We start from the raw sequence: 285,854 nt of genomic DNA, 5'->3' as shown, positions 1-285,854 counted from the left end.
GAAGTCCCTGTTTTGTCCATACTTCTGTGAACCTCCCACCCCTCTGGTGATCTTACATGCAGTGTCTTACCTATAGAAAAATACCCACTCTTGCAGCTTCAAAAGAAAAGCTTTTTATGTATACAGTAGGCTATATATAGGTCCTGTCTACAGGATCGCCTTATACACAGGAAAAGGAGATTGAAAGGTCCAGCTCATGACAGAAGCAGGGGGTGCACAGAGCTGGGCATCTGGCAAGCTGCATGCTGCGGCTGATATGGCAGGAGGCACACATCTGAGGAGCTGCGGGACCCCAGACACACTTCCACAGCATTCCTGTGGGACCCCAGGAGTTAACTGCTCTTAGTCCCTCACAGTCACAGGAGCAGAGTGTCCTGCCCCACAGAATCACAGAATCCCAAGGGTTGGAAGGGACCTAAAAAGATCATCTAGTCCAACCCCCCTGCAAGAGCAGGGTAACCTACAGTACATCACACAGGAACTTGTCCAGGCGGGCCTTGAATATCTCCAGTGTAGGAGACTCCACAACCCCCCTGGGCAACCTGTTCCAGTGCTCTGTCACTCTTACAGTAAAGAAGTTCTTCCTGATGTTAACGTGGAACTTCCTATGCTCCAGTTTACACCCATTGCCCCTTGTCCTATCACTGGATATCACTGAAAAAAGCCTAGCTCCATCATCCTGACACCTACCCTTTACATATTTGTAAACATTGATGAGGTCACCCCTCAGTCTCCTCTTCTCCAAGCTAAAGAGACCCAGCTCCCTCAGCCTCTCCACATAAGGGAGATGTTCCACTCCCTTAATCATCTTTGTGGCTCTGCGCTGGACTCCTTCAAGCAATTCCCTGTCCTTCTTGAATTGAGGGGCCCAGAACTGGACGCAATATTCCAGATGCGGCCTCACCAAGGCTGAGTAGAGGGGGAGGAGAACCTCTCTTGACCTACTAACCACTCCCTTTCTAATGCACCCTAAGATGCCATTTGCCTTCTTGGCCACAAGAGCACATTGCTGGCTCATGGTCATCCTCCTATCCACCAGGACCCCCAGGTCCCTTTCCCCTTCACTACTTTCCAGCAGGTCAACCCCCAACCTGTACTGGTACATGGGGTTGTTCTTCCCCAGATGCAAGACTCTACACTTGCCCTTGTTAAATTTCATCAAGTTTCTCCCCGCCCAACTCTCCAGCCTGTCCAGGTCTCGCTGAATGGCAGCACAGTCCTCTGGTGTGTCAGCCACTCCTCCCAGTTTTGTGTCATCAGCAAACTTGCTGAGGGTGCACTCAGTTCCCTCATCCAGGTCATTGATGAAAATATTAAACAGCACCGGTCCCAGCACCGACCCCTGAGGAACTCCACTAGTCACAGACCTCCAGCTAGATTCTGCACCATTGACCACAACTCTCTGCCTTCTTCCTTTCAACCAGTTCTCGATCCACCTCACTACTTGATCGTCAAGCCCACACTTCCTTAGCTTATCTATGAGGATGCTGTGGGAGACAGTATCAAATGCCTTACTGAAATCAAGAAAAACTACATCTACCGCTCTACCATCATCCCTCCACCTAGTCACTTCCTCATAGAAGGCTATAAGGTTGGTCATACATGACTTCCCCCTCATAAAACCATGTTGGCTGTTCTTAATGACCCCCTCATCCTTGATATGCCTAGTGATGGAGTCAAGAATAAGTTGTTCCATCACCTTTCCAGGGATGGAGGTAAGGCTGACCGGTCTATAATTACCCGGGTCCTCCTTCTTGCCCTTCTTATAGATTGGTGTGACCTTTGCCATCCGCCAATCCTCAGGCACCTCGCCCGTTTCCCACGACTTACCAAAGATGATGGAAAGTGGCCTAGCAATGACCTCCGCCAGCTCCCTCAGCACCCGTGGGTGCATTCCATCCGGACCCATCGATTTACAGATGTCCAGATTGCATAGCTGATCCCTAACCCAATCCTCATCTACCAAAGCAAACTCCTCCTTTGTCCTGACTCCTTCTGGGGCTATAGAAATCCGGGGCCCTCGGGGAGAGTCTGCAGGAGTAAAGACAGAGGCAAAGAAGGCATTCAGCACCTCTGCCTTCTTTATATCCTCTGTCTCCAGGGTACCCACTTCGTTCAGCAGTGGGCCTATATTGCCTCTTGTGTTAGTTTTATTTGCTATGTATTTGAAGAAGCCCTTTCTATTGTCTTTAACCCGACTAGCAAGATTGAGTTCCAAGGAGGCCTTAGCTGTCCTAATTGCCTCCCTACATCCTCTAACAACTGTCCGATATTCCTCCCAAGCGGCCAGCCCCTCCTTCCATAATCCATAGATTCTCCTTTTCCACTTGAGTTTGCCCAGCAGCTCCTTGTTTAACCACGCCGGTCTCCTAGATCCCTTACTTGACTTCCTACTTATTGGGACGCTCCGATCCTGAGCTTGGAAGAAGCGGTCCTTGAATGCTAACCAACTATCTTGAGCCCCTTTACCGCCTAGTACACTTTCCCATGAGACTTCCCTTAGCAGTTGACTGAAGAGGCCAAAGTTGGCCCTTCGGAAATCCAGAACTGTGGCTTTGCTAGGTATTCTATTCCTCCCACACAGGATCCTAAACTCCACCATCTCATGGTCACTGCAGCCAAGGCTGCCATTGACCGTCACCACTTCGACCAAACCCTCCTTGTTGGCGAGTACTAAATCTAGCAGCGCTGCTCCCCTAGTTGGTACCATGAGGCTTCCAGACTGCACTGAGGTCTGCACTTGGCAGCAATGGCAAGATGCTGCTCCTGCCCCACTGGTGCTGGTATCTGGGCACAGGGGGAGCCAGCACCTTGGCCTCGGGTTGAGCCCGAGGTTTTCAGCTGCCCTTGGGTACAGCCTGGAGGCTCTTATTCACCCAGCTCCAGGGTCATCTACATAGTCAACTGCCCCCAAATGTTAGCCATGCTATTGTTGTGGCATGCCAGCTGGCACGGGAGCAAAAAAACTGTATTTTAGGAGTTCCAGACCTTGCTCATCCTACCTGGTGACATTCAGTGGAGATGGGGAAACATGGACTATCCAAGTGACATAGGCAGACTGAAGTCCAGGTCGTGTGGCTTGCAGTCTCCCAGTTCACCATCACCAAAACTGACTGGGAACTGGGGACTAGGAGCCTGGAAGCTGTTGTACTTTGCACTGTTCAAGAACCAATGGCTGACACTCATGCAGGCTTCCTGTGCACCACGGAGTCTAGCAGCCAAGTGTGAGCGCTCCCCACAGACCTGACAAGGAGGGGACTCGTGAAGGAACTTGTTTTCACATGGTTGCATTTTGTTGGAGAGAAGTCTTACTATAGCTGCAAAATTTCACTGACAGTAGCCTGTTGACGGTGTATGTGAAAGGAGGGGGCAAAGAGAGATAGAAGGTGAGAGCACAAAAGCAAATGCAGTCTCTGAGCCACAACAAGGATGCTGCTATCTGTCAGACCATGGGTTGCAAGTGTTAATGGTGAAGAGTTTGGATTGCCCTCCAGTGGCCAAATGGGATTTCAGATCCCAGCATAGGTCAAAGGCAATGTCAGGAGAAAAGAAATGTGAAGAACAGGAATCGGCAACTAGAAGCAGCCTGTTGTGTATTTTTTCATATGAGGGCGGAATCGGTATTGCCATCTGGTCAGCACATCCATTACAGGTGTTTAACATTTGCTTTCTTCCTTTTTCGTACCACCACTCTCCTGTGATCACACAGAACTTCACAGCTCTTACCAGCTGAGCACACAGATGCTGGGACCTTCACTGGTGAACCAGGGTGGGACAACTGCGTACATGAGGCCAAGGTCAGCAATCAGTGCTGTATCCAGAGAGACACACCAAACAAACTCACACACAGCAGAAAGAGACAGTCTCCTGAAAAGCCCAAGGCAGGTCACCAGGAGCAACATTCATATCAAACCAGGAGAGAATACATCTGAGTCAAACCTGGAGTCAAGGGCCTTTCCTCTTCTCTCACCCCTTGACCATGTTGGCACTGGTAGGAGGAAACTTGGATGTTGATAAAGCAATCCTGCTCTGGTTATGTGCCCCTATTCATCTTTCCTCCCTCTTTAAAAGTAAACGTGGGACCCCTATAGGCCAGCTTCACTGGGCTGACAAGTTTGGCATGCTTAGGGTTTGTCTGGGGTTTTTGCTGGGACAACACTTGTTCCACATCTATTTTGGCTGATGCCTCAGCTTTTATCTTTTGGCTACACATCTGACCCCTGAGTATTTTTCTGCCTCTTGAACATTGCTCCTGAAGAGTATTCCAACATGAGGACCTCGGCAAGAAGAGTGCAGGACAGGGTGGGAAGGCCGTGTGAAGGGAAATCAGCTCCCAGCACACGCTGGGTTCATTTAAACTTCCTTGCCAAAACCTTTCCAGAAACTGCCTGCTCTCCTGCCATGCTGCTGCAGATCCGGGGCAGCTGAGTGACACATGAGCAAGGCAGAAAACTGTCAGCTGCAGCATGGAGGCTTCAGTGGCAGCCAGAGGGATACCTTCTCCTCAGAAGACAGAAAACTGTTGGGCACTTGGCTAGCCTATGAATCTTTCCAAGCGAAGCCTTTGATGTCTGGCAGCTGACTGCAGTCTAATGCCCCAATTCAGCAGAGGTCTAACTCACACAGAGACCATAAATCACAGAAATCCAAGACTGGAAGAGATCTCAGGAGAACACCTTCACCTCATGCGCAAGAGCAAGATAGCTATATCTTGGCATCTCCTGGAAGATATGTATCTGATATGTCCTTAAAAATCTCCAATCACAAGAGTAACAAGCCTTTCTAGCTGTTCTCCTCCACTCCTGGATTTTCCTAACAGTAAAGGTTTCCTAATGCCTAACCAAAATCACCTTTGCTATAAATTACAGCAGTTCTTCCTGTACCCTAATGGGCACAATGCGTCATGGTCTTTCACAGTAATGTTTTAAGTACTGGAAGTCTTTCATTATGTCCCATCTCAGGATACTGTTTTTCTAGATGTAAAAAAAACAACCAAACCATCAGTTCCTTGAACCTCTCCTTGTCGTCATGTTTTCCAAACTTATCATCCCCGATGGTCACCTCTGGCTCTTTTCCAATTAGTCTCCATCTTTCATCGAGTGCATGGCCTTGAAGCAGACACAGTGCCTCAGTAAAGACCTCACCCACTCTGAGCAAAGCTGAAAAGTTACCTCCTGTGGATTACACAACACATCTGTTATTTAATGTCAGCACAGGACTGGCTGTGGGGTTTTTCCACTTTCTTTAAAGCATCCTATTGTTAGGTTATTATTCAAGAATTGTCAGTCCTTACAGACGCACCATCAGCTTCACCTCTTGCTGTGTAGTAATGCTTAAATCTGTTGCTAAATCAAGACCTAAATAGGAAGTAAAACCATGGAAATTAATGGTGTTTGCAGCAGAAAAAAAAACTGTAACAAAGGAGCAATGTTAGAGAATCACAGAACCATAAAATCACAGAGTGGTTTAGGTTGGAAGGGACCTGAAGATCATCTAGTTCCAACCCCCCTGCCATGGGCAGGGACACCTTCCACTAGACCAGGCTGCTCAAAGCCCCGTCCAACCTGGCCTTGAACACTGCCAGGCTTGGGGCATCCACAGCTTCTCTGGGCAGCCTGTGCCAGTGCCTCACCACCCTTACAGTAATTTTTTTTCCTATTATCTAATCTAAATCTCCCCTCTTTCAGTTTGAAGCCGTTCCACCTTGTCCTATCACTACATGCCCCTATAAAAAGTCCCTCTCCAGCTTTCTTGTAGGGCCACTTTAGGTACTGGAAGGCTGCTATGAAGTCTCCATGCAGCCTTCTCTTCTCCAGGCTGCAACCGCAACTTCCTCAGCCTGTCTTCATATGGGAGGTGCTCCAGCCCCTGATCATCTTCATGAATGACCCTCCTCTGGACTCACTCAAGCAGGAGCCAGGACCAGGTCATAGAATGAGTACCGGTGTACTTATGCTTCAGAGAGCCAATATGCCTGTCATGTATTGACTTTGGTTTTGGTAGAAATCAATAAAGTTCATGGCCATATCCCTAACAGATGTTATGTGCATTCATATTTTTATTCATAAGCAACTCCCTCACCTAACATTATGAGCATCTGTAAGAGCAGAATCCTACATCTTGCCCACATCTTGCACAGGCAGAGTTTAGAGGATGTATCTATCTGTGGATCACTCAAGGATGTGGATGTGTGGATAGTGACAGCAATCTAAGAAAATAGGCCCCAGAGATTTGAAAATATAGGCACCAGATTTGACTTACAACATTTTCATGTCCTAGTCAGACCTAATGTAGTAGGTACTCAATATACAGAGAGCAGAGATGCTGAATGCTGTGAGTGGGGACTGCCTGAGATAGATTAAATACTATAAGAAGTTGCCATCCTTTAACAAGTGAATTTTTGCTTATTCGTGTTTTATGAAATAGTATTTGGCTGTCTAATGGTTCAATAAATGCCATTTTGTAACTTTTTTAATCTCAGTTAGTTTGTTTCAAAGTAAGAGTTCTGTAAACCTTGGTAATACAGGGGGTGCACCCAGAAATATTTGGGTATTTTTTTTCCACATAAATACGTTTTATATACTAACCAGCAAAAACATCCACAAAGGACACCAGCAGGTCTTTGTAAGGACTATAGAAAAGTTATAGGAAAACAAAACCCTTTTGTTTTTGTTATTATATTCATACCACTTGCCCAAAAGAGCAAAAGCAAAGCATAGACCTAGGGTGTGAGGAGTGAATGTATCTAGACTCTTCAGATAGAATAAGAAGGGAGAAGTTTTGTAAATCTGGCCAAGAGGAGGTCACTGGTGACCCAGGATATTTAGACGTATGACTCATGTATGAAAGGATACTTGAACCATCAAGAAACAAAAGATCTGTTTCTCTTTACCTTCTTGGAAAAAAAAATAATAAAAAATAAAAAGAAATTAAAAAACCCCTTAAAGTCTTCTATTAATCTTTAATCTATAGTAAAGCACCAGACATGGACTGGGAGGAATATCTAGCTTCTATTTTACAGCAGCAGATAGTAAAAGGGGTCCCTGAGCATGAAAGATGGGTATGGGATTCCCTTTGCTGCTTCACCATTTTAGTAAGTGCTGGTGGTCTCTGAGAAACTGAGATTTCACAGATGAGCACTGGCGAAGACCAGGGACAGATCAGTTCAAGCAGAGAAGGTCCCATAGGAGCAATCATGCCAAGGAAAAAAAGCTTGTGACTAAGCTATTTTAAACTGTTCTCATCAAAGGCCCTGAAAAAGAGGATATTTGGGCTCCACACAATGGCAGTGTAGCTGGCTCAGAGGCATCAAGCCACAGGACTACTGGATCTGACAAATGCAAAGCACCAGGGGACTGGAAGAGGCTCTTCAGTTTAACAGTGTCACTCACACAACAGGATTTGAGCCATGAGGCATACAGATTTATCACTTCCCATCACAGGACAGTTCACTCTGCTACTCTGCCACACATAAGAAGTCCCAGCTTCTTTTATCCAGATTGTACTGTATCAGATGAGCCCTGGCTTGCTGAGATGAGCTGTGAATAAAAGTAGCAGCTGGTCTGAATCCCCACTTCCAAGTAGTGCGAATAGGAAGATACATCTTAGACAGCTCCTACAAGCTGACAAAAACAGAAAGAGACTTGTTTGTTTGCTTGATTTTTAACAAATTTGGGGTTTGGCTTCTTTGCAGAGGTGTTTTTTGCTCAGAGCTGACTTTGGCAAGCACCTCACCAAACTCAGCTCATGAAATTCACTCTGGAGATCAAACACTGGTGTCCTTGTTCCCCTGCAGAGTGTGGATTTGATCTGAAAGTCCATATGATAACTGAGCAAACACTTCACACCCATCACAGGGCAGATTTGTTTCTAGTAGCTGGGATAACGTTCCTCACCTGCCACTTTCAAGCTGGAAAGTTCAGCACCGTAAATCATGAGGAAGCCACAAGTATTTGTGAGTTTCTCTGAAAGCAAAGCTGTGGTGGAATGTTCACCACTACTGACACAGTACCTCTGCCCCAGTCACTACTGATCAAAGCCACAGCTTTTTGGGAAAATCCAAAGAAAATCACTGTATTGTGATACTGTCCATCAGCTCTGCCTATTACTGTAATAGAAATTCACAACTGCCTACCGATACCACTGATTTGTTCAGGAGGAAGTACTGAAAGATGTCTTCAAAATAGACTAACGCAAACATGGCACACCATTAAAAGAAAAGGCTAGCACATTGGTCGTATCAGTTGTTTCTGCTGGGAAATGCATAGATGCAGCATCTCTGGCAAATAAGATACATTACACACATAGGGTCTGATTTAAGACACAACAAAGTCAAAGGCTTTCAGGACTCTCGTAGGCTTTGGATATGATGCTACCCACACAGCAGTGGAATAGCTGGAGTCCCTGTGGTGCACTGCCATTTACTGTGCCTGCTTCATTCACACACTTACAGCTGCCTTCCCTCTAGCCATGGACAATTTTGACCCCATCGGTCTGGAGACTACATCATGATGTTTCACCACATCTTGGATATAGTACACTTCGTCATTTATTATTGTGACTTAGATTAAAGGCATCAAATTCACTTGGAGCTAGTGAGAGTTCAGCCTTGGTTTTTGTTAAAAAGTGATGAAGCATCAGTGTTTCCTCACTATTCTTTTTTTCCTGGAGACACACATCCATCTGCTTATGAGTATTTTATTTACTTTTAGTTTGTTTGGAGAGTTTGTTTCCAGGGGAATACTAAGCAAGAAAGTAGTAGTACTTTACCAGCCCCTTCTCACAAGTGCCATCACATTGTTTGTTATAGTCATACCAAGCAATCTGCCTGAACCACCAATGGACAGTGATCCTAAATGTATGCAAGAATGAAATCTGTTGATATTATTATTTCGGTGATATCTGGGATAATAAGGTTAATCTGAATGGGGTTAATAGCACCCTTTGCAACTCAGTTTTCTTGTACTTTGCAACATCTGTTCTCATGATGTCCCCACTTCCACCCCATCTCTCTATTCTCCCAGCAAGGACAGCACTCAGTGTATGGCTGCTCAGCGATGCTGCCGCACATGTGGTCCCAGGAAGGGGAAGGGGATTTTACTAGATTGAAGGAGCTGAAGCCTAGGAGATTAAGGAAGAAGTCTCTCTGCCCCCAGCATCCTCCACAAGGGGTCCCATATCCATCATGAAATCTGATGTGGGAATCAGGGGTCCATGGGGCGACACCGACCTGCCCTGCCTCTAACAGTCTCTTGTGTACCATCGATCCCTTATCCAACATGTTTGAGAGTGTTATGGTACCTGGCGATATTGTGATACCTTTGTCAAGCATAAGTATTGTGAAAGACTCAAGGCATCTCCACAGGAACACAGATGTGAGCACCAGGAGTCTGGGAATAGTGGAAAATAATTTGTTCTTATGACCATGTGTGGGCTCTGGTGACTCTCCTCTGGAAGCTGAGCTGCTTTCTTTGCAGGAAAGGCTAACACAGATCCCTCATACATGTGCTGCAATTCCGCAGCAGGACTCCCCTGAGTTTCTTCCATCTTTCATCCAGGGATGATGGAGATCTAATAGACTAATAGAACTCAAAGGTCACTCGTTATGTTAAGCATCTTTAAAAGAGGCAGCAATGTTGTGACCAGCCAGCTCAACCACTGAATTTGCAGCAGATAACAAAGTTTGGGGGTTATTTACAAGTTTGACCTAGTCACCCCAGCATGGAAGACTTCATGTATTAGTCATGACTTAACTTTCTATTTTGCATGATTTATGAAGCACATATTCCTCTGAGTCTATATTTGAAAGGGTGTGCTCACAATAGATGTTTACCAACATTTCTTCATTCCTGTCAGCTTTTTTCTCCTCCTTGCAATTAAATTGACAATCAAGAAAGACAAAGACTACATTAACTTCTGGGCCTATTGCAAATAGTAAGGCAAAGATTTCCAAAACAAGAAGATTCAAGTCTGACCCATTTACCTGTCGAATTACTATTTTCAAACTGCATTTTCCCACTACACTGTGAAACTGAAAGATGCCAAAACAGCTGGTTTCTGTTACATACAGTTATTCTATTCCAATGCTCTTTTTTTTATGATGACCCCAGAAAAAAAATCACCAAGTCCATATACATCAGGAAACACAGTGCTTTTAACTGCAGGTGAAAAAGAATAATGCTTTCCTTCCACCCTTTCAGACAGTTCAGGCCCGCTACCGTCCCTGTGCAGCTGGCCTGCCACTGGTTCCTTCTATTTCTACTCAATAGCCCCTGTGAGTTAATAGGGAAGGAGGCTCCTTCCGACAGTTTCATGAAGAGAGTGTTAGCAATGTGAAACCCATCTCCTTCCTGAAGGTAGATTCAGCTCCCTCAAGACCACCTCTGACATCAGGCACTTCTCTCCTTTGATTTTTCAAGAGGCTGAATCCAGTCCTACCATTCTCGACGGGCCTCCCAATTCTCTCTTGAGCTCAGTCCTTAACTGAAAAGCACGACCCCAGAAGCCAGAACAGACCAGGTAGGATAACAAGGCCAGAAGCAAGTTAACTTCAAGAAAACAGAGGTTAAGGTGATGTTTGAAGCTTTTAACTTTCTTTTACAGCTTTAATGTGCAAGAAAAGAGTATAATAACATCTTGTGTGCCTGGCTAATGCTGTGTACAGCCTGGTTTATGTTACTACTCAAAGCATGAATCACATAAGTGACACCCTTACACAAGTGTTTACCTCAGTGCATTGTCTTTGTGACATATTATTTTGCTTTTACAGGGCTGGAAATTAATTTTGGCACTGATGTTGCTATGTTTCGCAAGGTTATAGCTTGAAGATGTACAGATAAATTACAAGAAGATTTAGCAGACCAAAAAAAGCCTGAAAAACAGTCCTGCAAAACAGAAAAGCAAATACTGTGTCTGACAGCTCAGATAACCTCTCTTAATACAACTGTAAGATGTTTCATGTTTTACGAACTTCAGATATTTAGATACATGCCCCTCAATGGACATCCTGTATCTGCTTTACTCGAGCAATAAGACTATAAGAGATAAGAGACCTCATCCAAAGTCCATTTCAGTCAGTGGAAAACCTCTCACCAACTTCACAAGCACCTTAGCTAAGCATCTAGCTACAACGCTTTATTTATTTCAACAAGTCCCGTTGACAGGACACTGAGAGCTACAGAAATGAAGCCCCCAGCGGCTGTTCTTCTGAGTGCAGTCTTTCAGCATAGCATCTTTCACCACCACACCAGTGTGCAAGGCAGCCCAGCCTTGCACAGCCTTTGTCGCCAGCCTTGCATGCCAGCACAGCCTTTGCAAGGGAAGAGACTCTCCTAAAAAGTAGCAGCCTTCCATGGCCTTGTTGAAAAGAATAGGTCAGGATAGAAAGCTGCAGCCCAGAGTTTGGGAGAATGAAGCAGCGCTTTGATGGGGCAGGGATGTGGCACTGCAAAGGTTTTTTGTTAAACCCAAACAGATGTCTGAAATAGCAGGCAACTTTACAGTATGATGAGGGAGAGCAGGAGAGTGATCTGTGAAAGGCTTTGGGACATGTGTAAGGAGAGGTCTATTACAGCTAGGAAAGTGACTGGAAATTGGGACAAGATGTAGGAGGAATGTGCTTGAATAACATGATATCACTTTTTGATAAGATGGATGTCTTTCAGACAGAGGAATGTGGGTCAGCCAAATCTCTCTCAACATCTGTATGGTATCATATGGGAATTATTAAATAAAGCTACAAAAATGGGAATCAGCACAGAAATGGTTAGGAGATGAGGACATTCCTGGGGTGATGACAAAGGATTCTCCTGCAAAGAAATCCTAAGAACTGGGACAGGTTTCTCAGGAACAAGGCTAAGCATCAATTCAGAATGATTGCTGACAGAGGAAATGGGAACATCCAATAGTATTTATTGATGCAGAAAAGCTGGGGGCATCATCAGTATAGAGAAGGCTCATGATGATGTACAGGTCAAACCCAATGACCTGGAGGGCCAGGCTGATGAAACAAAACAAAATTGAATAATTTACAAAGTCCAAGCTCATGTACAGGGGACAAGGCACCCGAGCTTTTGCAATCGTCAGGAATTCTGCCAGCTGAAAACGAGTGTGGAAGAAGACCTGTGTGTACAGGTTGCACAGTGACCCAGAGCTCTGACCTGGCTCTTGCCACACAGCTTTTAAAGCCAAACCAGGAGCAAGAGGGGAAAAGGCAGGACAGTGCAGAAGAGGGATTTGAAAAAAACCCGGGCAAACAATAGTGACCACTGGGCATGGACAGCCCAGGGGAGCTGTCACAGGGCTGCTGTGCACCGCTTGCCTGGGCGTGTTCATGGTGAAGAAATAGATTACGTGAACACAAAGCAGATGCTGATCACAGAATCACTGGGGAGGCCATCTTAAGGCATCAGACTCAACAAGTCTGGCTTTTCAACCAAAAGAAAGCCAAGGCTGAGAACAGACATGACAGTCCTTCGTAAACGCAACAGTAAACAGCAGAGAGGGGAAAAAGCAGCTTGAGCCAAGTACAAAGCCCAAATGAGTATAATCTAGCCATAACTACGCTCACTTTGGAAGTCATGAGCCTGTTCCTCGCTATTAAGGTGCTCTGTGCTGAAGCGGTCTCCAAATAGGTGCATCAAGGACAGGAAGTCTCCCAGCTTCCTGGATGGACCCGGGTAAGGGCTCGGACACAGTTATACAGTGGCTGTAGATGAGACGACTGACCTTCATGACCCAGAAAATTTTTTCCAGACCCACTTGAGCTGAGGAGGAAGTTCCAAGAAGTCAGCAAAAGTTAGGAATATATGGATGACATGGGCTTACAGGACGGGAAAGGGAAGAAGCAAAGACCATTAAAACACAGGCACAAAGCCCTAGTCTCTGCACGGTGCAGAGACGGCATGGCAGTACCAGCTCCTGGCATCACTGCCCTCCCATAGGTAGCAAGCATCCCTCAGCACAGCCATCTGCAGTTCATTATCTCTGCGAAGAGGAAACAGGGCATTATGCTATGTTGAGTTACAAAATGTCCTTAAGCATCTCGTGTAAAGGAGCAGGGTGAATACAAATTGACTGCAAAAGAAATAAATCCCAGAGAAAGTACGAAAGCCACAATACTGAATTTACTAAACTTCACCCCCTTCATTTTTAATTTTTTTTTCAGTTTTCAAAAATTTCAAAAATCTCCAGGAAAATGCGGTGGGTCAGACTGCATTTGCTCCACTGGGATAACAGGCTTCCTGAATACCTGACAAAACAGCGCGCAACGCAGCTTTGGTTTTGGAGTAAAAAATCATCACTGGTTGATAAAGAATCGCTAAATGGTCTGTGCCCGTTGCTTGAGTGTTTTGCTTGAAGCCTGTTTTGCCGAGGAGGAAGGGCAGGAGCAGAGCTGCCTGCCAGATTATTCACTGCTGGCAGGAGGGTGGGAATCAATGTTTGCAAATCTGAAGCGCGCTGAGAGGAGATATTTGTTGGGCTGAAATAAAAGGTTAACTGCCAAGGGCTGTGATCTTTTTCTCAGGGTATTTGTACCAAGTCAGTCGCAGCCTAGGTCTGAATCTGAAGGCGGTCATACGTGCGATGAGTTTAGTAACAGCTGATCAGTTTGTGAAACTGGGCTGGTTGTGCACAAGTTTTCCACCCAAACTCACAGTAATTATGTAATTTTCTTGATCAGATGTGTGAGGTAAGCATTGGCTATGGCAGCAAACCTGCACAGAGAAGCGTGCATGGAACCACAGTCCAAACTGCGATTGGCTCTTCCATGTTATCAAGCCCTACTTTGGCAATCTTTTCCTCTGAATAAAAGATCAGGTTCCCTTATGTCACCCTACCCTGCCAGCTTCTGTAATGCCACAGACATGGTGCTCACAGGGGCTGGAAGAACAGGCAGGGACCTACAGAGATGTGATGGGAATACCACTGTTTGGTATCATGCAACATCTTAAATGGAGAGGGCTATAGTGAGGGATGAGGGAAGCATGCACTTGTTGCAAGCCCTTCTCACAGGATACACACACTCTTTCCTGTACTATGGAGCTTACAGTGGGTAGGGAATGGCTGCCACTGGTAGGTGCAGTGAAGGTATTGTTGGTGGGGAGGCAGCTGTGTGGCATGGGCTCTGGGCTGCCACCTTGTACAAGAGCTGGACGCTGCCCTCATTATTAACACCTTTGCAATGAGACGGGAGCAGGATTTCATCTACCTTCCTGTAAGAAATGATGAGCCAAACTTGCCATGTCAGACCATATAATAAACCATAATTACATGCCTGTGATTCATCACACAATGTACTGCCTATGCCAAACACCTCAGCAGCAATGCCAGCTATCAAGGAGTGATGATTTGACAGCTACGAGATCAAACAAAGAATGAGTGAAATGTATCCTCTGAAATAGTGAAGTTTTCAATGTCTTTTCTTTGTGTGGTCTCAGGTCTGTCTGTCCATGGAGGATCGTTCTCATTGTTTGTTTATTGAAGTCTGTGGATCACTATTTAACGTGCGCTCTGGCTTAACAAAACCAGTTTCTGTACTTGTAACTTTTCATTTTCAGAGTGGTTTTCATTGTACTGTTTTTCCCCACGTTCTCTTTCTCTCTTTGGCAAGAAAAAACAAAGTCTGGGGATAGGATGGAGAGAAAGGGCAAAAGTAGAAAAAGACCTTGTCTGCTGAAATTCAAAAGCCAAACCAAGGCTGCATTTTTCATGTGGCTGTTTCTCTGGAAGAGCTGAACACTGTGATTGCAAGAAAAGGACCGATTTCCACTGAGAAAAGGAGACTGTTTTTTTCCCCTTTGAAAAAAATTTAATTGGCTTCCTCAAGTACCTCTTAAAGAAGTAACCAGAGAAACAGAAAAACAGGCTTCTAGTTCATATTTACAACTACTTCTCTCTAAAACTCATGCACCACTGTAAGATTGTCTAATGCAGTAGTGCCTGGGGACAGGATGGAAGTGAGTGTTGGTGTGTGCCTTACTCCCAGGGGGGAAACATCCCCTTCAATATCTTTTACATTCACTCAGAAATGCCTAAACCTGCCTTGATTCCCTGCACTCCATGCATGCCAAGAAGGGAGCCAAGCACTCAAGGATATTCTTTTCTTCCCTCCAAATAGCATAATTCCTTACTCAAAATAAAAAAATCCCATCAGTCTGACAGACTTCCAGGAAGCAGTGGGATTAATTTATAGTTGCCAGGGTCCAAGCTCTGTTTCTTTAGGCACTGGCGAGAAAGGGGCTATTTTACATCCTTATTTACACAACCAGTCAATATAGGAGATTGCTTAGCAACCTCTCCTCAAGCAGCATGAGACTCACCTTCATAAAGAGAGACTCACCAAGATGTGGTGCAATCATTTAGCTCTGTTTTAGTGTGTGTAAATATTGAAAACTATGACTTTACTTCGTGTTGCACAGACATATTTTTACTATGTTCTCTAAAGGCTCCAGTTTTTTTAAAGGTATGCTTTTATTTAATGTTAATGATCTCCCTTTCTACTTTCTTCTTTCTACTCAAGAAGCCTTTTATCTGCTATGTCCTCATAAAAAGCTTATTATGTTAAGAGTATAATAAAATATATTGCATTTTCCCCATTCTCTTTCATCAACAAGGAGCTCTTTGAAATGGCAAAAGTGGTTTGGCTTGGGGGAAAGGAGGCACATCGAATTCAAGACAGAATTTATACAGACAGGCTCTAAGATGTGATTAAGTGAGCTCAAACATCACATCTGCCATCTCCAAGTTTGTCCCCCTACAGGGATGAGCCAGCAGCCACTGCTTTCTCTAAAGGGCTTAATCCAGAGGTGGTTCAGATGCAGAGGACAGCATCCTGCCACCCCAAACATGATGGGCAGTCTGTACCATATTATACCTGCTCAGTATGAAACCAGGCCCACCTTAGCATGAGACAAAAGCAAGGACAAAAGATGAGAGCTTGGTGTCCTCCCCTACCTAACTGCAGCCACAAACAAGGGCAGGGGTGGGCTCAGGGCAGCACTCCCTGCCAAAGTGAGAGCTTGGTCTTGTAGGTAGCTGATGGTCAGAGAGGGGAGCAACTGGCTTTGGTTTCTGCCAGAGGCAAACCGGTCCTGCCCAAGACACCTTAGTTGCTGCTTGCTCTTTTACAGCTGCCCATGGTGAAACCCCAGGTGCCTTTCTACTGAAATTTTAATTTAGAAGTGTTTCAAGCTGCTCAGAGAGAGGCACCTGGCTTTCCAGGCAGATTGCTAAAATAGTTTCTTCACATTAATTTTTCCCTTCCCCCTGCAGCCAGCAGGTGACATCTGGAAAACATACAAAACAAAGAGCAAATTGTCAATTCAAAGAGGTTAGTAACTCCACCACATCCGTGTGGGAGCTGTAGCCTCTCCGACAATCTGCCTGTCCTCCCATCCCGCAGAGCCAGGAAGCTCTCCAGGAGCAAGGCCAGCATCCTGGAGGTGCATCACTTCCCCACCACAGATATCTTGGTATGCCTTGCATCAAAGGGATCGGGAACATCTTCACCCCCCATCAAAAGAGCATCCTGTAGGGCTTTGCTAAAACAAATACAATTTAAGGTGCTGGATAGCGTGACTCAGTTCTAGGAGAGGATGTTTGTGGTATGAGAGGGAAGTCAGCGCATTGCTGCAGGATGCTACTCTCAATATGCTGGCACAACATTCTGCTGACAGCTGAAGGCAGTCCTGCCAAAACCTTATAACCACAAGAGAGCCTCTTCCACCTCATGGCGAACATGGAGATCAGAGGCAGGAGGAGCACAGAATGTGGCCTTTGTCACCAACCCTAGGTGGGCATTCAGCCCTGCCTCTGGCTCAGGGCTCCACACCAGTGCCTATGAGAGAGACTTCGAGTATCACAGCTCTGTGTCTGCCTACATCGCTGCACAGGCTTGAAATGCAGATCTGCGTGTTCAAATGCACAGGAGTGGAAGGAAGGAGACTTAAAGAAGAGAAAGCACAAGACACATGAGTAGGCAGGAGTGCCATACGTACGCTGGAGATCTTTATTTAGAGACAAAAGGTGCTGTAGGATTGTTTTGTTACGTGAAGAAAATTCAGTGTATGTGATGTGGAGGCACTGAATTTCGCCTCTTCAGCAGCACTTGTGTGCAGCCTGGTAGGCTTATCCTGCCTGTGCAGCCTCCCAGGGAAGGCAGTGCTCCTCTGTACAGTCAGCTCCTGCTCTTCCAGGGCTCTCAGTTAAGGAAATGCACAGCACAAACAGCGTCATCTAGTCCCTACATTCCCTGTGCAGGTGAATCTAAGTAACCCAGTGCTTTAAGTGTAAAACTGAGAAACGCAGCAGGTATGCGTGAGAGCTGTGTGAACCTGTGTGTGTTTGCATAGTGGGGAAGAGGCAGGTGGGGAACCTGCTTCTTTGATCCTTCACTCTGCCAGTCTAAGCAATTTGCTTCTAGGGCAGGGAGCTGGGAGCAGACCAGGATCCCAGATTTCGCTGTGTTTTGGCTGCTCTGGAGGTGAGATATGGCCTTGGGCACGGTGCTGCGCTCATGTGGCTGGCCAGCTTCCAGAACACAGCCAGCGCTCTCCATCAGCTGGGAGCAGGAGCAGAGGTGCGTGTGTTCAGCTGCACCCCCCTGCAGGAGCATGTCCCCTGACTGCAGATGTTAGACACGTGTTTGATAAGAAATCCCAAGGCTCCAAGACTGAAGCAAGAGCATGGATGAGACAGGACCTGCCTGAGCCATGTGACCCTCATCATTTTGGGCACATACTGAAGAACAAAGAAAACATGCTGTGCCTAGGAGCACATGTAAAAACCACTCCACTTGGTCTTACTGTAAGTGTATTATAGAGTTTACACAAAAATTTAACGGGAAAATCATTTAAACTTTGCGGAGACGTGTTGGCTTTGACTTCTCTGAGTGCCCATGGAAAGGGAAGATGAGGAACATCCAACGCTATTTTACTACAGACTTAAAAATGTTAAGGTAACATTCACAGCCAGGCATTTCAAAATGATGCATAATATTCTGTGGTTAAAACCTTACAGTAATGATTAAATCACATTTTCTTTCAACATTGTAGATGAGCTTGAAATCAAATTAATGTCAATACATGGTTTAATGACCAACACTCGTTGTCTAATGACACATAGGAGGACTGTTACTGATAGAGCCTGAACCATTTCAGCATGCAGAAGGATTAGATGATGCTCTAATGTCCCTCTCAGTCCTTCACACCCCAACAGACTTGGTTTTGGACAATGCTGTGAGGGGGAGAACTGATGTGGTCAGAGGCAGAAGGTGCAGGTGGATCTGTGATTCTCAAAGGAGATGGGGAATAGCTGTCATGTGGGAGAAAAATCCTATCTAACTTTGCCATGTGTGTGGAGGCTTTTCTCACAAAGGATGTAGCACAATCAAAATAAGGAAACTAGGCTCAAAAAAGCATAGTAACTTTGAGGGAACCCTCAGTCTCTTCAGCAGGCAATGGGAAGCTGGTGGACGAGAAGCAGGTGAGACCTCTGACTGATGGGAAGGAGAAGAGGAGCCAGGCAGTGTGTGGGGTTGAGGTCCAGAGACAGTGTGCATGGCAGGAGGTGTGGGCATGTAGGTCAGAAACACAAGAAGCAGGAGGTAAGCAGCAGGGAGCTACTTTTCTTTGAATCATCATGTCCCAAGGGTTTCCTGTTGCTTGTTTCTTCCTCCAAGCTCCTGACAAGAAAGCTTTAAGTAACCGAGAAGAACCGAGACAAAATCCATAGGACCCACGTGAGAGACCTCTGAGGCAGACCAAAGACATACACCTGGAAAGTGATCTCCTGAGGCTGTTGCCAGACAGTACCAGGTATACAGTATAAAACACTCTTACCTGCATTCTGGGAAACTTTCAGAAGACAAGTACCTGAAACATGATCACTGCTCTCCTGTGATTACAGAGAAATCAACAACAAAAGATGGCACAATGATTAGTTTAACTAGCTTGATTTGCTTCAGATGTGGTCTTCCAGAATGCCAGCTGCACAGATGCTGAGGCAAAACCTAACTAAAAGTATTTTGCCTGTGAGATGCAAGGGAGACCACTGATTCAGATTCAAACCCCAAGTTTCGCTTCAGGCTGTAGCTCTGAATTGGATCCCCAAAACTCGGGGGGAACTGTCTAACCTGCAGTCACCTCTGCTGTGGTAAGTTCTGGCTCAGGGTGTAGAAACATGGAAGACCTCAACAAATGTTGTTAATTCTCATCCCTTTCCAGACCCTGGTTTTGTTCAGGTTTACCTGAACCTACCCAGTTCTGAAGACTAGAATCACAGTGCGGAATACACCAGGGAGAAACATCATCTACTTTCTCTGAACACCTCCCTAGGAAAAGGGAAGGTTTGCTAGGAGCCAAAACCTGCCCATCCTTATATAATGGCTTGTCTGAGTACACTGTGTCCAGTCCCGTGTCACCAAGCTGCTAGCCCGGTATGGAAAACATTATCTCTCTTTAGGTCTGATACACCTCTGTAACAACTCTAAACAGTGGAGATGGTCATTTTGCTGAGCAAAGCAAAATCATCCCTACCAATAGTGAAGCTGTCCAAACAAAACTTAGTTTCCTGAGCTGGCATGTCTCGCCCAACTAATCTTGCAGCAGTCTGGGTGAAGTCAGGCTGCATTTGCTCTTTGTCTATTTTCAGCCAGAACTACACGCGCTGGAGCAAACTTGCTTACTTGGATGTCACAACAACTACTCAGGAAATGGGACTGTAGGAACTTCAGAAAACTGAGTTGAAAGTTCATCTTTGAGCTGCCCACAGCAAGTTTCTTCCTTCTCTAACATACAGAGATGGCATACAATCATGTGAGGAAGCAGTTTTACTTATTTGGAAAGCGTAACATTATAACCATGGTTTCTAAATGTTGCCTGAAGAGCCAATGTGTCCAATGCTCTTTTTACATCTTCTTGGCTGACATACGAAGCTTGGAGCCAGGATTTCCAGTTATACAGAAATCCAGGAATAGTGCTCAGAATTGTTCCTAATGAAACTCTTACTGCAATATTTTAAAGCCGTCTGTGCAGCTTCTTACCAACCAAACTCCCTCACCCTGAATGGAAGGCTATGGCATGGTATGATGATAACCCAGTGCTTCCTATTTTCTGTCCGTGACTTCAGCTAAAAACACTGCAGCATTACACATCCTATGGCATGTCCACAAAAACTTGCTGTGCCAGGGAGAGGTAACAGCCTGGAAAGCATCTCTACCTCATGAAAATCACAGACCCATTGCTGTGACATCCTATGAGTTCATATCCCCTGAAGAGAATAAAATAAACCATCACATTAAATGAGGAATGCATTCACTTTTCTGAGCCTCATCCATAGGTTTCCGTAAATCATTACACTGAGTTACTGCAGATTAAGCCAGTAGCTGTGCTGTACATATACCATATTGCTTGACAATTTTCATTGTAAGGCCTTCTTGCAACTTAATCAGAAGTTTAGCTCTTTTTAAACCCCTTGCCCAAGATTTGCAGGCTGTGAGGATGGCTGATCTCATCTAAACTTTAGGCAGTTAACTATGCTAACCCTTGTGTAACAAAGGGGAGCAGGGCTGTCTGAGAGGCTGAGGAGCCCTGCTCGGATAGAGCTGCCTATGAGCACTGCAACCAATCCTCCCTGAGTGTGTTTCAGGGCTGAGGAGGAGGTGCAGGATCTGCAGCAGCTGCTTCTGGGTGCTAACAGCAGCAGGGAGACTCCAGAGCATAGCAGCAGGATGCAGTTTTAGGGGGCCGGGGAGAGGGGTTGATTGGCACGTAAAGAACAGAAACCAACTCCATGGTTTGAAGACAAAAGTGGAAAAATGGTGAAAGGAACAGATTGTGAAAGAGATGAGGAGTAACTGGGAACGTGGGAGTACCTGAATTGGAGATAGAATTGGGAGAGACAAGGGAGAAAGAGTGATGCTTGTGTGGATCAATGTCTTAAGGCACCTTCTTTAGAAACAAGAAGTTAGCCCCAGCTGGAAAAGCAAGTATCTAACTTTTCCCACTGCTTACACAGACCCAGTTTGGCAGCATGAGGTGTGGCTTTATTCCCCTTTTAACCAGCCAGAGACATACTACCAGGAAGCCAGCACAAAGCAGTCCCTCCGGCACACCTACCCCCAGCCCCACACGCTGGTGCTGTTCTAGCAGTCTCTAAAAGCTCTTTCCAGGAGAGCAATGACTTCACAGCAGCCAGAGATGTCTCCTTGCCTGTGAAGTGCTGGGCCAGCTGCTCACCGGGCAGGATGCCCCGTGGGGCAGAGCCCATGAAGTGATCTGACTCATGCATGAGTTGCTTGTCGAGAAGCAGCTGGAGGCACTCAGCAGTGCTGGGGTGCTGAACACAGAGCCTCGTCAAGGATGTGAAAGGCATACTCTGGGGTTTCATGATGGGACACGTCCATCGGAGCCAAAAGTCACGGAATTCATGGCCAAACAGATGGACTTCACTGGGAGGAGGAGGCCAAATGAGAAAAGGTAACAGGAGCCAACACCAAACATGCATAGGGCTCCTTAGCAACATGAGGTCAGCCTAAACATACCATTGCATTGCAGACCTCTGCATATACACAGACTCTCCCTTACACACACTAAAACCCTCCCTGGATTCCAGCATCTTCAGTAGCCTCTCTCCAGTGGACCCCTTGTGCTGCTCCATTCTGCTCAGTGGAGGCCACAAGCCAAGTCCTGCATCCCTTGCTGCCTTTCCACACCAAGTAACAATATCAAGCACCAAATACACCTCAATTTGCCTCTCTTTTTCATCCTGAGATATTACAGACTTTTCCACATCATTGATGTAGGAGAGGAAAAAGAAAGTCAGAGCAGGGGCTTCTAAATGGACACAACGTACTATCAGCAACGCTCAAACCATGTCACAGTCCTGATGGCTTGTGGATACCTGGAAACAGCCACAGTCAGTGGTGCCTGTCACAACTGCTGTTGATGCTGATGCTAATTTAGAAAACCCTTACACTGCAAATGACTTCTTTAACACTGTCCTTTAACTTATCCCCCAGTGCCACCTCTATGGGTTTTCTTTCCATTGCAGCCCTTTCCTAGACCTCACACACACTGCCCAGCACTTGTATGTGCTCAGTGGGTGCCCGCTGCAAGTCCCACTTGAGAGGCCCACAGCAGAACCATGGTGAGCAGCAAGCCAGGGAGCCTTCTCCTGGAAAATATAACCAATAGCGGATGCATGCTCAGCATTTGGTTCCTTCCATATATAAAAGACTCATCACTCTGAGCCTGACATGAGCAGCACAGAGTTCCGTCTTCCTCTCCAAGATTTCTCCTCGGCTTGTTGCCATTCATTGCAACGCCGTATCTCCTCTCTGATTTCCTTCCACCATGCATGCAAAGCTTGTCCTCTTGCTACTACCTTTCTCAGCTGTGCCAGCATCCATGGCAGTCTAACACTTTCCCATCTGTGCATGGGTGTGTAAACTGAGCAAGACTAGTGAAAAATCTCCCTCTCCTGCCCTACCTATATCATGTGTTCAAAACCAAAACAGTCTCAAGGCACCTCTGCCCCATGTTCTGGGTCCTCTCATGAGCAGCATGTAACCAGGATGTAACCCAGCTGGTCTTGTTTCAGCTACCTGCTCCATGCTGTTGTAATGTTGGAAGTAGATGATCTTAAGATTCTTTCCAGCCCTAACTATTCTATGATTCTATGATTGATGAGCAGAAAGAGCTAGACAGATAAAAGAGAACTGAGAGCAAAGAAAGAAATGTGAGAGAAGGCAGTAGAGGAGAAAGGTGGAAGAAAATAACCCTTATAACAGTGGAAAACAGGCTGAAAAGCAAAAAGAAGAAAAGGCAGATAAGCAAACAGAAGGGAAAAAATAGAGAAGTTAGAAAGTGTAGAAGAAAACTGAGGAACTAAAAAATGAAGTGAATTAAGAAATAATAGCAGAGACATTCCCCACCTTGAAAATATACAACATGAGAGAAAGCCTTTAAACCAGTACACAGGAAATAGCTTGGTCATGAGGTAGTAGATGCAGTCCTTTCTGTGAGACTGAGGCAGTTACTTGTCACAAGCAGGATCAAAGGCACACAAAGAATGTTTTGGAAGGTGTTAGCCAAATAGGATCAAAGGCAAAATGTCTTCTACAAGCTGGAAAGGGTCATTAAATCAGTTATCAGAAAGCTGATCTGGTGCAAGTTCAGGCTCAGTTCATTTGGCAGTAGCATGTTTGTGTGCCCATGTCCTCCTCACTGCACATGCCTGGGGAGCACAGATGGGCAGACAAGAAAGCTCAGCAATAGTTTTCTGCCTCCATGCTCCCTGTGGAACAAGGGCCAAATCTATACTACACGCAGAAATCTGTGCTCTCTTCCAGTGTAGTTACCCAACTAGTTTCAAAGGTGGTCCCTCACAAAATAAAAGGCTATTTGAACTCTGCTTTATATCACTTTTTTCATTGCTAAGATGTAAATCTTTCTTACAATGAAAGCCCATATTTTACCAATTTAAGGAATAGTAAATGAAAGCAATGCTGATACATTAAATGTTAAATCAGAGGAAATGAGTAAAGCCCACTTTCCCCTCTTCATATTCCCCCACGCACATACACTACCAATCAAATTCTAAGTTCTCTCCGTGCAATACCTCACGTGGAAGGAGGCTGCAGGCATGAATACGAGGGTAGAAGATGTGCAGGGAAGTTTTTTGAGGGCATTCACACAAAGGTGCTTCTGTCCCTGTGAGAACCATTACCCTGCTGAAGCGCATGACTGCTGGCCCACACTAGGATCAGAAAGTGCTGGAGCCCTTCCACTGGCTCTTTGCTTTTGAAGCTTCGGCTCTGTGTTTTCAGAGTAACTAAATACACTGAGTTTTGGAAGGAGACTTTCCTAATCTGCAAAACCTAAGGTAAGATTTTCCAAAAATTCCCAAGTTATTTAGAAGCACTTCTTGCTTTCTAGCTGAGGGTGGGTTCCTGCCCTGCTTGGATGTGTTCTAAAGCACCTCCACAAAGTAGAAAATGCTCATCCTCACAAGACTGCACCCATACATACTTGGTAAACAGCCAGCAAAGCGCCAAGAGAGGGGGCTCTAGGTGGGACCCTGAACTCAGTGCCACTGACTGGGGCAGAAGCCAGCTCCTCGCCGCCTCCAGCTCATGCCCAGCAGTCAGTTGCCATGTTCAGCAAAAATAACCTCAAATTTACAACGCCTGATCTATGTTTGTGACAGACACGAACACTGGAATGCTGTGGTTGCAGATTCTGTGGCCACGATCTTAAGTAATAATATTCAGCCTCGAGCCACATCTAAAAGAAAGCTTCACAACTGCTCTAAAGTGATATCGCTAAGCAGGTATCAGAAGAGACTTCCTTAGAGGTGGGGATGGGGATCCGCGTCACTCAAATCTCTGCCCCTGAATGCCCACTCTTTACATGCCAAACTAGCAGAAATGTCCTTGTCAACAAAGTCAGACTCTTCAAGATATGCCATTAATGAAAAGACACATTATCAAGACATTTAAGATATTTACAATATACAAACCATTTCTGATCTGTTCAGGCATTTTGGAGCTCTTGGTTTAGAGCACTACTTGAATCTTTCTTTAAAAAAAGACCACAAAAAAAAAACAGGAAAGTGAAAATAACACATGAATTAGACTTGATTAATAAAGTTATTTGGTAAGTAGGGTAAGTAGAGTAACTAGTTACTTAAATCTTTTTTAACAGTGAGCAATGAGTGGGATTCATTTTGAGAAGCATGGGATTTATTTACAGAAGCAAAGACATAAAGGCATTTGAAGGCATAAAATGGAGAAAGGAAAATATTTTAATTGCATCAGATAAAAAAGCGTCCTGCTAGCTCCACACATAAGCAGCTAAAACAAGTACAATGTCATGTTGAAGTGTTGTGTCAAGAAAAAAACAATACAAAGAGCTATCTCGCTGTTTTCTTATGTATATTTCTTAGATTAGCAAGTTTTCAATCTTGTATATCACAGTCTTTTAATCACCTTGCACTGAGGGAAGATACTTGCATTATATAAAAGTGTGGTTTGTCCAGCTGTGGCTGACGGATGCGGATGTGGAAGGATGGTGCTGTTAGGTGGTACTTCTCAGGGGTTTCCCAGTCAAGATTATAAAAAGCTCCTGCTATTTCCTCACTGACACTGTGGAAAGGAGTATCAGGATCCTCCTGACCCTGGAAGCAGGGTGTTTCTCATTTCTGCTGATGCTCATGCTGATACCTTGTCAGTGTAGGCTACAAGGCTACATGAGGCCACAAGAAGGTATCAGCAAATCAGAACCGTTTCTTCAACACAAAACTTCAGCATGCCCCTTCTTGTTCAAATCCATCATATGTCTGGTATTGTCTTGAAGCTGGACTACATAGCCTCTGCGCTTTAACATCCCAGCTCTTCCCTAGCTCAAAGCCCTTTCCCACACCAGACATCAGCCTAGAAACTGGTATCTCAGTCCCTGAGTTAGCGGCCACCAGGATTTATCTTTACAGACATGCCTACCATATGTGCTCTCAGTCGCAAGTGAGGGGATTGACTGCAACGAGCTGGACCCTCTTGTCTATGCCATTACCAGGCCCACACTGCTATGGTTAACTAACTGTGGGTGTGCTCTGGGGCTTGTTTGAAGTCCATCTATTGACTGAGTCCTCCAAGAACTGCAGTCTTTGGAGGACAGGGGCCGGTTCTCTCATTTATGGATTTCTTCCTCTGGTTGTATCTTGCAGGGTGTCTACTTTGGGTCTTACTCTATATCTGTGAGGCAATTTCATACCTTAAACTATGATGGTGTCCCTTCAGCTTTACATCTTATGGTGGAAGGTTTGTATTAGACATAGTTGGCAAAAGCTTTATCAATGTGTTAACAGGAATGTGAAGCTGACATTTCCTAGAAGCAAACTCAGTAACCACATCATCTATTTTAAGTGTCTGAACTGAAAAAGACTGTAACATGTAAATGTACAATATCAACTGCCATAAGCTATTCAAAAATATTTTTAACTTTGAATTTTAATACTAAAAGCTGTTGGTCATAAAAACACACAAAAATATTTTATTTTCCTTAAAATCAAAAACATTTTTTACATTCCTATGAGCTGATATTTTTGAAGAGCTGCATTCAAGTCTTGAGATATTAAATCCAACACAATCTAAATGCATATTCATATAGTTCTAAATAGTAAAGCTAATTGGTATGCTGTTCTTTCTCCAAAGGATTGACTTTTTCCTTTGTCACATCTGACTTCTAAAAACCTCAGTCTCAGACTGGGTAGATTGTATTAACATAGAAGATGAAATCACTTCATGACAAATACTCAGTGTACTGCTATATGCTATTATTCCAATGCCTAACAGCAAACTTCAGCCTTTACAAGCAGAACACCAGCCAAACTGCTTAGTTACCGAATGTGTTTGCATTTGTGTTTACAAACTGAACATATCCCTTCCTTCTTTTAATTTAAAAAAATAAATCCTTGTAATTTATTAAACTAACCACGCACTTGCTTGCCAAATGTTGGACGGGAGAATGTCCCTTCCAGTCAATCACCAAAATTAGTGACTGCACTTCTCCCCATCACCCCTTTGCCACTCCCCATGTCAGTGGAGACATCCCCACCTCACTCAGAAATGATTAATCTGCTCTGGATGAGAACACAACGTCTGCTAGGAGAATCAGTGAGTCTTTGGCAGCTGCACGTTTGTGGGCACTAGAAAAGCTCCTATGATTCTAATGTAAGTAGGGGTGATAATTCTTCCTTATCTAGCAGAGTTATTGTCAAATGACTATTTATGCTTGTGAGAAAGTCAGATATTCAGGGCAGTCTGCAGGAGAAAAGTCTGTCAATAAACTTGGGATGTAGCTCTGCAGAGGATGTGAAAAACTGCCTGGCCAGTGGAATGAATTGGCCCAGCAGAGAGGAGATACCAATGGGATTCAAAGGCCTGGGAGAAAGTCAACATTTCATAGCCTGGTCTCTGAGAGCTGATGGAAAAACAGGAGAAAAAAGCCCCAAACCAGTATCATCACGTTACAACAGGAGCATCCAACCACGAGCGACAGACCGACTGACTGGCCAATACTGTAACATCATATTTTCCAAGGAGGCTACGCTAGAAAACAGAAGTGCACGCTGGGGGCAGTCCTCATCAGCTGTGATTGTCTGTACTGACACGGAGCCTTTGAAGAGAAAGCACGGGCCCTCATAAGGGGTTAGGACCTTTTCAGCCTGTGACACTGCTAAATGGGCAGAAAAGGGCCTCTTCCTGCTCCTTCCCCTCACAGGAGCTTTTCCCAGCTCCTCTGTCCTTGCAGAAGAAATGACACAGTATAGCTTTGGTGGGAAACATGCAAACAGATGTAAAGAAAACATTTATCCAAGCACTGATTTTTTCCCCATCGGATTATCATTTGCCTCGGCACAAATTGCTCTACAGTTACAAAACTCCTTACAGGTCTGGAGAGGAGACTCCTGTATCAATTTATCAGCAGCAAAATTCCCAGCCACTTTAGCAGGGCTGTGTTTTACCTGATCTCACTTTCCTTCTATGCCCCTTTTCTGCCTGGAGGGGGAAAGTCTGTGCTCATATTTTGTGTCATGTACTGATTCCTATATATGCTCAGATACACCAAGCCATGGCTTGGCTCTGCACTTTCATTCAGGTGCAGCTTCCTACCTTTATATCTTTGCAAGCCAAAGCAGCAGAAGCTGAAGGAGCATCCTGCTGCTTTCACTAAAAACACTTCTGTGGCCTTCAGATTTTGCAGTTTTGTTATTCCAGGTTGGCCACTTTGTTTTTGTATTACTCAGCCTGTATTTCAAAGTACATTGTCCCCTGTGTGACCTGAAGTAAATTAAAAGGTACTACATGTTAGAGGACTTGAAAGAGAAAAAGTGCCTGCATTACCTGAGCAAATAAGCAGAAATCAAGTTCATTGCAGATCTTTTTCCCTACAGAAATCCCACCCTTGGAGGGTGATACGTATCATGGCTGCCTGCCAGGCATTTATGCCTCTTTGTCCTCACCGTGTGCAGAATAAATTAGGGCTAAACCACAGTGATGTTAAATAAGGACAAAAGTGATGGCTCAAGCTGCCCAAGACTCGCAGACATCTCCACTGTTCACCATCTCAGGGCTGGCTGCTGGAAGCCATGTGCCTCCTCTGCCCCCTAGCACAGGGAGCTGAACTAGCAAGAGCAGATGTAGGTGCTACCCTGGGGCAGCCCACAGGGATGCTGCGCTTGTCCCACTGCTGGGATGGCTGGAAGGAGCACACTGTCCCTGCAGGGGTACACCTGGGTACTGATAAGGTCAGACAACTGGGAAAACCACCAGTAAAGCTGCTGCAGCACCCCAGGGAGGAGGAAGAGTTCCCTCTCCATCCCAAAGTGTCCTGTGCTCACAGTGGGGCACCCCCCACAGTCCAAAGTGCTGATGCCAGCAAAGCCATTTGTTGATGAAGGTCTGATCCAAGTGTCCCCTCTGCTGCCAAGGAGCACATTCCTTATGGAGCTGCATGATCCCCCTGCCCATGTGAACTATCACCTTGCACCCCTCCTCAGACCCAGTTGTCTCCCCCATGCCCACCCAGCAATGGGCAAATCTCCCCGGATGCCAAAGCTGCTAACTCCAATACCATCTTAGGGTTGTGCCAAAGAGGGCTCTGCCTCCACTCACACTGGCCACCAAAGGTGGTCATCAGACCTGGCAAGGCTGTGAAATCTAGAATGACTTCCTCTTTTATATGCTTTCCCGAGGAGGAAAAAAATATGGCACTAAGAAACAAGCTGTGCAAAAACTGGGCACACGCAATGCTTTGCAAAGAAGGTCTGGCTTTAGGATTAGATCATTTTAATAAGCAACAGTAACAGTGTTTGCCAAAATACTTACTCCGTTAAGTCTCTCTAGCAAAGAACTGCTTGCTGAAACCTGCATGCTGTATGGCAACCCTCATTGCCTTCTATAAAATCAGATTTATCTCCTTACTTTATTTATAAGTAATGAGCTGATCAGTTCAATTAAGCTGCCCTTAACTGATGTTTATTGCATTTGCAAGTCAGTGTTACTTTAAGAAATCAGTCAAGACTGGTGTGAACAGGAGTTAAAGCCTCAAACCCAAAAAAAGGGTGAAGATTTGCTTTTACAAAATGAAGTCAAATGAAAAGTACTCTAGGCATAGGTTTGAAGATGTCATTGGTACAAATTCTTGTATTTGTATATAAGAAGTAAACAGAAGGACTGCATATCTAACTTACTAAAATGCTAGCACAGAAAGTAGTATTACCACCAAAAAAAGGTATTAAGAGCAAGCACAGTTTGTAGGGAATGGGAAATATTAATTAGTTAATAAAGAAACCTATGAAAAAGGGTTCAGGAAGTACAAGTATAGAAATTAAAAAGGCAACAAGTTGGAGAGAAATTAAGGAAGTTTTTTCTACCATATGTAGAAAGAGTAGAAGGACTGAAAAGCAAGGCTGATGGGCAGAACTGAGAAGGTTGAAGTGAAGGACAATCTAGATAAGGCCCAAAACCTGAGCTTTAGACAAAGATGGAGATCTTGAATATGGAAGCAATGCTGCAATGGCTAATAACAGTACTTGGAAATGATAGCTGTCTAAAACCAAGGTGTAAGTAAATGTGAACCAAGATAACGCATGAAATGTAGGTGACACAAACATTACTTGCCCCATAATCCTGGGGAAACCATCACCTGGAACTAGAAAATGGTGAAGTCAAAGCAACTGAGGGCACTGGGACAAGTGCAAAAGGCAATAAAACCTAAAGTGCAGTTAGCAGGGTTGACATGATTGTGAGGGCACACTGATTTCTGGAAGAAGAAAGTGCAAAAGACCTATTCCTTTTGGCCTGGAATAGAACATTTCCTGCTCCATGGCTTGCTGAGATTGCCTCAAATGACAGCAGATGAAAAGCAGAGGAGAACAGAACAGAAAGAGCATGACTGTGTTGAAAGGAGTTAGAGTTCATCCAGCGGAAAATATTGGATCTTAAGGCAACACTTTCAGGAATGACCCGAACAACTTGCTGCAGTTGTCATGTGTTGATGAAATCTGCTGCTAACACAACACAGAAAGGAACTGCCAAGAGAAAAGGACTGCAATATTATTTGGGAAAAAATGAATGACCCTGAATTAAAAGTATAAGGTCATACCCCTAAAGCCTAATAGGAAGGATCTCTGTCCAGGAGTTTGTGTGAAACAACTAAAAAGAAAGGCTTCAGTGTATTATTTAGGGTGATGTCAAGCTACAAATATGGTGCACCCAAAAGAAATACAGATGAGACCATGAGATGAATCAGATACTTCCAATACAAGACGTAATGAATCAATAGATTACATAAAATTCTTGACACCTAATTTGTACTGTAGTGCACAATGTTGGTCACGTCTACTCTGGAAAGGGCAAATGAAGTTGAAGTAGTGCTAAGTAAGGTTACTGGGGGATTTGAGTGACCAGAGAAGTCATTCTACATGAGAAGAGCAGAAAACCAAGGCTGAATGCATGCAAGTGCTCTCTAAAAATACATCAGTTGGAACACACCAGGGATGGGAGATAACTTTTTCTTATGAAAGGGTAATGGCAGCACAAAAAGCCCAGATTGGTAGAAATAACCCTTAAGTGTCAGGAGTCATGAAATAAGATTTGGGATAGATATGCAGGCTTAAAACATACTGGTTTGCTTTCAATAGCTGTAGGTACAACTTGAAAGTCTAAGGGGTCATGAGAAAACAGAGGGAGAGGAGAGGAGAGGAGAGGAGAGGAGAGGAGAGGAGAGGAGAGGAGAGGAGAGGAGAGGAGAGGAGAGGAGAGGAGAGGAGAGGAGAGGAGAGGAGAGGAGAGGAGAGGAGAGGAGAGGAGAGGAGAGGAGAGGAGAGGAGAGGAGAGGAGAGGAGAGGAGAGGAGATCCTATGCTGTTTGCACTTAAACACGGAGCTGCCTGAGTTGAACAATTAACACAAAGCAGAATAGAAGTTACCTCTGAAGTGCAGCTCTTATTTTACTGTAAAGGTCATTGCCTCCAACCCCACCCAAGGCAGCTGTGCTCAAGTTTTTCAAACCAAGCCCAAAACTTGTGACTGTTTTTGGCTGCAGAAGAGAACAAAAGACTGCTTGAAAGGAATGCTTGGAAAGAATAGGGAGGGTGTGAGAAGCAAGCTGCACATGCTGGGCTGCTCAGGGAGGATGCAAAGGGGCATCTCAGGGGTTGTATGAGGATCCAGCAATGGTTAGAAATACCTGAAGATCAACAGGGAAAAAATAAGTCTAGTCAACATGCAGCAAAATGTTGAGCTCTAAGTGTGCCTGACACAAAATAGCATAGGCAGCCCTGATGCCGTACCTGTTCAAAGGTGGTTTTTCTTTTGGAGAGAACCGACATTTACAACTCATCTGGGATTTATTTTTGTTTTATTTTGTAAGGAAGTGCTCTATGTTTCATCTGGTTATTTGCAAATGGAAGGAAAAGGTTGGATGCGTTTAGGAATCCCCCAATGCATGTTTTACAAATAACCCTGCAACTCACCTTCGTTGTGCCTCTGCTCAGGGTGAGTCACCAGCACACATAAAAGACAAGGAAGGAAGTACAGAGGTTAACGAAAAACAGCTTGCCCGCAGACTTAATTCTGACGTTAACAATTAAAGAAAACAGAAGATAACATATTCCTTCCAAAGCAAAAACACTCCTTTTTTTCAGAGCAAGCCAAAATAGAAACAGGAATAATCTATTCCCCACAGTGTTGCAGAGGAAGAAAAATATAGAATGAGCACTATGCATAGGAAAAGTTCTGGATTTGCTATAGCACCAGCAATAATAGCAGGAATGGTACACGCTGATAGCAGAAGCAACGCCAGGGCGTGGTGAGTCTGTATGCGGGTCTCCATTTACACTAGCCAAGGCCCACCCAGTGGCCTTGCAGATTTTCTCAACACCCAGCAGAGATTTACTGGTGAGTGTCCAGGAGGGCAGGCATTCCCTGGATACTGCTATCAGCATTCCCATTTGAGCTGCTCTCTCAGTTTAGCAGACTCCTTCATTTCAGAGAGGTGATTTTTCTCACCTGGTAATGGCATGACGGGAAACACAGCAACCAGAAAGAGGGGACCCTGCAGAGGCAAGAGCAGCAAAGCCTGACCAAGTAATGAGAATTTTCTGCCTTTTGCGGCACATCCTGTAGTTACGGTATGTGCAATCATTACACATACCCTTTACTTGTGCTCAGCAGACTTGAGTGATCCTGCCTGGTCCCTCTGCAGAGTCACAGCACAGGAGCTGTGCTGCTGGAGCAGCTAGACCCTGCTCCTTGGATGGAGCACTGCGCTGCCAGGTGGGCGCTTTGTCGGCAGGATTGGATGTGCCTGCCTGAAACTATTGCTACGTGGTGGGCTCCTACCTCAAAATCCCCAAACATGGCTGTGCTGGCAGAGCTTCTCCGTGCAGAAGCAGTCCGAGCTTAACATCTCATCCTGTCACATTTCCTGCACCAGTCAGAACAGGATTTTATGCATCAGGAATAGGTTCAATACCCTGGGGCATCTCTTTCAAAATTAAACTACAGATCCTATCTGCAAACAATTTCTTGTGTGTATACAGTGACAGGGAAGTCAATCAACCAATCAATGTACCTATCTGTCTTCATCAGCATCCCCCATCTTTTAACCTCTGCTCAAATGATCAAATATTCATTTGCAGCCAGGTCAACAAAGGGCAGTCTCTGATACAAGACTACATCAGACTCACACCTCCAAATCTGCCACTATAGCCATGCTGCTGTCGCACCTAGCCAAGTGTGATTTCTGTTCCACACGTATCCTTCAGAAAATATTGCTGCTACAGTGACCTAGGAAGGAGGCTCCTGCCGCAGCATTCAGCTGCCGGCGGAGTCATTTTCCTAGAAAGCATATTTCCTAGCCAACACATTGCATTGTTTGGAAACCTGAAACTCATATAATGTTCAGAAATGGATGAAAGCATGCCCTTTCCTAAACGGTAAGTGACTTCAGAGCCAGTCAGAGAGATTCCTGGACCACAAGGCTTTACATTCAGTATCTACTTTGTTTGCTGGCCTGCTCCAAGGTCTTTATTGTCTGCTAGAAATACTTGCAGCTTGTTGAAATTATACTGCATTGTAGTTGTTTGTAAGTTCATTCTGCCTTCCTTTGGCCTTCAGTCAGAAGTGTATAACACCCTCTTACCTCTTAATGAGAGATCTTGTAAACAAGTGAAAAACTAATCAATCTTTACAAGTACCAGATAAGTAAACCTAGAAATTTGTACTTCCTGTAGGAAACATCATAAAGGGCTTACTCTGAAAAGCAACTGATAGCATTGATTCTTCAAGTCTTTCACTAGGCTAATGTTAAGGAAAAAAGCTGCAGGAGTGGAAGTTGTTTTAAAGGCACATCCACAATGTGCATCAGCCTTATTTAAGCAGAACCCACCCTACAGATGAATGCAGCAAATCTAGCAATGAACCTCTCTGCCTGTTCTGTAGAGGGTCTGCCTGTAGGAAGGGTTCCAGATAGTGCAGTAGTTTCTGTTCTGTGTACAGAATCTGTAAGTGGGATGTAACCACTAACCTGTTTAGACAACCGCCTGTTGCTGTTTTCCTTCACACTTAACTATGACCAAGCCTCCATATCATGGTAGGTGACGTTATTTGGACCTGGTGGTTCTCAAAAGCATCAAACCAGACATAAATACATAGCAAATAATGGATCCACCCTGAAGTCTGTTTCCTTAATTTGTGCTAAAAATATTTGGGTAGCTCTTGATGCAGTCCTGTGGAGTTAAGTCATTATATGCTATTGACTTTGATGCTATAAATTTAGTATTATCTACTGTCACACTTTATGATAGTTTCATGCCCAGATTGACATAAACTGCAATAAAACCTCATATCTGAACTCAGATCAAAAGAGATTATGCACTAGCTCAGACAGATGCTCTTTTGTTCAGTTCTCCCAGGAATGCCTGGAATTTCCACTCCAAGCCTTCTTGGGAATTTCTGCAGTTAGCTGGTCATCCACGGAGCAGCTCTGGAAACTGCAGGTTTCCAAAGGTTGCTGCAGACCTTATGAGAGCTGGAAGAAAACCCATTTTCTGTAGCTCAGGTCACTTTTTTTTCCTAGGACACCCTGCATTCCATGGGTTTAACTGTCTGAATTTGATACATGTGAAATCCAAGCTTCTAAGCCTGTTCCCCATGAGAGATTGATTTTTTTCTCTGCCACAAATAAAGCAGGCATCACAGTAGGAAAACCACTGGAAGAGAAGTGTTAGAATCAATGGTAGAAGGGCGAGGTAACAGTATCATAATTTCCCAGAGGCTGAGACACTCATGTAGAAAGGAAGGTTCATGGGAGCTAAGTGACAGTTTTCTTGCTGGAACCTGAAATCCCAACCCCTAGTGACCACCAGCTACCACTGGCTTCAAGGTTTCACAAGGTGTGACCCTCCTCTGTAGACCAGAACAAAGCCTCTGTGCCAGGAGAGCAGACATGGTGTTCCTGATCATGCCGTTTGTGACATTTCCCAGCAATACCAACAGTCACAGGAGGAGTTTTCCATGACCATAAGCAGCAGGTACCCTCTATCATAAGCCTTACAACACAGAGTTATTTAGATCAAAACTGGATTTTGACCCCTCTCTCTTACATACCAGTAGGACTAGGGTTGAGGACTGTGATTCTACAGTGACTTTTTGTTTGACCTGCTCTCCTCATTCTGTACTGTTATTATTTGTAAGAGCCTGCTACCTGCTATCAGTGGTTATTGCAAGCGTTGGTAAGACTGGGCAGCAAGAAACTGCTAAATATAAAATGAGAGTGCAAGACGGTGTCTTGTTTCCTGTGCAGTGTGTGCCACTAAGCTGATGCTACCCTCTGGCACAGGGGCCCCACTTGCCTTGCTGTGGCAGTTCTGCACACAGTGTTTGGTGGGAGCATTAATGTGTGGTCCAAGAGCTGCAGAAGGGCCTTATACCTCCCTTCGCGTCCACCCCTGACCAAGTCAGCAAAGCTGGGGGGCAAACTCACCTGCAGGAAGGTTTACCTGAACGTGGCAAGTGCTATGTGACAGATATCTTCGCTACCCCTGAACAGCTGATGCCCTTCCCAAACACTGTAATCTGTCAGTTTACAGCCAGAGGAGTGGGCACCTGGACTCTCTTGTGTCTGGCCCTGCCAGCATGGAAGGAAGAGCTGAGCACAGGGGGAATAAGGTAACCCAGGGCTTGGACTTGATCATGATCCAGTCCCTCCCTGCATGCAAGCAGAAGAGCAGTTCAGCCTAAACCAGAGTTCTCTGCAGGCAGCAATGACCTGATGAGCTGGCCAGACACATGATGTCATCCTTTTTATCATCCATAAATCTCCTGCTTTCCGTACTCCTAGCCAGCTCTATGATGTGGTGGATCAGGCTTTGCTGGAGAAGGAATAGGAGCCCACTTGTTATTTCTTATTAAATAACCCGTGGGTCCGCCACAGAGGATATCAAACATTGCTTATCCAAATCTATTAATCTTGTAAGACTTAACATGGGGATCAGGATGTACCTTCAGTGCAGCTCTGGTGTGTCTGCTGTAGGAGAAATCGCTTTGCCCTGAAGGGACAGCACTTGCAAGTTTTGAGACTCCAGCAGCATTGAACATCTCCGTTCCTTCATCCAAATACTGTCACCAAAGACAAGCCTTTAGCTGTGCTGAAACCATCAAACAAGCAAGCATCCATTGTACCCAAATAACTGTGATGGGGGTGGATGTGATACCTTGAATTTTAGGGCTGGCTTCATGTAAATTGAGCACTGTAGAGCAGATCAGAATAAAATTATTCAGGAGATATGTAGGAGGAAAAAGATATGATATGTCCACATGTAAGTATCTTTTTATCTAAGTATTCAAATCTCATGGGACATAGTAAAAACCCAGGTTTGGCCAAGGTCAAAGGGCAGTTGACCATTATATCAAAGAACAACACTCAAGAACACGTTCTTTGCCATTGCAGTACATTACTTCAGCTTGACTAGGGAGTTACAAGAAAACATATAATTTCTAATGTGAGTGCAAAACTGTTGGTAAACTGAGAGGCCTCAAAGCCTTCAAAGCAAACGTGACAAACCCTGCAAGCAGTCCTAGCACAAAGGCACCATGCAGGGTACAGTTGGAAGCAGAGCTGTGTTTCCATTGGGAAGGATGGGCCAGGGTTAGGGTGCCTTCTGACGGATACATCATTTTTGACATGAAAAGAAAGAGAGGAATCAAGTACCATGTAATACTGTATCAGAAAGAAATGGTAAAAGGACTTTGAAAGGACACCAGTGGGACGTATGAGACTTTGTCAGTGACTACAGCTAGATTTCTGTGCATGGTGGAGCCCGTAAAGGTATTAAATGAAGTGCACCCCAAAATTTTTCTCCAGCCTTGTAGGCGCTTAAGATCACATCTTCACTCTAATGCACCCAGTGCATATCATTATGCTTTTCTACCACTGGCAGTGTGGACTTTGTGTAATTGCCACTTCTCTAATTTGGCAGAAAATGGTCTTTCATGGCTGATTGTAAAGGTGAGCTCATTAACTGTTGTTAGTGCTTAGAGAGTCATTCCATACAAGTATCTCCTAGGGTCCTGAGATCACTGTATGTTAAAATACGGCCAGATTGCACTGCCAAGAATTAAATCCCAACAAAATTTTTGGGTTTTGTGTGAGCTGAAGGGGTAATGAAGGAAGGAAGCATGGCTTTTTATTGTGTGATGTTGAATGTGCACCTATACTTTTAGACAAAAATCAGAAAATGCAACTGGCATTTAACTTAAGACAACAGGAGTTACTACTTCGTCTCAGTTTTGGCCCTGGCAGGACTCAGGCTGCAACATTCATAAGGAAGGTTTAAAAGAAACATTTGTCCATGTTCACATGAGAAGAAGCCCTGTTTCAAACACCTTTTGAGACACAGTTATTTCCAAGCCAGCAACAAGAGCATCTGAAATAAAATTCATGTAGCACAATGTGGGACTTGTAACTGGAAAAGCCCCACTGTGGAGACTCACTGTTAGTGCCCCCAGCCCCACCTCCATTCCTGTGCTACCTTGTTCTTGTGACTTTTGCATATTTACCAGGAGTGTGCTAACAGCTATTGGGAAGCCCAGGAGGCAGCTGTGGGTCTGGGGCTGATGTGGGGTTGTTGTATGTCAAGTGTGGGGTAAGAGGAAAAAGTGTTCTGCAGCTCCTTGCAGACTGAAGCCTGAGCCCTCATGCTGGACGTGTGGGACTGGGCTCACCCCACTGCTTCCAAACCTGCACTCTCCAATTAAGAAGAAATTTGGTTTTATTGCCCTTATTCACAACACATGTAAACTCAGCCGTGGAGAAAGGTGCCATACAAAGTACCCTAGCCTGAAGGTGCATTTGTATGTTTAAGAAGTTGTTGAAGAGCTGCTCATACTTACAGAACTATTACTTCCAAGGTGCTGCCAAAGTTAAGGTTTGCGCAGTTACCAACAACATAAATGGCAGTTCCATAGAAGAAATGTGACTTTGCAGCAGGACTGGCTGCCAGACCTAACTCTAGTAAGCATTTTCTGACTCATTTGGTAGCCTCATCTTTGCCTGTCACCCTTGCCAGGCACAGTACATAACCAGCTTTCCATCTCCTGCAAAATCGGCAGAGTGACAGGAGCACGGGTGAGACAAACATTGGAAAGAACAGGTTTATTGTTTGGATTTTGCCTGGCTGCTCACATCCAACCTGAACTGGACTCTCTTACACATGAGCAGCCTTGCCTTTGGGCCAAGAGATCTGTACACTGGTATAAACTGACATCAATATGTGAAGAGTATGAGCAAAATCACATTCCCTTTTTCAGTTCAGTTCTGCTTAGCTATCTTCCCTCTAGGGCAGATACCTCTGATTCCCATTATGTTTAAAATCATAGAATCATAGAATAGTTAGGGTTGGAAAGGACCTCAAGATCATCTAGTTCCAACCCCCCTGCCATGGGCAGGGACACCTCACACTAAACCATGTCATCCAAGGCTCTGTCTATCCTGGCCTTGAACACTGCCAGGGATGGAGCATTCACGGCTTCCCTGGGCAACCCATTCCAGTGCCTCACCAAGTAAAATGAGCATGAAAATACTGTGTTTTTTTCAGGCTTTGCAGGAAAGGCATTTTGGGCCTTTTTTCCTGAGGAGCTGTGCAGAACATTTTTCAACACAATGAAGGAAAATGTCATGCTCCAGCTCCCTGTATGAGCTCACAGCAGTTATGGCTCCTGAGCACTAAAATTAGGCTTCTCTTTGAAAAGCAGTATAATATGGACAATTGAATCTTTGATGGAAAACGTGTATCAACCTCTCTTCCCCTGCAGAAGCTACCTGTTTTACATGACAAGCCAAACTCCATCTCCCTGCTACAGTGAGAAGACCAAAGACCAGGAAGACCAAGGATCAGGAAGCTATGGACCAGGTTAGGAAAGCTAAGGCCCAGTTAGAAATAAACTAGGCTAGGGATGTGAAAGATAACAGCAAGGGATTGTATAGGTACATTGCAAATAAAAGACACACTAGGGACAATGTGGGCTCTCTCCAGAAGCTCTCGGGAGAACTGGCTACCGTGGGTTTGGAGAAGGCTGAGGTTCTGAATTACTTCTTTGCCTTGGTTTTCACTGGCAAAGGCTCTGACTGCACCACCCAAGCCTTGGAAGGCAGACACAGGGACTGTGAGGATGAAGACCTTGGGCCCACTGTAGGAGAGGATCTGTTCGAGACCACCTTAAAAATCTGAACGTGCACAAGTCCATGGGACCTGATGAAATCCATCTGTGGGTCCTGAAGGAGCTGGCGAATGAAGTTGCTAAGCCACTGGCCATCATATTTGAAAAATCATGGCAGTTAGGTGAAGTTCCCGACGACTGGAAAAAGGGAAATATAACCCCCATTTTCAAGAAGGGGAAAATGGAAGACCTGGGGAACTACAGACCAGTCAGTCTCACCTCTGTGCCTGGCAAAATCTTGGAGCAGATTCTCCTGGAAGGCATGCTAAGGCACATGAAAAACAACAAGGTGCTTGGTGACAGCCAGCACGGCTTCACTAAGGGGAAATCCTGCCTGACCAGTTTGGTGGCCTTCTATGATGGGGCTACGGAACTGATGGACAGGGGTAGAGCAGTTGATGTCATCTACCTGGACTTGTGCAAAGCGTTCGACACTGTCCCACACGACATCCTTCTCTCTAAATTGGAGAGATATCAATTTGATGGATGGACCACTCGGTGGATAAAGAACTGTCCTGGGTTCAGCAGTAGCAGCCATTTTTCTCCTTCTTAGGAGCTAGTGCAGTGCTGTGTTTTGATCTTTTGGCCTGGGAACAGTGCTGATAACGCCGATGTTTTCAGTTGCTGCTCGAATGTTTGGTCTGGCCAAGGACTTTCTGAGCCTCATGCTCTGCCAGGGAGGAGGGGAGGCCGGGAGGAAGCACAGACAGGACACCTGACCCAAACTAGCCAAAGAGGTATTCCATACCACAGCACGTCATGCCCAGGAGGTAACCGGGGGTTACCTGGAAGGGCTGGGGACTGCAGGGTTGGACGAGGTATCGGTCAGTGCTCAGCTGGGGGGAGTGGGGCGAGTTATTGGTCGGCTGGTGCTGAGGTGTTGTATTCTTTCCTCTTGTTATTTCTTTTATCATTACTATTATTGGTGGTAGCAGCAGTGATTTGTGTTATACCTTAGTTACTAAACTGTTCTTATCTCAACCCGTGGGAGTTGCATTCTTTTCGATTCTCCTCTCCATCCCTCCAGGAGCAGGGGGAGGGCAAAAAGGGGGGGAGGGAGTGAACGAGCTTTTGTGGTTGGGTTTAAACCACGACAAGAACTGGCTGGATGGCCGCACACAAAGAGTTGTGGTCAATGGCTCGATGTCCGGCTGGAGACCAGTAACGAGTGGTGTCCCTCAGGGATCGGTGTTGGAACCAGTCTTGTTTAACGTCTTCATCGCTGACATGGACAGTGGGATTGAGTGCGCCCTCAGCAAGTTTGCCGATGACACCAAGCTGTGTGGTTTGATTGGTACACTGGAGGGAAGGGATGCCATCCAGAGGGACCTTGACACGCTTGTAAGGTGGGCTGATGCCAACCTCATGAAGTTCAACCATGACAAGTGCAGGGTCCTACCCCTGGGTCGGAGCAATCCCAGGCACAGCCACAGATTGGGCAGAGAAGAGATTAAGAGCGGCCCTGCACAGAAGGACTTGGGGGTGCTGGTCGATGAGAAAATGAACATGAGCCGGCTGCAGTGTGCGCTCGCAGCCCAGAAAGCCAACCGTATCCTGGGCTGCATCAAAAGGAGTGTGACCAGCAGGTCGAAGGAGGTGATCCTGCCCCTCTACTCTGCTCTTGTGAGACCTCACCTGGAGTATTGTGTGCAGTTCTGGTGTCCTCAACATAAAAAGGACATGGAACTGTTGGAACAAGTCCAGAGGAGGGCCACGAGGATGATCAGGGGACTGGAGCACCTCCCGTATGAAGACAGCCTGAGGAAGTTGGGGCTGTCGAGCCTGGAGAAGAGAAGGCTGCGTGGAGACCTCATAGCAGCCTCCCAGTATCGGAAGGGGAGGGACTCTTCATTAGGGACTGTAGTGACAGGACAAGGGGTAACGGGTTAAAACTTAAACAGGGGAAGTTTAGATTGAATATAAGGAGGAAATTCTTTCCTGTAAGGGTGGTGAGGCACTGGAATGGGTTGCCTAGAGAAGTTTTGAATGCTCCATCCCTGGCAGTGTTCAAGGCCAGGTTGGACAGAGCTTTGGGTGAGATGTTTAGTGTGAGGTGCCCCTGCCCATGGCAGGGGGGCTGGAACTAGATGATCTTAAGGTCCTTTCCAACCCTAACTATTCTATGATTCTATGACCAAACCTGGGTATCCTGTGGTCCATGAGCAGCCATGCCTGATGTCTCCTGCCAGCGTACAGTCCCAGCTCAGCTCCTCCTCAGGGACCCCTTGGCCTTTCTGCTTACAAGTGAGATTTGCTGCACATACATGAGTATGTTTTAGATGCAAGAGTCCATGCTGGGTGAGTCAGTGCAGAGGCAGGTGCTGATGGTGCTCAGCTCCCTACCAGTGCTTTGTTACAGCACCTTTTTCCCCCGTACCTCACCCTTTGTCTCACCTAGAGCCAGTGGATATCCTAAATCATGTTCCCAGTAAGCATACAGTGTTTAAGATCTGGATCACAGAATCTGCAACTATTTAGGCCGTTATTGTTGTTATCTCTAGACCAGAGCATCTGGCTAATGCTCACAGCCTGTGAGGACTGTAGCTCTGTTGTTTCTTACTTAGGTTGTTTACATGAACATGAAACTTCCTGGCTTGTGTCCTTTTTCAGAACTATAGATTATTAGTATTTGTTTATATCAAGGAAGTGCCTAGAAATTCACCAGGCAACGTTCAGCTGGGAAAGTTGTTATCCTAACATGTAAAAAATAATTCTCCACTCCCCTTCAAGTCCATGATCCAAGCAAAAGAGAAGAAAGAGGCACATAAGGAGCATAAGGAAACAACATCTGTGTATGACAAAAGTTTACTGTGAGAGTTGCTGGGTTGGATTGATTAAAGACTGTGAATGCAATCTCGAATCAACATCAGAATAAAACATAAGAATGGTTGTGCTGGGTCAGAACAGGCTGATGAGCTCCTCCTCAGTCCCCTCCTCTCCACCATGCATGATCTCTTTGCTTTTCCAGTCCAGGGTTGATGCCCCCTTGGATGCCTTTGCTGGCATCCGTGGCAATGGCTGCTCATGCAAGAGTGACAGCACCTTCCCATCTACCTTTTCTGCCTAGTTCCATGTACAGAAAAAGTACACTGTGACTTAGACACCAACCCCAGAGGTAGCTCAGGGGCAGAAACTCAGACACCCTCCTAGCCGAGCTGTGCTCAGTCAAACATCTTGCATCCATCTCTTCACTCATTCACTTTAATCAGAGGATTTAAATACAGTAGAGGAAATGCAATTCGTACTGCTTCACTCCCATGAAGATACTCATGCATAAGAGGTGCAGGTCCTCATTTCTGTCTGTATGTACACATCACCTGCTCTTTCAGAGGAAGAATCAAAGTTTTGTTCTTAGTTTTCTGTTACTATTACTTACCTTCCCAATGGGTTTCAAAAGCCAGTACAGCGCCTTCAGAAGTATCATACTGTTCCCTTTTCTTAAATACCAAGAAAATCTGATACAGTAATGATTTATTTGAAAAATCTTTCCACTTACCTACTTGCTTCCTATTACCTATGAGTAATACTTAAACATACAGTAAAATCATCAGTCAGAGACATCTGAGACCAAATTCTTCTTTCTGTGATATTTTGGAATGCTCCTGAAGCTGACGGGTTTTAACAAAGACATTTATACAAAGTGAGCAGTGCTGGAAAAGAGTGTAACAGCACTTCCCAGGAGCAAAACGCTTCTCACTTAGGCAGTCTCTCAGAAGAAGCAGGTGGACTGATCCAGGGATGGACATGCTTATGAATATGGATGTTTCATATCCTGAAAAAACTTGGGATCCATTGCCTTCCTCTGAGGTGTTCTGCTTGTAGCCATTCATTTCCTTTCTTTTCTTGCAAGTGCCTGAAATGACACATTTAATCCAGAGTCAGAAGGAATGTTTCCTGCCATACTAAGTGTACTTAGCTTGGTTCTGCTTCATTGGATGAGAAACAAAACATCTTCCTTTTCCAATCCAAAGCTGAACATTTTTCCCATCATCTCTCTGTTTAAGTGAAAAGTCTTGACATAGCCTTATGCAGAAGAAAAAGCACAGCCATGCCCCACACAGTTAACAGATCAAGTGCAAGAGGAGAGGCAGGAGACGAGCACAGCCCTCTTGAATTCTCCTGTCTTTACAGAGGTGACAAGACATAGTATGTCCTGGTCCCCATGTCTATAGCAAGTGCTGTTCCAAATGTTGCTTGCCATGAGCAAGACAGGCTTCTCATCCTTGGTTCAGTGACGAACCTTTGCATAGTGTCTGTCACTTTATGGGTACCTGGGATGAGAAAAAGACTTGCAAAACCATCTCTTCTGAGATGTACCAGAGATAAAAACAAAACTGGCCTACTGCCTAAAAAAATTAGGATCTTGGTGGTAGTTTCTGAGTTCTTTACATCTCAGGAGCTTCCCCGCATCATTTCTGTACCTTAGAGCCTGTCATTTAATCCCAGCAGTAAAACTGTTTTCCTCTTACACGTGAAAGACAGCAATCTGAAACAAAGAGGGTGTTTGCCTGGTGTAGTGGTGATGGCGATACCTCTCACACGAATACATAGCAACTTTTCTTGCTGCTCAGCAGACATATGTGTCCCAGTCCCCTCATGAGCTCCTGTGCCTTTCTGCCTAGGACAAGTTTTCATGAAACAAGCTAAATAAACAAGCTGCACAAAAAAAAACCCCACCAAGATAAACATTGGATGATGTTGGACTGCAGTCACTAGTGCAGCACCCAAAGGAAATTAAAAGGAAAAAGGCAGGCCAGGACAGAGTTTAAGCCACTGAAACTGGAAATCCCATTACTTCTTCTGGACTGTTTTCAAGCAAATCTGGGCTAGGTGGAAGTATTTCTCAGTTGGCTAGATCATAGGCTGCTACACTGGGAGGCTCACAGACACCAAGATGAATGACTTGTCCGCACTGTACTGGCCTTCAAGGACTGTCTGAGGCTGCTGTGTTTTGGCTATTGGCCTATGCAGGTTCCCCAAAACACTGCTGAGCCTCAGAAAAAAGGTGCTCATGAAAGAGTAGAGCAGAATATGGGTGTAAGGCCCCAAAGAACACCCTGTCCTACTGGCCTGGACTTGCTACCTAGCAGATCTGGGTGCTGTTCAGGGCATTGGTTTAGATCTACCAAGTCTTGCACCCAGGTTACTACAAACACCTCCTAAGCAACTGTGGCATCTTTGCAATCACCAGAATTACTGAGGAGAAGTTTTCACTTCTTGGTTTTTGGGTCTCTGTACACACATGAATTTTGCCTTTTCTTTCAGGCATTTGGAAAGATGTTGGGACTAGTGTGTTATGGCCAGTTCAACATACACATTCATTTCTTGCTTCTTGGCTTGTTCCAGACTGCTTTCTCTGGAAAACAGCTTTTCTAGGCTGCCTATTTGATGTCTGTAGATGCTGTCTTTTCATCCTTCTGACCCTAGCCTTGTCTCCTCTGCTGTTCCTCTTACACTAACTTTTGCCCCCAAGAGCTGAGGATGTGAGCATTGCACACTACTACCATGAGGAAATGGCATTCCCTGAACTAACCAGCTTCATATGAGCAGTGGTGCCGACAGTTAACACTGTCAGTCATTGCTCTGTGGTTCAGGTTCTAGTGTCGCCTCCAGCTTTGCCTTCCAGCAGCCTAGCAGACTGCTTTCAATTTCTGGGGAGGATTTTGGATGTGGCAATTGAATTAATACACTACTGGGGCAAATTCTGTCACAAGGAAAAATCTCACATTAAATTCTGTAAAGCAACAAGCATTTGCTAGCTGTGCCTTAAGTTGCCTGAACACACCCTGTGTCACAGGGCTGCTGTGACCATCACTTCGCAATTTCTTTGGATTATATCAAGACAGACTGATTAGTTTCACCTTCAGCATCAGGCACATCTTTACCTGTAACACCTCCTGACAATGTCTTGAAACATTTTCTCTGTGAAGATCCAGCTTTTGTTTGCCTCTCTTGGGCAGAATGGGCAAGGTGCATATCCACAGGACATGTCCAGCAGCCACATTGTGCAACCACAATAACCTCCAGCACCATGAGCAGGAGAAACTGCACCTGCAGACTCCTCCTAGCAGCCCTGTCCTGTGTTCTTGTTAGCTTGTGGGTGACTCTGCCCACATACAGGTGCCCTGGTGTGGGCAGAAGGGAGCGAAGTGTCTCTGCAGGGTAAACCAGCTGCTCCCTCTCTTGTGCTGCACAGCTGGAAGCACCACTACAACCACCCAACCCAACCAGCAGCACAGTCTCCTCCAGGCTGCTCAGAAGCAGCGCAGCCCTGTAGCCTGCCCTTTAACACAGCAGCTCACAAAAGGCAGCAACAATTTCCATGGCAGTAACTAGTCTCCTCTCTCTAGAGGAAATCCCCCCCCCCAAAAGCTTGACTGGGAGTCTGAGTGCTTGAGGGTTTGGTTGGGGATCTGTAATTGCTACCAAAAAGCAAGGCAGCTGGTGGATCTGATGCTTGTGGCTAGAGAGGCAAATGGGTTGGCTGAGGCAATCCCCATTGATAATAGCAGGCTCTGTAATTACGAGTTTAATGCTGTCCCAGGAACCAGGAAAATCAGCTGGTTTCCTGTAGGGGTCAGCATGGAATTTCCCCCACCATCGCTTGCTGCGCTGCCCAGGGAATGTTCTGGCAGACAGGCACCTACCCCAGCCTTCAGCCTTGTGACCTGATGGCCAGCAGGAAAGCACAGCAAATGACCAGTGCTGGGATCCAGCCCTCAAGGGGAACATCGCAAACTCATGACCACCATGGAAATGAGCCACTGGAAACCTTTGTCTTAGACCAGAAACTATGGCCGTGCCATTACAGAACACTATCTGGACTATTCCAGCAGCAACCACTCCAGCACTCTGCTTCAGGTGCCCAAATGCCCCAGCATTGCTTGGCTTGTAATACATCAGTGCTCAAATCCTCTTTGCAAAGTCACTCCGTTTACTCAGACAGCAATTCCAACAACCTCCTCTCCTTCTCTTTGCCTGGTCCTGCAGCAAGACAGCATATGGGGAAAATGCATCTGAGGCAGGAGAACATGTTTGTCCCGCAGCTACAGAGGCAAGTGACAGGCTCAAGCAATGAAGCTAAATACCTGAAGACAAACGTTTTGTTCATGGCTCTCCACCTTATACTAGTCCTTACCAACACCTGTTTTGGGGGTGGAAGATGACAGTGAAAAGGATGGAATAAGCTGCACTCAGGACCTAATAGTCAGGTATAGAACTGTAAGAATGGTTGGATACCCTCATTATACAGAAATTATACAAGTATATATAAATATATCTATATGTTCATAACTATATATTTGTATGTATATAGGAAAGATTTCTATACATGGCAAACCCATCAGTGAGCAGTCCTTATTTTTAAAGCATTTGCTGCCTCCCATGGGATACTGTTTAAGGACAAGCATGCTAAGACCTTGGCTCGGGTCACATTATCTATAAAGAAGCTCAATAGTATTTTTCCATCCTGTAGGTTAAAGTGCCTGGCTGGGTTTTCCTCCTTCAGTGGAAGAATACTGATACATTCAGAGGTCCCACATGAAGTATATATATGCCATTTCCATTAACTTCCTTCATCATTACCACAGCATCAGCCTGAAAACCCATTTGTCCGGAGGTGAATTTTTCCCTGATGGGATAAGCAGAAGTATCTGTAAGAAGCAGATACTTCTTACAGAAGCCTCTGCCTCCTCTCGCAGAATGGCTGCTAAAAAGCCCAGCAATGACAGGTCTCTGATGTGTCCTCAGAAGAGCCCAGTGAAAAAAGCCAAGTGCCCTCTGCCAAGAGTGGCCAAGAGCCTGAGTCCAGCCAAACCTGCCTGCTGTTCCAGTGCAAGTGAGCACAGACTTTACCTTCAGTGATCACAAACCTCCCAGGGTAAAAATGGAGAAACACCTCGGGAGCTGTTGCTTACTGTTCAGATATTCCCTTCTCCATGCCCTCAGATCCTTTGGGTCTCACCCAAAGACAGAGCTTCTGCCTCTTCCTGCAAGCCACCATCAGGCTACATGGATATGAGATGACAACCAGCTCTCTGAATTAAAACGACAAGAAAAGACTTTTGACCACGCTCCTAAATGCCCTGGTTTCAGTGAGATGACCTCAGTTTTTCTTGCTAATCAACCAGTAGAATTTCTCTCATTTCATGTTTTTTCTATGAGCCAGGGAAGCGTTTCTGCTGGTAACAATGAAACACAACAAACCCACATTTTGCCTTAAGTAATTCAAGACTGCATAGCCCAGCACACCACTGAAATTTTTAACCTGCTTGACAGCTACAATCCAACCACGACTCTGTTAAAAGGTGGGAACAAAATTCCCCTCGGGAAGCATCATCAATGCGCTATCTGCAGATGCCAGACTTGAGACATGAAAATGCTGTGGGATTGCTGCACTTACATCTCTGAACAGCTAAGGAGAAAATGTAAGCTGAAATAAACTGCTGAGAACCAACAGACACTCTGTGAGATTTTACCAGGAAGGGCCTGGCAAAAGGGCTTAGTAGGCATTGCAATACATGCAGGGTGATGTAGAGAACATACTTCAGGAGTAGCAGGTATGCGATAAAGATGTGTGCTAAATACAACTAAAGTGCAGGGTGGGAAAGCCACATGGTCTCCAAGGGGAGGCAGGTGAAACACAGAACAAGCTAGTAACAGGACTTCAAAGTGTCCATGTCAGGATTCCCTGGTATTTGTGCTGATGTTTCTGAATTCCCATTTCAGCCACAGAGGATAGGTGTAAAATATCATTCAGCAGATGCCACAAGTCAAAGAATATGTCTCATTCCAGAACTTTGGCAGTAGGTTACAAACAAGTTGTTGTGTAAATGGACATAAAACATTTGAATACGAGTTCATGTATTTCATTTAAAGTTCATTTTTACTCTCAAATAGGGATTAGAGCTTGAGCACTTTTAAACTTCTGTAATAAAATCTCTTCCTAGAAACACATTCAGAAGTCCATTGCCTGACTGAGCTTTTAGCCATGCTTCAGCCAACCCAATAAAAAAGTTATTGGCCAAACATTAATGATGAATCAAGCATGCTCTTGATAGAGAATGGTTGAGGCAAAGCAGGTCCTGTTCACTGTACTTCAAAGAAAAAGCCCTGGGAGTTCAGTTGCTTACTGAAGCAGTCACACCCCATGCTGCTGTGTCTCTGGAGAGAACATCATCTGTGCAGAAGTGCCACGTTTTCAGCGCTAGCGCTAAGGAACCTCTTAGGCTTTTTTAAGACTCTAATGTTTTGAAGCAACAGAAATAACCCTTTTTGGCAAGCATTCTTTCCAAAATGTGCAGATAATTCCTATACAGTAAAAAACGAACAAGAAAACTGAACTGTACCAAGAGGAAAACTTATAAAACAGACCTTCCTGAGGGGAGCCAAGCTAAACATGTCTAGTGCTCTTCAGGAACCTGCCTTGATTCAGCTCCTGTTGCCCAAACCACAGGGCAGTGGCACTTGGCAAAACCCTGAATGCTCACGCTGGCAACCTGGTGATCCCAAGGGGCTGCATCCCTCCAGGTGCACTTGGATGTCAGCACCATTGCTTTTCCTATGGCGAGGTCAGGGGCTGCTCCCATTACACAGCTTTGCCCATAGAGCACCAACCACATCTTTGTATCTACGGGCTCATACTCTTTTTTTAAGTCTAAAATCTCTAGTGTACCCTGACCAATTTCTTCCCTTGCCTGTTGTCCTTCCAGGTCTTCATAACCCTTGAGATAAAAAAGTATCCTCAAGCTTATTGTCTTCCCTACTCCTCCAGTGAGTCTACAACTTCTTTTCTTCTTTCATAGACCTCACATCCACTCGCCTGGTGACTGCATGACCTCAAACATCTGTCCAGGACTTAGATGCTCCACCAAAACACTTCATTATGCATGATCCCTTGTCTGGCCCCTGGCAAGCTTGTGTCTTCCTGTTCTTCCAACTGGCTGGCACATGTCAAACCTGCCAAGACGCATCTGCTTCCATGAACCAGGTGAAACTGCAAGTTTCTCATCACTTTCCTATGCAACCAGAACCAGTTTATCTATCTCACAGCCAGGCTTGAGTTCACCCTAAGTGTTCAAAGCAGGGTTTTTTGTGGGGTTTAAGGCACAAGGTAAAGAGTGTGAGACCTGAAGTCCCTCTTCCAGATGTTCCACTGTTTTAAAGAAGATGGAGGACACATGGTTAGTTGCACAGCTGCAGCTCTGCTGAGGCCTGACCCACCTGCTGCTGCTGCACTTTGTCTTTGCTGAGTTAATCTGAACCATGTGGCTGCTGCCATCTTCTAACAGCCACACGTTTTCTGCACATTTTCTTGTCATTGCCAGTGCTTTCTTTCTGTGTCTTTGAGAATACATCTGCCCTGAGGATTCTCCCTCTTATAATCGCTTTAAAATATGTCACCATCTGCTCCCTCTTAAAACCTCCTCTTTGATCCCATCACTAGTGAGTGGCCTTTCTATGACCTCCCATTCCATAGCAAGGTGCTTGAGCAGGGACATTCATTCCTTTGCTTTACATCACACATTATTTTGTATGGTGTTTTGGTCCAGTGGTTTGCTGACTGTATAGCAGATAAACACCTCTGCGTTAGCCTCCCTCCAGACCCATGGCAAAATGCATGGCCTAACATTTCCTTCAGAAAACACAAAGAGGATGATTTTTTTGCCCATCCTTGGATATTTCACACCACTAACAATTCCCCATACTGAAGAGGCAAAAAGAAAGTATGGGAATTCATTGTGAGAGCCCAAAAGCTGCTGCCACATGCACAGTGTGTGCGGTTCCCCATGTGACTGTTACGTTACAGCCAGTTCCTGGTAAGAACAGTTAATACCTGCTTTAAGATGAAGAAAACTTGTGCCAAGGCCTTCTCCACAGCTCAGCTTCAAGTCTGAATTCTCGCATGTCCCACAAAAAAAGCCACCAAGAATGTCACAATGCTAACCAAACTGTTAGTATTTTTGCTCCAACACAAAGAAATACCACCTTTTTTCCCAAAGGTTTGAGACGCACGGAAATCTGTCTTGTTACCACCTGAAGTAGGGAACTTCCATCTGTCAAAACACTCACTTTAGAAGGCACTAAACAATCTGGTTTCATCAAAATACAGGAATATGAGAAAAACAGGCTTTGATTTCCTCCAGCAAATTTATATACTAAGGGTGATTGGCTGAGTTCATTTGAAAATGTGAAGCATGGAAAGGGTAAAACAGTTCTGTAAGAGCATACCCTGGCTGAACAGCAGAAGGGAGAAGGAACTACCTAAAGGGGACAATGTCATTGACATTGGCACAAAAGGGCAAAACTGGACTGTAGTGTCATTAGGTTGCAAACTGGAAGAAATCCCTGGCCCGGGGTGCCATGGTGATGAGGAAGATCCCCCAGACTCCACTGGGACAAGCAGCCGACCAGGTGCAAGGTCTCAGAGGCTCCCCAAAGGGGTTGCATGCCCCATTGCCCACAGCCCAGGGAGCTGGGTTTGCCATGCCAGAGCATCTCTCCCAGGCCTGTGCCCATCTCCAGCCCACTGCCCAGCTTCCCTCCCTTGGCGGTTCAGCCTGCTCCCTCAGCGGCAGGGTGATGTCTGTGGTCCACCAGTGCCACAGACAGGCTTCCCCTTTATGGGAAAACATGTGAGAAATCCCCTAGAGTTTGTCCTATGGCACTGTCTTATGGTTAAAGAAAGCATTGCAGTATGTTAGAGAGAAATATTAACCTTAAAGACCCAGAGAAAATTACTTCTGTCATTGGACATTATTTTTATTTGTTTGAATGCAGCATCCTAGAGCATTACCATGGGACTATAAGGATCTGAAACTGGAATCTTTGAGATGAAAAGAAGAAATGGGTTGATTCTTTTCCTTTCATTTTTTTTTACATTTGCTTTTAATTTATTAAAATACTTGTGAAACTTCCTGGACATTCACCAGGAATAGTTCCAGGGGGACTAATGCTCATCATTTTTCTGGATCCAATTAAATCTAACATCCACTGCCCTCATTGCTAACATATGTTTAAAGAGGGCTAAATACATAATTTTATTGTAAATTGCATATAATTTGGCTTATTTGTTTTTCTTCTGTGGGCACTGATATCTGTTTTCTGCTCTGAATTTGTCATCAATAAACCAGAATTCATCCAGAGAGAGCCATTAACTGCCTGTACAAAATAATCTATCAGAAAACGTTAGCAGAGGATGTCAGCAGGTGGATCCCATGGACATTACAGAGAGCTACAACCATTTCTAAATGGGGAAAATGCTGCAATTTCTGCCACTGTTCACTGCACAACTTGGCTTCGAGAAACACTGGCAAACAGAAATCCGGCACTGCCAACACTTGCAATTGTATCAGGAGTTGCTGATGCTGAACTTTTTAATGAAGTCCCCACTCCTGAAAGCATCTGGATTAAATGAAAATCTAAATTTCCATTTCTTATGCAAACACTGTTTTTCTATCCCAATCTAATCCAATATTTTCTCCTATGGGTTCCTGTTGATGATGCTTGCAGCCTCTGAGTAGGGAAATCCTTGTGCTAATGATCTGAGTATGCATCTTCCACCAAAGCTGTAAGTAGCTTCAGACTGGTGTCAGGCAGATCCAACACACCACCCAAATGGTAGCCATGTATTTTGCACCAGGAGGTGCTGGTCCATTATGATCACAGTAAGAACAGCCCTCACACTCTGTAAGGTATCTTTTAAAATGCTATTTATTAGAGCTAGCTCTTTAAGAAGAGAATAGCATGGATAGATGGCTTTACGTCCCTGTTAGGTGCTGGGAGCTTTGAGCAGCGTAGCATTTCACAGGATTCCAACCCATGCACAGTGTGCCACACGCAGACCCCATCCACAGTACAGGCTCTCCGCTTTCAGTAATCTAAGCAATTAAAGGATTTTCTTACAAGGAAACAGCTCTGTAATGGTCTGTATAATGATCTTCTGGTCAGGATCACATCATCATGTCAAGTGCTATGTTGCATATGCATATGTTAGTGAGAGAAGAAAACCAAGAACCAACAGTCCAGCTAAAATGAGTGTTTAGCATGGTAAAGACTCAAAACCAATAATCCAAATGGCAACAGAAGTTGCCTGGATAGGATTAGAACTGCTGCAAAAAGCTTTTTATATCCCCAGAAGGCTTGTTAGAGATGGGGGAAGTTTAATGTTGGCTGGAAATATTGTGCTAATAGAGGGAAATGCAAGTTCTGTAAAAGGAAATTATAGTGTGCTACATAGATTTAGTAAAAAGCTATTTGAAAGACAAACACGGTAGTGTATCATGGGTAGAGCAGAAGTGGCTGTGAAAGAAGTCATGGTTAAGAAAACCTGGTGCTTGCTTTCATTGCTGCCCCTTGCTGTCCAGAGGCACTCTTCAGCACGGAGGAGCCCAGATCACCCAACACTCAGTATCAGGATGCAGGGCCCAGCAGCAACCTGCTGAGCATAAGAAGCTGCTAAAAGGGTTGAAGGGACAAAGGCAAGAAGGATCAAGGCTGTGGCATGGTGGAGCAGGGCTGTGTCACACCATCTTTCCTGGCTGTTGTGATGAAGACCCACCAGCCTGTCCGCATCCTGGGCTTCCCCCTGGACTCGGGCTTCTCTCCAGGTCCCTGCACCTAGGCTGTCTGTGTTTTGCACCTGCAGTATGCTGACCTGTGGATCTGGACAACTACCTGTAAAGGCAGTTTCTCACATCTTGGTTAATGAACCATTCAACCTGGACAAAACCTGTTCTGATGCACCATTTCACACAACAGTCCTTCTCTTACCTCTCAGCATCAACACAGCAGTAATTCTCTTATCCTGGCTACTTTGGTTGTAGGAGGGCAGAGGCAGGAACACGTTCCTAAGGGCACTTGCAGACTTACATTACCTGCTTTGTAGCCTTACCTGCTTTGTAGCCAGCAGCAAAGAAACTATGTCCATCCAAATGCACGTTCAGTCGCCATGTGTCCAGCAAGTGCTCCCCTGAGGAACCAACAGTAAAGGGCAGAATGAGCAGAAGCATACACAAGGGAGAGGTAGCAAGAAGTGCAGAATTCAGCCTTAATAATCTGGCTATTTTTCACAAATGTGACATTGAGTTTGTAAATGCAGAGCTCCAACACCTCCAGCCTTAGCAGGAGTAGCAGGGTCTTGGCGGGACACCTTCACTTTGAAGCACAACTGTGCTGCTGGGCAAGTTTCTCCTGCCTATTGGACTTCAACTTAAAATGGCTGGCACAATTTTTAGGCCATGCTACCTTGCATAACCAGCCACATCCTTGTGGAGAAAGACTATAAATCAAAATGATGACAGGACTTTCACGCTCCCAGGTTTGATCACAGCTCATAGCTATATCCTTTAGAACATGGATAACTACATAAACTAAATGAAGCAGAGAACGGTGTGGGGCAAATGCACCCTGAGGCAGCAGAGGAAGGACAAGGTGGTGCCCAAGTGGTTGCCGGGCAGGAAATGAGTTTAACTTTTCATTCCTGCAAGCACAGTGTTCACATTTGCTCGGGAAATATCACCAGTGAGATCTAAAACTTCTTCTGTAGTTCTGAAGTTCAGTCAAGACCTGAGGCTAAGGAAGAGCAATGCTACCCACCTTTGGCCACAAAGGAGAGAGCTGCCCTGGATTTAGAGGGGTGCATTTGCCTTTTCGCGGGGGGGCGGGGGGCAGAGAGACTCACGATACCCACATGGGGCTCTCGGAAAAAGTGAGGAGGACCAGCCGTGGCCAGACAAGGAGCAAAGTGAAGAATGCTTTGAAGGGTATCTTCATAATGTTTTATACATTACTTTGCTGGCTGGACGGCGGCACAGAGCATCTGTTTCCAGATACAGAACTGCTCATGGAAAATACTCTGGCGGCTGCAGAAGCTCCCTTCCCCCTCCCCAAAGCCTCCCTCCAAACCACACCAGTGCTGGATTGCAGGCTCCATCACTTGGGGCATTTTGCCTGTAGTCACTGGCAATAGATTTATACATGGAATCCAATTATGTCCTCAAATTTATGATTATAGTGGAGTGATTTGTACTGCAAACAAAGGAAGGAGCTAATGGGTCACAAGACTTTTTCTGTGTTTCAGTTTGTTTCCCTGATGCCTTCTTTCTTCTTTCATTTTTGGGGAGTTGGGGTTTGGGTTTTTGTTGGCTTTTTTTCTGCCAGAGAAGCTGCTTCCTCATAGCTTGACTGTACAAGGGAAGAGGTAGGAGGCAGGCCAATAGGAAGCAGTGACTTGCCATGCCTTGTGCATTTAATTGCTTTTAATTGATGAGCTGTAGGCAGACAGTGGCTGCAGCACAATGAACTTTCTTTAGGAAATAATGCAAAGGTTTTTCTTGCCAGTGCCTGAATAATTCTGCATCCTGAATAAAAACTGCAAGAGTGCAGTCCAGCATCGGCACTGGCGTAGCACCTCCAGTACAACTGAAAAGACATAGTCTCTGTTCTTGCTCAGGGCTTTTGCTGAGTGAAGGCAGGTAAAGGAGAATACAAGAGCTCCAATGAAATCAGAAAGCTGATGACAACAGATGCTTGCTCTGAAGGTGAGCACTGCCTCTCACCCTGTGCAATACTGTCTCCGCACCCACTTATCTTCCTTGATCTGGTGAGGAACCTCAAAGGGAAAAGAACAAAGTAAAAAGAAACAGGATCTTGGAAGAGGAGTGGAGCTGCTGCTGTGAATAAAGAATGCCAGATGGGAAAATCACTGCACAGAAATGCAGTGTGAATCACTACAATGGAATCATGGCTCTTTCGGTATACCTGGACCTCAGACGTTGCTGCAGACACTGCGTGTCAGAAGCCTGGCATATATTATTACTATTACTAAATACTTCATCTTGTGTCATTTGGAACATCTGGTAATAAAAAATCTGCAAGATTGAGTAGTTCTCTGGATCTCACTGTTAACAATACTGAAAAGGCAGATAAAACCTTTAATTCTGTTCATGACATGAAGAATCCACCATCAATATCTTTCCACCCCAAATACACTTGGCACAGGATGCTGCAGGTATAAAACTCTACTTGGTTTCAAGGGACAACTTTACAGGTTCCTGAACCAGAAATATATCAAGAGCTAATACACACAAAGGTACTCCCTTCTGGCTCAGAAACAAGTCGCTGAAAGATGGGGAAGCATCCCTTCACTTTTTTCCCAGTCTGACACTGTTCCCTGGCTTTCAGTGTGGGCAATGGTAGGGCACAGCTTGCTGGGCTGGGTGAACCTCTGTCCTGACCCACGTGGTTGCTGTTATGTTCCTGTACATGCATTTTGTAGCAAGTCTGGTATTGCTAGATCATTCCCACACCTCTTCTAAGGTCTTTCTTCCAAGAGAAGAGCACTTCAGGTCTTACCAACACAGTAGTTTGCACTGGTGTAGCTATTGTTTTCATGAGCCTGACTGAGCCAATGAGAGCTTATACACAGGCACCCAGTACTGTAATATTGTATTTTGGCTTTACTCAAACCATTTCTTTTTCAACAGATTAAAACAAACCAGAATAAGCCACTCTTCAGTGGCCTACACCTACACTACCCTATGTAGCCACACCAGCTAAAATACACGATGTTACTTAATCCCTGGTATTCTCCATGCAGAACAGGCCCCTCCTGCAGCTCCTTGGGGAAGCTTCACTCAGCACCATGAGGCTGCTGCTGCTGTAGACAGGAATTCATTTTTGAGAATATACAGAGGTGATGTAATGATAGGGTCTGGTATGGCACTGTGCACGCCACCAGGGTTACAACAAACCCCTTTCTGGTCCCTGTGGGGTGAAATACTGCGGCACTGACACTCAGCACTCTTGCCTCAGATCCAAGGCTTCAAGAGGGTGGAGAGCCATCTTTTCCCTGGAAAGGCTGCTTGGAGTAATAGGATGCTTTTGAGGCATCCAGGCCCGGTGTGGGATGAGCACTTTGTTCCACTGCACTAAGGAAAGCAAACTTAAACTTGGATTTTGGACTGTTTTGGAATACAAGTATAAATAGGAATTATACACAACTCCTACTTTATACCTTGCAGTGACAGAATGTGCTCGAAACTGTTCTTTCCATTTGTCTGTCCCTGCTTCCAACATAATGATTCAACCTTTCACACCATTAGGAGCTTGAACCTGGTGGAGTTATTTTACATCCACATCTTGCTGAGATGAGAAAGTGTTTTGGCCATAAGGCCATATTCAATGTTTAAAACACAATCATATGGAAAAAATATTGCAAAAAACCATATCAGGAATCTTGAACCTTCAAAAAGACAGTGTTTAGTGCAGCTGGCTTCTGTTAAAGGAGAATACAGAAGAAGTTGGTAAAGACTCACTGCAACCCAAACAAGGCTCAAAGTGAAGACGACCTCTTTCATAATCCCAGTTTTATGTTAATCAGCCTCCTAACACTGCAAAAAATATATAGCCTAAGGTCAAGGGAAGCATCTTTCCTGGGTCAGTCTGTTCCCTCCACCCTTGCGCTCAAGAAAGGAAAGCATTGAAAGCCTCTTGGGCCGATCCCAAAGAGCAGGGCTGTGCCAGTCCGCATCATTAAAGCAGCAGAAGTGGAGCAGCAGCACAGTTTTTGTTGGCACTGCTGTGTGTAACTCACTCCTCAGCACTCACCACTCAGAAGCACGAGCACAGCCACTGCGGGCAAGCTGCTGGGGGAGCTGTCACGCAATCCCATGCCATGGGGCTGCTGCATTCACCCATCAGTGCACCTCCATCCATGCCCTTGTCACCTGCAGGCAGGATGGCTGCCTTGCCTTCCCCCAGGCTCATAGCTCTGGTGCAGCAGGGGCAGAAGCCATGTCCCTGCCCCAGGCACGGGAAGACCAGGGGTTCCCTTCCCATGGGCTGGGTTTCCAGGAGCATCCAGGTCCCCGTCCGGTGGGTCTTGCCAGCACCGCTGTTCTCTCTCCGGGCTGCTCTTGGCTTCCTCCTGTGCAGCTGTGCTCTCCACATCAGAAAGGATTTTTCAGAGAAAAGTGAAATTAGTAAAAGTAAAGATAATTGGATGCATTTTGTTTTACCAGAGAGACCGTTTGTGGTTAGCAAATAGACATGAAATGCTATAAAATGCTTTCTAACAGTACCCTATAGAGATGACTTGTCTGTAAAACATGAAGTAAAACTGGCAGGAAACCACCACATCGACTTAATGAAACATAACGTTAACTGACGCCAAAAAGCAACCTCGTTAAGAAGCAGAAAAGTTTACAACCTCAGTTATTTGAAAAATACAGAGGTAACCCAGCTATTAAATCAAAAGGGATCATTAGGGTAATTTGCACTACTTGGGTCACTGCTATTAAACATGATGCCATGAATGCATTAGGTTGGACTTTCTTTGACTCTATTATTCTCCTGACTACTCCTGCTCAAAAAAATAGCAAAAGATTAGCTGCCCTTTTAAAACCGTACAGTGTTTTCCAACACTTATTTAGAAGTACTTCTATATGAGCTAATCAAGGCTTAGAGGTTATGGAGCATATATCTTTCCAGTGCATAATGGTATGCACATTCTTCATATACTCCACGGCTCAGACCAGGTAACTAGAGGTACTGCCTGTGTCTAACCAAGGCCCTGGAAGCAGGTATTGCTCATCCTTTCTGTCTTTTAACTGATGAAACCACAGAGAGAGGTGAACATCACTGCCTGTGCTGCAAACAAGCTCTTGCAGAGCTGCAGCTGTTATCATTTTACCTGTAATACCACAGCCCCAACACTCGAGTCTTTGGGTTAGGAATCTAGGGTACCAGATCATCTTAATATTACTGTCAGCCAAAGGCTCAGTATAAACTTACCTGAGGTAGTACATGATCCAAAAGCCTTGCTGAAAAGGCCTAAACCACAACAGGATGGGTCCTGACCCTATTCCTCTTTACTCTCCTCACCGTCTGAGGTGTTTCTGTTTTATCACATCTCCTCTAATAGCATAGTTAGTCATTTGTTCACTTTTAGATATACCGCTCCCTTGGGAGAGTCAGCAATTTCCCCATCTCTTTCTAAAGACCAGCACAGCACATGCTGGGTAGTCAGGGATGGTTCCAGCGGCAATACAAAGAAATCAATTAGGAGGACAAAGTAATTATATAGAGTAAATATATAAGAGCAAATGATTTAGCCATGCCCCTTAACTTCAAAAGTGGTGTGCCATTGTTCTGAAAACAGAAAGCTCCAAATGCCAACAGGCAAAGATTTAATATGTTTTTTCCCTTAGGCTAAAGAAAAATTGGCTGCCCTTTCCTGGACTTAACGGCAAACAGGTCACATTTATCATCCTGCCACTTATGTTCAAAAACTAGTAATTTAACTGTTCCTAAATGGGTTGGTTTGGCCCTCCTGAAACTGCAGATGGGCTGTGGTTTATACACAATCTTATCTGATAGAAGTGACTAATATTAGAGCAACACAGCACTGCAATCTTGGCATTCTGGAAAGCTGGTGAGATCCTAGCCCCATATTCTCATGCTTAACTGCTGCTGGTAACATCAGCAGTGTTTGTGTTATTGCCATGATTTATGTCTACAGGTCCCAGATAAGCTACCCATGAAGGGAAAAAATAATTGACAAATTCTCCTCTAGTCTTACGAGTTGTTTTTTCCCCTCCCAGGATCAAAAATCCTTCAGGAAAATAAAGATGATTATTCTCTCCCCGCAGCAATGGATTCCTCAGCCAGCTCCTCTGTTACCAGGCAGTCTGCTGGGCATATTCCAGAGTTATTTCTGAAGTTTCCTCAGACTTCCATATAAGTCCAATTCCACAGTCCTGCTCCGTGCCAGAGTGACAGCCGACCCTTACTGCTTGGTATTAATTTGTGAAACACCCATTTCCGCCGACACTCAGCAGCCAGTTCCACTGATCGGTAAATTAAGGACATAAAATCCACATGGGACTTTGGGCAAGCACTGCAACAGTAATCACACCCATCTCTCCAGCAGCTGTAGTGCTTTGTAGCAAACCTGCCCCAGAAATGAAGGACACAGGAACCACCCAGTCGTTCCCATGTGGTCTAGCACTGATCACCTCTAGAGAAAGTAGTGTTGTGGGGCTGCTGTAAAAAAAGGTGAGGGCAAAAACCCCAATATCTGAGCAAAAATGCATGAAACAAAACAAAATAACACTCCATTTGAGGAAAATAAATTACTCTGAGGCTCCAAGTCAAGCATAACTTGAAGCACTTTGTGAAAATGCCAACCTCATGAAGTTCAACCATGCCAAGTGCAAGGTCCTACACCTGGGTCGGAGCAATCCCAGGCACAGCCACAGATTGGGCAGAGAAGAGATTCAGAGCAGCCCTGCAGAGAAGGACTTGGGGGTGCTGGTCGATGAGAAAATGAACATGAGCCGGCTTCAGTGTGCGCTCGCAGCCCAGAAAGCCAACCGTATCCTGGGCTGCATCAAAAGGAGCGTGACCAGCAGGTTGAAGGAGGTGATCCTGCCCCTCTGCTCTGCTCTTGTGAGACCTCTCCTGGAGTATTGTGTGCAGTTCTGGTGTCCTCAACATAAAAAGGACATGGAACTGCTGGAACAAGTCCAGAGGAGGGCCACGAGGATGATCAGGGGCCTGGAGCACCTCCCGTATGAAGACAGCCTGAGGAAGTTGGGGCTGTTCAGCCTGGAGAAGAGAAGGCTGCGTGGAGACCTCATAGCAGCCTTCCAGTATCTGAAGGGGGCCCATAAGGATGCTGGGGAGGGACTCTTCATTAGGGACTGAAGTGACAGGACAAGGGGTAACGGGTTAAAACTTAAACAGCGGAAGTTTAGATTGGATATAAGGAAGAAGCTCTTTACTGTGAGGATGGTGAGGCACTGGAATGGGTTGCTCAACGAAGCTGTGAATGCTCCATCCCTGGCAGTGTTCAAGGCCAGGTTGAACAGAGCTTTGGGTGACATGGTTTAGTGTGAGGTGTCCCTGCCCATGGTAGGGGGGTTGGAACTTGATGATCTTAAGGTCCTTTCCAACCCAAACTGTTCTATAATTCTATGAAAATAGATGCAGCATCCTCAGTGTGATAGATTCATGGTGAGGGCTTCCTACTGGGATCTGATGTCCCCAGTGTGCCATGGGCTGGAGGTGCAAGGCAAGCATCTGTTTATGGCCTGTGCATCCCTGTTCCCTGCTAAAACAGCGAGTTAGCCAACAATAACAGTGTTTGTTTTGTTGCCATCTCAGTAGACACTCTAATAGAGCTAATAGGAAAAAGAAACCTCACCAGAGAAGGGAAAGGTCAGAAGGCTAATAAAATAAATGCAGCTATTGTGCATTCACTTGGCAATTTATAAGGGTGTGTGATTTTCTGTTCTCTTTTTCAGTAGTAAAAGAGTCCACTGACAAATCCAAAATGAAATTTTAGCTTTCACTCAAGGTCTGTTACTGACATGCACGTCATTGCAGAGACAGGAATTTTAGAGATTTAGGTTTACACTTGCTACATTCACCCTTCACTTCATTCCTTTGGCGGGTTTTGAGTTTTCCTTCCAGTTCTTTCACAGTTCTGGCTGACAAAGAGAAGCAGTGTCATCCATGAGAAAACGTTGGCCAAAATGGTAACTTCACACCAAGAGCCCTGTATTGTTTTTGAAGGGCACAGCTGGCCAGCTGTTGCCCTTTCTCAGTATAATTACAGCTAGGTAATTCATGGTTGTTTTGTCTTTAAGCTTTTGTGTGATCCTTTGCTTATAATCAAACACCTGCTGAAGCGTTTGGCTGGACTGGGGCTTTGAGTCGACAAAACACAGTTGGATAAATGGTTTGCTTCCAAGTACACCCGTAACTGTATCAACACCATAGCACTGCTGGATTCAGGGACCCCTCTTCCTGTGTGTCATACACATACAGCTGTATACATGCACATAATATATCCTGTGTGTCTGAGAGTCATCAGGCACACGGGGGGCTGGAATTTGATCCTCTTAACAGGAGCAAAATGACTACTGTGCCGGAAAAGATGTCCCTTTTGACAAGAGATTTAAGTGCAGTTGCTGCCCCTCTCCATGGAGGATGCCTCTGCACTCCCCTCCCTTCCAGCAAGGGCCAGGGCTCTGAAGCAGCAACAGCAGCCTGTGGCTGTGAACATGGATGCACCTTGAGTGGATCTAACCAGTACCCCAGTGCTTGCTTTGCACGCAGGCAGGATGCATGGCTGAGACTACAAGCTCTCCTCCACTGCCACACCTTGGTTCTCCTCTCATCAGCAGAGAGATAGCCATGACTTTGAAGCAAGACAACTGTTACAAGGCATCTGAATACGGGCCGCAATATGAGAAATGGCTGATCAACGGGGGGAAGAAAGTAACCTGAAAGGCTGCAAAATAAGTTGCAAGTCCACACCTGCAAGTGCTGTTTTGCTCCCGGGAACCAAGGCAGGGGGTCACCTGCTGTAATGAAACCCTTCCAGGTCTGCAGAAGGATGCAGTGAGGATGGATCCTGCCTTCCACCTCAGCCGGCACACTTCCCTGCTATAGACTCTTACACAATTGTCAGCTGAAACAGCAGTATCTGTCACCTCCCTAACAGCCCAAACAAAAGGCCTAGTTTAAAAAGCTATCAAACACAGAAGAAGACTGCATCCTGACTTCTTGTACAGCAGGCTGATGCAAGTAAGCATCCAGCCCTGAGCCCTGTGGTGGAAGGAGGGCAGTGTTTTGGTGGGATACACTTCCCTTCCCAGCATACCGAAGAACAAATATTAGAGAAAGAACTCACCATAACAGAGAAGAAAGAACATCCGTCATGCCAACCATCCTTGTGCAGCACTGTAGCTTTTCCTAGGTAGTGCATTTGTTGTTTTAAAGGGTCCACTTTGGGGCTTTTCACACCAACCATTACTAAAGTTACACCATGATCATGAAAAGCTACTCTATCTACCATACATGCTTCACGGGTAACTATATTCTGCCTCAATTTCTCTTAACTTTATTTCATTTCTCTAAAAAAACAACAGCCTGAGATTCCCCACAGAGTTAATGGATGTTGTGGTAAGTAACCAGGGGATTAAGCACCACTTATGGATGCTTCCATTCTCTGCTCACAGTACAAGGAGAGCTGTAAGTGTAAGGCTGACAACCATGCACGCAAAGGGATGCTGGAAAAATAAAGCAGGTTCATAGGTCAGCTACAAGAAAAAAACCACTTTGGTTGGTGTCCATGTTCATGCAGTTGGTAACGGACCATACAGGAGATGCCTTTTGGCAGCTCAGTAAAATAAAGCATAGCATGGGAACACAATACTGGCTTGTGAACATCTTAATTGAGTTTTGACAGAAAAACCCATTGCTCACCATGTATAACATATCTTCTTGGCATCCTGAGTCAAGACTTTTCTATGTTACAAGTACCAGCTCTTTAATTTTCCCATGAGTTTCCTAACCAAACTCCTAATTCTATGGAAAAAATAAATTATATTATACCAGGGTGATTCAGATGGGGATTAGTTACTGCTGTCTCTAAAAGAGAGACCATCTTTTCTTTTGGGGGCTCTCTTGTATCAGATCTTGTATAGGATTGGCTGGCCTTGGAAAACCTGGTTGTTCCATACACTTTAGTGCAGAGGCTCAGACTAGCCACAGACATCCTACTAAGCTACAGGGTTACACACACATTAGTAAGAGAGAAGCAAGGATTTAACCGAATCTCTCAACTTCTGGAGGGAGGGAGAACTCAACTTCTCATCGGGGGAAACACAGGAAGAGTAAAGCACATGATGTGGGAATTGAGAAAGACAAAATATATTAAATTTACTGGCTTTAAAACATAAAGAGATGCTGTGATTACCAATTTCATATTAATTCCTGCATGAGCCAGGCCCTGACATGATTTATTACCTCCAAACAAATACATGGTTAGTTCCTCTAGAGCTGTAAGTACATGTATCTTCAGAAAAAGAGCACTTACTCGCATGCCAGTATAACAGTATTTTGCCAGTATCACCCATTCACCTTTTGGGAATACATTTCTATCCCCCTTTCCAGATGCTTTATGTGAATTCCTGTTGCAAAGATACCTTGGACATGACCAAGACATTCACTAGGGGGCCTCGGAAGAAATACGGGATGTCCCAGATCTCTTTATTACAGAACACATATTGCTGTTCAAACTGGTTCTAAGTCAACATCCCTTGGAGGAAGAACTGTCTCAGGTTTTTCTACAGGCTCTCATTACCACAGCAATGTTTATGGCTGTGCCTTGGGGAAGCAAGCAGACAGCTTAGTCTGTCCCACGCACAACCAGCGGTCCCTGGGCCCTGCTTATACAGTGTTCTCTTAATACAAGGCCAAGGGTTCAGCCAATGACCTTCTAGACACCTCCACAGTCCCAGCAGCAATTGTTTGGACAGAATTCTAGGCCACATTAAATTTCTTAACCTTAATCTGTTAAATGGTACTGAAAGAAGAGCACACAGCCCATTTGCTCACAGCTGTCCTAACCCAGCATTATCAATTAAACATTCACAGACCGTCATCAGGCTGGATGGGGTCCCCCGAGGACTCTGTCAGTTCCTAATGAAAAAATACAGAACACTTCTCAAGATACTCAAGCTTTCTCCAAATACATACAAATCCACTGTGTTTCCAGAAAGAAGCAGAAGCAGCAGCATTTGTCTGGTCTCCACTGTTTGTGTCCCTTCTGAAGTATAGCAATATCAAGGAAATTGCAACTGAAATTTCCCAAAGGACTTGTGAAGAAGGAAAGTTTCATGTTCTGGGGACGCAGGGTAAGACCAGCAGTCAGGACCTCATGGGCTTCTCCATCTTTAGAGAATCGTTGAGATTTGCTTGATAAAGATATCGCTGAAATGCAGCTGACTTCTTAGCCCATGACACCCCTGGCTACCAATACCTCATGTGAGCAATTTAATATAAATTGAAGATAAGCGTATTTGTGCAGAATTTAGACCTCTACTTACTGACATCCCAGATGCACCTGCTCCCCGAACTCATTTTTTATCAAAAGATTCATTAGCCTCAGGAAGTTTTCAGCTGAATCTGGGCCGGCTTAAGTTTTTAATTGCAATGCCTTGCTTGGATTAGTTCCAAACCAAATTAAGTTTATTAATCATTCATCATAAGTGGGACCCACACAAAGCTTGAAGATCAAAACCAAGTCCAGAAAACAAAAAGGAAAACAATCAGCTGTGTCCCAGCGAACACAAACATTTTGCACAGGAAAGATAACATACAAATCAATTATTTTAAATGCAGAATGTGTTGTTCAGGGCAATTTTCTCATTGTTTTCCACATACTGCCATTTCCCCAAAAGTACCACACGATTATTTGCCAGCCATATCAAGCACTGTACTATGTTGCAATACTTCATCCTACCGGGAAGAGCATAAACTTCTACAGTCAATTTTGTTTGGCCACCTTGAATGATGGATGAAGCACAGTATTGTGAAATGCCTCATGTCCTAACAGACCTTTGTTGGCTAACAAAGAAGATTAATTGGGTTTTTATTTGGTCTCACTAAAAAGGACAATACCAGTTAAAGACATATGAATGGCAGAAAAGAGCAGAAAATATTCCACAGGAAGGTTACAGGAAAGTGGTAGATCTCCCTAAGTTCCTACCAGAGCAATGCAAGGCTGGACTCCCACAAGAATGAAATGAAAGTGGGTCACTCCAGTGTGACAGCTCTGGCTTTTTTCATGTGTTTGGGCTAACAGTCTACCATGAAGAATAGTAGCGAGTTCCTAAGGAAAAAGATGAAGAAGACTCTTTGTTCTAAACTCGAATTTTAAATTAGCACAGCATCATCTGAACAGTTTTAAAGAGCACTAGAAGCAGACAAAGATTACCACTGTCAGTTCTCTTCTCTCTTTCGCCATGTGGCAAAGAAAGTGCCATAGAATTGATTATTTTGTCCATATGAAAATGAATACCTGCTGGAAGTGCTCTTCTCTGCCTACGTAGATCATGCCTTCACAGACAGCTGTCTGCCAGGTTCATCCAGCTGCCTGCTCCACCTGAGCCATCATGAACTAGGATGTGCAACTGCTGTCAATCAGGAAAGGTGGATGTTTGAACCTGGACTGTCTGTACATCAAACAATAAACTTCACAGGCAGTTACTGGTTCTTCTGGGAGCATTTTCTTTAGTGAGAAGCAGCAACTACCTCTAGGAGAGGAGAGCATCCACACATACATTAATGACTCTTAGTTTACGCTTAGTTCAAGTTGAGAGTGAAGGTTACTTACTAGGGCAATTATAGGAAATGCAAACAAAAAGGATATTGTTGGATCTAGGTGAGGCCCTTCTTTTATTTGATGCATTTTTCTTAAAGATTAATGCTAGCAGGGCTGGGGCATTTTTGGTAATCCTTGACTACAAGCTGAGAACTTGACAGATGAGGTCAATGGAGATGATGTTTTCTTTGGGTCGATGGTGATGATACCAACTCCTGTGGGCAGCTCCTATTCACCACCAAAAAAATACTGCAACAGATAACCAAATAACTGGCTTTCTACAAGCAACAGTTGTACACTTTTTCTGATCTCTTGGGTTGTTTTCAGAAAGTTTTTACAAGTTCCTAACCATTGTCAAGAGTAGTTTACAAACAAGCACAAAAGGCAAAACAGAGGCGCTCTCCTCATTCTCCCTTTCCCACTGTATTTGTTCTTCTGGTCAAGGTGAAGGATAAAACCTGATCATTTCCCTGGAGAAGCTGAGGTTGTGTTATTAAAAAAGAATGTGATTATCCCATTTTTCAGCCTACAGTTGGTTTTGGTTTGGTTTTTTCCTCAAAATAAAACCCATACAAAACTGGTGCTGTGACTTTTAAGTAATTCTCTCCTTTTGATCTGCAGTTGGACAGGTAATTCTTTCCCATTTTCTTCTTTTTTGTTCATTTTTCATGTTGCTGGTTCCTACTTGGTGCTATATTTAATTTTGTGCTCATTAACATAATCCAAATGTCTCTGCCAACTGCCACCAAGACAGTCCTTCTGACTTGAGATGAACAAATTCATTGTGAATCCCTCTGAAAAGTAAACCCCACTCCACAGCCTAATAACTGTAGAAGATGAAGTCTAAATTTGATCGTGATGAAAATCAGTAAATCACTTGTTTAGCTGCCATTACATGTTCTCTGACTCAGTCACCAAATTTATTTCATTCCTGTTTCCCTTTTAAGCCAACAGAAAATAGTTTCATGGAGCTGGAAAATGCTTTGGGCAAGACTGAGGAAGCAAATAACCTATTTACTGAATACAGGGTGTTGACTGATTCAAAATGTCTTGCCAGTTCATCCAAAGTCACCAAATGCTTAGAGCTAGAAAGAGGATGTGGGGCTCGGTTAGTGGGATGACACAAAATATTATTCCTGAACTTCAGTTCAGGGATTGACAGGAAATTTCTGTTTTTTACACATTCGTAGTGCAGGACAAATTCTTCTCTCCAAGAAAATACCTCACCATAAGCAGCACAGTAGCAAATGCCACTTGGTGTATTGATAAGGAACGGTGAGGAAATCCTGTATGCTCTCTACGTTTCTGCAGAGTTCATGCAGAGGGAACCAAAACCCCTTCCTTTCACCTCTGGGATCAGCACAGTCAAATGACCGTACATGGTAGAAAAGCCTTTACTGATACAGTCTGAACACAGAGATTAATTAACAGGGACACCCCACAGCGGTGCCTAGTCTGTGGCTGCCATGGGTAGGGACATCCCCCTGGGCCTCCTGGGCACAGGCACTGCCTCAGGGCCAGCCCAAAGGCCTTTTTCTCCCAGGCATGCTGGGTGAAGGGGCAGCAGCAGGGCTGCGGTGGGCAGGGCTGTGGGGGCCCCGTCACCCCCGTGTCATAGTGCCAGCACCTGCCAAGGCAGCATCACAATGCCCTGGGGCGGTATAAGGAGGCGTCCTCCCGTGTCCCACTGCCAGAGTGCCCGGCTTGGCCACCGGGACAGAGCTGGCAGCCTGCAGGCACCCAAGAGGAATTCCTGCAGGCACCGCTGGAATTACTTGGAGGGGCAGAGAAGGGAAGACTGCCCGAAGCTGCTGGGGGTTCTCTGCTGCAATTCCAGCTCCTGGAGGGGCCACACTCACAGCTCATCAGATGGATGGAAATCCTGCTTCAGTCTGCGGGGAGCGCGCCGTCCTCATCTCCTGGGCAGATAGCAGCAGCAGCCATAAGAAATAGGATGCACAGATGGGCCAGTGGCCTCCCCCAGTGCTTTGGAGTTACCTCCGCCAGGCACAGGAAGGATTCTTACACCAAGGGTTGATCAGGCCAGCGGCATTTTGCTATTGTTGGAAGCCCCTGAGAGGGCTCCAGGTGGAGGCAGAAAAGGCAGTGCCGGTGTCCCCTCAGAGGCATAACCAGCCCGTGGACCAGGAGCCGGTCTTGCTCACATGCTCAGGGAGTAGCCGATCGCCAGCGCTGGGGTCAGGAAGGAATTTTCCCCCGGGGCAGATTGGCACCGGTCCCCGGGGGTTTTTTGCCTTCCTCTGAGCACTGAGCATGACCACTTGGCAGGGCTCCTCTGGTCCTGGTGCTCCGGGTTATCGCCCGGTGCTCGTGCACCACGAAGGTGGCCCTCGTGTCCTGCAGCTGGGGGGGGAAAGGCTTTTTTGCCCCCAGGTGGACTAGCAAGTGTCCCCGGGGTTTTTTGCCTCCTCCGCAGCCGAGCACAGCCCCTCCATGGGGCTCCTTTGGGCTATTGTGGCCCAAAGGCAGTGGCTTGTGCTCCACGCAGCTGGCCCTCGTGCCCCGCATCCGGGGGGAGGCAGCCTTCGGCACTCCCAGGGTGGCCCCAGCGTGGCCCCGGGACTCCCAGGGTGGCCCCAGCGTGGCCCCGGGACTCGCTGCTGTCCTCTGTAGCACTGAGCACCACCCCGAGTCAGCTCTTCCCTGGCCCTTTCTGGCTGGGCTCTTCCTCTGCTCTCGCACCACCACAGCGCTGCCCTGAGAGATTTAGGACAAGAAAATATCACCTAAACTAAACTAGACTAAAATCAACTGAGCTAAGCTAGCCTAAGATAAATAACTTTGTTTATAAAGAAATCTCTTTTTATTTATTATTTTATTATTTTATTTATATTATTTTATTTTATTTATAAATACATGATTTTACTCTTTATTTTATTTATATTCTTTATTTTTATTCATAAATAAATAAAATACTCTTTCCACCTGTAACCTTTCTAATTCGTGGCTTTGAAAGTGCTTTTGGTGCAGAAAACCCCTTGGCATTTCAGGTAAATAATGGTCTCATCATTATACAACTCAATGAACATGAGCCGGCAGTGTGCGCTCACAGCCCAGAAAGCCAACCGTATCCTGGGCTGCATCAAAAGGAGCATGACCAGCAGGTTGAAGGAGGTGATCCTGCCCCTCTGCTCTGCTCTTGTGAGACCTCACCTGGAGTATTGTGTGCAGTTCTGGTGTCCTCAACATAAAAAGGACATGGAACTGTTGGAACAAGTCCAGAGAAGGGCCACGAGTATGATCAGGGGACTGGAGCACCTCCCGTATGAAGACAGGCTGAGGAAGTTGGGGCTGTTCAGCCTGGAGAAGAGAAGGCTGCGTGGAGACCTCATAGCAGCCTTCCAGTACCTGAAGGGGGCCTATAGGGATGCTGGGGAGGGACTCTTTGTCAGGGACTGTAGTGATAGGACAAGGGGTAACGGGTTAAAACTTAAACAGGGGAAGTTTAGATTGGATATAAGGAGGAAATTCTTTCCTGTTAGGGTGGTGAGGCACTGGAATGGGTTGCCCAGGGAGGTTGTGAGTGCTCCATCCCTGGCGGTGTTCAAGGCCAGGTTGGATGAAGCCTTGTGTGGGATGGCTTAGTGTGAGGTGTCCCTGCCCATGGCAGGGGGGTTGGAACTTGATGATCTTGAGGTCCTTTCCAACCCTAACCATTCTATGATTCTATGATTGTGAGCGCAGGGAATGGAATGCATGCTGAGGCACATGGAAAACAACGCCATGGCTGGTGACAGCCAGCACGGCTTCACTAAGGAGAAACCCTGTCTGTCCCGTTCGGTGGCCTTCTGTGATGGGGCTGTAGAATATAGTTCTGCATGACAAGCTCTGACGTAGGTCTGAGGGGCTGTCTGCAGTCCCAAGGGAGGCCAGTCCCCCCCAGTAGACCACTCAAGAAACGAGCCGATGGAAGAGCGACCAGCGGGCATTCTGCATTTCAAGGATTTGAACAAATGTGCTGGGGGGATTTGTTGCCAGTCTCGAAATCTCTTCCCGTTATACAGTACTTTTATGTGATACTTAGCTGAGGGTTTTAAAACTCTTCTACACAACTGAGTCAGTTATTTGTTTTTCCAGAGTGCTGTAGGGAAAAGCTGCTTAGTCCATGCGGTTTAAACCGAATTGGGATCAAAACACTTCATTGAGCTACCAAGAACACGGAAGTAGGCAGCAGTCAGTGAAGAGTTGCATTCCAGTAGTAATACAAGAGGTAACCCCCCAAACTAGACACATGAATGATAAATAAACACAAGCAAATATCTAAACACCCTGTGTAACAAACGCAAAACAGAGGAGGGAGCCTCAAGTCCTCGACAGGACTTGCCCAGGAGCCGGCAGCTCAGCTCACTCGAGGAGCTGACTCACTGGGGGCAAAGCCAGGAGGCTCGGTGGCAGCTGTGAGTGGTTAAAGACCTGCCCTGGGAGCGCGGCGAACAGAGGGGCAGACAGAGAGGGTCGAGGCAGTTTGCTCGGACAGGAGAGCAGGATAAGTGCCTCATCAAGAGGACTCGCCTGGAGCGCAGGAGGAGGAAGGACTGCTTGCTTGTGCAGGTAGACGTAGGCGGTCTGATCGACTGGATCAGGGTCACAACACGATCAAAAGCTGTAGTGAGGAGTGACGTGAGTACCCAGACTGAGCCTTCCTGCAGACATGCGGCCGTGCAGGTCCCCGGCTGCAGTAGATGCCTGAGCCTGGCACTTGCATTGGGGGGAGCCAGTGACACCACTTGTGTGCTGTGTGAGTGAATAAATGATCTGCTCAGGCAGGTGGCTGAACTGAGGGAGGAGGTAGAAAGGTTGAGAGCCATTAGAGAGTGTGAAAGCGAAATAGATTGGTGGAGCCACAACCTAAGGCAAGGGCAGAGGGAAGTGGTTGAACAAGTGGTGGATGCCCTTCCCTCCTACCATCAGATAGAAGGAGTGAACTTAAGTGACAAGGAGGTATGGAGGGAGGTCCCTCCTCGGAGAGGTAAGCGAAAACCCTCGCAATCCCTTCCTTCCTCCCAGTTACCCTTGAGTAACAGATATGAAGTCTTGGAACTACAGGGCCAGGTGAATGGACATGGAGGGGTAGATCTATCTAGTGAGTCACCCAGGGCTTGTCACTCACCCTCATGCCTTAGAACTTCTTCAACCGAGAAGAAGAGTAATTGCAGTGGGTGACTCCCTTCTGAGGGGAACAGAAGGGCCCATTTGTTGACCAGATCCATCCCACAGCAAAGTCTGCTGCCTACCTGGGGCTCGGATTAGAGATGTTAAAAGGAAACTCTCTGAACTGGTGCAGCCCTCTGACTACTATCCGCTGCTGGTTTTTCAGGTTGGCAGTGACGAAATTATTACAAGGAGGACAAGGGCAATGAAGAGAGACTTCAGGGCCCTGGGACGGCTGGTTAAAGGGTCTGGAGTGCAAGTGGTGTTTGCCTCCATACCTGTTACAAGCAAGGGTGAAGAGATACATAGAAAGAGTCTGCAGATTAATATATGGCTACATGACTGGTGCCAAAGGCAGGGTTTTGGCTTTTTTAATCATGGGCTGCTATATGAGACACCTGATTTGCTGGTGGCAGGTGGGATACACCAGTCCCAGAGGGGGAAAAGGTTTTTGGGGCAGGAGTTAGCAGGGCTCATTGACAGGGCTTTAAACTAGATATGAAGGGGGAAGGGGAGATAACTGGGCCTGTTGGGGACAAGCCCCAGAGAAACATGCTAGGGCTTGAAGGATGGCGTACTAGGGAGGACTCTCAATCTATTGCTTCGTTTGAGGGAAAGGATAGTTGTTTAGACCCTGTCCCGCAGGGGAAAAAGGGTATCAGGGCCAGAGTCAACAGAGCTCACTCACAGAGCTTTAGGTTAGACTCAAAGTGCGAGGGGGTTGTAGCTGGGTTTGAACTAGTGGGGCATTGTTCTAGTATTAACGAAGACCAAAAGGCCTCCTGCCTCCCAAGGGTGCCACTAGCGTGCTCTGCTCGCTCCCTGAAATGCTTGTACATCAATGCACGCAGCATGGGGAATAAATAGGAGGAGTTAGAAGTCTGTGTGCTGTCTAAAGGTTATGATCTGGTGGGAATTACAGAGACATAGTGGGACAGCTCACATGACTGGAATGTGGTCATGGATGGCTATGTCCTCTTTAGGAAAGACAGGTCAGCAAAGTGAGGTGGTGGAGTTGCTCTTTATGTGAGAGAGCAACTAGAATGTATTGAGTTCTGTCCGGGGTCGGATGAGGAGCAAGTGGAATGTCTGTGGGTATGAATTAAGGGACTGGCTGGTACAGGTGATACAGTTGTGGGGGTCTATTATAGACCTCCTGATCAGGACGAAGGAGTTGATGAGGCTTTCTACAGGCAGCTGAAAGCAGCCTCGCGACTACATGCCTTAGTCGTCGTGGGGGACTTTAACTACCCCGATATTTGCTGGAAGACTCACACAGCCAGTCATTCACAGTCTAGGAGGTTCCTCGAGTGCATTGATGATAATTTCTTAATGCAAATGGTGGACAAACCAACTAGGAGAGGAACACTGCTGGATCTAGTACTCACCAACAAGGAGGGTCTGGCTGAAGTGGTGATGGTCAATGGCAGCCTTGGCTGCAGTGACCATGAGATGGTGGAGTTTAGGATCCTGTGTGGGAGGAATAGAATACCTAGCAAGGCCACAATTCTGGATTTCCAAAGGGCCAACTTTGGCCTCTTCAATCAATTGCTAAGGGAAGTTTCATGGGAAAGGGTATTAGGTGGTAAAGGGGCTCAAGATAGTTGGTCAGCATTTAAGGACCACTTCTTCCAAGCTCAGGATCAGAGTGTTCCAATGGGTAGGAAATCAAGTAAGGGATCTAGGAGACCAGCATGGTTAAACAAGGAACTGCTGGGCAAACTCATGTGGAAAAAGAGAATCTACGGATTATGGAAGGAGGGGCTGGCCACTTGGGAGGAATATAGGAGGGTTGTTAGAGGATGTAGGGAGGTAATTAGGACAGCTAAGGCCTCCTTGGAACTTAATCTTGCAAGTCGGGTTAAGGACAGTAGAAAGGGCTTTTTCAAATACATAGCAAATAAAACTAACACAAGAGGCAATATAGGCCCACTGCTGAACGAGGTGGATGCCCTGAAGACAGAGGATTTAAAGAAGGCAGAGGTGCTGAATGCCTTCTTTGCCTCTGTCTTTACTCCTGCAGACTCTCCCCGAGGGCCCCGGATTTCTATAGCCCCAGAAGGAGTCAGGACAAAGGAGGAGTTTGCTTTGGTAGATGAGGATTGGGTTAGGGATCAGCTATGCAAACTGGACATCTGTAAATCGATGGGTCCGGATGGAATGCACCCACGGGTGCTGAGGGAGCTGGCGGAGGTCATTGCTAGGCCACTTTCCATCATCTTTGGTAAGTCGTGGGAAACGGGCGAGGTGCCTGAGGATTGGCGGATGGCAAAGGTCACACCAATCTATAAGAAGGGCAAGAAGGAGGACCCGGGTAATTATAGACCGGTCAGCCTTACCTCCATCCCTGGAAAGGTGATGGAACAACTTATTCTTGACTCCATCACTAGGCATATCAAGGATGAGGGGGTCATTAAGAGCAGCCAACATGGTTTTACCAAGGAGAACTCATGTTTAACCAACCTCATAGCCTTCTATGAGGAAGTAACTAGGTGGATGGATGATGGTAGAGCAGTAGATGTGGTTTTTCTTCATTTCAGTAGGGCATTTGATACTGTCTCCCACAGCATCTTCATAGATAAGCTAAGGAAGTGTGGGCTTGATGATCAAGTAGTGAGGTGGATCGAGAACTGGTTGAAAGGAAGAAGGCAGGGAGTTGTGGTCAATGGCGCAGAATCTAGCTGGAGGTCTGTGACTAGTGGAGTTCCTCAGGGGTCGGTGCTGGGACCGGTGCTGTTTAATATTTTCATCAATGACCTGGATGAGGGAACTGAGTGCACCCTCAGCAAGTTTGCTGATGACACAAAACTGGGAGGAGTGGCTGACACACCAGAGGACTGTGCTGCCATTCAGCGAGACCTGGACAGGCTGGAGAGTTGGGCGGGGAGAAACTTGATGAAATTTAACAAGGGCAAGTGTAGAGTCTTGCATCTGGGGAAGAACAACCCCATGTACCAGTACAGGTTGGGGGTTGACCTGCTGGAAAGTAGCGAAGGGGAAAGGGACCTGGGGGTCCTGGTGGATAGGAGGATGACCATGAGCCAGCAATGTGCTCTTGTGGCCAAGAAGGCAAATGGCATCCTAGGGTGTATTAGAAAGGGAGTGGTTAGTAGGTCAAGAGAGGTTCTCCTCCCCCTCTATTCTACCTTGGTGAGGCCGCATCTGGAATATTGCGTCCAGTTCTGGGCCCCTCTGTTCAAGAAGGACAGGGAATTGCTTGAAGGAGTCCAGTGCAGAGCCACAAAGATGATTAAGGGAGTGGAACATCTCCCTTATGAGGAGAGGCTGAGGGAGCTGGGTCTCTTTAGCTTGGAGAAGAGAAGACTGAGGGGTGACCTCATCAATGTTTACAAATATGTAAAGGGTGGGTGTCAGGATGATGGAGCTAGGCTTTTTTCAGTGATATCCAGTGATAGGACAAGGGGCAATGGGTGTAAACTGAAGCATAGGAAGTTCCACGTTAACATCAGGAAGAACTTCTTTACTGTAAGAGTGACAGAGCACTGGAACAGGTTGCCCAGGGGGGTTGTGGAGTCTCCTACACTGGAGATATTCAAGGCCCGCCTGGACAAGTTCCTGTGTGATGTACTGTAGGTTACCCTGCTCTTGCAGGGGGGTTGGACTAGATGATCTTTTGAGGTCCCTTCCAACCCTTGGGATTCTGTGATTCTGTGACTAGCATTTCACCTCTATGATACATCTGGGTAACTGCAAGAACAGTTCCAATCCAGCCAACAGCTTTTTAAAGCCAAAGCTTCAGTGATGAAGCGATATAAGAACCATATACATATACAGCCACTTGGATTAACATGGCATCACTTCTATGGAAACAAGGTCTAATGGTGGACATCTTTTGTCCTCCCAACTCATTGTCAGCTCACGCTCTGCCTGCCACAAGGAGCGAATTCCTCTCCAGTGCTCAGCTGTACGTGGGGAATCAAAGCATGGGAGCCACATGAGCAGAGATTGCACAGCCTCTCAAGTCTGGCAGCCAGATGCTGGTTTGCAAGAGTGAGCAGAAGCAGATGGCTTTTCTGAGGTTTTTTCTCTGAGCACCCAGAAGAGGTTAACAGAATGACACACACAGATAAGCTCATGATCACTTTTGCTTATTTAGACACATACATGTATTAGGCCCTTCAAAACTGTAATCCCTCAGGATCCATAATTAGGCAGCATGGCTAGAATTTTCAGATGTCAGGTCCAGCTCAGACTCCATAAGAAACTCCAAGTGAGTAACAGCCAAAGACTTCTCCATACTGCTGTCTTGATGCCAGGATGAGCCCATCGGTGCAGCCCACAGAGTTCCCTCTGCAGCTGGTTCCAAGCACACACTGGGGTACAGCACATGGGGACAAGTTCTCAGCTGTTCCTTAACAGATTTGCTCTTTTCTACCCATGCAAAACTGCCCTACAGTCAAACTCTCTGGGATCTGGAACAACAAATACCGCAGAAAGATCACTGCACTTTGTAACACACTGGCTGTTTATGCAGAGGGCTCAGTCACAGGGAAGAGGGTTTTGATGGGATAGTCCTACACGCTGACAAGAGCTAGCTCCTTGGATACTTCTCTGAGGCCACAGAAACATGCTGTTTTCTAGTGAAGCTGACATCAGAGCTCACTGGAGACGAATCTGGGCAGGTCAGTCCAGAACCAGTGGACGCAGATGTTACTTTCAAGGACCACTTTCAGGGCTGAACCCTCATCACCATCTCAGTGTCTATGCCAGACAGCCACATCTGGAACAAAAACATTTAGTTCCATTTAATATCCTGTGCTTTCTCCTATACAAAACACGGGTTTGACACAATGTGGGTTGCACAGTCCCGCACCAGCTGGAGAATATGCATTTAGGACAGCAATGAATATCAGCAGATGACAACAACCACCACTTAACTGCTATGACTTATGTTTAAGATAAAACAAAATCCAGGAACTACTCCAGTTCCCAGACAGATAATACCGAAAAGCAGCAGTCCTGGCTCTGAACTGTTTTTAACTGACCTGGATCTCATGAATGCGAAAGAAAAACTCCCACTGGAGATTTTGACCCTCAGACAGACTAATTCCAGTTGATCTCATTTCATTTAGTTATGCAAACAAGCACAAGCCCCGGACTTCAGTTCTCATAAATAATATTCCTCCATCCCCCAAAAAATCCAGGTGAAAGTTTTAGTGTTGTGATCCTTATTCTTTCACAAGAAAAACAAACAAGCAGGAATTCATGAGCATTTCTTCCCTGTAAAAACCAGTACAGCTCATTGTAACTAAACCCAAGGTCTTTTGAAATGGTCTGAAACGATAAGCAGAGGTGGGGGAGCCCAACTGGAAGAAAAGGGTAAACTCACTCTGACACAAGCTGCTCTCAGCGCCTTGGGAAGTGAACTCAAGCACCCAAGGACCCAAGAATCAAGCTCTCCTGGCAGGCTGGCCAGGTTTATGTGCATCTTCTATGGGAGGGAGAAGTCAAAGTCAGCCCGATGATGCACCCTCTGAAAGCCTGCATTTCCCCTCCACCCTACAGCCCCTTAACACAACTCTGCTTCAGGGCTAAAAGTGGCTGGAAATACCCCAGTGAAGCATTTAGCCAGAAGACAGATACACAGATACACGGAGAGGCAGAAAGGGAGACCTTTCCCAAACACCACCTCAGTGAACCCTAAATGCTCTGTTCAAAACAGCTCCACCTGAAATGACCTCTTGAGAAGCCGGAGGCTTGGAGCCCACGAGAGCTGCCCCAGCAGACAGGAACACCAGACTTCCCCAGCAGCTGCAGGGTCTGGGGAGCTTCTAGATTCCTGGAAACACTGACAGGTTTTCAGTTCTGGCCAGCTGTGACCACAGCCAACTTTCAGAATTCCTGCAATCTGGAAGCCTTTGCTTTTAGTTACCTCAGGTCTGAATTCCTAGAGGCATAACAGGGTTTGCAATGTCACCCATTCCCATCAAGTTCCAACACTGAAATGATACAAATTAGGCCTTCTTGGAACAGTGAGGTGTCATGCAAATCATGACCCTTTAATTAACAGATGCTCTCTCTTTACTCTCTGGTTTGCAGACCTCTATTGTGCCAGTGATGATTTTCACAGTAACAGTGTGAAAACTTCTAACCTTCTCTTTAAAAACAAGGGAAAACTGTAATGCCTGTGCAGTAGTCTTGTGATACTGACAGTGATGCAAAACGCACGGACAAAAACAGCTGAATTGCCATGCTACTTGCTTCTAGAGCTATAGCTCTAATGGCAGCAACATGAAGGAGAAGCCCTCTAAGATGCATACAGTTACAAGGAACAGAAGAACAGCAGAGCTCACCCCAAAGCAGGGGGCCCTCAATAAGGGACCTCACCAGAAGAAGGAAGAAGCCAGGGAAGTAGAGACTTGGATCCCCCATAGAAAGAAGGTGACAAAACCAAGAAAGCCCTAAGGAACTGCAGTCCAGCTGAAGACAGACCGGCACTCCTAAAAGTTCATACCTTCCCTAACAGGGCAAAATTCCCCCAGAGGAAGCCCCCAGCATTCCTGCAAATACTCACTGCAGTAACCAGCAACTTTTGCATGTTTCCCCAGAGCTTTGGAGAAATTATCACTTTCAGAAAACTCCCATTTATTCTGCAAATTTAAGTGCAACAGGAGCCCACAGCTGTGGGACTGCCAATCATTTCACATAGCTCTGGCACAAACACTTCCCAAGTGTAGGGAGAGAGTTCTTTGCTTTCCAGGGAGATACCATCAACCCAGACAGATACTTAAAACCAGTGCCATGGGTATGTCTGTCAGAGAGCTGCTCCAGTGGTGTTGCAAGGCTATGTGGGTCCACCGCCAGCTCTGGCAGGTCCAGGCAGCATGTTTGCTGACTTGCTTATGTGCTAATCAGTCTGTCCACCTCCCCAGGTGAGAAAATCCAGTGAAAACCTGGAGTCCCTCTGGAGCAGCAAGAGCCCTGTGAAGCAGCGCAGTAGTAACTGTAAAGCTCCATGCCTCCGGTAGCCAGCTGTGTATTCTCTGCAGTCTTGGCTTAATTATAGCGACGTAACAGACTTTGTCCCTCGCAGTTAAAACTCTGGTCTCTCGGATTGAAAGCCTGCTCAGGATTTCATGGGCACTGCATGTCGCTATACAGACATCATTAGAGCCTGAGGAGGTGGCAAGTGGGAACCCCAGGAGCGTCTTCATTTTAATTAGGGGTATTCTTCTAGGCGCTACATGCCTGGCTGCTATAGCAAAACCTGTATTTAACTGTATGTATTAAAATGCCCTGTCTTCTCCGCAGCAGGATCGCCTCCTCCCCACATACGGTTTACTGACAGCGGTTATCTTTATTATCTAGTAAGTGGAACCCCAGACATCTCCCCTCCCGTGCAGTGAGAACATGCGAACTGCTTAACCTGCGTCCTGGAAACCCAGCTCGGAAGCCCCGCTGAGGGCACAGTAAAGCAGATATACACCCCCATCTAGTGGGAAACCCGCAGCTCCGGTTCTCTCGACAGGAGCAGCTTCAGCTCTGCCGTCTAATGTGGACCCCCAAAGCAGCTTTGCTTTGTGAATCAAAGGGGTAATAACAGCTATAGTGATCTTCGAGGGCGTTACTTTCAATCATCGAGCAGAACCCACTTTAAGGAAGAGGCACGATAAGCCTAGTGAGTTACCAGCATTTTATCCACTCAATATTAGACATGACTGCAAACCCAACTCTCTTGGTTTATACTAGCGTAATTATTAACTTCTGCAAGGTCAGTGCAATAGGCATGTTGGGTTAAAATGCTGCTATGCCGTTCTGCTATTTTGCTACACTAAAGAGATCTGAATTCTTGAATGCGAAACAAAGTCAGTCTTCTGTAATGAAGGAGGGTTTAACACATCTAGAAGAGCCTACCAGCTCACAAGCTGAATCACTGACAGTATTTTTTGGAGACAGTTTAGGGTTTGCTACTTTTTTAAAAAAAATACATGCCCTAGATAAATGTGGAAAATAATTGTGAGGTGGAAAGTGGAGGCAGGAGGAAAAACGCTCCTTGGACCCATTTCCATTTCTTACCGCTCAGTGAAGACACTCCAGAAGCCTCCTGCTCCAGCAGCAGGGTGAAGGCACCATCCTCCAGCTCACTGGGACTGGCCACAGCATTGGCTCCACTGCATGTCTTACGCAGGGACAACATGAGCTCCGTTTGGCAGGCCTTAAAGCACTTCAATCTTTTCTAGCACAGAACGAGACACATGCTTTGTGATTCCTACTAGCCTTCAAATGCCTCTTTACAGCTCAGGGGAGAAAAGAAACAAACCCACATGTGTGCACTTGCATGTTGCAGCAGCATATTGTCCTCTGAGATCTGATTGCACCCATTTCTGAGAATTTCAGCCATTAAAACCTGTTTGCAGCCTGCAGACCAAAGCTTCTAAGTGCAGCAGATTTGCCACCTGTAAGTATTGCTTATGGGTTCACCCTGATACATTTTGTTCTTCTGACTTGCAATACATAAACATAGAATCCACTGGATTGGAAAAGACCTTTAAGATCATCAAAGCAAACCAGGACTGCCAAGTCCACCACTAAACCATTTCATCTAATAGTTTTTGAACACTTCCAGGGACAGTAATTCCACCACTTCCCTGGACAGCCTGTTCCAATGCCTGACTATCCTTCCAGTGAAGATATGTTTCCTGGTAGCCAGTCTAAACCTCAGCTGGTGCAGCTTGAGGCCGTTTCATTTTGCCCTATCACTTGTTACTTGGAAGCAGAAACCAGCCACCTCCTCTCTCCTTCCTCCCTTCAGGTAGCTGTAGAGAGCAAAAAGTTCCCCCCTGAGCCTCCTCTTCTCCAGGCTAAACAACCCCAGTTCCCTCAGCCTTTCTTAAGAGTTGTGCTCTAAGCCCAAGTCCTGTGAGGAACAGCATTCCAAGAGGATTTGGGTTAGGTACTGCACTTTGCTCCCCTCTTGAAAATTACTCAAGTTATTGTTTTAACCTACTGTAGCCTACAAATTAACTGTGCTTACATACCCAGCAGCTTCACAAGCAACATAGCTAAGCAAGGACTGACAAAAGCTAGGCTCAGGGAGACAATGCAATTCTGCTGCAGCTCTTCTGTTTGGCCCAAGTCAAAGCCCATTTCAGCTAGAATTGAAGTTAGAAAGCTCACTGGTCAGTCCTGTCTTGCAGATCAAACCTGCAAGTAATTTCATGCTCATTGATAAGAGACACGCCGCACAGTTCAGGCTGGGGACAACTTTACATACACAGCTATTTTTACCTTGAGGATTACAGAGCTCTAAGTATAACAAACTGTTAGCAGTTTAGGTTTTGAATCAGGGTCTTGGACTTGTCCATTCAGGCAGGGCATTTGAGACTGGCTCTAACAATTTACCTTCCCATTTCTCAGTTCCTGTAGGGACAGACACAGCTCCACAGCAATCTCTGTAACACGAAGCACCGGTTCTGAACAGCAACAGCCATTCCAAGCTTGCTGCCTAACACAGATTAGTAAGAGACTCCTGCATGTTTCACTGCCCAGGCAGTCAACAGCTTTGCTAGCTAAATTGCAGGTGCATACTCCAGCTCCTGGTGTCACAAGAACCATTAAGACTCCTTAGAGATTTTACAAAGGTTTGGAGTTAAGCCAGATTAACCAAGCCTGCCCTTCAAATGAGCCGCACAACCAACTTTTGTTGGTCCTTTATAATTGTCCACCAGAACAAGCATTAAATCATTTTCATTGCTTCAGTGTTCCTACTATTTGCATTTAACACTCAGTAAATTTTCATCTTCCTGTTTGTATATAGCTGTGGACACCCTACATTCAGACTTAAAGACCGGATACAGGGCAGCAGGACTGAGGCTTTAATGCCTCAGCAAGTGCTGGTGCTGCTTGAGGAGCTCTCCATCTCCTCACTGACCAGAGTTAACTCATACTTCCTCCATAGCTTAAGCACTCCCTTTCAGAGCGCCGCTGCACGAACATGTTTATCTCTGCTCTGTAAGAGTGTGCAGTACTAAGAAGATGCCTGACATACATATTACTGCACTCGCCCACAAAGCCCTGCTTCAGCATTCACTCATTATGAGAGGGAACACTCCACTGGGTTTTTTTGATCTCCGCTATTTCACCATATGTCCTGGGTTTACCAGGAGCTGTCTTAGTCTTGAATAAGAAATAAAAAAACCCCACAAAAACCTCCACTGTTTCCTTCATCTTCAGGCAGACTGCATGGCTTTCCCTAATGATCAACAATATTAATCAACCTTGTAAGTAATATTAAGCCCTCAAAAGGGATTTGCCTCAATAGTCTTGCAGCAGGAATACTGCAGGCTGCATGAGGTATTTTGCATAATTAAAGCATTCTGAAATGCTTAGAAGGAAACACTCGAGGACAGAGGACAGGAACATTAAGTTTGAAAGATGCGTTTCAAAACAAACCCATCTCCCCAGTAAATAATTACAGCAAAGATTTTGGGGTTTAACTGCCACCTAGGAAATACAATTCTGCTGGAAGCCTCTACTGGGGAAAATCTATGTGATTTTCCCATAGAGACCCAGGCTTCCTTTCTAGGAAGACAAGCTGAGCATAGCTTGTGACAGAGCTTTCACTCACCAGCATTCCAGACCTAAGAGGGCTCTGCAGACAGGAAGAATATGGACCCTTCAGGACCCTTTGAAAGCTGCCAGTACTGGTTACCAACTTCATTTTTCCCATCACTGCTCTCACGCTCCCGGAGGCAAAGCAAGGGTATGATGACATAAGATTTAAACAGGATTACAAAGCAATCCAGACTTAAGCAGAAGCTCAGGTTGCCCAAGAACTAGGCCTGGAGAAAAAGTATTTCATGGTAGAAAAAATAAAAGCCACTTTAAATATGAAATAAACCATGTTTGCACAACTCACTCATTCACAAGGCATATCTCACCAGCCACAGCTTTGGTTAGTGACTAAACATTGTTCCTATGGTGGTGGTAGCTGCTCTCCCTGCATCTGCTAATGAAAGACATTTCTTTCTTTATAGACACTTCTCCCCTTAATCTTGTTACTTCATAAGAGCAGCCTAGCAAGTACAGTACTGTAAGCCTATTCCTTGTTTCCCTGAGAATCCAGCCTGAACTTAAGCATGCTGAGAAAGCTCAAAGAAAACTCACAAGGCACTACGCATGCCCACAGCATCCAGCCAGAAATGCTTGCAACAAAATTAGTAAAAAAAAGCCCAACCAGAAAACCAAAACACACAATTTCTTTTTCAAGATCTTTCAGGCATGCTCTTTTACACCACAGAGTACTTCATTCCCACCTCAAGCTTAAGTTTAACTTGTTATAACTGCTTCAGGAACACAGCTACACACAGACAATTTATACTTCAAACATGCATGTCATCAGCCTCAAAGGATGTTTTAGTATGTTCCTGAACAGCTAGTGTGAAACCAGTTCACACGCTGACAGTTCCCCTAAGAACAAGTTAGCCTGACACAGGACTGCAGTGCCTTGCCCAAGGTAACACTTCTAGTGCATCATGCAAGACATGAAGATCTTGCGTAAGAAGCGGTAAGGATAGCTGAAGGTAGTCAAGTCACGTAGGCACAGAAACCTATTGCCCCTTTCACCTACCTTTTTAATCTGTAAGAAAGCTCCACAGGTGTAATACAACAAATTACAAAAGGTGCTTCTCTTCTCCAGTAGTTTTTAAATAAAGTAACTGGACCAGCTACTATTAAAAAAGACTCTCTTACAGACAGCTATAGAAGATTCTTCTTTAGAGTTTTATTTCTTTATAGTAACATTAGTACATATTTCCACGTAGGTATTTTAGTGCAACAAGGAAATCCATTACCTCATAAAGCTTCAGCAAGGTGATCTATGTTTCTATATGCAATGGAAAAGATTATCTGAAATGTCTCCCTTTGTTGCACAACATTTTAAAGCTTCAAAACTCTAAGTAAACACCTTTCATAGAATTAAACAAGCAGACACTTTGCTTGATTATGAAATGTTTTTGTTGGATGAGCTAAGTGTTTTCTGCAGTAGAGCAATTCATTTGTAAGCCACAGGCACTACTACAAGAGTGGTATCAGAGCAGAAGTGGTGACATTTTAGAAGTCTGTGCAAGAATTCCACTCTACTTTTTGCAATCTGCATATCTTGAAGATACATTATCCCAGTTGATCACATTCCAGATGGCTTTCAAATAATCAGGTCGAACATTTTTGTACTGAAGATAATAAGCGTGTTCCCATACATCAATTCCTAGCAAAGGAATGAGACCTGTAAAATAAATAAATAAATAAAGGGGTAAGTGTTGCAGATCTCTGAAAACACACTTTACATGCAAAGTCTTATAGCACTTCCCCAAGACGTACCCAATTTCTGAGTCTTTACCTGAAAGAGACAAAGAGCTCTCCAGCAGAGAGGTGCTTATTGCAACATTTTACAGAACTGTTTGCTCTCCACACAGACACTGCATAAACTGAAAGAGCTGATAAACACCTACAAACGCTCTAGAACTGGCTTGAAGAGATAACTGAAAACACTGTTTTTTTTTTTAATGAGGAATTTTCAAGGTGGTAGGAGTAAAATTTACCTTCATTATGCTGTATGTCCCTATTATACTATTTTTTTTCCCCTACTGATAAGCAATACGTGGTCTGCTGACAGTACATTAAATTCTTTGCCAGAACATATTTTAAAGATATCTATAACAGGATTTGGACTAACAGCCCCCCCAGGCAGGACTGTCATCAGTCACAACCTCTTCCCTCTGTGGACGGTGTCCACCCTGCCATCATCGCTTTCACGTCTCTCTAAGCAAGTAAAATTATCTCCAAAAGTGATCATTACCCATATTACACTGCTTGCCTAGCTGTACTATCTATCCACATCCAAAGTTGATTAAACTGACACTCACTACTCTTTACAAGTATTAAGGAAGCAGATTAAAGCATTCTCTTTTAACACCAGAGTTACTATGTCCACCTTCCCCTCTCCTGTTGTCTGGCCTACACTGACAGTTCTGTGAACAGCCCCTCTGCCAGAGAAAAACTAAAGGCAAGAGGATTAATCTTCCTCGATACAGGCAAGCTACCCCAGTTACTCCAAAAACCACAAAGAAGCCGAAGCTAAAATTATTGTCTGTTAGCGCACTTTCACAGTATGCCACATCTACCTCCTCTTAGACTAGACAGACTTTAAGCCCTACTGCTCTTCACAGTTTTTAAGTCCTGCTTTACAAATGCTGTTTTAAAAACTGCAGCTGTTTTTTGCTTTTGCTAGTAGCGACATTTGGTTTTCCAGCCCTATTTGTCCAGCAATTTCTTCTCAGCTTTTTCCCCCACAAGCCCCTTTTCAGATTTCATATACTTGCCTATGAAATCTACAAAGAGAAAAGCAGAGTGGAAGGAAAGAAACCTGACCTGTTGTTCCTTGCAAAGGGTCTTGATTTGCACAAGCTGCTATTTGTAGGCGCCCCTGCTCCTTGTTATAGCCAAGCCACCCCCAGCCTGATCCCTGAACACCAACAGATACAGCTGTCAGCTTCTCCTTGAAGTTTGCAAAGGAACCAAAGTCACGCTTGATGGCGTCCATCAATTCTCCTTTAAAAAAAAAAACAAAGATACGAAAAGCTTATAGAACATCAGGTATCACCTGGAAAAAGAAGGAAAGAGGAGAGGAAGCATTTGGGCTCTATGGGAAGGAAGTGCCTAGACAAGCAGAGTAGTTGCATCATTAGGTAACAGTTCTATCTCAATCTGCTTAAGAGGATGAGCAGACCAGAAAGAAATTAGTGGAACAGTTAAACACACTGTCCTCAAAGACACAGTCAGGGTGCTGACAACTGGATATTCAAGGAAAGAAGGTAAGGAGCTAGTCTGCATATCTAAAAGGACAACACTAAGTGGCTGTGACTTCTCTTAGTACAAAGAAATATGTGGGCATCTTCAACATCAGTATAATGAACCTACACATAGTAAAAGGTATTTAACCACTTCCCTCAGATTTTAGGTTTACATTTGCTTCTACAGTTAAGTAATCTATTTGATGAGTAAGTTCCATGATTAGATCCCTTATTTACTATTATTAAGATAATCTGTGCTGGGGCAAAGGAAGCAGAAATCAGTATGTTTAGTGTAACAATACACTGTCAAACTACTTCCTTTCCCCTACATGCTAATACACTTATGGCTTCCAGATATTTAAGAGTTTAAAACCTGAAGGTGGCTATGCTCCTAATTACCACATGTAAGAATACTTCATACAGTGCAATGCTGAGGAATTCTTCATTCCTTTCACCATCAGCTGGCCTTGAAAATCTCCTGGAAAGAGCTGCAAATGCATCTTAAGCCAGGCTTTAGCAGGCTTCCTACAAAAACCTTGAGCCATTCAGTCAGAACTGAAAGATGACATTTCAGACTCTCTGACTTTAACAAAAACTTCACACAAGTTGGGAGAGAAAAATCAAGGCTCTGAAGCATCTTTTCTGAGAATGCAATCTGAAAACAAGCTGTATCAGAAATGGACTGATACCAGAATTGTTATTTTATGCTCTAGTCTGAAGTAGATCATCTTTGTACTTCCATGGTACAGTCAAAAGTCACAAGCAGATGTCACCTATGAACCCTGAACCCTGAACCAGAGTACAAAGCACCTGAAGCCCACCAATTTACAGACATACAAACCTCATACAAAATCCTCAAGTTCATCACAACAACTCTTCTAAGATCTGGGCCTTTACCTTCAATTGCAGGTCACTTGTAGATAATCACTACTCTATCCTCCCAAAGGGGATTTCTTCATTTAGGCTTTAACTGCTAAACTATCCCTATTCAAATCGGAGCATAAAATCCATCCACTAGGCTGGATGGCCTGCAGAACATTTCTTCCCTTTCTGTGAACTGAGCACACATGGCAGCTTGACTAGCGTAGCTTTGTACAACTATTTTCTGTTACAAAGACAGAAAGGACAAGATGAAGCAATACCCATGTATTTTGCAGGGTACACATAATCACCTTTAGAAATTAAAAATACTTAACACAGAGCTAGCTTTTTATATTCTCGGCTTGCATTTAAAAACCCTGAACTCCTCAGAAGTGTAGTAACTGTCATACAGAAAGGCCAATTAACTCTGAAAACATAAAGATCCCTTAGACTCTTTCAAAGAGAAAAAAAATCGTTAGTTCTACTGGCCAATTAAAACTGATGCAACAAACCACTGTAAGAAGCACTAACCTTTAGGCTCTCCTCCTCCGTTAGGAGAAAGGTTTGTCCAGAAGATGGTGTGATTGATATGACCCCCACCATTGAACTTCAGTGCAGGCTGAAGTGACACCTGAGCTGTCACATCACCTAAGGAGGCAGAAGATAAAAATACATAAATAAAAACATCATCATCACCACAGTAACCATTAAGTTAACACAAGGCCTCCATCAATCTCCAAAATCTTTCAAGTTTTATTATTAAGAAGATTTTTGTCAACAGACGGAAGTGAGTCTGCACAGTAATTCTTTCCAGAGGTAAACTGATACTCTTTAGAAAAGACCACAACAGAGAATATTCTACCTTCTTAAAAATGTGTACACATTATTTCACGTATTTTCATCAGTCTGACTGAAAGATCAAAAAACTCCATGGCTTGTTGCATATTTTAGTGTCTCACACCAGCACGTGACCTACGTGACCCCTTAATCTGACCCAATGGCATAACTGACACCCAAATTCAGATCTCTTCATTGGGCATTTCATACGTTAATGGCACATTTGTTTTACCTCCATCTGTAGTCAACCAAGATTACTTCACAAGAATCAGCAGAGCTTCTGACATGAACACCACCGAGGTGCATAAATTTTGCTTTATATAAGTTTATTACTAACCTTTCATTACAAAGTATTTGTTTAGTAAAATGACTGTAATTTCCCACTGACTCCATCTTCCATTTAAGTTACTAATGTAAATATGGACTAAATCCACAGCAGTCAATTTCTTTCTACTTTTACAGTACTACGAAGAACAGAATCCATGCTTTTCAGTTACATCTCGTCTCCTTACCAGCACCACTGAAGATGACAAAAGCTTGTTTGTAATATTTCACTTTATTGAAATGAAAACTAGAGTTACAGAATCTGAAAAATCTGAAAGAAACTATTTCCCCTAGAAGGAAGAGCCACTCTTTTTTTTCCTCCTCTATCGTCTGTGTCAACAAGCTTCCACCTCATCTGTTGACTACGAACATACAAACCTTTTGCCAGCGCCTCTTTGTACTTCTCCTCCGCAACATTCAGGTTGTTCACGTAGGTGGCATGATGTTTGCTGTGGTGCAGCTGCATGATCTCTGCACTAATATGAGGCTGCAGAGCGCCATAGTCATATGGCAAGTCAGGAAGAGTGTGCTTTTGCCTAGAGGCCAAGCATCCCAATGGTGCTACCACCTTGGCACTGCTCCTAGAAGAGGAACAAAAAACAGAAGTAGCATTTATTCAGGACTTGGGCTTCACTGAAGCAGACAAACGATGAGTTATGATCACTGCTTTAAGTACATGGGGTGGTATCTTAGGTCAAATTGTCATTTTTCAAGAGCTCAAAGCAAGCACACTCTCTTGCTTAACTGCAAAGATAAATTCACATAAAGGTCACAGATATAGGGCTTTGCAACTTAAAGCTACCACTTCTCAAACCAGGCCCCCCAAGCCACAGCAGTCACACACCCTCCCATGCAAGGCAAAGGCGGAGGCAGGAATGGAAAGCCAGCAGTAACATGCTGACATTCAAGGCTTCACCTAATCCTTATTAATTTAACACAGGAGCCAAGATGTCCCTTCGCTGCCCTCCCCTACCATCCACAAGTTGCCTGCACTGGAGACAAAGAGGCTGAGAACCCCAGGGGGTCACCCGCCTCCCGGCACGGATCCTCTGCAGCATTAACACCAGCACACGTGCTTCCCCGTCCCTGCGGTGGGCACTGGACACATGCACTGCACCGCATGACGACAGGGCAGCGGCGACGCCCAGCCCGGAACACTATGCGGGCTCTGCTCACGCTCCCCCGTTCTAACACCTCGCCCTTGTTATGAGACATGACAACGACCACGATGACAGGAGAACCGCTGGGCCGAGAGCAAGGTCAGCTCCCGAGGCCCTTTTGTGTTTCGCCGGTGACCTTGGCATGAACGAGGGACAAACCGAGAGCAAAACCCTCGCGCCCTGACAAGCGGCCGAGCGCGGCGACCCCTGCTAGGAAGGGCTGCCCGCACCCTGTTAGGCGGCCACAGCCCCGGGTGGCGGGCGAGGGCAGGAACCGGCAGGGTGAACGGACGCCGCCCGCAGCCCCCGGCCGCACGGAGCGGCATGCAGCACCGCGACCTCCCGCCTCCCGAAATGGCGGGGAGGCGCTGAAGGGGCGGCCCAACCGCCGCCTCCCCTCCCTGCCACGGCTCCGCTGCGGGTCCCTCACCGACATGAGCTCCCCCACGCACACCCGCACAGACACTCACAGACACGCACACCGCGGCTCCCACCTGCCCGCCCCGGCCAGGCGGCACAACATGGCGGCGATGTCGCGGCGGGCACTACACCTACGGCGCAACCGCGGCCTGGCCCGCCTCCGGCGCCGCCCGCTCCCGAAGGGCTGAGCTTAGCGGGGTGGCCGCGGTGATGGAGCCGCCGCGCTTCTTCAAACTGAGGAAAAATGCCGGTTTATTAACACTCTGCGTAGCACATGATCATAAACAGAACCACCATATAGAGCTGGTGTCTTAAATCTCGGGCCTGCGGCGCTGCAAGCCGAGGCGAGCAGCCGCCGCAGAGAAGGACGAGCTCGGCAGCAGTCTCTACCGAGCGGAAAGCCCCTGGCAGGAGCTGCGGCTGCTGCAGGGCTGCAGGGCCGCAGGGAGGGTACGGCCGCACGAGACGGCTGTATGAACCTCTTAACGCTGCCCAAGGCGTGTTTCTGTCAGGCCACTGACAGCAGAGCTCACAAATACCTTTTCGGCTATTTTGGCTACGACTTACTTCTTTTGATTCACCTCTGTTCTTTTCCTCACTGTTGGGTGCATCTTGTCTGCCAGCATCAGTTTTCCACCTGGTAGCAATTGAACGGCCTTTAGTGCCGATGGAAAGCCTTCATTTGGGTACCTTCACCCCCATCAGCTACAATTATCTGTATGATTAGGGCAAACAAGTTCGAAGACCCATTAAGATTTGGTTCTCCAGGAAGGTCAGGGAGGAGAACTCTTCCCTCACTTCAGAGGCACTCTGCAGACAAGACAAACAGGTAAAATCTGGACTCTATGGAATCACCTCTGCTACCACTAAACCTTCCATCTTCGGGGTTTTCTTTTTAAACAGAACCCGTGTCTACCAGACTATAAAGAAAAACGAGTTACAAAAACTCAGTGGGGCTTAGGTCTGAACAACCTTGTCGAAAATAAATTACCTCATCTTGAAACTGCCAGGAAATGCACCTGGAGAGACCCAGCCACACGGGGAGTCTCAGCCTATTGTCTGAAATCAACAGGTTTGGAAACAAGATTTCCCCTAAATGCTGAAAATACTTACAGCAAGACTTAGGCAATACCTAATTGTAAAGAGCAATATGTTGTATTTATCCGTGATTAATAAAATCGTATTTTGTTAAAATGAACCAACTACATTCAAGATTGTTAAATATCCTCATATAGGCACTGACAGCCAGACAAGAACACAAGTATTCTACATACAGGAATGCTAGCCTGTATTACACTTCCGTGTCATTAATGCTTTACAGTATGATCTCCATGAAAGCAAGTCTTTTATAGAACTCATTTTATTATTCACTGGCTCAGCTGCTGAGTTGCTTTCATTATGGGAAAACAAAACACCCCAGCCTGCTCCTTTAGAAGATACCCTGTTAAGCAGAGAATGACAATGGCCTACCTTGCCTCAGCTATTCTCCTTCACTTAGTTGTGCTAGTTTCCAGTCTGAGATTGTAATTTGTATTTCTATTTTTAGCTCTTTAGCTACACTTTAATTTACTATTGGGGAATTAAGTACCATACACTCATATGAGGTTTTAAGAAATTAATAACCTATAGTAACTGACAGATTTAAGTAGCAAGCTGTTACCACTTGAAAGCTATGCTTTTTTTTTAACCTTAGCACAATTAATTGTAATTACTGTAACTCCAAAGACACTTAACATTCTTCTAGTTCCTTATATTAGGTGAAAAGATGTCGACCATTTTCTTGGCATGATTTGCTTCCATATTTCAGACAAATTTGAACCATGACCACCAATTCCCACACAAGGCTTTTTGCCATCCACCATTATCAGCTAAAGCCATTGTTACCTATAATCAGCATTTTAAGCTTCTTAAATACTGTATCATGTACAAAATCTAGGGTGTACATATACACACATTACAAATAATCAATACTATATTAAGGCCAAATAGAAATCACCAGCAACTGCAGAACCCAATCACCATCATAGAAATTACTTTGGGTGCCACATGCCAGTATGGTTTTATATAGATACTTGCCACTTTTCTTTCATACATTCAACTAAATGTTGAGTAATTGCTGGTTTTCAGGTACTGAGGGCTAAAATAATGTTCAAAAAACCAGGTACCACCAATGGAATTTACGCATTGAGTGACAACTCAAGTAGTTTTAATACATTTATGTGAATCCTATAAAATCAAAATAGCAGCAGTACATGGACTAGCATCCAACAGTAGTTTTTTAAGCTAGCAGTATTTTAATTACATCCATTTGTCTTTATGTCAATATGTCTATATTCTATATTTAAAGCCACTTTAAAATGGTACCATAGAAATCCTTCTATAATGTAGGAACTGTGTAAGTGTGAAAAAATTTCAAGGATGTCCCAGAACGCCGAAGAAATACTGCTTTCACACAACAACAGTCTGCTTCCACACTGAATTGCAAAGCTATTTACTGTTGTTTTAGTGGCTACATATCAGAATTTGGTTAGTCATCCGGTAATCACAAAATCTACGAGTTTCAGTGTTGAAACTAGACCTAAGTCTACCCAAAAGTAAACTGAGAAGTACTTTCATCTTCCCTTTGAAGAGTGCTTAAAAGTCAGTGCTTTTCATTTCCTTTTTGTGATCTTCCTCATTATGGAGCTAGTAGATAGAAAATAACCACCAGAAATTCAGGTTCTGAGAAATTCATAACTCACTGCTACTGAACAACAAAACTACGCTTAAAGGTATTTTTCTCTGCACCTATTAAGAAGACAGCTCCCTCAGGTAAGCATTTAAAAAAACACAACAGGAGTTACATCTGGTTTAAAGAGGCTGAGTTAACAACTCAAAGCTTTGTAGTTTTGTGTATTTACCTTCTGGATACTTCTAGGTTTTGGGTTTATTTTTACTTTAATCTTTAGAAAAGGCACATTCCAAAGTTTTATATTTAACTCCCCCCCTTCCCACCCCCCTTCACTTGTTTTTCTCCTTTTCCTTATCTGCCAATAAGGAAAAGTCCTGTAGAATAAGTACCATCAGGCTGACCTGAAAGGATTGACAGAGGAACAAATAAAAAAGAAAAAACCAAAACCAAGTACTGTAAATACACTGCATACAAATAAGCCACATAAGCCAATGCAGAGCAATGAGAAAGTTACATTATTAAAAGGTTTTATTTAGGTTTGGTCAGTACAGGTAAGATAATAGTGGAGTCACAGAGCAATATGCATAAACAGGATACAACAGTTCTTAAAAACTGAGTAACTATGCACACAATCCATAAACATTCGGTCACCTAAGGAGAAAATGCACAGATGTATGGTGGGGAAAACTGTAATTAACACTGAAACTACTACAGGACTCCTTTAGTAAGTCCATCTTTTAGTGATAAAACTACTGTACTGGGCAAACTTGGCAGTCATAAACCCACAGCTATTATTACAAATCTTGAAGGTGGTGTTAAGTATAACAGTATGAGTAAGAATGCCCTTACACAGCACAGGTTCTAGATATACACAGATTTGTACAGACATCATTTATGTTATACTTTATGGAAATAATTTCCATTTCAACTTCACATTAACTCATATAAAAATAACTTGAGCTACACAAACGTCCTCTTAGCAACATTCAATGTAATTAACTGTTAAAATTTTCAAAGAGGCAGAGGTATTGAAGCAAAAAGAAACCCACAAAAAGGCAAAATTGTGACAAGTATGCACTAATTTAAAGGGCTTCTGGACAGTATCCTCTCCCAATTTAAATGACACTGTATAAAAATGTTGCAGAAAAATGTTACAAAACTGAACCCTGCGCATTTACACTGGAGTCCAAACCATTCTGGACATGACGAGAACCCACAGTTCTGTTACCTTTCACGCTCACTGTTTTCTCCTCTTGAGGATCGTGATTGGAGTCTGTGTCATTTGAGTGGTGAGTGAGAGAGTTTTCACTGCCAGTGGGAGAGTCTACACTTTCATACCCAGTACTGAGTTGGTTTATGTAGCTACCACTTCCTCTACCAGTTCTATCTTCAGAGTGGTTGGACAGCTTATTACCATTCCCTGGAGAAGCTGGGAAGTCATCCTCCGTGCCGCTACCCTCCCTATAAAAACCAGGCCCAGACGTCCGCTGATGGGAGGAGCTACCATTGCTTGGTCCGTTTGCCAGGCGGCTGCAGTCTTTACCCACAGCCTCTCCCTGGTCTGTAGGCTCAGAAGATGGAGTCCTGCTGGTACCTGGGTTGGATGCCTGGGACTGCTGCTGCTGGTACTGCGCCAACTGCTGGCGAGTCTCCTTCAACTGCTGCTGAAGAACTAGAATGGTACTCTGCATACCCTCTACCTCCTCATCAAGCTGGATGATGAAGTCATTCAATTCTATATAAAGAAAACACATTTGTTGCAAACACTTAATAGCCCATACATAGCTTGAATCTCAGAAAAAAAAAATTAAAATCCTACAACTCAACATTTTATCCTAAGTTTTTCAACAGACTTTTTCAGCCATCAGGCATGCACTGGTTTAGATGCTCTGCCTCTGAAGGAGAAAATGCTTAACTATCATCTACATGCTTTTCATAATGCTACTCAAAATGTATGAGAAAAAATTAATTTCTGGGCAAGAAAGGAAGGTATCTGGAAAAGAGCTCAATTCCAACAATTAATATTCTGCAAAAACCACTTACTGAAGTACAAAACCTTAGCAGAAATCCTGCAAAAGTGACCATGAACCACATCTGCATAGAACACATCCAATTACAAAAGTCTCTTCAAGCAACAAAAAGGTTTCAGTCACATTTCAAGGAAGTTTCAGCTCTTACTGGTTTTAATCCTTTAAATCCCATATAACAGGACACTAAAACACCTTCTAACAAAAATGTGAACTAATTCAACAGGGTGTTCTAGTACTTATGTACTAAAAACATTTTACAATTAGGACTATTTTTGAGCAACACAAATTTGACCTGAAAACAGTAAAAGAAACACCAACTCACTTAGTCTTCAACTGCACCAGTGATATAACAGAGCAAGTAAAATGCAAACTGCTTATTACTGTAAGAAGTCATACAACTGAAGCTTTTTTGCTGCTATAGAAAAAAAACATCAGGAAAACTTACTGCAGGATTACCGTCATCTTTGTTGATATGGGGAAGAAGCAGTAGTGGTTAAAGAACACATCTCTGGAGCTTACTTCACTATACTGTACTTGATAGGCAAGATCTTTAAGCAGTATTCACATTTGCTTATATTATGAGCTTGATAAATTTAGATTAATTGCATTACCTAAACAGCAGTTAAGAAGTAAACAGGTAACTATTCCAACAACATGTCATTACACAGAAAAAAAAAAAGTAATTTCCCTTAAATAATTCTATTTATTTTATATTGCTACTTTCTCAAAAATATGACTGGGGGGGAGAGAATGAATTATCCTTAAAAATACAGGACATGTCAGCTATCTTAGACTTCAGTTGTAAGACAAATACATATCCAGCGGCTTACATGATGCCCAAATAGCTCATTCTTCAAGACTTACTGTAATAATCAGGTAATCTACCCTGTAACAGTCTACCAAAAAGACACTGATTCTATGCAGAACTCTCATAAAAGGTTTTCTTTATATTTGCATTTTCTCCTTCATTTAAATTATGCAAGAGGCCAGAGCTAATACGTAATTTTGATTTATGTTTACAATGCTGTAAAATTCGGACTGTGAACACAGTAATGAGCTATTTTACTTCACCTGAGTTACTTAAGCATTCTTAGGCACTGTTAAAGAGTTTCAACAATGATTTGCTTTCAAAATTATTTTGAAATAAGTCAAAGTTAACCAGAATCATTCTGTTCCCAGTGCATGCTTAGCTTCATGCAACATTAATAGCTTTCATCTTGCCAATTCACCAATAATATGTGCAGTCTCAACATTCCTTATTAAATAGCAAAGCCTGCAGTCTTGAGTTTCAAATTCAAATACTGCATTACTGGAGCTGTAAATCCCAAGTCCCCAAAAGTCGTTTTGTGGTTTATTTTGTGTCTTTTTATTATTAATACTACCAGTAAAGGTTTACAATTGTCATATTTTACTCAATGTTGTCCTTTCATTCTGGCAAAGATGGTTTTACAGTTGTGTATCATCAGGAAATTAAACTAGTACTGCAAGGCAACTTCCATTTTCTTAAAAAAATCCCTTACCATCCTGACTGCTTTTAAGTTCCTCACTATATTTCTTCTGTAAAGCCAACTCTGCCTCAAGCTGTGCAATACGTCCTTGGGACAGCTGCCTTCCAAGCTCTTGATTCTCCTGGATAAGCATTCGACACTTCGCCATTAACTTTTTGCCTGTTTGGCTGCAAAGGAAAGAGCCATCTATCACAAAATGAAGACAAAACCTGCAGTAATCTTCCTCAATCACAATCACAGACAAAAAGGAGATGCAATTTCTGCATGTCACAATTCAAGAAACATTATGCCTCAACATAATTGTCATAGCAGAAAGTCTCCCTATAGTTACCACATGCTGTTCCAATGCCAGCTGATCTTCTTTCGCTGTCCCATAAAGCGGAAGGCAAGTTTTATTACTGCAAATATGAATAAGCATATTGTTCTTTTTTGATACCAACATCTGGATTATCAGTATGCACAATCTTGCATGTACTAATTCTCAATGGAGTTAAATATTTGATTAAAGATGTGCCTTGTAATTCAAAAGTACTGCATAAAAATTACATGTATAAACTGAATTATAAACAAAAATATACTGCATTTAGTGTACTAGTAAAATTTAATAATTACATTTGGGTGAAAAGAAAGTAGTTTAGGAGGGAATATTGAATCCCATTTAACTTCTCATAATGACATCTGTATTTCTTTAAGAGGTTTACACATTCTTTTGAATGCTGCCCAGGTATTCTTAAAAAAATTAGATGTCTGGCTTTCAACTCAATTTATGTATTTGACAGTAATGTACACAGTTTCATGATTTCTATGGTCAGCTTTTCCTAAGCACATCTTGCATGGTGAGGAGAAAGCAAAATCTAGTTAAACATTGGCAGGAAATTTATGAAGGAATGTATTATTAATCTACTTCTTTTAGAATGACAGATTTCAAGTCATGAGTAATACTCATTAGGATATCTGTTTTCCAAAAGAAATGGGAAACAGGGAAAAAAATTGAGCCAAGAAGATTCTAGTTAGTAAATGAATAACATCACACATCTTTAATCTTCATTAGAAAAACTGCACTGTAAAGCATTATAGGAAGTAGTATGCAAATTAATATATAGGCAATACAGCTGACTCCATGAAAGAGAAAAATTAAAGTCTTTTAGGACTCTTCGTCTGCCAGAGTCAGGATAGCAACCACAAACAGTTCTTTTGACAGGCTCAGCAACATAATAAAGCTGTCCTTTTCTACAGAAGTTCTGCCAAACAAAAAATTAAAGAACAACCCGAACTTGAACAAGTTTATTGTGAATTCAGTGGCAGAACTTGCATTACTTTTTAAGACCAAGAAGGTCATTTAATTTTGTTTGTTTGCTTTTAAACAAGTGATAAAGATCAAAAGAAACTGAGGGTTAAAAAAGTAGAACAGGAAATTTCCGCTACAACGCACAGCCACAGTTCTCTCCTGCAACCAAAATACCCAACCAAAAGAATTTAAAATAATAATTTCCTTAACTACCTTTTAAGCATTCAAGCCTTAGACAACTTTTAAGTTCTGCCAACTCTGCCCCATTTAACGTTTCCGACTGACTTTCCCAAATCTTTCAGATGGGTTGCTCCAGAAGGAATCTGGCTGTGTAAAGTCCTGGAAGCCTGAAAATCTGCTAAAGGCAGCAACCTGTTTTCTTTCTTGATGTGATGTCCAATGCCAGGTCCTTGAAGTTTAAATTGTGCTGACCTAATACAGTCCAAGTCACACATTTAAGATGCAAGTTTCCTTAGAGATGTTCATTCTGTGTAAAGCAGGACCACTTTGGAGATAACCAAATGTAACATACCCCAAAAGTTGTTAGGCAGACATGCAATGATTTTTAGCCATTTGCAAATTCCTGTTACTGTATTCATCATCACTACAAGTTGAAGAAGTTCGCAGTGCTTAAGTCATTTAACGCTTTTCTGTTCACAAAACAACATCAACTGTAGAATTACCAAATACCAGTCACCTTGGAACTGGGACAATTCTAGAATCCCATTAATTTCTTCATGTTAATGCCTGCCAAAATGTAAAATATTTATTACCTGTATAGAAATTTGCATAGTTACCTATAATGCTATTTCTTCCCATTAAAATTTTTCCAGATGTTCTGAACTAGTATGGCACCAAGTAAATTCTCCTCGCAACTTACAAAAAAGACAACACATGCAAAAATATAAAATCCAGTAACTATCAGCTGTAAAACTAAGTTTGACGTTGTTGAACATACATGCAACAAAACCTGTAAGAATATAAACGGTTATTTCAGAAGACTAGTGTTTGCTGTACTAAGCTTACTGCAAATGTATACCTACATTTAATGATGGCTGAACAGGCTTAGCACAGCCACTCCCTTCATTATATGTCCTTTTATTTCTACCCCCAGCCATCAGCAACAATTATGCTGTACATCTTTATCTACGGCTGAGGCTCAGAGTTGCCGTTAACACATTATCCTGAGCACCATTCAGGGATCTGATTAGGAGCATCATCTATTCCATAAACTAGGTCAGTTGCCATGAAATAAGAGTAGTTGCACACAAGGATGGACAAATAAAGCAAATGGGGGGGAGCAGGATGCAAAAAGAATGAAAAATCCCCTAAGTACTTTACATGTGTCACCATTTCTTTACCTTTCCACAAATAACAAAACCCGACAAAACCTTAATGTAGTTATATTTAAGACAGCCTCAATTATTAACCAAGAAATAACTCTAATTTTCGCATATATGAGTTATGTGCATTCACACCATTGACTTATATGATTATTAAGATATGTTGGAGCTACAAAAATAAAATTCTGTTTTAATACTTTTGCTTGAAAAAAAAGTGTTATGTTACTTGTCTCTCCTCAGAGATACGTAATATATGAATATATGCATACACATATTTAGAGTCTTAAGACTTAAGACAACAACCAACCTGTATCTAAATGTATTAAATAATTTTCTAAACTCCAAGTTAAACAAGCAGTCTGCATGGCATACCTTTATGGTGAGCTTTACAAATGGCTTGGTAACACATTAACAATTTATTAATGCAAGTCTTACCTCTGGTTTGATGCTAGATCATTAAAATCTTAGATACTGCTATAGCAAAATCATTCCAGATGTATCACTTCTAAAAAGGTAAAGCCTTTCTGTAGGTTTTTCTTTTAAGTCATTACCATGCAAAAAAAATAGACCTGTGTAAGTGCACTACTCTTCAATCCCGTATTAATCATCTGAAGCACAAACAGTTAAGATATTTCTGAGTTAAGATACCTCTGAGTTAAAAAATATGTAATGCCATCTTAATCAAAGTGATCAAAACAGTTAGAATACATCACCTTCTGTGACAGCTGGATTATTTTTTTTAATTTAAAGTACGAATTTTCTGGGATAAGACCGAGTCATAAAACATTACCCAACTGTTTTGAAAATCAAAACCTCAGATTATTAAATAGGACTCAATTAGCTAAGGAAAAAAACAAACACAAATGCCATACCAAATCTGCATTTCACTTTACAGACCTCAGACATGCACTCCCCACTGTCCGAGAACTCTACTCTTACAAGTAACTTGGGACAACAGAACAGAGGCATCAATAAGAATAGCAAAGGCTCCTTCACTGATTCCACCAAGGAAAGTGCATGCTTTTAAGTTTTTTTCTGGTTTGTTAAAATACTGACTTTGTTTTCAGAGAACGAGACAATGCAGAAATAACAACCTGTTCAATTCTCGTTCGTCCCAGGAGTTTCACAATACAACAGTATAACCAGTGGTGTTCCTTGAACTATGCATTACAACTATTTCAAGGCACATTTTATATAGAAGTGCAATACAAAAATCCCCAGGTGTACAACGGAATAAAAACACCCCACCAACACTGAAGACAGTTGCCATTGTGTGCCTTCTGTATTGAGCGTTTGATATCAGTTCTTAGTAGAGAAGATCGAAAAATTCTCATTTCTGCATGAAAACATGCAATGAAATACTTATCACAACCAGTTTTTCTTCTATATGCTAGTTGTGATCAAATATATTGCTTCCAGCAATTTTAAACCTGCAATTAGATAGAACGTACATTTTGTACAGTCCTAATTTTGAGGCATCCACAGTATTACCAACCATCCAGGAAACAGTTCATTATTTAGCAACATTGACTTAAGGCTCCTTTAAGTGCTAGAGAGCCCAAAGGCTAAACAGTCAAATGTGTACACTACCACTGTTGTGATATCAAATAGCACTCATGGCTATTCAAAAGTGGTTAGCAAGTAAACTCTTTAATGCAAAATTCACCTCATCGAGTTCTGACCCAGCAGTTCAGTGAACAAGCAGGAAGTCCACAGTCTTATTGGCAAAACTGACTTACAGTGTCTCTAAGTCACTAGGCTCAAGGTTAAGAGCGAAGCATATTCCATTTCTACATTTTACGGGAATTTTACATGTTCAATTCATGATTTATAATCTCTAGGTTCTCTCTCCTCCAAAATGTCTGTAGACACAGTGTGCCACAGACTTAAGACTTCTGTTTCTCCCTCTATTTTCTTCAAATAGAACAATTTTGCAAATGTCTACATGTTCTAGAAAAGATTTTTTTTCGAAGATGGCCATTTCTTCAGAATAGTCCGACGCCGTCAGGCCTCTGAAGCAAAGGGGGAGAAAAAAGCTGAAACACAAGGTTCATCTGGTAAGTTTTACATTAAGCATTACAAGCTGGACAGTATAAGAATCTGGCTTTTGCCTCAAAACGTCTGAGTCTTGGTGTGGAAACGAGTACTTGGCTGTCCCACCATAGCATTCTCGTAGTGGGACTGTCAGGGAAGTCTTGACTGGGGAGTATTTGTTTTGTTTACCTATCAGGCGTAAATTTCCAGGCACTCAGTTCATTTTGGGCTTGTTCCAGTTTGTCTTTAGTCTGTTCCAGTTCACCTTTCATTTTTAGGAAAAACAAGTTGATGGCTGGGTCCACCATTGTTGATCGCAGTTGGGCAACACTAGGCTGCTGGACTTGCTTGAGGTACTGAATCTGATTCTGCATAAAGTAAGAAAAAAGACTGTTATCCATGCAACATTAAAAACAATTTTTAATGTCATCTAGATACATACAGTTATTCCAAACATAACATCAAGGAAGCATGCCTTCTTTCAACACTGTAACCTGAAAAATGCAGGGGAAAAAAACACGTCACTTTTGCCCACCTGCACCTATCAATGTACATATTCACCCAATCCCTCATCTCTCCACCTGTCAAAGCTTAAACTTCCAAGGGCTTTTTCTCCTCCGCCTCTCGCTGTTTCAAAATTGTTTCCTACATATAGGGTAACATTCGCCAAAGCAGTGACTGGAGCACTAGAATACACCATTTCTTTTGTACCTGCCTGCACGCCTCTGAGTGGGGGGGGGGGGAAGTGTATTCAGAGAGTTACCTGCTTAAAACAGATAGCTGGTTTTCATGTAACCTGAAAGTTAGTATGGAATATTACAGTCTATATTGACACATAGTATTTTTAAGCAACTACTACAAAGGTTTTTAAAAACTTTTACATTTTTTTGGAAATGCAACAGTCATTCTAAGGAATGCAAGTCTGCATATTTTTTTAAACAAAATAATTTAGAAATGTTAACAAATTAAACATATTTTGGTTTAATTTTATTATCCTGCAATAACCATAACCCAAAATATTTATAATTTTACAATTCAAAACCCAGAAGGCATGCAATACAGTCAGAATTTCAGAATGAGTATTGCAAGGGAATTTCTATTAAATATAACATTAATTAATCAAAACTTGGATGGATTTAAATAGGATTCACTTTAAGTTTCTTAAGTTTTAATTCCATCACAACAGACATTAAGATGTACCAAACAGTATGCGTTTAGTTTAGCTAATCACTAAAAATCACATCAGCCTACACATAGTTCCATTCTTAGGTTAGGTTTTTTATGCTCCTTGTATCACACACATTTCTTCTTCAGCAAGAGATGAAGAAAATTACATGAAATTAAGAAACAAGCATTAATTGAAAGTTGGGGGGTTGCCTCCTCCTGCACACACAATCTTACAACCAGACTTGACAACAACAGTTTCACTGATGAATAGTATAAGGCATCACCAGCAAAACAGAAGGAAAAACTCACCCTTCACACATTGCTTTACCTGGGACAAGCAGCAGAGTCAAAAGCCCCATTAGTTTAACCACTTTCATGTATAGTTACTGTCTTATGGGGTCTTTACAAGAAAAAGTATACTCTAAGTACATTCTATTTACCTTAATGTGCAGTCATGACCTCAGTCACTTCTTGACTAAGGACAACATAAGTTTTAATTTATATATTAAGTAGCAACAATTCTTAGATTTTTATTTCAAATAAGTGATTTCAAAGGCATTGAAATAACTGTTTCCATTGACTCCACATTAATTTGATGTTACCAAAATAAAAATGTTTAGCTACTTTTAAAAGTTTAAATAACCACCATGCTTTTAAACATACAAACTTTTATATGCCCAAAAAGAAAAACAGGGGGACTAACGTACTCAAGAACTCGCCTACAAACATTACTTCAAAACAGGAAGTCCAAATTAAGACCATCATAACATTTCTTAAGATGACGTTTTACCCCCATGGGTCCCCTGCCTCAGTGAATGTACAAGATGCTGCTCACTGAATAATGATCTATTTAATTTACTGTTCTTGTCTTTTCTACACCCATTCATCTTTCCAACATTTGCACCAGTGGTAGTACTTCAACAACCTGTGAACTCCTTGCGAGGGCTAGCACTAGTAGAAGGCAAAACAGCTAATTTAATGGATGTCTGCACATATAGAGAGACACTCCAGCTGGCAAGGCATTCCAGGAACGGAATTATGCTACAGCAACATTGTTCCCAACTTATTTTTAGACAGGCATCAAAATTAGGCAAAAAAAAAAAAAACCAGACCATGTTCCTTGTCTTATTTAGGCCCAGCTCCCTCCCTCTTCTACTTCAGCCTAAGAACAGTAACAGCTTTCTCGCATCAGTGGCACAAGGAGTTGCTGCCACCTGCTCCTTCCTCATGCCAAAAATGCACTAAAACACTCAAGAGAACCCAGTTGATTTTGTCTGATGTCAGTTACTGAACAGTGTCGTTTGGATATCTAGCTCAGGCCCCTAGGCCATGCAGAGAGCACTGCACAGGTTCTACTTAACACCTTGTTCCTGAAACAACAGACGAGAAAGAATTTGCTGAAGCTGAACAATCCTTGCTCACTCCCTCCCCAAACTTGAAGACCATTTATTCCTCCAGTTTTTCTAACTCAGTTTTTATTCATTCCTCCATATTTGTAACTCCCTTACTCCAGCTGTAACTCCAGAGGTCTCACCTGCCACGTTTTTCATCCACCCAGACCTAGCAACTTATCCCCAACATGACCCACTCCTAAAGCAATACCATACCTCCTAACCTTCTGCCTGCTTCTGTATTCCATTCATCTTCCTGCTTATTCAGCCCAAACCTCCCATTCTTGCTCCCTCTAACCACCCTCTGGTACATCTCTCCTGTTGATATTCCAAGTGGTAAAGTGTGAGGAGCAGAAGAGTTTACCTGCAGTCAGGAACAACTTCAGGCAAGAGCTGAATATACAGAAATAGTTCTCTCCAATGGCAGACCCCAGGATACACCCACTCTAACACTTAAAAGTACTACAGGCTGTTCACATTCCAAAACACAAAAGCGCACGCTGGCTGGTATTTTTCAGAAGTCCATTAGATGGACAGACAGGGATGCAACTTCACAAACAGTTATAGAAACCTTGATATCAGCTTTCTCTCTGCCCTAACCCAAGACAGGAGAACATAAAACTAGGGATTTTTTAGTGGACATCAGGCTGCACAGGATCTTGTTTGGGTGGATTATTTTTCTTTTGCTATGACAGACATGTCATGCTTCTCACATACTCTTGGAACAGCTGAATCTTTTCAGCTGAAGCGGTACAAAGATACACAAAGAATACCCCCTCTGACATGAATTTAACCAACAGAACGCAGGTACTTAACAGAAAATGTAAGCACTCTAAGTGCAACTACATATCCTTCTTACAAGGAATACACTGCAAAACAAACATAAGAAAAAACACAAGACAGCTGTAACCTAAAACACAAGTAGGTTGAGTAATGACCATCTAGGTACTACAATCCAACTGCACTCACAGGGAGCTTCTACTCATTACCTGTTCCCTAGAAAACCTATTTGAGTAGCAAGTATTTCCAAATGCCTGTCTGCTCATTGACCTACGGCAGCTGTGCAGTAGCTTGGGAGGCTTCCTGAAGCAGCAGTAACTTCATCACCCCGCTTTCTGCCAGAAATAAAGCTTTATGTAGAAACAGTAGCCAATATTTTACCTGCACTTCCCTAACAGTAGCAACCTCTTTTATCAGGGCTGTTCCTGCTAGGGGAATGGTAACTCAAGGCTGCTGCTGCCAGCAGGGTACATGAAGTATTAAACCCCCTGAACTTCAATTCAGCCCTTTAGTTAGCCACCCTAACCTACACAGAGTAGGTCTACAACACCAGTCACACTCTCAGGAAGCTCCCAGCTCAAAAGAAATCCATATATTCTGCTGCTAGTCTAAGCACAGATCACAAATGAGAATGGAGCTACGCACTCAACTACCACCTAGTTTCTCCAAAAAGAGTACTGATACAGAATTAGGACAACCATGCTACCACAGCTACTCTGACATGCACACCTACACTTTCACAATGATGACTGGTGACTTTTGTAAGCCAAAGTAGACTTTGATGTATTTTATCTTTTTAAAAGGTGGCTACAAATTAAAATAGCAACTAGGAAAGTCACACCTTATCACAGAGCTAGTACATTTTAACTAGCAAGTTGTTTTACGTAACAATCAGTAAACTCCCTATGTCTTTATCAGCTACTATCATTTGAATATGGTATTTTTAAGTTTTTATCCTTTCAAACTTAAATAAGGCAATTTTGTAAGTATAAAATACGTTTTGAAAATGCATTAAAAGTAATATGAACAATAAGTATGCAAGAAACTTAGCACGTTAAATGCTCCATCTAACTGAGATGCGACAAGAAACATTAAAGGCTGACATATAAATAACTGGTCATTGATATATTTTACATGTCAATATGGATTACAAAAAATTGTTAACTATGCTAAAAGTTATTTTATGAACTAAAAACTAGGCATGTCAAATAACTTACCATATGGTGAACATTTTTTGTTCATTTGTGAAATGATTTAGTATCCTACAGCTTAGCTTTGCATCTCATCCAACATGATTTATTTTGCTACTGCTACTTCACTGAGGAGAAAAAAAACCCAAAACAAAAGAAAACCCCATATCTAATACTACTAAACAAAGTGGTCTTTCAGAGTTTACATCTGAAAAGACCTGAAGGTGCCTATGTCTACATCACAGCTTCTAGCCCCTTTATTCAAGGATGCATCTTCCTATCTCTGTGTACTACGGAGATCACATCCTTGATCTTATTCCTGTGTCAATACCTGGAAAAAATAGCAGCCACTTGGGTGGATGGATGTTTGGGTTTGTTTCTTTTCAGTCCTGCCCCCCTCCTCTTCTTCCTCTTTGTTTTTTGGTACATCAAAGTAAATAAAACCTCTTCAGAAGTTCTTCTGAACACATTCTGGGAAGCCTATGCATTACAGGCTTTAAATAATCTGTAAGTGCAACCAAAACCCCTAGAAGTCTTCAGGATCTTGTCAAAATTCGTAGTCTTAAATACCTGAAATTTTTGTCTGATTCTTTTAGAAATAGGCAGAAAGGTGAAAGTAGTACACACAAATCTTTGTTTTGATGAAAAACTTGTATTTCTTTTTATTTATTATTTACTGTTTCAGTGATATGCTCAGAAGTTAGAAAGAAAAAAACAAAACCTCCTATTATCGCTGTTCTGCTGTTCTTTGCGGCAGGATTCACCAGTAGAACTAACAAGAGAAGCAGGATAAATATAGTAGTCTTACTACTAGAGAAGTGGTGTGGTATACCACCAGAACAGATCTTCATCAGCATCCTGGGCTACATTAGGAGAAGTGATGCCAACAGGTCAAGGGAGGTGATCCTTCCTCTCCACTCAGCACTGGCGAGACATCTGGAGTACTGGGTCCAGTTCTGGGCTCCCCAGTACAAGACAAATTAGGATGAGGCCAATGAAAGGCCATGAAGATGATTAAGGGGTTAGAGCATGTGACATACAAGCAGAGGCTGAGAGCACTAGGGCTGTTCAGCCTGGAGAAGAGAAAGCTCAAGGGGAGCTTATCAACGTGCATAAATACCTGATACAGGGAGTAAAGTAGGCAGGCTCTTCTCAATGGTGCCCACTGAAAGCACAGAAGGCAATGGATACAAATTGAAACAGGAAATTCAACTTACGAAAGTAAGAAAATGCTTTTTGTTGTGATGGTCACCGAACACCGGCACAGATCACCCTGAGAGGTTCTGGGGTCTCCATTCTAGGATATGGTCAAAATCTGATTGTGCACAGTCCTTAGTAACCTGGTCCAGCTGACCCTGCTCTGAGTAGGCAGGTTGTACTAGACAAACTGCAAGTCCCTTCACACCTCAGTGATTCTGTGATTCGTTTTTTGCCACTGCAAACTTTAGGTGCTTTAGCCCCTTTTCTCTTCATACCATCTCTTACTATGAACTAACATCATCTTATGGTCTTAAAAAGTAGTGAATACACTGTGTACAGAGATAACCGTCACACTACTATACCTGAGAGCTCTGAAAACCTATGGGGGGGTGGGGGGAGGGAAGGAAGGCTACAAAACAAGAGAAGCTCTCGTAAGTATTTCAGAAACTAATAAGCAGCTTTTCAGAATCTTCCCTCAGGAACCACCAAATTAAAGCAGCAGATAAAATCTATGTTAAGAAATCCAGAAAAGCTCAAAAGTCCACAAAGTGGTAGAAGATAGTTTCAGAAGAGTCACAGAAACCCCACAGAAATAACAGGGAAACAAACAGCAACAGAAAAGGCATTCAGTACAACAAACACTAGAAACCTGGAGAAACAGATGTGCCCAATTTCAGAACTTCCCCTGAAAAAGTCAGTAGCTCTTTCCCCTATCTATCAAAACAGATGCAGAAGCTTACCAATACCCTTGTTATCCAAATCCAACACATATCAGCCCAAAGCTTCCTAAATGAAACCCAGCAAACTCAATCTTATCCCTATGTTTCAATTTGTTCCTGCATCCATCTGGTAGTCAGAAGTAACATGTTTGGTAAATATGCACAGTTGATAAATGCTTGAAGAAAGCAAGCATGGTTCATGCAAGAATCAGCATGGTTCTGAAGCAGAAGTCCTTTCAAGCACAAGTGCTGCTGAAAATCAACTGAAATAACTAATAATTTAAAAAAGCAAACTTTAAGAAGTGATCTTTACTAATTCAGTGGAAGTTTAAATGCCCTGCTATTTCTTTAAGCACAGAAAATATGATGCTATACATATATGACAATATAGCACATGGGTACTGGCTCTGAAAACTGAAAACTGATCTTTTCCGAATACTTACAGTACACTCTTGCATCTCCTGTTCCTTAGTTGCCAGTCTCATCACCAGAATATTTTCTCTTCGGGCAGATTCTTGCTGTTGCTGTTTCAGCTTCTCTTCAGATTCTCTCAATCCCGTCACATCATTAGCTAATACAATAACACACAAAAAGCACATGTTTTACACCATCCGCTCAGGAACAGTTTTTAAAGACAACTAAACAAATCTAAAAACCAAATTCACAAAAAGCAAGTCATAAATAAGCATGACTATAGTAAGCATAAGAAAAAAAAAATCAAAGTATCATTGAGTGTTAGAAAAGCTTGACAACAGTTGGTTTTAAATAGATCCTTCCGACACTTCCTTAAAACTTTGAAAATGTTTATATAGGAATAACTTGGGAAGTTGGAACCGCCCTCAAATCTAAGAGATATTTGAGGCCACGGTGGGGCAGGAGGGAAATCTACACTGCCAAAAAGCAAGCCACAGTCTGTAAAACAGTGCTATTGGTGATCAATCCTCAACTCATTTTAACACTCCATGAGGAAACAGTAAGATATTTGAGAACTTCAAGAATGGCAGTTTAGTCACAACTGGCATTCTTCTGATCCATGAACATTATGAAAAGCTTACATACAAAACAAGAGAAGGCAGCACAGTACACTGTCAAATTACTCCAGCAGGAACACACACAAACAGCATGACACAAACAATATACATTCATTCTCCTACTTGTCATGTATACAATGAGAAGTTAGAAAAAATAAAAATCTTAATTATTCCAATTACTTGAGAATGATCAGCTGTAAACCAAGAACATAAACTGATTCAGAACAAGTTATTTCTAAATAATCATTTGCCAATAATTCCATAATACTGATTACTACAGCTCATACTCCATACCAAGGCTTCCAAAACTGAGAGACTGAAACTTAGAGCAACTTATTTATCTGTGTTACTTGGGGACTAATTTTAGACCTATACCTCTATAAACTATTACCCTCCTTGCACATGGTTTACAATCTTGCAAGGTCACTGATTCATGCAGAATTCTGATAGAAGATAACACTTCCTTTCTAACAGAAAAGTCCTGAAAATATACCTATTTGGGGAGTTATGTTTTGAGATATTTCCCCCCCAGCTGTCTGGATACAGATGGTCCTACACATGCAAAAAACAGACTTCTGGATGCTGTTTAAGATCTGTAAAGGAAAATAAGTGGCTAGGAAAGTTGGGAAAGACTGAAGACTTACACTAGAAAAAACAGTTTTTCTCACAAGTAACTGACATATGGATTATTTCTAGCACTTTTAGAAAACACAGATATTACTTTAACACCGATTCATACATTCAGGTAACTTGTACCACTTTGAAACTTGGCTAACTTACAATTAAGGTCTGTGTACTTGCTCTCCAGAGCTTGCACGTATGCTTCATACTGTTTCCACCTATTGCAGAGATGAAGAGAAAAAAAAAAAATCTGAAGCTCACTTTATTAAATCAAGGCATCTAAACCTAAACTTTCAGAATACACATTCATGCCACAACCAGAAAATGTCTAGAAATCATACAAGTGCATAAATGGCAATTCCAGTTTTTTAAAAAGGGGCTTTGAATCATGGAAATGGTTAAATCCACTTTGCATCTCAAAAGGGTAAAGTTCTGATAGCTGTGCATCACAAAATGGGAATTTGGTATCTTAACACTTACAGCAGTATTTTGGACAAACATTGGGATCAAACACATTACATATTTATCCACGTAAAGTACATAAGATACATCTCATTTTCAAACCAGAACAATTCAAGCAATTCTGTAACAGAAATCATAATATAAAGATAACATGAAGTGTTACCAAGTGAACAAGACATGCAGAAGTGTATTACAATACACTACAATTGGCAACCTAGGTTAAGCAGTCATAGCAGCTCACTCAAATCAAGACCACATTCTGATTATATTCATGAGCCAGAAGCCAAACAGTTTACTAAGTCTGTGAATGCAAGTTATTTAAGCAATTCATCCACAGCCAGAAAGCCTCACACTTGAAAACAGCATTGCATTTGACAGAAATCATCAAATCAGTAGCAAATCAAAGTCTGCAGTAAAGCTTAGCCCAACATGCCTTACCAGCAAAGTTCACAGGACAGCTTTTAGGGGGTTTTTTGTTTGATTTTAAATAAGTACTTCGCTCCTAATTATGTGTCTTCCTCATGATGGTACAACTCCACATTGTGAATTCATGTATTAGCTTACCACTAGAGAAGGGGTAAGCTTCTGTTCCCTCCCTTCCCAACTACCCTTTGTCCCTGACACCTATCTTATGCCAGACTCATTGTAACTGCTCTATTTTAACTCTATAATCTACACTACTATCACAGCCAAAACTAGAAAGTTAACTTTAGATAATTTTTTACTATTTAGTGAATTTAAACAGCCCATTAAAGGGTCCTGAGAAGCAACAGATCTGTAACAGCCATTGAGATCACTTCACTGGGAAAAGCAAAAGCAAGCACAAGATCTATTCCTTTTATCAGTAAAAAAATTTTTCATCTCTTTAGCTGAACATGAAGTCAGCATGAATTAACTCTCAAGCTCTACAGAAGAAAATTGCTGTGTTCCCACTTAACCCTTCAACTTATCTTTGATTGAAAAAGAACATTGTTAGAAACAGAAGTTTCACCATTTGACCAGTAAAAACTCCTGAACTATTAGTTCAGGAGATTTCAATCCCCCGAAGTAAAACTGGAACAATCTACTAAATAGCAAACCTGGAAAGAAAGAACCTAATTTTTACATGATATAATTACATTTAATGAAAGAGCTGGGCTTCAAATGCAGCTGCAGAATTACTTGAATTTTAAGTTACTTCTCACAGCCTGAAAAGCGTAATTGTCAAAATTGTTAATACGGGCTGTACAAAGAGCAACTGAAGTGAAACAAAGACCTGAAACACTAAGTAGACATGACCACCACAAAGAAAAAGACCAAAACAATACACCACCACCACACTGCCCACAGTCACCAAGAACATCAGAGATAATACCTCTAAGTCCCTTCTCAACAGCTGCTAGTATTTAAGCAAGAACTTAATTCCTGGAAAAGAAAATCCAGAGTGCACTAGGCCATGTCATGTATTTTTCAAGTCATGTGCCTGGAGAAGTCAAGGCTAATCTAGCAGTGGACATAGTATCACCTAGGAATCCCAGCTACCAAGTTTAATTCCACCACATCCCAATGGTCCAGAGCTACAAGTTAACAAAAAGAAAAATGTCAAAAAAAGCTAGTATGCCCTGAAGCCTCACTTAGCGCCTACCGCTATCAGGAAACTGAAAAAGTCAACTCACAAATGTCACCATATGCCACAGAGTAGGTCTTTATATCCACTTATAAACTTTGATGAAGACTGTCCAGAACTACTGTAATCCTCTGCATAAAAGCATGCAACTTCCCCGTAAGACGCCAGAACACATTAAAGACCTCTGATAAATTAGGTAAGTTCCCACACAAATAGCATTCCTAAAAATTACACATTTTGACCATTTTCCAGGTAGCTTATTTTACAGGCTCTCTAGGAAAAATAGTTTTGTCCCCAAGTACATTCTAAAAGTTCAGAAACATGAACCTGCGTGGGGAAAAAAAAGGCAACAGCTAAAAGCTTTTTATTCCCCTCACATCAGTTTGGTTTCACTCATTAATTGGCTTCCTTATCTGTTTAGCAGTTCATGTCAGTAATCTGATAGCTAAACATCAGCAATCTGAAGAGCTTCATTTAAGTGCTACTTGGAAATGCACTAAAGAACAGAGACAGAACTGTACACTGAACTAGACAGTCCTGAATCTGATTTACATTCAAGGGGCTGCTTACAGTCTCACATGAACTGGAAGGTAATGGAGCAGCATTATGTAGGTTAATTAATTCCCTTCATTCTCTAAAAATATGAAGCAGACTGGACTTTGCAAGTTCAGTGACTGTAATAAGTTTAGAAATGACTGTAAGTACATGTTGACTGACATTCAGTAAAAGCACTGTATTTCCTCAGAACTGCTTGTGTAAATCAAGGTGCCTCAAATAACCAGGCTAATACTGATCAGATTTTTAGCTATGGTCCACACAGTGCTCTGTTATGTTCCTGGCTCTTCCTCACAGAAGCTCCTACACGATCAAGCTAAGTTGCTACTGTGTTAAAGGGGAAAGATGAAGGAAATAAGCCCACAGCAACAAGTAATGAGACAAGCAGAAATTCCCAAAAGGCTGAACTGAAAGGCTTTTTGTTGACCCTGCTCGTGTTTAGTCACCAGAAGCTACAATGAGCAAACCTGAATTACATAATTCATGAAAAAGAACAGTGAAATTTGGATTTATGGCACAGAAAAGACAAAAAAGAGTATTTTCTACATATGTATCTTATCAGTGCAATTGTACAGCAATGAGGATGTATTAGCCAAAAGCAAATGACACATGCTCATATCTTAAAATGCATTTGCCTCACCAAAGCATGAACCAAAAATAAAAAGGCATTCTAAATCTTAAGACAATAGAGCAGCATTCAACACACACTTTTCTATGTCTCAAACAAGTAGAGCTGCTTTTGATTAAAACAGCATTTACATATAATGTTATATTTTATTCCAACCTAACGCATGAAGCCAGCAGTTAGTGTAGTAATTGCTAGTTTTACATGAAATCATAATTCAAGGTGCACTTACTATAGAGCCATTAAATATGCACCCCAACAAGCAAACAAAACACAGTGTTCACAGGACTGCTTAATGCAAACAAATGGACATAGCCAAAATGGCATTTAAGTTTCCACTTCTGGGTATAATGGACAGTTATTCTCCTTAAACCTATCAAGCAGCCTTTTTGAGAGCAGAAGTTGCTTTGTCTACAATTAAGATCTGATAGCAACACAACTGTCATGAGCAAATTCTCTCCTGTCTCTTCATTAACACAGTTTAGCTGCTGACATACTTCACCTCTTTGGGTATATTCCCTCACATTCTCACTTGAATGTATTCTGGAAATGGATCTCTTCTATGGTAGCAACTAATCATTGATAATGATTGGTTCTGACTAATTATAGTCAGAAGCCTTTTTTAGCCCCCTTTTTTTTTTCTTCCTTTGTTTGGTTTGTTTTCACACTTTCAAGTAGATAGCAAGTGGCACAGAATCCATGCTTTGGTACTTTGACAGGAATTTTACAGCTTGAAGTAAGGGCATAGCCAAGTCTGTAAAGGAGTTTGCTCTTCCTGGGAATAATTTTGAGCACAGGAACTTCCGTAAAAAGGTTCACAAGGCCTAAACCACTCAACATCAAAGAAGTATTTTTTCCTACTGCTTAAATACATTATCCTTGAACACCCAAACAATTAGATTCTCAGCAGGCAGAAACCAGTTTTAAACATATGAAGCCAGTCTATGTTGACTCCGCTGGAAAGAACTGTCTCCCCGGAAGTGGCAGGATAGTTTGCCCAGCAGAGTGAGTAGTTGATCATATATACTAAGCGTGGCACTTTATCTTCAGATTTCTACACTTTAATCTTTGTTCCATGAGACAGCAATATTTGAGACCCTAATAATGCTAATAACTTACAGTGTACAAAAAAGCCAAGAGCTAAAGTTTACCAAAACACATACACAAATTACTCCAGCAGATAAACAGATGACCCACAGATACCTAGTCTAGTTAGCTCCTTGTTACAAGTCAGGAAATTCAGATATACAGAGTCAAACAACTTAAATTAGTTTCTTTAAGCAGGTGGTCTGTGTGACAGGATTGCCTATTATTTTTTCCATGGTGACACTGAGCCTTCTAAAAAATGAGAAAGATGATCAGGCTCTTCTTTATGCAAGTTCTAGGCGATGAAAACTTCATTTTAACATTTTACTGTTAATATCTGAACAAGCTGAGAAGAAAACCTAAAACTTACTGTAGGAGTAAGGAGTTGACATGTTTCTGATGTTTAAAAATAACTTGCTATCTAGCAGAGAAATGTAAGCAACCATATCTTCTAAAGTTGCAAGTGAAGAAAGAACCTCCTACTCATATATTACAAAATACTGTTCAGGATTTTGTCTCTTTGGAAAAAGTGCTTTTCCCCAAACTACATACAAAAATGTTTTAGACAAGATGAGAACTTTACAAAAGGAATGTATCATGAAAAGGATAAAACAGTTTTTCAGACCAAAGATGCTAAAAAGAACGGAAAAGGGAGGTTATACATCTCATTAAACATTCACTAAAATGTTGAGACAGAAAAACTGCTTTCTACTTTACCTTAGGATGAGCTCATCTCTAGGTAAAACCTTAAAATCTGCTTCACTTAGGCGAACCTATGGAGTAAAAGGAAAAGCATGACTTACCAAGCTGTCATGATTACCTGTGAGGGTAAAGGCACAAGTATTTTTAAACATACCTTCTTTGGGAGAGGTTCTTCATTCGTCATTGTGAACTCTAAAGCAGGAGAAAAAAAATAATGAGTTTTATGTAGTATAGTTACTAGTTTATATGAAATGCTGAATAAGTCAGAAACTTTTACTTCTAGCCTTAATTTTTATCTGCCAATATCAGACTACTGAAATATTGGTCTCATACATTGCAGAGCCAGAGTACAAAACATCACTATGACAAGTTTGCTGCTGTAACCTAGATATCAAGTCAACAGATGCATTTTTTTCCTAAAAGGTAACCAAAAATTCCTTTAGCTATCTAAAAAGCCAATCATCAATCAATTCTTCCTATTTAACTAAGAAAAACTACCCAACTTCGTCCATGTATGTTTAGATCAAACTGACATTCTATATGTGCCCACATCTATTTAACACTATTTTTTACAAGATAGAGAGCAATCAGGGTCTGGAGAAAGTCACTTATATACTAATACTTCACTGACTCTTTGGAATAGAAAGAATAATTTGTATTACCACTAATGTTTGGGTTATGTCAAAATAATATGTTCTTCCAAGTCCTTATTCTCTTACTTTAAAAGTTCTGATAAACAGGAAGCATTAAACAGTTATTTTAAAACCCATATGAACATTTTTTGGAAAAAAAGTAAAATTAATGACTTGAATACACACAAGAGGAATTGAATTTGACTGTGTATGTAGCATTAATAGGATTGCACTGTGCTAGATTAACTATTCACACTTCCTTGAGCTATTTCAAACTCTTCTTACCTCAAAAGGGTAATACGGAATATTTTCTAAAACTATGATTACATATTGATTTATATTATAAAATATAAAAGATAAGCATGCAAGTAACAATGAATGCAAGGCTTGCTAGAAGTATTCATATTTGCAATATGCTTTCCAACACAGAAGTGGCATACAAGATTCAAAAAACTTGTAAAGCTGCTGCAGTGCACACATACCACAAAAAGGATGTGTCAATTCCTTGGTTGTAACCACTTAGCTTCACAAAAGCAATGCTCTTAAGTAGTTAAAACACACTTTTTTCTTTTCTTGAAGACTTTTACAGACTACAGACTAGGTATTTTCACAACATCACCCAATGAACTAATATAACTTTTCCAAATCTGAAGACAAACAAATATGCACCTAATGAAGTAGAACCTTTCTAGTGTACAGTAACCACTGACAAATAAACAGCACTCTACTAAGGGCCCTGGTTAATAAAAATAAGCACCCATCCCCAAAATCCAAGTACAATGTACAGATAAAACAACTTCCAAGCCTTTCACAAAAGGTGACATTAGAACCCGCGGAAAGGTTTCAAAAGATAGAAGCATCTCAATGATGAATAGCAGCTTCCTGTTCCTAGTCTTACTAATACACAGGCAACTCCCCCACTTCCACCACCTTCCCTCTCACACAGAAGTTACTCAAGCATTTTGCTTTAACTTCTGTATGCAGTTCCTTATTTGAACTTGTTCTACCAAGAACGTACCTTATACATTTTCAAGTTCAAGAGACTATTGATACAAACTGCTGGTGCCCAACTCACACAGAATAACTTGAAATCACAGGGGGAATGCTCATGACCACTGTATTTAGGTTGCCTACCTCTCCCATTATAATTTTACTGAACATTTTTTTAATCTTGTAGCGCCTTCAGTATTTGGAAGCAATCACAAAGATGTCGGGAAGTTTTAAGTCCTTGACAGAGAGCAACATGATTTTCAAATGTCCCACCAAACTACAGCTAAACGATTAAGTTGTGCACAGATGTCATTATTTGTGTGTTCCTCAGAAAAGTACCAACACACAGATAACCAAAAAGGTGAGTTTCCCCAGAGACCTGTGAACCCTGCAGCAGCATACAATTATAAACTCTTGATTGCTGCCACAATCCTGACTGAAAGAAATCAGAGGCTGATGCTCCTTCTAAGGGTAGCCTAACACTGTATACCCAGATCTTGTGTAAGGTTCTAACATTCAGTTCTCTACAGCAGCACCAGACCTGGTGACTCTAACCTCTGGGTGTAACTCAGCATGCCACCAGTTACAAAGCCATCTCTTGCTTTCAGACAAGAGCACAAAAGTGCTGAAAGACTGTGTTACAGAAGTTACCGTCTTACTGCCACCTACTATCACTTGCAGCAATAGAACCACGCACAAGAAAAACACACTTGCTAAAAACATTCTTTGGGTTATTTCAGAACAGCTAGGTTGATCACATCTACAGGTAAACACTAGTGCTCTTTCTGTATGCGTGGATTTCACCTCACTACTCCATGCAACAGCTTTTGTAGCACTTACAAGTGAGAAAGTTATTATCACTATTTATTTCTACCATTGCGCTCAGTTTTTCAGAAACATTAAGAGCATCAGGTTGACTACATCAGTTGTCAGTGACTTGATTTAGCTTTCTGTTTGGTGGCAGATTAATTTGTATGCTACAGACAATACAACTGAAATACTCATTCTTTGAATTTAATGCAGTAACTTTTCAAGAACTGCGCAACTCACTTGGCTCTCCTCTAAAGAAACGTCTCTCTCCTACACAGGTCAGAAAAATTTTGCAAGAGCATGACGAAGTGCTATTTTCTACAATAAAGAACCACCAATGAAAACAACATTCCTGTATAAATGACTGGAATTAACACGATTATATTTTGTGATTTATACGATGAACAGCTTAGCTGTGCTATCCTAACTAAGCACTTTCCTGAGTTTGGGGAAACGATGGCTACTATGAACCATTCCTGCGTATCTGTTCCTGGCAACAAGCAATATAAAACCTTTCCCCATACTTGAAACAACACTGTCATGGGCACTGAAACTTTTTTTTTTTTATGTAATCTCATCCTGGTTTAGACTTTTATGACACTTGGACTACAAAAAGCAGTGAAATATGTGAAGTGCATTTCAATTTTGGGAATTCCAGTAGTCTGTACACCTTTTACTACAAAGCTTAGAAAACACAGGATTTAAGGTTTTAAAAATGCTCTAAGAAACAAAGTAGCTAAATAATATCAGGCATGCTGCTTTACTAGTTACACCTGAAGTAACTGCCAGCTATTTTAACGATATGAAAATGAGTTCCAAGGGGAAAACCCCGGCACAGACTCCAGACTACCGAAGAGGAGGAGGAGGAGAGAGAACCTTCAAAACGCCACCCTGACCGAGCAGACTCCACACTCGCCTCACCGACCGCGCTCTGAAGCCGGCACCCGCGTCTCCTCACCCCCGTCCCGCCACGCAGCCCCGCCTCCTGCACGGGGCCCCCATCAGCCGCGGACGGGCCGCCTCACCGCAGGCGTCTGACAGACTCCGCCGCCGTCGCTCCCTCCTAGCTCGGGCACAGCCCGCCCTCGCTCATCTTTAGTAAGGGGCGAGGGAAACGCGTCCCCCGCAGCCAGGGGGGCGGCGGCCGTGCCCGGGCGTGACGGCTGCGGAACGCTGAGGGAGGAGGATCCCTGCCGAGCGGCCAGGCCAGGCTCGGGGCCTCACACAAAATGGCTCTAACTGCTTCGGCTCCGCCCCCTGCTCGAGGTGAGAGATGGAGCCGTCGCCGCCACGGCCACCGGAGTCTGGCGCGCCGGGACCACGAGGGGCCCGGTCCCTCCCGCGGGCCCCGCAACCTCCAGGGACGGGGAGCAAAGGCGGCGGCCTGGAAGGGCTGGGGAGGGGCGCTCGCGCGGTCACTCACCTCCCGCCCGCGGTGCGGAGGCCTCGCTCTCCCAGCACACTAGCCGCCTGGGCCGCTCCCGTCACATCGAGGGCGAAGCGCCGCCACCGCTCACACTTGCCACCAACCTCTGCGACTAGCTCTGCGACGACCACCGCTCCGGAGCCGGGGCGGCCACCGCCGCGGCGTACCCCCCACCAAGACTTCCCGGTGCGCTGCTCCCGCCCGCTCTTTATTTGCGGATTCTCTGCGCTACAAAATGGCGCCCAAGGAGGAAATGAGCGCCCGGCAGCCCCGCCCCGCCCACACACCGCGCTCGGGGTGGGGGCTCTGCGCGCGCACGCGCAGCGGCGCGAGCCGCCGCAGTGGTGCGGGGAGCAATGGCGCAACGTGGGCACCGCGCATGTGGCCGCCGCTTGTGGGGCTGCCCAGGGGAGATGGCTCCGCCGGAGGGGCCCGGCCCTGCCCTGCTGGGGCGGCAGCTTTCCTTCGGCTGCTCGGGCGTCGATTTGGAGCCTGTCAGCTGAACGGTCGGGGCGGTGGAGGGCGGTGGGGAGGTGCCGGGCATCCTGGGGCGGGCGGAAGGATACCGGGAGCCTGGCGCTGACGGGGTGCTGTCGCCACTGGGGAGGGCGGACCAGGGAGCGGGGCGCCCTCTGGCGGCCGTGGGATGTCTGAGTCCGCGGGCTCGCCTGAGGGGGGTTGGCGGTGGCTCCCCGGGAGAGCTGCTCAGCGCCTCGTTGGGAGGGAAGACGGCACCTCCATGAAGGGAGAGTGGACGCATCCCTTAACTACGTCCGAGGCGGGCCCCGGGCTTCTCGGTGGGAACGGTGGGGCTCCTGCCAGGCCCGGGGTGGACAGGTTCGCTCTGAGCGACAGAGCTCAGCGGTACCGTTGGCGACGGAAGCAAAGAGAGTTAAATTCCAGCGGCTTTCAGATAAATAAAACTTCGGTTTCAGCAGTAATAAAGAATAAAACAGACTGTTTAACAGAATGGTTGGGGTTGGAAGGGACCTCGAGATCATGGAGCCCAACCCCCCTGCCACGGCAGGGTCACCCAGAGCAGGGTACCTAGGAGCTCATCTAGGATGGTTCTGAATGTCCCCAGAGAGGGAGACTCCACAACCCCCTTGGGCAGCCTGTTCCAGTGCTCTGCCACCCTCAACGTAAAGTTCTTCCTCATGTCCGTTCTATGATCGTATGTTGAGGTGAAAATTCCTGTGTTTTAGTTTATGGCCATTGCTGCTCATCCTGTCACTGGGCATCACTGAAGAGTTTGGCACCATTCTCCTGCACCCACTTTTGAGATATTTACATGCATTAATGAGATCCCCTGTCAGTCTTCTCTAAACAGGCCCAGCTCCTGCAGTCTGTTTGCCGGTATTTGCAGTCTAGCACTGAGCTGCTACTTAAGTTTATCTGTCTTACCTATTATCCATAATTTCTCAAGCAACACTACTGGGACAAGTAAACACTTTCCCCTCTTGCCAGTGAAGTCTCTGAGTTATTCTGCTGGCTCAGCTGTGCAGGTGTAGCTGCTTGTCACTGGCTACAGCACCACTGCAGGTGCTCCAGAAACCTGTTGTGGCTCTTGCTGCTCACAGAAAGAACATATTGTGTGTGTATATATATATATATATATATATATATATATATTCCAATGCACATGTCCCGGCATCCATATACACATGCACAAATACACAGGTTTTGCCGTGGGAACTTGAAACGTTTTGACACCCAAACTATGCTACAAGTGATTTGACATGGTTACCCAAAAAGGGTGAGGATCATGTGATGAGTGCCCACAAGGATAGAGGGGTTGAGTTAATTCCTTTGAAGTCTTATCTATTTTTAAACTGAAAAAGATAATGCTGTGATTATTGCTGTTTGGGGTTTCCTGCTCCCACCTGTGCTTTTCTCTACAAATACCTTGCAGATATTTAAGTGTTCAAGATACTAATTAACAGGTTAGCATCCCGGGATATGGCAGCATGGGAGAGGCAATGAAATACCAGAGTAATCCTTAATATGAACATCAGTGTAGCAAATTGACCTCGTTTCCCCCTGCACAGATGTAAAAATTACAGTACTGAAAATGTGTATAAGCTGAGCAGGACAAGAAATTGAAACTTTTTCCATATAGCAGAGATACACACAGGGCTGCTTCTATTTTGTCTATTCCTATTCTGCGTATAAATTACCTGATATTTGCAGTATATCAGCAGCAATTTAAACACAAGATCTCCCGATATTTGCCTGGAGTTTGGCTGGGTTTTGTTATGTTCAAAACCAGAGTCTCCCTTGTGTGTTTTTAACAGTACAGAAAGGTCTAGCTCAGATATACTGTAAGGTGTGGGGCTGTAAAGCTTCCACCAGTGCTTGCTGTTTGTGTTCATGAGCATGTAGAAACACTTCCTGCATTTTTTTACCCCTTGTCAGCACTTAGTTACTTTAAATTTATCTTGACAGGTGTGGATTACATCTGTGGGAAACATGCTAGCTGAGGAAGAGGCAGCCAGCCAGAGACATCAAAAGTGGAATCAGTCTGGAGAACTTTATATTCTGGTCTGCCTTCCTTCTGTCTTTTCAAATGAACTTGTGAGCACTCAAATTTTTGTTCAAGAAAATAAGAGCAGCAGTTTGCTAACTGGTCCTCTGATACCTTTGAGAGACGACATTTAACTGAAATAGTCTTTTACTCTGTTTGCACAGCACCTAGCACAGTGAGATCTAAGTCAGGACTTTTGGGAGCTACTGGAGTAAGTGTGTTGACACTTGCACTGGATTGCGTTTACAGTGTGGTAATAAGTAAATCTGCTTTTCAGGTGATGGGTGCTAGCATAACCCTCAGCAGCACCATTTGTCCTGAGATGAGAGGACAGACAACAATCTCTCCAAGCACCATCAAGAAAGCAAAATTCACATATTCATTCATCTATAATGATAAGGTAAAATAGGAACCAGGTTATGAGTGTGTGGACAGGACAGCATTGTGCAATTAAACATGCTTTCCCACACCCCTGCCCACCCTCCTCCTTGGGCCCTTTTGGGGGATATTTATGGCAACCACTCTCATCTTTGTTTTAACTCCCTTCGTATTGTTTCATCCAGTTTTTGGTTCCTTGAGTGACAGCATGTCACTCATTAACTTAATTCTCCATTACCTGAAATGCTTGGAATTGTTTTTACCTGCTCAGTCCTGGGTGTCTTTTTTGCCCCTTGGTTTCAGGTGGAAGCCAGCTGGAATGACACCAAGACTAAGACACATCTAAGCTCAGAGGGATGCTGCTTCTTACACACACACACACACACACACACACCCCTTCTTTTTTTTTTTTTTTTTTTGGCTCATTTTTCTGTTTACAGGTCAGGAAAAATAGGGAAAAGGGGAAATAAGGCATTGTTTGGAAGAAAAAAAAATGCTTGGAGTTCTGTTATGTAATTTCTTAGCACTTTCAAGTACCCTAAAATATCAGGAACTAAAGAAAGGCTAATCAGCTTTGGCAAAGGTTGTCCTTGACTTGTAAGGACATGAAATGGGGGAAGAAAAAACTGTGGCACATTGTCGTGTTTTAAACAAAAGTCATCCATAAATCGCACAGTCGCTCTCCCACTCCCCCCCTTCTTACCCTCCCCCTACTCCCAGAGGGACGGAGAGGAGAATCAAGAGAATGTAACTCTCATGGGTTGAGATAAGAAGAGTTTAGTAACTAAGATATAACACAAATCACTGCTGCTACCACCAATAATAATAATGATAAGGCAAATAACAAGGGAAGAGAATACAACACCTCAACACCAGCTGACCCAAAACTCTCCCCACCCTACCCACCCGAGCACTGACTGATACCTCGTCCAACCTTGCAGTCCCAGCCCTTCCAGGTAACTCCCCGTTACATCCTGGGCATGACGTGCTGTGGTATGGAATACCTCTTTGGCTTGTTTGGGTCAGGTGTCCTGTCTCTGCTTCCTCCCAGCCTCCCCTCCTCCCTGGCAGAGCATGAGGCTCACAAAGTCCTTGGCCAGACCAAACATTTGAGCAGCAACTAAAAACATCGGTTTTATCAGCACTGTTCTCAGGCCAAAAATCAAAAACACAATGCCTGCACCTGCTACTAAGAAGGAGAAAAATAACTGCAACTGCTGAACCCAGGAGACACATCTGCTGCTGGAACATGAAACAAGCTCTTGGGATGCACCAGGAAAGGCTGCTGCAGCCTGCAGGTGCCTGGGAAAGATGAAATGTATGGATTCCTGCACTGTGAAGAAAGTGACACAGAGAGGTCCTCCAGGTAACTACTAGGTAAAGATCTGGGTGGCAAAAAAACCAAAATTTGACATCCATGAACTCTCCCTCTCTTACAGAAGCCTACAAAATACTAGCCTACAGGCTTAGCGCTTGCTTTCTATCCCCTGGTGAGATGTTTTTATAAGGCTGTTAGTGAAATTACCACATATTTATCTTCCATTTCTAAAGCAAGAAGTAATTAAACTTCAGAGAGCTCTTTTAATGACTTCTCTTTCAATTGCCAGTAAATTTTTACAATTACATATACAAGACTCCATGGAAGCATATAAAATCATCAGAATGGTAACATACAGCTCCATAGAGCCAACTGGATTTGCAGCTCTTGTGTCTCCAAGACAGCAGCATTTGTGATGCTGCCACACACCTGTGAACTGGTGTCAGCCACACAGTGGTCAGCAGTTTTGCTTCTGTTAGGGGCTGATCACACCAGCAAGTGAACTCCAGTGCCTCTCCTGAAGACATCCCCTGGCTGATAATCATAGAATGATTTAGGGTTGGAAAGGACCTTAAGATCATCTAGCTCCAACCCCCCTGCCATGGGCAGGGACACCTCACACTAAACCATGTCACCCAAGGCTCTGTCCAGCCTGGCCTCGAACATTGTCAGGGATGGAGCATTCACAACTTCCTTGGCCAACCCATTCCAGTGCCTCACCGTCCTCACAGTAAAGAACTTCTTTCTCATATCTAACCCAAACTTCCCCTATTCAACACTGAACCCATAACCCCTTTCCTTATCACTACAGTCCCTGACGAAGAGTCTCTCTCCAGCATCCTTATAAGGCCCCTTCCATTCCCTGCGCTCACAATCATAGAATCATAGAATGGTTAGGGTTGGAAAGGACCTCAAGATCATCAAGTTCCAACCCCCCTGCCATGGACAGGGACGCCTCTCACTAAACCATCCAACACAAGGCTTCATCCAACCTGGCCTTGAACACTGCCAGGGATGGAGCACTCACAACCTCCCTGGGCAACCGATTCCAGTGTCTCACCACCCTAACAGGAAAGAATTTCCTCCTTATATCCAATCTAAAATAATGCAAAGGTTGTGGTCTGGTTTTGGGTTTTTTTTTGTCTGAGGAGAAGACAGCATTTTTTTAAAACACTGATTAGATTATGAGCTTTCCCTGACAGAAATAGATTCAAGGAGAACACATATTGCTTGTAGTACAGCCAAGAACATTTTTTGCCTATCAGGAGCTTTATTTCCAAGGACCCAGTCAGTCAGGTTGGAGTTTGAGGCTGAGGAATTTTAGAAAATGCAAATCTCATCCTCACTGGGAAAACATTCTGTTCTTTGAGACATGCCTCATGTGCTGAACCCTCCTATAGACAGCTGAGTGTCAGCCCACTGATAAGAAAGCCCGAATTGCCTTTCCAGACCTAAGAAGGGGCCTTAAGGTACTAAAGGTGCTCAGCAAGCCTGAGTGCCCTATATATCCTTACACAATGTTGCAGTATGTGGAGAAAAGGAAAGGCTTCCTCTAATCTTTCCCAAGTGAAAAAAAGCCCTGTTTCTCAGGAAAGTGTTGGCGAGCTTACCTGTTTTGGTAGCTGATATGATTTTTTTAAGGGGAGAAGAAAAAGTTGACTTGGCTGTCCCTTTGTCAAAGAACAAAAAGCTGGCTTTTTGCTTAGACCAACCACAGAACAATTCCTATTCCTTGTCAGGAATAAAATAAATTTAAAACACATATAAAGCACAGAGAACCTATATCTAAAGGTTGGTGCCTCTCAAATGCTTTCAGATAAGATCTATGAACCCTGAAAGCATCAAGGATTATGAGATGTCTCAAATAATTATTGTGGCAGGGTTTGACTCCTATCTTTGAAGAGGCCAGCTTTAATGCACACTACTGCAAAAGTAGTCAGGTGTGTCCCATGCTGCCAGGAAAGAATAAAAACCAAAGGAGAAACAAGGAAAAGCAGATTACTGTTATTTCTGTCAGTAACAGAAGTCACAAGTGTTGGCCAAAGGATCCCAAACGTTGTACAGCAAATGGCCAACTCCATAAAATACAAAGATGGATCACTTGTGCTTCAAACTTAGGTCATGATCACTGGCATTTGCTTACTTCATTGTCAAGAGTGCTCCCACCCAGCTGCAGATCAGCTGAACACAAATGAGGGTGTGAATAATGTTGAATTGCCATGAGCAGCCAGAAGAGCACAGCAGTTTTTTCCTAGCTATGCAAAAGTGGAAGGATGCAAGGTGGCATCACCAGGGAAGGGCAGGAGCCACATCTCCTTCCCTGAGGAATCCCATGTGCATTTTTTTTTCCTGTAAGGATCCCAGAAAAGCAGACATTAGTGCCATTATTTGTGTAAACGATTTTAAAGACTAGAGAATTTCCTGTTACAGGAAAGTTGTAAAATTAAGTTTTTCTGAAAGTTATAGAATGATCTCATTTCATATCAAGATTTCTGAATTTCAATTAATTGTTCTTTGCAATTTTTTTGTCTATAAAAGATGCAGCTTAGTTTTTTATCAAATTTACATCTCCAACAAAATTATTTTTTTAAATATTCACCAACCATCTGTCAAATTTATGGGGAAAAGCAAAGGTTTCACATTTTGGTAACCACACTGATCTCTGTAAAGCTTCCATTTAGGAAACATTTATAAGCAGAAAACTAAATTAGTGAACACTGAAATGCTCTAAGTTTTACCCTATTTCTAAGAAAACTGAACCACCATTACTAAATGAAAATGCCAAAATCTTTTCACTTTGAGTATTTCATGTAAGGCACAAATCCGTTTCATTGTGTTTATAGAAAAATAGATTTTGTGCAACATAGCTTTACTGTTTTACTGATAGCAAGCAAGCTCTCTGTTCTGAATTGATGTCCTAATTTTACTGACTGACTTAATTTCCCAGAGCTTAGATTTCCAAGAAATGGTAAAATTCACCAGCATGGGGCAGTAGTTTGCTACTGGGTATTATGCTGCTCATTAACTACACTGAATTTAAAAGCACAGCTGCCTAGCCACATTTAAGAAGGTTTTATCTGTATTTAAAAAGTAACTTCACTTTGATCTGTAGCATACATGTTTCATAACTATTTGCCTTTGTGCAATTGCTATGTTATTTTGTTCCTTTACGTGTCCCTTTTATCCACTTGGATCTCAATCCTGGACACCATCCAAGGAGAGTTAGACAGGATACAGCAAGCCTGCTAAAGATACCAAGATACAATTCATTCCTCTCTGTCGTTTCAGGGCCACCCAGCATTGCAGCCTGGCCCATCAGTGGTGAGTGCGCACAGTTGTGCTGTTTGGGGCTGAGAGCAAAGGTACAGCAGGTCAGCTCAGTGGGGTGAACTGCCCTGAAGGCTCCAGGGCTGCTTCACGTTCAAACTCCTTCTGTTCATTAGTGGATTAAAAGTGAAGCGTAGAGAGGGAAGGGGCTGAAGCCCCTTTCATGTTCTGTTCAGTAACTATGGTGATATTTGTAAAGCTTTAAATACAGGGGAATCCAGTCTGTAAGGCATACTTCAGGTGTACTGTTCCTTTTGGACTTTGCACACCTGCTGACATTTTCTGTTAACCTGAGCTCATCTTACATCATTGATTGTGTATTTGCATCGATGACCTTAAGTTGTAATCAATGAAACATTACATGAAGAGTGATGTATGGTACAGTTAATAAACTAGGTTATGTGGTGCTGCCCTCATACACCTATATATGTATAATATATATTACTCATTCTCTACTGAATTTTGGAAAGGTCCAGGAGCTATATTTAGCTGTATAGGGTTGCTCAGGAACTGTACAGTATTTCTCTAAAACAATCAGTCTGTGTTGCTTAAAATCATGTATTCCTGAGTTCTGCTTCTGTGGTAGATCTACTAATTATTTACTGATGAGTCTTTTGAAAAGACTCCAAGAATGTTTTTCCCATCCAGATTTAACCTAAGGGGTTTGTTAGTGTTACCAGCTGCCCTGAGTGCATTAAAGAAAAGCTGTAGCACATGCCTGTGGCAAATTAATGCAGCCTTAGGAGACTAGTAGGTCTACTGTAGAAGCTTTGGTCCACTCAAGCATTTGGCTGCCCAGGGGATTTTGCAGAGGTTTTCTTTTCTGAAGATAGCTGAATGGATTCTTCTCTTACCAAAAGCTGGAAACTCCAAAGTAACTGAAGAAATCTCATGGCACATGGTTCCTTTCTTTGACCTTGTCCTTCAGTCTGACTGAAATATCTAAAGGGAGAAATGTGTTTTGAGTGTTGGAGTTACTCTGACCAGCATGGCTGAACAGTGAAATCTAGTCTAACAGTCTTTCCATAGCTGCAGTTGATTGGGGTTTTTTTTTTTTCCTGTCTGGTAATGTTGTAGCTTTTTACATTGTAAAGCAGGAAGAGCGACTGATAGGAGCCAAAGGAATCCAACTCGGGTACTGTGTTGCTCCTGTTGTTCAGTGTTTCTGCGCAGAGGGTTCAGATACATTTTGTGCGTGCAGATTGAATACCATGAAGTTCAGATTAACCAACATGCAAACTGTGATCACAGTTGTATTGGGGCATCCATCAGTATGTATTTATCAGTGTTTGCCTTCACATACGAGGTGTTTTTCTAGGACTTAACTTGTTCTTTTTTAACTTTCCCCTCCCCCACCCTGAATCCTACTAAATTTTACTACATGGGTAAAAACATGTATCTCTCAACTCTGTTGATGCTCCAGCAGGAGTGACAGCACATTTTCTAACCACTTTCTTGGACTTCAGCCACAGCTTTCATGCAGTGCTTTAGCTGGCACACCCATTAGGCTTAGTATCTGTTCTGTGAGTGAGTAAGCACAGGTCTCAGCACAGGAGATATATATGTGTATATGTGTGTATGTGTGTGTGTGTGTTCAGAAAACAGATATATATGTGTTAGGGTTCTCTTAAATTAAAAGGAAGGATGTGTTGGGTGTTGGCAATCTCTGTGTGTCAGTAACCACTGCTGGACAGAACAGTGATAGACAATTTTGTGTCATTTGTTTTAAACTATTATTCTGCTGGTTTGACTGGGTTTTTTTCCGCACACACAGATCCTGTGAAACGCCACCATGACAAAACCCCACCCTTCAAGCCGCGGTGTGATAACGGAGCACTTGACCTGCACGTTTATGCTGTCAAAGACCATAAACGGAGCGCTGCCGCCTCTGGCGACACGCATTGGCCCGGCCCGACGCGGCTGGGTGCGGTGACCGAGACCCGCCGGTCCCGATGTGCTGCGGTTGACTGTCCCAGCGCCCGGGGAGCCAGCGGCAGAGAAAGCGCGGCCACCCCCGGCCCGGCCCGGCCCAGGGGCGCGGCTAAGGATCACCCGTGCGGGCTCCCGCCCCCGGCAGAGGCTCGGGCGAGGGGCGGGCCCGGCGCCGACTCGCTTCTAGCTCCGGCCGGGGCTGCCGCGCAGGATCCGCGCTGTCGCTCCGCTCCGCACCCGTCGCCATGAGTGCGGACCCCGTAGTGTTCGTCGCCGCCGCCAGGACGGCCGTGGGTGAGAGGCGGGCCCGGGTGCGCGGTGTGTGTGCCCCGCTCCCCGCGCCTCTGCTGACCGCGCTGTGTCTTGTGTCCGCCTAGGCTCCTTCAACGGCGGCCTGTCGGCGCTGCCGGCACACGAGCTGGGCGCCGCGGTGATCCGAGAGGTGCTGCGCCGGGCCGGGCTGGCCCCCGCCGAGGTGTCGGAGGTGATCCTGGGGCAGGTCCTCACCGCAGGTAAGGGGCCATCCCTCTTCCCGCGGCCCGGTGGCGTTGGCCCGGCTCTTCCCCGCCGCGGCCGCATCTCTCCTTCGCTGTGGAGCAGCTCAGGGATCGTGTTTCGCAACGTCGTTCCTTGGTTTAAGAACGTGGTTCCTTAACAAAGGAGTCGAGCGGCACCTTGGTCCCGCTCCTGCTCTCTGCGTGACCAGACCTGTCGCTGGGTTTCCGGAAAGGACGTGGTGGGGGGATAGTTTTGGGGTTTCTTTAAATCCCCAAGCTAGCTACCTGTGTGTGTGTGAAAATCAGTTTTGTTTCCTTGTTACAGCATCCCTTCTCCTGCGCTAGGCATTGGTCATCTCCTTTATAAAACTTATCATAATATGTAATGATAACTCTTGAGATTTTAGGAGCGGGTCCTGAGTTTGTGTTTGTGTGCAAGACCCTCCTGTGAGATCTGTGATACCACTTGCTCAGAGACAAGTATTTTGATTTATTGAAACATGGCTGATGGGGAATTGTTTGTTTTGAACCGTCCCTGGCATTTCCTAGGGTAATGTTCAATCAGCAGTCATAGGGCGGGTTTGCATTTTAAAGATGGGGCAAGAAAATAAAAGAAATATTTTTATCTTAAAGCTGATCCAGATTCCCGTATATTTTTAGCTCGCTGAAGGATGTGCTTTCCTTATCCATTTCTTTGCATACAAAGAGCTGGCATTACCCTGGCCTGGGGAGATGCACATGAAGAGTATTTTCTTTGAATATAGCGCTCCTGTTTTCTCCATCAGGATTACAACAAAGAATGGAAGCTTTCAGGACTGTCCTTGCATTATTGTGCTTTTGGTTCCCATAGGGACTTTTAGGGAAAGTTGCCTGCTGGTGGTGTAGAGATGATGTTGAAAAGAAACCCTTCAGCAAGTAGCAATTTAAATGAGCTCTCCTCTTACACATGTAGAACAGGCTAGTGCTAATCTGAAGTTGGTGTTTTATCTGACCTGCCATCAAAGACAGAGATGCAGATGTTAAAGCTGTCAGTAACAAGTCCCATATCTGATCTTGCAGGTATTAGTCAACAATATAAAGGAGAGAGGTAACTGAGCTCCTATTTCCAGGTTACCCCTTGGAACTTCTCTGTCTTCCAGCTGAAGATAGGAGCGAGCTCTGTATTTTGGTGGAATGAGGGTACCTGTTGTGAGAAGTGTCAAGGCTGATGTTTGTGTTTTAAGAACAAAGGAAATGTGCTGCCTGTTCCTGCAGGTGCTGGCCAGAACCCTGTCCGGCAGGCGAGTGTTGCTGCAGGCATCCCTTACACTGTGCCCGCATGGAGCTGCCAGATGATTTGCGGGTCGGGTTTGAAGGCCGTGTGTCTGGCTGCTCAGTCTATACTGACAGGAGACTCCAGCATCGTGGTTGCAGGAGGCATGGAAAGCATGAGCAAGGTGAGGCAAAGCACTGAACTCACATTGCGCTGCCTTACCAGCAACAAACAGCATCACGTTGAAACCCTGTATTTCAAAGCTAATGGGATAAAGTTTGGACTTGATCATCTTAAAAGTCTTTTCGACTTGGATGATTCTATGATTATAAAGGTCTAGAGGTAGATTGAAAGAACAGCTTCGGTTTCTGCACTTAGGAGTGCATGTACACATGCAGCAATTGACTTCAGTAGCTTGCTTTCTTTATTGTCTTAAAACCAAAGACCTGACACTGTAGCTACTGAAAACGTGCCATGCAAACACATACTTGTTTGCTCGTGACACCTGGCCTAGACAGGGTTTCCTGTGTTGCGAGAAGCCCAAAGAAGGAATAACTGGAAATGTTGTTGTTCACCAAACAATTTGAGCTTGGAAAGGAAGAAAAGCACTTTTATTTTGAGGTGTCCATCCTAAGGCTGTATTAAGAAATGGAGTTGGGGCAGCAATCTGATGCCTAACAATGAAGTGGCCTCTTCTGCTGGATGCCGAGTAATGTTTGTGTTCACTGGCTGTGGAGTGCAATTGGGAACCACCTAGAGATGAGGGACCCATGGCTGTACGGCCCCAGGGATGATAGATGAAATCTGTGGAGAGGAAACACTCACTGCTTGGTGATTTCCTACTGGGGAGATGAAGAGGCCAAACAGACCACACCAGCAGGAGACTGGGGGGAGAGACAGAAGAGGGAGCTGGGGAGACTGCCAGGATTTGGGGCAGCAACCTGCAGCCCCAAGGCAGGGGTCTGCCTCTTCAGTATACACTGGAGATAGAAACCATCTGACTCCTGTCAAAATACCTTCTTGCAGGCTCCTCATGTCATTCACATGCGAGCTGGAATTAAAATGGGAGAGGCTTCCTTGCAGGACACTATAATCCTCGATGGCCTTACAGATGCTTTTTATCAGTATCATATGGGTATAACAGGTAAGTGGTGACAGTCCAGGAAATGAAACAGTTAACTCAGAAGGGGAAAAGAATTCACTGATGGGCAGTCTCGGAAATCTGCAGTTTCAAATGAGGTGTTTCAAGCTGTCCTTCCGTTGTAGTCATGAAAAAAGAAAGAAATCCCTAAAATTGAAAGGCGTTGAAGGCATTTTCTGCTTTGTAAAGCTGCTGGTTTGTTAGGTTTGTTTTGGTTTGCTTTTTCCTGTCTGAGCTGTTCTCTCTGCATCTTTTGCATCCCAGCAATCTGACTTAATTTCAGGAAAAATAAACAAGATAATCCCTGCATGTAATGAGCATTCGGCAACACAGGCTTACACTGTGGAGGAATTAAGTGTGCTGTGCATACACAAGGTTCTGCAGCTGCAGATTATTGCACCTTTGGATGGGGTAGTGAACCAACTGCTTTTTCACACCCTGCTTATGAAACAGAGTAACTTCAGAACTGTTCCCTCCTCTGAAGCAGCTGTAGAGAGATCTGAGCATAATAATCCAGAGAAGCAATAGACTAGAAATGCTTGTCCACATTTGTATTTAATTCGGTGTAACTCCCCTCTGGGAGGTGATCCTGTACAGAAATTCCCACCCTCAAAAGAAAACACAGTGGAGAATCATGAGCAAACAAAAGGAGGAAATCTGAACGAAAATGTTCAGCAGGCTCAGGTGCCCACTACAGCAATCATTAATCATTCATTACCTCTGTACTTATAATTTTACACCTTAAAATCTTAGTGTTTCCTGATGACAATTTGCATTGTGTTCCTATTTCAGCTGAAAATGTGGCCAGTCAGTGGCAAGTCAGCAGAGGGGAGCAAGACCAACTTGCGGTACAGTCACAAAACAGGGCAGAGGCAGCACAAAAAGCTGGCTATTTTACTAAAGAAATCGTTCCTGTTCTTGTACCCTCTAAGAAAGGTAGGTGCGAATGGATAAAATGAAAGCTGATTTGAAAGAAAAAAGACTGTTTTCTACTGTGTCTCCTATAATCAGTGGATGGCTTCCCACTTACAAAGCCTTTTCCATAAGCTATTCTGTAAGGACATAGCCTGCTGCTTTGTTTTTCAACTTTCCGGGGTTATTGTTTTAAATAAGGGAAGTAAAGGTGATGTTGAATACTGCTTTGCAGGTCCAATAGAGGTTAAAACAGATGAACACCCTCGACATGGGAGCAACTTGGAAACAATGGCAAAGTTAAAGCCCTGTTTTCTGACAGATGGAACTGGGACAGTAACAGCAGGCAATGCTTCAGGTTGGTCCGTCTGGCTAAAACTGAAATGGCAAAGGGCAGTAGCTGCTTGTGGCTCAAGGCAGGGTCTCTGCCAGGGGTTTGGCTGCCATGTGGTTACTGCTGAATGTATTTTGCAGGACATGGCAACGTGTTTGACAACATAGTAGAACTCAAATATTAACTGTGGTGGAGGGTTTCTTTATAGATGAGTTGGTTTTGTTTGCTTACTTTCTGTGAAGCAATATGAGTGTTTGGACAACTACAGCAATACCTGATAGGCTGGAACAAATAGAAACTACTTCCTCTCTTTTCCAAACTAGCTGTCCAGTGGTTGCTAATACTGCAGGTCTGGACAAAGGAAAACCGATCATTTGTGTTTGAAAATGTTGCTCCTGTGGGAATAACTCTCCCGTCACAGGCAGCTTTAAAATGTTTTCCTTGGTCCTTCCGCTGCCTCTTCCAAAGTCTGTCTGATAAATCTGATGTGCTCCTTCTTCAGATTGTGCCTCGATTCTTCCCTCTGCTGCTTTCCACATGGAATCACAAACGTGTCTCATTTACAGCAGTGTACTTATGATGCCCATTTTAAGCCTTTGTGTCAGAGGTCAGACTTGGCGGATCTGAACAGTACTGACCTAAATCAATAAAAGATCTGTGATTCTTGTTTTGTCTAGATTCTGAAGCAGGAAAAGGTGGTACAGCACAAGCCACAAAACCCAACAAATACGTACAAGTTGTTTGTCATTCCACAGGTATCAATGATGGAGCTGCGGCTGTAATTCTAATGAAGAAATCAGAAGCTGCTAAGAGAGGTCTTATGCCTTTGGCTCGGATTGTATCTTGGGCTCAGACAGGCATAGACCCATCCATAATGGGAATAGGGCCTATTTCAGCAATAAGACAAGCTGTAAGTAATTATGTATGTCTATTATTTAAAAGCTCTTGTTTGTAATTGTTTTTCATTTTCTGGCCATGCCTTTGTTTTTCTAAATTCTAAGGAAAACTTAGTAGAAAACATAAACTAAGTGAAAACAAGACTTAAAATAGTAGATAGCATACAATATTAAGATTTCTAGTGCTACCAGGCTAGTGCCTACTCATTGTAAAAGCAAACAAAACACAAATGGATAGGTGTATGAATGGAGTTCAGAGCATAAACTAGTCAGGTTTGTGGAAAGCCACCTAGAAACCTAGGAGGCTAAAGATTTTATTTCATGGATGTGTGTAATAACCTAATTTGGGGGTGATTTTGTCCTAACACAATATGGTTCTGATGCTGAGCCTGGCCAGGTTAATTTTCAGATCACTGCCTGGTCGTACTGCAATAATACCACACCGTTGTGAGAGAAAGGCCAGTTGAGTGCATCTGCATGAGCAAACATGATGGTACCCTTTGTGTTTCAGAAAGAGTTGGAGCATGGAAACTGGATTCCTTTCAGATGAAAGTGAACACGAAGGTGCACTCCAGAACCACATCTTAACGTGCTCAGACCATTATGGCACCTGCTGATGTGCCCTTTGTTCTATCCACAGGATGAGGTTCTTGGATAAAACGCTTTGAGTGAGCAGCCCTTGTGGTACTACACTGTTGGCTAATATGGACACAGCCCATGGCAACCCTAGCTGATCATTTCTTAAAACTGAACTATGAAATTGAGTGTGAAAAGAGTTCTTGTGCAGCTGATAAGGATAGACTTGCTTTAGAATTCCTCTTAGTTTTATTTACACTATACAAAGGCCTTTTGTTCATATCTGAAATGTCCTAGCAATGTAGAAGCCTAACTTGGACTCACCCAAGCTCAATGGCTTTTGATGGGAAAGTCAGAACCGTAATGCTGAAGCTTTTTCTTACCAGATCTCAAACTGTTCTTTTCAATCAAGAATGTGACAGATGTATACATAATAAACATTTTTAGTTTATAAACTGTAGAACAGACAAGTGTATTTAACCATACCTATCATTTTATAGGTACTCTGAAAAAGGACGCACTACTTCTTAACGTAGATTTTGTATTGTGTGTTACTAAACACATCTACCAGTTTCTCTCTTCAGAATTTCATGGTATCACTTCACAGTGACAGACTGTCTAGGCCATGCACTTTAGTGTTACAGCAACATAGTAAATCTTAAAGAATGAACAGTTTCCAATCTCTCTCTGCAATAATACCCAGTAGCAAGAGGCCCTCCTCCTGGACTGTAGCGTTGGTGGTGCACCAGTCTGGTGAGCTGGTTGTGAAACAGCATTGCTCTGCTTGATTCTGCTGATAAATCATTGCTGTTAGAAACAGAGAGAGTGCAAGTGAAATGTAGAGATGTGAAACATGCCTACGCCTGCCCCCAAGCAGGCAATTGCATTGCAAGGGTTTCTCAAGTGACAACATGAGCCAAACCATCTTCCCAAACAGCTTGTCTTCCAGTGGAGACTTTCAACTTCAAGGCAGAAGAGACTGGACAAGTTACACTTGACAGCATCACTAGTGGTCATTTCTCTGTCTCCTGTGTAAAAATCAGCATTAAGCATAGAATCTCTAATGGGACCAGACTCATGACCTGAAAAAAACCCCACTTTTAATCTAAAATTTGCTTTTGAAATCAGTGCTTGTCTGTTAAGGGCAGCACAGACAGTTTAACTCCCACAATTGCACCACCACAACTGCGTGTGTAAAATTAGTCAAGCTTTTTTAAGAGCACCCAGCAGGTTATGGCACATTGCACTGACTTCTGCTGACACCAAAGTTTTGTCTTTTGCCTTCAAGAATTGTCATCAACCCTGGCTGTAAAAAAAACTAATCTGTTTCCTTCATCTTTTTAAAAGTGGTGGCTTGAATTCACCTCATTGAAGTCTTACAGAAAGCTTTCTCTGGTGCTGAGGAAGACCTAAAAGATAACAAGGCCTCTATTTATTTTGTTTTCTCAGATTGGCAAAGCCAGCTGGACTCTGGAACAAGTTGACCTCTTTGAAATTAATGAAGCCTTTGCATCATTGGCTGTTGCAATAGCAAAAGAGCTGAAAGTAAATCCAGAAAAGGTATTGAGTACATCTGAGGCCATGATTAGTTTGCCTCCTCTAACTCAAAGTTATTATACTCAGTGCACCTGGATCATATTCCAAACAAGCAAGAACAGTCCTCTTGCACTCACTTCACCATGGGAAAAATGGGAACATCAGTGCTTCCTCACACTGCTCAGCAACAGGCTGGCTTTACTAGCAGGCACGGTTTCCAAGCAAACAGGCCCTAACTTCATTATAGTGGATTTGTAAGCAGATCTAGGTAACTGCTTGGCACGCTTCTAATTACAACTTCAGACACTGAACGTGTCGATGAAGTGTACTTGCCACTGTACCCTTCTGGTGATGGCAAAATGCGTGGGTATTACTCTTCCCCTCCTTAATTTCACCTGATTTTCAAGGAATAAAGATGGCTCCCTTCCAGAAGAAACACTAACAGCAGTTGCATCCATGTTCAGTTTTTCCTTCAAATGGTGGTAGCTGACATTTCACGTTTAGCCACCATCGAGGACTGTATCTAGTGAAGTCATTCACATTGAAACTCAGGTAAGCTTGTTAAATGATTTGTTAACCTAACTTTTTGTATTGGCTCTTGTGTTTTAGGTTAATATCCAAGGTGGAGCTATTGCTCTTGGCCACCCCCTTGGTGCCTCTGGTTGCCGCATCCTTGTTACTCTCCTACATGCACTGGAACGAACTGGTGGAAAACGTGGCGTTGCTGCTCTCTGTATAGGAGGAGGAATGGGAATAGCTATGTGTGTTGAGAGATGAGTGTGAGTGAACAGCTCATGTGAACTAGCGTTGAAAGTTTCCTAATAAACTTCTAATCATGGAGCTTAGTTTGTGTTGCTTAAAATCAAGTAAGCTTCCTCCCTTCTTGCCCCTCCATACCTGCCTTGACAGACTAGTGGCTACTGTCGACACCTCAGTTGTTACACATGAGCTTAAATTCTCACTCTGAGGACCTACCTTGCTTTGAAAAATGTTTGTTCACAAGAAAATAGCAGCAGCATTCAAGCACCTGTTTTATTAACATTTTAGTTACAAGAGTGGGAAGGGTAAGTTAGACAAACATAAATAAAACCTAAGTTACTCTTCAAGCGCTCCAGAGTGAACTGCATCCTCATAGCACCCTCTCTCTTCTTTAGGTTCAGGGTGCAGTTTAATAAGGTCATCAATTCGAAGAATAGTAATTGCTGCTTCTGTTGCAAACTTCAGGCTCTTGGTTTTGACCATGGTTGGTTCAAAGACACCAGCTTGCTTGTTATCGCGAGGTTTTCCATTGATCAAGTCAAGACCAATCCTGCAAAGAGATAGTCAGATGGAGAGATTAAAAAAGGTAGAAATACAGTTGGGAATACACTGTTCAGCTAGGACTAGTTCCCAGTGACACATACACAGGACTGAAAAGCAGAGAGAGAAAGTTCAGCAATAACCTACACCCTTTGTTCCACATGCAAATGCATCACAGAATGGTTAGGGTTGGAAAAGACCTTAAGATCATGTAGTTCCAACCCCCTTGGCATGGGCAGGGACACCTCACACTAGACCAGATTGCCTGAGGCTCTGTCCAGCACAGACTTGAACACTGCCAGTGATGAAGCATTTATCACTTCTTTGGGCAGCCTGACCCAGGGCCCCGCCACCCTCAGAGGGAAGAACTTCACGCTTCAGTAAACTGACAAGCCACCACTCCACATTTAACAGCCTCCCACCAGGCAGATACTTGCCATTTCAGGTTTTTGCGATCCGGGTTAACTTGAGCCTCGTTGTGGAACGCTCTCAACTTTGCAACAAGATCTGTGGCGTCCTGAGCAGCGTTCACTGCCAGTGTGTTTGGAATTATCAGGAGGGACCTTGCAAATTCTGCTATTGCAAGTTGCTCACGTGATCCCTAGGGAGAGGAAAAAGGTTCTCAACCCATTGTTGCAACAAGAAACAATAGAGCTGCAATCAAAACTGCCAATAGCAGGTAGGGGTTTTCACATGGAAACCCTGGCTTTGGGGCAAGGAACCATATATTCTAATTTTCACAGAAAGAATAATTAATATCCTCCACTTTAAAGCACCATTTTACTCTTAAGATCATGCAGTTTTTACTGACCGTGGAACCAACTTCTAGGAGAAAAGAGAAATGCCTGAAAATTCATACTGCCCTAGGGTAACACAGACACACTGTTACTTCTTCCTGCAAGACTTACCATGCTGGTTGCATAATTTTCAAGATATATTGAAAGTGCTGCCTCTACAGCACCACCACCTGGGACAACAGACTTGGATTCCAATACCCTTTTAACAACACAGAGGGCATCATGTATAGACCGTTCCATTTCATCGCACATGAAGTCGTTAGCTCCTCGTAAGATAATTGACGCTGAAGTACGAGCCTTTGTACTAGGTAAAAAAGGAATGAGAAGTCAGCTGTGTTCAACTGAGTGTAAATAAACTCTTCTTGCTACAAGTTTTCTTCTAAAGCCAAATTCAGTTAAGCCAAATTCTTTCAATGTCTAGTTTTCCCATCCAATCGGGTCAAAATGTAATCAGATACTGAGAAAGCTCCCTCTTGCATAGGCATTACCTGAGCGAATGACTGCCAGCATTACAGTGTAACAGTCATGTACTGCCACGGAAGTGTCGTGGTCAGGGTATTTCCTTCACAAACAAATGAAGGCTGCAGGAGACTGAACACTGAGAAGAGATACTGAAGAAAAAGATACTATCTGAGGTATGTTCCTCTTAAACATACTTCAGTCCTCAGGAAACAGACAGCAGTGGCATGCTAAAACTTCTAGGGAAAGTTCTATGTGTGGACAGCCAGTGATTGTTGCTTTTCTTAACCATTAAACACAATAAACTTTCAACAGAACTGTCCATTTCATAATGCCAAGTAGATGACTGATTCAATGAAACCAGCACAAATAAACTGTCTTTATTACAAATGGTCAGATTTAGCTACCACCACCTTATTCAGACAGAATTACTCGGATGGTAACTGCTTCCCTTTACTGCCTCTGTAAATGGAAGCCAGCTTAGAAAAATTTATTTATGAACAGAATTGTAAGTGAAGTCTATCCAGCCATCTGATTTCTCATACATTATGGTTGATGAAACAGGTGCCCAGCCCCAGCAGAAGAGATTAAATACTTTCACCTCCTATCTGCAGTGGACTTTACCATGCATGTAATTACTCATATCGCTGAGATAGCATGGAAGTAAATAAATGGGATTTTACCTCAAACTTAGTTGAAAATGCACACAAAACTGAATACTTTAAAAAGGATTCTTACTTCTTGATCAAGATCAGCTCATCATCACAAATTCTTTCTTGAATCACCTCTTCTGCCTGTCCCAGCATTAATGCCTCAAAACTCTCCTCACCCTCAAGGTTTGCAAGGGTTGAACATATGGTCGCTTTAATAAAGAAAGAAGTTAAATTAGCCTTCCACACCAGCACACCCTTTGCCAACTTCCCAGAACAAGCATACAGAAAGAAAACAGAAGTACAAGCTCCTGTGCTTTCTCATAATGAAAATGCTTTCCTGCAAATTCAAGAATTGACAGACACAAATCTATACCAGATTTTTTCCAGCATTTATTGAATGACTTCGGAGTTCCTTCTTGAACAATCTGAACAACGTACTTAACACAACTGTCCAAACAGAGGCTTATGAATGTGTGCTCAAAAAAGACTTCTATATCAATACAGATTCTGGCTTGTTTCCACAAGAGGACAGTCTTCCCAGCACAAGCCAGCATTTTGTCCTCCCTCCCCCCCCGTAAACCTTCAGCAGGCAGCTCTTACCATACTCATCTGCTTTGACAGAAATATCAGTAAAGCTGTAACTTAGTTACTTGAAGTAACTAAGAAGAGTGTCTCAGCTCTACTCATCCTCTCCTTGCATGCCTTGCATGTTAAGAAGCTGTATTTTGAAGATTAGTTACTATATACATACCTCCAGATGCCTTAGCAATCCGCTTAAGGTCCTTCTTCACAACTCTTCGTACTGCCATAGCACCAGCATCAACAAAGTATTTCAGACACATATCATCAATACCTCCAGTGGTGAGAATCACATTGGCACCAGTAGCCAAAATCTTCTGTATCCTTTCTTTGGTAATATCCAACTCTCTGCAAGTATAAAGTTATAAAAGTGTATTTAAAATCTACAATCACATTCTGTCAACCCATTTCCCAAAATCTTAACGCAGAGCTCTTCAAGAAAGGACCACTGCACAAACTTGGATCTCTCAAAAAACTTGACTTAATACTAGTTCTGCCCCCAGAAGTGAAGACTTTTACCATTAGTATTTGGTATTTCAGGGAAATCTTAACATTTGTAACATTTTTACCTCTTGCACTCAAACAAAGTTACACTGAGACACCTCAGCTGGAGAGACCAATAAAGCTTGTCAAGCCCCACTGTCCCAGTTACTCGAACTTACACACACACCTCTGCCTTATCAGGTCCAGCTTCTCAGGGTCCGAGATAACAATCTGAACACCAAGCTTCATCTTTGCTTTCTGCAGGCTGAAGTCAAGGCATGCAATCTTTGCATTAACTATTCTCTTGGTCATACCTGATGAGCAGAAACAAGAAAGCAAACAGATTTTGTAAAACCCAGTTAACAGAATGTCAAGTCAGCAGTGGAGATTAAAACTGGTGTTACTTTCACATTTCAGATCTCTACCCAGTTTGCTTCTCCACCACCAGTTCTGCCCTAGTACAGAAAAATGCTAACAAAGACTCTCAAACAGAATTAAAAAAAAAAAAAAAATTCTCCTGTGACCTGTTACTTTTTTCCCAAACCCATCCCCAAAATGGGAATGACCATAAAAAGCTGACCCATCAGTCTCACATCCTTTAGGTTACCTAATCACAACACAGCTCTGCTAAGTGTAACAGTTCCCTACAAAACAGCCACTGGCTCCCCACAAAGGAGGCACTTATGTTCCAGAAGAATCAGTGTTACCACGCTAACCCCAAGCTAGGAAAACCACAGTACCTTACAGACACCCTGCAGATCACTGCTACTAGCTGGCAGACTCTAGCCTAGAAACCACTGGTGAAGCAGTAAGGCTTTTTTGGGTACTTGTCCAATAGCTCTGGAATTGAAAACCCAGTGATTTACAACTAATGCAATCAGTAAGAAGATGCATGCAGGACACGCAAGAGGACTGAGTTCACACAAAAGCTTTATGAAACGTGGCATGTTCTTACCCTGTGAGCCCACCACGCAGTTCAGAGCATAACCGTTCACAAGTATGCTCTCCTTTTGGCTGCGGCCATGTGCCTTCAGAACATTAACAGAGTTGATTGGGTACCGAGCCTGACCCTTCTGGTCAGTGTACTTAACTGCCAGTGCTGCATCCACCACCATATTAGCAAAGAAATCACCATCACTAACATGTTGTTAAGGTTATAACTGAAGAAGAAAACCACTATTATGCTTAAGGGAAAAAAAAAAAAAGTCACTAACAGTGCCCAAACTGAATTGAAAACTGCTTCCAAAGAAGAACTACAGAAAGGCATGGGAGTGCAAGCTTTCTTTACCACTGCCTTAAAGGAACAAGTAATTCTTAACACAAACACTGGTAAGAAAATTAGGACAGGCTAGTGCAATGCCTACGTTTTATACACCTAGCTCCTCAACAGAACTACCTATCCTGTGGTCAGTCTGCATTCCCTTGTTAGCAGAAAAGCTAAAAATACAGCGTTTTCTGTGACTATTGAGTTAAAGGCAACCTTCCTCCCTGTAGTTTCACCTCCTAGGTAGTTGACTTCTGTAACACATGCTTCTGTTTACAAAATTCCTTATTAGTCTCATTAACATGCAATGTCATTAAGGAAATAATATGCTGTTAAAGCCATAGGTATGTCACTAACCAGGTTTACATAAATAAGAAGAGTCTGGACATCTTTTCCCACGGCAGAAAATAGTACCTGTGAAGCATTTTTCATGCCCATTATAAGAATGACAGCTTGAATACTATACCCCAGTCATAAAAACTGTTACAAAGGCAACCAGCCTAGCTACTTCAGCTCTCCCATCAACCACTCTCTTCATCAAGTTAAAGGATACATTCCTATAATTTTAGAAGACATTGATGTTTTAGCAGCATTAATTAGGCAGTCCCTGCCCAATTCATCTGTGTTAATAATAAGATTTTCATTGATGTAGCGAACTGCTTCCCTGTAGAATAAATATAAATACCAGTAAAGAACTTCATCCCCACAAAAAGACAAAGATCTTCCACGTTTTCAGCCCTTCTAAAAGTTATCTCAAAGAACACAGGGATAAAAGCAATTCATCTTCTAGGATAGGAACGTGGCATTTTTATGTGATTACAGATACGTGAAATTTAAACAAAAGAACATACAACCCCCCCAACCCCTCAACACCCCCTTAACAAAACACCATATCCACTTTGCACCAGGAAGTCTCTATTAACTGAGTCAGAAATACAGATACACAAAGGGCATGCAGTTATTGTACCTTAAAGAACGCAATGTACTTCAACTGTTTCTTACTTGCAAGCAAGTCGGTATCCACCAATAATGGAGGTAGGATGGATTTTCTGTTTGACAAGCTCATCTGCGTTTTTCAGAAGTTCTGCAGCAATAATTACCTGTTTGGAATACAAACACTAAATACACATATTCCATACACACACAATAACTTCCTGCTGGCATTAAGCGCATTGTAGAATCACAAATAGTTATCCAAAGTCTACTCAATGGAGGCAAGCACTTAGAATTGGAACTGATTTCTGCCACCGGGCAAAAGCCGTATCATTTTGCCTGTCCCAAAGTTGCCAAAAGTCTCAGGCGAGTTTTCAACACACACCATCTTAATTAGTCCTTAGCACTTTAATTTTACATGGTTTTTAAGAATTAAAAACCTTGTTTTAGAACCTATCCCCAACCTTTAAAAAGGAAAAAAAATGAAACTGCACTATGCAGTCCCTTCCAGAACACTAGCTGCATATGAAAACTAGCACCTCTAAAAAAACACACAGACCGAAGCTTTTTTCAGTAATCTACTTAAAAAACCTGTTTAGTCAACACCTCAAGGTTTTTCATTATGTATAGTTGACCAACATTGCACCAAGACTCATAATGGAGAAATCAAAAGCCGCATTCTGGTAATAAAACACTGACTTTCAAAAGGTCTATCGGCCTGTAAAGCTTTCTACGTACCACTGAGGTCGTCCCATCGCCAACTTCTTTGTCTTGCAGGTCTGCCAGCTCACAAAGAACTTTTGCAGCAGGATGTTCCACTTCCAGCAGTTTCAGGATGGTTGCACCATCATTAGTAATGGTCACATCCTAATTTTCAGAAATCAAATACGCACATGAAGTGTATTTCTATTACATTCTGACTATTGTGTTTCATAACATTCATACAAATTAATGAGTTTATTTTCTTTGCAAACTTCCATATATTAAAACTAGTTATACCAAATGTCTGCTGCTGTTTTTTAACCAGGAGTCCCAGTGCAGCAACAGAAATGTTACCGCTATTATCACACAAGTCTTTATGTTACAAAACCACATAAAATATTTTGTACACACCAGATTTGCAGCAGTACTGCTCACCTCTAATACAATATTTCATTACAGCTGCCTGTAAAATGGCAGACTTGCCTCATTTGCTTGGAATATTTAAAATATGAAATACTGCTTTAAAATTGCTCTGGTACTATTTGTATTTTTTATTATTTCTCCTAATGTGGAAACCAAGATATGCAAGTCAACACCACCACAAGGCCTGACTTTAACTGCGATATTTACTCCCTGTTATCTCGCCCAATAATTTTTAAGTTGTGACAAGAACGTACACATTGAAGGGAGACAACTGCACCACATGAACTGCAGTAGCATATTAAACCAAAATGATGCAGCATATATTACCAGATGCTCAGTTTTACCACAGCTCTCCTCCTACACCATCTCAGAACTACTGAAAAACCCAGTCATGTGCACATCCAACCTAGGAAGTACACTAAGTGGAAGCACTTCTACACAGGAATACAAGTCCTCCTGACACTTCTGAAAAAAAAAAGCTGAAAGCTGACTTACCCCAATATCATCCACCAACATCTTATCCAGGCCAACTGGACCAAGGGAACTCTTCACAATATTGGCGATAGCAGATGCCGCAGTAACTGAACAAAAAGAAAAGAAGTTTTATCTTTCCGACTTCAGGGCAATTCAGGTTTACAAGAAAATGTCTCAAGAACCTGCAATTTAGAAACCTGATAGTGGCCTAATTTAGGATTAGGTTTCAGCCAACCTAAGCTAATAGCTGGCTGCTACTAAACAATACAATCTGCGCCAAAGCTCACTCTTCCCCCCAGGCTGTTTCAGCTAAGTAATCTGGCACAACTGATTGATCAGAAGATTCATTTCCTGCTATCTTGGTAAGATGGAAGACACTACCCAGGATCAGAAGAGCAGTGGTGGTAGCTTATAAAAGGTTGGTAGGACTATTTATTTTGTCAGCTGCAAGTCGTGCCATGAAACTTCACTCTCATTTACTCCTCAGTTCCAGACAAACACAGAACAACAGTATCACCATGTATCAACTAGTAACACATCTTTCTGTCCCAATCAGGTCTGTGACTGAAACGAAACCTCTAACACAGAGGTTTAAATAAATCCTTATTTAAAAGGATGTTCTGCCAACTTCATATAGGAAAAAGATACAATCAACCTTTTCCTTCAGACCGTGGCAAGGTTTTCTTTATCCCACAAGCATAGCCACTTAATCTGTAAGTTGAAAAAGTGGTAGTATAATGGGAATAGCTGTAACTTGGATCTGCACCTTGAACTTCAAATAATATAAAGAGTTTTTACGTTGTTTTGGAGGAGTAATAGCTTTCTGAAACAAAGAACCATTATATCAAATATGCCATTTTAAGGTAGAATCTTAGCCATAGATTAAGGTTGCTTTTATACTAAATGTTCTGCCTAAAGTATCGTCAGAACTGCCATGACTCTCACAATAGTCCGGAAGGTCTTCAGCTTCTTCCTTTGCCTTTTACCCACTAATTTGGGACAGTCTCGAAACTTGCATCCTTCCCTCAAGGCTTGCGATAAAAAACCTGAGAGATGTGGAACGGTTTTGAGAACTGTAGCAGAAAACGCTCATCCTGAAGATGCTCCCCACTTTCAAAAGCAGGCCATATCCCCGTGTTGGGGAGCAGGAAGGTTCCCCAGCGGCCCTTTCCCCATTAAAGCCCCTCGGCCAGCCTGCAGGCCTCGCCGACTCACGCCTATGGAGTGTGGACGAAACGGCGCAGACCTGTGGTCAGCAGCGCCCCACTCCCAGTAGGTGCTTCTACTAAAACAAGAAACGGTCCGCGGGGCCAATTCGCCGCTGAAGCGCGGCGGGAGCCCCCCGTCTCCTCGTGGAGGCTCCAAAGCGGCCCTCCGTTAGCCGGCACTGAGATGCTGGCGGGAGGAGGAGGCCTCTACCGGACAAGCGCAGAGCTGAGGAAGCACATGGCGGCGGTAACGGCCGCGCCATGTTACCTTCTTCCTGCCCCTCCCCGCACCGCTCCTCAAGCCCCCGCCGGCAGAGGCGCGGCCGTTACCGTTCTGCGTGCGGATGGTATCGCCGCTGGTCCTGTCGCCGAAAACAGCGAGGGGACCCTCCAAAGCCGCCATCTTCCCGCCCGGGCGCCGCGCCACACGCAGAGCAGGAACAGAGCTCCCGGCCGCAGGACAGACAGAGCACCGCAAAGACTGATGGGTACACCCCTTCCCGGCACAGCGCGGAGGGGCAGCACACGGCCCCGCCCGCACGGGAGGGGCGGGGCCAAACCCTGCCTGCCCAATCGCGGGGCGCGGCACGGCCCGGCCTCAAGCCGCGATTGGTGCGCACGGCGTGAACGAAGGCGCCGCGCCGAGGAAGGGGCACGAGCGGTTCCAGGAGGTTCTAGAAGGCAGGGCGGAGGTAGCGCGCATGGGCCGTAGCTGCCGCTCCGCTCTGGGGCGCGGCAGTGGCAGGGCTTCGCTGCCGCTGGAAGGGGGCAGTTGTCCCCTACACATTGTTACGCGTTGTAAGAGCTCAGGCTCATCCTGCAGCGGGATGGGCGGCATCGCCCGCCTCCAGGCGCCGCTTGCGCCCGATCCGGTAGAGGATAGATTTGTAGGCTACAACGCAAAAGCCGCAGCGTTGCTTTTAGCAGCGGCAAGCGGCTTCTGCGGCGGCTCTGGTCGATTCCCCGTGGCAGCTTAAGGAGGCGTGGCACCGGGCCGCGCTGGCCGGTATCTCCTCGCGGCCTTTTTACCGCGGAGGGCGTAATTAAACACGATTTCTTGGGTCAAGGAAGAGTGTCACGCTCGCTTCCGTAACACGCGGCTGACAGCACCACGCGCCTCCCAACAAAGCCGGCACCGCTGCCTCTGCGCCATGATGCGCTGTGCCCTGCGCTTTCGCGTGACATCATCAACCACCGACGGAAGTGCTTAAAGCTGGCTTCTGGGGAAGCGGTCTGCCTCGGCAAAATGGCGTCGCCCAGGTGCCCCTGAGCAGAGGGAAGGTGACTGTCGCCTGAAGTCCTGGTGGTTGCCGGCTCCTCATGGCTCTGACCAGCCGTAGCCGTCTGTTGCTGGCCGCCACCAGGCCCGGGGTACATGCAACGGGTAAGCTCGGTCCCCCTGCAGCTCTCTACGCCGACGTTTCCCGGCTCCTCGTCCCCTGTGCTGCCAACAGAGGTCCGCTGTCTGGGCGATCTCGCGGCCGGTGGCTTGCTAGAACTGCTCCGCCTGTGCCGTGCTCCCGCTTGTAACAGTGGTTCGGGCTGCTGTGGGACGGGGGCGCTGCTGGTGCGTCTCCGGCCCGAGCAGGAGAGCAGTCTGACAAAGAGGGGCGTCCCCGTTATTATGGTGAGAGGTTCCTGCTGACTCTGGGCTGAAAACTTGAGTGGCAGAGTGAGCTTGGAAGCCTCACTCTAAATTGGTATTTGTTAGGTTAATTAGTGATGCTCAGCCCGACAGGACCGATGATTTTTACCTTGTGATTTTGTAGTGCTGCCATTGGTTGTGTACTTCACTTTCAGTATTTTGTAATGCCTTAATTCTAGCAATCTTCTAGTCAAGCTGAATTTATATTTTATCTTCAAGCTATGAACCAGTGTTAAAGCTTAGTATACTTTTTTAGTCTTAACTTACAGTTCATTGCATAAATTGGAGAAGCTGAGCTCTGGTAATCTATCTGTTTGTTGTTTGGGGTTTTCTTAAAGCAGATTTTGCCCTGCTAACTTTTACAAGCTGCGATATTCTGTATTGTATTTGTTCTATTGTCTGCATTACTTTTAATTTTTTCTTTAAGTCTCTGGAATTTTATTTCCTGCTTTCCCCCGCCAAGGTCTTCGTTTTGCATTAACTACAGCAAGTCTCAAGCCTGAGACGCAGGTGGACACAAGTGAAAATGAGATTGTTGCCCCAAACTTCACAAACAGGAATCCTCGGAACTTGGAGCAGTTGGCCTTGGCTAGGAAGGAGCGTGGCTGGAAGACAACGTGGCCAAAGCGTGAATTCTGGCATAGGTGAGTCAGAAAGCCACCAGCAGAAATGAAGACTCGAAAAATAAACACAAAATCTCCCACCCAAAATAACAGCAAAGAAAACCACCTAAAACCAAATCCCAGAAACCCATCAGGCAGAAATTTTATGAAATGTGCATTTTGGGTTGCTGAATCAGTTTCCTGTTTGGTTATTCTTAATTAATGGGTATCTACTGTGTTCAGAGAACAGTAGGCTAGCATCGCATGAAAGTTAGCATGTGTGTTCAAGATCTTCCCATCTGTTGTCACGGTAGCAGTAATTTTGCTTAAACCAGTTCTGTTTAATTTGGGATTCTCCTAGTTCTGTGGTGACCATGCATCACTGTTTTATTTGAGGCACCGTGATAGATTGTTTCGGTGCTTTTGTTTTCTTTTAATAGAAAATGCTGACTGCTTGTCCCCTGGAAAGTAAGTTCATCTTAAGCTGGGGATTCAAAAATCATTTTGTTCTTGAGGGGAGAATCACATCCAGTTTGTTCATACCTGAAAATCTGATATTGTCTCAGTGCAGTAAGAAATAGTTGCTCCTAATACCCTGTGGTTATGTGTTGTGGTTTATGAAGTACTGCTTGACCACATGTCAATCCTCACAAGTTGTTTCCTGCTGTGTAAGGGCCACCCTTTAAGAGACTGCGTAGCATGGATGTTACATTCCTGCTAAAGCAATTCCCCAGTCCAGCTCACACATACCTGTACCACACTGTGTAGCTGCACAGTGCTTGGTTTGGAGGGACTGCTGGTGTGGGGCAGTGTAGAACCATGCACCTGAGTAACTGGGGAGAAGTTGTTCTTGGAATTTCACTCTCTCGAGCTGGTAATACAAGTCCTATTTTATTTCCTAATAAGCAAAAACCTAGATAACAAAAGCAGTATTATCAATTCATTATTAATAGTCATAGTATATTAATTTTTATTTCATGAAGTGAGTCACTTAAGCATTTAAGCATTTGAATGGTGTTTCTCATTACATCTGGAAAAGACATGGTAATCCCATGTTAGTTCTTTCTCTCACTCAGGTTACGGCTTGAGCGGACACAGCATTATGTAGAAGCCTTTGTTGAGCGCTCTAACGGGGATGTTGTGTTGTCTGCATCTACCCGGGAGTGGGCCATAAAGAAACACCTGTACAGTCCTAAGGGAGTAGCAGCATGCAAAAACCTTGGCCGCGTAATGGCACAGCGCTGTTTGGAAGCAGGAATCAACTTTGTGAACTTTAAAGCTGTTATACCCTGGGAATATCGTTGTGACTCGGCAAGTACCATCTCCTTACACTTATTTGGCTCTTTTTTCTTTTTAAGCATTAATTTTACACCTCTTCACCATTAGTTTTTATTTTGTGGCTTGAGAGTGTCTTCTTGTGACACTCAAAGAGGTAGCTTTGATAAGCTGCAGTTCTGTTGTTATGCTTCAGTGAGGCTGTTAGCTCTGTTCCTGCATGCTACATGTCTCCACTGATACTTTGGTGCCATTGGCTTTTCTTTTTATTTATTTATCTCCCTCTTTTAAACCAGATTCAGGAATTCGAAAAAGCTATGCAGGAGGGTGGTGTTGTTTTGCACGAGCCACGAAGAATCTATAAGTAAAATGGAGAGCACTGGGAAAGCTTCACAAGGGACGACAATCACTTCTTTAGGTGTGTGTGCGCCGGCACGGTGAAGGTTCAGAGCTGGAAAAAGCTTGAACGTGGCATCTCATAATAAAATATTTTTAAACAGACAGAAATGTGTCATTCTTGATTCTAAAATTATCAATACCTTTAAGGTTAGAATAAACTGTTACCATAGTTCAGCCTGATAGATTAACAGAATTTACTGCATAGTTCAGTGACTTTGAAGTACATTTTCTGTTTAATACTTGATATTGTGTTTGTTCTAACTGAACTCTGCAAATGCTTAGATATTTGATCCCTGTACATGCTGGTCTGATCTAGCAAAATGCAGTCATTATGTGACTGTTCAGACCTATAATACAGTTATGCGCTAAACTTGGTGAAAAGATTAAATTCTCGTAAACTTACCTTTGCAGCTTTCTTGCAACCCTTGGATTCTAACAACTTAAACTTCATCCATCCAGGAGGGAGGCTGCAGAAATGCCAGCTGTGGGGAGTAAGAAGCTTCTTTCCCTCCCTCTGTGCCCCTGCTTGCCTGGAGACCAATGCCACCATTCTGTCTCCCTGAGGGGTGGGCAGAGCTCCTGGTTGCATCTAGGCTGTATAATCTCCACAGCATGTGTGAGCCGGTCGGAGGAGCAGCACTGGGGTTCAGAAGCCAGTCAGGCCAGTGCAGTGCTGTGCCTGTGGCCCAGTGTTTGTAGTCTCCATTACTTCCCTGGGCAGCTTGTTCCAATGCCTGACTACTCTTTTGGTAAAGAAATTGTTCCTAACATAAGACCTGAGCCTCTCCTGTCTTATCACTTGTTACTCGGGAGAAGAGACTGACCCCCACCTCAGTGCAACCTCCTATCAGGTAGTTGTAGAGAGTGATAAGGTCCCACCTGAACCTTCTCCAGACTAAACAGCCCATTTCCTCACCTGTTTCTCATAACACTTGTTCTCCAGACCCTTCACCAGCTTCTTCATTGTCCTTCTCTAGACCTGCTCCAGCAAGTCGTCTTAGTTGGTGCTGTTTCGCAATGTCTCCTGGCGCACAGACAGCGATCGCCTTTGTGCGATCTGGATTTCTGGAGGATACGGATGCCGACAGGAGCCGTGCCTGCTTTCCCTATGAGCCAGGCCTTGCCGAGCGGCTCCTCAGCCAAACCTCCCCACCTGTGCGCTGTGGCCGCGCCCCGCCACCTGCCTGCGCGCCGCCCGGCCCCTCGCCGCCGCTCCCGTCCCGAGGGCGCTGCCTTCCCCATTGTTCTAAAGCCACCCTTAGGCCGCGGGAGAGCGGGGCTGCCATGGATGTGGGGGCGGCCGATTTCGGGCGGAGTCTGCCGCGCCTGAGGGGCCGCGTCCGGCGAGCGGCCTTCCTGGGTGAGCCGGGGCGTGAGGGGACCTGCGGGCTCGTACCGGGACCCTCAGCCCCGCTGAGCGGCCCCTGCCTGGCCGAAGGGGCGCGGGTACTGAGGTGTATTTCGGCAGAGAATGGCGCCGCTGTGCCCTGTTTGTTTTAAAGCGGTGCAGCGGCGGTTGGAAAGTGAGGCCTCTCTGTGGTGCTGGGTGGGGGGCTGCGGGTGTTCGTTACCGGAGGCATAATCCAGAGGGTGAGGAGGTGGTGTGAGTGACCCCGTCCCTCAGTCCGTCACTGGGATGAGGGAGCAGGAGGTTTCTTCACACAGAGGTTATGGTGAAGAGAGATGTTTCAGAGATCGTTGTTCTGATGCTGGGGAAATGCTTGCTTCATTCTGATGTATAGTGGTTGCTTGGGGTTTTTTTGTGTTCTTTCTACCTCAACAGCCTTTGATATGGAGTTTACTGGCTTACATTCAGCTTCCCTGCAAAATGACAAGCTCAGGTAAAGCTGCTAGACTTCAAATGGGAGGGATGCTTGCTGCTCTAGCTCTGTGTTGCAAACCTTGTTTCCACACCCTTTCCCCCAGTTCTGGTTCTGTTCCTAGCCTGTTTGATTCCCCTGTGGAGCGGTACCTGAAGGCCAAGCAGAGTGTGCAGCGCTTCACCGTTACTCAGCTTGGTAAGTGCTGCTCTGACACAGACAATAACCTCCTGAGATCTCGGTGGTAACTGGCCTTTCGCTAGCTGTCAGGCCCTGCAGGTAGCTCTGGTCTTAACTCGCCCCTTACAGAGACATTCATTTGCTGCACTCCCCCCTTCTGGTGTTAAATATTATCACCTTTTTAACATTGTAAGTAACGTAAAGCCAGGTGGGCCATGTATTTTTTACTTGTCTAAAGTTAATATTTAAAGATTGCAGGTACAAATACAGGGCTTTTAAAACAGAGGATGCAAGCAAGAAGTAGATGACAGGAGTTCCTGTTCAAAGTTGTGTCATTTGATATAGTGTATGAGTAAGGAGACTATCAGAGGAAAATGAAGGCTAGTATTTCTATATTCCTAAAATAATGAAAAAACACCCCAAAACATAAGAATGGTCCTGTAGTGGCGGTAGAGGGTTATTGACAGTTAAGAACTAGTTAGAGGTCATGAAATCAGCTCCAAAACTGTTTAAAATATTGTTCAAAGCTTTAGGATATGTAAGATCTTCATAGAATCACTGAATGGTTTGGGTTGGAAGCTACCTTAAAGCTTGCCCAGTTCCAACCCCCCTGCCATGGGCAGGGACACCTTACAGTAGACCAGGTTGCTTCAAGCCCTGTCCAGCCTGGCCTTGAACACTACCAGGGATGGTGCAGCCACAGCTTCTCTGGGCAACCTGTGCCAGTCTCGCCACCCTCATAGTAAAGAATTTCTTCTTAATATCTAATCTAAATCTACACTCTTTCAGTTTAAAGGTGTTACCCTTTGTCCTACCACTAGTATGTTTCTTGGGGGTAATAGGGAAATAAACCCAAAAAACAAACAAACAAACCCAACGCCCAAAGCCTAAGTAGTAAAAACCATGTTTCTGTCCTTTGTGGTGCCTAACTCCTTCCGAATGCTTCTGTAGTGTGCTTGGACCCAGAGACCTGTGTATGCATAGTTGGAGATTTTCATCACCAGGTCACCTTTTCTTATCCATTGCTCAATCTGTTTGCTGTTTAATCGGACTTGACTCCTTTTCCCACTTAGCACTAAAAGGTTGTCCCTGTTCAGCTCTCAGGTTGCTGGGGAGTGGCCTCGCAGTTAATGCTGTTAATGATTTGCACTGTGCTGTTAGTGAATGGAAAGCATGCACTCCATCAGGGGATCCCCGTATCCCTTACCTGATCTTCAAGACATCCAGCTAAACATTTCCATTTCAACAGAGGTTTCTCTCTTGCAGGGCTGGCAATATTCTCAAATGAAAGTTCAAACAAGTAAGTTAAAAAGCAGTTTTCTGTTAAAATGAAGAAGTGCAGTTGAGATTTTATCCTCTGTCTTGGGAGGAGTTACTTCCAGTAACAATTTTCTGGATTTTTCTTTTTGTTGTAGGTATGTAGTACATTCATACAACTTCTTTCTCTTTCCCTCAACATGGGGGGTTACGGATGTCGAATTCACCCTCTCTGCATCTAGCATTCAGTTCCTGTCTCATTATGGCTTTGACTATAATAAGGTATGTAATCCCTCTGCCAGAAATCTAGAAGAGAGGAAGTCTGTGCAATTACAGGAGAAATTAGGATTAATATCCCTAAATGCTACATTTCTGGGGTAAATAGGATCTTGCTAAAGTATGAATGCATGGGTAGGTTCATTATCAACAGGGAGAGTATATACTGGTTTTTCTGAACTGCCATAGAGGCAATAACCTCATCTTTGTCAGGCTAAGACATTTCCCCACCTCAAAAAAAGAAAACTTGTCTTTGGTGATCTGAAGACTTACTAAACTTACCTCAGGGGGAGTCTTTACTAGCACGGAAGATAGGGAAGTCTTGGTTTATCTGCTTTTTAGGTATTGCCACATTTCCCATAAAATTTAGACTGTGTCATCACGTAAGAGCACTGTTTAGCAGTTTTGGACAGGAAGTATTGTGGTATTTCCATACTTGAAGTACCTTGTTAAAGGAAAAGTAAAAGCAGAGCAGAAAAGAATGATTACAGTTAACAAAAATCCTTCCTTCCCTAAATAAGCGTATGTTCCTTTATGTAAGAATGCAGCTTGGATTACCTACAGTTTGTATTTTTGGAGAGGATAGTCTGAGAATGAGGAACATCTGCATCATCCAAGTGTATGCCAGTTTTGGACCTGGCTCACCTGCTGTTCTCTAATGTACTACAAGAAAGTCCAGGGGAGAGTAACCAACCTGGCATTTTTTCCACCCTTCAGTTCCTCAAAGATGGAATCCCATATATGAATGAGGCACAAGAGAAGATCCTTCACCAGCAGCTCTTAGAGGGTAGCAGGAAAGTGAGCAGGTGAGTGTCCCTCAGAGGGGTGGCTCCTCAGTACTGTTTTGGCAGTTCACTCAAATCACCTTTTGTAGAAATATTAAAGACTATTGGTCCAAATGCCTTACTGTAGCTGTTCCAGCATGCTGTGGTCTCTCTGAAGGAAGATTGAGATCACAGGATACAGTCTGGAGAATTTGGGTGACTGTTGTTAAATGATGCTTTTGCATTCCCACAGCAAGGTACAAGGCTCCATCTGTAAATAGTTTTTTTCTCAAACTATGCCTCTTTCCTCCTGGTCCTGCTCTAGCACTCTGGACAGGGATGTACTGAAGAAAGCTATTGATGAAGTGACCTGTTGGATAACTGAAGCAAAGGAAGAAGAGACTATGATTCTGCAGGATCTGAGTGGTATGAAACAGGGTGCCTCCCTTAGTCACATGTGGGCTCTGAGTGGCTTCATCACTTCTCCTGAAACCCTGGCACTGCTACTGTCCTTTGCTGCCTGTTCTGTTAAATTGCTCTGTTTAGTGGGAAAGCACCAGTGCTCATCCTGCCTTTTCGTCTCTTGTGCCCCTGTCTACACCTCGGTTCCTGTCAGGCATTCATCTCTGGGCTCTGCTTTTCTGCTCCCATGGGACAGTATTTCTTTCTGTAGTGGCAGCGGATGTCTCGGTGCTTGGAGCATGCTTTGTGGTAACTTCCATTTTGTGCTTCTGCAGAGCAGCAACTGGAGGATTTGTAATTGCTCTGAATCAGGACAACTTCTGACTTGTTTAAATCCTGGGTGATATGTTTTTTGTTTGCCGCCTTAGCCTTGGAGAAGGGAAAGGCAGGTCTCCCTTCAAGGTTAGTTTCCTCATATGTGGAGCAACAGGAGCCCCATGGTGAAATATGTATGCCAGGGGGAATAAACGGGCTACTCGCCACCTGTACTAGCTTTCTGGAGTATGATAGTGGAGCTGAGGTATTTCTGAAGTTCTCACTGTGCATTTTTTGTTTTCCTTTGGTTTCAGGCTATCAGATGCTTGAAGTTCAGCTGGTTCTGAGACAGGCTCTCCAAAATGTTTGGACACAGCCTCTTGGAATCAAGAAGGTGAGATGGAAATATGTGTGGACCTTTTGGAAAGATGGTTTCTATCCAGACTGATAGGACTGGCATTCTTGCAGTGACTCTGAAATGTTGCTAGTGCTTTTAATAAGGTCCTGGAGGAGGAGAAAACAATGACTAAGGAATGTCTTGGAAGTGTTGATTGTGGGATCCCAAGAAAAGGGATCCAGAAAACAGTAACTTTGGTATCTGTTTGTCCTGTAGCCACAAAATGCCTTGAGCTGGAAGTACTTATCCTTGAGGCACTCCTGGAGGGAACCCTCTCTGTGCCTCTAGACTTTGTTAGATTTCTCCTTTAATACCTCCACAAGAATGTACAGGTTTTAGCCTTTTATTGTGGTTTTCCTTTTGCTGCCTTCTGCCATGTAGTTGCTTTGAAGACTTTTGGAAAGTCTGTTGCATGGCTTGCTGTTTTGCTATTGACTATTGCTGTCTTATGTTTGGTGCAATATTTTCTGAATTAAACCTATGGCTATGGACGTCTCAAAATATCGTGCGAGTATGATACCAGGCAGTTGCTTACAGTAACATTATCTTTGTCTGATAACCAGTGTCAGCAGAGTGACAGGTTTACCTGGCTTTCTCACCTGAAGCATATGCCTTTGGGGACTTGGTTTGGTTTTTTTGGTTGCTGTTCATTTCTGGGTTTTGTGCCATGAACTTACTGCACTGGTGTCAAGTTAAACTGAGTTTTATTAGTTGTGCCCCAGAAAAACCTGTGGTAGGAACCATCCTCTTAATAAGAGAAGCATTAATAAGACACACTTTTTATTGCTGGTGCGCTTCCATACGATCTCCATAAGGAAGAGAAGTGGGACAGTCCTGAGCTCCATGGGGATGCACTGTTTCTTCATTCTGCGTAGCCTGGAAGCTGAATCTGTCCTCAGCATTACGGAATGGATGAAGCCTTGGGTGGGATGGTTTAGTGTGAGGTGTCCCTGCCTATGGCAGAGGGGTTGGAACTAGATGATCTTGAGGTCCTTTCCAACCCTAACTATTCTATGATTCTGTGAATGCCGATAAGCAGTGTACATGCAACTAGCTGACACTAGGCTGGGATACCCAATGACTGCTCTTTTCAGGTAGTGGTGAAAAAAGTGAGTCCCCAGCGTCGTCGGCTTCTGGAGAACTCTCCTTATGACTGCTGCCAGAAAGAGCTCATTCTCCTGTCTGCCCGGGGCTTCACCAACCTCTTCCAGATACTTGTTCAAGCCAAGAAGGTAAAATGGCTTATCCCTATTGCCACTTTTTAGCTCTGTTTTTGGTGGATGTAGAAGGATGATAGAAGATAAAATAGTAATTTGTATTAAATAACTCAAGTAATTCAGTGTGATCATTTTCTTGTCAGTAAAACTGAGATGAATTCTTAGATTGCAGTCATGTTGAGAAAAAATGACTATTAAACACTACATCTTACTGACCAGGTCCCACTCCCAAAGCATGCTCATAATTGTGGATCCAAACACTAGATTTCCCTGTTACTTTTCTATTTGTCCTGCAAACCAGATGCAGCCAGGGTAGAGGGAGCCAGAACCCATTCTGCAATGTGGTTCTTGCTTCACTTGAGAAAACACAGGAGTCTGCAATGTTAAAAATCGTTGTGTAACACAGCATGAGTCACCATCAAAGAAACTTGAGCAGATTCTTGCATTCTGGGCAAGTTATGCTTTTCAGCATGTGACAGATTAGTTACTGGACCATTGGTGTGATTACATGTGGCAATTGTTATGTTCTGTATGGAAATTATTAAACGAATTTCAGCTTCAGGAGACCATGGATGATGTGCATAGGCTGTACCTGCCCTTGAGTGAGCCTATAAATCTGATTGATGGAAGACTTTACCAGTGCTCAGCTGAACTGAGAATCCACCTAGCTCCTTACATCCACTGAAAACAGAATGCTGCTGAACAAACACCCTCCTCAGAGTCCACAGGTCTGGTCTCCTGAAAGCAGTAGTCATGTGAGCGTTGCAGCCTGCTGAGCATGTCCAGAGTTGGTGATCTCAGAGCTCTCTTAAAAATATGCTCCAATGGGCTGTTATGTTTGTTTTTCGTGTAGCCTCTGGTGGGACACAACATGCTCATGGACCTTATGCATCTTCATGACAAGTTCTACAAGCCCCTTCCAGGTAATGTTGCACACAGCTGCTCTCCCTAGACTGCTGCCTTTGCAGTGGGGGTGGGACAGTAAGCACAATGGCAACTCATCACCCCAGCCACACACAGCGCTTAGCAAGCAGCAGCACTAGTTGCCTCTTCTGAGCTCTTAACTGCTGGAGTGGTGCACTGTTCTGACTTCACCTCTCTTATTCATTTGCAATACCACTGGCTTTTCCCCAGTTTTTTATGGTGTCTTTCTCCACATGTGTTTTGCTTTCAGAAAGCTATGAGGAGTTTAAAAGGAACATTCACAACCTTTTTCCTGTCCTATTAGACACCAAGACTGTAACAAAATCCATATGGAAGGTGAGATGGAAAGGTCTCTTGGTTTGGAATTAAAGCTTGTCTTTCACCCAGAAGAGGGGATGTCTTTTCTTAGTGTCCTGTGGTTACAGAACTGTTCTCTGTTGCCCTGAGACATTCTGATTTTTAGATCTCATTTGATGAACTGGGAGTAACAGTAAATGAGCTCACTTACTATGAGGTCTGTCTTGATTGGTTTTCTAACATGTTCTTCTCTTATAGAAGTGTCAGTTTCCTCGGGTATCTAGTCTTATGGAGGTGTATGCAGTTTTGTGCAGGTAAGTGGTGGGCTATAAGGCCTTCAGCAAACCCTTTGTTTTCTTGGGAATGATATTTCTAAGTCGCTAATTTCATATGTTCATACTTTCCCTCCTCCCACATGTTTTTCAGCTGGCTTCTTGTTTTTCTAAATTTAAGGGCAAAATATTTGCACATCTTTTCTTATAAAGTAATTATGGAGTAAATTATTTGTTCTAAGTCACTTCTGATATACCACCATTAACTCATTGGTCACAAGTTTGCCTTGCAGATATCCTTACATACAACTTTGGAGCTGGATGTTGCTTGTGTTATGAAATGAAATGAGTGAGTTTCAGTTCTCTGTGAAAATACACCCCAATTTCAAATGCCAGCTCCCAAGAAAGGCTGCACTGATCCCAAAGCAGTAACTAAATACTATGTTCAAATGGAGCACAATAGCAGATAGCGTATCTCATGAGTTTAGCTGTGATGTGGTAGAGTTCTCTCTTATTTTGCCTGTTTCCTCCTAAGAAGGAGATGTAAAATTAGTGCTTATGAGAAAAGTACTGTGATTCTGAGGTTGGTTTGTGGGGTTTTGTGTGTGTGTGTGTGTGTTTTCAAACTGAAGGTGTTATGCTTGCTTGTTCTTTCTTTTATTTCAGTCATTCCCTTGATACCTGTTTATTAATCTATCTTCCAGAGTTCCCCATTCAAATAGGACAACCTACTTAATCCCTTTCCTTGGAGTTTTCCATTGGTTTGTTTTTTTTTTTTTTTTTTTTAGTTCTGATCACAGTTTTTTGCATGCAGTTACAGCAAATTTGCTGCTTAGAAGATTTGACTGTGGGAAGAGAGTGAGGAAATGTTTAGGAGTTAGTTTTCAGGAAGAAAACTGGTAGATACTATTTATCTAAGTATCTTTTAGCCTTTTCACAGGATGGTAACAAAGTCCCTTTTAAAGTCTTCAGTAGCTTTTCCTGAAATGAAGCCACGGCTCATTAGAGAACACTAACTTGTCTCTAACATACTGAAGAAATTAAAATATCTTACACATCCACTTGTCTTCAGCAGCAACCTAAATATCAAGGATTCAATGTGCCCTGAGATAGCTTTTGCAAGTGACTGCTCAAGATACGGTATGTTTTTAAGCAAGTCTTCAAAATCAGGTAACTAAAAAGAGGTTTGTTTTACAGTCTGGATGTTCAAATGGAAACCATGAGTGAGTGCCAGTATGTCTCCCTGAATATGCACATACACATTTTTGTCCAGACCCAACACCTGGGCTCCCAAAGTGTTCTGTGTATCCCTGGTGGCTGCCAAGGGTGATGCCAGGCAGGCTTCCATGGACCTGCTAGCACAAATGGCATTTACACTAAGTTGGGCTGAACTGAGCCTGACTTGTGGCTGTGAAGCATTGATAGCCCTTATAAGGGGTGAGGGGAGGTTGAAAACAGTGGTCCTAGAATGGACAATAGTGGGAGTTAATGGCAGGGAAGTCCTGGGAAGTCACAGGAGCTCGGTGGCTCATGTGCAGGGTTAGCGGTGCTGTGTGTGCAGGAGATTGTGTTCAGTACATGGTGTGATACTGCCTGCAAGGCAGGCATTTCTTGACTTCTCCTGGCAGCACAAGGCCTCCTTGTGTTTTGAAATGCTTCTGATAGCATTGATAACACATGCAACACAATTTAGTTTAGATCTTCATAAAAGTTTCTAATGTGCATCTTGCTAAGCTTTTCAGGCATTCATGTAACTGCTGCCTTTCTGTTGGTATAACTTTAAAATGCGTGGTAGAAGCATTCACTTTCTATAGGGTGTAAAGGTCCCAAAGTGAGGAAGGAAACAGAGCTGAGGGTAGGAGAACGCAACTCCAAAAGCAAACAGTGGATCTTATGAATGTTAGGACTCTGCAGTGGTGCAGTTTCCACAGCGTGCTAAAGGTATTTATTCTTTTTGGTTTTGTTGGGCACTTACAGCTGAGAAGAAATCACCTCACGAGGCAGGCTATGATGCATTTCTGTGTGGTTCAGGTAAAATGCCTCTTCAACACCTCTTCAGTTTGTGTTGGGACTCAGAAATACCTTTCCTGCTCTGCAGCTCCATTGCATGCTAAGAAATGTTTGTTTATAGAGAGTCTGTTGCTCTTAGTAACTTAGCTGCACTTAAGTGAGTTTTTGCTTTCTGTTTGTTTAGTTATGTTTCTCTAGCTTTGTTCTAATGCCACCTCATTATTCCTCCTCCTAGTTCTTCTGAAGTCAGCCCATTTGCTACTGTGCACATCCACAGAGTGAGTGATGTTTAAATGCTTACTGAAAATTGCGTTACATGGATGGGTCCTACGGGAAAGAGTCGTCAGTTCGCCCTGGCTGACTTTTTGTTTTGAAGGTTGGCTTTCCTTTTGGATGAGAGAAAGTGTTACTGGAAATGTCACTGTCCTTATTAGATTTTTATTTTATATATCTGAAAGTAGTAGCTTTATGTCAAAGCTGACATTTTAAAAATTAAATCAGGGGCCATGCGGTGGCGCGGAGGTTGGGAAATGGCACTGTGACCCCTTTACCCTTGAACTGGCTGTCTCGAGTTCAGTTCACTTGGGTAAGGGTCAAATCATTTTCCGTTAGTTTCCATTTTTGATATCTGTGTGATTCAGTGCCTTTGGTTAAGTTCCTAAGAGGCAACGTTTCAAATCCCTTCCCTTTGCTTGCAGCTTTTTGACTTCTGTATGGGATCCCATGATCTGAAACACCTATTTTGTCACTAGTTTAAGAGCTGCTTTGGGAGCTCTTGCTCCAGAGATGCTGTGCAGCACTGGAGAAACAAACCTCTGTTCCATTTTGTCTTCTGATGTAGCGGTGCAGTGGAGGCTGATCCCTCTTTCCCTCAGTATCTCTCCGTGTTAGCCGAGTACCTGAACAAAGTGAATTTCATCCGAGGTGGTGTTTCAAGCATTGTGCGTATGAACAGCAGGTCTGTGACCGGTTTGAGGGGTGCATAGGTCAGTAGCCTGGTTGATGGCCTCATTAGAGGAGAGAAATCCACCAGTGCCTGGGCCCACTTTGGCAGAAGTTGTCATACAAGTGACACAACTGACCTTTCAAAGTGGCAAATGAGCTGAATTTCAGCTTTGTGAAATGTATTTATATTGCTACCCTGTAAGATGGCATTAGTCAGCTTACTTTGCTGATTCTCTTGTGGGTTCTCATTAGTGGTGACTGTTTGCTTTTATGACTGATCTTTAAAAGAATCCTGAGACAAAAGAAATGTTATCTTACAACAGCAGCAGCTGTGTTGTAGAACCTGTCTTCTTTATGTGCCATGTTTTATATATTCCCTGTTTATATCAGTAGTGCTTCTGTAGTATTTCTGAACTCAGGTATGTCTCAGTATTGTCCATTTTCCAGAATTTTTCTGGGGAAGATGTTCCCTGCCACCATCCCCCTCTCCTGGTTGTCCATGTCCGAGGCTGGCCAGGGCTGAACGAAAGGGAGATTTACCAGGAGTTCAAAGCTCTTTGTCACTTTGATGTCAGGCGGCTTTCAAAGAACCAGTTTCTTCTGCTTTCCAATAAATTTAAGCAGTAAGTGACTGGAAAGTCTTATTTTGTCCCTTAAGCCTCTCATACAAACCTTCATCCCACCCTCGCTCTGTTGTGACAACTCTGAGATTCCTGTCCTGAGCTGTGGGATGTTATAAGCAGCTAGCAAGCTGCGGTTCATCACATCTGCTTTCATTGCAGAGTCAGGCTTGTTCTGCGAGATTATAAACATCACCCTCACCTGCGGATTTCCGTCTATCGCCACTGGAGGCACTCTCCGGGCGTGAGCTGCCTGCTGCAGTGAGTAACGGACACCACAGGAACCGGGAGGGGAAAAGTAGTCCTTTCGGGGTGCCTGGCCCTGGCACAGCAGCAGCCTGCGCTCTTGTGCAGTGTTCTTCTGCCAGCCTCCCAGGAGACCAAGGGGTTCAGGAGCAGGTTTGCTTGCTGACTTGTGAGCTTTCAGCCCTGGCAATTGCACTTCCTCATCCAGATTAACTGGGGAATGTTACCCCATAGCACAAAACTATGTATGTGCTGTCATTATGGGCAGAGGGTTATCTTAATGATCTGTAGTTTTAGTGCTGGCTCTAAGAAGCTTGAGGAGAGAGAGGCAGAGTCTCCCAGGGGTGGGATGGATGTGGTTTTCCTTTTTTACAGCAGAGTTGACAGTTCAATAGTAGGAGAGGATTCTAGATTTCAGGTGCACCCCTCTCGTGAGGTGGTGACAGCAGTGGTCATGCAGGGTGACCTTCTGGCCTGACACAGTTTGGAAAACAGCCTCAGTGCTTAGTAAGAACAAAATTAAGCCCTAAGTAGAAGTAGCCTAACAGCATTTTATTATTCTTGCCCTTTAGAGTCTCTGGTGTTGTGGCACTGTGGTCTCTCTTGGCCTTTGTACTTGGAGGAGCTCCTCGCTGCTTGTTCTAAGGCCTTACAGACGTGACATGAGGAACTTCTTGTGTTTGTTTCTGGTTTGGTTTGTTTCACTTCGTTCAATAAATTATTATTAAAGCAAGGCTATCAATGGTGGTTTTAATTGCTTTCTTGGAAATGTGTTTTCAAAGAGGATGTGCTGGTTTCCAATTTGTTATATTTTTTCATTTTTTCAAAGGATAGTCCTCTGTGAAGAAGGAAATATGCTTCTTTCAATAAACTAATTTACTTTGATCCTCTGTTGGTTCTTGAGAGCTATTCATAACCCCAGTTTGTTCCCAGTGCTTGTGCTGCTGCATAAAACACATTTCTGATGAAGTTTGGGAAGTTATGAAATGAAAGAGGCTATTTTAGCTTCAGTTGTAAAGCAGGGGAAATGTCACTGTTTGCCAAATGAAAATGAGCAGAGTTGATGAATAAACTACTCTCGGGGCTCACAGAAGATGCTAGGGAGTAGTAAATAATCTGCAGTGCTGTTGGTGTCGTGCAGAGGTATTTTCATTGGCAGCATAGCTGAGGGTAGGCATAGGTAAGTGGAATTTATCAGCTTCCAATCTGTATAATACATCCAGGTCAGGTGAGTTGGCACACACTGCTGTTTCCTTCCAGTGCACAGCATGTGATCAGTCCTTTATCCAAAAAAACCATGGGGCATGCTTTGTTGATCAGTTTCTCTGATAGAGCTGGAGTATTTGTCAGGCTGGGGACTGTGCTCTTCAGCAATCTTTCTTAGTAATTTCCTTCTCAAAACCAGCTTCCTGATCCATGGTTTGCAAATAACAGTCCCTAGATTTCATCAGTCAGACCTAACTGGATGGGCCCCGTGATCATCTAATGTGTAGAATCTGCCTTTAGTTGACTGTAAGGTGGGAGTTGCTGCAGGCCACCTTAAAGCAGCAGCAGGGTATTGCGCAGCAGCACAGTACTGCGGTGTGCCCCAGGATCATGTGCTCTTTACTGCTAATTGTTTGCTGCTCTCCAGGAGAAAAGGGCAGTATGTCTTCAGACATGGCTCTTGAGTTCTGCACAGCTTATGGTTTACAGCTCTGATTTCACAAGCCAGCTCCTAGTCAGACAAGTGACTGAGTTTTTGATGATCTTTTTCTTTATAGTAACCCTTTCAGCAATGGGGTTTTCTGTCACAGTGTTCCTTCAGCTGCCAGTGTTAAGTATCTCCCTCTTTATTTTGTAATGATTTTTTGGTTTTTTAGCACAATTAGGCACTCCCTTTATGTCAAGGAGAGCACAGGCTTTGTGTGTTGTGTAGATCAACTGCTGTCCAGAACCTTTTAAAGAGATCTGTCAGTTAATCAGACATACTACACTCAATCCCCGTGAAAATGGATAGCTGGGGGCTAGCCTATCAGCAGCTTCTAGCTGTGGGAGCAGATGTGCAAGTTTTTCTGGGAGGCTGCAGATCAAGGTAAAGTCTCCCTGAACATGCCAATCTGGCTATTCCAACCCCAGCTCTTGCTTCTGCTCCAGAACAGGGAATTGTTACTGAAGTTGGAAGTATCAGAAGTAGCTCAGGTTATGCTTGTTCCCGTGTGTCTTCTGCAAGGAGCAAGTGGTACATCTGACTCTGGTGAAGCCAGCTCACGGTGGTGCAACCTGCCTTGTAACTGGCTCTGAAGATGGATGCGTTAAAGTTGCTGAGTGGCAGCTGAGAAAATCAGACCTAAGACAATGATAAAACCACAGCAAAGTCCCTCACAGCAGCTATGGCACACCTGCTTCTCAGCACTGTGAGACACTCGTACTTCAGCTGCAAGGCTTCAAAGGATAATTCTAACCCTCAAGGAAACAAGATGTTAGAATTCAAGTTGTGAAGGTGTGCATTGAAAGTATATCTCTGCAGATGGAGCACTGCAGATCACAATATATTCCAAAAACAATTAGATTTTTAATACATTGGTTTTTATTTGATGTGTTCAAGATTAAATATGTGGGGCTTGAGAGAACATCTCTGCTCTGGGGAGAAGGCAGGGAAAAGGCAATGCTATCTTAAATATTCCTTCATTTTTGCTTCTTGTGGCTTCAGTGCTGATACAGCAGATACACACTGGCACTGGAGGAGAGCAGGATTTACCTCTCTTAAAAGTCACGGTGTTCTCTTTATATAGAAGAAAATTTCATATACTCCTCTGTTTTCCAACAGTGTGAATCAATGATTCTTCTCAATATTATGCATTTGTTCATAACACATTATAGATTAAAACCTTGGTGTATCTTGGAATGGTGACGTTGCAAATGTCTTGCAGGATGAATTGAGTGAAACAGCCTGGTGCCAAGTGCTTGTATCACTCACCCCGTTGACGCTAGGTAGCCTGACAAGCCAAAATGCCTTCAGCTGTATTGCAGCACCACAGCTGGTTCAGACCTTTGTGTGCTGATGAAGTGTATGCCCTAAACATGGGAAAACCCTGTTCTACAACTGCTCTCTCAACACGTCTGTGTTGTTCACCATGTGCAGCAGTAGTTCTGACTTTTGTTTTCTGGTTTTATATCCCTTTTTCCTATGGCTTTTCCCAGCAGCCCCTCTCCACCGGTTGCTGTGATCCCCACCACTGGAGAACCCCTCCCAGAGGATTAATTGAGGGGCAGTGCATGAAATGTTGTAGCCATAGTTTTTCAAACATTCCTTATACTTAAAGGACCTTATCTATGCCTTAACCCTAGAGACACGTGGAGCTCTCAGGGCAGAAGATGGTGATTGCAGGGCACAAGCTGGGGCAGGCAGGAAGCAGAGGCTCAGCAAGGATGGCGACTGGAAGGAGAACACATGCAAGCAGAGGTCATGGAAGGGGAGCTTTTCTGCCAGAGGTCCCTGAGGAGCTGTGAATTCATTGCAAGGTAGAAGACCATGAAAAGCGGAGAAAAGTCGTAATGCTGGGATGCGTGGGGGATGAGCGAAGGTTATGCTCAGTGTCTCTCACCCAGCTCATCTGTGCTTTCTCTCGCTGCAAAACCTACCTTGCTGAAGTTTGTGGTTTTAACAAAAACAGTAGTTCAATCACCATGTGAGCTCCTTTGGGCTTCCCTTCAAGGACAGAGCATGGGGCACTCGCAGCTCTGAGGGCTACCTGGGCAAGGGCTGCTCTCTGTGAAGCAAGGGACTGCACACTGAAGTGCTCTCATGCAGCTTGGGCAGGGGAACAAGACCTGGATCCTCAGCATGGGAGGGTTCAAATGTGTCTTTCCCATTGGCATCCTATCAGGCAAGTAGTCAAATCCTCTTGCAACTTCTCCCCAACAAGGTGAGCATGTAGAGATGAACAGACAGACGTATCACCACCAGCAAGATAGAGATGGGGCTCTCTGCATAGGACAGCCAAGGGCCTCTTCACACAGGAGTGATTGACACTGTTCTGTTTCTGGAATGAGTGTGCTAAGCCATAGACCTAGACAAGACTTTCTGCAGCCAAGCTTTAAAAGAAAATGGCAATAGCCAGTCTGTTGGCAAAGAACCTGATGTCAGTGCTGTAAGTTAGGCTTGCTTTCAAAATATCTATCAGCTGGAAATCTGCAAAAGGTAATGGTAACAATGCAGGAGAAACGTGTGGTGTCTTGGCAGAAACACATCCACTTAAAAACCAGCCAAACAAACAACAACCAGTAGTGCTATTTACAGCATGAAGATGGGTTATTAGCAACACCTGGGCACACACAAATTGAGGAGATCCTACAGTATTTCTAAGTTTGGACCTGGTCCAACCCATTGACACCCCTGGTGTTCACCTGTGTTTCTACACAGAGGGAGAGTAATTGTCAATCCTCATTCCATATTTTGGAGTAATACAAACTTAATTTACCTGTCCCATAAACCTTGGCAGCTGTGATCAGACAGAGCTCTTAGCATGGTCTGGGCTTGCTTTAGATGCTGCTAGAAATCTCTCCTTTGCCTCCAGCTTTTGGTTACCAAAGTTCATGCTGTCTAGAATTTCTCATTGTTTAATAAGCTGCTTGCTAACAAGTGCAGCCAGCGTAACCAAATCAGGCAGTCCTCCACTCACCCACTGGAACCCGTTTGTGCTGTGCATGGAACACGTACAATGGTCTCTGCCATTCCTACATGAATGTGAGGATCTGCAAACCCAGAGGCTCCCACAGCTGCCTGCAGTGCTCAGAACTTGCCCCCTCCCCTGGGATGTGGGACTGAAGCAGCTTGATGTAATTGTTCCATAGGGCCACTGGGTCATGGGAACCGATGCCACAGGAGACGTGCTGGGCTCCTGGGCCTCCCCTGTGGTCCTGCAGCCTCCAGCAGCTGGGCAGCCTCCAGGGGATGGGCTGGGGCTGGGGCTTGGCAAAGGGTGTCCAGGGGCTGGCTGCAGCCAGAGGCATCCCTGTGGAAGGGGAGATGCTCTTGCTCCACAGCTTGCACTGATGAGTATCTGACATGTGTTGTAACTTAGCAGGAAGAGGAGCTTGGTGGTGGGGGACAGGAACGCAGTTAATGCTCTTCCTAATCCCACAGGCACCTGTCACCAGCTTCAGACTCCCAAACACTTGTACAGTCTGGCTGGCACCTCTGACTCCACATGCGCTCCCTACTGAGTGTCCCTGCTGCAGAAATCAACCATGCCTGTTGGTGGCTGCTGGCCCATGGCGGGGTCACACTGAGCAGGGCTGCTGCTGCTGCTGCACAAAGCACTGGAGATTCTGGAACCTTCAGCTGCACATCACTTCCTCCTCGCTGAAGGTTACCACTTCTCTCAGGGTTTTGCACATTCGCCCTCTAATCTGTAACATCAGCCCTAAGCCCATCCAGCTGACCAGAGACGGTGGAGAGGGCTGGAGCAGCTGACATGAGGAGCTCCTAGCCTGCAGCAAGGAGCTTTCACCACAAAAACAGGGCAATGTTTTGAAAAAGAAAAGCAGAAAACAGATAGTTCACTTTAACTTTCCAAAACCTGCCTTTCTTTGCCAATGGAAAATGCTTTGTTTCTATCACACTGTGGTTCTGACACCACCCACTGCTTGTTTCCCCTCCCCTCCAAATCTGCTTGTGCGGCGGGCTGTGAAGTCTTCCTCAGTAATCTTGTGCAGTGACTCGCTGTCTTTAGAGGCTGGTACTAACAGCTGATAACGTTCAGTGCTTTGTGGGAAGAGGGGCTGCATTTTCCATGAGCCATGGATTTCACTGTGATTTGTCTCCAAGGATCTAACTGGTGTGCTAATGTCAATGCTCCTCTGTACTCAGCAGAACAGGGATAGGTTGGTTGTGTCATAGGCTTGTGCTCCCTGAGCCCTGAGACACAGCCTCAATGCATGTGTTGTGAAGGGCTGGGTACTCAGCTCTGTCACTGTGACCTTCCCAGGGTGTCCAGGGTTATCTCCTGTCAACAAAGGCGAAGCACCCCCTTATCAGTCTGCTTTTAGAGAGCTAGCAGGGAATGCCCAGGGGCATTTTAAAAGTATATAAATAAGAATAAAACTTTACCATTGCTCTTTAAAAATAAGACTATGAAAACTGGAAAAAATAAATAAGTTTGGGATGAAATCCTTATTCTGGTCCATTTGATCTCTGAGTTTTGAATGAAATGGCAAAAACCCCTTTATGCTGTTTAAATACTTGTTTGTATACTCCACTACTCAAAAAGACTCAGAAAAATCTTGAGTACTAGATGACATTGATGTAAAACAATAACCAACCAGTGCTGCAATTCAAATGGCTTTTCTTCTTTTGTAATCAAAGTAGGCCAGGAGACATTTGCTGAGACTCCTTTTTTATGCTGACGGCACCCACACCTGCCATACCCCAGCTGCTCTTGCTGGGGCACAGCATGAGCCCTGTGGCAGCTTCTCGTGTTTTTCAGCTCCCCTGAATGAGGAACTCTGGGCACAAGGGCGTACACTTGCTATTGCATTTGTTTAAGGCTGCTCTGGTCCCCAGGGAATCGCAGGCGATGGCTGCCTTCCTTCTCAGACAACTCTCTTGCTTGCAGAACTTGCAAAACAAAGCAAACGGGATGCTGAAGGCTCCGCTAGTCAAAGTCCCAGACATACCTATGAAATACATTCAAGTTAAATAAGCAGATTTCACTAGTACTACTGCTGCAGGCACAGCGCTGGAATCCAGAATTCCCAGGAGCAGAACATTTGCAAAGCAAAATATAGTAATATTTTTCTTTTTTGCCCTAAGTTGAGGTAAACCATTAATGTGCTGAAGTAAGTGGGAACACAGACCAGAAGAGAGCTCTCACTTCCCAATTTCTTATTATTACATTAACACACACACACCCACACACACCCCCCCACCCATATTTGAGCTGATCGTACTCCTTCCTGAAAGCATTCAGGATTTTCATCCCATTCTTCTCCCAGCTTGTCCAGCAGCTGCAGTTCTCTGAGGACCAGATCAGTTTGGAGCCCAGATGCACTATCATGCTAGAGGTGATATGATCTTGTCAGCCAGGCCAAGGCGCTCTGACACTCTCCGATCAGATAATGTCTGACATAATCAACTATGTCATTTCCTAACTGAAGGGGAAAAGTGTGCTTCACAGGAAGTTTCCTTTAGGTTTTCAGAGCAAAAATGTAAGTCAAGACTCAAGCAAGTTTCAGGCTCAGTCCTGTTCCCAGTCAAGCCGAGGAGTGAGCTTTGCTGGATCTTTTGATGGGAGTTGCTGCAGTAATTAAAATGTTTAAAATACATGCTTAAAAAATAATTACTTTCATCTGGAACAATGCTGGCATGCTAATTTTGGTGGAAAATGGGTAGTTGTGCATGAGAGGAATTGCACACAGTCAGTGGCAGCTCCCAGGCTTGTGGCGAGAGGAACCCCAGCTAATCCAGCTCATGACTTCTTCAGCAAGTGGGTTAGTGATGACCCACGGTCTGTAGAAGAGCTGTGTGGGAGCAAGAGTGAAAGGCAAGTCAAGGCAGGTCACTGTGTGTGCTCTGACAAGCTCCAGGGCTGACATTGGAACTGGAGGGCCAGCACAAAGCCTCCAAACAGGTAACCTTTCTTCAGTGAATCTAAAGAGATTTTCTTTTCTGCCTAAATTAGGAAAGCAAATAAGCTTCTGAGATCCCCTGGTTTGAGTGTATGTCTGAGTCCTGGAAGACCTGTACCAAATAAAGACTTCATGTAAACAATTGGACAAAAATAAATCATCCAATTTATTATGTGAGGTAGAAAGAGCACAGTGTAAGAGGGGGTGAAGGCAGCCCCCTGGAGCCAGTGGGTGATTTTGGAGTGGGTGTGTACAGAGAGAAGAGCTTTGACTGCTGGTGGCATGACAAGAGGAGGGCAAGGCCAGGTAGGATGGATTCTTGGGTTACATGGTCTAGTGGAAGGAACCCCCCATGGCAGGGGGTTGGAACCAGACGATCTTAAGGTCCTTTCCAACCCTAACGATTCTATGATTCTATGAAGCAGGTTACGATAAGACTGAGTGTGCGGAACCACTGGGTAGAAATGAAATGATGAGATGTTGCAGGGAGATAATGAAGATACTTGCTCTTCATACTGGTTTTACTTGTGCTTTGAGGGCTCTGTCTGCACTGAAGTAAAGGGAAAAGTCACATGGCTTTGTTCTTTAGAGTTTTTCTCCTTTCTATCATTCTTCTGTTCATTTATCCAGTCTCTCAAGTCTTGTATGGCACTTCAAGTTGCCACAAGAAGGAAGTTAACACCTCAAGGGAGAGCTGCAGAGCACATAGGTGATGAGAGAAGAGGCAGAGCAAAAAAGTAATCAAGAAACAGACATAAAAGAAGAGACAAAATAAAAAGCTGCAGACATTGGAGTAATATGGAAGACAAAGGAGGCACAACAGGCACTTTAGCACTGCTTATTCTGCTCCTTTTGCTTTGTCCAACACAGGGCTGAGAGTCTGAAGCCAATGCAATGGCAGAAATACTATTTTAAGGTCTGTTTGTTTTCAAATCAGCTGTCGAACAGACAATTTGGCATTCCAGGCCTTTGCCTAGCCCCAGGAGGGCATCTCTGGCCTCTGTATCCATCAGATTGTGAAGTTACCCAAGAGCAGAAGGGGCAAGGGCAGAGGCCCAGAAAGGAAATGCTTCCCCTCTTCTCCCCAGAAGTGTTTCCAAATCTTCATTTGAGAAAAACAGCTTGGCTTTAGCATCTGAGAAAGAAATGACCCCAGAAGGGAGGGGCCACCTGTGCCCATTCCAGAACAATTTTGACTCTTATGCAACGTTTTGTATGGGAAGAAAAGCTTTTCAAAGTACACTTAATTCTCCTCGTGGTGCTATAACAGCCATGTCCAAGAGCAGTACAAGGGGCTGATCTGCTTGTGATACAAGAGTATGTTTGAGACATGTGAGCAACAAGGGAAAACACAAGTATGGCCACTCTGGAAGATTGTGCCGGTTACTGCAGCTGGGGAATGCTCTTGGCTGTGAATTAGGGCGAAGAATCCACCTCATGTTGTGTTAACATAAAGGCCTATTCTTGGAAGCCAGAAGGTATAATTAGTCTTACTCAATCACATTTCCACTGCGGAAGTCTGTTTCACCACTGACACAGGGGATGAATGCTTGAAGAGCCCAGCCTTGTTTCGCCTGGTGTGACAGAGGAGGGCCAGGAGGACGATCAGGGGACTGGAGCACCTCCCGTATGAAGATAGGCTGAGAAAGTTGGGGCTGTTCAGCCTGGAGAAGAGAAGGCTGCGTGGGGACCTAACAGCAGCCTTCCAGTATCTGAAGGGGGCCTATAGGGATGCTGGGGAGGGACTCTTCATCAGGGACTGTAGTGACAGGACAAGGGGTAACGGGTTAAAACTTAAACAGGGGAAGTTTAGATTGGATATAAGGAGGAAATTCTTTCCTGTTAGGGTGGTGAGACACTGGAATCGGTTGCCCAGGGAGGTTGTGAATGCTCCATCCCTGGCGGTGTTCAAGGCCAGGTTGGATGAAGCCTTGGGTGGGATGGTTTAGTGTGAGGTGTCCCTGCCCGTGGCAGGGGGGTTGGAACTAGATGATCTTGAGGTCCTTTCCAACCCTAACTATTCTATGATTCTATGATTCTATGACTGAAGCATTAAAGCCTTGATTGAATAAAGTGCCTGGACGCAGGCACTTTTTTTAGGTGCTGTGATTTAAGCCATGCGTTCACACCATGCTGACTTGAGCTTACCTTTCAGAAGAGTTAGTGGTTTGTATCCCATTCAAAGCTTTTGTATTCAGAGGCTCCACCCTCATCCCATCCTCAGGTACACAAACCAGCTTGCTTAAGTAGCTGAGAAGATGCAAGAATCCCCAGCAAAACTAATTAGCTGTGATCAGGAAGCACCCTACAGCCTGAGGCTTATTCCCTGTTGTTGTGCTCACAAATTCTGTACGTTAGTTTAAAGCTGCCAAAACAAGGCTAGTAATTGCCCATGGAGACTATCACAGGTGATAGGAAACAAAAACACATATTTACAGGTCCTGGCCAGCATCCTCCCATATTGCCTCCTCTGCCACAGCACAGTCAACAAACAAGAGACACAGACTCCTGCCAGGTGAGGGATGAACCCCACTGCCTCATCATCTTGACATGGTGCTGCGTGTGGCTCTTGGTGGCAACCAGCCACCGTCTCCATGGCTCTCCTGGAACTCCCCATCATGCCCAGATCATTGCCAGTAGCGGGTGAGTGCCACAACCTCCCTCATCATCACTATGCAGGGGTATGGATGCTGGTAATAGCACCAGCTTCAGAGATCCATTGATCTGTGCGGTCCTTAGCACCAAGGCAAGCTGCGGTGGTAGAAGGCAGGGCAGGTAGCACACACCAAGGATGCCTCAGTGGCTCTGCATTGGCACTAGATGTCTGCACCTTGTCCGCAGGGCTAGTGGGGCACTGCTTGGCCCAGAACAGCGGTGACCTGCTGGTGGCTGACCACTTTTGAGACCATTTCCTTGCTCTATGCTTCTGCAGTTTGGCTTCTCCCCTATTAATTCCAGTATGCCATTTTTTTGGAAAGGAGAGATCAGCCTGTCACCCCTCTGGTGCCTGTTTCAGGATTCTGAAGGATGGCACTCAATCTGCATGCAGTGTCAAAAGACAGCTCTGGTTTTGGTCTTCAGCCACCATAATATCTCCAAAACTTTACAGTGAATCAAAGAGATACAGTCCATTTAGTTATTTACTGATCTCTTTACCTGATTTTTTTCTTCTGAATCATATGGTTTATAAACCATCAAGTATATCTTAATCTCTTACTGATTCTTCCTTCTTACTGATTCTTCCTTCCCTTTCTCAAAAACACCACCAGAAACTAAGCGTTTCTTCACCCAGGAGAGTGGTAAGTTTATAAGTAAGTACTTTGGCAAGATATGTGTGTGTATAAATATTATGCATTTTATATACTATAGAGTCATTTGGAGTATCAGTACATTCAGCCTGATGAGGAGGCGTTGTCTAGCTCTGTGACTGACACCTTGTTATCTCCTTCCACCAATACATATTTGGATGAGTACTAAGGAAATGGCTTTGCTGAGAATATATCTCAGATCGGAGTCTGATTTCTTTGTACTGCAGCAGAACAGTCCACACAGCAGTGTAGGTGGAGAAAAGTCAATCTGTTATGGGTATTATGTATGCTTTGAGTCACGCTTGTAAACTCTGCTCCTAAATCAGAATGTATATTCCTATCAGTGGGAACGTGGGTGCAAACCACAACAAGGTATTAAAAGATTAGGCCAGGAACTGAGAGAAAAAAAATATAGGGCAGTGAGGCAGAGAAACAGGACAGATGATGTAGTGCTGCCGACCTTCTAGCTTTTTAACCCAAGTGCCTTGTAAGCACTTGAAGTGCAGTTAAGTGCGTCCTCGCCAGGGCTGTATCCTGTGTGTTTTTCCTGGGACTGTGTTAGCTAGGGGCCTGGTGGTACCCTGAACATTTCTATGTTACCCTGGCTCTCCCCTGTGCAGCCAGCTCAGCCGCACTCCAGCCCACAGTGCTTGCACAAGCAGACAGTACAGCCCACCTGGGACATGCCTTTGAAGCCCTTCCTGTGGCTGGCTCCACTGTGGTCAGCAGCATGGACTGTATGGCCAAGCGCCACACAGAAATGCTGGTGTGTTGTTTGTAGGGCAAGAAAGAACATGTGTCCTTGATATCAACAGATAAAGCATGACAAGACTGAGGCTTCAAGTGAGTCTGAACATATCTTAGTTGATGGAAGTCCCCGTTAAGGAGAGGGAGAATGTGGAGACGTCTTTAACCTCTCCACATCAGAGAATGAAGGAACCTGATGTTCTGAGGCAGGAAGAAGAAATAGAATTCCTAAAAAATGCAGAACTTCAGGTTCTTTATCTGCAGCTGCAGTTCAGTTGGTTGTTGCTCACAAGCTAACCTATTTTGTGTTATCTCAGTTCTGCAGAGCAAATGCTGTGACCAAACCAACCTATGAATAGAAGAGAACAAGTCAATACTGGCTTTGGAAGCAAACTAATGACACAGCTAATATAGATGCTCATGCTGAACCTTTGGCAAGATGAACAACTGTGGGAGATACAAATCCTGAAACTGGCATCCTAATGAGCAGCTTTTGTTCACGTGCAGAGGCTGAATAGTTACCTGGTTTACTGACACTGATTGCCATGGCTTTGTGATGAATTCCCACAGCTGAGCGTCTTGTCCCATTTCTGTTACAGGTATAAAGGAGAAAGCTGGAAAAGGTGGAAAACTAAAAAGGCCAAGATCGCTTGTTTTTACTGTATTAGAATCAAACTCATTTCTTATTGTGTTGGTGAGGTTGAAGTAGTAGGTGAATTCCTTGTTGGTCGATGAGAAAGTGAACATGAGCCAGCAGTGTGCGTTCGCAGCCCAGAAAGCCAACCGTATCCTGGGCTGCATCAGAAGAAGCGTGACCAGCAGGTTGGAGGTGATCCTGCCCCTCTACTCTGCTCTCATGAGACCTCACCTGGAGTATTGTGTGCAGTTCTGGTGTCCTCAACATAAAAAGGACATGGAACTGCTGGAACAAGTCCAGAGGAGGGCCACGAGGATGATCAGGGGACTGGAGCACCTCCCGTATGAAGATAGGCTGAGAAAGTTGGGGCTGTTCAGCCTGGAGAAGAGAAGGCTGCGTGGGGACCTCATAGCAGCCTTCCAGTATCTGAAGGGGGCCTGTAAGGATGCTGGGGAGGGACTCTTCCTCAGGGACTGTAGTGATAGGACAAGGGGTGATGGTTTTAAGCTTAAACATGAGAAGTTCAGGGCAAACATAAGGAAGAAGTTCTTTACTGTGAGAATGGTGAGGCACTGGAATGGGTTGCCCAGGGAAGCTGTGAATGCTCCATCCCTGGCGGTGTTCAAGGCCAGGCTGGACAGAACCTTGGGCGACATGGTCTAGTGTGAGGTGTCGCTGCCCATGGCAGGGGTTTGGAACTTGATGATCTTAACTTCCTTTCCAACCCTAGCAATTCTATGATTCTATGTATGCTGGATACAAGAGACAGACAGTTCAGTGTTTTCATTCAGTGACCTTCTGGCTTTATGCAGTAAATCTTCTGCATGAGCTTGTTTCGTATTTGTGTTCAAGCTGGATCACCTTAAAAATACAAATTATCCCTGAGCCTATGATTTCTCTTTGAAAAGAGACTAGTATTAGAAGTGGTTCAGAAATAACAGAAAAACTTATGTCAAAGGGAAATATTTGACTATGTGAAATTCTTCATTTTAAAAATTCAACATTTGAGAAAAATCCTAGAGTTGAAAGAAGTATTTCCTTTCTGAAATGAAGTTTTGATGCACTCTGCTCTGGTTCATCTCTGTCAGACAGGCTCCCAGTAGGACAGCAAGAGAAGAAGAGAATTGTATTGTAAAGTTGTATTCCATGGTGCGTGGTGTTCAATCCAGTAAAGGAGAAATGAGACATGAGAAAACTGGGCTACAGTTTCCCTGCAGAACCACACTGTGATATCCACAGTGAATTTTTGATTTTAAAATACTGAATTAGTCCATGGACTTTTAGCCCACTTCCACAGTTCAGATGGAAATTCCTTTATTAAATCCCAGCATCACATAGCAATACACAGCTCTTTCAGTCATGTCCCTACAAAGCTCTTGTTGTTTATTGCTTATTACCTAATTACATCCCAACATGATAGTTACATTTGCAAGCATGTTATCAGATGACTTGTAAAGATATTGCCCTAAGGACTCACAGACCTATCCTGACTGAGTCCAAGAGTGTTCAGAAAAGGCTGTCAGCAATTCCTATGTCATCTACTTGGATTTTTTGCCTCCATACAGCAGTTATCATCCTTTTAAATAATTTTTCAATACAAGGGATCCTCAGCACCATAGCTCTTTCTCTTGTATGTAGAAGAGTGGAGGGAGATATGTGGACAAGCAGACTTCAGCCGAAAAATCGTGACTGTTGAGCAAACCCAGCCAAAGAGACTAAGGTTTCACAGTAACAGGCATCAGGCATTTTACTTAACCAACTATTCCTGCAGTCTGAGAGCAAATAAAGAATAATGGCTAAATTCTGTGATAGGCTGGAAATGCATGTAAATGATGAGTGTGTGATACACAATAAAAACAAGAAGAGGGGTAAAAGAAAGAAGGCAGGCAGACTAGTACAATCAGGAAAAAAGACTATTTCAGGACAATCTTTCTTCTTAGAGCAGACACTTCATACAACTTAGTGTGACCAACAACTCTGTTTCAAGAAGGATTTGGATACCTGTTGATGGGAACCTCCAAGAACAACACAGGTTGAAGGATAGAGCACCATGGTATCAGAGCCTTCTTTCCTTATCTGTAATACAAAACACCTTAGTCTCTGTGAGGTAAGTGGATATAACCACACCATCTAATCTCAACCGAAACAAAGCAAAAGCTAAGTTTACTGGCTGCTTGGCACTCATGCTTTTTCTTCTAATCTTTCATCGTGGAAAGCCCTGACTCATCTCTGTCACATCTCTCATATTTTCTAATCCCGGAACTTCTGCTTTGCATGACTAAAGCTAAAATGGTCTAAACTGCCCAGACTAGTTAATCATATATGCCAAGTTATTGCTTCCATTCTTATCTTATTCTCTTCCCAGTCGTTTCCTGTATTGTCTTACATGTATAAAATGAAAATGTGGAATAGAAATAATCTTTCCTGTATTGCCTTATACTACATGGCAGTGGTTGCCCTAATGCTTGGTAGGTGGTGGGGCTGCCATCAGGCAGGTGCAGTGTATTTTCTCTTGTGATGTGTCATGATGCTGGGTTTGGTGCTAGCGTTTGTGCACTTGGTGACTGGACCAAGGGGGAAGTAAGACTCAAAATGATTTTAGCAAGGGTAAATTTCTGCTGGGGACAGACCCCACTGTCCCCAAGGTAACAGCTGCCACCTGTAATACATGTTAGGGCTAAAGGGTAGGTCTACACACAGCTAAAGAGCCTCTGAAACCCAAGGATAGAGGAGACCTCACCTTCAGCATGGCTGAAGATAGAAGCTGTCTGAATAAGCAAGGTTTTGTGAAGGACTCATGTTGATTTATCATTTAGAGGGAGACAGAGAACTAAATGCTGCTGAGGTTTTGGAGGGAACTGAATGCCAATGGCCAAAGATTCAGCAGAAGCATAACCAAGAGTGGGTTGGAGTACAGAAAGAAGTGAGGCCAGTTTGTGAAGAAAGAAGACAGCTGCTCTGTACTTCATTAAGGCCCAGGTTCCCCCTCTCTGTGACTTGGTGGGAGGCAGGAAGAGAGGAGGAACACTTGCACATGACACTTCTAAACCAATAGATACAGAAATATGTTATGGAGATTCTTTGAGAGGTGAACACGTACTGGTTTTAATAGAAACATTTCTTCTTCTCCTTGCCCAGCAATAAATTCTCCACTCATTTTCATACATTTTAAAAACTTATATTTAATTTTTTTATATATATTTTTTCCTTCTTCTGCCCCCAAACCCACAGAAAGATGGGCAATAGAAAACCTTGTTATTTTATATCAGTTTCTCCCAAGCTCACAGCATCATTCACATCTCCTTGCTTCCTAGCACTCCCCCTCTTCTCCCCTCCCCTCTCTGACTTGGGAAACTCCCTGTAATTGCCCTCTGGTTGCTTCCTCCCCAGCACTGTGACAGGACACAGGGGTACAAGTCAGATGCAGAACACCATACGTACTGCACCGAGGCAGCTAAACGTGGCCATGAATGCATCTGGCAGCTTCTGTACCCAAATGGTCTGATTTCCCCTCTGGTTGTGGGGTTGCACAACTGAAGACAGCCTGGAGCTGTTCTCCTGGCCAGCAGAAACGTGTCCGGGCAGGACACACCTCACTCTGGTGCTGCAGAGCTCCTGACATGTGGCATCACCCCTGAGTGCTGATCCCTGGCATGCCACCAGAGCTGTGCAGATGGGAAAGATGAATGCGCGGCTCAAGTGAAGAGCAAGAACATCTCCAAATCCTCCCGTGCTCACCTGACAGTCCATGAAGCTACAGGCAAACAATTCTTCCAATCTGCCACCAACCTGGGTGACGTGGTAATGGGACAGACATCTCACTCTGCTTCCAGGGATTTCCAGAGCCCAACACAGTGGTTTTGGGCTCATCTACCCCTAGATTTCTATCTGCTATTATCAACCCTTTTCTCATCAAGCATTTCAGAGCAGAACCTAAAATGCATGAATCATCCAAAAATATCTCTGTCTAAGAACAGAAAAGATATCTGAAAATAGCCTTACCAAACTATTTTTAGGGGTATGCTAACAGTAAATTGCCCATCTCTCACTAGCCACCTTATTCTTACCTCAGATAAGGCTTTCTCTGGTTTTCAGGCCCTCTGCCACACACCCTAAATCCACTTGCATAAACAATATGCGTTGGGTCTTCACCACCCAGAAAAAAATATGATTAATTCAGGTCTATCAACTTTGGTTGTCAAAATCTCTCAGTGGGATTTCGGGATTAGGCAGTAATCCTTGCTTTTGAAGCCTGCTATTCCCTACTGTTCTCATAAAAACACACCACCGTGATTTTAATTAACAGGATTTTACAACTGGCTTTATAACAACTAATTAGCCACTAAGGAGTCTTCATCCTAACCTTTATTCTGGACTTAATCTTGTTAGTCTTTATCTTCTGTTTTCTTAAATCTTAATTTCAACCATAGCCTTACTCTTACTATGAGCAGATGATTCCTGCTGGCGTCGAAGCTGGCTGGTGACGCATACTTTAACCTTGCTTTGCAGAAGCCAACAATAAATCCAGCTCTCATACCTGCTGCATATAAAACACAATCCATCAGTTACCACCCTTTAGGGAACTGTGCATATGCTAGGATCATTCTGACACGAGCAGGATAAAAGATGTCTAGCCAGTTCTGTGGTGGGTTTTGGCTTAGGATAACTTTAACCCTAAGGTTTACCCTAAGCCTAACTCCTACTTTAATGATACTCCCATCTCACTTATGTAACTGTATGTCATTCTGCCTCATCTAGTATCTGTGAACCTTACCGGATCTTAAGATACTTATGACCAATGCATTTGTCGCCACTGTGCTCCACAGTTCTCTGCTCTCGATGGTACCCTAGAGCCCTCTGGTCACATTACAACCCCTCTATTTTCCAGTGTGCCCCTCAACCCTCTGTTAGTTGTTTGAGCCCAGCTCTTTAGCCCACACTCCTCTGAAACCTCAGCTCAGTTCCCAGCCTTTGTTTGAGCTGAGTAATTATGGAATGAATTTCAGCTAGAGAGTGGTAATGACTGAATGACCATCATGAAAAATTGCGCTGCCTGAAAGTGCTGCCAAAGCTCATCCCTTAAGGGTTTCTGTTATGGCTTGTGTTAAGTATATAATTAGGAGATCTGACTCCCAGGTACTCAGAGGCTCTTTTATATACTGGCTCCTGTATCAATCCCTCTAAAATGGCTTATATAATCCTAAATTGTTGGGTTGTTTTTAACGAATGAATTGCATGTTCTTTTCAGGCTGCCTTCCACTTCCAGGAATTGGAGATATAAAATATGAAAAGCATAAAATTAAAAATAAAAAAGACAAAAAGGTAACCCTGCTAGGTTTGTACATACAGGATATTTGAAAATGTTACTATATTCCATTTACATGCACTGCAAAGCTGCTCTGTCCCACCAGGTTAGTGTCGGAGAGAAAAGTTTTGGGATAAATTATCATTCATGTCACATCTTACTGTATATTCAGTATAGATTGAACTTAACAGAGTATCCATATACTGTGGGGTCCATGTTTTATTACTGTAGCCTCCTTGTTCCATATCTGAACAGTTACACTGATTCAGAAATAGCCACTCCATCTCCTGGCAGCATTTGATATAAACACTCCAACGGTCAGCAGGCATGGGGTCACCATGTGCTATCCAAGCTTCCTCTCCTGAAGGATAAGCTGTGTTTGTGACCTATTCCCTCAAGACCAAGTTTCACGCTGCTGCCACGGCCATGTAGATGATGACTGATGGTGCCCCAGGGACCAGTCATGACGGAGGTGCTGTGCGTGTGAGAGAGGTATCACCAGTCACCAGCCCTCTGGAGACACAAAGGCCAAAGCATCCCTGGCTTCGGATTGCATTTGCACAGTGGGCTACGAGCCCAGGTACCTGGTCAGTCTTGAAATGTTAATGTATTCCTACAATGACCCTTCTCATTATTCATATGCATATTTCATTTTATGGGAAAGGAGCAGGGTTTTTCTCTTCCAGAGGTAGCTTAAAATTTTTTGTCCCATAGCTTTTGAACGTAAGGTACACGTTGAATGTAAAGTTACAACTTAAGCCAACAAAAAGCAATTAGAAATAGTTTTATTTGACTTTGTTTCTTTCCTAACTTTATTCTGACCTTCCCTTTGGGGTCATTTACTTCTCACATTAGTTAGTAGTTTTTCCCATTTGGGGATTTGGTAGTTTTAGTGAAACATCTAAAGGAGAAGACCAAGAAAACTCTCTCCTTTTTTGGCTAAGAATGTTTGTTCTGCTAGTATCTGAATATAAAAACAACCTAATACTTGGGGCAAAAGCAGGGGACATCCTCAGGGGACTTTTCCAAGAGTTTATCTACTCCTAGGCCTGTTTGAACTTTTCAGGGGAGACTGTTTAAACAGATATTTGGTTCACATTGCTGGGTTGTTCTGTTTTAGGAGAACAATCTCAAGGTACAGTTTTTACCAAAAGAAATGGATATATAAAACTAGCAAAATGATGTGGCTGTTCTCTTTGCTCTGTGGTTTCTTTCTCTCTTTTTTTCATTCTGTGAATTATTTTTCCTTACTTCCCTTCCTTCCTCATTCTTTTTTTCTCACTTTTTATCATTTTTCTCTTCTTTCTTCTCTTTCATTCTCCCTCTCCCCCTTTCTCACTTTGTTTCCTCATATTAAAAAATGTAAGATAAATTTATGCATCAACTTGTACTATTTTAGATGCCAAGTGGTGGCACAGTTCTAAATTGAGATTTTTCTTCCTTCAGATCTTATCATCAGAATCATCCCCAAATAGATTTCCTACTCACTTTGCATTTGTTTGTTTAAACTATGTCTCTTGGTATTGTAGCAGCTCAAGACAACTTTCCACTTACTGCCATTCAGTTCCCACAAGAGTTAACTCCCAGGCTTTCAGCTAGATGATTTGCCAGTTACTGAGTGATGCCATTTGAAGCACAGCCTCAGATGATGAGCCTGGGGCCCTTTATTTGGCATGCCTCAGACATTTGGAGCAATGGGAGAGCTGCACACTTCTTTTTGAGTCATGGTCAGAGTCGCTATTTGCTCCTGCTCTTACCAAAGGCAAATGGTTGGAGAAGGTAAACTTCAGCTTCTTCAAGGAAGTTCTTCACCAACTTCAGGGAAATCTGAACAGACCATGGATGAACCTGGAAGGCGAGGATTCATTCCATTCTCATCTCTGAATGCTCTCATGTGGGAATGACCTTAGTAAGTCCAGAATTTCTTCTTCTTTGTTTTGCTCTTCGGAGAGAAATGCTCTATTTATATAATGATATGAATCAAGAATTTTCTTGAGTCTTTTCATACTGAGTCTTTCCTTCATACTTGAGTCTTCTAATCATTTTATTCCTTTTGAATTAATTTTAACTCGAAGTAGATAGCTTCTCCTCTCCTTCTCTTTTCGAAGCTTTACTACACTTCCATCAGCAGAGTGTTTGAGTACCTTCTCTCTGCAGTTTTTGCAGAACACCGCTTGTGAGAGGCTTGCCACTCATTCTGGTCACTGCATTTACTTATTACATTCATGCTCACTGCTCTACCACATTTCCCAGCTATACGTTGTTTGCTCCCTCTGACTGTGTCTGAGACAGTGGCATGGTCAACATGCACGTGGGATAATCAGTAACATTTTACTCCAGGTTTAAATGCCAGCAAGCCCTGAGGCTTCATAGGCTGTTTACTGAATGCTGTTTTTCAGACTGTGATATCTTGTCTTAAGAAGCTGCTTTGAACCCAGGCCTCATGAAAGAATATTTATGACTGGGGTGAATGGCTCTGTTTAAATAATCATTGCAAAAGTTGCCCCAGTAAAACTTCTTTACCTTGCATTTGATGTTCTTAACTGCTCAAGGATGTGGGCAAATTCTCATTATGGCGTTTAATGAACAAGGCTGCTTATATGGATGAATCAACCAAGTCAGCTTGATGACTGTCAACGGTTAGTCCCTGTTAACATCAGTAAATCAGCAAGGGTCCTGAATGTGACTCTATCACCACAGGGGCAGCCAGGAACTTAACAGGGAAGGGAGCATGAAATATTCATATGAAAAACAACTGAAGCAACTGCTGCTAGTTCTCTGTTATGTATTAAAAGGAGACATACAAAAGGATAACTTGTTCCATAACTCAGCAAAACAACAGTTAAAACCATTACAACAATGGAAGGGAACCTGAGCAACTACTTCTCTTTGTGATGGATTGGATTCATAATGTTTGCAGGATATTTGAAGTTGTGATAAGTATTCAGAGTGTGTAAACGTGGTTAAATTATGTTATGCTGTGATATACGTGGCATTCTGCATTCCCTCCACCTCTGTACTAGGAGGGAATGCAACTCTGAGTAACTGAGTATTATTTTTACTTAATTAAAACCCTTCCTGGAAAAATCATGTTGGTATCAATTTTTTTTTTTTTTTTAAACCAAAAAACTTATGAGGCAAATTCACTTGAAATATGCATTTAACTTAAAATTTATATCATTAGCTTCAACGGGAGCTGAATAGACCTGTTTCGCAGCAATCCAGGCCTCTAAGAAGAACCACCAATGCTATCTGTGGCCACTATATCACGAAAGGTTGCAATGTGATGGACACATTGCTTGTCTGATTGCTCTTTAAGAGTATCTGTTTAGCTGTGGTTTAGCACTCATATGCTGAACCCCATTGAGAAGAAAGCTCAGGATTTCTGCTAGTATGATGGGCTTAGCACTCTTTAACATTGCCAAGAGTAGTTGAACTGGGTTTCAGCTAGCATCAGTATATGAAAGCTGGTTTTCCTTTTGCTAAGGCTTTCAGATATGACCAGAAATTGTGGGTCCACAAAATAGAAAGAAAAGGGGGAGGGGAGGAGCACAACAATGCTCACAGTATATTTTTATACATATTTACAGAAGGAAGATCTGTGCTATCCAAACTTGACCTTTCCTCATGGATGAGTCAAACATAACGTTTCATCCCAGCGAAGGCACAGAGAACATCTCAATGCACAGAAACATTTCTACACAGGAAAGGGTCTGGGAGATATTGACCCCACTTTGGGTAATTATGATCATCTCCTTCCTGGGTTTTTGTGAAAATGGAATTGTCCTCTGGTGCCTCTGCTTCCAGATCAAAAGAAACCCATTCACTGCGTACATCACACACCTGTCCATTGCTGATATCTCCTTACTGCTTTGTACCTTTGTTCTGTCAATTGAGTACATTGCTGGTTTTGGATTTGCGTACGGTTTTTACTATTACATAACCACCACACTATCTATTGTCTTCCTTCTTGGATACAATACTGGTCTCTATCTCCTGACAGCCATCAGTATTGAGAGGTGTCTGTCTATTGTTTACCCCATCTGGTACCGATGCCACCGGTCACAGCACCAATCGGCAATTGTGTGTGCAATTCTGTGGACTCTCTCTTTTCTGATGACAGTAGCTGAATACCTAACATGCAAAGATGATTCAACAAAGGAACAATTCGACGATGGCAACCACTGCCAAGCACTGCTCATCTTCACATGGATCCTGACTTTCATGATCTTCATTCCTCTAATGATTCTGTCCAGCCTCATCTTAGTTATCAGGATTCATCGTAACTCCCTGAGACCTCATTCGTCAAAGCTCTACATCATCATTGTGGCCACAGTCATTGTCTTCCTCATCTTCGCCATGCCTATGAGGCTGTTGTATCTTCTGAATTACCATCACTGGTCGTCTTTGCTCAGCCAGCAGAACCACGTCACCATTGTTCTCTCCACTGTTAACAGTAGCATCAACCCCCTTGTTTACTTCTTCGTAGGAAGCAGCAAGAAGAAGAGGTTCAAGGAGAGCCTCAAAGTGGTTCTTAGTAGAGCACTTGCTGATGGGTTGCGGCCGAGAAGCCAGGAAGTTGGCATGAGTTTGGATATAGCTGAAACAATTTTCTAAAGCTTAGGGGGGAAACTTTAGGGACAAATAATTGGATGTGGAAGGTTTAAAAAACCACTGCAAAACTAAAAGTACTTTTCTTCCACAGAATGTAAAATGCAGTGGTGAAACAGTACTGCTATCTTTGCTGGCTGAGCAATGGAAAAATATGGGCTAGAATAAAGATAACTTTTATTTGTATTTTCTTAATTATTCAAACACATGCTACATCCTGATGTGACTATGTCAGTCAAAGATACCACAGTGGAAAAGAGACAGGCCAACAGAGAATATATAAAAAGGACACAGAAATATGTTATAAATAGTGTGACATTTATACAAGCACTGAGCACCCATAAATGCTATTGAAGTCATCACGGCCCGTGTGTATTCACGTTTTTGAAAGTCAAACCCACTAAACGCAGGATTCATGTTACATACTGGGATTTAGTTTTAATGGTTTCCAGTTTGTTTAAGTGCGCAAAAGAGCTGCTCCCTGGGGGAAACAGAGGAAAAAATCCACGTATGGGAGTAAGTCTCCATACATACCCAAAAACATACGGTGCAGCTTTGGTCTATCAAGACCTTTAAGTATATATTAAATCATCAAGTTCCTCTGTGGTTAAGAGGCTATGCTGCGTAATCTCCAGCAACATCAGCATTTCTCTGGGTCCTTGGATAATTTGGTACCTTGCACACAGGACTAGCTGGCAACATAGGGATGTTGTCAACTCACAGAGGGCTTTTGCCTTAATTAGGAAGGGTGGGGCTGGCTTATCCTCAAAATGTCAGCGTTCCTGTCGGTTTAGTTATTCAAGGAGTCTATGAGAAAGTCAGTCCCAACACTTGCTGTCCCAGGCACGCACTTAGAATTTAGCTGTTCTCTGGAGAATATATATTCCCTGTGTGGTCTTTGTGTTTTGTAACAATCAGTTTTGGATAAACATTAAAAAAGAAAGGTGCCTCACAAAAGACAGGACTGGGGCTACACCCCAGCCACACGAATCCAGCTGACTGCCTCCTTCAGCTGTATGCTAAGGTACTGGCGTAGGTGTTTTGTGGAGTTTAATTTCCAGGGCCACTTGCCCAACTATAGCCAAGCTGCAGAGTACAGAGGAAGACAATAGCAAGGAAGGGATTGGGCTAGGTCAGGTTTATGACACAGACAGAATATGGGAGGTCTGGGCAGTCAGAGAGCTGTGGCACTTTGAGACGTCTGGGAGATGCGTTTGCTTCTGGCCCCCATGGAGCTCCAAATTCAGCAGGAACTAAGACCTCTTGCCACAGGCAGAAGCAGCATCTTCAGCTTCCCGCCAAGTTTCCATTGGCACACTTAATAGCTAACTGGGGAAAGAAAAATACAACCTTCCCCTCCTTTGTTGAAAGATTGCCAGTCCTGCAATAAGGAAGAGGTAGGTTAAGACTGAGGACTGGATGGGAATTCACATAGAGAAGAGATCTCAGAAGGATAAATATTCCTTGTACACATGTGCCTCTTTCTCTTTACATCAAAATGTTGCTGTGTAATTGCAGAAAAGACTTGGGAAAAGGAAGAGGTTACCCTTCTGTCTTCCTAATTCCCTCACTCCATTGAAACTTTTATCTGTGACAGCCCTTCTACTTGTCCCGGTTTTTGTCTTTGAAACTCCAGTCCCAGGCTAGTCACATCTACTCATTCAGGTGGTAGATGAGTGCAATCTGCTGCTCTCTTAGGACAGTGATCTGCTGTATTTGAATTACAAATCAGCAGAGCAGCTCCCAGGGCAGGATGCTGCAAGCAGGTCTGTGGACACCCTGGGAGCGTCAGGCGGAGTGATTGTGTGTGATGTCTACATACATGTGGCATCTGTGTACATGCACCTGCTGGGGACTGGGGGACTGTCAGGGAATTTGTCAACAGTAATACATGCCATAAACTTTTAGGGTAGATGTAGCCCAGAGAAAAAAACCACTCTTCTCTAAAGCCATTCCTTACCCTTACCTCAAGACACTTTACGATAACCACATGGACAACCAGAGAGGAACAATGTTTCAGGAAGCATGGTCAAAACATGCTTCCACTCTAACCATGTGTGTAACCCAATCCTTGCAAAGTGATTCAGGTGAGACAAGGCATATTATTTATAGTGCTTAAACATACCCAGACTGTTATGACACGTTTGGGTTAAGGATCACTATGCATCCAGCCAGGGCAGTAGATCTGAAGAGGCAGTAACATGCAGCAGGGCAATCTGGATGCATGCAAACTGAATAGGTGCTCTAGGACTTTTAGCTTCTTACCCCTTTTCCCCTGTGTCTGGCCATGCCCTGAAATGTTTCAGAATTTGGACAACTGTCCATAGATCAGTTCACAGAGCAGACAAAATTAACATTCAGCATGAGATGAACATCCAGAAGGATGAATAAGAATGAACAGCTAGCAGCTGAAAGAAATGATTAATGTTTCCCAGTCCACAGATAAAAATATATTAGGGATGTTCTTTCTTCTTTATAACAGTACCTGATGACTCTTCTCTGTGCAGACAAGCTGCAGTACACGGGGAACTGATAAGCACATTATCCCATGATTAAAAAAAAAAGGAACACAGGAAAATGTGATACTTCATTCGTTGCACAAAACCAATGTGATTCTCCAGCAGCCTGCATTTTTAAAAGTTGTCTGCATCTGTGGGAGAGAGTGAAATAACCCTGTGCAGATCAGATGATGTTAATAAGTACTTTGCAGTGGTGCAGGACAGGAAAGCTTGTCTTGAAGGTAATGTACTAGCAACAGAGTATTTGGTAACTGTCAGTGGATTCTCTTCAACAGATACATCTGACCTACACTGGAAGCCATACAACAGTTCTTTAACAGTGCTTCACAGCTTAATTAAATGTTTCCTGAAAATATCCTCCTTTAAGTTCTTTAGAGCTGCTACTCCTAGATCTTTTAATGTCCCTAATTCTTTATTGGAAAAAACACAACATGAACAGTCTGCTCCGACCAGCCTATCTGTGCCACCTGTGATTTAACAGATTTCTGTTGTACCTCCTAATTGCTGTTTTATCTTCAGCTTCTTTCTTTAAAAAAACCCCCAAACTCCTCACTGTCTAGACATTATGTGCAATTGTCCTCAAATTTGTTACTCCTGTCCAAATCTGTATGTATTACAGCAGCTACTGCTCAGCAGTATTTTGACAGTGGCATTTTGAACCAGGTCCTATATGCTACCTAGTCAAGCCAGGGGATATTTTTTCTCCTCACCAGCCCCTGTGCCAGCTGCTCTGTGGGGAGTCACTGACTACCTGAAATAGTCACCTTGGCCACACACTCTGACATGACAGTCACTTTACTATGGGGCAGCCCCTGCCTCGCATTACTGCCCTGGCCTCTGCCTGCACAGCCTCTCTGACCTCCCTCAGCACCTTTGCTTGGAAGTCAGTGATACAGAAAATAAGTTTTTCTTATTCCAACTGGAATTTTAGTCAATAGTTTGAAATTTAGACTAACATGTTCATTTTTTATGGTAGTTTTTATCCTAAACTTTCTTTAATTTGTCGTAATTATTCCACCACTAACACCTTCTACTTATCTTTCCTCTATAGTTTGTTAGTATTTCATGGTCACTCTGAAGGATTGTCCTCAAGGGAATGGGAACTAGATTCTTACTTAGATTCTATCATTGTAGCACTACTAAGCAAGAAGTGACACTAAGAAACTGATTGTGGTTTGGTATTTTGGGGTTTTTTTGGGTTTTTTCTCTTTTTCTTTATAGCTGCTGTATCTGGAATAGGAGTAACTTTAAGTATTTATTGATCCCATTAAAAATTTGTGACAAATACGGGCCTTGACAATTGTATATTATAGCAAACAAATAGTAATTTGAATAATAAAAGTACTTTTATGTCTAAAGAGTCCACATACAGATGTAAAACTTTTAACAGCTATGTGCAGAAGATAGAGTGAACACCCTGGTGTCACTGTTCTATCTCAGAAGAAAAAAACGTTACCTTAAATGCATTGGAGGAAGGTGCTTTATGTTCTATGTTGTCTTTGGTCTATCTGAATTTATTTTTTGACTCAAAAGAGTGTCATATGTGTTTCAGATATAACTTTTTTATATTATTTATAGGAAAAAAAGTTCTCTTTATGGCAAATGAAGATTTTCAGATGAACACACACTCCAATCTCACTGAAGATACTCAATTGCATAATATAAGGATGTGTAATTATTTTGGTGAAAATAAATATATGCAAATAGAAATTTTTGTTTTGGTTAATTTTGGTTTTTTTTTCCCCTGGGCTTGGCCTGGAAGGGACCACGACACCAGGGGACAGGCTGGGCCAGCCAGGCCAGTGTCAGAGCAACAAACAGCTGAGCTTCTCTGTAAATATAGCTTTACTCACTAACTACATTAGCAGATCTCTTTTGGTTCATTTATTTGTTATATCTTTTTGAGCACAATACTGGCCCCTGTTTCTTAGCTGTCTTCAGTGTTGAGAAACTTTTCTCTCCCAAAGCATCATACAGCCACTGCGTATGCCATCCTGTGGTTTCTCCCTTGCTTAATCTCTATAGCAGAAGACTTTAAGCCTTCAGCACAACTGTTTTAAGCCCTTGGACACTCACAGCGAAATATATGCCATGCATCTCTCATCTTTCAATCCAAGACAAGTTTTCTACTGTGTACTCCACTCATACTTCACTCCAGCTTGATCCTTAGCATAAGATTTGCAAACTCTGCAGAGGCTGCATGCCTCCTATGCTGTCTACTCAGAGTCATTGCAGCCATTACTGTCTTCTCTTGGCCATGCTCATGAGATCGTGCACCTCATGTAGCACGAGGATAACAAAACACCACCAAGAGGATTGAACAAGCTTTCAGTACTGCTGCCCACCATCAAACACAGTGTTAGTCTCCTCATTAGTGCTTTGTGTGGAGCAGGAAGAAGAAAAGATGCAGAAAATTCCTCCAAGTAGCTTTACCAAAAGCTTAAAATATGAGTTAGTGCTACCACATCAGAAAGCACCAGCTCCAACAGTACCTGTTTCAGAGCTCATGCTGTGATGCTTAAGTGCACATTAGAACACTTTGAAGGTGAAAGTTAAGGCAAATAACATACAGAGAAAACTATTTTCTCTCTTGTGTGGCATCAACCTTCCATCCTATTTTGGGAGAGAATATACCTGGTATTTCCTAGTATTACTTTACTTCAGCTGCGAAGGAAATGACAATCTCAAAATATCAGTATTAACCACTAATATATTTTCCACCACAGTTTTTATTCACTTCAGTAAGGGTGAACTGTAAGATTTTTCTTCCCTGTGATAACACTTATTCTGTCTTTAAATTTCATGTCAGTAAATAAGATACTGCCAGAAAACTCTTCAAGACAGTTGTCATTTCATGTCAATCTGATGCATATTCCTTAGCACATTCACTGTCATATTTACTTGTGTTCTATTCATTTAACTCTGGTTCTGACTGAAAAAAAGGGTAAGGAAAATCTGGAATTATTTCCACTGACTCAAGTTCATGTATTACAGATTCAAAACAATGTAGTTTGGAGATCTCTTTCTTGTCTGATGATCTACGTGTGCAATCTATTACTATAATATAATGTGAATCTTTAACTGAACCATTTATACAATATTGTTATTTGGCATTAATCTTGTAATGGCTTAACTGGGCCTTCATGTGCATATACACTGCTACGGATATTTATTTTTCTCTACCCCATCTCCTTCAGCAACTTGTGAATATAAACCGTACAGGGACATGTGGTATCTATTATTAAACAACCAAATTGCTACTTTTCTGCTAAATGATGTTCTATGTAAGTAACTTGATTTCTTATTCTTCTACTTCAGATATCTTAAAATGTTTTACAGACAAATGTAATGGAAATAAAATGCTTATCTGGAAGATTTTTAATATCAGCCTAAACATATTTATGAATGTGGCTACGAAAATAAATGTCTATACATGAACAGAATACATAAATATATTATAGCAAGACAAGGTGATAGAAGAATCAACTGAATAAAGTATACCACACATTTTAGTCCTCCACAAATAGCACATTACGCAAGAAATGTCTTGCATTGCTTCTTTCCCATGACAGGAACATGAAGAAAGAAAATTTAGGTTGAGCCTTGCTGCTTTAAACAAAACTGATTCGGTATGAAGTTTGCTAATTTTCAAGTCTGATGCTGAAGAAGGGATTTTCATTTTGGTGTTCTTCAGTTACAAGAGAAAGAAGTCACACTACACAGAGCCAGGAAAAATGAAGCAGAACAGGCATCTATCAGCTACCTTGAGACAAGCAAGATGGAAGAGAGGACAACTTATAGCCATACAGAGAACTAATGAACTAGTCAAAGTAACTGTTGAATTAGAAAAAGTTGCTTATTGTCTCAGCATAAAAATTGTACTTGTTAGAGCAGTAAGTCTTCCAGATTTAAGAAGTTGGGTTTATTCACTTCAGCTCCACAAGAGATACCTGCAGGTTTTTGCCATGGCAAGTGGTTTTTACATATCTTGTATTAGCTTGCACTTCCCACAGCAGAGGAACCACAACTGTTTTCAGCTACTGCAGGTGAGGGAGCAGGAGGCTATCTTTTTCCATTATCACATTCTTCTGCGCTGAGCTACAATTTACATTTAGATAATCATGTTACAGATGAGGTCCCGGATGCAGGAAAAAGAAACACTTCATCTCCAGAAGTTAAAAAGTGATTGGAAAAGTGGAATTACTGGAAAGTAAAACATGACAGATTATCATATTTGGAAAGAGATGGTGATATTGTTGGAGTACATGGTTAATATCAACAGGTAACAGCCTGGGAGGTTGCTGACAAATATAAGTCAGGAGGAGAAGAGAGGGAACTGCCAGAAAATAATTCTGAGATAACAAATACATGTGGAAATATTTTCATTTCCAAAGCCTGCCTTATAAGGGGGGGCTGCGTTTGCTACCATCATACTTACATCTGCTCGTCTGACAGAATGCTCTCTAGGAACACAGCGGGGTCAGCAAGAGCAGGTTCATGTTGCATGCCATCCCAGTATTGGCATAATACACAGAACCAAAGGATGACAGCTAGCTCAAAGACGGCTGTCAACAAGAGACCACAGAGACAAAAGCTCCTATGAGGACAGACTAAAGTGTGAAGACTGACACTGAAATAAAAGAGCCCAGGACTGGGTAACAAGGTTTAAGACACTGAAGAATCTTTCACTCTGGTAAGGTGCTTTGAGGTTAAATCATTTGTGGTATATTTCTAGTAGGTCCTTCAAATGAAACAAGACTAGCAGAGAAGTCAGATCACATTCCTCCCACATAAAAAAAAACTTGTGCTAGTGAAAATTCATTGACTACCAGTGAAAATACCATTGGTTTGCTCTGGTGATTTGTATTTTGAGTTCTTGTTCTACTTGGTGTATGCTCACCAAGTAACCTTGGCCCTAGCTGGTGAATCAGGTCCTTCATCATTATAAAATACCAAGTTCTGACTCAACCACAGTCAAAAGCTGTGAAAACTAGAAAACCCATGTTCTAATCTTCCTAGCCACAGTACAAAGCAGTGCCCTTTTCAGCACACACACTGAGTACAGCCTGTAAGAGCTTTCCCAACAAGACAAAGATTTCAAATAACGTCAATGTGTTTAGACAAAGCTGATACTCTTTTACAGTTTCATTGAACGATATCAGCTAGATTAGGAAATGTCATTAACTATCTAACTGCATTGGGAAGCCTAAACATAAGTCTACCAAACAAGGCCATCAGGCACTGTTTTCCTCAAAAGTCTTATTTTACATTGTTATGAAGCAGGATAACTCATAATAACAAATCAGGAGATAAACTCAAGGGCTTGCTTGTGAAAAGTGCTAGAAAGAAAGAGGGAAGAGCAGAAGCAGAACAGAAATGGGAGGAAAAGGAGTCAAAAGACTTAAGAGAAATGACAAAAGACTGAACAAGCAGCAAAAAGAATAAGGACCATTCAGAAATAATGGCAATGGGTGTAAGATTGAGAAGACTAAAGTTTAGGTGTAGCGAGCAAAAAAAAAAAAAAGGAAAAGAAGAGAGAACCACCCGGTGAGCAGTGTCTCTGCGCTTTCTGAAGAACAGTGCAGATCCATGGAACAGCCATATGAAATTCTCATAAAGCATGAAACCAATTATTTTATTATAGCATAGTTTACAGACAGCTGGAAATAAACTGTCCAAACCTCCCTGGAGAAAGAATTTCCCACAATCAAATATAAAACCAGCTCTGGATTCTGAAAGCATTTTTGTTCCTATTTATTGAAAACACAGAGATTAGATATGAATTGTAAAGGGAACTGAGACAATAACAGTAGAAACGAGCTGCCACTCAGCCAGGCTGTACTGCAGAAGCTGATTCTGGCCACATGAAGCAAGACTGTGGATCAGATGAACCATGAAATGATGTGACATTTGACACCTGGCAAGCTGCAAGGAAGAATCCTGGAGGACCTATGTATTCACCACCTATGTATGATATCCTGCCTCTGAAAATCATCCATAGCTTGGAAATTTCAGCATGAATCTGTGGTAGACTGGGACTCAATGCAACGTCATTGAGCTGAGCCTCTCCTGAGGAAAAGGAAAAGGTAAGATTATGAGATTACATTTCAGGATATTTTAATGGTATCCTGTTAGCCAAGATGCCGGTAACATTAAACATGGGTGGTAAATATTTCAATTATTACCTATAAATGATACTCAGAATAAAACACTTCTGCCTATTTGCAAAACACAGCTCAGGATACAAAAATGACTGACACATAGCTTATGCATGTAGTCAGCTTTAAACATGGGAGAAACATTGAGAAACAGTAAGTCCCCCAGATTATAAAAGTTAAGGAAAATCTATAGGAAATGGAACCAGTTGGAGGATTGGAATCTGAATGCACAGGATTGGAATCAGAAAACTATGTTATAACTATTTAAAAATTATCTGTACTTACATTGTATATTTCAGTATTTCTGCATTTCCATGCTATCCTTGCTGTGTTGCAAGTCTGATTCATTGTTAGGTCGATGCATTTGTGTATTAGTACCACAGAGGAAAGTAGAATTTCTTTTCTAACCAGAATTTTTTAACTTGATGGTTCATTTTCTTTCTTTCTTGTGAGGTAGCTGTTCACATACTTTTCTCTACATGCAAAGAAACTGCTCTGAAGCCTCTGAGCTTTGTGCAAACAAAAGGCCTATGCATACAAAGCAGTATGCAGAATGAAGAATGTAACATGTATCAACTTCTCCATTCTTTTGTCAGTAAACAGCTTTGAATTGGCCCTTACCAGATAACTGAAACTAACTGCTTCCACATTGCCAGGCCCTGACACTGCAGATCTTTATATGCATTCTTAATGTTACCAAGGTGAGCAGTCACATTGTCTTCAGTGGAGTCACTCACATGCTTGAAAGTACACAAAGATAATTTCAGGAATAAAGCTCTGCTTGCAGGAACATGGACAGCTAGTAAGATCAGAAGCTACAGTATGCCTGCATGCACTGCTGTCTGCAGTGAATTTCTGGGTCAATACATTTTTAATGGAACTTGGTAAGCAGAGTGAGAATTTACTAGTAAATTTTATGTATCTGCACTGCTCTGGCTAGAGTGAGTGGTGGGGGTACTGCCAGCAGAACAGCAAATTTTAGGAAACAATCACAGCAATAATAGACTCGGTATTAATTTTCTCTACTGCTTTTGTCTTCTTTTGAGCCTCTGAGCTCCTGTCATCAAGCTTGTCTTTACAGTCTGGAGTTTTATAAGCAGACAACAGGGATTCTCAGGTAACCAGATTAAGGAAACCACTGAAGGCTAAAACAGAAGTGGGAGAGCTGGCAGTAATCCATTATATGCTAATGGAAAACTGCCAAGGTAACAGCAGTTACTCAGTCCTTTTCATTAATTTTTTCTTTCTTAGGTTCTGAGGAAAGATAGATTGATTACTGTTTCATGTCACAACACTCTTTCCAGCATAAAGACTGAAGGTCATCCTCTCTCCATCAGCTGAAGACATGGCTATTAGGCTAGGCTGTGATAACTTTAAAAGCTAAGCTGCTATCGCTTAAAAGGCCAACACATGCAGTCCATTTCTTCTTTACCTGTCTCCTCTTCCTCCTCTGCCCCTGTACCAGGATTCATCTCTTCACTAAGCTGCTACAGCTGCTGAGCCAGAAGAAAACTATTCCTTCTTTTTCAGCAGGTCATTTTTTCCTGTTGGACTAGTGAGCTGAATTTTGTTGAGTGGCTTTACACAAGCACCATCACATCTTGTGCAGGCAGATGGGCAGTGGGCAGTGGGGGCCAAGGCTGTGCTTGGTGGTGGGCAGGATTGGTTTGACTTTAGCTATAACTTCTGGCTTCTCAGGTCGGGTGAAATTTCACAGCAGCTAAAGCTGATCTTACCTGGGACTCCTCCCCTGCAGCACCAGTGATGCCTTCCTCTTCCCCTCCCTGAGCTGGTGTAGGTGTTTGTGCACCTATGCAGTGGGCCAAGTATGTCAGGCAACTGGTAGAGCTCAAAACCTACACAGAACAATCAAAATAGTATGTTAGCTTTCAGCCAGATCAGCACCTTTAGCCAGCAAACTGCCCTGCTGCAGAAGGACTAGTGCTACTGAAAAGGGGGAAAGCTGAATATGTAATGGAGAGAAAAGGAGAAAAGGACATGATTATAGCAGCCTGGAACCAGGCTAAACTGCCATAGAGGCCAATCTTCACTGCTGTCTTACTGCTTTGGATGACTGGGAATGGGGCAAGAAAAATAAACTATTTCAGTTGTAGGCCTTTGTGTATCTTTGTGTGATTGACTTTTGGAAAGCATATGTAACTAGTGAAGAATTTCTTCACACAAATAAGACAGCTGTCTGTTTAATGAGTGCAATTTTTTTATTTTCTTTCACTCTCCCCACCTTTATGCCTCTTCCCACTCTCAAAGGTCCTTTTCTTCTTAAATGCTGTTTCATAAAAATTAAATGCTACGTCTCTCTTTTGAACATTAAACACACCAGTAAAAATTTGATAAACCCTGGAAATAATCCATTACACAAGCTCTGGGACATCTGGCTCTTCTCGGCAGTTTATGAGGCAGAGGTAATAGGTTAGCATCTGTTCCACTTCCCTCTGAGGAGGCTGCTGCCTTGTGCAAGCCTTCCCTCCTGCCCCCTGTTTGAAATGGGGGATAATTTCCACACCATGCCAGCTTCCCCACTGTAGTAGTAACTCTTGCAGCCATGTTACCCACCACATTGCTGTCACTGCCTCCTCAGTCACCATCCCTAGTGGGTTTGGTTTTCTGGTCTCAAGGTGGCTGATCTAAAGCTCCCTTCCAGCCCTAACCATTCTGTGATTCTGTCGTTCACAGCACATTTTGAGTAACTTATTTAAAACCCCATTTAACCTTTTCCAAGCAGTGTGTCTCTGACATGACCACTCACAGCACAATTCACAAGGCGAGCCTCTGCACACTTAATACCCCACACAAAAGCCAGCCAGCAGCCAGCACAGCACTGGGCTCTGAGTCTCCCTCCTGACACCACACTGCCAGGCAGGTAGTGTGGTGCCCCTTTTGAGGCTGATGCTCCAGAGTAAGTACCATAGAATCATAGAACCAGCTGGGCGGGAAGAGACTTTGAAGATCATCAGTCCAACTATTACCGCAGGACTGCCAAGTCCACCATTAAACTATGTCATTTAGGTTCTCATCTACACTGTTTCTGAACACTCCCAGGGACAGTAATTCCACCTCTTCCCCGGGCAGCCTGCTCCAAAGCCTGACCACCCGTCTGGTGAAGAAATTGTTCCTAATATCCAATCTAAACCTCCCCTGGCACAGCTTGAGGCCATTACCTCTTGTCCCATCACTTGTGACTTAGGAGAAGAAACCAGCCACCTCCTCACTCCGTACTTCTTTCAGGTAGTGTTTTGCAAGGCTGCCCCGGTGGCAGCGGGTCAGCCCCCACCCCCAGACCAGACCAGACCAGACCAGACCACACCAGGGGGTGCGGAGGGGAAGGCCTCCCTCCTGTTTCCCGTGAGCAGGTAGCATGGGGAGGCCGTAGAGGTGACTTGCGGCCATTACCCCCCGGCGCTGACTGACACGGACTGAGGGGCCGCACCACAGCGCCTGAGGCCGCCCAGCAGGCGCAGACCGGGGTGCGCGTGTATCTGAGCGGGGATTACGACCAATACCCCCACCCGCTCCGCGACCGATAGAGGCGGCACATCATGTGAATGCCGCGCCCGCACATGACGGCGGTCACATGACCGCAGAGTAGGCGGGGTGCGGGGTGTCACATGACGTCCCTCTGGTCGGCGGCGCCGCCTGACGTCCCGGGGCAGCCGCGTCGGCCCGGCCCGGTCTGCGCCCATGGCACTCGCTGTCCCCCGCACGGCGCTGCCGCGGTCCCGCGCCGCCGCGCTCGCCCCGCTCCTCCTCGGCCTTCTGGTGCTGCCCCTGCGGCCGGGGGGAGGCGACGGGGCCGCCGCGGCCCTGAGCGAATCATACCGGGAGCTGTGCAGGTGGGCAGCGGCCGGTGGGGCGGGAAGGGACAGGCGGCAGCTGGAGGGGCCTTCCCTCGGGGAAGGGGTAGAACAGGCGGGGTGCGAGGCGAGGGGGCTCCTCTGGTGCCCGTGCTCGCTCCCTCTCTCCCTGGGGCCGCGTGTGAGCGAGCGGAGTGTGCGGGAGCTCAGCCCGGGGCGGGCCCGGACCCGGACCCGGACCCCGCGGCGGCCTGAGCAGGGCTTTTGGTCACCCGTTCTTGTGAGGGTCAGGCCGGGAGGCGCTGAGGGAAGCTCCTCGGTGCGTGTGCCCAGGCTGGAGACCAAGGTTAGCGAAGGTGCATGAGCCTCTCCGGAGGGTGGGCGGGCTGAGGGTGTTCCTGTGGGGGGACCTCACTGTGGGAGCATCCACAGATACAGGAGGTTTGAGGGTGAGAAGGTGAGCAGCCTGGTCTAGTGCGAGGTGTCCCTGGCCACGGCAGGGGGTTGGAACTGAATGGTCTTTAAGGCTCCTTCCAACCCAAAGCATTCTATAAGAATTGCTGTGTTCAAGTCACCTGTGGTCAGGAGGGCTGGGTTATGTCACTGTATTCGTTCTAATGTTAAATAACCCAAAGTGGCTTGGCTGGGGTGTTACTTGACTGTTATCTCCTTACTAAGGATATGGCCAAATGTCATTATTTATGGGTACGTTAAGAAAACTTCGAGAAATGAGGACTGCTGTATTGAAATGGCGCTGTTCTTCATGTTTTGGCATGTTCCGACTTGGAATGCAGCCATGAATCTAGCCTGGCCAACAGTATCTTGCTAGTCTTTGTTTCTTCATTATTTAGCTAGACTATGCAGTGGGACTTCCAGGAGCACATTATCTCAGTCAACAGCTAGCACTAAGGCTGGGTCACTGGAGCCAATGGGCTCTCCTTCTGCAGTCGGGTGTGATACTGTTAAATTATTAAAAGGAAAAAGTAGATTTGCTTGCAAGATTAATCCAAGTGGGTGGCAGAAAGTGGTTTTGTCAGGTGACCACCCTAATTGTAGGATCTAGACAGAAGTAAGAAACTATTGCGTGGCTTATGGAGGGAATTTTAACTCATCTGACTCTAATGATTAAAACAAAACCAAAGTATCTTACCCTAAATGCCTTGATTATCAAGCGGTTTCTATTTTGAGAATAGCCTTGTGTTCTGTCAATGTCTGTCTTGGTTTTGTTGCATGTCTGTGACAGGAGGAATATTTGGTAGTGCCACTGAGAGACATGTAGTCTCTTTTTTGGATGCTGATTAATTAAGCTAGTTTCCTTTTGCTACTGGCAAGAGAAAAATTTTGACTCAATAGCATAATTGGCAGCTTTTCTTTTAAGATGCAGTGTTTCAAAAGCATGCACTTGCTGTCGTGCCATGGTGAGAAAAACTGCTTTGAAAGGATTATGCCTAGTAATCTGGAATGGGTAGAGGCAAGAACTTGCAGACTGACCGGTAGGAGGACCCCATGGAGATTGGTGGTGAAGTGTCATCTCAGGCACAGTTACTGAGAAGGAAAGTTACCAAGTGAGGGATGATGCAGTCAGGTCATGCAAATGCTTATACTATTGGCTGATGTCTGAGACAAAAGGTACAATGTGGGTGTGCAGGACAAATGCCTGACCAACCTATTTGTACTGCCTTAAGGTTTTGATTGGTTTTACAACAGTTAAGAAAACAGCATCCTGACTTTATTTAGTGTGGCACAGTAGGGCTGGTGAAGCTGCAGCAGCTTCTGTCTGGTGCGCGAATGTCAAAAGGCAGGAAAGGAAGGGAAATGTTGAGGACTAGAAGAAACACTGACTCTCCTTTAAGTAAGAGTAGAGTGATACCCAGGTTAGAAAAACTGTTATGCAGAAAGAAAGGTGACACTTTAGTCATTAGTTATTTAGTGATTTCATTGATGTTTGTGTAGCCTTACTGCTGGTGTGCTTGGACACTGGAGAAAGAAGAAAAGCTTTAATTCTCTGAAACTTTGTCAAACGTCATGGTTTGCAGTGACTGGTTTCAACATGCTTTCTCCTTTGTTCGTGTGTGCTCTGACAGCTGACTGTGCTGTCGTGTGACTTGCAGTTGGAATTCACTTTGTGTCTTCTGTGTGGAGGTGTCTCCAGGGTTGCTGCAGTGTGATCACCTGGGAAAGAATACAGGGAACTGGTTGGATATAGGAAGCCACTAGCCGGTTTTGTCTCTCCCTGTTCTTCCTTCGTCCCCTTACATCTTTCATATGACAACACAGGAGAAACGCATTCTGAAGTTAATCTTGTGATCTGCTCTCTAAATTCGTTACTTTAAATACAAAATAAAGCTTGACAGTTTGGTTTCACCTTCCATGTAATATCAGAGAAGCTACTGTAAAGCTTTCTTTCACCTCTAAAGATAATTTCAGGAAATGTTTCCAGTGTGATGGCAGAGCAGCAAATGCAAACTGTCTCCTCTGGCTGCTTTTTTGCCTAATCTGACCTATCCTGGATGTAAGACCATTTGATGACAGGTAATGTTTTTGCCCCCTTTCAAGGACAGGAGTTGGTGCATAACTTGTATGACTTTTAGGCTTTTGAGTGGAAGGGAAACTCCTTAAACTGGTGTACATCACAGGATTGCTGTTATGCAGAATTCCTAATTCTGGGCTGTAAGTCAAGTCTACTTATCACTTAATGTTGTAGTTTTTCGTAACTCAACTCCTACAGTTGACTGTATATTCAAATACTAACTTTTCAGCCTTTGTTATGAAACCACAAGTGTGCTCATGTGTGCTGAAAGGGAACCCTGAGTTTAGTGTTCAGCTTAGTCTCAGTGAAGAAATGTGCGCTGAATACAGAGAGGTGACCCTTAGGTGAACTTGCGCAGCTCTGTTAAGTGCTTTCACGTATTTAAGTGGGAGATGTCATAAATAAGTCATTACTGGACCTATTTGCATATGTGCATGGTTGCTTCACATGCCTGGGAAGCTGCCATTATAATGGTTTGAATATGATTTCTCGGCACATGAGCTTCCTATAGCTCTTATATACTTGAACTTCGAATTGCTATCGCTTTCTTAAGCATTCTGTAAAATGATGTAGTAGATGTGGTTTAGAGCGTAGAATGAAAGACCATATGTATTTCGGCTGGAGAAGAACAGCTTGTGGTCTAACTGTAAGGCTGTTGTATGTTATGCATATGAAAGAAAACTTGCCTGAAGACATCCAGCATGTGTGATGGTTGGAGAGGGTGACAGGTGAGATAAAACAGAGCTAAGCATGAGTAGGGATGTGTTAAAAAGTTCCTGAAGCACATCAACAGCTGTGTACCTTCTGCCATTCAAGCTCTTATTTTCTGTGAGGAGAACTTGCTTTGACATAGGAGTTTATTTTCTGTATGTATTTGTGATAAAATGTTAGCCGCATCTAATAGTGATTACTGTGGCAAGTAGTGGATCTGAGCTGGTACCTTTAAATTTGAAGTGCTCATCTTGGAAAGTGTTTCTGAGCTTGTCTACCTAAGATCATTCTGATTGAACCTGCTCATAAAGAGCTTTAGAATCTAGTTTAATCTCTGCGGTGTTCTGATAGCTGAGGAGCTGCTGGGCACAAATTGTGTGGGTATATCATTGCATATGGATGCGCTTTCCAGCTCTGGTTTTAGGTTGCCTTGTCTCTGCCACTTTGGCTGTGTAAAACCCCTTCAGCAAACCAGCGGCTTCAGTGCATCTCCCCAGAAAGCAAAGGCATGTTTCCTTATAAACACACTTCACAGCTGTTTGGAGCAGGGTGTGCTCTTCTTCCTAGCAGTCATCCCTTGGGTAAGAGTTTGAGAATCAAAAACTTGAACATGAGAATGATAGCAGTAGTCTTTCTGGTGCTCTACTGCATTTGAAGAGGTTCGCTAGTGCTCAGACCTCAAAGTGGCTCTTGCGTGGGGACGCATGTACTGAGACAGCTGTTAGACATCTGCATCTTGTCTGGCTTCTGTGTCTGAACTACTGATTTGCAAGGTAAATGAGACTTACCTTTTCCTTTCTGATATTGTTTTGTCCATGAGCTGCTGCTTTGCTGTGTCAAAAAAAAAAAAAAAAGGCAAATGCCTCTTGATCTTACAACTTGCAACTGAAAAATAATCTTCTTTTTCATGCTTTAGTGTCTTAAAAACAAAGCTAGGTGTGTGGAAAGGCTGACATGCAGGCAAGGTTATTCCCAGTAACTTGTTTGGACCTTAATTGCACAACTGCTTTGGACGGTGGCCTGGGTTGTCACTGCCTCCAGGTCGGGATCCTCCCTCGCTGCCTGGTGTATGGCCAGAAACCCATGTGAACCAGAGCAGGACCTGGCCAGGCTCAGTCCCCTCTCCATACACAAGCACAGGCACCTGTTGTTTTTGCTAAGTTAATTTTGAGTGAGGGCAGTCCCTGCATCCAGCTTGTTTTGGGTGCTGGGGCCAGCAACATGCAGGGGAGGAGAGCCTGCCCTTGGAGGGATGAACACGGGTGTGTTTCAGGCCTCCTGTCTGTGGCACAGTCCGCAGTTGGGCTTATCTGGAAACTGGCATCATGTTGCGGTCTCAGCAGAAGCAACTTCTTGCCAGTTTTAATCAAGGCAGATGCTGTGTTTGAGCAAAACTGAACTGCACCAGAAAAGGTTGCTTGAATGGTGTTAGCTGCGAGGCAGCAGCTGTATTGAGCCCCCTGGATAGAGGGTGCATCTGCATCACCCTCGCCGGCCCACCCCCTGCCATGACCAAGGCTGTTGCTTTTTAAAACTGTTGGTATAACAGCTCCTTAAACTAGCTCAGCTGCATTGAATCTGGGATAGCTTAAGCCCTTCAAATAAGGTAACTTCAGCTGGCCCTTGTGAGGGGGTCATTACATGACACATCACCGCTGGTGGATATTAGTGCTGAGAAGCTGGAGGAAGCCAGTCCATGTGGCTAAGCCATGGTCAGGATGGGAGATATGATTGCCAATGGATTGTTTCCATTGCAGGATGCAGTGGAGAGGTTGGTTTGCATCTTACTGGAAAGTAGAGCACATGCAACTTGAAACTATTCCTAAGCACTGATTTAATGCCAAGAGTCTTACTTGGAAGAGAAATAATTCTTGCTTTTACTGTGAAAATGTATTTTGCATATCTCTCTGATGAGGATGATCAGCTGCCTAGGCTACATCCAGCCTGCTGTTACTCCCAGTGAATAAACCCTGCCCTGCTCCTCCCACCTATTTAGAAAACAAAAGTCCCTTGAACTTCCTTGAAAGTCATACTACCCTGAAACTGCATTTAGATCTTCATTTTTGTGTGCCACTGAATTTGTGGTTTGGAAAATGATTAAATCTAGGATTTCTTATTTCGTTTTGAAGGACTTCTCAGCCTTCCCTGTCCAGAAGCCTGTTCTCTAAGCTGCTGGTCTTGTTTATCTTTTGCTTCTGATATGTGAGTGAATTGACTTCGAAGATGTTGATTCCTTTGTTTCATAACTGGGAAGACAAACCACTTAATCTCTTACAGAGTGATAATTCTGTTGTGTGAAGGGCTTACGTTCTCTTTCAGTTCACAGGCAGACTTTAACTTGCAAGTTCACTAAAAAAATTAAAAAACTACAAAACCAGACTGAAGAACACTCTAGCTTAATCAAAAATTTCGTGCCTTAATACTGGTGTATGTTACTTGTTTGTTGTCTTCCAAAACCAGTAAAAAAAATGCTGGAGCCTTTGGGATTTTTTCAGTGCAATGCTGAATTTCTGGGGCTTCATTGTGAAGAAACTGTATTTTGATTGAAATGGAGGTAAAAAACTGGCTGTAGTCTTAATTTCTTGCGGTTTTCAGAGCCCTTGAAGGTAGAGTTTGGTGATTCTAACTACTTCTGTGTGTTGTCAAGATTTCTTCCATGGCTGACCTTCAGTTATTCTGTACTGTGACTTAATTATCATCCTGCATCAGGATTGTCTTTATCCACTTCAGAAATGCGAGAAACTAGCTCGGAGAACTAGTTGGTATGATTGTAAGATGTCAGCTTTACCTACGTTAGGAGGAAAGAATAATAGCAAGTATGTGTCTAGGATTGAGATGGAGTTCTTAAATCTGATTAAGTGTAATTTTACTGGTGTTTTGGGTGTGATTCAGTACCTTGTAAATTATTTTTTTTGAGCCTTATGTTATTGTAATTGAGCCTTATATTATTATACTTGAGCCTTTATATTCCAATATAATTAGGATATAAAGATTTTACTTTTTTCAGTTTGTAGAGAGAACTCTTTTGTAGTTGTCCTTAACTTGTTCCAGCCATTAGCAGACTGAAATTAATACCTGCTGTAGTACAGGGTAGCCGAGAACCCTGTGCTCAGTAATTAAGTGGAAAAGTATGTGGTATCTTACTGCTGGCTCTTTGATTAGGGGTGGGGTGCATTGGATTTGAGACAAGTTCTTGGAGGATAAAAATCTAGAGTAAAGTAGCTGAATTGCTCTTGCCCCTTCCTCACTCAAGGACTGGGCTTCAAAGTGGAACAAGAATGGGTTCTTCTCCTGGGGGGATGTGGGATATGATAATGTTAAGAGGTGCAACACCTATGTGCTAGAGGTTAAGGCAAACAAACCTTATGGGTGAAGCTTCTGGTCAGCTTCTAATTTCTTGGTATCTGAGAGGGGCCAGTTGAGCACTCTTGCTGGATTCAGTGCTAATCTTTGGATTAAGACAAATGCTTCTATGGGTCAGATACGTGCATTAAACCGTGTGTGAGTTGTAAATAATGGGTATACACAATAAGTCACTGTGCTCTCCTCAGTTTTCGATTACGATGACTCTATTAAATCCTACTGAAGTTTTCCCTTGGGATATAGGGGAATCTGGGGAATCTCTTATGTTGCAAAAATCAGTAGTGTCTGGAGGATGCAGGCTGCAGGCTCAGAGGGGATGTAGCTGAGCCAAGCTGACAGCAAATGTTTACTGAGCTGTGCCTTTTTAGCAGAGCTTGGCTTGAGCACTGTGCTAGTAAGGCAGGCTGTCTAAAAAGCTCCTGACTCCAAACTAGCTGATCTGGCCCTGCCTCAAAACTGGGTGTTGCTGTGTCATGCAGCTGACCACATTTCCCTGCAGTCGTAGTGCCTGTTAGGAGGGAAGCAAATCTTTGCTCTACTTCTGAACTACATTGCATGTATTTTTTTTCTTCCATTACTCTGATTTATTCCCCACTGTATTTAACCAGAGCTTCATGTTCATTTAGCAGTTTTTAGACTGCTGACTTTGATAATGGCTGTAGCTGGCTCTTGTGATCTTTGACTGAGTCTTTTGTGAATAGCTCTGCTTGCTTTCCAGCTTCTGACATCACCCTTCAGAAACTGTCCTTTCAGTATTGAGATATATATATATAAAATGCATAAAGGTACAGCTAGGCCTTAATAGGCATTAATAGCATCTTTCAGTCTGAATATTGCGAGAATCTCAACCCCAACTTTTACCCTGAAGCTAGGTGGCCCTGCTGCTGGCAGCCAGGATGAGACTGGCTGTTCTGTTCCACTTAGACTTGGCACTTCTGCCACTGTTACTGTGTATTGCTAAAGTGCAGTAGTATGTAGCCCGCAAAGACATCTGAGGAATTTCAGGCTCTCAAAGAGAAAGGTTCATCTTGTCAGTGTTCTTCACACAGATTGGACAGGGAAGAATGGGTGGTTGGGTATTGTCCTAATTTTAACTGGAATAATTTTTTTTCCTAGTAGGTGGTACAGTGCTGTGTTTTGCTTTTAGTCTGAGAATAATGTTGCTACCATGTGGATGTTTTAGCTGCTGCTCAGTAGCTCTTACTCTGATCAAGGACTTTTCAGTCTCTCATCCTCTGCTGGTGAGGAGGGGCACAAGAAGCCGGTGGGAGCAGAGGCAGGATGCCTGACCCAAACTAGTTCCATACCACAGCATATCATGCATGTATATGAACTGGGGGGGTCTGGCCAGGAGGGGCTGATTGCTGCTGGGGGTTAGCCTGGGTGTTGGTGAGGGTATTGTGCATCACTTGTGTTTATTGAGGGTTTTTTTTTTGGGTTTTTTTTTGTTATTATTATTATTATTTTTATCTTATTTCAGATATTAAACTGTTCTTAACTCAACCCAAGAGTTTTACATTTTCCTGATTCTTCTCCCTATCCCACTGGGGAGGGGAATGAAGAGGGAAGTGAGCAAGTGGCTGCATGGCTGCCAGCTCGGGCTAAACCATAACAGATGTTCTGTAAAATGGACCCGATATATGCTCCTCAAGTGGTTAAATCTGTTTTGTTCTGGGCCTTGACACAATAACTATTATTTCTGGTATTTATGACACATGAAACTTGAGTTAGTGGTGCTTTTAACTTTGTAAGTTGGTTATTTCAGCAGCTGGTGTCTAGAGGGTGGCAGTGCAGACAATATGAATACTGACAAGCTTGTTTTTCTTTTCAGTTACACATGGGAAGCAATTGATGCAGACAGAAATGTGCTTTATAAAATAAACCTCTGTTCTGGTGTTGAAGAGTGTGGAAGATCAAGTGCAGTCTGTGCATATAACATCAATAAGAGCACCTATCTGTCTGTAGGTAAGTAAACAAGTGTATTTCTTCGTAAGTAGTTCAGTCATGTTAATGGATGGTCTTGTAACTACTGCAGGCTTTGACATGTTAGCAAAGATTTTTTGTATTTGTTCTTCTCAGGACAGTGTAAAACTTTTTTCTGTTATAGTTTTTCTGGGGAGATACGGGAAAGCGCAATGTGATTGTAGATAATCACTTCATAGGACAGTGAAACTTATCTTACTCTCTAGTTAACTGTAATCTAGTGTGAAACTATGCAAGCAGAAGTGTGTCTACCCATGGCAGGATATGCACTGTGCACAGCCTTGTTCGAAGATTGATACTAAACACGGGCTAAAGCTTGAGTTACAGTTCTAAACTGTACCACAACCTAGCCTAATGTAACATCAGCTCTTTATTCAGTCAGATTACTCTCTGTAATGCAATCTTGGAGTATTGCGAAGTTTCTGGGATGTCACCTTTAAGTTGTTACACACAGAAAGGAAGTCAATTACATGCAGTATTCTGTTTCAGTTACACCTGTCAAACCTGGTGGCTGCTTCAGTAGTTCACAGATGTCCTTGGTATTCTGAGGAGTGGTGGACTTCTGTATGCTGCTCTAAATATGAAACTGGCATATCTCTGTACATGTGCTCGCGCATGGTTTCATCAGTCAGAAGCATCGTGTGTTCTGAACAGTATTTGTGTGCTTATTTTCATGGATATTTGTCACTTTCAAGGTTGCTTCTGTGCTTCAGCTAATGAAACAACAATATATGAATACTGATGGAGAAGTTTTCTGATCACTAACTGTTAATTTCTAATATAATAAAGCAGTAGCTTTCTAAAGAGCAGTATCTCTTCAGACTGCCTCTTAGTACCTGCAGATCTGAATTTAACATGCTTGCCAATCTTGCCTTCCATTGGCAGACAGCTCTTATGAGAAGCTGAGTCTCCAGTAAAAATGCTTGAGCTTGAACTGCTAGAAGGTGATGAAGAGGAAGATGATTCTTGCCTGTATGCAGATGCAGAGCAGCTAGACAGCCTCCATTCTTCCCACTCCTCTCCATTAACTGTAGAGATACTTTGGTTTGAGGCTGTGGTTGATCAGTGCTTTTCAAGCAAACTGCTAATATTGCAATTCAGGCTTATAAAATCAGTGGGTATACGAATAAAAATATATCTTAGTTTGTGGCTTCATGTTGTTTTGTGTAAGGCAGTATATATTAAAGCTCCAGAGTTTTCTGGGGTAACTGGTTAGATTATTTGAGTTTAAACTGCATTACATGTAGGAGCATCCTCTGCTCTCAGGAGCGTGACATCTCAGACCACTTGATGCTGTTAGTGTGTTTCATTCCTAAAATGTACAGCAAGAATTTTGTTTCCTGCTGATGTGGGTCTCGGCTCATGGTTTTGAGGCTTCAGTTGTCTGTGGATTAGAAAAGGAAGCAGCATCTGGACATCTGTTTTAACATGCTTTTTTAACAGAGACTGGAATGTGGCAGGTTGAGTGAGCTTGAGGAAGCTTGTTCTCCCCAGGGAAGTGTGAGACCTAGAGGCTTGTGTAGGTTGTGTTCCATGCCGCTTGTGGAAAGCGGAAGGGAAAACAGGGCTGAGTGATGGCCATGAGCAGAATCGGATTTTCCGCTGTATGCAATCTTGAGTGTCTTATTGCCTGCTACTGGGTGGAAAAGGATTTGGCAACAATCATAACTAAGTGCTGCAGAGGCTGTTTGAACTGACTCTCAATGGATAAGCCACAAATTCTGTTCAAGCAAGGTATGTTTTTAACCACCTTGCAATATATTTAGAAATCAAGGTAGTGGAGTTAACATCAGCATTGAATTTTGCTTTGTTTTATTAGTCAAATTATCCAACTTTTGTTCTTGTTCATGGTTAGTCTGAGACTTAGTGATGCCTACCATACTTCATCGTGATGCCTCTAGCTGCACTGGAGCTTTAGCACCATCACACTGAGTTGAGTTCATGCGAATTGGTTGTCAAGCTTCTTGCTTGTCCAGGAAAAAAACAAAACAAACTCTTTGATCCATGTTTAGGCAGTAGATTCCCAATGTAAATTCCAGGTACCTAAAACAGCTGAGCCATGTACTTGTCCTCAATTGAGCTGAGATTACTCATGAGCGGAGTGCAGCTGAAGGGCTTTGATGTGGGGGAGGAAGGTAATTTGTCAGCTGATAAACTGCTAAATTGTGAGCTTTCTTCAAATATGGGCTTAATTGTATGTCTTCTGCATTCTTTCAGGGAAGACATTTCACTGCAAACAGTAGTTTTGTTTTTAAATATCAGCTATGCAAGGGGTGACAGCTGTGGGATTGGTTGTGGTTGTTGCTCCCAGCTTTGACAGGGGCTAAAGCCATATGCTGTGACAGTAGTCAGTCTGTATCCAAGGCAAGCCTTGTGGCTAATGTTAACTGGTTGTCAGTGTGGCATATCAGGGTTGGCGTTGAGACCCCAAAGTCTTCTCTTATACAAAGCTCTTCAGCTTTAACTAGCAGATGACAGTTTTCTGATGGAGTCCCTTTGCTGTTGTCCCTAAGGTAGCGACTTGTTTGTAGTGACACCTGTTGCTGGGCTTCTTAAGATTCAAAGTGTTTGCTAAAAGACTTTGAGCAAGTTTGTGTGATTAGAGATGTCAGACACTATCTTAATTTGTATCTAGTCTTCCAAGTCTCAAGCACTGTAAAGGAGGCTTTCAGTTGTACTCTGTTCACAGACTGTCTTCAAGTGGATTGGTATGTCTTGTGCTGCTTAATGCTGGAAATTGGAGCCTGTCTGTTGAGCTTCTGTGAAGGCACTGTATTATGATGACCTCCCTCATTTTTCTTTTTTTTAATAAACCCTAGGTGACTTAGGCTTGCATAGAGTTTCTAAAACTCTTCTGGAACTCAATACTACACGCAGATGCTTTCAGCAAGGCAGTCAGCATCAGATTCAAAGCAACATTAACTTCCTGTGTGGGAAGACACTGGTAAGTCTAAATCGCATGTTCCAATCTTCAATGGAAATGGCACGTACTTCTAACTTGCTTTTTAAGGAGACTGCTGTACTCATGGACATACTAGTTACTGAGCTTCATAGCTTAAGGAAGAGCCAGTTATATTTTAGTATCAAGTTAAGGTCATGATCTACTGTGGCTTTCAAAATTCAGTCTTGGTAGAAAACAATCGTGGATCTGCATCTTGGCTCTCATTACGCGTTCTTCTAGGTCTTTAGTGTTTTTACAGGGATTGCACGCTATTACTTTAATAGTGTAATGTGGAGGAAAAAGTCAACAGTGTATAGGGTGCTGTAACAATGAGAGCTATTGTTTAATTGTTGGCTGTGCCCAAGCTGTGAACCTAGTATAGCTGTTTAATAGAACAGCATTGAAGAAAATGACTGACCTCTGCTATGTATCAACATAGCTGACAACAGTAAGCGTTAGGTTTTTATCTGCACACCATTGATCTAACAGTGCTTACATGTCCAGCTGGACTTCTGAGGGAGTAGTTGTTCATGAGAATCTGCTGGAAGTATGAATGGGGATCCCCCAAAAGTTCCTAAGGGTGTGTGTGTATGCAGTTCATCTCCATGTGCTTTTGAAGTTACACCTTCCACACACTTAAGTGATACCACAGCGTGGTATTTGTACAGACCGTGATCCGTTTACATATTTCTGTACCAGAGATAGGTAGTTATTAGTGCCACGTTTGGCACTGACAATGCTATTGCACACCCTCTCTTGGAAATGTAGCCAATTCAAACACAGTGCCAGTGCGGCAAAGATTCCAGTGCTTCCTGTTGTGTTTCAGCAGAAGACTCTTAAAACTAAATTAAAAATTATTGCTCAACTCTGTAAAAACAGATCATAATCATCTACCAACTTCTCTAGCTAGTGTAGTTTAACACCTGTTCTTCGTGTGACAGTAGAAGGGTTTTGTAATACTGTCTGGAACAACTTGTTTTCAATACTTTTATGGCAGGTTAGACAGGGAGGGAATCAGTTTAAATATGCTGTAGTGCTTCTAACTGAGCTGATGGAGGGAGAGTGGAAAAATCTGTTTGTTGTCTTCCTGTAAGTAGAGACATTCAGTTGCACTTCTAGCCCTGAACCATGGTAGAACCTCCGTCTTGGAATAGAGGTGTGTGTAACATGAGCTTATAAAAATAAGTAGCTGACATAAGGTATACTCTTTATGTGTAGCAGTAGTCTGCTAATTGGTCTTCTCTGTGGGCAGTGAGAGGTAAACTTGCTCTTCACCTATTTATACATGTTTGTATTGGTGTTTTCCTTTCTAGGAGCTAGATGTGACTGGTGCTTCTGCCAATATGCGTTGGCATAGTAAGCGTTTTCCTAAAAGATGTTGTACAATTACTGCATATTAGGGGTGACGCATGTTAATTTGAGAATTGGAGCATATGCAGGCTGAGAAGGATTTGGCACATTGCATCTTCCTGAGTTTAACAACAAACTGTTAACAAGTGCTACTAAGAAACTGTATGCCCTTGTTCTTTTGACATGCTGTATTCTGTTTTTCTTAATCACTTGAATGAACTTCTTGCTGTCTACAATTGTAAAATAAAACTGAATTCTGCTTTCAAAAGAATTAATTTTTTTTTCTCCTTGAAATAGGGCACCCCTGAATTTGTAACAGCAACAGAATGTGTGCACTATTTTGAATGGAGGACCTCAGTGGCTTGCAAGAAAGACTTGTTTAAACCTGTGAAAGAGGTAATCTATGTACTATCCAGACAGGAGTTAATCTGGCAGTTTTACTCCAACCACCTGCCCCCACCCCAAATGAATTCCAACAACCTCCATAAACCTAACAGTTTTGTAGGCATATAAAGCATCTGTCAAAGTTGGCGGAGCTGAGGATTTTAAATAACTCTTCAACCTCTTTTGTGGTCTGGATGGTTGTCTATAGTGAAACTCAGAAAAACTAGAGCAGAACAGCATAACTTTGGATGCCTCATTTTAGTCAGCATATCCAGATTAAAATATTTGAGCTTCCACAAGTAAAAACCTTTTCCACATATTAACTTGGCCTTGTATATACCTATTCATAACTTCTCCCTATTTATGTAGCATGGATCACAAATAATAGTTTTGTTCTTGTTCTAGGTCCCTTGCTATGTGTTTGATGTAGATTTGAAGAAACATGACTTGAGTCCTCTCATCAAAGTTCCAGGACACTACTTGGTGGATGATTCTGATGATGATTCCTTATTCATAAACATCTGCAGGGACTTAGGTGTGAATGCTTGATTGTGTCTCCTGTCGGTGTATACATTTTAAGTAGTGTGGTTCTTTTCCGGTGCCTCAGTTGAGTTTGTCCTGTGATCAGAGATCAGTGTTTTAGGACTTACTCTATTGTTTCAAGCTACTTTCTATGAAGCCAAGTTTTATTCTCTGACTACTGAGGTGTTCAGAGACAGGCAAGTACTGTTAGAAAAGTTGGCATAAGCTGGGCTGAGTGGGAGAGCTAAGCTTGTCTGGTAGCTGTGTCTGTTTGCTGCTGGATAGCACCAAGATGGTTTATAGCACTTCATGTGCTCTAAATAATGCTTTGTGTTCCAATTCAGGTTGCTGCTTAGTTTCAGGTGAATGTCTTGAGATGCATCTAAAATAGTGTTGGATGAGTAATGGTGCATAGCTAGCACTTTCATGTTGGTTGGGAGATACATATGTAAGGAATTAAACCAGCAAAATCACTCATTTGAAACTTACTGAAAAGACTAGTTTAGTGATATACTCCCACTGTGGTTTTCACTCTGCAGTTAAATATGTATTTTGTGTCCCTATTACAGGTTTAATACTTCCAGTTTTAGTGTCAGGTCTATTCTTTTAAAAATCCCAGCAGTGTGAAACTTTTGCTGACAGCTTTGTTTCTTGGAAACTATCTTATTCAAAGGAGGGGGGAAAAAACAACTTCCTTGTGAGAAGGGTTACTCATTATTGGCCATAATTTTGGTGTTGGGGAGGAAACAAAATACTTGGCATGCTTCAGAAGCTCTCAAAGCCCTATGCATCCAGCAGCTGTACTAGCACCTAGTAACTAGCTGTAGTTAACTTTGGCAGGAAGAATGAACTTGCTGTCCAAAAATTGGGCAGCAATCACAAGCACTTCAGGGTTTTGTCTTGTTAGTTTTGTATTTTAATGTAACCTGTTTTAAAGGTATTTTTAGAAAAAATGTAAAGCAATGAATGGTGAGCCGCAGATAAAATGGGAAGTTACTTCTGGTAAATATAAAATGAGTCCTATATTCTATTTTCTATGTTCTGTTAGGAAGGTCAGGTGGAGAGACCAGAAACTGCCCTGCTGGCAGTGCTGCTTGCTTGTTACATGAAGGTCAGGCGTATGATGTTGGCCATCCAAAGGAACAGCTGAAACTTCATGACAAAGACAGGTATGTAATTTTTGTGGTGATGCTTCTGTGAACAGTTGCGGTCATCTGAGCAGGCAAAAGCAGTCTCTGTAACAGATGAGCCCTGTAAAACTTAGCATGAATACCACTTCGCTTTTGAAGCATTGGCAGAAAAAAAATTCTTCAAGTATTGGCAGGGCAAAGTCTTTTTCAGGCATGCAGTTGTACTGCCATAACAGATCAAATTTTCCTCTTCATTGAGAGAATCCTTTTTACAGAACTGCAGAACTCTTAGAAGTTGAGGGGTGATTGCTGCAGAAGCAGAAGGCTGAGATTTGACCTGATCTGCCTGCTGTCTGAGGGCGTAAATGAGTTTGTCTCTCTGGATTTATGTGCTGCATTTGGCCCACTCTGCTACCCAGAAGTACTTCAGAAGTTGAGAATAAGGATGGCTGTGATCCCTCTGTATGTTTGTGCTAATGAGTTCTTAACAGAAGAAATAAATAAGCAATGCAAGGCTTATTGCTCCTGGTGGTGGCAGAGCTGGGACTGGGAAAAACTGTTTCCTTGTTGCTTGTTTCCTCTGTTCTGTTTGTTGCCTTTTGTGCTGGAAGTGTAGCTTGAAAGAAAAAAAAAACCAACCAAACAAAAACCCACCGCCGAGTTCCCTCCTTCACCCTCTTGCTCCAGCAGCCCAGTGTGGCTCAGGTGGCTTACTAAACATGCTGATCTTTCTGAGCTTCAGTTCATTTGAGCCTACTTACCTTGTCTGTAGGGTCAGTAGTACCCTATTGACTTCTGCTGTACTCTTGGTCTTGGATACAAGCTGAAGAAAACAAACAGTTTAAACCAGGTTAATAACAGGGAGGACAAAGGTTCTAGCCTGTCAGTGGTAAGATTGAGGGTTTTCTTTTATTTTGCCAATGAATTTGTTAGTCTGTAGTTGCAGGTCCTTTCCCCCAGGATGAAATAAATGGCTGAGGTGTTCTGTACCAAGGCAGAAGCTTTTATCTGAGGAAGCATAAGCTTGTTCTTGTATTAAAATGGAAAAGTAATCTGTAGAAGTGCTTGGCAAGCACTTTATCTTATCCCTGTTAGGATTGAAGAGCTCTTAACTGCTTGAGGAATATTCATTGTATATGCTCAGGCTAGGGTGGCCTGAGAAGGGGGTAAGATGGTTGTATATCTGTGTCCTAAAGGTATAGAGAGGACAGTTAGAGGTATAGCTAGCCCTTCTGTGAGCTGTTGTCTTTGGCCTGAGACTACATAGAACAGTAATGCTTAGTTGTGTTGATCTCCTAGTTGACTTATCCTGAGCCATCATGCCATTTGTTTCTCCCTGTCAGGTAGTTACCGTGTGTCATTCTCCAGCTCCTGCCTCCTCTGATTTGTCCCAGTTGTCTTGCTCCTGTCAATTTGCTAATGAATTTGTCTTGCTCTTAATTCTGGGGGCAGAGGTGGTATAGAAATGTGGTAAACATGAGTGGTTATTACTTCCAAAAATTGCAAGAGTGTTTGTTGCATCTGATCTCCAGCAGTTTGGGAGCAAAGCTGGAAGTATTCTTGTGGTTATCAGCCAAGTTCTTGCCATAATACGAGTTAAAGGCATTCAGCATTAACTGGAGTGCAAGAAGGTGCTGTAGTAAGTAATTTTGCTGCTGCTGTTTCAGTCTTTATTTTGGTTAACTGTAAGATTAAAGGAATAAAGACCTCCATAAAAATTGCTTTCAGGAGCAGGACTATATTCTGCCTGGGTATCCAGCAAAGAGTGGATGTTCTTTCAAGACCATTCTTTTTCTGTACAGCGCTCAGCATCTGATTTGTATTTTTGGTTTGCTGTTTTCTAGGCTGGTATTGAGTTATGAGAGAACATATAGTGATGAAGAAAAGCCAGACTTCTGCTTAGGCCATAACCCAGCAGTGACGATCACTTTTGTTTGCCCATCAAAGAGGGGAGAAGAGGTAACTTTGCTGTTTTAGTTTGTGTTAAATGGTCTTTAACTTTTGTGTGCATTATCTTTCATTTTTATTCAGGGCTGAAGAGAACAGAAAATTCAGCCCATGAAGAGCGTAAGATCCTAGGTATACTCTTCAAAAACACTTCTAGAACTTAAGGAATAATAACTTGAATAAAATTTCCTCAGGGATGTGTTCTTTCTTGTTTTGGTGAATTTGGCTCTCCTTTTCTGGGTTCAAAGCTGTCCTCTGAGTATAGGATGGAGTTAGTATAATGTTAATCCTTGGCACAGAGCTTTGCCTGCTAGTGAGCTCTCTTCCATAATCAGGCTGGGCATGCTTATAGCTGTTGCCTGTAACTGGTTTCTTCATTAATCTGGCCTTCCTCAGGAAAAAAAAAAACAGCTAATGGGTGTTGTTGCATTTACTAAGCAGGCTCTTAACGATGGTCGCTCTGTGATGCTGGATAATCTCAGCAACCCACACTTCTCTAACTGGATCAGAGAGGTTATTGCTAATGCTCTGCCATTTCATATTGTAATGCTTCTGGTTGCAGGATAGTGAAGGAGGAGCTATAGTCTGGCTAATTCTTAGTTTTACTGTGTTGTCCATAATCTGATCTAGATAGGTACCATACTTCACCCTTATTGCTGCAGGAACAAACATAGGCCTTTCTCTGCTGTCACTTTGAAATTCCTCACTGCAGTTATACACACTTGTAATAAGAGTAGTATTAATGTTTCTTGTGCCTGGAACTTATCTGGTACCTTTAGGTGTATCTGGCTGTTGTTTTAGATGGGTGGCAGAAAAAACAGAATTATGTAACAAAGTTGATTTCTAAATGTTTCACTTAAAAGTGAGGAAAATTGAAGACTACCCCTTCTACCAAAGGTGCAAAAATATTCACTACAGAAGACATCTGCCAGAAGTGTTGGCTAAAGGATTCCCAAATGTCTTTCAGTCTTGATTTGGACTGAGGGAATCGAAGCTGCTAAAACACCAGAGGCTGCTTTTCCTTCAGAGAACACTTAGTCTCTGCTCTCCTCTTTGAGGACTCCTCTGAGGCAAACCCAATCCAAGCTGTGCTTAGCAATTTGGGCTCAGGTACCTGCTTTTGCCAACATGTTAAAAAAGTGCTTTTTAAAGTACTGTTACTTCTGCTGTCCTCCTGCTAATGCCTGATACTTTACGTCTGTTCGGACTTCTAATAGTTTGCCACATCATTAGTAAGAGTTGGTTTATTTCTTAACACCTATTTCTAGAGGCCACAGACAATGTTTGCACCTCTTCAGAAAATTGCAGATGAAATTAGTCATCACTGACTCTAAAGGAATATACTGTTGCTTTAAAGATTATATCTCAAATAAGTCTCTACTTGTAATTTAAATGCTATTCACTTCTGTATTAGAGTGCAGGTCCCAAACTCACAGCAAAAACAAATTGCCGATATGAAATTGAGTGGGTTACTGAGTATGCCTGTCACAGGGATTACCTGGAAAGTAAGAACTGTCTTCTGACTAATGAGCAACATGATGTCTCCATTGATTTAACACCACTTATTCAACTTCCAGGTGAGCTGACTATTTTTGTGTTTGTGGAGTTACTAGCCAGTTTTCTGGTTCTGCGTTTGGAGGTGGGAAAAATGTTCTCTGTAGATATTTGGGTTTTTACGTCTGTTCTGCTGTGTATTGGAACACTTCTCCTTTTGTTATTCATTCAGATTATGTCACGCCATATTTAGCCAAAGATGACAAAGAGGAGTATTACTATTACTTGAATGTATGTGGGAGAACCACTGCAGGTGGCTGCAAGGACAGCACAGGATACACTTCATCTTGCCAAGTAAAATCTTTGAATAACCAGCAAAAAGTGGCAGGAAGATTTCAGAACCAAACCCTAAGGTGTGTAAAGGCTCTTTAGCCCCTGCTAACTGTTCTGATTGGTTGATCTTTGTTTCTTTGTTGCCCTTATTTGTTATGTAAGCAGTATTTGACACAAAATGCAAGTATTTTTGCTCAGTTATTTATAGGTAAACTTTAACAGTACACCCGGATAGCATTAGTAAATGAAGGAGAAGGTGAGATCGGTAGATGCTATTGCCTGAACAGGGAAGAAAGTTTCAGTGACTTTGGTGTCAGAACTGCAAATTGTGCTGTGCTTCCTCTTGCCCGCCTTGAGTTTTGCATGTTAAATGGCATCGGGATCAAATATTTTAGAAGCTGTCCTCAACAAGAGAAGCATCTCTACATTAGTCATATCCAGGACTAGTGAGGTCCAGGATTTTGTGGTGGTTTTAAAAATTTTTTTTTACTAAGAAATTCAGGATTCTTAAGTGGCATGTGGGGACAGTAGTCTGTGTGAGATTGCAAAGAAGAGATTATTCACCTAGATACGATCTACATCCTGTCTGTAATCTTTCAGGAAGTATGACTTTGTCCACCTGCAAAAAGTCATGCAATAAACTAATGCGAACAGATATTCCACCACAGAGCAGCTTGAAGGCATGCTGTAAATGCTATAGAAATTCATGAAAATGACTAGAAAAATCAGTGGCTTCAAGCCTTTGTTGCAGTAGAGATGTCAGTATTAAAGTTGAACAAGCATTTGTTTTCCCTTTGAGACTATGATTGTGTCTGATCTTGTGTTTCTATCTAAAACTGGCTTTTTACTCAGATACTCTGATGGGGATCTCACTCTAATTTATCCGAATGGGGATCCATGTAGTTCCGGCTTTCAGAGAATGACTGTCATAAACTTTGAGTGCAATGAAACAGCAGGTGAGTTTAAGATGCTGTGATGACTCTGCTCAGGGTTTGATTCTGTGCTTGCTAGTACACCTGTTCAAAGGGAATGCATGTTTTGAGCCACAGCCAACACAAGGAATAAATATTGTTGGAGTAAGCACTAGTTTCTGGGGCTGGCAGGATTGTTTGCGCTGTGTAGTAGCACTGCTATTCTAAATTTACACTGGTCAAAAAATATAAAAATATAAAAGAGCTTCATTTCTTAGACAACAGTAAAAAACCTCCAAAACCCCAAACCAAACAAACCACAGTCGCAAGTCCTGTGCAGCGAAAGGATTTTTATCTTCTTGCTGATTGCTAGTTCACAAGTCTCCTTGTGTTTCTCCCCTTCCCCCTCTGGAAGCCTAATGTCTGTTTATCCATCTTCAATGTTAAGGTAATGACGGTAAAGGAGCTCCAGTGTTTACTGGTGAAGTGGACTGCACCTATTTTTTCACTTGGGATACGAAATACGCATGTGTTAAAGAGAAAGAAGATCTCCTTTGCAGAGTTACTGATAAGAGGAAGCACTATGACTTGTCACCTCTGATCCGTAGTTCAGGTATAGCAGTGAAAACTAGTTTTCTTTTCTTTTTGTCTTGAGCTTACATGCCCTCTCTAGTGAAATCCTTTAACTGGACGTTAATCAGTTTTTACTCTTCTTAGTAAATATCTGGGGTACTGGTGTTCACTTCCTTTGTCCCAAAAGGAGGGAGTGCCTTGTGAAAGTAATTGTATCCCTGAGTGCCTTGGTTGCTGTCATCTGAAGTAGAGTGGCTTTAAATGTGGGTGTGTTTTCTGTTTGTGGGGGTGGTTTCTTCTTTTTGGTTTGTTTGGGTTTTTTGTTTGTTTGTTGTTGGTTGTGGGGTGGTTTGTTTGTTTGCCTTTTTTCTTTCCTAAAAGGAATTTTGGTCTGGGGAGGAGGAGGTTGCAGCAATTAAGCCATATGCCTTGTTCTTAATGATCCCGTGTATTTCAGAGTTAGCCCAGAACTGGGAAGCTGTGGACAGTAGCTTTTCAGAGATGGAGAGAAAGCATTATTATATCAATGTCTGCCATAAAGTCTTGAAGAGAGGAGGAGCTTCCAGCTGTCAAGATACTGCTGCTATTTGTTCTGTAGGTGAGTCTTTTAGTGTTTTGTCGTGTGTTTGGGGTTTTTTTTTGTTGTGGGGTTTTGTTTTGGGTGTATTTTTAAGGCTCTGAAGGCTTGGCACTTCATCTGCAAATGAAAGGCTGCCCTGAGTGCCTTCAAGTATTTGAGGAAACCGTAGTTAGGAGCACATTTCTCTTGTGTTCCCAAAGACCTTAAAAGGAATGATGCAAGTAGCCTTTTCTAACTAAAGAACTCCAGGCTTTGTAGTGTGTTTTTGGTGACATAGAACCAAACTCCTAATGATAAGCTTTCTTAAGACTTTCCATTTGGTTAGTTAATATTATTTTGATAGCGTAAACTTCACTTCTTCCCAGAGAAACAAAAGTGACGTGTTTGTCTTTACAGATAAACAAAACAAGAGTAAGAATCTTGGAACATTTTTATCTTCTCCTAAAAAGGTGGGAGAAAACATTCAACTTATCTATTCGAATGGAGACAGCTGTGGTGGTAACAAAAAAATCAAAACTGTCATCACTCTAATGTGCCGACCAGGTGAGAATATCCACACCCTGTTCTCTGATCCAGTTTAAAACTGGAGATCATTTAATATGCTCAGGCATGAGTGTTAAATATTGGCATGTGTCTGTCTTTAATTTCCTTCTGTGCAAAAGCTGAAACATCCTAGTTTTCTAACTAGGATGATAACAGTGTAATTGTATGTATTTAGCTCTGTTCTCCTTTTATACATGTACTTCTTAAAGACTCTTGAGTGTAAGTCTCTTGAAATAAGAGTCTTCCAAACATGATAATAGTATGTTTAAAGCTCCACAAAAAACCTGGAAACTGTACAAAGCACTTTCTTTCCTAGATTGTCTTAATGGGAAAGACTAGTTCTGGACCAAGATCAGATACTTACTGAAAGAGAAGGTTAAAGTATGTTTTGTGTCTAAACTGCTTGCAGCTTAAGAAAAGCAGAAGCATTTGCAGAAGTTGATGTTAATATAATAGCTGACTAGTTTAACCATCTCTTAGGGAAATGGAAAACTTGAATTCCTCTACTTCAACCTGAGGAAGCTGAATCCTTCAATTGTGCTGGCTGTTAGGATCAGGTTATATAGCTGTTATAAAGCTAATGAATCTGTTGCTTTGTATCAATACACCAGGTTTGTGTATCAAAGCAAAAGGTTTGGTGTGGGTTTTTTTTTTTTTTTTGTTTGGGGTTTTTTTTTGTTTGTTTGTTTTTTTGAAGAGTGTGTTAGTATTTGGGAACAGCCTGGGCAGTGCATCTTCATTTCTGGGCTAAACTTTTATTCTGGGGAGGAGGATGCAAAGAGTTTGTGCAAGGAATTTTTGGTTCCATTTAGTCCTTATTTTCAGAGGAGTGGTACTCTTACAGTCAGCCTTGGTTTGCTGTTGGGCAGTTAGTGTTTTTAGACTTAAATTCATAGTTTCTTTTGGCAGCCTGACTGTATGTGTAACACATTGCTCTTGTGGTACTAGGTGATCTGGAAAGTGCTCCAATCTTGATGTCTGAGGGTGAATGTTCATATGCATTTGATTGGTATACTGCTGCTGCATGTGTGCTGTCTAAAACTGAAGGAGATAACTGTCAAGTTTCTGATCCTCAGGCAGGTATGTATTTATATCCGGCAAGTTGAAAGGTCATGGGGGATAGAACTTGTGTTGCAACACTTAGTCCTTTTAATGCACATAACAAAGCGAGTTCAGCCTAGGTTTAAGCACCCACAGTATTAGAGTACAGCAGTTTTAAGCATATGCGTATGGAAGATTAGTACCGCACAAGCTTAATATTCCCCTAGTGAGTATGGAGGAAAATAGGTGTAATGTGTATTTTACTGTAATAAATCTGTCTGTATAAGAAAACACATTTTTATTATGTCTGTATTGTTTCTGGAACAATAATTATGTGGAAGGAGGCTTACTTGGGAGGAGGGAGGTGAACCTGTGAGAGATGGCAGGAAAAAATTGAACTGATAAAGCTTATTCCTTCCCGATTAGGCTTCTCTTTCGATTTATCACCTTTGGCTCAGAAAAATGGGAACTATATAATTAATACTACAGAATACTTATTTTACATAAACATCTGTGGCAGTGTGCCGGATGAGTTGTGCCATACCAAATCAGCAGCATGCCAAGTAACACATGGGTGAGTAACACTAGTTCTGTTGTCTGTAATAGAAGGTCTCTTGTTGCATGATGTGTTGTCGGCGTGCAACAGTGAAAAATTTGCATGTAAAGTAATTACTATGCTGCCTCTAATAGATTCAGGTAATTTGTATACAAGGTATTATTTGGTAGTGCAGTAATTTTGCTGCCAGCTGTTTCAAAGTGTACACACCTGTAATCTTGCTTACAGCTAGCTTTTGATACTGAATGCGTTTGTTGCTCCCCCTTATGTTTCCCATAGGGACCATAATCTGTAAGCAGCTGTATTAAGCCAATTTACAATTTGGATTCAGGGTCAGCTGGAATCCAAGAGCTGGCTTAAAGAATCACTGCTGTGCTTGGGATAAGTAGTGACTGCCTTATGCAGAGGTGAAGCCCAGAGCTTGGGTGCTGCACTGTATTTCCATTACTAAAAGTGCTGTGCAGGCACAGTCCTACTGTTACTCTGACAGCATCAGACTTCTATAGGCTAAGAAACCTCTTCATCAGGGACTAGTGATAGGACAAGGGGAAATGGGTTCAAACTTAAACAGGGGAGATTTAGGCTAGATATAAGGAAGAAATAGTTTACTGTGGCGGTGTTGAGGTACTGGAACAGGGTGACCAAAGAAGTAGTAAATGCTCCATCCCTGGCAGTGTTCAAGGTCAGGTTGGACAGGGCTTTGAGCAGCCTGGTTTAGTGAAAGGTGTCCTTGCCTATGGCAGGAGGGATGGAATTAGATGATATTAAGGTCCTTTTCAACCTTAACCATTCTGATTCCATGTCTGAGATTCCATGTCTCTACACCTCAGGTTCCAGGTCATCCTGTAGCTAGAGATACACAGTGCAAACACATAGCTGTACTTGGGTTGGCTCTAGCTGAGTTACTCTCCAGCGAAGAAAAAAGAGTTCACTGCAGACACAAAAAATGTTCTTCAAGGGAAGGTGCTCATTCTTAGGTCTTATAGAGTGAGTGTTAAGCCAGAGTAAAGAAACCTTTTGAACCAAAGCTGGTCCTGGGCTAAGGGCATGTGAAAGCAGTTTTCTTCCTTGAGTGAGCAGACTTGCTGTTGTCCAGTGCTAGGTATTTGCTGTCCACATGTATTTGTGTAGAATCAGTTTAAGCCCAGCGTTAAGGTGTCCACAGTTTGCATTCTACTCTGGAGAATGGGGTTTTGATATTTCTGTCACTTTTCTAGAGAAGGGAGTGTTAAAGTTTTCTAGGTATCTAAGCAAGGTGCAACTTCATTTCCTTTCCAAAAGGATTATGTTCCTGTTTTAAATTTATTTTTGATAGCATTCTGTTCATCCTAGGTTACTTATGTCTAGTCAACCTTATTTAATTCTTTTGTCTTACTATGGTGTCTTCTATAAACTTACCTGTGTCTTACAAATAAGACTTCTCTTAAAGACAGAATTAATTTTGCATTCTCTACAGTCTCAAAGCCCGCTTTTTCTTTTCTAGTAAGGGTCAGTTTTGGAGTCTTGGACTGCCAAGTTCCAAACTTTCATATTATGATGGTCTGATTCAGTTGACCTACAGAAACGGTACAGCATACAACAATGAGAAGAAAACGCAACGATCTACCCTTATAACTTTCCTGTGTGACCATCAGGCTGGAATAGGTCAGCCTGAATATCAGGTAAGAAGTTCTGTATGAAGAAGGGAAGGATCTCCATCCCAAAATCCTGGCAATAATTGCTGATAGGCTAGTACAAGCAGAGATTCATGAATAGAAATATCCAATGTCTGTAAAGCAGACTAAGATAAATAGTTATTTCTGTTGGTATATCTGCCTCTTGTTGCAGTTGCAAAGCTTGTCTTGACTACTGAACAGTAAGCTGTTCAGCTGGATCCACATACTTTGTTCTTCTCTAGTCTCTGGGCCATGTAATTACTAGTGCTTTTGTGCATGTTGTATTTCTAGCTGAAAAAAAACCAAACTGGCTGAGAAGTAGCAAGGGGTAGGACTGTGTGTCCTGTACCAGAGCAGATGCCAGTTACATTGCTGTAGTTGATCTAGTTCTGTTATTTTTAAAATGAGCATTTTTGGTGACACAGCAAAGGACAAGATCTATGACAAGACACAAATTGGTCTGAGAAGGTATGTTACAAAATAAGGGGAATTAAGAAGTGTAACACATAAAGGAGTAGCTGTGAGTCAAAGTATTCTGTGTGGGAAGTCTCGCTGACCTTTTCTGCTCTTTTTTTAGAGAGAAGATAACTATACCTACAACTTCAGGTGGTACACTGAATATGCTTGTCCTGAAATGCCACTGGAATGTATCGTGACTGATCCAAATACCTTGGACCAATATGACTTGTCAAGGTAGGAAAGTAACATATGTAGTGTAACTTAACTATGCTAGTTCTGTTCACTGGATGAAGTTGGTTTGCAGTGTAGAGAGCACTAGAAACTGCATCTGTTTAGATAATCCTAACTGCAAGTATGTTGAAATAAAGGCAGTATTTTCCTCTAGTATATTGACATGCTTCATAAAATGTAAGTTGACTTTTTGGGATGGTTTTGCTTAATATTTTGTCAACTGTCCTTTACTTTCTAGGATTATGCTTTTTAATAGTAATGCTTAAAAATGAGTGTAAAAAGTTATTCTGAAATGCCTAACAGTTGCTCTGTGTCTTGAGACTGACAGAGAAAGCTAGAAAGAATCTATGAAGAATGTGTGTTCTTAGTGTAGAACTTTCTCTTCCTGCTTAGCTTAGCAAAATCTGAGAAGAGAAGTGAAAATTGGTATGCCATGGATAATTCAAGCCCAAATGAGCGCAAGAAGTACTACATAAATGTCTGTCGTCCACTTATTGCTGTCCCAGGATGTGACCGGCGAGCATCTGTCTGCCAAATGGAATATCGGCATGATCATGTGAGTAGCCTTTCCATCCCAGCCCAGAGCTGGTTTGCGAGTGAGGTTAAGGGATACACAAGATAGGCACATATATTCTACATCCTGTGTAAAATGGTATTCTGTGTATCTGTAACATTGGCATAATCACTGTAGAATGCTAGACCTCCTGTTCACCTCTTCAAAGACCAAAGCTTTAACTTTTACAAGTGCACCAGTGTTGTGTTCAACATGCATCATTCTCTGTCCTGTGTTGCAGAGGCAGACCATCTGCATCTCTTGTGTGTAAACTGCTACAGTCTGGGAGGCTGATAGCATTGCTTTAAGAACAGGTTGCTGTCCTGGACATTTTTTCTTGCTTCTGGTTTTTTTTTTTTTTTGTTCTTCTTTTTCCCTTTAGATTGTACTGTGGAAGAAATATGTTTAAAGATTCCTTGTCAGCCCCCATCTCTGAGCTCTCTTTGGCTTTGAGTAGTAGACTAGGCAGATGTTACCAAGTGGGGGAAAAAAAAGGTGGTGTTTACAGGCTTCTGCTTCTATATTTCTCTGAAGCATAACAGTTTATTATGGGATTGTTTATGCTGGCAGGCTGACTGGACATTTTGCACAAGGTCTGATTTCAGTGCTTCTTAAAGATGAAGAGGAAAGTTGAGCTAGAGGCTCACCAACCTGTCCTAATTCCTTCTGTAAAACAGAGAGAGCACCTTCCCTCCATACTGTTGAAGAGGATATATGTACATCACCTTCATGGCGCTTGAGCTAAATACTACTAGTTCCTTGTGCTTGCGTTAGTCTTTGTTGTGTAAGGTTACTTACTTTACATATGGAGACATATTATGCTTCATTAGTTCATTGCTGAAGACGTTGGAGTAAAAAGTAACTATGCTGCATTAACCTAAATGCAGAGTGTTTTGTGGTTTTTTTTTTTTTTTTTTAACAAAAGAAAGTAGAAGGCTTTGTGGGCAGAGCTTCTTTGGAGGTGTATTCCTCTATTGCTAACATACAATAATATCTTAAAAATAGGGAACACCAGTTACCTTGCAGAAGTGAAATTAATTTGGACCTGGGTCGTAGCACGCACCTACTGTTGTTCTAGCACTCTGTTTCTGCTAGTGCTTTTTAGGCTTTGCTAAGCATGGCAAATCCCTGAAGTCAATGAATGCCTCTGGAGGCTTTCACATACAATGTTTTAAAGACCTCTACAAATTAAATCCCACTTACTGTGCATGAGGTATAAGACTCCCTAAATTACTAAGCTGGGTAGCAGGTGAGATGAGGATGGCTGTTGTGGGACACTACTATAAACAAAAAAACCATATCTGCTTGTGAGACTTACCTGTTAAATGTGAAACTTAAATACAGAATGGGGCAGAAATGCAGGGGGATGTCTACACCTTTATTATCTCCAAAACACTCAAGATAACCTTCTGTATACAAGGTTACTGTGGTAGGTATTGTCTTCTTTTTGACTGTATCTATAACTTCACTTGAGTTTAGAATTGCTGACATATTTTTCTTTATTTCTAGGGCTCTTATTCTGAAGTCACCTCTATCAGTAATCTTGGTGTTGCCAGCAAAGAACTAGTAGTTGAAAGACCTGGACACATTTTTCTAACCTATGCAAATGGCTCTGTGTGCATTGATGCTGATGGAAAGAAAACTACTTATACCACCACCATCCACTTTATCTGTTCCAGGGGGACTCTTGTAAGGACAAATTATTTTTTTAGTTTAGTTTTTTTAGTTTAGTTGCTTCATCATAGTAGGTTTTCCATCATGTAATTTGAAACTACGTGAAGATATGCAGTGCATTCATGATAAGGGAGACTTCTTGAGGATTTGAAATAGAGATGTAAAAAGCTGATTTAAGTGCTGCAGGAGCATGTGTCTCAGACTGTTTATCATAAGCAAGAACTAATTAAAATATAACAGCCTCAGCAGGCAATGATATTTCAGACTGGTCTAATTAGGATGAAAAATACACAGGGACTTAAGGCTGAGGATTTATACATGCAGATATTGCAGACCTTCATAAGAGGAAGAATGTTGTAAAGTGTGTCTTCAGGCTTAGGTTCAGCATCCTCTGAAGCTTATTGATTCTAGAGGGGTTCTTAAATTTGTAAAGCTTTTGCTGGTACAATTGCACATACTGAAGTTTAGATTGAGGGGATTATTAGACCCCCCCCCCCCCCATTAAATACCTAGACTTGTTCTTGCTGGTTTTACTCCTCTCACTCAGATTAACTTCAACAGAAGTCTGTGATTTGGAGCATTTATGAATTGTTTTGCTTGAAAAGAGTGAAATGAAGTGTGTATAATTTGTAGTCCTGTTGCCTTGCAACAGAGTTCTGTGTTGCTTGATTTTTATTTCATTGGTTTATATAGTGGATTTTACATTACACCCCAAATATCTTCAAAGCTTAGACTGAAGCAAGGTCTGGCTATGCATGTTGAGATTCAGTATCAAATTAGATCTGAATATTTGGATGCCAGATTTAGTTCTCTGCTAAAACTTGATGTGTTTACCTAGACAGTTTTCAGTGTTGACCCTAAAAATAAATAGGGGAGAGAGAAGCAGGGTAGGAATTGTGTTCATTTAGCAGTATATGAGAAACTGTTAGGTTCTTCTAAAAAAGTGCAGTCTCAGACATGAACAAGTGTTGGCTATTATACTTATCCTGGTTTTCTGTCTGCAATCTCTTTCCAGAGTAGCAGCCCAAGGTTTATAGCCATTCAGGAATGTGTGGCCACGTTCTTATGGGAAACTGAGGCTGCTTGTCCAATCAAGGAAACAAAAGATGATTCTCAGGTGAGAAAGGGGAACGTGATTGTATTCATAGTCTCAACATGCTGGTTTTTTTCTCTAGCACTGCTGGTTGCAGTGTTTAAATCACTCTTGGAGAAAACTTCAGGCTTCACTGTAGTTAGCTATCTTGATGGAGATGGATGTGATATCTCACTGCCTTCTTGAAGTGTTCCTGAGAAGTATAACTTCTGACTGAAGTATTCAAGTGCTTTCTCTTGAGAACAACTTACTTACTGTGGCATGTTTAATTTCCTCAACAGGTTACTAGTAAACCAGAGTTTGTATTTAAAGACCTTTGTTGTCCTTAGTGTGTACAAATGATCAGTAAATGAGGCGACTCAGTTGCTTCTACTTCACAAGTCTCAACATAAATACATTAGTGTGACAACAACACTCAGTTAAAATATCCTTGCTCTTAGTGAACCTGATAGGTGTCACCTGCTAAATTGTGCTTTTATGTTGGTATGTGACTGATGTCAATAGACAACTGTTCAATGAAGTGTTGAATGAAGTGTTGCCACTACCAGATCTGTGTTCTGGTTGTCCAAATTAAGTTGCTGATGGTATGCAGGTTAGGAATAATAAATCAATACTTGGTCTCTTTAAACAAGTTAGAGATAGAACTTAAACAGAATAAATACAGAAGGAGAAAATAATGCTGTTGCAACCTTTTTTCAGTCCTGCTCTGTGCGAGATCCAGACACTGGCTTTCTGTTCAACCTGCAGCCGTTAGCTTCTAAAAAAGGGTATATGGCTACTGGCATTGGGAAGACTTTCATGGTAAGGATTTGGATTGTACAATCTGTTGCTTATGGATGCTGTTGTGTTTTCCCAGTCTTGCTTATTGAGCAAGTGGAGCTTTGACTAGGTCCTTAGGAAATTTGAGTACTGTGCTTGAGGAGGGGGGAACAGAAGATAATGATTTGTCTCAGATGGTCTAAAAGTATCAAACTTCTTGTTCTTAGCAAACACAAGGTAGCCAGATTTTTGAGGCTATGCATGGTTTTCCAGTTATGGATTCTGTGGCATAATACCATTTTATCTGCTGGTGCTGAAGAAATGGGCAGTGGAAGCCTAGAAAATTATTTAATCTGTCCATGTCAGTGTTCTTAATGCAGTCTGCATGTATCAGTAGTCCTAGGTTGTCCACAGATATTACCCTACTGTTTTTCAGTCTAAGAATAAACATGCTGTACTTCTAGAAGGGAGAATTTGTGGACCCAGTAAATTGAAGATTAAGTATATCGTCCCTGTGTTATAGTTGGTTGTCTTGCAGTCTAGAAATGACAGTCATTTCATGCTGTTTGAAATAGTTCTTGACAAGTGATGTAGAAATGGCTGATCTTTATAATGCAGTTAATAAAACTGTGTACACCCACGTTTCAAAATTTCTAGCTAAACATTTGTGGACCCATGCCAGATTGTGGTGAAATCAATGGCAAAATAGCTGCTGGATGTGAAGCGGAAAATCTAACATCAGTGAGGCTGGTGGAATAGGACAAAACCCTGTATCTGTCTGGTGAAGGGTTTCTAACTCTTACCTACAGAGGTCTTTTTCATAAGAAATCAGGTGAGTTCAGGAAACATGCAGTGAAAATGGATGTTGATGCTGTGCAAATTCTGTGAATGGTCTTCATTCCTTCCTTTGTTCATGTACTAAAACCTACTGAGCTTGGTGTTAGTCACTTAAACAAGCCGGTTCATATGGAAATTTTAGGAAGAAATCGTGCAGAATGGTAATGGCTCAGTTTTCAGTAATATATGTGCATTTCAAAACTCCTGGAAAGAGACCAAATACAGTATATGATATATTCTATGGTAATCATAGAATATCTCTTATTTTCCCAGTTGTGATGTTTTGATACCTAATACACAATAGGAAACAAGTGATTGAGCTCTTGTGTACTTGAAGAGCTTGTAAAATGTTGATGGCAAATACTACTCCCCCCTTTCCCCCCCTTAATTCTACCGTTTCTTCTGGGCTGTGGAAAAGAAGATGAAATGCAACTTAAATTGTGCTGTTTAAGTAGTATCGGTATTACTTGTTCTGTAGTCATTACACTGAACTTCTTATAAACAAAGTCCCAAAGCTTTGCCGTGTGTGATATAATTTAGAGGTTGATGGTACAGCTCACTTGATGTTTTACAGATTTCCTGTTCCTTCAAATATGTCAAAGACCTAGGAAGCACAATTTAGTGAAGATAATTCTGCTCTTGAAATGTGTCAAGGCATTCTGCTTCCCATTTGGAGAAACAGTTGCGGCTGCTAGGCAATTTAGCACAGGTCTCTAAAGAAGGCTTGTGTATTTACAGTTTAAAAACCCATAAACAATCAAGTAGTGTTTTCCTTAAAGCAGTTGGTAATAAGAAACTGTTAGTAAATTTTTCTAAGTCAAGTGTTAGCTTGAATTTAAATTCAAATATTCCCCAAGTGAAGCAGCAGCAGATAAGTGTTTGTTTTACAGGAAAATCAGACATATTTATGGTGACTTTCATTTGTAATGATTCATATCCTGGAGAGCTTAAGTTTGTGCGTGAAGAGATAAACAGCGAGCTGAACATCCACGATACTTTCTTTGAGTTTCACACAGCTCTGGCCTGTGCTCCTGCTCCTGTAGACTGTCAGGTTACAGGTAAGTACTTGGAATTTGGGTGGGCTCTGCCCAACAAATTGGAAGGATTAATTGAACAGCAAACTTCTGTGGAGAAAGGCTTTGTGAATACTTCTTGTAGAGGCATTCATAAGACTTGAAGTGTTCATAAAGTTGTAGAGAGGAAGAAGAGGTAAGTTGTTCAAAGAGGGCTGAATTTGTGAAGACAGACAAGAAGCTAATGTGGAATGTAGTGGTATACACAAGAAAGCTGGTAATTGCTTTGAAAATCTTTAATCTTTATCATAACTGGGTGCTGGTTCAGCCCAGCTCTGAAGAAAATTAGTTAATTTAGTACTGGTCTCTGGAAAAGTCACCTGTGCATTGAGGAATAGCTACCTGGGGGAATTAACTGTCAAGGGAACTCTGTTCTGAGTTTAGTGTAGTGACTTCTTTTTGTAACAACAATACCTTCTCATAAGGGATATTTAATGTGATTCTGAAAATTATTTTGAATTGTGTATTCATCAGTGATACTTGTATCATTTCAAGCCCAATACTGCTACAAGTATCTAATAGATTGTCTTTCAGCTTACTAGATGTACCACATCTATTTCAGATGCTGCTGGCAATGAGTATGACTTAAGTGACTTAAGCAAAGAAGGTGAACCGTGGGTTGCAATAGACACTTCAAAGGAAGCAAAGAAGCGAACATTTTTCTTGAATGTCTGCAAGCCTTTGCCGTATGTGCCTGGGTGCCCTGGTAAGCCAAGTGTCAAGCGTTTCTTAACTTGTGACTTCTGATACAAGACCTTATATGCAGAATGACATCCATAGTTATTTTAGTAGGATTTCTTGAATCCTGCTTGTTCAATCACTGAACTTGCATAGACCTAGGTGGGGTATGTCAAAAGGTATAATAAACAGACTTCCTTGAACTGAGGTCAGTCTTACTGTTCATTAGGACTCTTGCATTGAGATGTGTGGGAATGCATTTAGGCAAAATGCATTGAGAGCAGTAATTGCTGGTATCTTTGATTATTTTGAAGATAGGAAAGTTGAATGTTGTTGAAGACTTCTAACTCAATGAGGCCATAATAGGAAACTTATACTATATCTTATTGCACTTTTAGCCAGTTTGATTTATTTAACCTGTTTTTATTGATTTATTTAACTTCTATGGGAGCAGATAAGTTAATGTGGTTTTAAAGATTTCATTGAGTGTAGGACAGTAACTTACTCTGTTCCTCAGAGGCTTTAGACACACAATGTCTCTAACTGTATTTAAGAAAACACTTCTGTAATTTTCTGCTTCGGGAATTTAAGATGGACTGCTTTAATGCTCAAAGCTCTCTTAGAGCTACTCTATTAATGTTATTTTACAATGAAGTTACCTTTTTTAGTTGTCAAAGCTTTGAACTCAAACACAGGCTTTTTCTTTTTCCTGTAGGTGGTGCCATAGGATCTTGTGTGAAATACACTGATAAAAGCAAGAACCTTGGCGTCATTCAGATAAACCCACAGGCTGCTACTGATGGGTCGTTAAGCATTATCTACTTGAATGGTGACACATGCAAAGATAGGCAGCGTTATTCTACACGTATAATCTTCCAGTGTGATCAAACAATGGTAATTTTCTCTGCCCATTGCTATTTATGAATTTAGAGCTTGGATTTACTGTAACAAAATGGACAGTATTTATTTCTCTTGACCTGGAGAGGCTGGTTCCAGAAGGCTTTTCTCTTGTGTACAGGCTTTTCTCTTGTCTCTCCTTACAATTGCTTTTTTGAGTCTGTAGGACAATAATGAACTGTTTTGGTATCCCATGAGCCCCCAAAAGCAGCTCTTTGCTGAAAATGAGTACTGAAATTTGATAATGGAGGTGTTAGACTCTGCAACTACAATAGAAAAGGATTCTGCATGTATGTTTTGAGATGTGCAGTGTTACTAAGTCTCCTTCAAATGGCTTTATTTTTTTGTAGGGATCACCAGTGTTGGAGCAAGAGGATGACTGCGAGTTTGTATTTGTTTGGAGGACCTTGGCAGCATGTCCTGTTCACAAAGCAGAAGGTAAATGTAGTTATTTGAGCTTTAAAATATCAAACAAGTCTGCACAAGAAGTAAATACTTACAGAATCTATGTTTGTTTCTTGCTCTGTGAACCTTTCTGTAAAAGGTGCTGGCTTGTGGAGGGATGTTTCTTCTGAGCTTTAAGCCAACTAAGAGTCACATCTAACATTAAAAGTACAATTGAGGCAAATGTACTTCCTTCTCTAAGGAAAGAAGATAAAGTAGTAATGCTGTCTCTGACAAATCATAGTACTACTTTGTTAAATCACAAGCAGACTTGCTGGTGTCTTGTAAATCTTCAAGCATCAGGTTTCATGACAGTGCAATTGATTCTGTGCCTGGCAAGTCATTCCGTGTCCTCCGTTGAGAACTGAAAGCTATTCTGTGAACTTGACCCATGTTATACAATGTGGGAGACATGGGTGGGAAGAGTATCAGAGTCTACAGCTGGCTCTAGGACATGTAAGAAGGAATCACAGGTTCTAGTTCTGGTATTTAGTTGGCTTTTAGATAGAAAGTTGAGTGTGCAGCTATACTCTCTCCCATTGCAGGCTTTGTTTTGCAACTTGTAATGTTGCAATGCCTTGTAAATCATGCAGACATTCTGCAAAGAGTCTGTTGCGACAGTGCTAGATGTTATTGAAACTGCCAGTGATCTCGTGTGGCATGAGTAATATTTACAAGCTGCTGCTCTGTAGCACGCAATTACTGTGCAGGACACTGGTGACAAGAATTGTGCTTTTGAAGGGAGGGAAACTGAGGTCTTTAACTTGGTACCAATTTGTTGAATGATTGAGGGGAGTGTAAAAATTGTGTGAAACAATCTGATTTTTTTTCAGATATTGAGCAAAAGGTCACTTTAAAGCTGAGGACTTAATCAGGAGCAAAGTTACTGTTGTATATCAGCTGATTGGACTCATGAAACTAGAATTTTTCCCAGACTGCTTCTGTATACGTCTTGGTAGACCCACAGCTGTAGTTAGAATTTCCTATGATCGATTATTTGCTTACCCAGCAAACTTCATAGCTGTTAAAAGAAGGTACAAGACTGACATCTAGGACAGCTTTTGCTTTGGCCTTGTGACCTTGCTGTTCTTTCCAGACAGTTAAGCAAGTGCTGGACTTAGTGTCTCTGATTCTGTACTTAACCTTCAGCATGGCTGAAGGAAGAACCTGTGAGGCCACTTTGAGGTTTCTGAACTAGTCTGACTTGCATTTTGTTTTAGTGGTGGTTATAAAAGAAATGTTCCATTTATAGCTTGCTCTCATAGTTCTAGATACTGATGACTTCCTGAAATGAGCTGCTTAGCTAGACTAAAATGGTTTTTCAGTCACTGCCACAAAGTGCCAGTTACTCATTTTTGTGGCTTTATTTGTGCCAGTAAGCCTTAATTGTCCTAAGGCATGGCTTATATGTAGTCTTTGTTAAATATAATAATAATAATCTTCATTAAATTCTTAAATTTTCCTTAAAGGAGAGAATTGCCAGGTGAAAGATCCAAGGTATGGTCATGTTTATAACCTGAAGCCACTTTCCAATAAAGACATAAAAGTGAGTACAGATGAGTATGACTACTACTTCAGAGTTTGTGGAGAAATAACAGAACCTTGCAAACCAGAGGCAAACGCTGTGTCATCGTGTCAAGTAAAGAAGATGGACAATACTTTGAGAAAAGTAGCAGGTATAGCACTTGATTGGAAGGAACTTGGAGAATGGGGAGATGAATCAGGGTGTAACTGAAGCCTACTATGACATGAGAAGGGGTTCTTGCTCATCTTGTACATCTTACAAGATAAAGCGCCTTATCACTTTTACTTCTTTTGCAAATAAAATGTATATAGTTATCTTGACATGCAACTAGGAATGTACTCAACCTTGCTGTAGTGGAGTAGTATTCATACAATAACTAGGTCATGAGGCCAACTAGGAAGGTTGAGGTCTTTCTGTCAGTACTTTCTTGTGCGTGTTGTTGCTGTCTGTGTAACCCTGTTGCCAGAGGCATTACCGCAGTCATGGATTTACTGGATTAGCTGTTTACTTTTCTCAACTCTTTGCTTCTAGGCTTGTATACAGAAAAGCTGACTTTCAAAAATGGCTTAATAATGATTAATTACACCAGTGGAGAAAAGTGTCATAAAATCTATGAACGATCAACTGCCATATTATTCTATTGTGACAAGACTACATCTGAGGTTAGTTTTGAAATATATGCTTCCTGTACGTAATGGCTTCCAGAGTTGCCCTTTACTTAATGTGTGGAAGGGTAAGGTGAACATGGAACTAGCTTCCCTCAAGGGCTGCTAATCATTTACAGATTAGCCAGGAGATTGAAAGGTCCTGGGAAGTAATAAAAAATGAAGAATACTTTGAATTTTCTGTTTGTGGATGGTACCTTTGTCATGCCTCAGGAGTCAGGTCATGTTGTTCTTTAAGGGATGCTTCCCATGAGCAAAGCTCTTGAAGGTATTGGGAAGGGATATTCTCCCAGAAATAACAGCTTGTAAGAAATGAAAGGTAGGAGGATGAACCCACAGGAAAGCAGGTATTACATGGCCTGACCAAATTAAGCTGGTTACTTGCTTTTAGTATCTTTCTTGTACTTCTTACTGTTCTTAAACAATGGTGCCTAGCATTACTTTTGATCCTCCTCTTGTTTTGTGGAGGAGGTAGAAGCTCCTGATGGCACACTCATACATGCACACTTCCTATCAGAAGCGTGCGTGTGGATAAACTCCAGTTTGGGAGAAGCCACGCTTTCAACTGATCAGAGGCGTGTCGTAAATATGTAAACGTAAGTTCCTGGATCTTCTGAAGCAAGACAGACATTCTGGTAGCTTGAGTGTGTTTAAGTGAGAAAGTAAATTCCTTTTTATGTTCTGTACTTTCAGCCTGTATTTTTGAAGGAAACTCCAGATTGTACCTACATGTTTGAATGGCATACTCAGTATGCTTGCCCACCTGTTAAATCTACCGAGTGCTCCTACAAGTAAGTTGTTTCATAAACTTAAAATGGAGCTGTACAATGTCAGAGACAAATGTAGCCTTATTGCAACTCTGCAGTGCAATACTGCCACTTTAGCTATTATGTTTTGACTTCGTCAGTAAACAGCTAATGTGGCATTTGATGCCAATGCAATGTATTTTTAGTAGGTTTTGCAATTTATACTTTGTAAAACTAATTTCACTAAAGAAAAATACTTTCTTTGAGCTTCTTTTGGGGAATAAACTTGGTATCAAAGCAAACTGTTTGGTATGCAGTTATTGATTGTTGAACTCTGAGTATGTTAAGTTGTTTTAAGTGACTAGTTACTATTTAACTATAGCTAATTTAAACAAGAATACAATTGCTGTCTGTTGGGAACTTCCACCTAACCCAGCTGCAGTAAAAATGTAATTTATTTCTGTCACAACCAAGTATTAGCTCATTAAGATTTGATAAGTGGGATCAAATGTGGCTAATAATTGACCTGGAGTTTTAACATCTGGTACCATGATCAGTTCCTAACTGAAGGTGAAACAATCCACTTTGGCTGTGCCTCTGTGCTTGCCATGCACTGAAAGCCTGTGTGCTTCCATGAAAAGTCAGAATTACTCTTGCGTCGGCTGAAGGCTGCACGCTCATGGATAGTTACTGTGTGGATGGCTGGTGCAGTGATATATGTCTGTACTGAATGCGACATTTGTAGGGAGAAATGAGTCTAGTGCATATTTGTTTTCCAGCATGGTACTCTGCTTAGAGTTATTGGGTTAAAAGGTATTGTAGTAACTTAAGAATTGTAGCTTACAATTACTTGATTTCTTTTTAGATGTCTCTTAATTTGAATCCTTTGTCTTTCTTACAGGGATGATGAAGGAAACTTCTATGACTTTTCATCTCTGACACGGCATAGAGAGAATTGGGAGGCAATTGCTCTAACTGCTACTGTACAGAAGTACTATATTAATGTCTGCAAGCCCTTAGTACCATATGGTGCTGCACGTAAGAGCAAAACAAAAACGTATTCTTGCTGTAGATAGGGGAGGCAAATAGTAGGACAGTACTGTTGTGAAGAGTGAAAAATTCAGAGAGGATTATGTGGTATAATTTCAGCACCAGAGGGAATGGTACACTATGGGCCTGATTTTCTTCTTGGCAGATGAGATTCACTGTCAGGTCTTGCCTTCTCTCGACAATATCAGCACTTTAGCTCTTCCATTCTTACCCGAAGTCTGCTATAGCTTTTAAAGATTAAAATAATCTTTTGATGCAAGATGTTAACTTCAGCGTTTTCTCTGTAGCATCGTCTCACTGACTCTGCATTTTGTGCAGTGGAAAACCAGCTAACAGACTGTAGTCTTTACCATGGGTAGTAGTCAGCTTCCCCAGTAGTAGCTGCCACTACTTCCTTCATGACCTTGAGTGAAGCTGTTGCTGCTACTTGTGATTTTCGGGGAAGAATGCTTTGGACAGTGGCTTGGAGAGACGTCAGCCACGACATACTCTGAGAGTAGAGAGTGGAGTTTTATTCCAGGCATGTAAGCCTTAATAACATTTGGAGTAATAATACAGGTTTTGTTCATCTGTATAGGTTCCTGTCCTTCTGATGCTGCTGCCTCCCTCATGGAAGGTGCAAAATGTACAAGTCTTGGGGAAGTGGCTGATGGTCCCTGGTGGGAAAATGGCATTTCTATTCTGAAATATATTAATGGGGATCAATGTCCAGACAAAATTCGTAGGAAAACAACAATATTACGCCTCAAGTGTGATGAAAGCAAAATTGTAAGTGGGCTGCCTCTGGCAGGGTTTTATGTTTTCATGAATTTCTCGTACCACTGTATGTGTATGGAGAATGATGGGCAGTTCTTATCCATTCTGTAATAGTCTGTAGGTGATGAGAGCCAGTCTTGTAAGCAGACTGGCTTATAAGTACTTAAACTTTAGATGTTGAGCAGTTTTAAAGAGATCTTTTGTACAATCTACTAGCACAGATTTTATCATCTGCAATAGCTTCACAGTTTCTGCATCTTGAAGATGAATATATTGTAGGTTGTAAAGTGTTTCAAGTAGTAAATAATGCTACTGACTGTGTAGTTCTTAATTCTTGCACACCTGTATGCCTTGCTATTAAGTATCTTTTATTTGGTGAATGTCTTACCATCACCTTTCAGGTTTTCTGTTGCCCAGCTAGGTTGCTTTTATTCATCTCGCCAATTTTATTGTTCCTCATAATGATTCTGTACTGTTGTGTATTTGGAATAGTCATAGTTAAATACTCTGTCCTTGGATTAATTCACTGGACCATGATGGTGTGTTAAGTCCTAAGACTGGCATTTGAATTGAGCTCACCTGCAGGCATTGGGAGTTAATGCTGTGCCGTGTCACTCTCTCCACTGTTTCATGTTCAGGAGTCAAAGCCAGAACTTATAACAGCCATTGAAGATTGTGAATATACCTTCTTATGGTTCACTGCTGCTGCGTGTCCTCTTAAAAGCAATGTGCAAAATGACTGCAGAGTAACCAATCCTGCAACAGGTAAGGAGGGGGCCTCAGAATTTTGTATGTGGAGGACGGTGCTGGAGGCAGCACTACTGCGCTTGTTTTCTTGAGGGACTTCATTAGAAAAGGGCAGTGTGGCACATTCTCTGGATAGTGTCTAACAAGCCTATTAGTGGGTAGAAATCTTGTATAAGGTATGGCAGTGTCCCTTGGAACATAATAATCTATAGCTCTGAAACTAGTTTTACTTTTATGAATATGAATTAGTAACTGTTCGCCTGTTTAAGCAAGTAGGCATGTAGAGGCTGGCTGACCTTCCTACTAAATTAAGTTACTGAAAGCTTTTAATACAAAGAAATGTCTTTGTTTTGTGTCTGGAAAAAGAAAAAGAAGATTAAATTTATTCCCTCATCTGCCTACAGGCCACCTCTTTGATTTGACATCACTAAAGCGAGAGTCTGGCTATACCATCATTGATTCACACAACAGAAAAATCGAGTTGAACGTTTGCACTGCAGCTAAAAGTTCATGTGCTGATGGAGCTGGTAAGCATCTAACCCCTCTAATGCTGTAGTTGCTGATGATAGGATACCCAAAGGAAATACATATGCTCAAGTTTACAGTAAAATGTGAGGAGCAGGTTTTACTTCACATGTGGAAGGAGTGAAGTGTGAAGCTGAATTCTCTAGGGAAAGATCCTAAAACTGTTTTAAGAAATTATGTATTCCTGTCAAATTCTTAAACTCATATGGGCTCATTTCCAGTCCAGTCCCTTTAGGTCTGCATGGGTGTGTATTTTTCTGGACATGAGTGCAGGAGTGTAGATGCTTCTACTGCACCTCTTGGCTGTTGTGAAAAAGAAAAAGTTACAAGCTTCCAGCTAGAGTAAACTGAACACAAATTACTCTATGGTAATTACGTTGTTGTTATGGGTCTGCACTTAAAACCTGTGCCAAGCTTTTTTCTAGCATTCTGTTCTGTTTTGGATGCTTCTAAAATATCAGAAGTTAACTTGTATTTTAAGCTGCTTACTAGCAGGCTGAATTGTTAGCTCCTCTGTCAAACTGATGAAATAATATTTAAGCATCTTAAATGCTAAAATAGTGGTATTGCTTGTGAATCAAAAATATTTTTGTGTAGTTAAAAGGAAATACTAGATTGATTTGGTTTTTAAGTGGCATCTTAATAAAATTATATATATAATCTGGATGACACTTTGTGTTAATCTCTTTGTTTTCTGAAAAGTGGTAACCAAACATTCTGCTCTGTGGTTACTTAAATGTGTATAGACGCAGTACATTCTGCTGCTTAATGAAGCATTAAAGGCATTATTTGGTCTTTGGTTTAGTGCAGTTCAGCTCAGTTTAATTGCAACTCCAGACGGTTTGAAAACACTTCTCATAGGAAATTAAAGTGAAGCTAAAATGCTGAGTTTCCTGCTATTCATGTTGTAAGGTGTGTTTTTGAAAGGCAGTTACATCAGACTTGATTTGTTTGTTCATTTTTCTTTTTTATTCTTCAGCTGTCTGTATTACTGGTGGAACAAAACCAATTAATGCTGGAAAACTGAATAAAACTTTAACTTATGAAGATCAAGTGGTAAAGCTTGTGTATGAAAATGGAGATCCTTGCCCTGCAGACCCTGAACTGAAGCATAAAAGCTATTTAAGCTTTGTATGCAAGTCTGATGCTGGAGATGACAGCCGGCCTGTTTTTCTGTCTTTTGATGAGCAGACATGCACTAGTTACTTCTCTTGGCATACCTCCTTGGCTTGTGAGGAAGAGGTAAAAATTACTTCTATGGAAAGCACCTGTGGGACTAATAGCAGTATGTCTTTTAAATTCCTTGAGGGACAGGTCTCCTCCTGTAGTACAGAACTTATGTTCATGTGGAAGTTCTCAAATACTTTTCTTACTGTCTTGTTCACCAGGGATGAACAATACTTGGAAAATTCTGGTCCACATGGTGAGCCAAGTTAAAACTTTAACACCTCAGAATAACTCCTCTGTGGAACCTACTCATCTGCTTTTCTGTACAGCTCAAATGGAAGCCGTAGGGCATCTTCTTGGGAATCGATGGTTAAGATCCTCCAATACAACAGGCCAGCAGAGCTTAAGTCAAGTTGAGGATGGATAGCATCTCTCTGCATGGGGATGGGGTTGTTTTTCCTCCTCATTGCAGTTTCAGTACTGCCATATCTCTTGCTTCCATTTAGGAAGAACATTTTCCATTTTATTTTCCCTGACAGGAGCTGTTCTGTGTCCCCTCTTTCGTACGAGTTCTGCTATATATAGGTCTGGTTTCCTCTTAAGTAGTATGTACCATGCTGCAATACAAATCACAGTGCCTAAAAACGTGTTTTCTAGCCTATTAGCTGTGTTTGGTGATCACTTTTCATGGTGTGTCCGCAGTGACTTTTGCTACTTCAGCATGGTGGTAGCTAGGTAGCAATGATGATTATGTCTTGAAATTAAACACTAGTTTTGTTAGTTGCTTCTTACCTAATACCTAAACAAGATAGACTTCCTGAAATCCAGGTAGGCTGTCAGTAAGCTGATGCACTTCAAGAATGCATGAAATGGGTTCTGAGGAAGTGCAGTGCTCAAGCCATCTTGCAATACAATAACTTTACATTGTTATAATCAAGCCTGTTTATTGGAGGTGGCCCAATAACATATGGGAGATGGGGAGAGAAAGGAAAGAACTGAAGGATATACTAGTCTTATGAGAATGTAGTGACTATGTATGCTGGGGTGTGCATGCCAAAACTTTACGTCTTAATATTTTTCTGATATGGATTTAATCCTATAAGAATGTTTGAGGATTTTCATATGCAACTTGCAGGTGCTTAGTATCTATAGACAAACAATTGTAACAAATGCTGCTTTACTTAAATCAAATTTGAAGCTTTTAAATGCAGCCAAACTTCTGGCCCTATGAAGCACAGGATGTTTGTCAATAAATCAAAGCAAGTAATAAAAGAATAAGGGGAAAAAAATATACTTTCTTGTAGGTGAAGTGCTCAGTATTGAACGGTAGTTCCATTATTGACCTGTCTCCTCTGATCCATCGCACTGGGTATTATGAGGCATTTGTGGATGAAGATGATACAACTGATGCTTCTCCAGATTTCTACATCAACATTTGTGAGCCTCTCAATCCTATCAAAGACGTCAGTTGTCCACCTGGAGCAGCTGTTTGCATGGTTCCTGTTAATGAATCACCAATAGTAAGTATGATATCTGGAATCACTGAAAGGTGCATTTTCCTGCTAGTTTAAAACAGTATCCTTTCCAACCCTAACTATTCTATGATTCTGTGATCCCTGCCTGGAGACCTGATTTGAACCAGAAGCCTGGCAACGGGTTAAAGAAATAGAATGCAAAATTAAAATCTATCCTGCAAAATTCCCTTTCATCACTTTTCCTTAGGAAGAAGTATATTCCTGTCCTGAAAAGCAGTGATATTTTGGGTGTCAGAAGATTCCATACAGTGACAAATATGAAAAATTACTAGAGATTTTTATTTAGTGCTGTGTGCCATATACAGAGACTGGGAAGCAGAGTGCATCTTAATCTGTTGTTTTTTGGCACAGAAATGGCATGCTTGATCCTCTAATAGCCTGTTAGAACATGAAGGAGGATATGTCATAGCATGCTCCAAAATGTGTTTAGTACTTACATGTGAACGCTTGATAGCTGCATGAATAGCAAGCCTGTGACAGAATATTGCTTAACTTGCCTATGTTATTACCTTAAGAGACAGAGGCTCTTAATTTTTGAGATCTTGTTTGTGAGCTATAGAAGGTGCATATAAAAAGTTGGGATTGTTGTCCAGGAACTTCTACATTGATCTAGGGACCTTGCTCTGGTGTTAATACTATGCTATTTTCAAGTCATGTGGTGGTATTTTGGCGCAATGATTTAAAGAAGAATCTACCTGTAAGATGCAGAACCTCCTTGGCTTTTGTCAAGCTTAATCGAAGAGTATTTTGAGCTGCTCAACTTGTCTTTTATCAGGATTGAATTGTAACAACTGTTCTTTGAGTATAGAATGCAGTTTTCAAAAATGCAGTAGTTGTGCTCCCATGTAAACCAAACAGATGAATCTGAATTGACCTGAATCTCTGAGCTGATCTGAAATTTATGTGTCCTATACGTCTCTTAATCCATATTTTTGCTTGTGTAGGATATTGGTCGTGTTATTGAACCTCCCAAGTTAAACGAGGCAGTAAATGAAGTTTACATCACTTACAACAGCACTACTCCTTGTCAGATAAACAACAAATTGAACTATACTTCTCTTATTGTATTTCACTGCAGCCAAGGAACTAGTTTGGTAAGACATCTATTAAAATAATTTTGATGCTGGAATGCAATGGGAATTGGGTAGTAACCAGTGTTAACTTTGCTTAAATCAAGGATTTATTTCTAGCATGTAAGCATAGGCTTGTTTCAAGAAGGAATATAGTTAGTATATGTATTCTTCATGCTTAAACACTTAGTGTTTGTCTTGTTAACCAGGCAAAATTTCATAGAGGGCATGAACTCTAGGCTTGACAGTAGCGAATTCTGATGGCTTCAAGGATCAGATTCCACTGAAGTAATGTAGCAGTAACTTATTGCTGGCATTAAACTAATGTTGTATTGCACCTTGTCTGGGTCCAAAAGCTTGTACTTATACCACAAGCTAACACAAGACCCAGTGTAACTGTTTATAAAGCTATTACTGTGAAATATTTTGCTTGCATTGTAACCCTTTACATAATCATATGCAGCTATAAAAATTTGCATTTAGATACTTCTGGTTTTTTTGTGTTGACACTTGAATACAAAATTGAGGTTGAATGGTGGTGTGACTCTAACACTTCTTGAATTTTCTGAATGCTGTAACAGACTATAGAGAAGCAGTTACATATGGTGATTGACAAACTAGAGCTTGTTGAAGATACTCAGTGGAACCACTTTTCATCAACATGGGGCATGAGCTAAAACTGGAGGCAGTTCTGATTATTACACAGTCCGTACTCACATTTATTTAAAATGTGACAAAGGAAATGGCATTTCTTTCTAAACCTCAGCTCAGTGAACTTGCTTAATGTTCTCTACTATGGAGAAACACAGTGCTTCTACACTTTGTTGCTGCTTGCAACTAAGTTGAACAATCAAATTCTTGATGTTAATTAATGAGCAAGTTTGTGTACTTCAGTTACTGCTTTCATGGTTCTCTGGAGGTAGGTAGAATGTACTTCACTTGTAGCTTTTTCTGGTACAGGTTGCAGTACGAAGGCATGGTGTTTGTCCTACAGTCAGTAAAGTCTAGCCTTGGTAATAACTGAGGCTAACTGTTGCAGGGCAAGGGGATGCAGAAAGAAAAACAAACTGTCCAAAATTTAAGCCTAATGTATCTTGCTGTGTTCTTTGTTAACAGGGCAAGCCAAAGATGATGAGGAAACTTGACTGCAGTTTTGTGTTTGAGTGGGAAACTCCAGTTGTGTGTCCTGATAAAGTGAAAACTTTAGGCTGCTCTGTGACTGATGAACAGCTACACTATACTTTTAACCTAACCAGCCTTTCTGGAAGCTCGTTTGAGGTAATCCCTTCTGGTGATGTGATTTCACTTCTCCTTCTCTTCTCCCCCCATTCTCCCTGCCTTAATTGACCATTGCTATCAATGTTTTAAATCTGAGCAGTGGTTTTTTTTATTAAGCGTTCTGGAGTGCAAGAGGAGACTGAAGCATGTGCTACAGCTGTAGTCAGTGCTGATATTTGTTTGGCCTCTGACAGAGGGAATAATATTTGAGGAATAACATTAGGGTTTTAATGTTTTTGAGAGGGGAAAATCATGGGTATACTTACGGAGAAAGGAAGGAGAAATCTTTACCTGTGGCAGAATCCTGAGTATGAAAACAAGTCTGCTGAACAGACTATATCCTTCATCTGAGGGTGCACTTTATCTGCAGTTTTGCTATACTAAAGAAGGCCAGACTTGCAAAATCAGCTGTCATCTTTTTCTTCTCCATTATGCAAGTACCGTATGAGACCTGGTTTATAAGGCGTTTGGCTGTTTCTTTGTAAATATTGACTGTAGGCTCTAAGGCAGCCTTGTTTGTGATGCTTCTGGATGTCCACACAGGTATTTTCTGGATCCAACAGTTACCACGTTGGTGTGTGCAGTAAGGCAGCAGACTTGCCCCAGGGAAAATGCAAAGATGGGGCAGTGTGTCTGATGTCTGAAAGTGGTACATCATCCTTTGGAAACGTGAAGGAAATGAAAATGGACTATAGCCACCAGGATGAAACAGTTGTCTTGCGGTATACTGGAGGTGATCGGTGCCCTCCAGGTGAGATTGAAGCAGGCCCATTCTTTATATAAAAAATTTTTTTACCCTTAAAATATGGGGGTTTGTTGTGACAGGTGGGAATCCACATGGATTTTGCATATGTTAATAGAAACGTGTTGTTTTGTTAAATCATGTGTACAACACTAAGTTATAACGTAATGTGTCAACTAGAAGAGAGAGTGCAGCTTTTCTGTAAGGATTATAATAGTTTATTTTACACTATATTCTATTTTTCTAATTGGGTTTAGACTCACTGTTTCAGTATTTCTTTTGTCTTTGACTTTTCTTTAGTATAGAAGTACAGGCTTTAGATATAGTCCTGAATATCAATATGCCTGCTATTCTATTGCATGTTAAGAGGATATACTGTTCTTTGCAGTGACTGAAAAGGGAGAGCTTTGTGTGTTCCCCTTCAAGTACAAAGGGAAGACCTATGAGAAGTGTATTACAGAAGAAAAGAATAGGCCGTGGTGTGCTACAACTGAAAACTACCAGAGAGATGGGAAGTGGGGGTTTTGTGGTAATGGTAAGAACTTCTTATACTTCATGTGCAAGGATCTGAGCTAACACAGGGGGTTAGCCGTTATCAGGGTGGACAAAAGACCTCTGCTTCAACACCATGGAAGTAAAGGGATGGGAGTGGATCAAACAAGGAATGTATGGGATAAACCTGACTTTACTCAAGTCAGTGAGCAGAATACTTTTGAAAAGTTCATGCCTTTAGATAATGAGTGTTCAAGTCATAAGTGATGACTTTGCTTTAACAGAGATCAGCCATTTTGGAAGGAACGCTACCTTCTAAAAAGCGTAAATGCTAACCTAGGGAATTAAATTGCGAGGTAAAGCACTCGTGCCTCTCCACTGTCTGAAACAATACCTGTTTAAAACTTTTGCTGATAGTGTAAAATTGCTGCACTAAAATCAGTTCATGCCTGAAAGTCTCTTGCAAAACATTTGTTAATCTTTTTTTCCCAACCCTTCCCCCTTTGCAGGAACTGCAAGAAGGGAATCTACTATTATCTTCACATGTGATGAAAATGCTGGTGTTGGGAGACCACGTGTCCTGAGCGAGACACTTGGCTGTGCTGTCACATTTGAATGGAGGACTCAGGTTGTTTGTCCTCCCAAGAAGATGGAATGCAAGTTTGTCCAAAAACATAGAACTTATGACTTGAGAATGCTCTCCTCCCTGACGGGATCATGGATCTTTTTCCACAACGGGAACTCGTGAGTAATGAGCAGCTTGCTGATCAGTGCAATTGAAATTGTTTTGTGGCATAGTACTTCTGTTTGGTCCCTGTTCAGAGTCTGTTTAAATTTGCTAACAGTATCTTAAAACTGTTAGTGCTTAACACTGAATACAGACAAAAATTTATCTGGAGAGGTTGAATTATTACAGTCTTCATCCTCACCCATTCCCTCTATTGGTAACCATTTTCCTGTAAGCTTTTTAAAGGCTTTCTATTCAAACTGCTGTTTTTTACAGTCATTTTGTAGTTTAAATGCAATTTTTTTTTTGATTCTTAATCATGTTGAACAAAAATCTTACTGACTTAGTTGCTGTCTTCTGGCTCAAATGTGTAATGTGTTGTAAATTTTTAGGTAAGGCTTCCCCTCCCCCCCCCAACCCCAGTCCTGTAAGTATCAACTGAGAAGAAAATATAGAATGACAGGAATTTATCAACCTCTCCAGTGTACCTGCTCCAGTTAACCAACAGAAATAAACTGGCAAGGATAAGAGCATCTAATTCTAAACATATGATAAACTGTGGAGTAACAAAGCTGTTCCATTCACCACCTTGCTACTGGTTCCTCTGTTTTATTAAAACTTAACTGTTACAACTCTGAAGTGCTGAATTTAGGATAGTACTATAACCTTCATAACTCAAAAATAAGTTGGAGCATTTCTCGACTCAGTTCCAATTCCTAGCTTTGATGTAGGTCAAAATTAACTAGTGAACTAATCTGGTAAGTGATAATTTGTATCTTTTTTATTGCACAGAGTCTTTTACTTGAAAATGATGGAAGTAATCTGCTAAGCCTTAGTACCTGCTTTATTCTGTCAGCTGATTTAAGTATTTAATTTCTTTTGACTTAGCTAGCTTCCCATGAGGATTCTAAAGCTTGCATCTCACTTTTTCAGTTTACCTTAAATTGATTTTAAAGAAGTCTTATCTACCATGCTCTCTATAGGTACTACGTGAACCTCTGTCAGCGGGTACATGAGGGACCCACAGGCTGCCCTGAAAGAGCCAGTATTTGCAGGAAAAGCAACAACGGAGATGTTCAAGTGCTTGGACTTGTTCACACACAGAAGTTGGATGTGACAGGTAAAGTTAATTTTGTTCCTGTAGAGAGCTAGAGATAGTTAAATCTTACAACCCTAAGTTGGTTGGTTCCTAAATTATGGTGAAGCCTTTATTTTAAAACATCTTTAGTGGAGAAACTTCTGTTTAAAAACAAACCAAACAAACCAACCAACCAAAAAACCCCCAAACCAAACAAACCAGTAAGTGCTACTACTCAAACTTAAAAGTGGTGTTTAAGCCATGAACAAACATTGAAGTAAATAAACAGCATTGTCATTAATTTGTAATAAGTTAGTTTTTCATCTGAACATCAGGAAACCGTTTTTCTCTTCCAGGTGATACAGTGTATGTTAGTTATTCCAGTGGGCAGGAATGCAGGAAAAACAAGAAAGTAACAACAATTATAGAACTGAAGTGTGCAAAAACAGTTGGCATGCCCATGCTGCAGAGGTGAGTAACAAATTTAACATACAGCTCATCTTTGTTATTTATTCCTTTGTACCTGTCTGGTAAACTGTGTCAGGACAGTGGCTGTTCTGTTGGACAGTCCCTAAAATAATCCTCAGTCTGTACTTATAAAACATGAATCTTCTGGAGTTTTCTGTACCTGTTCACTTCCAAAAACAATTGTATTCTGTATTTATATTAAAATTTCTTAATTTTTATTTTCTTAAAATGGCAAAAATTTTAAGCATTCTACTTCCAAATTAGATCTGACAGTGGATGGGATGCTGTTGTTTTCGATGTCACTTGTAGTACAACCATTCTTAGCTTTGCTCAGAATCTTTTTTGTAGAGAACACTTACTGTAGATACATCACTGAGCTAATAAAATATAGCTTATTGTTGCCTCAACACATATTACTTAATTAGAAGCTATCTAAAGTGAGGTAAATATGCATGATCACAAATACTAAGGAAGCTTGATAGCTTTATGCTTAGTCCTGATTTGGTTAACTGTATATTGTTTGTAGAATTGGGAAACTGGGCAAAATGCTGTGTTTCAGTAAAAGAACTAGTCAGCAAAATCTGACTAGCTTATGCTCCTTGTCCTAGTTAAATAATGTACAGCACATTAAGCATGCCAAGAGCACTGTGACATGTTTGTTGGCTAAAATATTTTGATAAAGCCCTCTGATATGCTGTTTGACTTCTGTAACTTTTGAAGTAGGATATTCAACTGCAGCCGGGTCTTTTAGGTCTTGGACTGCAGAAAAGATCAGTGCAATTATTCAAGGAAGGGGGTTTGAGTGCTACTTGACTATTTTAGTTTGCTCTTGGCATGATACTTAGCAGGACATTCCCACACATAAATTAGCAGCTGTATGTCTTCCCTTTCTCAAGATATTAAGCACTTGTTCATATTTCCTGGAATCATCAGTTGTGTCTGTTATTTGGTAGGATTGATGAAGAAAACTGTGCTTACTACATCACTTGGGACACACGTGCGGCTTGTGCTGTGAAGCAGCAGGAGGTGGAGGTGGTGAATGGAACAGTTGTTAATCCTGCAACTGGGAAAAACTTCTCTTTAGGGGACATTTATGACAAGTAGGTAAAAAAAAACCAAACTCCAAACAGCTCCCTTCCTCTCCCCACCCCCTCAAAAAAAAAAAAAAAAAACAAAACAACCCCAAAACAACAAACCAAAACCTACAACTGTACTGCAAGGAAAGAACTTGGTGCGAATATTCTATGTTGCCTTAGGAGTACTTAGCTGTCAAGTAGAAATAGCACTGAGTTCACCTTGTACCAATGATTGATTTAAAGGCCTAATTAATAGTGCAGCTTGCACCTGGGCTTATAGCTGTGAGCATGTCCAGGTGTACTCAAGATGAGTCTAAAGCCTGCACATACCCGTCTTGGTGTTAGAGCTCTTTATTGTGGGTAATTACTCTCTTCCATCGTGTGTAGACATTAGTTCAGTGCCAGAGAACTAGAGCGTTTTGTTTTGGGATTTTTTTTTTTTTCCTCCACCTAGAGTACTCCTTGGCTTTTTACATAGCCCCATTTTTCCTGCTCACATGATCCTTGTGATGTAGGAACCCATGATTGAAAAGCCTTAGAAGTGAGGCAGGACAGGTCTTGGAGGAGTGGTCAAACATGACTGAACTCAAAAGAGGCAGGGGAAGACCAGCAGTTACACTGAATGTACTACACATTGCACATAATTCTGTTCCAGAATCTTATAAACTACTACATTTAATGTCATTGCTAGCATTATGGAAGGAAATCTGCCCATACTGGTGTCATGGGAAGAATAAACTCTGCTTGCAGAGTGCAAACCGTTAATGTGCAGGGTTTGAGTAACTGAGCAGAAGTGTTGCAAATAAACCTCCTGTGCAGATGTGGTGATAGCATTACAAGCATAGAGAAAATACAAAAATCAGATAGGCCTGGATTATATAGGAGAGCAAGTCAGGACAAAATTATAAACTTGGTGTAATGTGAGATTAAAGGCAAGTCATATTTTGGCAAGCTCAGCCTTTGAGCAGATGCCTAAAGCAAATTGTTGGGAACCTTGGAGCGTTCTCACTCTGACCAGCAGTGTGAAAGGATACATTTGTAAAGATTACTTTGGTAAGGCTTATGGTAGAACCAATTATCCTGCTAGAGGAGATAGCTAAACTATGCTATTTACCATAGCTACAGAGCACACAATATTATGCTAAATATAATCCTCATTTCTAATGTTCAGGCAGGAAGCCTCAGTCCTGCATCTTTTCTGGTTGCTGAATCAGTCACTCCGTCTTGCTCTGGAATCAACCAGTGTAGTAGCTACCACTGTTGCCAGTCTTATGTCTTGAGAATAACCTAAATCTATGAGTTTAGACTTAAGGGTAGACCTGCTCTCTGTTTCCTCAGGTTGTACATGGCTTCTGGTGACATTCGGACAAATGGTGATAAATATGTATATGAAATTCAGCTTTCTGGTATAAGAAACTCAAGTATCCCAGAATGCTCTGGAGCAAATATCTGCCAGGTTAAAACTAATGAACATCGCTTTCGGAGAATTGGTTCTACTACAAAAGCTAGATATTATGTTGAAGGTAAGTATTTGCTTATTAACCAGAATTGCTTGATGCTCCATATGAATTGCTTCATCAGAAATGGTTCTTGTTGCATGATGTCTGTGCTAATCCATTTCTGTAAAGGTATTCAGAGTCTGTCTAGCAGAATTTAGGTTGCTTTTTTTTTTTTCTTACTGTGTAAGCTTAGTTGCAGCCATGCCCTTTTAATAGGTTTTGGCCTTGACATTTATTGAAAGACTTTGGTAGAAACAGTGCAAGATAGAAAACTTGGTCCCCTGTTTTCCTCTGTGCTTGTGCTGCATAAGCAGTGATCTCCTTTATTTAGATACTTTTTTCTTGTGAAGAGCTTAGTCTTCTGTTCCATAGCAGCTGATAGGGTCAGCTGTGTAAAAGTGTAGGCTCACCTGTAGATACTACGAAGTATAAGCTGTTACTGGAGAACAAATACGTAACTTCCAAGATCTGGTTTTAGACTATTCTCAAGGAAGCAGTAAACTATAACATTTTCTTCTCATTGTAGATGATGACTTGGATGTCATATTTTCATCAGACTCCAGATGCGGTAAAGATGAATCAAAGTCTGTGTCTTCAACCATTTTCTTCCACTGCAGTTTACAAGTAAAGGAGGGCATCCCTGAATTTCTTCATGAGACAGCGGATTGCCAGTATTTATTTACCTGGTACACATCGGCTGTGTGTCCATTAATGTGAGTAGTTAATGATTTTCTGAAAGCAGTTCTGTTCTTGTCAACACTTCTCAGCTGAAGGCTTTTTTGTACATGTTCATCACAGTGATTGTGGAAAAAAAAAAGCTAAAGTAGTAGTAGATGCATGGTCAAGTGGAATTGGTGTTCACCTACGTTATGCTTGGCACATGATCACTAAATAAAAGCTTGCCAAGTTGATCTGGACCTAAGCTGCCCATTTGCACAGGAAATGGAGAGGCACAGTAGTTAATATTGTTGTTTTCAGTAAGTAAAACCTACTGTAGCTGAACAGAACATGCTGCTTCATGTTGCTGAGAGGAGTAACCAGTTTTGGGGTAAGGTTTTTTTGTTCTTTGTGTTACTGCTTGGAAAACTTAAAAGCCATCTGCCCACTTCTTTAGGCTGGAGTAAAAGTCATTACAGGTCTTACAGGAACAATGAAGTATTTCTGGAATTAATTATCAGCTTATTCCACAGTTCCAGAAAGGAGAAATGAGATGACAGTATTAAAAGCAGAGTGACTGTATTTAGGTGCTTACCAGCATTCTTGGCCTGTAGGCAGCCTCAATGCGAAGAATGGGGTGACTACTTCTCCATAGGGCTGTTCACTTCCTGACTACTGATTTGAAAGGACATGGAAACTGTTTATTCTGATTTGCTCAGGCAAATAACTGTTGAGGGGAGGTTGGTCTTGTGTAGTCAGCTGGAAGGTAAATAATTCCTGTAGCTTTTGCAGGTTGCTCAAGTGCAGGTTAGGTTCTAAAATAGCAGCTTTGTGTGGGTATCTGCTGCTGTGTAAGCTCTGGAGTGCCTAATCATGCACTTCAGTCTTGACTGTAATCAGTTTTTATACACTATTAGAAATAATACCAGGATGTAGGCACAGTACATACATTTTAGTTTTCAGTGATTTTAATTAAAAAGAAATCCTCTAAATTAATGTCTTTATAGCGGTTAGGTAGGACTGGCAGGATGGTGTGGCATATTCAATTTCTAAGAATTTGCTGTTTCTAATCCAGTTTGATGCAACTGGTCAATACATCTTGCTCATCCTTTTCTTCCCAATTTACATTGTTAGATCAACCAATGATCCAGGAAGCAGTGAGCACCAGACTGATCAGGAGGCCCAAGTACATAAAGGCCTTTCAAGGAGAAGTCAGGCTGTTGGGGCAATGCTGAGTGTCCTCCTGGTAGTTCTTACTGCATGCTTAATAATCTTGCTGTTCTACAAAAAAGAGAGAAGGTAAGAAATGATTGGGAGGCTTTCAAAGTTTCATTTGTAGGATGTGGTTTCCTCAGTGAGAGAGAAGTAGTGAACTTTAGAGATTTAAGTTCTGGTGTTCAGCTGGCTGCCTCAACTGTCAGGTTGCTGTGTTTTTTGTTTTTGATTCCCCATTAATTATTGTCTGAAGGCCCATATAAAGAGGATTGGAATACACCATTGAATTGGGCTAGTCTTCGTTGTGTACAACTGCTAATTAAGGAGGATAAAACAATGTGACAATATTGTTAGTATTTGATCTCTCCTTTCATGGTGTCAAGCTGGAGCCATACAACAGCAGCAAGGAGTAAGTGCACGTCCTGGTGATTCTCTGCTTCCCAGACAAGTTTGTTTGCTTACCTTAAACATAAGGGCTAGAGGTGTTTCAGAAGTCACCCTGAAGCTGTGGTAAGGAGGAAGATGTACCTCATAATGAATTTGATTCTGTTAGAACAGCTCAGGGTCAAGTGTTACTGTTTAATAGCTTGCAGCTTTCTTGGTGAAATGGTTTATATTGATGGTGAAAATCCAGTGAAGGAAAGTGAGGGCTAATAAGAGGGATACAGTCTTCCTAATGCAGTATTCTTTCCTTTCTTTAGGGAAATAGTCATAAACAAGATAACAAACTGCTGCAGAAGAACATCTGGTGTTTCCTACAAATACACAAAGGTAATACAGTGGTAAAATCAAAGATATTGTTACCTGTGGAGTTTTCTTAATATGAATCTTTTATTAATTCCTCTTAATTCCTAGTTCCTTCAGTGCATGGAAAGCATACTGTGTGGCTTCAGGAAAGCCACATGGCTGAGATATATGCATTTATATTGTGAAATGGGAAAGGCAGATTGGAGTTGAGGAAATGAAGAGTAAGTCCATAAACAGCTAAACAACACAAAATGTACAGGAAGAGAAAGACAAGAGAAAGACATAGTGAAAAGCATGCCATTGCAGTATTATTATCTTACGACTAAGTTAAACCTAAGACTATGTGTGGTGTGGGATCTGATGACTGGGGAGATCAGTGTGTAGCAGAGTCTAGAGTGGTATACACAATCTTCTCCATCATTGTGGGTTTTTGTTATTTTCTTGCAGATAAACAGTGAAGAAGCTGCTAATGAGAATGAAACGGAGTGGCTTATGGAGGAAATCGCAGTGCCAAATCAAAGAACAGCAAAAGGAGGGCAGGAGAATGGTCATGTTGCTACCAAGTCTGTTACATCTGAAGCCTTTTCCTCTCTCCATGTGGATGACCTGGACAGTGAGGATGAAGTGTTAACCATTCCAGATGTAAAGATTCAGACAGGAAGAGGACTAGACAAGCACCCACAAAAGAAGCTGCCCAGTCTTGGCAGTGATACAGCTTATTTGCTGAATGGGGGAAAGGAAAAGAAAGGAAAAGCCAAGCCAGGCCAGCAGCAGACACAGAACTCTACAAATACAGTATCGTTTCATGATGATAGTGATGAGGACTTGTTGAATATTTAATGACCCCCTTGTGCCTAATCAGATATATATGTATAGAGAGATTATATATAACGGGACAACATTTCCAACCAAATAAGAGGACTTCAGCCTGAAAGATTTTTCTGAATTTTGCCTTTAACAAGAAACCATTGAAAAGGGAAGAAGAGAGAGATTTCTTGGTTGTTTACAATGATCTGTTCAGCAATGACTGGGCTCCCAGTTGGCTGAGTTACATTGATTCTCTCTAGCCAGGACACACATTTTTTCTTTGTGTTTTTTTTTTAAGCCTCAGCATAGGTGTTAAATGCTTGCTTAAAAAAGAGAAACCTTTGAAAGGAAGGGATTAAGGCTGAATGAAGCCCCTGGCTCCTGAGTCTCAAGTGATCAGACTACTAGCATTTTGACTCCTTGTATTTATTGATCCTCACTACTCAGGTTTGCTTGATAGCAACATGTTCTTCCTGCCGGCAGGGTATTATTCTGTGGGTTCACCCATTGTAAGACAAGGAAAAATATAACTTGTGTGTTGGGATGATTTGATGTAAATTTTGGAACTGGTCTAATTTATCCTGTAAGTTTGAATATCCATTCTAATTTAAACAGATCATTGGTTCAAAGGTATTGACTGAGAGGTACAACTCTGTATAGCTTTAGCCTGAAATGGTTGCTGTTGTTTGCATGATACTTTTTTTGGTACTGGTCACATGACTGACTTCATCAGTATTTGCCTAAGCAGCTGATAAGCACCCAAAGATTTATTATTTCTTTTTCCTAGATTATGGCTGGACTTGGCCAACTGCACAGAGAACCAGTTTGCAAGGACATAGAGGCAGAATTCCTATAACGCAATCTGCACTGCCCGGTTTGTCATCACCGAGGAAAGTCCAACAAGTAGAGGAGCCCTAGTGGGCACAATACCTCTCTCTGGTATTAATTAGAAGAAAAAAAATAGGCTAGTGTTTTCTGATCATCTTAAGTTCTAGCTCTGTTATGGCCCTGGCCATGGTCATTGATTTGAAATGTTGCTGGCAGTCAATGCCAGTCAGCTTTGCTGTAGCAGTCTTGATCTTCTCCAGGTGTTTCCTAAATTAAATTATGGGCAGTGATAGGGTTTCAAAGTATAGTACAAGTACATGCGTTGGTCAGAATTTTTTGAGACTTTTCATTGTTCCTTTTGGCTGGCTTTCTCAGTTTCAACAATGGTTTCTTTTTATAAAAAAAAAATCCATTTTGAATCAAAATAGTGTAATATAAAGTATTCAGCAATTTCAATAAAAGAGATGAAGTGGGTATTCCAAATCCCACATCTCAGGTCTGGAATCTTCCTTACACTAGTTTGTAATGCTGCTCCTCAGCCTGGTGATACCCTTTTTTGCTTTGATTGCTAAGATCTTAAATGCATGATTCAAAACAAGACCTGATGTTTGGTGACAAAGATTAGAATTTATAGGTAAGTCCCAGTGGTTTAGTCTTTCTTTTATCAGACTTGGGCTTTCTTCCTCTTGTATTGTAACAGGTGAAGCTGTAAATCAGTTTGGCTGTAGCTGCATCTTTTCATACCTAAAACAAAAGTATATTTTTCATATTTAGCATTAGGTTAACTTGGGGAACCGAGAGGCTTGAAAGTATATTTTAAATACTGTCACTTACCACTGCAACATTTCTCTTGATATTGAAGAATGCTGCTTCCCTTCCCCAAGTCTTCAAGGCTGGTATCTCAGAGTTGTTTGCTCCATGAGCTGCTGCACTATGTGACTTCCCATGTATTAAGGCATAGCACCGCAAGGTCTCTTCGTTGTAACTGTGTCTAACAAGGCTTAGGTAGAATGAAGGTACTCTGCCTCCTTATCCAAGCAATGACCTGTTTCTTGTATCAATGATGTATTTTCTAATATGCAGTTGACAGTACTGAGTGACCTTGACTAGTCTTCGAACTACTGTCCACATTTTATCTAGGCATTTACAGTTATGCTGGCTGAATTGTGTCTTGTTCAGAGCTGGATGTGTGACTTGTTTCACTGGACTATTTTTCCAGTAATATACCCTGCTTAACCATAGAGAGGGAAGTGAGAATAGTGGGGACCAGATGACTATGTACAAATGGCTAGGACAGGAGCAGAAACCCTGCCAGTCAACAGTGTGGCTCTCTGGTAAGTGAGCCTTTAAGACACCAGCCTGTATGGCACAGTGCCGCCCAACCCCTGTCTGGACTGCGCACAGGGGAGGTGGGGATAAAAAGGGCCAATCTGGATCTAACTCTTCCAGTTCATCTGGAACTCATGCGTGCCATTACCAGCTGTTTAAACAAAACCAGTAGGAAACAAGTGATGTGAAGCTTTGGGGTGTGTTTAAGGTGCAGCCTAATGGCTTTCAGTGTCACCTGCTTCCCAAGCAGGCTCTGATTTCAGTTTCTTTGGCCTCAGCTGACCACACACATCCTGCTGATGAGGGAGGCTCTGGGGACAGGCTGTGAGTGTGGTGGGTGCTGTGTGCTTGTGTGTACCTGTACCTCTCCCCTGCAGCCACAGAGGTGAAAGTCTGGTCTGGGGTGGTGCTGCGGTGGTGTAACAGAAGAGTTGTTGTTGCCTTGCTATAGCTATTCCTGATGGAGAGGAGGGGGCACACCTGCATAATGTAGGGAAAGATCTCAGGTTGCTGCTCTACAAAGCAGCTTTCGCAGCTGGTTAGGCCACTGTTGCTCTGTGGCTGATGGGCAGTTGGATGAGGTGAAGAACTGGTGGTTTCTGTCCCCAGGCCAGAATGGCCACCTAAGCTGGTTTCTCTTTTGGAGTGTATTGAAAGGAGGTGTTAAAAAGATTTATTTATTTCATTGTTGCCTAAACTCTTCAAGTTGCTTTGCAGACCCTTTTTCGCCTTTTTTTTTCCTGTCTTTAGAATGTTGCCTTCATGTTTTTCTTTGATAGAAGCAGCTGTTGTCAGCAAAAGATGTTGGAGTAGCTGGTGTCTTATCCGTAGGCAGCACTAAGCACCACTGGAGCCTGATATAACTGGATTTATTTTGGGTGCCCCAAAAGCTATCCCTAGTGCCTAATTCTGTACTGAATGCTTTTCATCAGTGCAGAAATATGGTTCAGTGAAAACTGGGTTCCCTGGTATAGGTGGGGAGAGCTTTTCCTTGGAAACTGAGGAGTGTGGAGAGTAAGGGGTGAGACACACATGATACTGGAGTTTGCAGAAAGTTTTTCCGTTACTGTCACATGGCTCAAACTAGACACTTGCATTTCACAGTGTACTTACCTCTTCTTTATAGAGCATGGTTAATAAGCCTTGCTCGCATGTGGTGCGCAGCTGCTGCTACACTAAACTTGTATATTGCTGGTATGTTGGAGTTTTCCATCTGTGCTTGCTCCTTAAAATGCCTCTTACTGGGGGAGCTGCCTTGCCTAATAAAAAATCCCAACCTAAAGTGCTGTGGCTGTTAGGGGCTTTTCTAGAGGAAAAGAACATATATGCACTCTGATAAGGGGTTAAATGCAAATTCTCCTGGGTGAATTAAGGTCTGATTTCAAATGAAACCTAAAAAATAAAGCTTGCAACATGTAGTTTAATAATTTATGGAGTTACTCTTGACTTTTGGTCAAATGTTTTTGTTACTTAAATAGCTTTGCTGCCAACTAAATTTATCAGTGCTGCAGAGAGGACCTAGATGAGTTGTGGTTTTCTTTTTGATGTGGTTTTGGTGCTAAAATGCCAACCCTCGATGACATTTTAGAGCATGTTGGAGAATTCGACAAGTTCCAGAAGCAAACCTTCTTTGTCCTGTGTTTGCTTTCTGCTGCCTTCACCCCGGTCTATGTGGGTGTTGTCTTCTTTGGGTTCATCCCTGAGCACCGCTGCTTCAGCCCCGGCGTCGCAGAGCTGAGCCAGCGCTGTGGCTGGAGCCTGGAGGAGCAGCTCAATCACACAGTGCCCGAGTGGGGTGGCCATGGGGCCAGTTTCAGCAGCCGCTGCAGGAGGTATGAGGTGGACTGGAACGCAACGGGTGTCAGCTGCACCGACCCCCTCGGCAGCCTTGGGGGCAACCGGAGCACCATCCCGCTCGGGCCCTGCCAGCATGGCTGGGTCTACGACTCCCCAGGGACCTCTCTTGTGACCGAGGTAAAACCAAACACCTCTTTCCCCTGTCCCCTCTATTACAGATAAGCCGAGGGATGTGGGAGAGGGTTGGTGTAGCCTTGGCCGTGTTAAAAGGCTCCTGCTTACCTGGATGAGGGATCCTCTCTCACTGTGAACTTGCGCTGGGTGCTTTGCAACCATCTTCCTCCCTCTATCCTCACTGTGAAGCATTACCTTGGCTGCTCAGGAGGCTTATATCTCCAGCTGGGGAGCACGGCCTATTTCAGCAAATAAACCCTCAGGTTAGATAAAGTCCAGTTGTGAATGGAACTGCTGTCACATGAGAGAGGGGAATTGGTGGAGGTGTGTAAACAGTGCCTGAGAAGGAGCAGGAGCTTGCAGCACTGCAAACAAAACCCGCTGATCCTCAAGCGGGCACACTGCACAGAGCTCCCTCCCGATCTTCTTGCACTCAACACCCAGATGTGAAGGTCTCGATGTCTTTCCTTTTTTTTTAAGGAACAAAGTCTTTTAAAGTTGGTTTAAAACACATTGGAATGGCAATGGGTGTGTGTGGGGGGAAGGAATAGCTTCCCAAAATGAAGTAGCTTAAGATGGGAGTAAACTGCAGAAAAGCTGATGGCTGGTTTGTGTTCTCAGAAGATGTGTGAATAAGCTGAAAATGGTACTTAGCTAGGTAAGGCACCCAACCCCTGAGGTACTCTGAAAATAAATCAGTATCTGGGATGAAAACCTTGAATGCATGATAGAAAGTTCCACCAAATTTTTAGGGGTGATGGAAGTCGGGGTTCTTTCCCCCATGTATCTAACACAAACACAGGAGCAGGTAAATTCTGTGCTATAGCAGCTTCAGTGTTTGCAGCTTTGTAAGAGGCTGGAGCTACGTTTTTGTTGTTGTACTGTAAGTGTACTTCTTTCAGCCAAGCATGGACTGGGTGATACTGAAGTGAGGAAGTCAGGCACCTCAGACAGAGGGTGACTCAGGACTTACACAAAGCGCCGGGCATATCTTGCTGCAAAATGCTTGAGCAGATGCTGTGATCCAGGTGCCCCACCATGAATCCCCTGAGATTATGGGAGGCTGAAAGCTTGCAGTCCGTGTGGATTTGTGTTCTCTCATCACTTGTCTTCCCTTTTCTTCTGAAGGGGGTGCAAGGTCACTCCTGTGGGCTGCTTCCTCCACAGGATAGTCCGGAATGTCACATGCCTCTCTGCATTTTGCAATGTGTTTCTGGTTATAACTGCCTCTGTAAAGGCTCTCAGGTGCTGTTACGTTGTCCCTCTCCGTGACAGCTAAGCAACAGAAAGAATAGGGCAGAGTAAAACTTGCTACTTTGCCTGAAGCTAAAATTTTACACATGGGAGAATGTCCCCGTGGGAAGGCCCCCAGGGCATCAGGAGGAATATTAGGTTTTATGTTGATGCATAGCTTTGAATGAACCCAGCTACCAGCAGAGTGGGAAAGGATTCTCAGTCATGTTAGGACCGTTTTTAGAAGTGACTTATTCTTTAAGTAGCTTTTATGTGTATCAACAGCTAAGATATGAGAATTAAGTCTAGATGGCAAATACACGTGGGTATCCGTGTGGTATAAAGCTTGGCTCTGGATACAAAATACCTGGTCTCCAGACATGTTAGACTGTAGAAAAACCTGGTTGAGCAGCAGGCCAGAGCAGAGAGAAAATGCTGTGGCCCCAGGGGCAGGTGCAGATCCCTCCTCTCACCTTCCTTCTGGGAGCCAGTGAGTGCTCCATGGGAAGTGGGACAAGGCAAGCTTCTGCAAGCATCTACGGTACTTTCTGTGGAGTCCTGAAGGGTCTGCAGGGACTGCTGTCATTTATGAGGGTATGAGGCAAGCAGAACTGCTTAGGAAGGTTCACAGTCACCTACAAAGAGCTGTTTGGAAAGCCCAGGGTGATCATCAGGTCCATGCTGGTTTGATCAACAAGGCCTACCTAGCACAAGTTAGGGTCCTGATCTTGACAGGTAATAATAATTCACTTACGCTCTTTCCAGTAATGAGAGATGAGGCACAAATGCGGCGTATACCAATAACTGCTGAAGGGCTCGATCCTGTTTTAAATGTTGGACACGTATCTAAGCCAGTAGGATCTCTGGGTGCTGATAAAATGGGCTTTGACCCAGAAACAACTTTAAATCTTTAACTGAAGATGACTCACGGATGCGAGCCAGCTCTTCATTTCACTCTCTTGCTTCTAACTGTGGTTGCTCCTTCAGTTTAACCTGGTGTGTGAGGACTCCTGGAAGCTGGACCTCTTTCAGTCTTCTGTGAATGCTGGGTTTTTTATTGGCTCCATGAACATTGGCTACATAGCAGACAGGTACGTGTGGGCTGGCAGCAAAACCCCCTGACCTCCCTTATCAGCAGCCTTCAGCAGCTAAGCTTAGGTGAAGGCAGAGAAAACTTGTGCAACTGCTGTCCTCTCTGTTCCTCTCAAAACAAGGCAAACCACCTGGTGTTCAGTCACAACATGAGAAGCAAATAACACTGCCTCTTAGGTCATACATGGTGGTTTGCACAGATCCCTTGGCTGGAGAGTCCTGCAGAGCCTGCATGAGTACTTTGGGATCACACACCCCAAACTCCCTACCATGCCACACAAGAGCCGTGGGCTGTTAACTAAAGGCAGGAAACACTTGTTTGGAGCCCGCAGTTGATCTGTCCCCACTCTGTGGCTGTCGCTTAAAAACAGCTTGCTTTCTTCGGACAGATTTTGAAATAGCAGACACAGCTAGGTACAGCAGCATCTGTTTAAATCTGTGCAGTTTAAAAACAGAAATATCCTTGTCCTGGCATCTTTAGCTCCCTGTTGTGAGACAGCAGAGACAGCTGCCCCAGCCCAGGCAGATGGTGTTCAAAAGAAACAAATGCCAGTATCTGATGGCCAGTTTTCTGCCTTATTCCACTCCTGCCTAGGACTGTTAGTACAGCAGGCTCCGAGTTGCTCCAGCTGTGGAATGCAGCCCACTGCAGACAACAGCATCCATACATACTAGAATCCTTTGGAGATGAAGACTGTGGTATAAAAATCTGTTAAATCTGTGGTATGCAGACATCTAATCATAATATTAATCCATACTTATTTTTCACATCCATAATAATACAAAACCAAATAGATTACTAATCTGCCTGTTCTAAAAGTCAGGGATAACAGTCACAGTCCAAATATATGTAAATATGGGACTATTGTTCTTAAGGATTTTTTCTCTTTCCTAAAAGTCTTTGTAGAACTTTGTGGAATTAGCACAGTAAGCTTTCAGGGTACAGAAAAGCAGGTAAGTGAGTAGTAGGCTAAGAGTAAACATCCAGTATGTACTTACCCCTTGTATAGGGATTTATTTATTGGATTTTCTTAAGATGCACAAAGCTTTTACTAGTTTAAAACTAGTGGTTTGCTGTACACATATTATCTTCCAATCCAGGTTTGGCCGTAAATTTTGCCTCATAACTACAATTCTTGCAAATGTTGTCTTTGGAATCCTTCTGGTCTTTGTGCCCACCTACCTGTGGATAGTCATCATCCGGTTCTTCCAAGGGCTGGTCAGTAAGGGCTGCTGGACCGCCGGCTACATCCTGGGTAAGTTCAGACCTTTTCCCAGGAGGAAGGCTGGCTGCAGAATATGAAGAAGAAAACCCCTAACCTCCCCACACAAAAAACCCAAACCAAAGAAACACCAACACAATCCTGAACAAAGCCATTTTTAAATGCCTCCCATGCTCTTTCATCAAAGAGTTTTCTCCCTCTTTGACTTCTCAGGATTGTTTCAAGCCTGCTCCAGCTCAGTCACCCATGGAGTGATGACAGAGGAGGCCATCAAAGAAGCAGGCAGAGGACGGGGAAAATTGGAGGCATTTTTATGACATAAAGAGCATTAAAGGGCAAACAGAAGCTTCACAGGATAAAAATAACCGAAGAACAGCATGTACTTGCTGAGAAAAAGACAAGCTGTTTGGGTATCCATGTGCTTGTCTGAATGGAGGCCAGCCCCGGGGACTGAAAATTACCGTGAAGAGCCAGGCTGTATTGATGCTTCTCCCAGTGCCTTAATACTGATAGCAGCTGGTGATGAAGCATGGGTTGAGGCCAGCCCAGGACCACTTCCTGGTGGAGCTGCCTGGGACTTCTCTGACTTCTCTGGTGTGAAATTCAGGTTCTTGTCAAAAACAGCCCAGGCCAAGCGATCACCAAAGCAGCAAATTAAATTCTTTGAATGCTGCCCAATGGAGCCTTCTCTGGATTAGCAATGGGTGATCCTGTTCACTGTGGTAATGGTAAGAATGTAAAGGTCGACACTGTAAAAATCCATTAGGTCTTCTAGCAGGGACATCTTGCAAATGCAGTTATCCAGCTGTCTGGTCTAAATAAAACAAAAACATCTAGCCCGCAGTCCAGACCATCTCCTGCCAAGGCACGATTGTTCCTTCCTGTGCGTACTCTAGATTCTTGCTGGGCCTCTTAAATCTTTTTTCCTGGCACAAATGAAATCTTCATCACCTCTTCTGGGGAACTTTATGCCAATTTAGAGCACAAAATCCCTTTCAGGACAATGACTGGCCTTATCCTGATATTCTCCCACAGTTATACCTTGTTACTTCTGTATTTTTCCTTGAAACTCTCTCATGAGAGGTGTCACCCAGAATTATCCCCAAACCCCTTTTAAACTTGAATCCTTTTCCTAAGGATAAGCCAATATTGAACACCCAGGGAAGGGTACAAGGACAGAGCAACCTTGTTATCGTGCTCTCCTGGCACTCTGGTCCAGATGCAAAACTTTGAGTGTGCTTGTGCCTGCCTGCTAAATAGTTATTTTTAGCCCTACATAAGTCAGAATTAACCAATGGGTCTATCCTGTGATGTGCAGCTGCAGATGCCATCCTGTGGTACAGGCATATCTTATATACTTGCAGTGTAATGCAGGCTGAAAGGCTGCACTTCAAAACCAAAATAATCAGTCTTGTTATTGTGTTGGAGATGTTATGTAGGATAGTGTTAGACAAAATCCATCTGGACACTTTGCATGTTTGATTTACTCAGAGATTTCCATGACAGAGGTCAGTTCTGGGTGCTGGTGTAAGAGCAGGAGCAGTGTTTTCTCCTCTATTGGTGTTTGGGTGACAGAAAAGCAAACCTGCCTCTGTGAGCACCAGAGGATTTTGTCCAAAGCCTTTATACCAGGAAGCTCAGGATTACCAACACAGCTTCTTCAGGGCATTAATGCAGCATTGGTCTTCCAAAGTCCCTGCAGAGCAGTCATTCACCTGTGTCTGTGCATGTTTGCAGCAACAGAAGTCGTTGGCCCGAAGTACCGGAGGACGGTGGGCATCCTCTACCAGATGGCCTTCTCCATTGGGCTCCTGGTCTTTGATGCCATTGCTTATGCCATCTCTCACTGGCGGTGGCTGCAGTTCACTGTCACCCTGCCAAGTTCCTTCTTCCTGCTCTACTACTGGTAAACAGGCTTTTGTTTTACCCCTGCCCACAACCTGAAAACCAGCTTCTCTTGCCACCCTAGGTTTGACATGGAGGGAGATTTGGCACCGCTTTTTTGGTTGTGCGCACCTATTAGTGCAAAGAAGAGGTTCACAGCAAAAAAGGAGAGGGAAACAGAACTCTCTCAACTGAGATTTCGGTGCGTCTTAGCCTGTGTACCACACCTGACTTGTGTTTAAAAGACCACTTTGAAAGCAACTTGTGGAGAGTGGTTTAATATCATCTATTATCTTTGTTAAGCATTTCATAAAGGGAAAGGAATGCCTTGGCATAATGTGCACACTAAAAAAATGGTTATTGAGGGATTGTTAAATGCTGACATAACTGTAAGAAGTTATGTTTACATGTTTTTTTAAACTTAACGTTTTTTGTGGTCTAACCGAAAGAAGACGCATGGGTTCACTTTTATTTTGGGTTCTTTCCTCTCTCCTTAATTGATATTTTTCAGTTTGAGTGCTTTGGATTTGAGAAATTGTCTGGCTGGGTCGAGAGGTGAGGAATAGTAGAGAGAGATTTGTTGTCTTCCTTTCCCGGTATTTGTGAATTGGTAAGCCAGTTCTAGCTTGCTTGCTTCTTCTTAACTTGTGCTGGCACAGCTGGAAAACGGCTCCCTCCCTAAGAGGAGCCAGTTTGTGGTAAACATGCTGAATAAAATGATACCGCTACTCTCACTTAAAGCTCTTCCCTATCTTTAGTAAGCTCATATCTAAACCCACTCCCTCAACTGTTCCTCTTCCCATTTCAACAGTGGGATATACAACTTTTCCTGATGGGGTGCAGGGGGCAGGAACACATAAAAACCAACCAATCAAAAATCCACCTGTCTCTCTTCATCCAAAGCACTCTTTCCAGTCTCCATACATGGGAGCACTCTGTGGGCTTTTTATGTTGGTATATATTATCATCCACTTGCATTGTAGGTGCCTCCCGGAGTCTCCCAGGTGGCTGATATCTCAAGGGAAAAATGACAAAGCCATGAAAATTGTCAGTGATATGGCTAAAACAAATCGGAAAAAGATGCCTTCCCATTTTGTGGTGAGCTCTGGGTTAGCTTGTGCATGTAGGTAAGCATCACTGTAGTTCCTTGCAGTAGACGCTTACAGTCCTTTGTACTGACTCTTCTACAGGATATCAAATTTGAAGAGGATGATGGTGGAAAGCAGAGTCCTTCCTTCTTTGACCTTGTCAGGACACCACAGATGAGAAAAAACACTTTCATTTTGATGTACAACTGGTAAGATGATAATGATGGGGAACTATTTTCAAAGCTGCGGTTTTGAGGGCTCCAGCAGGATACAGACCTCTGTTCTTCAGCTGACTGAACTTCAGTTGTGGTTTAAGCCCCACTGGTAACTCAGCACTACACAGCCATTTGCTCACCCCTCTCCCTTCCCCCTACCCGAGGTAGGATGAGAAGGAGAATCAAAAGAATGTAAACCCCAGGGATTGAGATAAGAACAGTTTAACAACTGAAGTACAATATACTGCTGCTGCTACGACGGCTACTACTAATGATAAGGGAAATAACAAGGGGAAAGAATATAAAACTAACAGGAAAAAGGGAAAAAAACCCAATAAACACAAGTGATGCACAATACAACTGCTCACCTCTCACTGACCAATACATTTGGGTCAGGTGTCCTGTCTCTGCTTCCTCCCGGCTTCCCGTGCCCCTCCTCACTGGCAGAGCATGAGACTGAAAAGTCCTTCATTGGAGTAAGCATTATGTAGCAATAACTAAAACACTGATGTGTTATCAGTATTCTTCTCTGGCTAAAGCCAAAACACAGCACTGCACCAGCTACTAAGAAGGAAAAAATAATAACTGCTATAGCTGAAACCAGGACACTAACAAAGCCAGGATGTTCTTCTCCACCCAGGTTCACAAGCTCCGTCCTCTACCAGGGGCTTATCATGCACATGGGAGTAGCTGCTGGGAACATGTACCTGGATTTCCTGTATTCTGCGCTTGTTGAGTTCCCAGCTGCCTTCATCATCATCACCACCATTGACCGCATTGGGCGACGTTACCCCTGGGCTGTGGCCAACATTGTGGCTGGGGTCGCCTGCCTTGTCACAGCCCTGATCCCAGAGGGTGAGTCACCTGTGTGAGGCCATGTGATGGCTCCCATTCCTGCATTCACAGGGGTGAAACAAGGCCCCTTAAAAATATAAAGTGACATGGGGTCAGAGGTCCCGTTAAAATAGCATTAGTGTATTGATACCCTATGTTGGGATACTTTTAGGTGTGCTGAGTGCTTTTTCTCTGCAGACATACATTGGCTAAAAGTGATTGCTGGTTGCATTGGGAGAATGGGAATCACAATGGCTTTTGAAATGGTTTGCTTTGTAAACACCGAACTGTATCCAACATACATCAGGTAGGTGCATCCTCCTCCCCACTGGCATTTGCTCGGGAAAGGTAGAGAAAATAAGGGTGGATGAAGTCCCTTGTAGTGTCTGGATTTGTCCTGTGCAGGGGTCAGGGTTGTGATCCATCCCACTCCATCTGCAGTACTCTGATACTAACATGATCCTCTTGCTGTTGAACCAGGAACCTCGGGGTGATGGTCTGCTCCTCCTTGTGTGATGTTGGTGGAGTCATTGTCCCATTCATTGTGTACAGACTGGTGGAAGTGTGGCACGATCTGCCACTCATAGTCTTTAGTAAGTGCCACCTTACCTCCTTGCTGGCCACTTCTGGGGTGCCACAGTAGGTCCCAAGATTCAATGGAAGGAAGAAGCCACTTAAGGCAGTCGCTCCAAGTTCAGCAGAAGCTCCTTGCTGTCTGCACAAGCCACAGTCTCAGTTCATAACAACCTGAATCTTGCTTAATACATTCATGTCTCCTTTGCCCTTATTATTTTTCCTTGCATTTTAAAGGAAATTAGAAGTGAATAGTAGTTGGACAGATGGCAAAGAGTTGAGAAGCGTTTTGATGAGATTAATATTTGATGGATTCAAATGTGATGAATTACAGCTCTTCTGTGAGGTATATGGTTTCAGTCCAGGAGCCAAAACCTAGAATTTCACATCATTACCTATTTAATGGTGTACAAGTGTGGCTTTTATTCTCCTGCTTTTCTGACAGTCTGCTTGGCTGGCTGTTCTTGAGCTTTTAGGAAAGAGATGGAAGATAAATGTTTTCAGACTAGTGGCTTGAACTTTCTGGTCAGGGTCTGCAGCAGTGTTTTGGATCTTCAGATCAGCACGCTATGTATAGAGAAATGTCTTGAATGGCAATACGCAGTTTTTAACAGACAGGACACCTAGGAGAGTGCTTAGTAGATTTAAAATATAGATGCCAAACATGTACAAAGTGGGTAAAAAATTATCAGTGGGAAAGTTAATCACATTGTGTAGGAGATAATACATTTTCTATGCATTTGCTAATCTCATGTGAATGGCAGGAACACTGAATCCATTCCCTGGCACACTCTCACACTAGAAAAGGTTCTTTTCTCTGTAAAGGAGGGCTTGTCTGTCCAGTCTGAGATGCCCTAGGTCAGTGCATCTCTCAAAACTGAACTTGGCTCATTGCTATCTTATTGCTTATGGCAGCCGCATCCTTCAGAGGTGGCATGGCAGTTTTGCATATAGAGCCTTGAGGTGCCTGTCTTGTAGAAGGAGGAAATAAAATGCCATTCACAAGTCCTTTGTGTCAGACAGTAGAAAGTGGTGTATATGTTGGAAATTGGTATATGTTAACAAGCTCTTTATGTATCTGTTTGAAGCTGTCCTTGGTTTGGTTGCTGGTGGATTGGTGTTGCTTCTACCTGAAACTAAAGGAAGAGTTTTGCCTGAGACTGTCGAAGATGTTGAAAACTTTCACAGGTGAGTCAGGGGGATGAGCTCCTAGCAGATTCCACTTGAAATGGTGAAAAATCCCTGCCCAGAGCTCCCTGGGGAAACCCTGTGTTCCCAAGAAGCTGCCAGTTAGTTCCCGGACTCTTGCTGGAGAGGTTTTGGACTCTTCATCATTTGTCTACCTAGGCAAGTAAAAACAAGCAGTGTACTCTTTACTGGCCTGTGAATAACAGCAACAGCACTAGGCTCTCAAACCTGCTGCAACACTATTAAGGACACCTTTATTTGTCCTTAGAAAATACTAATAGTGGAACAGAAAAAGGGCAGTTTTGATAGCAGCCACTTGTGTGGTGGGTGAAACACCACTATCTGCTGAGGAGCCAGAGCAAGCCAAGAGGATTAGGTGCTCATTTTTCTGGGGCAGAGGCAGAGCAAGTGAAGCACTTGAAGTTAGGTACTCACTGAACACCTGCATTCCTGGTTTGCTGCTCATGTCTTGTTATTCTTTCAGGCAAAGTGCTCCAAAGGCCAAAAAAATCTATCTCCATGTCCAAACGTCAGAAGTAGCAGAGGACTGAAGAAGGCTTAACTCTTCCTGGACAGGCTGCTTTAGGGCACTACCATAGAAAGGCAAATTGCAATATAAATACTCTCTAAAAAGTCTTGCCTCATTTCTGTGTCCCTCCTCCTTGTCTATGCTTTATTATACAATGTTTAGGGGTTCCTGATGGGATTGTCCCTATTACTGCATAGCTGCTTCCCTCTCTGATAAATATTGTTTAGGACTGGGAAATTTGTGGACTGGCTGTGTGTGGACCTCACCATGGGGACAGATCTTAGCAGCTTGGGGATGCTGGGATCCATCCCTAAAGAAGTTGTCTTGTTAAATAGGATCTTCGTGGTGGGTAATCTATATATATTTTTTTTTTCTGCTTCTGCGCTTTGGAGAACATTAGAGACAGGACTGGGTCTGCCAGGAAACAGCCAACACCTTTCACAAAATTCCTAGTCTATCCCATTAAGCAGCACTAACAGACCTGGAGTTGCAGAGGATAAAAGCACAACAGTATTGGGGCTCTCCTTCACTGATCATGTTGCTGGTCCCCAGCACTGCTCTAAAACGCTGCTTTTAAAACCAAAAGGTGCTGTAAGCAGGGCACAAGCTACTGCTGCCCTTTAATGATCACCTTCAGGGAGAGCTCCCAGCTGTGCAAAGTGTTGCTGGAATCTTGCGGGCAGAGTGAAATTAACCCAGGATTGCTTCCCAGTGCAGTTGTACAGTGACCTTGCCCTTGCTTTCAACTGGCCTGAGCCTCAGTTAATCTTTAGTGTTGCTGTGGGGACCTCAAGGGCAGGGAAGCATGTTGTCCAGTGAAGCAGGGCCATGACAAGGTCACTCTGAGTTGGCCCAGGCAGTTGCAAAAGCAGTATTTGCTTCAGGGTCAGGGAGGAGCAAGCTGGTCCCAAGGGGGGCAAGAGGGACAGTGGGGATATCGTTATTTGTCCTGTGGTGCTATGGTTGCAGAGATGTCTCTGCTCTGCAACAAAAGAAATCTGTCAGAACAGCTGTCTTTATTCTAGTTCATAGATTCATAGAATCATAGATTCATAGAATCATAGATTCAAAACCATTGAGTTGAAATCTGCAGAAAGAAAATGGGGAGGTGGCACGAAATCAAGCCCTTGGGCACAGGGAACAAAAAAATGCCAGCTCTCAGCTGATGTTGTCTATAAGCTTGTGGAAGCTTGGGTCATAAATGCCTGCATGTAAGCAAAGTGCACTTTGCAGCATATAGCACAGTGTCCCTGTCTGCTTTTGTTACACATAGTTCCTCAAAAATTGGATGGCACAAGTGGGGGTCAGCCCTGATGCTGAACAGGGGGTTCCTGTGTGGCAAACTGAAGGGTTTGAAGAGGCTGGAGATTAGATGGTCCCTGTCCCCTTCTTCTCTATTCATTTTAGAATCATAGAATGGTTAGGGCTGGAAAGGACCTTAAGATCAACTAGTTCCAACCCCCCTGCCATGGACAGGGACACCTCACACTAGACCATGCTGCCCAAGACTGTCCAACCTGGCCTTGAACACTTGAGTCAGAGTCTCTATCTACTCCCCCCTTCACAACATTTTTAATCTCAGGGGAAGCTCAGTGGACTCCCCTGCCTTATTTTGTCAGGTTGTTGTGTACTTCTGGTTAATGACTTAGCTAATGAGTTCAAGAAATGCTCTGACAGCCCATCTTTCAAAGCCGCACTCGCTTTTTAATGGGGATCTTGTTTGATAACTGTGAACTTTACCCATTTTCTCACCAATTTTGCCCTACTATTGAGCTCTTCTTTATAAGGGTTTTGTACATCCTTGCTCCTTTTAATTCCCTGTATCACTATGACTCACTGATAGTCAGAAATAAATTGTTTCCAAAAGAAACAAGCTTACTGGAATATTGGAAAGGCATCTGTTTCTAGCTGACAGAGTTATATATTCAGTTAGAAGTATGACTTATAAAAACCATTAAATTAGTTAATGTCCACTTACAAAAATAACATAATAAATGCCAGCCAAAATAAATGTCTTCTGTTCTCCACAATAACATCCCATCACTCAAACTTTCCTCCTGTCATAAGCTTCGTATACAGACATTTTTGACTTGCCTTGAAGTCAAGCCCAAGAGAGCCTCATCAGACCATGAGAGGAGCCCTCTCCTGCAAAGGTCCTTTCCCAATGCCCAGCTCTGAATGGCAGAAGTGCAATGCTGCGTGGTAGCACTGACATCAGGAGCTCTCTGGGGACACAGGGCTGCCATTTCCAAGGCACCTCTGACTCCTGAATATCAAAATTGGCACCTGATCTGTGGTCAGAGACTGATCGTACATGAGTAGTAGGTCTAATTCCTTGGAGAGAAAAATGTTTGGAAAGAGCTTATGAAACCTCCCCTGGAGCACCTGAAATGTTTGCAGGCGTTGTCCCAGGTATGACAAGCTGCACAGAAAAAACAGCACTAACTGGCTGAACAGAGAGAAGATGACGGATACCTCAGATTCAGGAAATACGGAATTCATGGGCCTTTTCTCCATTCCTTCTATTAAATTTGAGGCTTCTGGGTTTGTATTTTCCCTCACTCTTTCTGGGTATGGGATTTTGTACTGCTCTTGGGTGCTTGCAGTGCAGGAGCAGTGTTGAACTGATGCAAGATGGCAGTGAGCGGAGCAGTAGAATCCCTCCTGATGCTATGACATGCATGTGCTTTACCTTAGCAGCAATGATACAGCACTCCACGTTTTTTCACTGCTCTGCTTGGTAAGAGGTGTGTTGGGGAAAAAAGATCCTTGAATATGAGTATTTTGACGTAGAAAAAGGGGTATTTCAGGTATAAATAGCTGTGAGTCACCTGAAGAATGATGCTTCTAATGGTTGCAAGATCTGTTTGCTGCTCTTTCATATCCTGAAATGCCTGGGCAAATGGCTGCTACATCTGCCCTCTTTTGCTCTCATAAGCTGTACATCTTTATCCAAGTGTCAGTTCTGGGAAAAAGGATGGAATACTTTCAAATTCACTAGAAGCCTGGCCAGAAAACAAGAATTTAGATCTAAGTGAAAGGGGGGGGGGGGTGGAATTTAGATCTAAGTGAGGGGGGGGGGGGGGAGCGGAGGCCGACATACATTTCCATTGTAAAAATGAAACCAAAATCTTCCCAAACGGGTGTGAGGAAAAGCAAAAAATGGCATAAATGTGCCAACTTTTGTTCTTCAAAGCAGATGGGGATTTCCAGCCCAAAGCTGAAAACCGGATGTAAGGTTTTTGCTGTACTGCTGATGTCTTTCACCCGACAGGGATTTTTGTCGGAAGTGTAGCTGTGCACAAGATGTGGCCAGAAATAACCACTTAGATAAATCACTATCTTCTAATGAAAAACCCATTTAAGCAGAAAGCTCAAAACCCCCATGCTCTGGTTCACTGGCAGTGAGATAATTGTTTACTGAGGGCTGGAAAATGGTCTGCCCAATCTCTGCATAGGTGAGCTTCTTCACAAGCATGTTTATCTGCGTGGAGGGACAGGTTGGGATTACCTGGGACTGTGGTAGCCACTTTCCCCACAGTGTGTGCACAACCTACCTGGTGCTGGTTTTGCCTGCAATGAAACATGGGAGCGCAGGCTAGTGAGACAAACCCAGTCCCATCCTTATGTTGTGTCACTGCAGAAGTACTATGGGCGATGTCTGTGCCTCTTTGCATTGATCCTCCCCCTTGGAGGAGAGGGAAAGTGAAGAGAACAATGGCAATATCTGTTTAACAGAAATTATTCTGGGGCCTGATCTGCATGGGACAAAGGCTACTGCTCATTGTGCTCTCCTGTGCTCTGAGAATACAAAAGGAAAAACCCCATTTCTCCAAGGCAGAGTGACTCTACAGAAGGAGTGTTCACCCTGTGTTACCTTCATCTCTTCAAATTCCAGGCTAAGCCTCTTGCTGTTTTACTGAAAAACATGGTAAACATGCACAGGAAGGTCAGCTACAAACCATTCAAGTGTTTTAGATTCTAATCTTAAAAAAAACCCACTGGGCAGATATATGGCACAATGACATTCGTGATGGAAAAGAGGGATCCAGCTACATACAGAGCCAACTGTGAAAAAGGGGGACCAAACAAAATTGAGGAAGGAGCAACTTCTGTTTCTGAGAAAAATTCTATTTTGAAACCAATTCATGGCCACCTGGGTACTGTTAAAATTAATGTGAACCAAATTTATCACAAAGATGGGCAAATATTTCTTGGTGTGTGAGTTAAAACTCAATCTCAAACTCTGAGCTCGCATTGCAGTTTGCCGCTGTGGAAGAGAACAAAATCTCTTCATTTGTGAATGTGCACATTCCCTGTGGAGCCGCTGAGAGGCTGTGAAAGTGGAGCTACACCATGGCATTTATGTGGACTCTTGGGTCACAACAGCCTTTGAAAGCTGGAGCTTAGGACCCACCATCCACCCCTTTGAAGTGACACATGGGCCTTTTGAATCAAGTTTTCATTGCATTCCTCTTTGAATTGTTAGTGTTGTTCTGCAGCATGCAGAAAGCAGATAACCAGAGGAAACAGTTCATTTCACACCTGTCTACGTACACCCACCTGCCTGCTGTATAGTCAATGCTCGCAGAGACAATAAAAAGCAATGATCACACATGACTGGAAGAGGTCCAGCTTCTAGCAGCTCTCACACACCAGGTTAAACTTCAAGAGCAAACACAGAAGAGTGGGAGTAGTCAACACAAACTATGGCTGTTTGAGGAGGAGAGTAACCAGTGACACACAACTAGAAAGCAGGCTCCAGAAAAGCAAGCCTCTAATCTCTTAAACTAACATCTGTGGTACATCTTGTCTGGATTTTCCCAAACCCCGTGGAAGAGTTACGCCCTGGAAAATGATTGCACAATGGCACATGGGGACAGTGAGGAAGGAGAGAAGCTCTGAACAAATTAAAAACTTCGGATATATCTCCCCTCTACCCATCTGCTTGAAATCTGCAGGATACTTGGAGCATCATTTCCTTCCCAGATTCCAAGGCCTGCCTCTAACTGTGTATTATCTAGTCGCATGAAAGCAGTGCTGGGCATGAGAGGTGGTGGGGCTGCCACGAGCCCTACTGGAGGAGGGCCAAGGCATGGCTGTCCTGCTTCTCATTAGCACTAGTGAAACACCAGGATTTGGATGACTTCTCTCTCTGCAGTGACTCAGTACTCTGTAGCTTGCTTTGGATTGACAATTAACAGATTACCGACACACACACACACACACACACAGGGGAGGAGGCCAACTGCTGTTAACTTTAGAGCTAGAAATATTCAGTGAGGTATAACTAGACTGTCTCAGAAAGAAGCATGGATGTCTTTGGCTGCTTATTTAGTCTCTTTCTAACCCATACAAGTTTACCAAATGTATCAAACAGCTCAGATTGGTTTCCCTGACTTGACTGACTTGGGATTGGTGGGAGTGCTCTTTGACAAATACATCTGTCCCAAGGGAAAGTGAGATGGAGCTGCTTTGTAACAGTGATGACAGCGAAGCAAAGGAGCATAGGAATATGAGTACCTTGCCTAAGGAAGCTATGAAGTATCCAGCATCACAGTTTTTTAAGAATGGGTTACAGAAACATCTGCTGTGCATGGCTGAGGTATAGTTAATACAGATTTGGGATTGGAGGCACAGAAGAGATCTCTCCTGAGGTCCTTCCTATGCTTCAGGTTTTTAGACTGTCCGTACTGGTTCGCACTGTTTTTCACTTTCTACATTATCTATTTTGGATAATGTAAGTTGGAAGAAAAGAACACTGAAGCTGGTAATTAATTATCTGACAAGTGTAGCCTCATCCACTGCTTCTTGTTCACTGTATCTGTTTGGATTATCACCCAAATGCGTAGTTCCTCAGTCTGCCTTATGGGGTGCTACCCTCATCCTGGTGACTGAAATACTGAATTGTGAGAATAGCCATTGTCACATTGATCACAAGCTTGTCTTGTGCCCCAAATAGGAAGGAGGCGAGCCCCTGCAGCACTTCTGAGTGTCAGACGTGCCAAACTGAACTTACAGGGGTTTGCATGAGGCTGCCCTGCATCTGAGGAGCTGAGAGTGGCCCCAAGCCCCAGCACTAGGCCTTGTGTGCCTACCCTGCCCTCTGCCTCCTGCCCTGTACCCTGTGGAGGTGGCGGGCAGGGGCTGTTGCAGACCACATCCTTGTCTCACCAACACTTTACAGATACTTCACGTGAGTTTATTAGGCAATGCTAATGTGTGACTGTGTGCTTAAGCAATGGAGATATCCTCTTTTACTGAGGGGCACGATTTATGTCATGTTCCCATAGCCGTGGTTGCATAAGATCCTTTCATGTTGCTCCCTATTTGCCTGCTCTGCAAACAATTAGCTTGTGTCAAATAATGTAAGCTGTGATGGGGGACCGGAAGTGGTTCAGTTCAGCTGAACATCAGAAGTGTGGATTTGGGAAAAAAGCTGCCTGCAAAGTTTCCGCACGCAGGTTTTATTACCCCTCTTTCTAAGCCAGACTATAATGACTTTGCAGCTTGTTTAGCACTTCCCTGAGCAGGCTGCTGTCACTGGGTTAATTTCCCCCTGAGGAGCAGTCAGTGACCTCTCTGAGTTTTATGAAGCATAAAACTAAGCAATGAACAAAACAGGTGATAAGTAACATGATATTTTAAAGGGCTATTAGTAACAAGCCCTGTTGAGTTACAACTACTGGCATACCTAGAAACTGTCATGAGTGACAAGTGGGACTGCTACCTTGCAATAAACATCTTTCACAGCTAAGAAAAAAACTGACCTTTCACCATTTACAACTAAATTGTTTGCCTATCTCTGTTCGGGTCTGTTTTACATCAGAAGCAGAACTCTTCCCCTGTTAACGCTCAAGGAGCTCACTGCATGAGCAGGTTCTAAACCTTGCACCCACCTGCACACAGACTACTCAGCAGTGCACATATTTGATGTATTTGTCAACAGCTAAAACCTGCGTCAGCCAAAATTGAATTCAGTGCAACAAGAAGTGCATAAGTACATCCTGGAAATCTGCTTTACTTGCTTTCCTGATTCTGCCCGGTGTAGTTACGTGCTGGGGAGAGTGAGAAGGAAGAAAGATGCATGTAAGTTCATAAACCAGTTGTTCTGGCAGAAGGTTGCGTCTCTGGTTTTGAGGCAATTAGAGGTTGTTTCTTTTGGAAAACCTCCAGTGGCATTTGAGTATTCTCTTGTATTGCCTGTAAGAAAAATACTGCCCTACAATGGAAGGGAACACTGTGTAGCTTCACATATTGCATGATGTCCAGAGTTTCGTAACTGACATCTAAGCTGCCTTCTAGCATCCTGAGAAGACTCCCTTCAGCATACGGCGGCACCAGTCTTAGGGAAGTGAGCATACACCCCACCAACGTAAGGGCGCATGGCTCTTGTCACCTGGACAGAAAAGTGTGTTTGTGTGATCTCTTTAAGATGTTTTGCAGCAGGATTTTTTCCATTTCCCTGGGTACAGAGCAGGGAGTAAGCACACATGCAGTTCTGCTGGTGGATCTGAGTGCATGTGAGCAGAGGCAGCGTGACAGCTTGCCAGGGTGACATGCATATTGAGACACTAAATGTGCTGTGTATGGGCTCAAGCACTGTCCCTTATCCACACTGCTTAATCTTTGAAAGTGGGAGAGGGACCTTTTATAAGGGCAAGTACTGAAAGGGCAAGGGGCTAATGGCTTTAAAGTGAAAGATGGAAGACTTAGATTAGATATAAGGAAGAGGTTCTTTACTGTGAGGGTGGGGAGGCACTGGCACAGGCTGCCCAGAGAAGCTGTGGATGCCCCATCCCAGGCAGTGATCAAGGCCACCTGGCCTACTGTGTGGTGTCCCTGCCCAAGGCAGGGGGGTTGCAACTAGATGATCTTAAGCTCTTCCAAGTCTAACCATTCTAGGATTCTATTTACCACTCTCCCTAGTACTGTTTTGCCTGATTCCTGTTAGCATAGTCGTCACAATGCCCAGGCAGGTTTGGGGTGGTGATGCTGGACAGGCTATTTCTGGTGGGCAGGACGGAAAAATCACCCTGACCAGGATGGTGTATACAGATGTAAGCCATGCTATGCCTCATGCCTCCATCACAAAGTAATGAGCATGCCAATTTTATTTAGTAGCACAGATGTAGCACAACATCCATCAGAATATAACTCATAAGGCAGCCAGAGGAGCAAAATAAACAAAGCCAGAGTGCCTCTTAGCAGAGTGCATCTGTGCCTCTGACAGAAGACCCATATTGCCCTGCAGTGGCAGGTTTGTGAAACAGTGTCAGCTGTGGCAGGGTTACTGTGTATAATCACTAACCCTTTCAGTTTACAGTAGTGAAACATTACCACGCCTGCTTTAAAACATGTCAGCCTTCCAAGAGCTGAGGTAAGCGTTCCTGTACTCTGACCTTCCTGACTTTTAGCGCTATGTTGACAGGGCTGTGAGAAATGTGCACAAAGCAAAGCCTTAAGCACTGCTGTAAAAGTTACAGGTACATGACAGACCTAATCCATCCATAAAAATAAAAGAAAAAAGGATACTGATAATGATAGTATATATAACTTCTGGCTGTCAAACAATAACCCTAGCTCAAAGATCTGAAAGCATCTTCTCATGAAATCTCTCTGAAAGACTGAGAATCTGAGGCAGAGGGATCTAACAGGCTACCTCTTCAGAGATCTTCTTTCCAGGTCTTTGAGAGTTTAGGCCAAAATGATTTACTAGTGGGGCCTCAGAAAGACATTCAATTGCCCGCTGAGTCTTCTTGCACAAGTAAACATTTCTGCATTGATTTCCTTCCATTAGTCATCATCCATGCCATTTAGTAACGATTTTTGTTAGGTGCTTACTTATGCATGTGGTCCTTATCACAGCTGTCTTTTCTGTGTAACAAGAACATAGGTGTTCAACAAGGAGTTTTGAGCACGGTGCTTTCTGCCATAATTGCATGATACCGTGGACCTGAGCAAAACGTACTAGGTTCAGAGTAATGCAGTGGAGAATCACTGAAAACATCCAAACAAACAGCAAGTTGTGCTCCCATTGGGAGCACTGCCTCTGTATTGGGGTGCAGATACATGGGACAGCTGAGCCAGTCTGATCTCTCGGTGGGAAGATCCCACTCTTCATCCCATTTCCTGCAGCCTGTTCTGGCACTTCTTGATCCTGTACTCCACGAACTGAGTCAACTCCCTAATTAGACATAGGCTGATCCTAGCAAATATCTGGGTAGATTTATCCTGCAGTAGTCAGTTGCAGGGGTTCAGTGAAAGGATGAGGAAGAACTGGCATAAGGGAAGGGACAGAAACCACGTGGCTGGGAGCTGCTGGGGGAGGGAAGCTTCAAAGGAGGGGAAAGACTGTGATGGGGAGACCAGCTGCCTTGTAGTTCTTGGTAGGCTTCACCTGGGCTGGTATCAGACACAGAAAAGCAGAGCATCTAGACTGTGCTAGCTGTCTGTACCTCTTGTCCAGGCCTGTCCGGTCAGTAGAGATGGACATGTACCTCCATATATATATATACACATGTATAACAGGAGCTTATAACAGTGGTTAATAGCAGATCTATGCACCCAGAGCTGTTAATAGCAGTTGGAGCAGCCCACAGGACACAGCTAATCTGAACAAGGTGTTGACACATGGGGACATTTCTGACTAATTAACCAGGGCACGAAGTGCTGGGCTCATGGAGGGACTGACTGCAGTGGCCAGACCAGAGTGATCGTGCGTGAATCACAGTGAGAGAAAGGTGCTCGTCAGAAAATGCTTAAGCAAATTTGGACTGAGAAAGAGTCTGAGACACAGCAGTGCCTTGCGGCACGGGCCCTCAGCTCTTCCGATCAGCACCGAGGACTGAATGTCTCAGAGCTGGCTATAGAGGGAGCCTACACACCTTGGTTTTGGGCTGCTGGAGGAGCCTGGAAGCAAACATGTGTGAAAGCTGGAAAGGGACTTTCTGTAAGATATTTATTAGCACCATGAGAATGTATTTTTGTAAGTGAGAGAAACAAAGTGTACTTTTTGGTTGGCTCACATACCACTAACACATTTTTCTTAGATGATAATCACACTATATTTGTGGAAATCCTCTACTTTTTGATTATTTGTGTCTAGATCCAAAAGTCACAGCTTGAGATGATTTCCTCATTTAACACTAATTACTACTTAGTATTGTGCAACCTAGGAGTATCTCTCTCGATGACAAAGACAGCTCAGTGCACAGTCCTCAGTCCTTGGCTTTTGCTGTGGCACAGAGATGTGTTGCTGGAGTTTGTTCTCTGAGTGTTTAATTTCTGCAGTCATGAGGTGGCATGGCTTTTGCCAGGGTTAGAAGTGCTGCTGAGCTGCTGTGTCACTGGCATTCGGGTCTATGGGTTGCCAGAGCATCGTGTGAGGAGCTGCTTGGGCAGGGATGAAGGATGCTCGCCCTGCCTAGGGAAAGGGGATTGGCTTTAGGGCAGCTTGGCTTGTTGTGAACCTCTTCCATGGTCCCCAGGGTGCTGCTGCTTTGCTCTGACCTCCCAAGGAGACAGCAAAGTCACCCTGCAGTTTGCACAGCTGCTGCTATCAAAGAGAGCAGTGATAACAGGTTACCAAGGGGTAAAGGAGTCCAGGCAGTCCTGTAACTGCTGGCACAGAGTCTGGAGGGTGCATTAGGCACTTCAGGAAGAACACACAGGGTTTTAAAATGCTGATCGGAGATTTCTTCCTAGCCCGCCCACCCATCCAGTTCATGGAACTCCTCACAGAGCTGTCTGGAGGGGGTCTCTACATCCAGCAACAGAGCCAAGGCTGGACCTGGCCAGACCAGCCTTCCCAGCTCTGGGGTGATACAGCACAGGCATAGCACAGGCTGTCCAGTTATCCTCACGTCTCAACACAGCCACTAATGTGGCTCGGAAGCACACGGGTCCCAGGGCTTCGGCGTCTGTAAGCAGCATTGTATAGCTGGCAAGAACAAGTCCCATCCCCAGAGTACTTGCAGTCAGAGTCTTAGGTTTGTTATTTCTTTTGCGTAGTTGAACTGCTGATACCAGCTATAAGGGTAGCAGGACTCAACATGAGACAAGCAGCGCAAACAGTAACAAGTATTACAAGGCTAGATCTTACACAAGGGACTTGGTAAACAAGTGAGGAAAGAGTGAACCTGGTGACTGAGGCCGCAGCATAGCATTCATTTCTGCTGGTGGCAAAGGTAAGTTTTGCTGTCACAGTGTTCTGGGTAACTGCACTTGTGTTACCTGGCAAGTGCTGAGGTGATGTCCATTTTATGGTTCCTAGCCTGGGTATAGTCACTTCAGGGGCGACTCCTCTCCTGTGTATAGATTCTCCTTTTGAACCAGCAGCCCTACAGGGATGCGAGCTGCTCCATGCCTTGGATAAGAGAGAAGAGATGGGGTAAGTATGTTTCAGATGACGCACAGCTCAAAGAAAACCTGTGTATTTGAAAGGGAAGAGAAAAAAAATTAAAACCCCATAGGAGAAAGCAAACCAGCAAGCAGATTTGCTGTCGGGACAGCCAAAAGACACTGGTGTTTCTACCAAGGCTGAGAACTGGCCCTGTTCAGCAAGACTTTCATACATAGTTAATTGCAAGCATTTAATTTTGCAGTGAGGTCTCGAGAATGTGACTGCTTGATTAATTGCTAGATTGCACATATTAATAATGTACTTATAGCTGTGTTCAGACAGGGTATCGCAGCTGCACAGCATGATGTGAGGCATGCAGCTACCCCGGAACCTTGCTCCCACTGCCCTGGGTGAGGCTGCCCTGCCTGCAGGGATTAGAGCAGTGGATGCCCTCTTCCCACCTCATGGGGCTCTGCTCCTAGCATTCTGGGAGGACAATGAAGGTGATAAGGGAGCAGCACATCCCACCACTATTCCCAGTATCAGGGGGCCCCAGATCTCTGCTTTCTGGAGCTCTGCCTTGGCCCATGCCTTTCTCCACCTCTACACAGTGGGGACAGCACCTATAAGGCAAAGTCCCACTGGGAAGTGGAGAACAGGGTGAAACAAAGTGTCCCGACCGCAGGAAGATGGAGAGCAAAAAGAGGGCACGGGGAGAGACTGCTCTTGTCCTTCAAGACTGATTGGTCTTCTTTGAAGATCCCAAATTCACCTCTGTGCCCTGCCTCAACCTGTGACAGAACTCCCGAATCCTCCTGCAGCCCCTGTCCTTGGCCTGACCCCTGCTGAAATCCCACTCAGTCCTTGAGGCAGCAGAATTCCATTACCTGGAGCACTGGGTTGTCTCAAGCCAGCCTGAATAGAATAAAATCCGAGACCTGATTTTCTGCACTTCTGACAGCCCTGCTCCTTGTGTATCACCATGCAGCTTTGAGCGTCACTGATGTGAACACAGTCTATTGAGACGCAGGTAATTACCGAATCAACCACCTACACCATGCCAGAAGACTTCAGCTTCAGTGTCATTATGCAGATTATTCTTGGGTTTTCTGTATGGTCCTCAGTTAAAGCACCATTTTAGCACCTCTGTGAAATGAGGAAACACCCATCTCCTATGGTGTGGCTATAAATTGCTTTTCACTCAACAAAAGGTCTGGGGTAAGATACACAGCACCTATTAAAAAGAGCAGTGAGGCAGCTAAATTGACATAGAGAAATTGCAGCTGGGGATCAGTCAGTGCAACAGATTTAGCAAGACTCTTTGCATCTGAGTTTGAGTATTTTCATTTTTTCTGGATGCAAAAGGAGTTCAAATATATTCTGCCAGCTGGAATCTTTGGGGAGTTAAGTATTATATGCACACAGCTGTGATGCAGTTTGTCAGTGCTTGTTTACACAATTGTTATTAGCCCTGATATTTATGCTTCTAAAAGGGCTTTCCGCTTTGTGGCAGATGAAGCTATTGCTTCTGTTCAAATTGCTTGTAAAACCAGCTGAGAAATGGCACATTCATCTATTAGCTTCCATGTTCAGGTCTGCTGCCTCTGACACCATACACGTGCTGCTCCAGTAAAGGAGGAGCTATCCAACACTATTTGTCATGGTAGGTGCTGTCAAGTCTTCCCTTTTGGAGAAGCTGAAAGCTCCCTCTCTTAAGTTTTATTTCCATATCTTAGCTTGTGCTGTAAATTTTGGGGTTTTGATATCTTGTAATTTGGTCTTATGAACATTTGGACATCTGTCTACACTTCTGGGAGATAATGAAACATATCGATGGCACAAATCCAGTTGCAGCTACAAATGAGATAATGCAAATGCAAACTCTCAGGGTCTGCAAGGATAAAGCAAGCTGACAAGGAACAATGGGAAGAAGGCATCAGTAGTTTAAGTCCAAAGGGAACATGCACACCTGATATTCACGGACAAGCAGATGGCCTTTGGTAGAGAATTGGGATTGAATGTTACAGATCCATCAGGAATGCAGACAGCCCTGCCTCACTTTATCCCCAGGACTGCTGAAATTTCAGTGGGACTACATAGACTGAAAGAAACTGGTCAGAGAAGTAAGGGGACTCAGATGCAGGGGCAAGAAAACTACCTAGCAGGCTAGGCTGAAGCCAAACAAGTACCCTGTGCAATAGGATTTAGGAAATAGAGACCAGTGTTTTGTGATTAAGTCTTCCCCTGCAGTGGGAATTGTCCTGGTGTGCTGCCCGGCAGGCTCCGGAGCTCCCCACCCTACTGCAGTAGGTGCCTTGATAACTGCCTCCAGGATAAGAAATGAGGCAGTGGGCAGATATTGGTTGTGGAAGAAGCAACGAAATGGTGATGAACACCATTAATTATCCTGTGTGACGCAGCGGTAGGTGAGAAGTTGCCCACATGCTTCAGTGGGACCATGCTGTTACCCTTGAGCATCTGTAGGGTTGGTTGCCTCCTGAGCAAGCAGCTTTTGAAGTGAATAGCCACCTTACAGCTAAGGGAATGGGTGGAACAAGATCATTGCGCTTGGCACTTGGGTGAACCATAAATCCAGTGCAAGGACACTGTCAGGTTAAAGCAGGCCTGCTCTCAAGTTGGGAGCAGTTAGCCAAGTGAAAGCAGGGGAGCTCCCTGTGGTAAAGCTTTTCTTTGCGGACTGAAACTAAGGCCTTGAGTCAAGCACATTAATGAAATGACGGCGGAAGCTCAGCCTGTAAGTTAAATAAAGATGAAAACAAGGACAAAGTGCAGCAAGTGTTCGCAGAAGTACAAGAACAGGAGCGTGTCCCTGTTTCTGTGCATATGGGGGCAGTGTGTGCGCAGGGAGGGTCTTGCATTACTCAGCAGGTGATGGTCAAACAGATGCCCCACAACCTTCACGGCCAACAGTGCAAACAGTGCTCGTCCCACTCCTGTTTTCCAAGAGCAAGGCAGCAAAGCTGACAGCGTGAGCAGTTCTACAGTACACAGGCTGTTCTCCAGGGAGGAATTTCGGACTGAGTGACCTTGTAAAAGGTATGTCCCAACTCTCTGATGGAGCAAGCTGCCCATTCAGTAACAGAGGCTCCCAAAAGCTTCTGAACTATTTGACTTCTCCCATAAATACAAAAGCGGACTGTGAGCATACCAGAACATTGTGAGACTAAATTGTCATTAAATATATCTCCATGAGTCTCTAGGTGTTGAAGTGGCTTGGGCAGCGTGATTAGCCACACCTGTGGGGAGCAGCCAGGTGACTATTTTACCACATGTGCAATAAAGTATATGCTGATTACATCTGCTGAAATGATGTGATCTCAGCAAAGACGTGGTCTCAGCTTTTCCACCTGATTTCAGGGTACATCTCTGCTACAACCTGCAGCAGAACTGTCCCACACCAGTAATACCAGTACTGGTCACACAGCACACGACACTGACCTGAATCACCTGGAGGCAAAGAGGATGTTTCTGTTGAACTAGTGCACATGACAGAGGGTCTCCACCAGCTTTATGATTTTATATTGGTGTCAAGGCCAGCTCCAGGATTACAGGTGATACCCAATCCAGCAGAGAGTGAGGGACCTCAGCCAGCATAGACAGGGCTAGAAGGTCTCTTCAATACTTTCTGGCCACCAGCTCACTGTTTTGCCTCATTTTTACCCACCTGGGAGCCTTACAGCTGCACTGACAAGCACCCCCGTGCCTGCCATTGCTCCTAGTAGTGCACAGGCATTCCCATGCACCAGGCATGTCTGGTGTCTGAGATATGTGTGGTTTCACCTCTTGTTTTCTTGAATAGCAGAGGCAGAAGGGGAATAGCAGATAGAAATACACCCATCAAGGGTCATACTCAGTGAGAGAGAGCATCTGCTTCAATGAGTTCGAGCAGGGTATGTCCAGCTGGGTATGTGGACCTCATCATAGACTCCCTTCCAGGCAGGTCCCAGAGTGGATGTACTCTGTGGTGGTGCACACAGAGGTGCTCTGCTGGACTGATCCACGCTGCCAACAGGCTGCAAAGCCATGCTCAATGCAAACCAATCCTGATAGTTACCAAGCAGGGAAAAAATATACCTCAGGCTCCCAAACTCTGATCTTATCAAGAACATCCTGTAACACCTGTGTGTGCACTTGGATAATTACAGGTGGCAACTGTTAAGAAAAAAGCTTTTAAGTATGTCAGATGATAGCGTGCAAGAACTTTGTTTAAACTTCTGTCTGTGCTGTGGCTATCTTGGGATTTCCAGGCTCTATGGAACTCTATGGAAAAATAAGCTTAATAGAATAGCTTCTAGATGTGCTAAATAAAACTGCTATATAGCAAGTGAGAAGCTGAAACATGTCTGGAAAGTCTCAGAAGCTCTAAAGAAATGGGCTGAAGCTTTCTAAGCAGGTGACAGGATTGATCAGTGACACAGGCTGACTGCAAGGGCACAGGAATGCCACATCCCCGTGGTCATCCTACGGAGGTGGTGGCAATGTTAGTTCTGCATTAACAGTCAATGATGTTGATTTTCAGCATTGCTAATCTGTATCTGAAAGTGACAGCCACTGGACGAGCAGCTTCCCCTCACTCCTGCAACCACTTTTGGTCCCCTCCTAGGGATGAGACCTCCATGCTCCCATGGCATGGCAGCCTCAGGAGCCTGTGCCTGGATGGTATCCACAGTGGCATGGTGACACCTGGTGATGCAAGTCCCTGCTCTTGCCCTTGCAGCTCTCTGTGAAGTCAGTGTGTTGTGGTGAAGGTTTTGCTGTTAGAAAGCTATGACCTGATGCCAGCTGGACTGATGCCCATGCGGCTCAGGAACTCCCGCGGGGCTTTCTCGCCATCCCTGTATGTCCTCATTTTGTTCTTTGATCCTGGGGTCACACTGCCCATGTGTCATGTCCCCATTCAAGCTCAGTGCCCTGCATTCCTTCTGCAAACATTCCCCACGATCAAGTTTTTCTAGCCAGGGACCTTTGCCTCAGCCTTCATCTTGCATCAGACTTCTGCACACAAACTTTCACCACAGCTGCCCCTTGGGAGCAGCCCATGCCATGTTGCCACAACCAGCTTCTCACAGCGGCCACTGCTTTCTCCCCTGACTGGCTCAGCTCTTCCATGTCTCCTTGGGGCCAGCAGAGCTATGGGGCCATCAGAGGAGCTCAGCACCTCTCCCACGGGGACCTGCACCCTGCATGGTCACTGTGCCAGCTAACATCTTCCCTCTCCTTTTCCTCTGTGCCTGCTGCCTGCTTTGCACACCATTCCATTTGCCCAGCTCACGTGGGTTCACAGTGTTTGAAACAGATCTTTGCTCGCCAAGCTGCTCTTTGCTCTCAGCAAAGCATCCGATGGCCAAACCCACCCGCAGGCAGGGGAAGAGGCAGAGGCAGCAGCAAATACCAGCCTGGGACAAGAAGAAACCAAGGAGACCTGGTGAGGGTGAGCAGAGCCAGCCAGCCACCGTGCACCAGAGCAAACCACCATCAGACAATGTCCCTTTCATAAGCTCCTTGTCATTACCACTTTCATCCACTTCCAGACAGAGTGCCCTGTTTCATCTTAACCCCCTGCCCCCAGTTTTGCTGTTTTTACAGTGGTATCTGTGGTATGATAGCATATAGTACAGCCTCTGTATTTTCTACCCAGGTCAGCAATTCCTTTAAGCAACTGCTATCCTTTCACCATATACTGATTGCTTCCCTTTTCTGCCATTTCTCATGTTGTTACCTTATAATTTCTCATGGAGTTATTTTGTTTGTGCAAATACAGGTCAGAGTTTGCCTTTTGCCAGCATGCCTCACCAGAGCAAGCAAGCTGTGACAGCCTGCAGGTGAATGTGGGTTAGTCTAGCTCAGGCGCTGTTAGTATAACCATCTCTATGGGAATTGTGGGGGTTAGACCCAAGGCCTGGTGAACACAAGTGGTGTGGTACCACCACAGCACGCACCTGTCAACAATAATTTTGTTGTTTGGCACTACTGTAGTTTTTTTGCACACACACACACACACACACAGTATTTTCTGATGAAAGTGTTAGAAAGCAGAGCTGAAATTACACAAATCCAGCTTGCCTGTGTTTCCTAGCAGCAGTGAGGGGAATGGTTTAGCACAAGAAATGTAGGCTTTGGTTGTTTTGTAGGGAAAAGGAAACACAGAATCATAGAATCACAGTATAGTGAGGGTTGGAAAGGACCTTAAGATCCTCAAGTTCCAACCCGCTGCCATGGGGGTTGGAACAGTCATCACAGACTGTTTGAGATTGGAAGGCACCTCTGGAGGTCACCCGGTCCAACCTCCCTTGCTCAACCAGGCCCACCTAGAACAGGTTGCCCAGGACAATGTCCAGATGGCTTTCGTACATCTACAAATATGGAGACTCCACAACCTCTTTAGGCAGCCTATGCCAGTGCTCGGTCACCCTCACAGTAAAAGACTGTTTCTTGATATTCAGAGGGAACCTCCTGTATTTCAGCTTGTGCCCATTGCCTCTTACAACGTCCTTCTTAAGGACATGCTTTAATCCCCTCCTGGCAAAAATTCTGCAGAATTTTACACGGAAGGCTGGACACAGTCTGAGCCAGTGAATCTCTAAAACATTTTGTCACAGTAAGCACCAACAGGAATCACAGCTAGGACTGTGGCTGCAAGGTCTGAGGCTGCCTTATGCTGTTCACAAGACTGGTGTTTGCCTCTGGACAGGTGGCTTTATGGAAGAGGAAAGTAACAGAAGGAGGGATTTCTCATATGTACACAGTGGTTTTCAAGTTTATTGATTTGTCCGGGAGAAGACTGGGCTTGCCTGAAACACTCAGCCTCAGAGGAAGGAAAATTCAGGTGGAGCAGAATAAAATAAGAACAAACCATGATGTGATGGGGAAACCAAGGGAGAAACTTCCCTTGATATAGAAAAATCATTGAAGGATTAGCTGGAAAGACCAGAGACTTCCAAAAATAAACAAGGGGCTTCCTTGCTCAAAGCTGACCTATTGCTTAGGTAATGCAACTCCTCTGAACAAAAGCTGTTACCATGAAAATCATGCATGAGGCATTCCTGGTACTTCAGAATAAACTGCCATTTTAATCACAAGTGGAAAGAAAGGGATAAGTTGTGCCAAGGCTCCACTGTCTGGTACAAAGCTGTCAGCCACCCCCTTGGAAAATGACTGCAGCAGAAAGAGGTCAGTGAAGATGCCTTTAAGACCCTACCAAGCTGGGGTGAGGGCTGGGAGAGTGACAGCCAGGACCCGCAAAGCGTGAGGGGTGTGACAGTGCACAGACCACTCTGACATGGGCATCCCCTTGCACCCCTGCTCCACCAGCCTGTGCTGGATGGGCAGCAGGGCTGCGGTGGGCTCCACTCCCCTTTGTCCCTGTGGGAAGGCAGAGGCCTGCAGCCCTGCAGGAAATGAGGAGAGGATGAGGTCCATGCTTGTGCCTGCTCACTATGCATAAGCATAATCATCTCCTTGGCTCCACTGACCCAGGCACAGCTTGTTGTTGTACAGAGCATTGGAGGGAGCAGTAATTTGAGGGGTGAGGATGACGCCAGCAGCTGTACTGATGCATATATAGAAATGATGTGGTAACATTGCTGTTTTCATTTATTGAGCAAACCAAATGTAAATCCCTTTTGCTTTTCTTCAGCTATGTATTTGCTAAAAATACCATATGAGCAAATCCTCTTGATAACTTTTTCATAAAGCTCATCTTTGGATTAGCCTCCTAAATCTAAGTTTCAGGGAGCTGGCAGTTAGTCCAGCAATTGCTTAATTACTGAAACCGGTCCATTCACTCTCTCCTCATCTCAGTGTGAAGGATCAGTCCCACACCTCCAGTTGGGACTGGAAGTACTGGCTGCCCTGGAGGACTGATGGTGGGCCTGCCCCCAGGGACAGCTGTTCCCCATGGCAGCGGATGGCACTGTCCCAGACTTTCCAAGCCTCCCAACTTCATATTCCACTGGAGCTGGGCAGCAGGGATTTGGGGGCAGAACTGTGGTTCTATTCCATGTCGGTGGCTCTAGCTCTTGGCTACTGCATGGCTACAGGGGCTGAGTCAAGGGTTGCACACCTTCTGCTGAGACCTGATGTCAAGGGGAGCAATCCTGTGGTAGGAAGAAAAGTCTTCTGCAGACAATGCCTTCCAGTTCCTGGTGCCCAGGGCTTTCCATCTGCTGCTGTACTTTACATTGCGGGGATACTGCCATGGTCTGCCTCTGAGTTACCTGATCACTGCACCCCCCTTACATAGGGTCTTCTGTTAAAGTATGGGTTTGGTCTGTAGACCCTGATGACTGAAAGCTCAGCCTAGAAATACAGCAATCACCTCAAGGACTCCCTCTGCCATCTGCATTATTTTGTCCGGTCCAGCTTCCCAAGAAGCAGATGTTAGACTTTCCATGCAGTCACTGCAGGAAAGTTTCATGGGAAAATGGGTAAAAACAATGCACTCTTTTCAGATAAACTCAGCTTGAACTGGCTTTTGTTTCAGCTCATCTGGTTGCTCAGTATTTCAGGATCTCAGACCAATGTAAACAATTCCTTGATTTTCAGCTGTTTGTTGAATCATTCTTGCTTTGCTTCTCCACATCAGATATTTACATCTTTGTATTTTTTTAATTAAATACACTCAGGAACAGTTACTAGGGAGGGGAAAATATAACAAACCCTGTGTAATAAATATTCTGACATCTAAAAGCAAATAAGCATTAAAACAACTGAAAGTTCAGAGCAACTGAAGTACCCTGTGGTAGGACCACATATCCCAAAATGCCCATTTTAAGTAATGTGCTAGGTGCTGGATTGTGAACAGAGAGTGTGTACACCCAGCTAAGCGGCCTGATGAAAGTGGCCTGGTCCCTCTTCCTATTAATAAAGCATGCTAATCAAGTAAGAGGTGAGAACCCATCTGTAAAGAATTCCTTTAGGTTGGTGGTGTGCAGTTAGGGCAAAGGACACAGTGTTATAGCAGAGATAAACTACAAAAACAGAGACAACTATAAATAGATTGTTACCGCTAAGGGCTTCCAAAAACAACTACAGGGAGATTAGAGAAAAGGCGCTGAGGAATTACTAGTTCCCATCCATCCTTCCAGGGTGACTCGAACTTTTGGTGTTGCATTTGAAGTCCACCAGGTCTCTACTGCTGCTCTGAAACTATTCTGCTCCTGCAGCCTTTTTTATTTACTGCAGGGCTGTTCTTTTTCAGTGGCTGTTAAAAAAAAAATAACATTATTTTCTTGGAAAGCCAGAAACAGGAATTTGCTGAGACTAAATAATTTTGCACATAAATATGGAATGTACATTGAATCTCCCATACGGAGTTTGATCGGATAGCTATTCAGCTAATGAGATATTTTGAACCTGAATAGAATAAAATAGATATTTTGAACCTGTATAGATATTTAGAACCTGAATAGAATTCTATATCAAGTCATGCTGCTTCTACCCAAAGCTGTCTATAAGATGGACAGTGGTGGTCTAGGATTGCTCTATTACCATCATCTCATATGCATGAATGCTAATATTTTTGTTACACTGACCAGCTTAGTGTCTTCTAAGTTACTGAGAGTTCCCAGCAATAAAAATAATGCAATAGGAAGGCCACAAAAAAAGCTTGTTGGGAATATTTGATATAATGGCAAACTGAGAAATGGCATGGAAGTAGATAAAAAAGAGTAATATTAGAAACTATGCAAGCGGGTGTGTGTGTATGTGTGTGTATTTGGTTTTGTGGGGCTTTCTGGGTTTTGTGGGGTTTTTCGTTTTATTTTTTAACCAAAGCCCCACTTCAGAAACAGCTGGGGAAGCAGGCAGCTTGTGAGTGGCACCCCCAGAAGTCTTCATTGCATCAGGCCCATCCTTGATATGTTGTAAAAGTTTCACCTTTATCCTCACTAAATGGGAATGGAAACTTTCATGCAAAGCCCTTTTCTTAGCATTTAGGAATGTTTGCTTCCAACCTTGATGGAAACTGAGTCACGGAGGGAGGGATGTGTGATGGTGAGGAATCACAAACTAAACCCTGTTTTTCCAGTCAGGACTTGAGGCAGGTGTGGCTGAGAGAGAAAGAGAGATTGCGATTCACAACAGATTGTGGCTGTTAACAAGGAGAAGGGAGGCATTTTTGTTTCATCGGGCCTTTACCCCCATCTCTGGAAATATTCCTTGTTCATTCTATTGTGTGAAATAGCCTTTGGTGAACTCAGCTTCTGTTATCTCATGGCCGAAATGCGTGGTTATTCTAAGCCATTAGCAAAGGTCCTGACGAATGTGCTGTGGGATTCTGGCACGTTTATCTGAACAGGAAGGTAAAGCCCAGTGCAGCCTCTTCCACTGGCCTCCAGAGTGACCGGGTGAAGAGGAAAAGGATGAGGGAAGCCACATATAGACTATAAAAATGTGTGTGCATGAACATCTCTTCCTCTGGCTGCCCTTTCCTCAGCTGGCCTTGGGGAAGCTGATGAGCCCTTTGGGTTCCTTGGCCTATCTCAGATACCTAATGAGCATGTGTTCCCAGATGTGCTTGGAGAGCCACAGGTTTCTTCTGCTTTCTCTAAGTAGGATTAAAGCCAATGGGGAAGAGACATGAGCTATCTGCAGGCACCCAAAATGCATGGCACCTGACCTTCTCCAGCAGGCAAAGAGGAGCAGTGTGCAAGCACCATGGTTGTGAAGCAGCACTGGCTTTGGGTAAGAAAACAAAGACTCCGCAGGATCTCATTGGTTTTGCAGCAGAGGATGCTTTGCCCCCAGACAGTACATGCAAGGAAAAGTGTGGGGCAGTGGGGAGGGAGCCCTTGCTGCTTTCTCTGGTGAGGATGAGCCTTGGGGCTACAAGAACCTAAACCCCATGTATTCCCCCACCCTCTGCACCAGGGCAGCAGGAAGGAAAGTTCAGGGTCTGAAAATGAGTGCAAGGCTGCAGGTGGAGGATGGCTTTCTCCGTTGCTAGTTTTTGCCTATGGGCATTCAGAGTGGCAGAGATACAGGTTGTCTCAGGTGTGGTCACTACTTGTTCTTCTGGTTTTGGTGTTTCCCCCCCTCTCCTGTGAGAACCTCTTTGTGCCTGTTTTGCTTTTTCTTTCACTCTCCCCTTTTTTTTTTTCTCTCTTGGATTTTCTCTTCTTTCCCATGTTCCCCTTTCCTTCTGCTGTTTCAGCTGCTGTGCAAGCGATGAGTACAGAGTCCCCTGGTTGTTGTACTCCACAGTTCCTAGAACTGTATTTGCTTATATTTGTTCTTGGAATGGATATGGTAAAAATAGCCTAAAGGCCATGGAAATAGTGAGGGAGGGGAGTATAATGCATTGTGAATTCCTTTCATGAATTGCCAAAAGGTGGAAACCCTGTTGATTGGAATTGACTTTTCCCATATCTCAAAGTTAGCCTGCAGCTCACAAAGTTGATCTGGAGGCTTGGGAAAGGACATACCTCATTGAGTAGAGTTGCCACTTTTTAGGAAGAAAAAGGAAATCTGGAAGGAGAAGAAGGGGGAGATAAAAGAAGAAGACAAAAGTGGGTGGTGGGAGGAAGAAGAAAGATTAACAAAGTGAAATTAAAAAACCAACAGCCATAAAAACCAAAACACAGGAGCTGTCAGAGAAAAAGCTGCATGCAATTTAGTGTCCTGAGTTGGGATGTAACTGTACCATGTGTGGAACAGGGGAGCATAAACTTCTCTAACTGCGCCACAAAGCGGTCTCTCACTGATCTTAAAAAATCCACTATTTATTTAATCTCCAAATCTGAGCTCCTGTATCCTTTCCAGCCTGGCTCTCAATGAGGTATGTTGTAACAGTGTGAGCCCTATGAACATGTGGCATTTCTGGGACTGGTGTGAGGCTTCTGCACTGCAGCATGGAAGAGCAATATTTTTTGCACAGGACAGCCAAACCTGCATGATGCAGCTGGAAGGTGCATGAAAGAAATGAGTGGAGAAGAATGATAAAGGGCCCTGACATCTTCTGCTGTGAACCAAGCTTTGCCATGAAGATCTGTGCCATCTATTTGGAGTTACTACTGCCTGGATCCTTGTGGTAGCCTCTGCTGTGGGGTCCCTGGTTAACAGAAGTACAGTAAGCCCCAAGGGAAGTGCTGTGGAGATCCCTGCCCCTTCTCCTGGCATGACCAGCTGAAGAAAAAGCTAGTGTAGGCAGTCCTCTGCCCCTGGAATGGCGTGATGCTGGCTGGTTTGCACCCCTGCTCCTTAGGACTATAGGGTCTATAGCAGATTTGTCTAGGGGACAAATATTTGCCGCAATATGAAGCTTCACCAAGCAGCAAGATAACAGGCAGGGTGAATGACCACTGCCCAAGTTTGTTCACAGGCCCTCTTTTGTTTAGTGAGAGGCATGTATCTATAGGGCATCATAAACTTAGGTCTTAGTTTTCTGCGCACCTTTATCGCAGAAAAGGTGCTGTTATGTAGGATGGTGCCCTCAGGTGTTTGCAAACTGGCTGATGTAATTGCCTCACTGCTTACAGTGTCCCAGACAAGGACTTTCAGGTTTTCAAGTGTTGTCTGAAGCACTGGCAAAGGTTATCCAGGGTGTTGCAGTAAGGTTGACTTTCCAGGATTCAGTCAGTGCAGCTATTGACCCAAATGTCCCATGCTGTCACCCAGACATGTATAAATGCTAGTCTAGTGCCATGGGTGTATAGGGAATGTTTGTGCCTTCCCCTCTAGACTACATAGTTTTCATTCTGTGTCCGAAATAGCTGTGACATTTGGGCTTCTAAACAGAGCTCCAACTGAAGATGCTCATGATTGTAACCTAGTTGTACTTTTATATCTCTTTTTCCTCTGCTCACCTTTCATCACCGCTTCTGCCTCTGCTGTTTCACTGGCTTGCTGCCTTCTCACTCTTCCCCCTCCCTGTTTCTGTTCTCTTCTACACATCTATTTTTACTGCTTCTGCCTTCTTCATCAGTCAATATCTTCTTTGGCTTTCTTCCCTTACTTCTTTCCCAGTATCAAAGAGCGTATTTTTTTTACTGTATGTATAGGATAAAATGTTTAAAATGATGGTTTGACCCTGAGATCTGTCCTCAAAGATTTAAAGGCATTCTCTCAAGAGGTTACAGTTAGAGGCATTGTATACAAACCCCTCATCTTCCTGTCCTTAGATGTGTTCAGCTCTCACAGCGCACAGAGCTGAAGTTCCAGGAAAATCTTGGGGAAGCTGGGAATTGTTTGCCATAGAATAAATGCACTAATGCACACTCACATACATCTGTCACTGGGTTGTTTTGAATTTATTTGACAAACCAGAGTCTTGAAGCACACTGATACGGTGGCAAATATTGATAAACTATTTTGAATAGAGAAATGAAAACATGGGTGAATAATGAGGAACCAAGGTCACTTTGACATCACCCATGCCAGATGATTGAACTGAATTTACTGAATGAATCACCTGTATGACCAGCAGTGTAACTGTGGTGAATGTCAGGAGACTCCCAGACATGCACTGCTGTGACATTAATGCTGATGTCTCTCTCAGCTGCTAGCTTTTCTGGCTTCTGGTCTGGCAGATTGTGATGCACATGCTGTAAATTACAAGAGCATGATGGATGAGGTGTGTGCAATCTTGACACCCAGCTACTAGACGACGCTTTCTTTTGGGAAAGAAAGTAGCTCCCAAAGCAATGTTGCAGTAGTGGACTAAATTGTCACTCAACTCTATACGGTCTAGCTCCACTGATTAGCCAAGAGGTGACCATGATAATTTCACCAGTGGACTTCTGAAATGGGTAAAATGCTGAGCACAGCTACATTGGTACATGGCTTACAAAGGACTAACCCTTATGATTTAGAATTGACTTAATACCCAATAGGATAAAAGCAACATTTTTATTTGGGGTAAGGCTTGAAGAGCAGTAGAAGTTTCATACACCCTTGAACAGAGCTGTGAGAGCAGTGCACAGGTTGATTATCAGGCCCTACCCCCATTTATTTGTCTGTGGTGGTTCATACAGAGACAATCTCCTCCCCTGTTGCTGGAAGCTGTCAGCATAAACCCTCTCAGCTCTAACATCTTGGCATGACTGATGTCCCAGTTAGTCCTGTTGGGATAAAACAGCTTCTCTTGTTTGAAATCAGCCATCACACCATGCCCCATCTCCTCAGGCACAGACCTGGACCCAAAGGTGTTGCGGTCATGGCCTCTAAGCTTGATTACTGCAAAAGAGGTTAACCAGCGGTCAAACAAAATTCCCTCGAAAGCATTGTCTGTTGCAAGCACAGCAATGGGTCTACTTAGAAACCTCCATCTTTGCCAAGCTCGCACCAGAGCATGGGTCTTCATATCTGTTACAAAGTCCATGTCAGAGAGTCTGTATAGTAATCAAATCCTTCCTTGGTCTTGATCTAGCTGTTTTAAAAATTATTGTTCATTTCAAAATCATAGACACCCATGGTCAAAACTGTAGGTAACCAGGGACAAGGGACTGCAGGAAACATCTTTGATGGGTACTGTTCCTGTGCTCCTTCTAGCAGAAGAGAGTGGCCATGGACCTCTGGATCCTGAACACAGTGCAGAACACTTGCTATTGCCTGTCTGATTTTGAGTCGGGGAGTCCTGGACAAGGCGTGCTCACATGCACACAAAATGCAGCCCAGTTTTGCTTCCCCTTCCCTTCTCCCCCCACTCAAACAAAGAGGTGAACAGAAAAGTGAAATAACAAGTGGAACTTGTTTTCCGTTCATTTTTGAGGAATAACCCCTGGTCATTTCTCTTTTAAGTATTTGGAAGACGGTGACAATATTAACAAGGTCATATAAAAGCCTTCTTGAACAGGGAGATCCAATTTAAAA

General features: G+C 43.3%; 9 protein-coding genes, 2 long non-coding RNA genes and 1 other non-coding gene across 22 annotated transcripts; 6 read left to right on the top strand and 6 right to left on the bottom strand.

Moving 5' to 3' along the window:
- Positions 1-81,852: 81,852 nt before the first annotated feature.
- SOD2 (superoxide dismutase 2) lies at positions 81,853-87,796 on the bottom strand. Of its 2 annotated transcripts, none has more exons than XM_065680484.1 (5): positions 87,617-87,796; positions 86,341-86,543; positions 85,333-85,449; positions 83,519-83,698; positions 81,853-82,373 (listed from the first exon to the last, which is right to left on the bottom strand). In XM_065680484.1, the coding sequence occupies exons 1-5, from the start codon at positions 87,643-87,645 to the stop codon at positions 82,228-82,230; spliced, it is 675 nt and encodes a 224-aa protein (XP_065536556.1). In that variant the 5' UTR covers positions 87,646-87,796; the 3' UTR covers positions 81,853-82,227. The 2 variants fall into 2 exon arrangements, with proteins under 2 accessions (XP_065536556.1, XP_065536555.1); XM_065680483.1 differs by having other exon boundaries at positions 87,593-87,782.
- A 2,927-nt stretch (positions 87,797-90,723) lies between these two features.
- On the bottom strand, positions 90,724-115,668 carry WTAP (WT1 associated protein). 3 transcript variants are annotated; one of them, XM_065680481.1, is made up of 8 exons: positions 115,407-115,667; positions 111,706-111,743; positions 111,567-111,622; positions 106,675-106,733; positions 105,307-105,434; positions 98,606-98,784; positions 93,764-93,918; positions 90,724-91,948 (listed from the first exon to the last, which is right to left on the bottom strand). In XM_065680481.1, exons 2-8 carry the CDS (start codon positions 111,733-111,735, stop codon positions 91,365-91,367), a joined length of 1,191 nt encoding a protein of 396 aa, XP_065536553.1. In that variant the 5' UTR covers positions 111,736-111,743; positions 115,407-115,667; the 3' UTR covers positions 90,724-91,364. The 3 variants fall into 3 exon arrangements, 2 of the variants coding, with proteins under 2 accessions (XP_065536553.1, XP_065536554.1); XM_065680482.1 differs by lacking the exon at positions 115,407-115,667 and adding an exon at positions 115,009-115,175; XR_010613070.1 differs by lacking the exon at positions 90,724-91,948 and adding an exon at positions 98,049-98,394 and having other exon boundaries at positions 93,830-93,918; positions 115,407-115,668.
- A 9,359-nt stretch (positions 115,669-125,027) lies between these two features.
- ACAT2 (acetyl-CoA acetyltransferase 2) lies at positions 125,028-132,872 on the top strand. Its single transcript, XM_065680478.1, has 9 exons — positions 125,028-125,182; positions 125,266-125,400; positions 126,640-126,821; positions 127,664-127,781; positions 128,571-128,714; positions 128,926-129,048; positions 129,780-129,934; positions 131,946-132,056; positions 132,642-132,872. Exons 1-9 carry the CDS (start codon positions 125,134-125,136, stop codon positions 132,807-132,809), a joined length of 1,185 nt encoding a protein of 394 aa, XP_065536550.1. The 5' UTR covers positions 125,028-125,133; the 3' UTR covers positions 132,810-132,872.
- Positions 132,873-133,050: 178 nt separating this feature from the next.
- TCP1 (t-complex 1) lies at positions 133,051-141,809 on the bottom strand. The gene is made up of 12 exons (XM_065680477.1): positions 141,637-141,809; positions 140,120-140,205; positions 139,238-139,366; positions 138,569-138,666; positions 138,120-138,230; positions 137,258-137,439; positions 136,490-136,616; positions 135,992-136,167; positions 135,326-135,449; positions 134,240-134,432; positions 133,769-133,932; positions 133,051-133,341 (listed from the first exon to the last, which is right to left on the bottom strand). Exons 1-12 carry the CDS (start codon positions 141,707-141,709, stop codon positions 133,128-133,130), a joined length of 1,677 nt encoding a protein of 558 aa, XP_065536549.1. The 5' UTR covers positions 141,710-141,809; the 3' UTR covers positions 133,051-133,127.
- Positions 140,708-140,843, bottom strand: LOC136016042 (small nucleolar RNA SNORA29). The gene has a single exon (XR_010613484.1). It is a non-coding gene; the product is annotated as a small nucleolar RNA SNORA29 (small nucleolar RNA).
- A 689-nt stretch (positions 141,810-142,498) lies between the features above and the next one.
- Positions 142,499-145,335, top strand: MRPL18 (mitochondrial ribosomal protein L18). 2 transcript variants are annotated; one of them, XM_065680479.1, is made up of 4 exons: positions 142,499-142,690; positions 143,379-143,595; positions 144,630-144,864; positions 145,125-145,335. In XM_065680479.1, the coding sequence occupies exons 1-4, from the start codon at positions 142,627-142,629 to the stop codon at positions 145,194-145,196; spliced, it is 588 nt and encodes a 195-aa protein (XP_065536551.1). In that variant the 5' UTR covers positions 142,499-142,626; the 3' UTR covers positions 145,197-145,335. The 2 variants fall into 2 exon arrangements, with proteins under 2 accessions (XP_065536551.1, XP_065536552.1); XM_065680480.1 differs by having other exon boundaries at positions 142,506-142,690; positions 143,415-143,595.
- A 954-nt stretch (positions 145,336-146,289) lies between these two features.
- PNLDC1 (PARN like ribonuclease domain containing exonuclease 1) lies at positions 146,290-157,907 on the top strand. 7 transcript variants are annotated; one of them, XM_065680472.1, is made up of 19 exons: positions 146,296-146,587; positions 147,011-147,068; positions 147,172-147,245; positions 148,494-148,527; positions 148,643-148,766; positions 149,478-149,566; positions 149,850-149,950; positions 150,556-150,635; positions 151,733-151,870; positions 152,709-152,778; positions 153,030-153,115; positions 153,335-153,390; positions 154,421-154,488; positions 155,326-155,379; positions 155,594-155,636; positions 156,200-156,299; positions 156,751-156,926; positions 157,086-157,184; positions 157,742-157,907. In XM_065680472.1, exons 1-19 carry the CDS (start codon positions 146,512-146,514, stop codon positions 157,812-157,814), a joined length of 1,599 nt encoding a protein of 532 aa, XP_065536544.1. In that variant the 5' UTR covers positions 146,296-146,511; the 3' UTR covers positions 157,815-157,907. The 7 variants fall into 7 exon arrangements, with proteins under 7 accessions (XP_065536546.1, XP_065536544.1, XP_065536545.1 ...); XM_065680473.1 differs by having other exon boundaries at positions 146,297-146,587; positions 147,154-147,245; positions 148,727-148,766; XM_065680471.1 differs by having other exon boundaries at positions 146,297-146,587; positions 147,154-147,245; positions 154,424-154,488.
- Positions 157,908-178,404: 20,497 nt separating this feature from the next.
- MAS1 (MAS1 proto-oncogene, G protein-coupled receptor) lies at positions 178,405-179,394 on the top strand. The gene has a single exon (XM_065679081.1). It carries the CDS (start codon positions 178,405-178,407, stop codon positions 179,392-179,394), a length of 990 nt encoding a protein of 329 aa, XP_065535153.1.
- Positions 179,395-187,596: 8,202 nt separating this feature from the next.
- On the bottom strand, positions 187,597-191,377 carry LOC136014295 (uncharacterized). The gene is made up of 3 exons (XR_010612614.1): positions 191,245-191,377; positions 189,802-189,921; positions 187,597-187,976 (listed from the first exon to the last, which is right to left on the bottom strand). It is a non-coding gene; the product is annotated as an uncharacterized LOC136014295 (long non-coding RNA).
- A 351-nt stretch (positions 191,378-191,728) lies between these two features.
- On the top strand, positions 191,729-249,278 carry IGF2R (insulin like growth factor 2 receptor). Its single transcript, XM_065680468.1, is given in 48 exon segments — positions 191,729-191,916; positions 200,313-200,446; positions 203,284-203,408; positions 205,053-205,151; positions 205,545-205,674; positions 206,710-206,830; positions 208,636-208,750; positions 210,153-210,315; positions 210,465-210,645; positions 211,418-211,521; positions 211,925-212,089; positions 212,507-212,647; positions 213,026-213,172; positions 214,121-214,252; positions 214,640-214,787; positions 216,253-216,430; positions 217,002-217,117; positions 217,508-217,670; positions 219,177-219,356; positions 220,357-220,458; positions 221,134-221,235; positions 221,851-222,025; positions 222,921-223,088; positions 223,666-223,809; positions 224,497-224,675; positions 225,029-225,116; positions 226,592-226,798; positions 227,179-227,309; positions 228,006-228,103; positions 228,960-229,096; positions 229,686-229,876; positions 230,503-230,629; positions 231,016-231,138; positions 232,116-232,378; positions 233,608-233,823; positions 234,783-234,932; positions 236,025-236,186; positions 236,730-236,937; positions 237,317-237,463; positions 237,930-238,164; positions 239,131-239,267; positions 239,582-239,696; positions 240,647-240,793; positions 242,108-242,292; positions 242,795-242,981; positions 244,060-244,224; positions 244,842-244,911; positions 245,335-249,278. Coding segments are annotated over 48 exon segments (7,446 nt in total). The 5' UTR covers positions 191,729-191,764; the 3' UTR covers positions 245,728-249,278.
- LOC136015076 (uncharacterized) lies at positions 249,252-250,061 on the bottom strand. Its single transcript, XR_010613068.1, has 2 exons — positions 249,931-250,061; positions 249,252-249,609 (listed from the first exon to the last, which is right to left on the bottom strand). It is a non-coding gene; the product is annotated as an uncharacterized LOC136015076 (long non-coding RNA).
- Positions 249,337-259,796, top strand: LOC136015075 (solute carrier family 22 member 2-like). The gene is made up of 11 exons (XM_065680469.1): positions 249,337-249,825; positions 252,043-252,146; positions 253,249-253,403; positions 255,108-255,276; positions 256,238-256,352; positions 256,445-256,551; positions 257,198-257,412; positions 257,590-257,698; positions 257,872-257,984; positions 259,053-259,152; positions 259,637-259,796. Exons 1-11 carry the CDS (start codon positions 249,415-249,417, stop codon positions 259,701-259,703), a joined length of 1,665 nt encoding a protein of 554 aa, XP_065536541.1. The 5' UTR covers positions 249,337-249,414; the 3' UTR covers positions 259,704-259,796.
- Positions 259,797-285,854: the final 26,058 nt, after the last annotated feature.

The sequence above is a fragment of the Lathamus discolor genome, chromosome 5, assembly GCF_037157495.1.
Source record: "Lathamus discolor isolate bLatDis1 chromosome 5, bLatDis1.hap1, whole genome shotgun sequence".
Classification (NCBI taxonomy): Eukaryota; Metazoa; Chordata; class Aves; order Psittaciformes; family Psittacidae; genus Lathamus; species Lathamus discolor.
The sequence above is the reverse complement of the archived record's forward strand: the minus strand, read 5'-3'. Positions and strand labels throughout refer to the sequence as shown.

What these genes read in the sequence shown, in the direction of transcription:
- MAS1 (XM_065679081.1), top strand. Translation starts at nt 178,405, where the DNA reads ATGGATGAGTCAAACATAACGTTTCATCCCAGCGAAGGCACAGAGAAC.
- SOD2 (XM_065680483.1), bottom strand. Translation starts at nt 87,645, where the DNA reads ATGTTGTGCCGCCTGGCCGGGGCGGGCAGGTGGGAGCCGCGGTGTGCG. An exon ending in GAGCCGCGGTGTGCGTGTCT is followed by an intron (nt 86,544 to 87,592) that starts GTGAGTGTCTGT and finishes TTCCTCTTCTAG; the next exon opens with GAGCAGTGCCAAGGTGGTAG. An exon ending in CAAAGAGGCGCTGGCAAAAG is followed by an intron (nt 85,450 to 86,340) that starts GTTTGTATGTTC and finishes CTGCCTCCTTAG; the next exon opens with GTGATGTGACAGCTCAGGTG.
- PNLDC1 (XM_065680470.1), top strand. Translation starts at nt 146,512, where the DNA reads ATGGATGTGGGGGCGGCCGATTTCGGGCGGAGTCTGCCGCGCCTGAGG. An exon ending in TGCATTTCTGTGTGGTTCAG is followed by an intron (nt 155,380 to 155,593) that starts GTAAAATGCCTC and finishes TCCTCCTCCTAG; the next exon opens with TTCTTCTGAAGTCAGCCCAT. An exon ending in CTACTGTGCACATCCACAGA is followed by an intron (nt 155,637 to 156,199) that starts GTGAGTGATGTT and finishes CTTCTGATGTAG; the next exon opens with CGGTGCAGTGGAGGCTGATC.
- ACAT2 (XM_065680478.1), top strand. Translation starts at nt 125,134, where the DNA reads ATGAGTGCGGACCCCGTAGTGTTCGTCGCCGCCGCCAGGACGGCCGTG. An exon ending in GTATCATATGGGTATAACAG is followed by an intron (nt 127,782 to 128,570) that starts GTAAGTGGTGAC and finishes TTCCTATTTCAG; the next exon opens with CTGAAAATGTGGCCAGTCAG. An exon ending in TGAAAGTAAATCCAGAAAAG is followed by an intron (nt 132,057 to 132,641) that starts GTATTGAGTACA and finishes CTTGTGTTTTAG; the next exon opens with GTTAATATCCAAGGTGGAGC.
- MRPL18 (XM_065680479.1), top strand. Translation starts at nt 142,627, where the DNA reads ATGGCTCTGACCAGCCGTAGCCGTCTGTTGCTGGCCGCCACCAGGCCC. An exon ending in GCCCGGGGTACATGCAACGG is followed by an intron (nt 142,691 to 143,378) that starts GTAAGCTCGGTC and finishes TTTTTCTTTAAG; the next exon opens with TCTCTGGAATTTTATTTCCT. An exon ending in GGGAATATCGTTGTGACTCG is followed by an intron (nt 144,865 to 145,124) that starts GCAAGTACCATC and finishes CTTTTAAACCAG; the next exon opens with ATTCAGGAATTCGAAAAAGC.
- LOC136015075 (XM_065680469.1), top strand. Translation starts at nt 249,415, where the DNA reads ATGCCAACCCTCGATGACATTTTAGAGCATGTTGGAGAATTCGACAAG. An exon ending in GACCGCCGGCTACATCCTGG is followed by an intron (nt 253,404 to 255,107) that starts GTAAGTTCAGAC and finishes GCATGTTTGCAG; the next exon opens with CAACAGAAGTCGTTGGCCCG. An exon ending in TCTGCCACTCATAGTCTTTA is followed by an intron (nt 257,985 to 259,052) that starts GTAAGTGCCACC and finishes ATCTGTTTGAAG; the next exon opens with CTGTCCTTGGTTTGGTTGCT.
- TCP1 (XM_065680477.1), bottom strand. Translation starts at nt 141,709, where the DNA reads ATGGCGGCTTTGGAGGGTCCCCTCGCTGTTTTCGGCGACAGGACCAGC. An exon ending in GCGATGGGACGACCTCAGTG is followed by an intron (nt 138,667 to 139,237) that starts GTACGTAGAAAG and finishes TATTCCAAACAG; the next exon opens with GTAATTATTGCTGCAGAACT. An exon ending in GGATACCGACTTGCTTGCAA is followed by an intron (nt 138,231 to 138,568) that starts GTAAGAAACAGT and finishes TTTATTCTACAG; the next exon opens with GGAAGCAGTTCGCTACATCA.
- WTAP (XM_065680481.1), bottom strand. Translation starts at nt 111,735, where the DNA reads ATGACGAATGAAGAACCTCTCCCAAAGAAG. An exon ending in CAAGTACACAGACCTTAATT is followed by an intron (nt 105,435 to 106,674) that starts GTAAGTTAGCCA and finishes TTATTGTATTAG; the next exon opens with CTAATGATGTGACGGGATTG. An exon ending in AGGAGATGCAAGAGTGTACT is followed by an intron (nt 98,785 to 105,306) that starts GTAAGTATTCGG and finishes TACTTTATGCAG; the next exon opens with AATCAGATTCAGTACCTCAA.